General features: G+C 41.6%; 8 protein-coding genes, 1 long non-coding RNA gene and 1 pseudogene across 30 annotated transcripts; 8 read left to right on the forward strand and 2 right to left on the reverse strand.

Annotated features, from left to right (window-relative positions):
* Positions 1-6,844: 6,844 nt before the first annotated feature.
* On the reverse strand, positions 6,845-10,897 carry LOC309795077 (ly6/PLAUR domain-containing protein 5-like; the record flags this gene model as incomplete). Its single annotated transcript, XM_082607124.1, has 5 exons — positions 6,845-7,655; positions 7,891-8,053; positions 8,284-8,460; positions 9,013-9,141; positions 10,840-10,897. 5 exons carry the CDS (start codon positions 10,895-10,897, stop codon positions 7,469-7,471), a joined length of 714 nt encoding a protein of 237 aa, XP_082463250.1. The 3' UTR covers positions 6,845-7,468.
* Positions 10,898-30,429: 19,532 nt separating this feature from the next.
* On the forward strand, positions 30,430-88,885 carry LOC309794328 (zinc finger protein 283-like). 6 transcript variants are annotated; one of them, XM_082605665.1, is made up of 7 exons: positions 30,430-30,589; positions 33,657-33,723; positions 34,033-34,120; positions 36,331-36,457; positions 70,241-70,328; positions 70,450-70,508; positions 88,838-88,885. In XM_082605665.1, the coding sequence occupies exons 2-5, from the start codon at positions 33,710-33,712 to the stop codon at positions 70,267-70,269; spliced, it is 258 nt and encodes an 85-aa protein (XP_082461791.1). In that variant the 5' UTR covers positions 30,430-30,589; positions 33,657-33,709; the 3' UTR covers positions 70,270-70,328; positions 70,450-70,508; positions 88,838-88,885. The 6 variants fall into 6 exon arrangements, with proteins under 6 accessions (XP_082461791.1, XP_082461793.1, XP_082461794.1 ...); XM_082605667.1 differs by lacking the exon at positions 88,838-88,885 and adding an exon at positions 85,244-85,327; XM_082605668.1 differs by lacking the exon at positions 88,838-88,885 and adding an exon at positions 75,366-75,613.
* LOC309794330 lies at positions 66,895-89,762 on the reverse strand. 3 transcript variants are annotated; one of them, XR_014292030.1, is made up of 6 exons: positions 89,722-89,762; positions 88,767-88,843; positions 85,204-86,921; positions 75,387-75,446; positions 73,872-73,998; positions 66,895-69,279 (listed from the first exon to the last, which is right to left on the reverse strand). It is a non-coding gene; the product is annotated as an uncharacterized lncRNA (long non-coding RNA). The 3 variants fall into 3 exon arrangements; XR_014292031.1 differs by lacking the exon at positions 89,722-89,762 and adding an exon at positions 89,542-89,623; XR_014292032.1 differs by lacking the exons at positions 85,204-86,921; positions 89,722-89,762 and having other exon boundaries at positions 88,767-88,839.
* A 12,973-nt stretch (positions 89,763-102,735) lies between these two features.
* LOC309795262 (uncharacterized protein) lies at positions 102,736-123,359 on the forward strand. Of its 6 annotated transcripts, none has more exons than XM_082607463.1 (9): positions 102,736-103,096; positions 106,135-106,216; positions 112,338-112,435; positions 113,001-113,163; positions 113,250-113,322; positions 115,002-115,048; positions 117,638-117,809; positions 118,355-118,450; positions 120,565-123,359. In XM_082607463.1, the coding sequence occupies exons 6-9, from the start codon at positions 115,034-115,036 to the stop codon at positions 122,391-122,393; spliced, it is 2,112 nt and encodes a 703-aa protein (XP_082463589.1). In that variant the 5' UTR covers positions 102,736-103,096; positions 106,135-106,216; positions 112,338-112,435; positions 113,001-113,163; positions 113,250-113,322; positions 115,002-115,033; the 3' UTR covers positions 122,394-123,359. The 6 variants fall into 6 exon arrangements, with proteins under 6 accessions (XP_082463589.1, XP_082463591.1, XP_082463590.1 ...); XM_082607464.1 differs by lacking the exon at positions 102,736-103,096 and adding an exon at positions 105,357-105,649; XM_082607462.1 differs by lacking the exon at positions 102,736-103,096 and having other exon boundaries at positions 105,661-106,216.
* On the forward strand, positions 122,492-143,120 carry LOC309794803 (uncharacterized protein; the record flags this gene model as incomplete). The annotated part of the gene is made up of 7 exons (XM_082606688.1): positions 122,492-122,626; positions 126,323-126,557; positions 130,170-130,338; positions 130,420-130,640; positions 134,468-134,562; positions 138,426-138,552; positions 140,631-143,120. 7 exons carry the CDS (start codon positions 122,492-122,494, stop codon positions 142,496-142,498), a joined length of 2,850 nt encoding a protein of 949 aa, XP_082462814.1. The 3' UTR covers positions 142,499-143,120.
* A 7,998-nt stretch (positions 143,121-151,118) lies between these two features.
* On the forward strand, positions 151,119-161,679 carry LOC309795620 (uncharacterized protein). The gene is made up of 5 exons (XM_082608145.1): positions 151,119-151,309; positions 151,817-151,867; positions 153,939-153,984; positions 155,846-155,972; positions 159,471-161,679. Exon 5 carries the CDS (start codon positions 159,813-159,815, stop codon positions 161,091-161,093), a length of 1,281 nt encoding a protein of 426 aa, XP_082464271.1. The 5' UTR covers positions 151,119-151,309; positions 151,817-151,867; positions 153,939-153,984; positions 155,846-155,972; positions 159,471-159,812; the 3' UTR covers positions 161,094-161,679.
* Positions 161,680-193,299: 31,620 nt separating this feature from the next.
* On the forward strand, positions 193,300-204,441 carry LOC309795619 (uncharacterized protein). 2 transcript variants are annotated; one of them, XM_082608143.1, is made up of 5 exons: positions 193,300-194,493; positions 194,577-195,526; positions 196,699-196,744; positions 198,607-198,733; positions 202,233-204,441. In XM_082608143.1, exon 5 carries the CDS (start codon positions 202,575-202,577, stop codon positions 203,853-203,855), a length of 1,281 nt encoding a protein of 426 aa, XP_082464269.1. In that variant the 5' UTR covers positions 193,300-194,493; positions 194,577-195,526; positions 196,699-196,744; positions 198,607-198,733; positions 202,233-202,574; the 3' UTR covers positions 203,856-204,441. The 2 variants fall into 2 exon arrangements, with proteins under 2 accessions (XP_082464269.1, XP_082464270.1); XM_082608144.1 differs by lacking the exons at positions 193,300-194,493; positions 194,577-195,526; positions 196,699-196,744; positions 198,607-198,733 and adding an exon at positions 200,830-200,846.
* Positions 204,442-215,189: 10,748 nt separating this feature from the next.
* Positions 215,190-238,200, forward strand: LOC309795618 (uncharacterized protein). Of its 5 annotated transcripts, none has more exons than XM_082608139.1 (7): positions 215,190-215,999; positions 220,000-221,558; positions 224,973-225,046; positions 227,672-227,733; positions 229,097-229,223; positions 230,145-230,267; positions 233,903-238,200. In XM_082608139.1, the coding sequence occupies exons 4-7, from the start codon at positions 227,674-227,676 to the stop codon at positions 235,960-235,962; spliced, it is 2,370 nt and encodes a 789-aa protein (XP_082464265.1). In that variant the 5' UTR covers positions 215,190-215,999; positions 220,000-221,558; positions 224,973-225,046; positions 227,672-227,673; the 3' UTR covers positions 235,963-238,200. The 5 variants fall into 5 exon arrangements, with proteins under 5 accessions (XP_082464265.1, XP_082464268.1, XP_082464266.1 ...); XM_082608142.1 differs by having other exon boundaries at positions 221,395-221,558; XM_082608140.1 differs by lacking the exon at positions 215,190-215,999 and having other exon boundaries at positions 216,015-220,666; positions 221,103-221,558.
* A 935-nt stretch (positions 238,201-239,135) lies between these two features.
* ZNF233 (zinc finger protein 233) lies at positions 239,136-255,136 on the forward strand. 4 transcript variants are annotated; one of them, XM_082607789.1, is made up of 7 exons: positions 239,136-239,187; positions 244,534-244,651; positions 245,811-245,872; positions 247,756-247,817; positions 250,635-250,761; positions 251,300-251,395; positions 252,748-255,136. In XM_082607789.1, the coding sequence occupies exons 4-7, from the start codon at positions 247,803-247,805 to the stop codon at positions 254,547-254,549; spliced, it is 2,040 nt and encodes a 679-aa protein (XP_082463915.1). In that variant the 5' UTR covers positions 239,136-239,187; positions 244,534-244,651; positions 245,811-245,872; positions 247,756-247,802; the 3' UTR covers positions 254,550-255,136. The 4 variants fall into 4 exon arrangements, with proteins under 4 accessions (XP_082463915.1, XP_082463917.1, XP_082463918.1 ...); XM_082607790.1 differs by lacking the exon at positions 239,136-239,187 and adding an exon at positions 239,648-240,109; XM_082607791.1 differs by lacking the exon at positions 244,534-244,651 and having other exon boundaries at positions 239,143-239,187.
* Positions 255,137-263,210: 8,074 nt separating this feature from the next.
* On the forward strand, positions 263,211-264,760 carry LOC309795161 (recombining binding protein suppressor of hairless-like; annotated as a pseudogene). Its single transcript has 2 exons — positions 263,211-264,178; positions 264,335-264,760. The product of its transcript is annotated as a recombining binding protein suppressor of hairless-like (transcript).
* Positions 264,761-288,358: the final 23,598 nt, after the last annotated feature.

The raw sequence follows: 288,358 nt of genomic DNA on the forward strand, positions 1-288,358 counted from the left end.
TGGGGCACGAACCTGTGTCCCCTGCATCGGCAGGCAGACTCTCAACCACTGCGCCACCAGGGAAGCCCCGCTTTTATTTTTTTAATTTTTATTTGATTTTATTTTTAAAATAAATTTATTTATTTATTTTTGGCTGCATTGGGTCTTTGTTGCTGTGCATGGGCTTTCTCTAGTTGCAGCGAGCAGGGGCTACTCTTTGTTGCGGTGTGTGGGCTTCTCATTGCAGTGGCTTCTCTTGTTGTGGAGCACGGGCTCTAGGCATTCAGGTTTCAGTTGTTGTGGCACGCAGGCTCAGTAGTTGTGGCTCACGGGCTCTAGAGGGCAGGCTCAGTAGTTGTGGTGCACGGGCTTAGTTGCTCCGCAGCATGTAGGATCTTCCTTGACCAGGGCTCAAACCCGCATCCCCTGCACTGGCAGGCGGACTCCCAACCACTGTGCCACCAGGGAAGCCCTCTGCTTTTAGTTTATCCTTTGTACCTCTGTGTTCCCAACCAATTAAAAATTATGTATTATATTATGTTAAGCTATTTATCTATCTATCTATATAGATATATATCTCGCAATCTGGGTATCTAGAGACTTTGGGTCAATTGGGTTAAGACTTTTTTTAATTTAAAATTTATTTATTTATTTAATTTATTTATTTTTGGCTGCATTGGGTCTTTGTTGCTGTGCGCAGGCTTTCTCTAGTTGCGATGAGCGGGGGCTACTCTTCGTTGCGGTGCGTGGGTTTCTCACTGTGGTGGCTTCTCTTGTTGTGGAGCACGGGCTCTAGGAGTGCGGACTTCAGTAGTTGTGGCACATGGGCTTAGTTGCTCCGCAGCATGTGGGATCTTCCCGGACCAGGGCTCGAACCCGTGTCCCCTGCATTGGCAGGCGGATTCTTAACCGCTGAGCCAGCAGGGAAGCCCTGGGTTAAGCCTTGACATGGCCATGGTCACTGACTTTATTTTTGGGTGGAACATAATAACATAACACACATACAGCCTGGTTTAGAGACAGACCTGAGTTCATATCTAGCTCTGCTATCCCTAGCTGTGTGTCCTATAAGACCTGTAAAATGGGGGGATGATTATACCCTGTGTCACAGGGTTGCTTGAGGATTAGGTGAGGTGGAATATCTGGGGCCCTCAGCACGGGACCTGGCATACATTAAGCCCTCATGGTACATTGTTTCCCAGGCTGGCTCCAGGAATTCCTCCTTCTCTGTCCTGGTATGTGGTTTCTCCCACCAACAGGTAGACTCTGTGTCTCTTCTCCTTCAATCTGGCTGGCTTGTGACTTGCGTTGACTAATAGAATGTGGCAGAAATGATGCTGGGCCAGTTCCAGGTCCAGTTCTTAAGAGAACTAGAAGCTTTTGCTTTTGTTCTTAGAACTCTAAGACTGCCATGTTGTGAGGAAGCCCAAGCTAGTCACATGGAGAGGCCATGCAGAGGAGAATCAAAGCACCCTGGCCAAAAGCCCCAGTCCAGCCCCATCTGAATGCAGCTGCATGAGACCAGCAGAAGTGCCCCGTCAACCCTCAGAATCATAAGAAATAATACGCTTTTTGTTTTAAGGCACTAAATTTTGGAGTGGTTTGTTATATAATAATAACAATAAATATTACACTTTTCTGTTCACTTTTATGTTTGAAGTTTTCCATAATAAAAAGTATGTATATATTAATATATATTAGTATGTATATATGAATAAGTAATAGAATAGATCATGGAAATTGCACTTTATAAATTACAGCTAGTGTTATTTTGCTTCTCTCTTTCTGCCTCTGGGTCTTTCTTGACTCTTCCAGTCTCTGCTTGTCTTTCATATTTTCCTGTCTCTCTTTCTCTATCTCTTTCTCTCTGTGTGTCTACTCCTATCTTACCAAAACCCCTCCTGCCACTCTCCCGTCCACTTACTTTGCTCCACCACATTGGCCTTCTTGCTGATCCTCAAACATGCCATGCTCTTTCCTGCCTCAGCATCTTGGTGCTTGCTTCTTTCTCTGCCTGAATGCTTTTACCTCCAGTCTCCTCTTGGATCATTTCCTTACTTCATCCAGTTCTCTTTTCAATATGGTCTCTTCCTTGACCATCTCTTCGGAAATGCTCCTCTCCCACCCCATAAATAACTCTGTATCATATTTCATTGCTATGTCTTTATCATGGCATTTATCTAAATGATCCTGTTTTCTTATTTTTCTACTTGTTCAGGACAGGGATTTTGCCATCCCCAGTGTTTAGAACTGTGCCTGGCACAGAGGAGATGCTCAGTGGCTATTTGTTGAAGGAATGCTCTTATTCAGTAGTACTGATTGGCTCTTCCTCGACTCCCCCCTCCTGCCCTGTTCCACACTGTTCTGGAAATCGGAAGGATGTCATTTCCTCATTTCCCTGTCCTTTGTCTCACCTATTAGTTGAGTTGCTGTCTGTGGTTCTGAGACCCAATGCTGTGGATCTGTCCTTGGTGCTGACCTAGGCTCCCACAGGCATTAACCTGGGGAGGGCAACAGAATCTTAGGAGAGGGGCGATGTGAGCATGATCCAAGCACTGGACCACCTGGATCACTGAGAGGAGCAGGCCTCTGAGTTCTGAAGGGAGGAAGTGCCTGGGTCACTGGGTTCAACAGGTATTTGTTTTATCTATCGCCTATCTATCTATCTATCCATGTATACACATACGGATATATATTATTATTATGCAAAACTTCAAACAAGCAGAAGTGAACAGAAGAGTATAATAAAGCTCACGTACCCATCTAACAAATACCAACTCATGGTTAATTGCATTTCATCTGTGCCTCCACCTGCTTCCTCACTTCCTATATTATTTTCATGCAAATCCCAGACATGATATCATTTAATTGTATGTTGTATTTTAATTTTGTTTCTTTCTGTGGAGTTATGGCTTACACATTGGAAAGGTCACAAATTTTTAAAAATTAATTAGTTAATTTATTTATTTTTGGCTGTGTTGGGTCTTCGTTGCTGCGTGCGAGATTTCTCTAGTTGCGGTGAGCGGGGGCTACTCTTCGTTGTGATGCGCGGGCTTCTCATTGCGGTGGCTTCTCCTGTTGCAGAGCATGGGCTCTAGGCACACAGGCTTCAGTAGTTGTAGCATGTGGGCTCAGGAGTTGTGGCTCGCGGGCTCTAGAGCCCAGGCTCAGTAGTTGTGGTGCATGGGCTTAGTTGCTCCACGGCATGTGGGACCTAGTTCCCTGACCAGGGCTTGAACCCGTGTCCTCTGCATTGGCAGGCGGATTCTTAACCACTGCACCACCAGAAAAGTCCCCCACAAATCTTAAGTGTACAAACTGATGCATTTCTACCTGTGTCTAGACACGTGTGACCATCACCTCAGGCAAGTCATAGAGCATCTCCATTGCCACAAGAGGTTCTCCTGAACTGTCTCCCAACTGATACACCAGAGGTAGTCAGCATCCTGACCTCTGTCACCAAAGATTAGAAAGTCACAATATGGGAGTCCAAAAACCTAGGCTCTTGCCTTGACTTTGCTGTTGACATTAGTATTTTTTTGTATGCAATATACCATATGTGCAGAAAGTGCATACCATATAGAGATTTATACTGGACAAATGATTACATTTGTGTATCCCCATGAAATTACCACACACCCAGAGAGAATACTGCCACTCCCCAGAATCTTCCTGTGTGCTTCTTTATGACCACCGCCTTCTCCCCAGTCTCCAGAGGAAGCCACTATCCTCATGCATAAGGGACTTTACTCCTCAGCCCTGACACACTGTTTTCTCACTCCTTCCTTCTCCCTCCAAGCCCCTCAACACTAAGTGGCCCCTGACCCTGGAGACCATGAATGAGAGACCCCATCACCAGCCTCTCCTTGGTGTCCCTGCCTTCAGTCTCACTCCCCCAGTCTGTCCCCTGCGTGGTCACAGGGAGAGCTTCCCATCCCCTGGCTTCGACCCTACCTCTCCCCTGCTGGAAGCCCTTCCATGGATCCCCATTGGCTGCAGAATAAGTTCAGGAAACTTTAGCTTCATCTGACATTTTAAGCCCCTCAGGAGCGCTGCCATCCCTTCATCCTCATCTTCTTTTCTCACATTTTGTACACAGGCCAAGCCTTTATGCACTCCGCCCTTCCCCCTTCTCCTTTGCCAATTCCTACTTGTCACTTAAGTGACAACGAACGAATCTCAGAGATTTGTTCTTATAAGAAGCCTTCCCTGGTCTTCCTCTTTGGAGCTCCCCTAGACCTCCATATTTTATAATTTACCAACCATCAGCCTCCGGATTTGTGACTGACTCTTTCCAGACCAGGAGGACAGGGTTGGGTCTGACTCATTGCTGGGTCCCTGGCATCACCGGCTCAGAAGAATAGGTTATAAATGTTTGCTGACTGTCCCTCCCTGCAGCTCCCTCTGTCTCTTACTTGTTCCCGCTTCTGTCCTGCTGTCCCTCTGCCATTTAACAAGTGTCTCCTAGAATCCAGGACATGGAGAACAGACTGGTGGTTGCCAAGGGGGAGGGGGTTGGGGGAGGGATGGATTGGGAGTTTGGGGTTAGCGGATGTAAGCTTTTATATATAGGATGGATAAACAAGTCCTACTGTTCAGCACAGAGGACTACATTCAATATCCTATGATAAACCATAATGGAAAAAAATGTTTAAAAAAGAATGTGTATATGTGTATAACTGAATCGCTTTGCTGTACAGTAGTAATTAACATAACATTGGAAATCAACTGTACTTCAATAATAATAATAATAATAATAAAAAGCAAACAAACCAAGTGTTTCCTTTCACGAGCTCGTGTGGGCTGGTCCTTCTGTCTGGAATGCCCTTCCTCATTCTGTCCACCTGGTGACCTCCCTCATCATTCACGACCCAGCACAGGCTCCGTTCTCTATGAAATCACTCCTGATGCCCCAACCCCCAGTCAGAGGTTGTTTTCTCTACCTGCCAGCCCTTCCAGCCCAAGCACTTCCCTTCTTTTTTTTTTTTTTTTTTTTGAGGTACGCGGGCCTCTCCTCTCACCGTTGTGGCCTCTCCCATTGCGGAGCACAGGCTCCAGATGCGCAGGATCAGCGGCCATGGCTCACGGGCCCAGCCGCTCCGCGGCATGTGGGATCTTCCCGGACCGGGGCACGAACGCGTGTCCCCTGCATCGGCAGGCGGACTCTCAACTACTGCGCCACCAGGGAAGCCCCTTGCAGAACTTCTGCCTCCCATCCCCATGACTTTGAGCTCTGCTGGTTTGGAGGTTTTGGTTCCCAAGGAAAGAATGCTTCCTGCTTCCACTAGAGGACACAGCAATGCTTCCTTCCACTGAGTGGGAAAGTGAGACGGTCACCTGGCCTTTTGGGGCTCCTCACTCCACTGGACCAATGGGCAAAGAAGAAGATTACTTTATTTGCTGGGATGACTGATCTCAATTACTAAGGGGAAATTGGGTTCCTCCTGCAGAGTGGATCCAAGGAAGGCCGTGTCTGGAACCCAAGGCATTCTCTGGAGCACTTCTTAGAGATTTCATGTCCCATAGTATAAGTAACCCCCTCAAAAAAATGCAGGACCACTAAGGATTTAGACCTTTCAGGAATGAAGGTTTGGGTTGCCTAATTTGATAAATAACACCAGCCAGCTGAGGGCAAAGGAGACTTGGAATGAGTAATGGAGGAAGGAAAGTAAACATATCAGCTATGGCCTTGTGACCAGATACAGAAATGCAAACTGTATTAGATATGCATACTTTCTTCTTTGCTTTTTTCCTTCTTCCTTTCTTTGCTTCCTTCCTTCCTTTACTTTTATCTTTTCATATATTTGTCTATCCATATCTTTTAATCCTGCCTGTTCTTTCCCTTTATTATTTTATATAAGGATTGTGGGTGGTGGTCCTGATGTTCATAAATTAAAATTTTTTAATTGAAGTATGGTTGATTTACAATGTTGAGTTAGCTTCAGGTGTATGGCAAAATGATGTGTATATATATATATATATACACATCATTATATATATATAGGATATATATATATATATATAGAATATTTATATATTCTTCTTCACATTCTTTTCCATGATAGTTTATTACAAGATATTGAATATACTTCCCTGTGCTATACAGTAGGACCTTGTTGGTTATCTATTTTATATATAGTAGTGTGTATATGTTAAATTAGAATTTATCCCTTCCCCCACCTTTCCCCTTTGGTAACCATAAGTTTGTTTTCTACGTCTGTGGGTCTATTTCTGTTTTGTATATAAGTTCATTTGTATCATTTTTTTTTAGATTCCACATATAAGCCATATTATATGATATTTGTCTTTCTCTGTTTGGCTTATTTTACTTAGTATGATAATCTCTAGGTCACCCCATGTTGCTGCAAATGGCATTATTTCATTCCTTTTTATGGCTGAGTAGTATTCCATCGTATACATGTACCACATCTTCTTTATTCATTCATCTGTTGGTGGACATTTAGGTCTATTCCATGTCTTGGCTATTGTAAATAGTGCCGCAGTGAACATAGGGGTGCATGTCTCTTTTTGAATTATGGTTTTCTCTGGGTATATGCCCAGGAGTGGGATTGTTGGGCCATATGGTAGTTCTGTTTTTAGTTTTTGTTCTCCATAGTGGCTGCACCATTTTACATTCCCACCAACAGTGTAGGAGGGTTCCTTCATAAATTAAAATTTTATCAGTAGCATCCATTCTACTTTTTCACTGCCTTTTCCCTCTTACCAAAACCAGATATTTCTCATGCACTGCAGTTAGCAGACAGCAATAAGTAGGTGTTGAATGAGTCTTTTTAAATGACTAAATATTCAAACAGATGATCACAGATCAAGATGACAGAGAGAGGGAATTCATTAAATCCCGCCCACAACCACTGTGAAGTAGGACCTTGTCATTATTGTAGGTTTTATTTTCATCTCTGCCTGACAAGTGAGGAAACATAGTCTCAGTGAGATTAAGTAACTTGCCCAAGGTCACCCACAGGCAAAATGCTGAAGCTGGAATTCAAACCCATGCAGCCTGGCTCCAGGCTCTGGAGGGAGAGCCTAGGACCAGGAAACCCACAACCAGGAAATGGGGTTGTGGGGAGCCTGGGCCTGGTTGGTGCTCAGCAAGCAGGATCTATGATCAGGTTTGTTCTGCATGCGGGGTGGGATGTGGCTGTTTCTCCCCACCCTGGGATGCTGGGGACCTTGCCCAATTTCTCCCAGGCCTGCTGACCAGGTAAGGGCTGGGCGTCAGTAGGGAAGTGGGAGGGAGGGGAGGGGGGGGAGAGAGAGAGAGAGAGAGAGAGAGAGAGAGAGAGAGAGAGAGAGAGAGAGACAGGAGTGCAGCTCTCAGTTTCCACATTCCAGGAACTGAAGCAGTGAGAAGGGGGCGCGTGTGCCCTGCCCCCAGCAGCCTGCTCAGGAAGGGGCTGGAGGGGCTATGAGGAGAGCCCGAGGGGTCCTCCCAGAGTGCTAGCCAGCAGGGGAGCCATGAGGAGAAGGACTATGATGGGGGGGCGCCCCAGGAGGGACGGTGCCCGAGGCGCTGGTGAAGGCTGATGGAGTCCTTGTTGCAGAGGTGCCCCTCACAGCAGGAGCCCTGGAGGTCGATGTTTGTCCCCGGGCTGGTGGTGCCCTGGATGGTGCAGGAGGGCCGGTGGCAGGTTCTGATGTACACAGGGACTAATTGCCTGGGACGGGGGTAGTGAGGAGGGTCAGAACCGAGGGAGGCAGCTGCACCTGAACCTCCACCTCAGAGACCACAGCCATGACTGGGTCCTCAGACTTACTTCCAGTCCCCTCCTTAGACCAGAGCCATGCCTCCTCCCTCAGTCCAGGACCATGCCTCCTTCTTTAGACCAGGGCCGTGTCTGTCTCCCTGTCAGCCCTGCCCTGCCTCCACACCCCTTGCCCAGGCCCTCTCACCCTCCCAGCCTCTCACCAAAGGTCATGCTGCCATTGCCCTGGAAGCAGATGCTTTGGTCCTGGTGACACTGGACCTGCTGGGACTTCTCCGGGGTGCCGTCCTCCGGGTGGATCCCCACGCAGGAGTAGCACTTGGCGCCGCTGAGCGTCGGCGGGTTGGGCGCTGGCAAGAGAGCGTGGACGCACACTCAGGTAACGGTCCTCGGTATGGTCGTGCGGGATGTGCATTGGGCCAGGGCTCCCGTCTGGCCTGACCTGGGCGCTGGAATCCCAGCACGCCGGGAGGAGGAGCCCAGCGCAAACCACACCCCCCCCCCGGGCGCGCGCGCGGGCCGGGGCCCCTCCCAGCCCCGTACAGTCCCGCCCCACACCCAGCCCCGCCCCCTCGCATACCTCGGCTCAGATTGGCGAGGGAGTCGTGGGTCTGGAAGTTCGCGTTGCAAAGGTCGGTCCCGCAGCCGCGCACCACAGAGTAGTCAGGCGGCAGCGCCTTGTCATTCCACGGCATCTGGCTCTCAGCCGGGCCTGTCCAGCAGCCCTTCTGTACCATGGTCACTGAGGCGCGGTACCCTGGGAGCGAGGGGATGGGGTCTGGCGCTCTGCCTCCCCCGCAACCCTCCTCATCCTCTCCCACGCCCCCTCCTCTCCACCTCTCTTCCTCTAGTCTCAAGCCTCTTGCTCCTCTGTCTTCTCGCTTCTCACTCAACCTGGCTTCTCCCTCCAGCCCTGCCCTTCGCTTTCGTCCCTCGCTGCCTGTCAAACTCTGCTTCCCTCTACACCGCCTCCCCCTCTCCTCTCGTCACCAACCCTTTCCTCCTCCTCCTTTTCTCTCCTTCCCTTCTTCCTCTTTTCTGCCCCCTCCCACCTCCTCTTCCTGGCCCCCCACTGTCTCCTCCTCCCACCTCCTGCCCCCGCATCCCCTCCTTTCTCTCCCTTCTCCTCTAACCTCCACCTCCGCATCTCTATCCTGACCTTCCCTCCCCTCTTCTACCCAGTTCCTTCCCAACCCCTTGTCTCCTCCTCCACCTCCACCCCCCCGCACCCCATCTAATCTTTCATCCTTGTCCTTGTCTCCCGCTCCCGCCCCTTTTTGTGTGTGTGTGTGTGTTTCCTGCCCCTCACCAGTGTTCAGGGATAAGACAGCCTCAGAGCATCCGAGGAGACAGGAGACACTGAGGAATTTCATGCCACTGAGGTCAAAGGGCCCGAAGTAGATGTGTTGAAAGCTGTAGCATTGCAGGGCTTGGGACCCTGGGGAGAGGAGCAGGGGTGGGGTGAGAGGAACAGGCCAAGGATGAGCCTGTGCAAGGAATCAGGCTCCACCCTGCAGATGACAGCCACATGGGCCAGGCTCTTCTGCTCTGAGGGGAGACAGGCCTTGTTGCCTTGAAAGAAGCAGGGGCTGCTGCTGTGGCTGCTCATGACTGTGTCTACCTCTTGGCACAGCAATGACATCTGCACCTGCCAGTCCAGGTTTTTTTCCCCCCAGGCTCTTCCAAGAAGCCCTCCAAGATTTTGATAAAGGAGGAAGTGATTCACTTCTGTTCTGCCTATCCCTTTCCCAACTATACTCATGATATCCAGTAGCACTAAAAGGTCACTGATGGAAAACAAACACTCCAGTACAGGCACTGGGATGTACAATCTCATGCTACAAATGCACACACAGCCAGCCCCCAGCAATACAGATACACACACGCACAGAACACTTAAACACTGACGTAAACACAAAATAACAAAATTGACACAGGCTCATGCAAATCTCACAAATATACACAGAGTATCCTGAATGCATTCACATTGAGTTCTACATTTACAAGCAAAATGAGTAGCACCCAGACCCGCCAATAGAAACCCCCCAAAGCAAGGCACAGGATCTCACACATGCAAAATCACACTCACAGACAGAAAACTGTGTGGATACGGAAATAATCACAACACACAGACCCAGGAACACAGGAAGTCATACCCAGAGAGAGACAAATACAGACCCAAGGATCACAGACATACAAATAAAATGGGACCCTGAAATTAGGCAAAGTTAGAGATACACAAAAAAGAGGCCTACAAAAACAAACAATTTAAAATCATATTCAGATGCAAGATACATAGAGACACACAACAGATACACAGAGAGACAGATACACATCAAAATACCCAAATACACATACACAGAGAGAAATACAGGCCCACCAGTCATAGAGATGCACAAACACAAAGAGAAACAGAGGTGCAAAATTATACACACCTCTTTTAAAAAGAAAGTGAGGCTCAGAGATAAACAGACCCATAAAAGCATTTGTTCAAACATCCAGACATCAAAACCTGGTACAGATAAACACACACAAGCACAGAGACCCACAGGACACCCTGACACATGGACACACAGAGAAATCGAACTCTCTTCCGTGGATGAATGTGTGCACGTGCACACGCACACACACACACACATAAAGTTGTTATATGCAGGCATAACCTCCTTCCCACCTCTCAAATTCCCTGCCTTTGTAGCCACTTCAGTCCTGATATGACTATGTCCCTCTCCTTACCCAAACTAGGGGAAGGGATTGCCTGAGGATGAGGCCAAGGTTTCCTGCCAGCTCTGGAAAGAGCCCCCATGGCTCCCCAGAGGTACCTTTGAATGAGGACATGGGCAAAGAGGATGAGAAAGTCTGGAGTAGTGGCACAGAGACACTGGAGGAAATGAGTGATATGGGAAGAACAGAGCAGGGGAAGAGAACTGGAGAGGACACAGGCCTCTCCCAACCAAGACCCAGGAGTCTGGGCCCCCAGCCCCTCCTCCCTCAGACCCAGGAATCAGGGCCCCTAGTTTGCTCCTCCCTGAGTCCCTGGAATCCGGCCCCCACTCTCTGCTCCCTCAGGCCCAGGAGAGTCCAGCTATCTCCCACCCAACTGCCCTCTTACCACTGGACTCAAAAGTCTGAATACCTGTGAGGCAGAGGACAGCCCCAAAGAGGCACAGCAGGACGGCTCTGGGGCCTCCCATTGCCAGGTTGTGGACCTGAGTGGAGACACCGAGGACAGCTCCTGCTCTGATTTCTGACTGGCTGGTTCTCCCAGCAAAGACCCAGGCATCCTGGCTATACCCAGCCCGGCAGGGATTCCTCTACCCCCTGCCCTCCCTTGCTTGGGCTGGTTTCCTCCTAGATAATCATGATGGGGCCTGGACTCCTGGATCTGAGGGAGGAGGGAGCTAGGGGCCTGTGACCCTTAACTTTGGGGGAATTTGTGCTTTGCAGGCTCTCTTTCTACCCTGTTCCCCAACACTGTGTTCTAGTCTGAGGTTGGCACACATGGCCTCTTGATTTCTCTTCTCTTCCTCTATCCCAACACATACCACCTATATGGGCCCACGTCTCCAGACCCAGAGACAAACATCACCTCCTCTTTGAAGACTTCTCTAACCTGCCACGCCCCCCTACAATCATCCACCCACCTTCAGCCTCAAATACCTCCGTCTCCCAGCCTTGGTCACCCTGGGTTGGGCTAGTGTGTGTCACCGCATCAGGCTGTGAACTCCTCAGAGGCCTCAGGGGATGTTTGTGATGTTGTAGGAATGAGTGAATCAAGGAACTTATAAACAAACTGACAGGGAGATAGAGACTCCCAGAGAGGCAGTTACACATGGGATGCAAAAAGACAGACACATCCGGTGTGGACAGATGCAAATGTAGACACACGGACAAACGCAGACTTGATGAACAGGACATGCCCACAGAAGGTGTTTAATACATTTTTTAAATTAGACTTTTAAATGAATGAATTTTAAAACATCAGAGGAGCTAGAGACACAGGTAGACAACTGGAGGGATACACTATCCCCTGAGGATTCAGACAAACCCATGTGGACACTCAGACACCAGGCAGATGGGGACTTCCAGATGGATGCTCCCAAGGGTGGTGGGAGCTGATGCCAAGTTGGCATCTCCTGATCTGCCTTGCTTCTTGCGCTTGGAGGCACTGCCTGCTGGGATCACACCTATTCACCGTGCCATGCAGGGTGGGTACCAGGCATGTGCAGAGACCTAGGGTCACGAACCCACAGATGAATGGGAAGAGGGGACACAATAGCGGTGACCAGGACAGGCTTAATGGTCTCCTGAGCTTGACTAAACTTGACACGGACTTCCTCCTGACTTCAGGCCCCCAATCTCCCTTTCCTTAGAGCATTTACTTTAGAAAACTTGTCATTGCCGATTCTTTCTCTGTCCCTTTGAAATGTAGGTAAATTTTCTCCCAGCCTCTTGCTAGTTTTACAGCCCAGGAATGTCTTTCTCAGGGGACCTGGGAGCCACCCCTCCAAAATGTCATCATCAAGGAAGATAGCACCCCTGACCCTCAGGCTCTGTGGGAGGGTAGGAGCCGAACTTGAATAAGTGGCAGTTAGCAAACACAGATGCCTAGTTACAGAGAAAAACACTTGTAAACTCAGGAGTAAGTCAGGGTGCTGGACCATCCCATGCACCAACCTCCCCTCTGTCTCTGGCATTTTCCCACTAGCTCATCCAGGTGAAAACCCCTCCCACCTTTTGTTTCAGTGGAGTTGAGTTCAGTCTGTCTCTCTTATTGCCATAGTCTTGAATAAAGTCTCCTGTGCCTCTTTAACTTTGTTCGGTGCAATTTTTCTTTGACAGCAAACACCCAGGAACTGTGGACACTCACTAGGGTTCTGGACTCACCCTCGTTTTGCCAAAACCCTGCTCCTCCCAACAGGCCTCACTTCCCTGAACCTGTTTTTATCCAAATTATTCTTCCTGTTTCTCCTGTTTCTGCCTCTCTGTCAGGGGCTGGCCCTTCAGGGAGAGGGTGGAGCTAAGAGTAGAGACTGGCCAGGAAAGGAGGCTGGGTTTTCTGAGGCCCCTGTGGAAGGTGGGGGCATTGGAGGTATCCACAGTGGTTCAGTTTCAGAGACTGAGGCTTGAAGAGTTGGCTGACCAGCCCATTTAGTGTGTGAGCATGTGTGTGTGTGTGTGTGTGTGTGTGTGAGTGTAAGTGACTGTGTGAGCGTGCGGCTGTGCCCGTGTGACTTTAACTCTGGTAGCCTTCAGGTACCTTTGGAGGCTGTGAGGTATCAGGTGGGAAGCTCCCACTGCAGGAGGCTGTCGATGAAAAAAAAATCAATGGTCGATCTAAGAAAGAAATGGAAAATTTTATTCGAGCCAACCTGAGGATTATAATCTGGGAGACAGTCTTTCAGAAAGCTCTGAGGACTGTTCCGCCATTAGAGGTCAAAGCACAGTTATATAAGCTTTTGAGGCAAAGAGTTATCCAACAAATGATGTATTGACAGTTTACACAATCCAGATCTGTATGTACAAAGCAAGTAGTGGGTTATTGTGATCCCTTACAAGATTAAGAAGAAACATTATCTCCTAAGGAAGTCTGGTCAGTGCAGATGTACAATACACACTAAAGGGAAAGGCAGAGGCCCAAACTGGTAGAAAATAATTTTATGTTTAAATTTTTCTTGTCTTGCCATAAAATATAAATTTTATTTCATCCAGGTAATCCAATGGAGACCCAGTGATCTAGGTCTAGAGATTCTGGCAGGGCTCTTGCATCCACAGAGCATGAGCTCCAAGCTCCCTATGAACCCAGAAATTCTTTTTTTTTTTGTAATCACGTTTTAGTAATTAAGTGATTAATTATTTGAGAGATTGGAGAAAATGGAGGATGCTCTGTGGTAACCATTAAAGAGCTATTTTTAAAACTTTTTACTGTAGAAATTTTCAAACACACACAAGTGTACAGAGAATAGCATACCCACCACCCAGACTCAACAATTTTTAGCATATCTACTAATCCTATGTTATTCTTACCGGCTTTGGTGCTCTTAAGGGCATTGAATTGGATGCCTTCATTATTTTCTCAAAATATTAATTTTCCTTAAAACACCATTTAAAAGTGGGTGATTTTCAAAGTGTAACTTTGGCTTATGTTCTAAGATGAAATCTTTAGGAATGTAACGTACAATTTCTAAAAGGGTGTTTGCCCACTACCTTGAGTTGAATTCTTAGTCCTATGATGTCACCAAATCAACTTTCTCTTTGCATATTGAATAGTTTCAAATTTATTTGCGATACATGTATTTTCAATATATTCCAACATTTATTAGAAGCTGAAGAGTAGCTGTAGAGTGCTTGAATGATATTTTAAAATTCAGTGGTATAGAAATTTTTGCCGCATTATTCACTATCCAGTTTAAAGGATGGGCAGCACAAGGATTTGCTCCTGCAAGAAGAGAGAAAGGAGGCAGATCGGGGGTGTTACCTAGAGTCTCTGCCCAGCCCCATCCACCTACAGGAGCATCCATGTGGATGTCCTCAACTGCCCAGTGTTTGAGCATCTACATGGGTCAGTCCAATTGTTACCAAGTCCAAGCTCGTAACGCTTGCCGCAGGACAGACCAATAAATGGAGAGACAAGTTGCTGGGGCCAGGAATAGCGACTTTTTTCAGAAAGCCAGCAGACTGAGTAGGTGGTGGACTAGTGTCCTAAAGAACCATCTTGCCCAGGTTTGGATGCTAGTTTCTTTTATAGAACAAAGAGTGGGAGGTGAGGAGGTAAAGTAAAAAAGATAAGGTGTTGCAAACAGTTCCTGGTTCTTCTTTCCTGCAGCCATTCACAGGTCAGGGCCTGGTCAGGATGTTTCCTGTGAGCTTAAACAAAGGTATTTTAGCTTAACACTCAGACGTGGGAGGCAGGGTTCCAGGAGATGGGCCATTATGTATACTTTAAGCTACAGGCTACATCCCTTCAGTGATTACTTTGAAGCAAAAGCAATAGAATACAAAGGTTAAAGGAAAAGAAACACATCCAATATGGAGTCAGATTTGTTCTTCCCTATTACAGAATGTCTTGGAAGTTTTTCAAGGATCTTTTGTTGTATTCTGTAAGCTCCCATGCACTTTTCCATTTCCATGCACATTTACAAATACCTGGCCTCTTAAATAATTTTTCCCCCAGATTTGGTTTGTTTAAGCAGTTTACTAAATGTGTGCATCACCTATCTTAGTATATATCATCTACTGGACAAAATTCTCCAAAGTGCTCACATGTAAGAATCAGTGCCGTCTGGGACTCTGTCCACCCAGCAATAATTGTTTTCTTTTTAATTAATTAATTAAATTTTATTTATTTTTGGTTGCGTTGGGTCTTCGTTGCTGCATGTGGGCTTTCTCTAGTTGTGGTGAATGGGGCTATTCATCATGGTGCGTGGGCTTCTCACCACGGTGGCTTCTCTTGTTGCGGAGCGCAGGCTCTAGGCATGCAAGCTTCAGTAGTTGTGGCTTGTGGGCTCTAGAGTGCAGGCTCAGTAGTTGTGGTACACAGGCTTAGTTGCTTTGCGGCATGTGGGATCCTCCCGGACCAGGGATAGAACCTGTGTCCCCTGCATTGGCAGGTGGATTTTAAACCACTGCGCCACCAGGGAAGTCCCTGTGTAGTTTCTAAAATATGTTCATAACAAACTATTAAATATTCTCTTTTTTGAGGAACAAAGCTCTAAGGCAAGAGGTAAATATTTTGAATCAACTTAATATAAGCGATGCTTAGTTGATTAGCTTTGAAATAAAAGATGATACGAAATGGTAGAAAATCATAATATCATGAAAATAAAGAGTATTTTCTTAAATTTTATTGTGAGAAATTTCAGGTGCAAAAGTGTTGAAAATTAGTTCAAAGATGATGCATATACCTATCATCTAGATCAAAAGTACAGTTGACCCTTGAACAACATGGATTTGAACTGTGCAGGTCCACTTATACTTGGATTTTTTTCAAAATTTATTGGAAAAAATTTTGGAGATTTGCAACAGTTTGAAAAAACTCACAGATGAACCATGTAGCCTAGAAATATTGAAAAAAAATTTAAAGTTAGGTATGTCATGGATGCACAAATATATGTAGATACTAGTCTATCCTTACATAGGCATAAGGTGAGTGATATTATAAAATCAATAATGTGTTAGTTTTCTCACTGTTTTATAACTTTGCTTTCAAAGAATTATAGTATTGTACAGTATGCCTGTCTCTCTTATAACTGGGGAAATTGTGTATCAGCCTATCATCATAGGTAAGTGTTTTTTTTTAAAGTAACAATGTTCTCAATACTGTGTTATGAATATGACTGTAATACTGTATGCCATAAAAATTTTATAATGATTCATTCATTAGTATATAGGCTAGGCTACCATAAAGCAATTGTATCAATTACTCTAGGCTACCATAAAGCAGTAATATTGCTGCTTCTTTGTGATACATGATGTTATACCTGTAAATAAATATGAATTGCTTTTTCACATTACCTTTTAATTTTTGATGTCTAGTGTTAGTAATATATATAACATCTACAGTGCTTTGTATCATATAAGACAATATTGATGTAGGTACTGACAGACCATTCATCTTGTAAACTGACAAGTAAACTTATGGTACCAATAAATATAGTACAATACTGTAATGTATTTTCTCTTCCTTATGATTTTCTTAATAACATTTTCTTTTCTCCAGCGTACTTTATTGTAAGAATACAGTATAATACATATAACATACAAAATACCTGTTAATTGAATGTTTGTTATTGGTAAGGCATCTGGTCAACAGTAGGTTATTAGTAGTTAAGTTTGGGGGGGAGTCAAAAGTTATACATGGATTTTCGACTGTGTGTGGGGTTGGCATCCCAACCCCTGCATCGTTCAAGGGTCAACTATATTAACATTTGCTTACTCTATCTATGTTTCTGCATCAGTTAGCTTCTGCTGTGTAACAAACAACAAACAAAAAGGGTTAACAACAAGCCCTTTATTTATCTCCTGATTCTCTGTGTCTCCTGGGTTGTTCTTCTGGTATGGGCTGACTTGACCAATCTGTTGGGCTCTCTTATGTTTCTATGGTCAGCTGATGGGCTGGATGATCTAGGATGGTCTCACTCACAAGACTGGTAGTCGGCTGGCTATCAGTCAGGCCTCAGTTCTCCTCCATATGGCCTCTCATCTTCCAGCAGGCTAGACTGGACATTTTTCACATGGAAATGACATGTTTCCAAAGGGCAGAGAGAAAAGGCAACCTCCAATAAGGAAGTGCTTTTCATGCCTCTGCTCAAGTTATGTTTGCTAATGTCACTGGCCAGCAAGTCACAAGGCTTTCCCAGAATCAGTGTGGAAGGGCATTAACTGTGTGGATAGAAGGAGGGGAATAATTTGTGGTTACTTTTGTTCTATTTAACTATCACTGCTGAGCCAATAAAAGCAAGTGGAAGATATCATTTTGATTCACTTATAAATCATGTAGTAAGCAAAGGATCTTTCCCTAATGTGACTCTCCTCTTCCCTCTCGGCAGGCTATTTTAAAAAAAATTGAAGTAGAGTTGATTTACAATGTTGTGTTAGTTTCAGGTATACATTAAAGTGACTCAAATATATATATTCTTTTACGGATTCTTTTCCATTATAGGTTATTACAAGATACTGAATATAGTTCCCCATGCTATACAGTAAGTCCTTGCTGTCTATCTATGTTATGCATAGTAGTGTATATCTGTTAATCCCAATCTCCTAATTTACCCCTCCCTCCCCCTGCCTTTTCCCCTTGGTAACCATAAGTTTGTGTTCTATGTGAGTCTATTTCTGTTTTGTAAATAAGTTCATTTGCATCATTTTTTTTAGATTCCACATATAAGTAATGTCATATGATATTTGTCTTCCTCTGACTTATTTCATTTAGTATGATAATCTCTAGGTCCATCCACATTTGCTACAAATGGCATTATTTCATTCTTTTTTTATGACTAATATTCCCTTGTATATATACCACATCTTCTTTATCCATCTTCATCTGTTGATGGACACTTAGGTTCTGCAGGCTATTTTTAAAGGGCGAAATTATTTGAAACTTGGTCATTCATCTCCCATTCACACAATAACTGCAACAATAATGAAGAACATGGGAAGACCCACAGGGCCAACTAAGAGAAATATTTACAAACATGAACTTTTACCCACAAAGAAGTTACAGGTTTGAGCCACAACATCTATTAAAACCCTTTGGAGAATCTATTTTATTTGTGTGATCAAGACAAAAGCACAACCAGATGGGCCTAGGTGGCTTGAGGCAAGAGGTGCCCAGTGCCGGCATGAGGTCAGGCATGAGGTCAGGCACTGGGTTGTGCCCATGTGGAATTGGCCAGAGTTCATGCAGGGATGGTTGCCGCACCAGTGAATCAAGAGAAACAATTTTCCCAAGGCCCCAGGCACAGGTGAGGCTGTGAGGATATGAATGAGATAGCACATAAGATGTGTCTGAACCCTTCCCTAATTAAATTCTTCTACACAATTATCTGAGCCTAGTTATGATTAGAGTTTAGAGCCTAAACTACTGAAACTATATCATTAATGGTTAATTGCCTATTAAAAGTTTCTATTTCTTCTTCTTCTTCTTTTTTAAAATATTTATTTATTTGGCTGCACCAGGTCTTAGTTGCAGCATGCATGCGGGATCTAGTTCCTTGATCAGGGATCGAACCTGGCCCCCTGCATTGGGAGCGCAGAGTCTTAGCCACTGGACCACCAGGGAAATCCCTCTATCTCTTCTTGTCAATTCTTTAAGTTGTATCTTTCTAGGAAACTGGTTATGTCATCTATTTTGTTGTTGTTGTTGTTGGCCATGCTGTGCAGCTTGAGGGATCTTAGTTCCCAATCAGGGATGGAACCCTGACTCCTAGCAGTGAGAGTGCTGAGTCCTAACCACTGGACCACCAGGGAATTCCCATCTGTTTTCAAATTTATTCTAATTAAAAAGTCTTCTATTTTTGTGTAGTCATTTCCCTTCTTAATATTATTTATTTGTGCCTTTTCTCTGTTTTATTAATTAATCATCTCAGAAGTGCATCACTTCAAATACTCACTTTAAATAAACAGTGATTGGTGTTTAGCCTCTCTGTTGCATCAGTGTTTTCTACTTCATTAATTTATGCTTATAATTTGCTTTGACCCATTTTCTATTATTCATGCTGTTGTTCTTTGTTTTCTAACTTCCCAAGACAGACAAAGCCTATAATTTTCATCCTTTTTAGTTTCCTCTTCCTTTGAACTTATGTCGTAAGTACCCAATAGAGTTCATACCTTTATCTGTACCCAATAAATTTCATACCTTAATTTCTTGGTGTTCTATTTATGTTGTTTGTTGTTTTTGCTACTGTAATACATGGTGGCTTGTTTCCTTATGTTAACTTTGGGTTTATCTGTAAAAACTCTTCAAGGCATGAATGGAAATTATGATCCTCCAGAGAATTTCCTTGATGATTTCTCCAAGCACCCTGGTACTCCAAGCCCAGGATCAATTTTATACTCATTTCTCAGCCTGAGTTTCCCAGAACATGCTGGCAGTATAAATCAAGGTACTAACAAAATATTAAAAGAGGTAGACAGCAACTTACAAAAAAGATCTTATGTCATGCCCTAGTTGGTTTCTTCCAAAAATGTAAGGTTGGTTTAACATTTTTAAAAATATATGTATTCTACCATGTACCAAAAAGATGTATTCTACCATGTTATCAAAATAAAGAGGAAAAAATTTACGGTCATATTTGTAGATACAGAAAAGACATTTTATAAACAATCAACAGAAATTCATAATAATAATGAAAACTCATAGCAAACTAATAATTGAACTTATTTCTTTGGATTAAGAGTGTGTGTTTTTTTTAAAAAGAAAGAGCAAACGTGTTACTAAAGAACCCACTCAAAAAACAACCCACCCAACAAACATACACAATGCCTGTCACACATAGTGACAGAAATATATGCTGACGTGTCACACGCTTAGATGGTCATACCTACGCACGTATCACACAATCACTGATACACCCCAGACCTGTCACAACCACACAACACATTCACACCCTCGCCCTGTCATGATACACACAAAAACACACTTCCACCACAGTCACAGATTCATCCTGATCCTGTCATACACAAACTGCAATCTCGCTTCTCTCTGGTGCACACACACGTATAGTCTGTCACACGGCCGCGAAGAAACACTCCAGCTCCGTCATGGTCACCAGATAAACGCATACAACGTATTTTACATGCAGTCACAGAGACATACACTGGCCATTTCGTGTGCACAGATGCCCCCCCCCACACACACACACCATTCCATCTGTCAGGATATCTCAGCCCCGTCATGTGCAGTCATGCAAATGCAATATCACCTTTTACACAGCATGACGAATGGGAAATGTAGTCCAGAGCCGGAAAAGCAGGAGACATCGGAAACCCAAGGGCCTGGGGGCGTCTCCGCCTCGGAGGTTTCTGGGAGTTGTAGTCGGTACTCGCAGTGCGCAGGCGCCGGTTCGCGCCTGCCGTGTGTGAGTGATATCTTGGGTGTAGGATTCTAGGATGAGTCCCCAGCGGTAGCACGTGCCTGACCACGTTTGTACCTGACCATCTTTGCGCTCCGGAAGGCCCAGTATAGGTTGATGGTCCCTGAGGTGCGCCAGCTCCTGGAGCCGCACTGGGGACACAGCAGGTGCGGTCTGTGTGAGTGTGTGTGTGACTCTGTGTTACTGTGACAGTCATGGGACAGACTGAATGGCTGTAGATGGATGTAGCAGTGTTCCGGAGCCGGTCCCTACGGTTAGATTCTCAGAAAAATTGAGACGTGTTGACACAACCATTACAGTAGTCCCCCAGTATCTGCTGGTGTTTGCTTCCAGGACTCACTGTGGATAGTGCTGAGGATGCCGGAGTCCCTTTTATAAAATGCCATAGTATTTATTTGCATGTGACCTGTGCATATCCTTCTCTATATATTAAGTCATCTGTAGATTACTTGTATTAGGTATTACGTACCTAATACTATGTAAATAGTTGCTGTCATGCAGCAAATTCAAGTTTTGCTTTTTGGAACTTTTTGGGATTTTTTAAAAAATATTTTTGATTAATGGTTGAATCCATGGATGCTGAACCCATGATATGGAGGGTTGATTGTATTTAAAAGTTATGTAGACTTATGATAAATGAATTTAGAAAACTAAGGTAATAAATACCCAAGACATCACTTCCTAACTATTATCTATGCTATTGAGATTATGTCAATTGTGTGTGTAGGGCAGAAATAATTATATCATGGTGTATCACTGTACATCTCTTCCCAACTCCACCTTCAGTGATACCACATTGGCAGCTAGAAACTGGCGGTGACAGGATTGTTTATACCATGGGAATTGGCAGTTACTACAAATGAGGGCCTGATTTATTGTTTTGTTGATCTGGGGATGGGGAAGCTTCCCAAAGTCCTACCTCCTCCTCCTGCAATGTCCCTCCAGCACCATCTTTTGGTTAAGCTTATCATTGTGAGCTGAGGCAATTAATTGATAATGGAAGCTTCCCAAAATCCTGCCTCCTCCTCCTGCAATGTCCCTCCAGCACCATCTTTTGGTTAAGCTTATCATTGTGAGCTGAGGCAATTAATTGATAATGGAAACTTATGACTTACCATGTTTTCACTTAACAAATATCAAGAACAAATGTTGATAGTATACAGTATTGTTGAGAATGTGGGGAGATGAGAACACTCATAGGTAGCTGTTGGTAATGACTACAGTCTTTTTACAGTTGAGTTGGGTAGTATCTATCACAATGTCTGAAAGCAAACCCTTAATCAACCAACATTTTTACGTATTAAGATGCTAGCTTACAAAAATGCTGACTTGAAAGAAAAAGATGTGGATACAGTAATGCTTACTGAAGCCATGTCTATAATACTGAAGAACTGAAATTAACCTCAATGTTTATCCTTTGAGGAATTGTTAGTCTATGCTGAACAACATGGTAGCTATTTGTGGCTATTTAAAATCATTACAATTAAATAAAATTTTAATATGTAGTTCCTTAGTCAAACTAGTCACATTTCAAATGCTTGTTAGCCAGTGTGACTAGTGAACAGTTAGATAATAATTCAACATTAAAAAGAAGGAGTTAAATCTCTAGAGCTGACATAAAATGAAGTAGAGGAATTGTGTTCAAGTGAAAAGGGGAAATAGCAGAACAATATGTATAGCATGATCCCATTTCTTTACAAAATAGATGATCTTGGGGCTTCCCTGGTGTCACAGTGGTTAAGAATCCGCCTGCCAATACAGGGGACACGGGTTCAAGCCCTGGTCTGGGAAGATCCCACATGCCGTGGAGCAACTAAGCACGTGCGCCACAACTACTGAGCCTGCACTCTAGAGCCCACGAGCCACAACTACTGAGCCCGTGTACCACAACTACTGAAGTCTGTGCGCCTAGAGCCTGTGCTCCACAACAAGAGAATCCACCACAATGAGAAGCCCGCGCACTGCAATGAAGAGCAGCCCCCGCTCGCCGCAACTAGAGAAAGCCTGTGCGCAGCAATGAAGACCCAACACAGCCAAGAATAAATAAATAAATTTATTTATTTATTTATTTATTTTGCGGTACGCAGGCCCCTCACTGTTGTGGCCTCTCCTGTTGTGGAGCACAGGCTCCGGACGCGCAGGCTCAGCGGCCATGGCTCATGGGCCTAGCCGCTCTGCGGCATGTGGGATCTTCCCGGACTGGGGCACGAACCCGTGTCCCCTGCATCAGCAGGCAGACTCTCAACCACTGCGCCACCAGGGAAGCTCAATAAATTTATTAAAAACAAAACAAAACAACAACAAAAAACACAAAAAAACACAAAAAACAATACTGAGTGAAGCAGGCACATTGTGTTAAAATTATCATCTGTTTGTCAATCATATACATTAAACTTTCTGTCCCAATTCAATTTTTAAAAATGTAACTATTGCCATTCAGGATTTTTTTTTGGATATTTACAAATAATTATCAAGTCAAACCTCTCAGTATTTTAGTGTTTTTATCTTTGGTGTTATGCTTAGAAAAATCCATGCCTATATCAGAATTTGAGTATATATTTACCTGATTTTCACTGAGTCATTTAATTATTCCATGTGTTGTAAATGTGTGTGTACGTGTGTGTGTATATATATATATATATATATATATATATATATATATATATATATGATAAAATTGGTATATAATTACTCCCACACACATACTGTTAGTCCATTTACTTAACTCTGTTTATTGAATAAACCATCTTTCTCCTACTATATTAAATAATGTACTTCCCAGATATTAGTTTTCCATTATATTTGGGCCTTTCACTTAATGATTTATTTTGATCCTTTGATAGATCTATTAATTTGTTAAACTCTTCAGCTCTATTTTGGTTGCCTTTTGTATGGTATACCTTTTTCTGTCCTCTTAATTTCAACCTATTAGTGTCTTCTTTGCAGCAGTGTTGAATGATAAAGAAGTAGACTGGCCTTTGTGCCTGGTTCCTGGGAGGGAGACTCCAAATCCTTGGAATTTCCTGAGTAATAAGAATGTCTTTGTTATTCATAAGCCCCTTAGATCACACTGGAGTTTATGCTAATAAGGTGATTCACAGGGAACCCCTCAATAGCTTCGGAATAGGGGCTGGTCATGCTGGAAAGACCAACTGTGTGATTACAGGGTTGGGGATTTGAACCATGCGATATCGGTTCTACCTTGGCGGGGGTGGGGAGGCTACAGATCAAGTTCAATCACATGGCCAATAATTAAAGCTAATACAACTCAACAACAACAAAAGAACCCTAAACAATCCAATTTAAAAATGGGCAGAGGAGCTGAATAGACATTTTTCCAAAGAAGACATACAGATGGCCAATAGGCACATGAAAAGATGTTCAACATCACTAATTATTAGGGAAATGCAAATGAAAACCACAATGAGACATCATCTCATACCTGTTAGAAAGGCTATTATCAAAAAGACAAGAAATAACAAGTGTTGGAGAAAAGGGAACCCTCCTACACTGTTGGTGGGAATGTAAATTGGTGCAGCCACTTTGGAAAAAAGGCTGGGAGATTCCTCAAAAAATTAAGAATAGAGCTACCAGCTCTATGATCTAGCTATTCCACTTCTGGGTATTTATCCAAAGAACATAAAAACACTAATTGAAGATGATATATGCACCCCTATGTTCATCTTAGTATTATTATTAATAGCCAGGATATGGAAACAACCTAAGTGCCCATCAACAGATGAATGGATAAAGAACATGTGGGAGATACACACACAAACACACAGGAATATTATTCAGCCATAAAAGGTGAAATCCTGCCATTTGCAACAACATGGATGGAACTTGAGGGTATTATGCTAAATGAAATAAATCAGAGAAAAACAAATAATATATGGTTTCGCTCATATGTGGGATATAGAAAAAGAAACAAAAAACAAAATAAATGAACAAACCAAATCAAACCAAATGTGTAGATATAGAGAATAGAGTGGTGGTTGCCAGAGGGGAAGGAATAGGGGGTGGGTGCGGGAAGGTGAAATGGTTAAAGGGAGTGTGTGGCTTCACCACACTGACTCCATTTTATCAACTCCATCTCAGGCCCACAGTCCTACCTTCTCCCTTTTCTGAGTGACTGAACTTTAGCCTACTCACAAGCAATGCACCCAAGCCAGATAAGTTCCCTATCAATTTTTATCCTTGCCTTCATCTGATACGAAAACTGGAAGAATGCCTTTGCTGGTGCAGATGGTCAATGGTCATGAGACCCCCAGAGAGAGGAAAAATCCCCAGTTCTTGTCAGTGTGGGTATGTTTCTTACTTGGTAGTCAGATTCTATTTTTAGCTTTGGCCCCTTTAAACTCCCCTGTACCCTTTTCGATGACATGGAGTGCAGCTGCGAATGCTTCTGGATCATCCATCCAGCAGATCCTTCCCGCCTGTATGTAAGTTACCCATAATAAACTTCATAATTGCACTTTATGGAGTGGCCTGCTTCATATTTCAGTCTCAAAGTTCCTTCTCAGTTCAGAGAATATTACTTGATATCTTGGCTTCCCAACAGGGGGTCAACTGTAGAGTCATGGATGGAAGCTAAATTTTTGGTGGTAGGCATGCCTTAGTGTATACAGAAGTAGAAATATAATGTTGTACACATGAAACATATCATGTTATAAACCAATGTTACCTCGATTTATAAAAGAAAGAAAGAAAGAAAGGAAATAATGGCCCCAAACATCCCAAATCTGGGAAAATGTATGACATCCAGATTCAAGAAGCCATATAGGGGCTTCCCTGGTGGGGCAGTCGTTAAGAATCCCTGCCAATGCAGGGGACACGGGTTTGAGCCCTGGTCCGGGAGGATCCCACATGCTGCAGAGCAACTAAGCCCCTGCGCCACAACTACTGAAGCCCGCATGCCTAGAGCCCTGCTCCACAACAAGAGAAACCACTGCAATGAGAAGTCTGCACACTGCAATGAAGACCCAACACAGTCAAAAATAAATAAATAAATTTATATTAAAAAAGGAAGCCGTATAGATCAAAATGGGATGAATCCAAAGTAATCCACAGTGAGACACACTGTAATCAAATTGTCAAAAGTCAAAGACAGAGAATTTTGAAAGCAACAAGAGAAAAGCAATTCGTCATGTACAAGGGGACCCCTATAAGACTCTCAGCAGATTTCTCAGCAGATGTCTTGCAGGCCAGAGGGAGTGAGATAATATGCTGAGGGAGTTCATCACCACTAGACCTGCCTTACAAGAAATGCTAAAGGAAGTTCTTCAAGTGGAAATGATGCTAAACAGCAACATGAAAGAATATGAATGGAAAAAGCTCACTGGAAAAGGTAAATGTATAGACAAATACAGAATTCTGTGATATTATAATGGTGGTGCATAAATCATGTTTAATTCTGGAATACAGATTAAAATACAGAAGTAAAATAATTATAACTACAAAAATATGTTAGTAGATACACAATATGAAGACATAATTTGTGACATCAATAACATAAAATATGTGAGGGGAGAAATAAAAGTGTTGAGTAATTGTATATGATTGAAGTTGTTATCAGTTAATATAGCTTGTTTTAAGATGTTTTGTTTAAGTCCCATGTTAACCACAAAGAAAATGCCTATAGAAGGTACACAAAAGAAAATGGAAAGGAATCAAAGCACATCTCCACACACACACACAGAAAAAAAAAATCAATGAAACAGAAAGGAAGACAGCAAGAAGGGAAAAGAGTGACAAAAAAGCTATAAGACAAACAGAAAACAATTAACAAATGAAAATAGTAAGTCCTTCCCTGTTCATTATTACTTTAGATGTAAATGGATTAAACTTCTCCATCAAAAGACAGAATGGCTGAATGAATGAAAAAAAAAACAAGATCCAGCTATATTTTGTCTACAAGAGACTCACTTCAGATTTAAAGACACACAGAGGCTGAAAGTGAAAGTGTGGAAAAAGACATACCATGCAAACTGTAAATGAAAACAAGCGTGGCCATACTTATATTATACAAAATAGACTTTGTCAAAAGTTCAAGCAAGGCATAAAAATACCAAGTGAAAACACCTGAAAGTTTACTACCTTGTTATAATGATTCTTAGTATTTCTTAGTATCTTCTAACACATATACATGTAAATAACAGAGATGTATGTATGTATTTTACACTTTTAACAGGCATTTTTTTTCACATCACTTACCTGTTTCTCCTCTGCACATACCTTCACAAGCTCCCACACTCCCCTTGTGTAGAGCATTGTTTAAAATATGGCATACATATCCCATAACTTTCTTCATGTTCATAGTCATACATACACAAATACACACAGTTGCCTTCAATTTCTATATAAAAAACTTTAAAATTTCATCACAGATAAATTCTTTATAATAAATATATTTTAAAAGTATACAATTGTGTAAATGCAATCCAGCTTAAGAAACAATACACAAAATAACCTTGAATCCTTTTGCCAACTTATCTCTTCATCTTCCTGCCTTCCTGTAGCTACCACATTCCTGAATTTTATCATATCCTTTAAAAAAAATAATTAATTAATTTTTGGCTGCATTGGGTCTTCGTTGCTGCACATGGGCTTTCTCTAGTTGCGGCGAGCGGGGGCTACTCTTTGTTGTAGTGCGCAGGCAGTGGTGGCTTCTCTTGTTGCAGAGCATGGGCTCTAGGCACACAGGCTTCAGTAGTTGTGGCTCGTGGGCTCTAGAGTGCAGGCTCAGTAGTTGTGGTGCACAGGCTTAGTTGCTCCGCAGCATGTAGGATCTTCCTGGACCAGGGCTCGAACCTGTGTCCCCTGCATTGGCAGGCGGATTCTCAACCACTGAGCCACCAGGGAAGTCCCCTTGTTTTTTATTATGTACCACTTACACACAAAATATCATTTGTTTTGCCTCTTTTTAAAGTTTTATGAATGGAATTATACTGTATGTATATATCTATAACTCTTTGTTTATCATATTTGTTAAATTCAGTCATTTTCACTGCTGTGCACTATCCCACTGTACAGGTACTCCACACCTAATTAAACATCCTACTTCTGATGGGCATGTTTCATTTCCAGATTTGTTACTGCAGTGATATTAGTGAAAGCAATGCTATTGATTTTTCTCATGTGTCAGTACTTCTAATGTTGTGCATGTCAAATTATAGTAAAAAGACAACTCTAAACAAGATGCAACCCATCTATTTCCATGAACAGCACACTGTATTACAGTAAACTGAGTTTATATTCAACCATCAAATGTGGTTCTCCCATTAATTCATTTTGTGATGGGTCATTAAGAATACCTTCAGGGGCTTCCCTGGTGGCACAGTGGTTGAGAGTCCGCCTGCTGATGCAGGGGACACGGGTTCGTGCCCCGGTCCAGGAAGATCCCACATGCCGCGGAGCAGCTAGGCCCGTGAGCCATGGCCGCTGAGCCTGCGCGTCCGGAGCCTGTGCTCCGCAACAGGAGAGGCCACAACAGTGAGAGGCCCGCGTACCACACACACAAAAAAAGAATACCTTCAAATCCAGTAGTTTCATCATTAACCCTCAAAATATCCAATGAAAGGTTTGAGCTTGGAAGAAATGGAAGATGCTGAACCTGCTGCACTGCATTGAATTCCATTTGTAGTTTTAGTGGAGCAAATAGACCCTGGATGTTTCTCAGTGTGGAAAAGTTCATTTTATCTTGGTCGAGCTGGAATTTTTTGCCTGATAATTCAAGAGGATGACTGGGCAAAAGTTCATTTTTCACACAAGAAAAACCTTTTTGAAGACGATCGTGACTTTCAAAAGGTCCACTTGCTGAAAGTTCAGTAAATGGGATACTGTCCTTTACCTGAGATCCAAGTCCTCTGACATTCATCTTCAACTAGCTCTGCAAACAGCCTCTCAGCATGTTACCCAATGCTATTGATTTTGACGACAGAGAAATTGTTTTAAGGATTTTTAGCTGTGATGAAGCCAATTAGGGTGAAGCAAAAGAGAGACTTGGAAAAAAGGTTAGAAAAGAAAATCCTTTTTTGGCACATATATACAGTGGAATATTACTCAGCCATAAAAAGAAACGAGATTGAGTTATTTGTAGTTAGGTGGATGGACCTAGAGTCTGTCATACAGAGTGAAGTAAGTCAAAAAGAGAAAAACAAATACCGTATGCTAATGCACATATATGGAATCTAAAAAAGCAGTACTGATGAACCTAGTGGCAGGGCAGGGATAAAGACACAGACGTAGAGAATAGACTTGAGGACACAGTAGGGGGAAGGGGAAGCTGGGATGAAATGAGAGTAGCACTGACATCTATACACTATCAAATGTCAAATGGGTGGCTAGTGGGAAGCTGCTGCATAGCACAGGGAGATCAGCTCCGTGCTTTGTGATGACCTAGAGGGGTGGGACAGGGAGGGTGGGAGGGAGGCTCAAGAGGGAGGCGATATGGGGATATATGTATCCTTATAGCTGATTCACTTTGTTGTACAACAGAAACTAACACAACATTGTAAAGTAATTATACTCCAATAAAGATATTTAAAAAATGCTCTTTTTTCAGGAACACTTGGGACTTTATTCTGAACTTGTAATAGGAAAGGAATTTTATCTTCTTCCCTAATACTATATCCATTAACTGTTCATCTATTTTTACCTACCATTTCAGATCAGTAAAAAAGTCTGTCAGAAGAAACTACAGATATTTTGGTTCAAAACTGCCAACTGCAACAGGCCCTGCCTAGAAAATGGAAACCTGGTTTTGTATATTTAGAATATTTTAAAACACAATTATCACTCTTAAAAATAAAACAAGTAGTTTTCTGATTGACTATAATTATGTAGTCTCAAACAGGTTCCTTGCCTTGTCTGACCTAAGCTAGGATGTCTGATTACCTAATTCTGGGCTCTGCTCTAATCTATCTGCCTCTACCCGTGGGAAGTTATTTCTTTAATCCAGGGTTTTCAAAGTTATTTACTCAAGTTCTCTTAACGTCATGAAGATTGGAAGCCTACCTCAGCCACTCCAAGACTGGCTGTTACTTTGATTTCTTCTTTCTTTTTCAAAGTTATGCTATTTGTAGTCTTTCCCAGAAAACATCTTTGATTCATCATGAAACATCCAAATCTTTTGGCAGATAAATTGCAAGTCTTTTTCTGCATATTAAATTGGATTCTCCACGAAGATGTAATAACACTATTCTATATCATAGGTAACGAAACTGGTTTATTGTCACTCACTATCAAAACACACAGTCACAATTTCCAGGCACATATAGAGGTTGGTAGTCAGATAATCAAACTAACATGCAAAGCTAGATAACACTGTACTGTTTTTCAATCCCAGCTGGACAGTGTTCCACTTTCACAATTACCGTGGTATGCACACAAAAGAAAAGCCTATCAGAAAAAACATCTTACAAATATTGTCACCTTCGGTTTCTGACATTAACAGAAATACACAAAGACACAGACCTCCTCAAGTCTCTCAGTCCTACAAAGACCTTCTCACAAGTCTCCAGGGTCACAATATCCATTCACGACCACTTATTGTTGCTTTCCAACAGTAGCATATAACCTCTGATACAAACCGCCTTACACCTAAGGAAACAGATTCACATTTGCAGAAACTATCCCATGAAAATAAAAAAGTCTACATAGGGTTCCAGACACCGAATCGGACCCACAAGCGCACCCAAAGCAAGACACATTCATCTTTTAGACTGCCAGACCCTGCTCCAGTCTCTCGTGCCCAGGTAAGCTCGTGACCCCGCTCAGGATCATTCTCACGGACTTTACCCAGGATGCCCTCGCTCACAGAGGGCAGTGCCCTGGTCACGCGCTCCCTCCCTCTCCCCCAACCCTGGACTCCAGAATGCGTTCCTCAGCCTTCGCTGAGATCCTCTTAATTCGCCCACAGCCATGCTAAAGACTACTGGGCCACTAGGCTCGACCAAGACTCGAACTACTCCTTCCAGCTAAGACCGGAGATTCGGGTGGGCTTTGGAAAAGGCGCCTCTGATAGGCGGAGCCGAGTTGCATGCTGGAAGCATTCTGAAGGTCCAGGTTCCCAGCTTCTGGGGATTCGTCTGCCGCGGACTACATTTCCCAGAAGTCTCAGGGCACAGGACCTCTCGGGGCAGGGCGAGATTGCCTGCGGAGAGCGCCTGGAAGCGCCGGGCTCCGAGCTTCAGAGGATGTTCCGGCTCTTACTTCCCAGGAGCCACTGGGCCCAAACTAACCTCCGTTTCTGGGTCCCTCTCCGGTGTCTTCGAGATTTTTGGACTTTGCGCGGTGAGTTGGTCGCGTCCGAGGAAGTGATCAGCGCCGGGTGAGGGTGGGAGGGCTCAGCGGACTTCGCCAGAGCCTTGTCGGAACCAGCAGTGCGTGTGGGGGTGACACTGGGAGGCGCTCGAGGTGAGAAGGCCCGGGCAGCGGACAGGGCGAGTCATGTCCGGAGCCTCAAGCCTGTGTGTGAACGAGAGGCTGAGAAGGATGGTGTGTGACAGACGGCGTGACAGGGCCGGGGTGTGTCTCCCTGACGGTGTGTGCGATTGGGAATGTGACGGGGTCGTGAAGTGCGTGACCTTGTTTGTAGGTGTAGTTTGCTTGGGAGGGATGCTCTAGGTTCCTTCTAGACTCTCTTAGGGCTGCCAGAGTTAAGTGACCGCAAGAAAAGAATTCCAGGACCAAGCCCTAGAATGTACGTTTCCAGTAAGAAGGTACAGATCTAGTCTTGGGATTAAAATTTGACACCTGGACGTGCCCTCGTGACAGGCTCCTGGAAAGACATGATTGGGGAGGTCCCACAGGTAGGATTCCTAGAAAAGTCACCTCCTTGGGGGACCAGCTACCTGTTTCAGCTCCACTACAAACAGACCTCTGTCCCCAAGAATTGCTGTCAACTCAACTCCAGTTTCCCTTTAAATTCCGTTTGTGTATGTGTGGATGAAGGCAGATGTGGCCCTGGAGGGTGTTTTGTTTTGTTTTGTTTTTAGTTAGGTTTGTCTGTGTTCCACGAAATACTGGTGTCTCGTGATATCTCCCCACCCCCTCCTGCTGCCCCTAACGCCCCCCGCTCACCCTAGTTGCTACTGGGTTTCTAAGAAGGACCCTGAGAAGGACAGAAGTGTTGCATATTTAGAAATCAAGGTTCAGGTGAATTTGTGTTCCTTTTTTAATCATAGTTACTTTTGTTTTTAGATCATGATGCTATTTGCTTTCCTTGACCAGAAATATCTTGACTGTTTGTCAAGACTCTTGACTCGTGGTGTCTCTCTTGGGTCTTCCTTTTGGTGAATGACCCATCATGCTGGTACCTCCGTCTTCCCAGAGGCCCCCTATTGTCCTTTTCCTCAGTCAGTAGCCATCCGTTCATATGGCAAATTGTTCAAATCCTCCAGTACATTTTCCCTTTCTAAGCAATTTTTTTTTTTTTTTTTTGGCCCTACCGCGCGGCACGCAGGATCCTAGTTTGCCGTCTAGGGATGGAACCCGCCCCTCCCCCGTGCAGTGGAAGGGCGGAGTCTTAACTCTGAACCTCCAGGGAAGTCCCTAAGCATTCTGATGGTATAGAAGCACACCTCCTCCAGGAGGTGGGCTGGAGGTTGGGATGTTAGGGCTTTATTTTAGACTATGATTACTTGAGGAGATTAGCATTTAGGTGGTATCGAATACAAATTAGTTTTTATCTGCTCCACAGTCATGGTTTTCAAAGCAAGGCAAGGTAGGAGGGGATTGGTTATTTCAGGTAGTAAATTACAATGTTGTGAGGCTTTCAGGGGTGGGAATGTGATTGAGCTTTGAGCATGGTGTTGCCGAGTCCAAGCTCAAACTACTTGCCCCAGGACAGGCCGATAAATCGAGAGATGAGTTGTTGGGGCAAGGAATAGCGACTTTATGCAGAAAGCCAGCAGACCGAGAAGACGGTGGGTTCATGTCCCAGAGAAGCATCTGGCCTGAATTAGAATTCAGGCTTCTTTTATACTGAAAGGTGAGGGAGTGAAGTCAAACATTTCCTGGTTCCTGTCAGCCTCTGGAGGGGATGTGTTAATTTTTTCCTCCCTGTAGGTATTCATAGGTGGATCTGGTCAGGATGTTTCCTGTGAGCTAAACAAAGGTATTTTAGCTTAATGCTCATTACCTGGGGGGTTTAGGCAGTGTTCCCAGAGATGGGCCATTATGTATAATTAAACTTATAGGCAACATCTCTTTAGTGATTAACTTGTAATAGAACATAAAGGTTCTTCCCTATTACAGTAGTGGTTTGCAGTTTGTACCCACAAGGGCAGAGACTTTCAGATAGTTTTTAGGTAGAAATCTGTAGCATTGCTAAACATGAGTTATTTCAGGTCCAATTCTGTGTGGATTGTGAGAGGTAGTACTGTGCTGTGGTTAAGAGTAAGGCTCTGGATCTAGAGCATCTGGATCCAGCTCTACCTGTTACTTGCTGTGTGAGTGTAGATAAACGACTCAGGCTCTCTGTGCCATGTCTACAAAATTGGAACAAAGTAATACCTACCTAATGGAGTTATAATGATGTAAGTTGAGTTCATATATGTAAAGCTCCATAGAACAGTGCCTGCCCCATGATACAGGCTTAGTAAATATTAAGATTTGCTGTTATGTGGTGATTCTGGATCATGCCACATCAACTTTTTATAGATCAAAATATGAAGAGAAATAAAATGATTGTGGTGGGTGCTTGCAAGTTTGAAAAAGTTACCAGGGGCTCAAATGGTCTAGAACAGGAAATCTTAACCTGAGGTCTTCTTATTCCATTTATAAGCATCCAGGTGATCACAGATCCCTTGAAATAGAGACAGAATTTTTGTACATATTTGTAAATTAATTTTCTAAGTGGGCAGAGTGTCTCTAATTTCATGAGATTACCGAGTACGCGTGACCCCAAAAAGATCTAGCTCCATTTGTCTGGAATAAAATTATAATAGCTTGGAAGGAGCTTTTACAAATTTAGCATCCAATGACATGGAAACAGTTAAGTAAATGCAGTATACCATTTGATGAAATAGTATGCACCTAATAAACATTATGTTTATAAAGAATCAAAAGAAGGGAAAATGTAAATGATAAAATATCAAGCAATAGTTATAGTTATGAACAAAAGTACTTAAGAATATTATGAGTTATATATGGATCCCATCCAATGAGAGAGAGTTTTGAAAGACATTTTTCAAGGATTGTATCCAAATGTTTTAAATTGACCATTCAGTGAAGAATTAGAGAGGTGTAGCCACACCTGTTAGGTATCTACTCTGTACCAAATACTGTTCTGTTTATATGCATATATTTCCTTGCTGTGACTTTGAAGGGGACTTACGTAATTTGTGTTCATTCACAGGAGAATCTTGACAGTGAAAGTGTCTCACTGTAGTGACGAGCTACAGCTACAAGATGTTGAAGAGCTGGTAGGTGTCATTTGTTTCAGACCCACCGATTTTCAGTGTTGGGCCTATTTATTCAGTTTTCCTAATGACTGAATTCCCTGTCACTCAGTTTTTTACATTTGGAAATATCTTTATTTTTCTGATTATGGAGTTAATGCAGGTTTGTTGCAATAAATTTAGCAATCCAGGGAATGTATAGAGAAGGAAGTTAAAATTATATCCTGTAGAGTTAATCATCTCTAATATTTTGATGTATTTTTACTCAGTTGCTTAAGGCAGGACAGGATCACTTAAGCACACCTGATCTAAAGCTTCTTTTTCCTTCTGCAGCTCTGGCTTTTCTGGACTCTGTGCTTCACCAGTAGAGGAACCCTATGGAGCATTAATTAGTTCCTGCAATTCTAGAACCATGACTGATGTAAGTTAGTATTTCTCTCTCCTTGAAGTGTTGTAATTTTTAGGTCATGTGAATCTTTTCCTGAATTAACCCTAAAGCTTTCTACTTAACAGAACCCCATCCCTGAACCTGCTTCTCGGTTCCTTCTGTTCCAGTAAAGGATGATGCCAAATAGCCCAGCATCCTCCCTCTGTGCCTTTTCCAATCAATGCCATCATATTCATTGAGCACATTACTCAACATCTCCTGCGGTTCAGTCTTCCATCAAGAGCAGTGAAGGAATGGAGTCCTTGAAGGGAAATATTTGAGTGTCTGTCAGAGAATAATGTAAAGAAATATAGAGAACAATCAGCTCGCTTTTATTTGTATACAAGGAAAACCAACAGTAGACTGAGTTCATCTTTCAAAGGCACAAAGAGGATTCATAGAAGAAGGAAAGAGGAGAGAATGAAAGACTGCAGACATTTGGAAAGCAACAGTTTCCCTTTTTCAAGCTAAGATGCTGATTAGTTCATGTCCTATCTAGAAAAAAATGGCTGAAGTTCCCCCAATTGTTTTTCTTTTTCAGGCTAAGATACAGCTAGCAAAGAAGTCAGTCAGGATACTCTGCCCTTAGCCAGCTGGATGGCCACCCACGAGAACAGTTTCAGTAGTCTGTGTATTATCTGGAAGAGCTTTGGTGTTTAACTAGGACATATCCATAGCAGGCTGTCTTGGGTCTTGCCTTTTGTTATCACTTCCATCTTTGTTCGGCCAGGGCTGCCCCATTTCCCTTATCAGAATTTCTCATCCCAAGACAGGTCTGCGGTGTGATGAGTTAGTGATGAGGGTTCCTTTGGATCACACAGGAAAACATGGAACTTCTTCACAGACTTGAGTTTTCCAGAAAGACAAGATGGAATTAGGGATAGCCTCAGTTTGTATGAGATCACATGCTTTGCAATCTTTTAGGATTAGAGCAGGGAGTGAGTGGTTCTTTCCAGGGACTCCTTTATCAGTAAACACCAGTGTCAAAGTTTGTTTAGTTATTGACCAGGATGTGACATCTGTGTTGTGTCTAATATCCTCTATCAATATCCTCCTACTCAGGAACAAGGAATGTGTTAAGCAACAGGTGGTTGATGTTACTATCTAAAAAGATAATCCAGATTCTTAAGATAATCCAGATTCTTAAGTACTGGCTGATAATAGACTCCTGGAATTAAGAAAATCTTGGAAGTTTTGTTCAGCCTAAATGTATAATAGTTATTAATCTCATATATCCATATGATGAACTGAATTGCAGCTAATAGAAACATTTTACATATTCGATTCATCATAATAAGAAAAAATGCTGATGATCTAATCTCACAGCATGGTTCACTTGAGGCTTAATGATAATCCTTAATTGAAATCATTTTTCTAAAATGAGATTTTGTAGGACATTTGGAAAAAAGTTTTCATGTTTTTTTGGTATTTCTTAAAGGGAAAAGATGGTGTAGCAGTTCACATTTATAAAGAATTTATGAGACTTCCCTGGTGACGCACTGGTTAAGAACCTGCCTGCCAATGCAGGGGACATGGGTTCGAGCCCTGGTCCAGGAAGATCCCACCTGCCGCGAAGCAACTAAGACTGTGCGCCACAACTACTGAGCCTGCACTCTAGAGCCCGCGAGCCACAACTGCTGAAGCCCTCACGCCTAGAGCCCATGCTCCACAACAGGAGAAGTCACCGCAATGAGAAGCCCGTGCACCACAATGAAGAGTAGCCCCCGCTCGCCGCAACTAGAGAAAGCCCACGCAGCAACGAAGATGCAGCCATAAATAAATAAATAAATAGATAAATAAAATAAATAAATAAGAATTTGTGAAGCAGGCACTTAGCAGGTTGTTTATATGTATACACACCCGTAAACGCCCCCATCCCCTTCCCCCAACACTATTTTTATTTAATAGAAGAGAAACATTATTTTATGCATTATCAGACAGGTCTAGATAGCTAAGTTACCTCACAGTATCCAGGAAGTTCTTTCTGCTGTAATAGGTTTCTTCTAGAACATGTAGACACTCTGCTTTAGTCATACTAATTTCTTTACTTTTCCCTACCCATACGTCTCACAGGCTTCCAGCCGACTTGATTGTTATATTTTCCTCTTCTTATAGTTTATGCTTCATACTCCTCTTTTTTCCTCTTGGAAATAGTTTCTAAATTTCTTTAATTTCACAAGTAATGTGTGGGTTTTTGGTTTTAGGGCTTGGTGACATTCAGGGATGTGGCCATCGACTTCTCTCAGGAGGAGTGGGAATTCCTGGACCCTGCTCAGAGGGACTTGTACGTGGATGTGATGTTGGAGAACTATAGCAACTTGGTCTCACTGGGTAAGTTCATCTGCCTGACATAGTTTAGAATCTCCTCTCTGGAACATCAGCTTTCTGCATTAGGCATTACAGGGCTATCTTTGAAGAAACCAGGTGAATTTCTCCTCCGTGTTCTCAAATGAATGTTTTGGTATTTGTTGGCTTAGAAATGGGTTAATTGAGCACCTCGATCATCCCATCCCTCAGTGAGCTTCAACCTTCCTCTGGCCCTTCCTGTAATGGCCTCTCTTCTTTAATGTCCATGGAGCTGGATTTGCATTATGGGGTGTTTATTTCATAACCACTGTCAAAGAAACCAGATTTCATACTGTGTTTAGCTTCAACATTTCTATAGATGATCTGTGTCTTTGCTACTCAAAGTGTGGTTCTTTTTTTTTTTATAAATTTATTTATTTTCTGTTTACTTATTTTTTGGCTGCTTTGGGTCTTCATTGCTGCACGTGGGCTTCCTCTAGCTGCGGCCAGAGAGGGTTACTCTTCATTGTGGTGCAGGGGCTTCTCACTGTGGTGGCTTCTCTTGTTGTGGAGCAGGGGCTCTAGGCACGTGGGCTTCAGTAGTTGTGGCACGTGGGCTCAGTAGTTGTGGCTCGCAGGCTCTAGAGCACAGGCTCAGTAGTTGTGGCGCATGGGCTTAGTCGCTCTGCAGCATGTGGGATCTTCCTGGACCACGGATCGAACCCATGTCCCCTGCGTTGGCAGGCAGATTCTTAGCCACTGCGCCACCAGGGAAGTCCCAGAAGTGTGGTTCTTTTGTATTAGGAACCATAGCAAGGCCAGAGCAGAGTTAGTGAAGGAGAGGGTACCAAGAAGTGAGTCAGGGAGACAGGCAGGGCCCAGGTGACAGGCAGCATTGTTGGTTTTGGGGAAGAATGTGGATTGCTCTCTTAGTGGTTAGAAGCCATGATTTGCTTTATGTGGGGTTATAATTTTTTTATTGTTAAGTATTACACAAATACTTATCATCAGCTTCTTCCGGGGCTTGTTAGAGGAACTTTTTTTTTTTATTAATTAATTAATTTATTTATTTTTGGCTGCATTGGGTCTTCGTTGCTGTGCATGGGCTTTCTCTAGTTGCGTCAAGAGGGGGCTACTCTTTGTTGCGGTGCGCGGGCTTCTCCTTGCAGTGGCTTCTCTTGTTGTGGAGCACGGGCTCTAGGCGTGTGGGTTTCAGTAGTTGTGGCATGCGGACTCGGTAGTTGTGGCTTGCGGGCTCTAGAGCACAGGCTCAGTAGTTGTGGCGCATGGGCTTAGTTGCTCTGCAGCATGTGGGATCTTCCTGGACCAGAGATCGAACCCATGCCCCTGCACTGGCAGGCGGATTCATTTTTTTTTTCATATCTTTATTGGAGTATGATTGCCTTACAATGTTGCATTAGTTTCTGTTGTACAACAAAGTGAATCAGCTCTAAGTATACATATCCCCTCCCTCTCGAGCCTCCCTCCCATCCTCCCTGTCCCACCCCTCTAGGTCGTCACAAAGCATGGAGCTGATCTCCCTGTGCTGTGCAACCGCTTCCCACTAGCCGTCCATTTCACATTTGGTCGTGTGTTTATGTCAGTGCTACTCTCTCACTTCGTCCCAGCCCCCAGCCCCCTATTCCCACCCTGGACCCGTGTCCTCAAGTCTGTTCTCTAAGTCTGCGTCTTTATTCGGCAGGTGGATTCTTAACCACCGCACCAGCAGGGAAGTCCCCGGGGCTTGTTAGAAATTCAGCTCGTCGAGTCCTACCCCAGAGCTGCAGAACAGAATCTACATTTACACAAGATCCCCAGGTGATTTTTATGCATACTAAAGAATTGCTGCCCTTTGTTATATTCTGACCCATGTATGGGGAGTACAGCTAGAAACAGGATCCTGACATACTCTGGCTTTCAAAAGAGCCTCTCCACTTTATGTAGCAGTGGATTGAATGAACAGAAATTCATACTAAGTGAATATGTTCCTTTACTTCCAACATATTTGAAGTTGAAAGTTACAATCTGTGAACTTTGCACTTTACAAAGTTAAATCCTACACTAAGTTAAATCCTAGAAATGTCTCACAAAACTTGTTTCCACTTAAGCAAAATAACAACAGTAATAATAATAATGCTAATAGTTAACATTGTGCTTACTATAAACCAGGCCCTGTTCTAAGCAGAGCAAATACATGAACTTATTTAACTTTTACAGCATCCCCATGAGGTAGGTACTATTTTTTTTGTTTGTTTTTTTTTTTTTTTTTTTTTTTTTTTTTTTGCGGTATGCGGGCCTCTCACTGTTGTGGCCTCTCCTGTTGCGGAGCACAGGCTCCGGACGCGCAGGCTCAGTGGCCATGGTGCACGGGCCCAGCCGCTCCGTGGCATGTGGGATCTTCCCGGACCGGGGCATGAACCCATGTCCCCTGCATCGGCAGGCGGACTCTCAACCACTGCACCACCAGGGAAGCCCGGTAGGTACTATTTTTAACCCTTTTTATAGATGAGATTACTGAGGCACATACAGTTTAAGTGCCTTCCCAAGGTCACAGAGCTGGTGGGGATGCAGTGGCAACAACTGAACCTAGGAAGTCTGGCTCCAGAATCTGTGTTCTTAACCACTGTGTTCTGTTTGCTCTAAAGAGATAGAACCTGAATGAGTCTAAAACAAGATCATTTTCCTACTTATATGATCTCATGTTCTTCATTCCCACCATCCTTCTCTTCTCTGAAGTCTTCATCAATACTATTTTTACCTTTACTTTATTGCAAATTTAACCAAATGTTTTGCCCTTATAATTAAAAACAACAACAACAACGAAACCCTTACACCATTTGGCATTACTTTTCTTGCAAGCAGACACTCCATTTCTAAGCCAGATATGAGGACATTATTGGAGCAAGGAGAAGAGCCCTGGGTAGTTGAGGGGTGGATGGGGTACAAGAAGTCGGATCCCAGGAAGGCAAAGGCAGGAGGGAACCATCAGTGCAGGAACAACCTCACAGGTTGTGGAGGAGGAGAAGGGGGAACAGCTGGGATGGTGTTTGGAAACTCCTTATGAAGGACCAAGGCCTGGGAGGAGATAAGAGATCTCAGTTTGAGCTACAAAAGGAACTTCATCTTCATCTCATTTCCCAGGCTCCTTGTTTTTCTTATTATTATTCCCTCCCATTTCAGTGAGGAAAATGTTCTTTTTTGTTCCCAATGGAACCATTTTACTTACATGTTGTATGCAGCTGCTTTCCAGCTCTTTTGCATTTGTGTGTGTATGTGAATGAATGTACATATTCATTCATAAATTAGTCAAACATTTGGAGCGCCTGCTCCTAGCCAGGCATTGTACTGGGCACTATTAATACAATCAGGAACAAGATTGATAACTTGCTCATTCTCATGCACTTTATGTAGTTGAGGAGAAACATAAAATAAGTAAACAAGTAGATAAATAGTATCATGTAATGAAACATGTTGTTCAGAAGAGGCAAACAGCATAAGAGAATAGAAAATGATGAGAATTGATAGGGCCAATTCAGATAAGATGGTCAGGGAAAGCTTTCTTGAACAGAGACATGAAGCCTGGGATCAAGTTATATGAATACCTGGGGGAAGAATATATCAATCACAGTGAACGGCAAAGGCCCTAAGGTTGGTAAGGAACTTTATTGGAGGAACTCTAAGAAGGCCAGGGTAGAGTTAGTAAAGGAGCATGTGCTAAGAATTTGGGTCACGGAGATAGGCAAGGGCTAGACAGTATACAGTTTTGGGGTTTTTGTCTTAAGAATATATATATTTTTAGATTATATTCCATTATAGGTTATTATAAGATATTGAATATTGTTCCTTATGCTGTACAGTAAATCCTTGTTGTTTATTCTATGTATAGTAGTTTGTATCTGTTAATCCTATATTCCTAATTTATCCCCCCACCCCAACTTTCCCCTTTGGTAACCATAAGTTTGTTTTCTATGTCTGTGAGTCTGCTTCTGTTTTGCATATAGATGCATTTGTACTATTTCTTAGATTCCACATATAAGTGATATCATATAATATTTGTCTTCCTCTGACTTACTTGACTTAGTATGATATTCTCTAGGTCCATCCGTGTTGCTGCAAATGGCAATATTTCTTTCTTTTTTATGGCTGAGTAATATTCCATTGTGTATATATACCATATCTTTTAAAACGAATTGTCTATTGATGGGCACTTGGGTTGTTTCCATGCCTTGGCTATTGTAAATAGTGCCACTATAAACATTGGGGTGCATGTATCTTTCCGAATTGGAGTTTTCATCTTTTTGGAATATATGCCCAGGAATGGGATTGCTGGATCATATGGTAGCTCTATTCTTAGTTTTTTAAGAAACCTCAATACTGTTTTCCATAGTGAGTGCACCAATTTATATTCCTACCAACACTGTATGAGGGTTCCCCTTTCTCCACACCGTCTCCAGCATTTATTATTTCTAGACTTTTTGATGGTGGCCATTTTGACCGGTGTGAGGTGATACCTCATTGCAGTTTTGATTTGCATTTCTCTAGTACTTACTGATGTTGACCATCCTTTCAAGTGCCTGTTGGCCATCTGTATGTCTTCTTTGGAAAAATGTCTGTTTAGGTATTCTGCCTATTTTTTGATTGGGTTGTTTGTTTTTTTTGATACTGATCTGTATGAGCTGTTTGTTAATTTTGGAAATTAACCCCTGTTGGTCGCATCATTTGCAAATATTTTCTCCCACTCTGTATGTTGTCTTTTCATTTTGTTGATGATTTCTTTTGTTATGCAAAAGCTTTTAAGTTTGATTAGGTCCCATTTGTTTATTTTTGCTTTTATTTCTCTTGCCTTGGGAGACTGGTCTAAGAAAATATTTCTACGATTTATGTCCAAGAATGTTTTGCCTGTTTCTCTTCTAGGAGTTTTATGGTGTCATGTCTTAATATTTACGTCTTTAAACCATTTTGTATATGGTGTGAGGGAGTGTTCTGATTTCATTGATTTACATGTAGCTGTTCAGCTTTCCCAACACCACTTGTTGAAGAGACTGTCTTTTTTTCATTGTATGTCTTGTCTCCTTTGTCGTAGATTAATTGACCGTAGATGTATGGGTTTATTTCTGGGCTCTCTATTCTGTTGCATTGATCAATATGTCTGTTTTTGTGCTAATACCATGCTGTTTTGATTATTGTAGCTTTGTAATATTGTCTGAAGTCTGGAAGAGTTATGCCTCCAGCTTTTTTTCCTCTCAGGCTTACTTTTTCAATTCTGGGTCTTTTGTGGTTCTGTATAAATTTTAGGATTATTTGTTCTAGTTCTGTGAAAAATGAGACAAACAACAATGAAAACACAACTTACAAATGAATGGGATGCACCAAAGCAGTTCTAAGAAGTTCACAGTGATACAGGCCTTCCTCAAGATATCAGAAAAATTTCAAATAAACAACCTAACTCACCACCTAAAAGAATTACAAAAAGAAGAACAAACAAAACCCAAAGTCAGCAGGAGAAAGGACACAATAAAGATCAGAGAGGAAATAAATAAAAAAGAGATCAAAACAACAATAGAAAAGGTCAATAAAACCAGGAGCTGGCTTTTTGAAAAGATAAACAAAATCGACAAACCTCTAGCCAGGCTCACCAAGAAGAAAAGAGATACAACCCAAATAAACGAAATAAGAAATGAAAGAGGAGAAATAACAACCAATACCATGAAAATACAAAAAATAATAAGGGAATACTATGAACAGTTATATGCTGACAAATTGGACAACCTAGAAGAAATGGACAAATTTCTAGAAACATACAGCCTGCCAAAACTGAATCAAGAAGAAACAGATATAAAGCAATTATACTCCAATAAAGATGTAAAAAAAAATAAAAAAAAAAAGAAGAAACAGATAATTTGAAGAGACTGATCACTAGAAATGAAATAGGATCTGTAATTTTAAAAAACTCCATGCAGGGCTTCCCTGGTGGCGCAGTGGTTGAGAGTCCGCCTGCCAATGCAGGGGACACGGGTTCGTGCCCCGGTCCGGGAAGATCCCACATGCCGCGGAGCGGCTGGGCCCGTGAGCCATGGCCGCTGAGCCTGCGCGTCCAGAGCCTGTGCTCCACAATGGGAGAGGCCACAACAGTGAGAGGCCCGCATACCACACACACACACACAAAAAACTCCATGCAAACAAAAATTCCAGGACTGGATGGCTTCTCTGGGAGATTATACCAAACATACAAAGAAGAACTTCTACCTATCCTTCTCAAACTACTCCAAAAGATTGAAGAGGGAATGCTTCCAAATTCATTCTATAAAGCCATCAGCACCCTGATACCAAAACCAGACAAAGACACTACAAAAAAAGAAGATTACAGGCCAATATCATTGATGAATATAGATGCAAAAATTCTCAACAAAATATTAGCAAACCGAATCCAACAGTACATAAAAAGGATCATACTCCATGGTCAGTTGGATTCGTTCCAGGGTCACAAGCCTGGTTCAACATATGCAAATCAATCACTGTGATACATACACCACATTAACAAAAGAAAAGAGAAAACTCCATGATCATCTCAATAGACACAGAAAAAGCATTTCATAAAATTCAACATCCAGGGGCTTCCCTGGTGGCGCAGTGGTTGAGAGTCCGCCTGCCGATGCAGGGGACACGGGTTCGTGCCCCGATCCCGGAAGATCCCACGTGCCGCGGAGCGGCTGGGCCCGCGAGCCATGGCCGCGGAGCCTGTGTGTCCGGAGCCTGTGCTCCGCAACGGGAGAGGCCACAGCAGTGAGAGGCCCGCGTACAGCAAAAAAAAAAAAAAAAAAAAAAAAAAAAAAAATTCAACATCCATTCGTGATAAAAACTCTCACTAAAGTGGGTATAGAGGGAACATATCTTAACATAATAAAAGCCATTTACAACAGACCCACAGCCAACGTATCAATAGTATTCAGTGGTGAAAAGCTGAAAGCCTTCTCACTAACTTCAGGATCAAGACAAGGATGCCCACTCCCACCACTTCTATTCAACAAAGTATTGGAGGTCGTAGCCACAGAATTCAGACAAGAAAAAGAAATAAAAGGTATCCAAATTGGCAGGGAAGAGGTAAAATAGTCACTATTTGCAAATGATATGATACTCCATATAAAGAACCATAAAGACTTCGCACAAAAACTATCAGAACTAAAAAATAAATTCAGCAAGGTAGCAGGATGCAAGATTAGTGTACAGAAATCTGTTGCATTTCTTTATACTAACAGTGAAATACCAGAAAGTAAAAAAAAAAAAAAAAAAAATTCCATTTAAAATCATCTCCAAAAAAAAGTACCTAGGAATAACTTAACCAAGGAGGTGAAAGACCTATATGCTGAAAACTATAAAACATTGATAAAGGAAATTAAAAATGATTCAAAGAAATGGAAAGATATCCCATGCTCTTGGATTATAAGAATTAATATTGTTAACATGACCATACTACCCAAAGCAATCTACAGATTTAATGCATTCCCTATCAAAATACCCATTTCTTGTTACTTCTGAAGATTCCAGGCCTATTATTTTTATTTATTTATTTATTTATTTATTTGCAGTACGTGGGCCTCGCACTGCTGTGGCCTCTCCTGTTGCGGAGCACAGGCTCCGGACACGCAGGCTCAGCAGCTATGGCTCACAGGCCCAGCTGCTCTGCAGCATGTGGGATCTTCCCGGACTGGGGCACAAACCCATGTCCCCTGCATCGGCAGGCGGACTCTCAACCACTGCGCCACCAGGGAAGCCCCCAGCCCTGTTATTTTGTACAGTGTTCTTCAGTTTGGGTTTGTCTGCTCTTTCCTCATGGTTAGATTTGGATTATGCATCTTTGGCAGAAGTATCACAGAACTGATGGTGTGTTCTCCTTGCATTCTGTCAGGTGGAGCAAATGATTTGTCATTACTGATGATGTTTACTTTGAGCAGGTGATTATGGTAGTGTCCACCGGCCTCCTCCCTGTAAAGTTAATCTTTTTTCCTTTAATGAGCCTTTTGTGAGGAGGAACTTTGAAACTATTAAGTATTGTATTACTCTTCAAACTTTCAACTTATTCATATGTTGGATTTCTAGTCAGTGGGTTGTAATCTGTTCTTCCCATTATTTATTTTGAAGCTGGTCCTGGATTTGACCAGTGGGAATTCTCTCAACAGTGGTTTCTGTGTCCTTTGGCCTGTCTCCATCACACTTAGAGCACCTCCTTATTTTCTTCCCAACATCATGTTCCAGGCTCATCTTGCACTTTCGCTGCTCCAGCCCTAAAGTCAGCCATTTCTTCAAGGTGCCCTGGTTCCTTTTAGTTGAGAATGCTATTTAGAAGCCAGAATCTGGGTACTAGATTTGCTCATTGCTGCTGGGGGATGGCTGTCCCTAGGCCCTCTCAGTGGACAGAGTAGGGAATATGTTTATATGCATACATATGTATACATGCACACATGTTTACATCTATAGATTGAAACCATGAGTTCATACAGATATCTCCATTTCAACACTACAGGTTTCATTTCAGCTTATTCACTTTCCATATTTCTAACTCCCTTTTCTGACAGTGAAAAACCTGGGTTCCATTATCCTTAATGTATTTATTGTCAAGCCTTGAACAACATGGGTTTGAACTATGCAGGTCCACTTATATGCAGATTATTTTTCAATAAATATACAGTTGACCCTTCATTTCCATGTGTTCTGCATCTGTGGAAAAGGAGGGTCGATTATGGGACTTAGCATCCTCAGGTATGGGTTCTGAGGTGGGTTCTGGAACCAATCCCCCAAGGATCCCAAGGGACAACTATACTTATTTGATCAAACTCTCTATGTGTAACCAGTCTTCTATTATCACCACCACCACCACCACCTTGATTATGTGATTGCCTGTCTCATCCCACTTGGGCTGTGACAACCCATGCCAGGTCACTCACACACAGACACTTGTCCTTACCCTGCTTGCATTCTGACTCCTGACGTAGGACAACCCTTTTATACTGAAACCCTCCTCATGCTGGTTGACCTTTAGTACCCCGCTCTGGGGCTTCATTTTGTTAAATCTTGACCCGTGAGGATGCATTTTTAGAATATTCTGTGTGATGAAATGGGAAGTCTCCATTAAGCTCTTTTGCTGTATACTAAGGTGCAGTGGTTGCCTTGAGGGAAACCACCTGTGCCGATGTTTGAATTGTGAGTTAAACTAGCTGCTTTTTTCATGGAACACAGTTTTGTTTTTGTTTTTTGTTTTTTTTTTCCCTTGGAAGAATGAGGCAAACTATGGTTCTTTAGGCTTGGGTATTTGGAAAACATTTTCTTGTAAATGAGCCTGTCACTTTAAGAACAACTAAAAGTATTTGTTGCCAATGATAAAATTCAAACTTTTAAGTAAAAATTAGAATTGTGTGAAGCTTATATCTATTATTTTGAGCTTTACAGCTTCCCAATAAATAAAAAAAATTCTGGTGAGGTGATATTATTAATGTGATTTTTTGATATCATGTAATGAAATATGTCAACATTTCAAAGATCTGCATAACTCAGTGAACCACTGTTTTTCAGATAACCAGTACATAGTACAAAATTATGCATGGATAAAAAGTCATCCAAAGTGCAATGGATTTTAATGTAACATAGTATGAAAAGTTCACCAGTATGGTTGCATATTCCACATTGGAACTAATCTTTAAGAAACCACCGTGTCTCAATTTTTACTGTAGTATCAAAGAATAACACCCACAATTACCTGAACAGGTTCATAGACTATTCTGCCATTTTACAATTACACATCTGTGGGAGGCTGAATTTTCTTCATATCCTTCAACCAAAATAGCATTGCTACAGATTGAATGCAAAAGCAGATGTGAGAATCCAGTTGTCTTCTGTTAAACCAGATATTTTCAGAAGATTAAAACTATAATTCATTAATTTTTTTGTTTGGGAAAATTTAATTATTTAATGTTATTTGTTAACATTTAATGATTTATTGTCACTTTAAAATGAATTAATCTTTAAATTTCTATTTTAATTTCTAATATGGTAAATATCAAAAGATATAACCCACATAAACAAAACCTCTTTTGGGTCCTCAGTGCTTTTTTTTTAAAACATCTAAAAAGAAGTTAAACCTGTATTCATTTACTAATACTGTTAAGCATTACACAGAAACATTCAAGTCCAAGTAACTATAATACAAGCCCAATTCAAATTTATTGAACTGTTTGTTGATGCTAAGTTGTATAAAACTGTACTCCTTTTAGTTGACATTTGGTCATCTCAAAGTAGTTGTACTATTAGGTTAGTCAATTTAAATACTGTGGCTTCCTTTTGGATATACACACAGTCTTTACACCCAAATGTAAATGTATACAAAGCAATAAGACATTGTTAATTAAAATAGCAATAATGCAGTTTAATTCATGATTAAAATTACTTCCCACAATCACATCCACAGTACTCATCCACCATTAAATAGCTCAACCAAAATATTATACAATCACCAATAGGCAAAAATACTAGATTTGTATATTTTGTATTTCAAATATACTTATGCACGTGCAAGCAAGGGATTTACCAATATTTAAGAGTATAAGAAATACTGAGACCAAAAAATTTGACCAAACCATACCCTGCTGCTCCAGGGTATGGTTCTTACTTTCAGTATATGGTCTTTGAGAGGCTTCAAATAAATGCTTGGGGATGTTCACTGAGGTCTTCCCATTCAGGTTGGGTTGGCACTCCAGTGTACAACCTCTAGAATCTCTGAGAGTACCCCAGTCACATCGTGGGGAGGCACCTTGTGGATGCATAATGACATTCAGTTACAGATCCAAGGGAGAATCCCTGTATAGATTCCCGGAACTTCTTTGCATGACTTCTTTCTCTGATAAATCTTGAACCACAAATTCCAGTCACCTTAGCAGCCCTGAACTCAGATCCTAATATCCTTTGCCCAGTGACTTGACTAGTGGAAGGGCACATTTTGGTTTAAGAGATCATTTACACAGGAAGATGAGGGACTTGTTAAAGTGATCTTTGTGGAATCCTCCAGTAAACTGTCATATCAGAACATTAATATCACAAGAACTGAAAAATCAAAGCTGAGTTTGTTGTTGGACAGGGGAGAGGCTTGTGCTTAGGAATTCAGTAAGTCTCCTGATTGAGTTCACTTATGGGTATTCTTTTCAATTTGTCTTTATTTCTACTATGAAGGGCTTTTTTTCTGGTAAAGGCAATAAAATGTGTGGTTTTCTTGTTTTCTTTCAGATTTGGAGTCAACATATGAGACCAAAAATACATTTGCAAAAAAGGACATTTTTGAAATAAATTTTCCCCAACAGGAGATAAAGGAAAGAAGTAAAACCCTTGGCTTTGAGGCATTCCTTTTCAAAAATAATTGGAAGTGTAAGAGAAGATTTGAGGGCCTTCAGGGACATCAAGAGGGATACTTCAGTCAAATGATAATCAGCTATGAAAAAGTGCCCACTTACAGAAAACGTAAATCTCTTACTGCACATCAAAAAATTCATAATCAAGAGAAACCCTACGTTTGTAAGGAATGTGGGAAGGCTTGTAGTCATGGCTCAAAACTTGTTCAACATGAGAGAATTCATATGGCTGAAAAACATTTTGAATGTAAAGAATGTGGGAAAGACTTTTTAAGTGCCTATCAACTCACTGTGCATCAGAGATTTCATACTGGTGAGAAACCTTATGAATGTAAGGAATGTGGGAAGACCTTTAGTTGGGGATCAAGCCTTGTTAAACATGAGAGAATTCATACTGGCGAGAAGCCCTATGAATGTAAAGAATGTGGGAAGGCCTTCAGTCGTGGCTATCACCTTACTCAACATCAGAAAATTCATATTGGTGTGAAATCTTATGAATGTAAAGAATGTGGAAAGGCCTTTTTTTGGGGCTCAAGCCTTGCTAAACATGAGATAATTCATACAGGTGAGAAACCTTATAAATGTAAAGAATGTGGGAAGGCCTTCAGTCGTGGCTATCAACTTACTCAGCATCATAAAATCCACACTGGGAAGAAACCTTATGTATGTAAAATATGTGGAAAGGCTTTTTGTTGGGGCTATCAACTTACTCGACATCAGTTATTTCATACTGGCAAGAAACCCTATGAATGTAAAGAATGTGGGAAGACTTTTAACTGTGGCTCAAGTCTGGTTCAACATGAGAGAATCCATACTGGTGAGAAACCCTATGAATGTAAAGAATGTGGAAAGGCCTTTAGTCGTGGCTATCACCTTACTCAACATCAGAAAATCCATACTGGTGAGAAACCCTTTGAATGTAAAGAATGTGGGAAGGCCTTTAGTTGGGGTTCAAGCCTTGTTAAACATGAGAGAATCCATACTGGTGAGAAATCCTATGAATGTAAAGAATGTGGAAAAGCCTTTGGTAGTGGCTATCAACTTACTCGACATCAGATATTTCATACTGGCAAGAAACCCTATGAATGTAAGGAATGTGGGAAGACTTTTAATTGTGGCTCAAGTCTGGTTCAACATGAGAGAATCCATACTGGTGAGAAACCCTATGAATGTAAAGAATGTGGAAAGGCCTTTAGTCGTGGCTATCACCTTACTCAACATCAGAAAATCCATACTGGTGAGAAACCTTTTAAATGTAAGGAATGTGGGAAGGCCTTTAGTTGGGGTTCAAGCCTTGTTAAACATGAGAGGGTTCATACTGGTGAGAAATCCTATGAATGTAAAGACTGTGGGAAGGCCTTTGGTAGTGGCTGTCAACTTCGTGTTCATCAGAGATTTCATACTGGCAAGAAACCTTATCAGTGTAAGGAATTTGGAAAGACATTTACTTGTGGCTCAAGCCATGTTCAACATGAAAGAACTAATAATAATGATAAACCCTACAAATATAAAGAATGTGGGGAAGCCTTTATATGGACAGCTTACTCAAATAAGACAGTTGATGCTTGTGAAACTTTATGATTGAAGAGATGTGAAAGAACATGTTTGTGTGTGTGTACAGACAACTTACTTAACAGGAGGAGAAGTCTTACTCTTGAGAAACGTTATGAATGTAGGGAATGTGCAAAACCTCACCTGTGTATGGACAATTCACTTGATACCAGAAAATTCATACTAGTGAGAAATATTTTGAAAATGAGGAATATGAAAAGGCCTTTTGACTTCTGTATGATCTTATTGAACATCTGTACTGATGTGAAGCCATTTAAATGTAGGGAATGTGTAAAGATCTATATTTAATTCATGGTACAAAGTCTCATAAACATTGGAAAAATTATGCTCATTACTCTTTAAGGGAAGGATCTAAATTTAATTTGGTTCTTGCCCTGCATATCAGAGAATTCATACTGCTGTGAAATCCTGTGAATTTAAGGAATGTGGGAAGACTTGTAGACATGGTAAACATCTTAGAATACATCAGGGAATTAATCCAAATGAGAAATCCTTTGAATTAGAATTGTAGGAAGGATTTTAGACAAGTGCTACTCAAACTATTGGCCAGAGACTTTTTGTCAGTCCATAGATTTGTTACCTGTCAAACATGAGATAAATGCAGAAAGTGAGAGTAAGTGTCTGGAAACTTTTATAGCAATTTGATATTGCCATAACATTATATTTTACAAAAGTATCAGTCGATGAATGATTGGAAATTAAAAACAAAAAGTTTGTCCTTTCATAGATAATTTGAGAGACAGCATTCACACTTTTTAAAACATGATACAAGGGGGCCTCCCTGGTGGCGCAGTGGTTGAGAGTCCGCCTGCCGATGCAGGGGATACGGGTTCGTGCCCCGGTCTGGGAGGATCCCATATGCCGCGGAGCGGCTGGGCCCGTGAGCCGTGGCCGCTGGGCCTGCGCGTCCGGAGCCTGTGCTCCGCAACGGGGGAGGCCACAACAGTGAGAGGCCCGCATACCGCAAAAAAAAAAAAAAAAAAAAAAAAAAAAAAAAAAATAAATAAATAAATAAATAAAACATGATACAGGCCACAATGTGAATTAGAACAAGAAATCTGTCCCTTGTTACCTCCCTGATTAAAGTAGCAGAATATTCATTCCATAGGAAGGTTTGGCCAATGGGGGAATCACAATTTCCTTCTGCCCATAAGAGCATAGAGAATTTATACCAGATATGTTAATTTAGTGAATGTATAGAAGCTTTCCAACACTATTCAATCTTTGTTAAACTTCAGCAAACTCTTCCTAGAGAATAACCCTGTTAATATCACAAATGTAGGAAACACCTTATCCATGGCAGAAACCATACTTATTTTTTTAATTTTTTCGGTACACAGGCCTCTCACTGTCGTGGCCCCCCGTCGCGGAGCACAGGCTCCGGATGCGCAGGCTTAGCGGCCGTGGCTCACGGGCCTAGCCGCTCCGCGGCATGTGGGATCTTCCTGGACTGGGGCACGAACCCGGGTCCCCTGCATCGGCAGGCGGACTCAACCACTGTGCCACCAGGGAAGCCCAACCATACTTATTTTTATCACCATTCTACCTCCTTATTACTCATGGGATGTTGGGCAAACGGCTTATCCCCTCTGGGTATCATGTTTAAAATGCTGGTGATGGTAGCTCTGTAATAGTGCTGTTGTAGAGATTGGATGGATATAGTATGGGTCAAATCATTGGAAGAGTATCTAGTATGTAGCCTGTGCTCAATACATACTATTCTTATTATCATCATCATAAATATTACTACTGGTGAGGTCTTAGGAGAGGAATGCCCGTTTCGTATAATGAATTTAGAAAAGTACCCATAACCACTCATCCATTTGAATTTCAGATAGTGCATTCTGGATAAAAGATCTAGTAAAATGTAAAGAATTTGAGAGGATTTTTATTCATAATTTATCCCTTAAGCTGCATCAAAAATTAAGACTAAAAAGAAACATTTTGGATTTAGTGTTAAGATGTTGGGATTATACCTGGAGAAGAATCAGAGAGAAATGTGAAGCAATTTGCTGTAATGAATCCCAAGAGACAAGTGGTAAGTAAAATTCTCCACTCACTTTTCAAGGTATATTAGAAATTAAAGAGAACAAAAAGAAAACTGTCCATTTTGGAATTCTTTACCAAAAGTTTATTATGATCATTTTTTAGACATTCAGAAAAATTTAAAGGACAATATAATGAACATCCATCTACTCTCTATACGGAATCAAGAATTCTAAACATCTGGCCATTTTTGCTTTTTGAATATATATTCACGCATGGCATTTGGTTGTCATGTCTCTAGATTTTAGTCTTGAACAGACTTTTTGAAGATTTCAGGAAAGCTGTTTTATAGAATGCCATACATTCTAGATTTTGTTCTCTCATAGTGAAATTTAATTTGTACCTCTATCCTTCATATCTCTCATAAAATCAAGTTAGAGGATTAAACATTTTCCACCAGAAAAATTCATAGGAGGTGACATGTACTTTTTATTGAAAGACATCATAAGCAATTAATATCCATTTTCCCCACTATCACCAATGCTATGTTTGATCATTAAGATGGTGATCGCTGGACTTCCCTAGTGGCGCAGTGGTTAAGAATCTGCCTGCCAATGCAGGGGACATGGGTTCGATCCCTGGTCCTGGAAGATCCCACATGCCACAAAGCAACTAAGCCCATGCGCCACAACTACTGAGCCTGCGCTCTAGAGCCCGTGCTTCGCAACAAGAGAAGCCACCGCAATGAGAAGCCTGCACACTGCAATGAAGAGTAGCCCTTGTTCACTGCAACTAAAGAAAGCCCGCGCAAAGCAACAAAGACCCAACGCAGCCAAAAATAAAATAAATAATAATTTTAAAAAAAGATGGTGACTGCTAGAGTTCTCCATTATAAAGATCCATTATACATCTAGTAGGATTAGTGAACCTTGGTCAGCTACTTTTGGGAATGTATAATCATATGTATGTATAAGTTCTGAATCAAAGAGCAAATTGAAACAATTAGAGATTTTGCAGAAAACGATGATAATGAAATGATTGTATATTGGAGCTTGTAGGATGTCCCTGAAGCTCTACTCAGTGGAAAAGTAATACCACTGTTAATATGTCTTGGAGGAACCAAGATGCATCTGGCCCAGATGGAGGGCCAGAACTATACCTTGTTTCCCCCAGTATCTACATGATTCCTGTCACACTGAACTAAGAAGCCAGAAAAAAAACAAATCCTAAACCAAAATACAGAAGCAATCAATATAGCTAAAATTTGAGATTAATGATTAGGAATTAAAGCAGTAGTCTTCGATCATTATTCCTCTGTGAAAAGTCCACTAACCTCAACTAGACTTTGATAAATCTGAACAAGGAAAAATCAAGAAAATTGGCAACATTGTAGAATCATGAATAAGAAAGGAGATATAATTATAGATATGGAGGTTTTTTTTTAAGGCAATACAATGTATTTAAACCTATTTGGACCAATAAACAAAGGAAAAGGCTGAAAAAATTGGTCCAGGATCTCCCTTTTAGAAACAACACTTGGAAATTGTCATCTCCTTAGGTAAAAATTTCAAGACGAAAATAACTAAAAATTTTACTAACTCATCTTACCTGGATAACATAAATCTAGTAACAAAACTAAATGGAGATACCCTCTAAAAAGCAAAAGCTAGATTAACTGAATTTAGGTAAATGTAAAAATTCTAATTAAAATATCAGCAAGCAGAATCCAAATGTAAGATGTAAGATTGTGCAATAGAAAATATATGGGATATCCAGACCCAAAATTTTCTGGTTTAAATGGAAATATAAGCTAACTGACAAAAAATTGAATCAGCACAAGTGTAATTCATTCTGATAGTTTATCTTAGACCTGTATGACTTTTAGAGTAGGAAATCACACACAGCGACTTAATTCTAAGATGAATTTTAATATTTGGAAATCAGAATGCATCTCAAAGTTGGTGGCTTCTCACATTCACTTTCATCTGGGTGGCTGTCATGATTTAGTGCTAGCATCAAAGCATATTAGTTATGATGAAATAGAAGTGTGTTTATATACTCACAGAATTCAACCCTTTAAAAATTACTTATTTCCAAATATCAGTTACATCAAAACTGCATTGGCAAATGTCTGTGGTTCATCTTGGTCATTGTTTTAATCTGCACCCTACCTCTATGTCCATTTTGTGCAGGTAGGCCATCCGTGATATCACTGTACAGTTGTTTACCGGCTAGTGGTTGACAGCATTATTCCACATAATTGCAATTTTAATCATCCAATGTAACACAAAGCAGAATACTTTTGAGTGTTTATAATAGAGTAAAGCATTACCAGTCAGTATTTTACTCCTCCTGGGTGCCATAGTTGCATGTTAACTAGGAGATGTGGAGATCGTGCCTTGTCCCACCAAGCATTTCTGAAATTGTCTCAAAGATCACCAGTACTGGGTTTCCCTGGTGGCGCAGTGGTTGAGAGTCCGCCTGCCGATGCAGGGGACACGGGTTCGTGCCCCGATCCGGGAAGATCCCACATGCCGTGGAGCGGCTGGGCCCGTGAGCCATGGCCGCTGAGCCTGCGCGTCCGGAGCCTGTGCTCCGCAACGGGAGAGGCCACAACAGTGAGAGGCCCGCGTACCGCAAAAAAAAAAAAAAAAAAAAAAAAAAAAAAAGATCACCAGTACTTAAAAATACTTGAAAAACAAAGGGAATTCTCTGGTGAAAGAAGCTTATGAAGCAGCATCTTCTAAATCCCCCTTAGGGAATGACCAAAAGCACCTTATCAGCTTATCAAAAGACAAAAGAGTAGTGAAGAAAATTGTTCAACTTTGTTTAAATTGGTATATCTCAAACTGTACTATGGAAATACCATTTCTCATGACTTATTAACATCTTAGGGATGTGAAGCTGCATTGGGAAATGCTGCCATAACTAAAAGAGAGTCTGTAAAGTTGGAAATTTCAGTCACCAAGTCTGATTGTTAGCTGACAGGATGACAGCATCATGCTCTCAAACAGTTGCCTTCTAACGTTTTCTCTCATTTGTGAGTAAAAATATTTTTGTATCTAAGTAGGCATGGCTCCTGAGTTTTATCAAATGCCATTTCAGTATCCCTTTCTGCAGTGGTGTAGTATTTAATTTGTTAATGTTATAATTTATACTGGCAGACCCTTTGACTTCTTCCCATCCCTGGATATACCCAGGTTAGCCACTGATGTGTGTGTGTGTGCGCGCGCACGTGTCTGTTTTATATGCACTGCTTGATTTCATTTGCTACTATTTTATTTAGAATTTTTACATCTCATGAGTGAGACTGATAATTGGATTTTAAAATGTATTTTTGTATGTTTTGTATTGTGATTACCTGTTCCTTAAAATTGCAGGACTGTATTGGGTTGTTTTGTTTTGAATTGGAGACCCTTAATCGCTCTTCTATTTCATCTGTTTATTTGCTTGTTTTCAAATTTCTACTTAGGACACAACAATTTCTCTGAGTGCCCAGCACAGTTCCTCTAAGGAACCTTCATAGCCGAGATCCACATAAAAGCATTCCAACACTGCCTCTCATTGAAAATCCTTCATTATATGTTCTTGGGTATGCTGTGTTGGGAAGTCAGAGCTCCTTATAGGACTGTTATGACCAAACTTGTCCATGTCTTTCAGAGCATACATGTACACATTTCTTTCTCTATATACTGGAAGTGAAATTGATTGGGTTTGGTTATGAGTATGCCTGTGTTCAGCTTTAGTAAGTTTAGTTCTCCTAAATAGATTTCCAAACAGATATACCAACTGGCACTCCCACCAGCAGTGTGTTTGTATCCTTGACAATACTTGGCATCGTCAGTTTAAGATATATATTTTTTTTCTGCTACTCTGGTAGGTATATAGTGGCATCTGATTGTGATGATTGTGGTTCACATTTCCAATTTTCTGATTGTTTATTGGCTATTTGAATATTTTTGCAATCTCTTCCTCCTTGCTCATACATCATTGGATGCAATAGGTTTGTCTAGTTTCACAAAGTATCTGTACAATTTGTAGGACAGCATTTAACACCTAGGCCATTCTGTGTGTGTGTTCATCCCCCACCAGACAGTGAGCTGGTTGATGGCTGTGATGGAATCAGCTTTGTCTCTGCATCTCCAGCTCCCAGTATGAACCATGTCCTTTACTTGTTTTTTACAGTTAGGATATACTCATCAGAAATTAAAATACCAACCTGGCTGAAGCAATGAGGAAGTATGTTGAGTCATATAACAGGCTTTAAAAGGGAGAACCAGCTCCAGAGATTTTTGATTCATTAGCAAAATGAAATATTCAGAGACTCAGATTCTTTTTCCTTTTCCACTCTGTATTCCCCAGTGTTGGCTGCTACCATGATGGCTGACAGGTTTTTGGACATTCTACACAGCCATGAAAACATCCAGAGGTAAAAATAGGAGAGATCATTTTCCATTCTCTCTCTTAGGAGCAAGGAAACATTTCCCATTAGCCAACAATGTACGTCTGCTCTTAATTGCTAAAATGGGTCATGGGTAGTTTCTGACATAATCACTAATGTTACTTTAAATTGGTCACAGATTCTTGAATGTTTTATTTAAATAAGAAATCTAGCAGACCCATACATTTCATTAACTTTTCATGCATGTATATATAATGAAAGAAAAACCAGAATAAGCCAGATCCTTTATTTTAGCAAAAATTTTACATATATGTGTACATTTCATAAAACATGACAATTTAAATTAAATGTATTTGATTAAGACTACCAAACATAATTACAGACTCTTGAGAGGTTAATGTTTATTTCAGAAAGACAGCAAAAAATCTGAAGTATAAAAGTCTATTTTATTAGTGAGAACATTTACTAGGAACTTTTTATTATCTGATTTTTTGTATCTGTTGGGACAGGGGAAATATTATTGGTCCACCTTTGTAAGGTATTTTTTCTCCCAGAGTCAGAGGAGGCTACTCTTTTAAATTTAACTCCTGGAATTCTGTTAGCTTCAAGACTAAAGAAGGCCAAATTTTATAATGTGGAAATAAAACAAAGGTGAAACTGGAATTTGGGGGATATATTTACCCAGTTCATTTTTATAACACACAGACACAGTGCTAAATTCAAAAGAAACAAAAGTCTTATTCTTTCCCCTTTCCCCAAGCTACACAATGATGTTCTTTAGAGACAACCTCATTTTTCAGCTTCTGTATTCTTGGGGAGATATTCTATATAAATAGCAGACTATATTGCCTCAGAGTAGACATTCAAGATTTGAAAATGTTTCTTTAATACCTCATAATTCAGTGTCAGTCATATACCATTATTACAGATTTCACCAGTCAGAGTTTTAATTCAATTTACTTCCGGTATACCTGAGTGTTTCCTGTGGAGGAAAGGGTCTGCCTCATCTTTGGCCACAATTTTAAAATATGATCCACTCTGGGCTGGTTGCCTTCTGTGCCTGGTGCACAAGAGATACTGTAGTCTCCTCCACCACCATCACTATAGAGATTCTTTTCCCTTCTCTCCTATATTGAATTTCTAGTTTTCTACTCTTTCACCTGGTGGAAATCTTCCAGTTGCTTTCTTAGAAGGGGTGATTTTTGAAATAACTCACGCGGTTAAAAAGGTTATTCTCGGGCTTCCCTGGTGGCGCAGTGGTTGAGAGTCCACCCCGATGCAGGGGACACGGGTTCATGCCCCGGTCTGGGAAGATCCCACATGCCACGGAGTGGCTGGGCCCATGAGCCATGGCCGCTGAGCCTGCGTGTCCGGAGCCTGTGCTCTGCAACAGGGGAGGCCACAACAGTGAGAGACCCGTGTACCGCAAAAAAAAAAAAAAAAAAAAAAAAAAAAATTACCCATCACAGGTTTCATATAATAGGAGCTAGAGCAGAACATTCTGTTGGTGTCCCACCCAACAATCCCTGCCTGTTTTACTCCAGTGAAAACATGCCTATCCCAAGGAGGGTGACTGAAAAAATTATGTTTATGCTTTTCATGTGTCAGGTGCAGAACTAAAAGATTCGTATAATTATCTAATTTAAATCTAGAAACAAAACCCTATGTGTGTGGTAGTAAGTAATATTGCCATTATACCAATAAAGAAAAATAAAGCTTATGCAAGTTAAACAACTTGTCCAAGATTCCTCAACTTCTAAATGGGATGACATGGATTTGATCTGAGAAGGTTTTTTCCAGTGCCTTCAGGGCTTAATTACTCTGTATTATATAAATATTGAAGAAGAAATTATTATCTACTTAAGAGCAAAGATGCCTGAATTTCAAAAGTTTTATAAACCAGTCAGAATTAGTGTCTAATATCAAATGTACCTTTACAAATACTGTGTTTATATTAGATATTGGTATTTTAGGGCATATCTATAATTTTTACAAAATTGCAGAGACATTGCATTTTTGTATGTAATCTATTTTCTCAAAATCTTGTGAGTATCAGGAGAAAAGACAGTCTCTTCAATATTGGTGCTGGGAAAACTGGACAGCTACATGTAAAAGAATGAAATTAGAACACTCCCTAACACCATACACAAAAATAAACTCAAAATGGATTAGAGACCTAAATGTAAGATCGGACACTATAAAACTCTGAGAGGAAAACATAGTAAGAACACTCTTATATAAATCACAGCAAGATCTTTTTTGATCCACCTCCTAGAGTAATGGAAATAAAAACAAAAATAAACAAATGGGATCTAGTGAAACTTAAAAGCTTTTGCAAAGCAAAGGAAACTACAATCAAGAAGAAAAAACAACCCTCAGAATGGGAGAAAATATCTGTAAATGAATCAACGGACAAAGGATTAATCTCCAAAATATATAAACAGCTCATGCAGCTCAATATTAAAAAAACAACCCAATGAAAAAATGGGCAGAAGACCTAAATAGACATTTCTCCAAAGAAGACATACAGATGGCCAAGAAGCACGTGACAAGCCGCTCAACATCACTAATTATTAGAGAAATGCAAATCAAAACTACAATAAGGTATCACCTCACACCAGTTAGAATGGGCATCATCAGAAAATGTACAAACAGCAAATACTGGAGAGGGTGTGGAGAAAATGGAACCCTCTTGCACTGTTGGTGGGAATGTAAATTGATACAGCCGCTATGGACAACAGTATGGAGGTTCCTTAAAAAACTAAAAATAGAATTACCATATGACCCAGCAATCCCACTACTGGGCATATACCCAGAGAAAACCATAATTCGAAAAGACACATGCACCCCCAATGTTCATTGCAGCACTATTTACAATAGCCAGGACATGGAAGCAACCTAAATGCCCATCGACAGACAAACGGATAAAGAAGAGGTGGTACATATATACAATGGAATATTACTTAGCCATAAAAGGGAACAAAATTGGGTCATTTGTAGAGACGTGGATGGATCTAGAGACTGTCATACAGAGTGCAGTAAGTCAGAAAGAGATAAACAAAAACGTATATTAACACATATATGTGGAGCCTAGAAAAATGGTACAGATGAACTGGTTTGCAGGGCAGAAATAGAGACACAGACGTAGAGAACAAACGTACGGACACCAAGGGGGGAAAGTGGCAGGGGTGGTGGTGGTGGTGTGATGAATTGGGAGATTGGGATTGACATATATACACTTATATGTATAAAATAGATAACTAATAAGAATCTGCTGTATAAAAAAATAAATAAAATCCAGAAAAACCCCCAAACATGCTTATTTTAAATAAGGATATAAAGTACTCTCTAGAAAAGTTGTATATGAATTATTTATCACCAAAATTAATTAGGAACTAATAGTACATCAAAATTAAGGTACAGTGAACATTATTTTTATAAAAACTTGCTAGTTTTAAGGCCAATATGGCATATCTTATAACGTTTCTATTTATTTGTCATAAGTTACATATGTTTTCATGTACATTTTTAATTCCTCTTTTATTAAATCTCCATTTCTATCCTTGGCTCACTCTTCTTCACATTGGTGTATTCATCTGTATATTGTTATATAAAAACATTATTCAGTCCAATAGTTTCTCATATTTGGAACAAAAATTTTCCACTTAATTTGCTTTAACTTTGCTCAAGGGGATATTAAAACAGGAGCTTTACTATTTTCATAGGTAAGTTTGTTTATTATTTACTTTATGTTTTCTACTTGGATGTTATGCACCCACACCCAGGATTCTGAAAACTTTCATTTGTATTTTATAAATATATTGGTAGTCTATGTTTCTTTCATTATTTTCTTATTGTGGTAAAATATGTTTCATAACGTTTACCATTTTAACCATTTTTAAGTGTACAACTCAGTAGCACTAAGCACATTCACACTATCACTATCCACCCCCAGAACTTTTGCATCATCCCAAATGGAAACTCTGTACCTATTAAACTATAACTCCCCATCACTCCAGCCTCTGTTCCCCCAAACCTCTGGTAACCACTATTCTACTTTCTGTCTCTGAATTTGACTGGTCTAGGTACCTCATGTAAATGGAATCATACAATATTTGACATTTTGTGTCTGGTTTATTTCACTTAGCATAATGCTTTCAAGGTTTCCATGTTGTAGCATGTATCAAAATGTTACTTCTTTTTTAGGGCTAAATAATATTTCATAATATGTATAAACCACAGTTTGTTTATGCACTCATCTATTGTATACATTTGGGTTTTTTCCACCTTTGGCTATTGTGATATAATGTTGCTATGAACATTGGAGTATAAATATCTGTTCAGTTGTTTTGGGTATATACCTAAAAGTGTAATTGTTGGATTACCTGGTAATTTAAAGTTTTGAGGAATCACCATATTGTTTTCCACAGCAGCTGCACAATTTTACATTCCTATCAGCAGTGCACAAGCATTCTAATTTCTCCACGTCCTCACCAATGCTTGTTATTTTCTCATTTATTTTTAAATTATAGTCATCAAAATGGGTGTGAAGTGGTATCTGATTGTGATTTTGATTTGCATTTCCCCAGTGATTGATGTTGATCATCTTTTCATGTTCTCATTGGCCACTTGTGTATCTTTGTGGAAGAAATGTCTATTCATTTGATCATTTTAAAATTGGGTTGTTTTGTCGTTGTTGAAGTGTAGAAATTGTTTTTATATTTTGGACGTTAATCTCTTGCCCGATAAATAATTTGAAATTTTTCTCCCTTTTTGAGGTTGCCTTTTTTACTATACTTATAGTTACTTTGATGCGCAAAGGTATTTAATTTTGAAGTACAGTTGATCTATTTTTGTCTTTTGTTTCCTATGCTTTTGGTGTCATGTCCAAGAAATCATTGCCAAATCCAATGTCATGAAACTTTCCCCTTGTGTTTTCTTCTAAGAGTGTTACAGTATTAACTCTTACTTTTAGGTCTTTGATCCATTTTTAGTTAATTTTTGAATATGATCTGAGGTAAGGGTCCAACTTCATTCTTTTGCATATAGATATCCAGTTTCCCCAGCACTGTCAGTTGAAGAGACTCTTCTTTCCCCATTGAATGGTCTTAGCCCCTTGTCAAAATCAACTGACAATAAATGTGTGAGTTTATTTACGGGCTCTCAATTCTATTCCATTGACCTGTATGTCTGTCTTTATGTCAGTAACACAGTTTTGATTACGATACCTTTGCAGTATAAGTTTTGAAATCAGGATGTTTCAAAACTTTGTCCATTAAAAAAAAATAACCCATGTGAGTTTCAGCTTGTATTCAGTGCATGTTAAGTGCGTGGCTTTTACAATATGCTCATTAGATCAATATGTTTAGCTTGCAATTTTTGTCTGCCTGGCCTATCACTTACTGAGAGATATGTTAAACCGTCCACTATGTGTATGAATTTGGCTCTCCTTGTGCTTCTGGCATCACTCTTCTCTCCAGGTCCATTCATTTTGTAACATCTCATCGGAGCTGACTTTTCAGTTTCCTTTTTCAATTTTCCCCAGTGCAGATTTCTTTAATATTCTTAGATACTCAGCTATCTAAGCATTTGATAGACTGTCTATCAGCATTTGAAATAATAATTTCTCTATTTTACTGAGTGAGCATTTCTAAGTATTTTGTAAGATTTTTCAGGTTACCTAGTTTGCCCCAAATAGAAGTCTCCATATTATTTCATGAAGTCCTGCTAGACTCTGTTTTGGTGCCTACCTGCCTCAGCCCCCCTTCATTAGCTCTTAGTTGCAATACGTTATGAGTATCTTTTTATTGGTCTACATTTCTAAACCAACAGGCAGATCTTTGAAGGTAGATACATTTCAGATTTGTCTGTGTGGCCCCAGAGGAGGGCTATCTGTAGGATAAAAGAAGGTCCTTGGTCCCCACATGCTGATGGGAAGTGAAATCACAGTGTCAGAGGGTGTGATTGGGACTTACGCAAATTTAGTAGATGGTAGGCTGCTGGAGGAAGGAATTGAAATATTTATTTCTGGGCTGGGTGGGAGAAGGGCCAATCACATGTCTATAGGGGTTAATTTGCATCTGGAAGTTCACAGGAGTATTTATCCCAGGCCTTAGAGCAGAAGCCTTCATCCTTACAGTGCCAGGGATATAAGTCTTATATCTGGTTTTTATGTCAGGAATTCAGCTCAAAACAGGTCAAGGATGGACATCTTAGGCTAGACCTCAATCCTCAGACTTCTCTGTCAGTCTAGTTTCAATTCTACCTTTTGTAAGAAAAGCTGTAAGCCCCCTCTGTGAACTGAATGAATCAGAATATGGCATCTAATAGGCTAGAGTTCCATCTTCATTCTTGAAAGAACCTAGAGTTCCCAAGATTGGAGGTAGGAGTTCAAGCTTAATAAGTCCAAATTTCAGAATGGAATTATTGTAAATTGGTCAGTTAGGAGATACAAAACAAGACTATTCACTCATGGATGTAACTCCCCTTTCTCTACCTGCCTTAAAGCACTGCTCTATTTCAGTTTCCCAAAGACAGGCATGGGGAAACAATCAGTTACTTGTTTTAAAAGCCAAGGATAGTGTGGTTTGATAATTCGACTTCTAATGCTTATTGTTTATGTTTCTCAAGCTTAGGAGCATTTATCTTACTAAGGCTCCTATCTTACAATGTTCTATAAATTAACCTGGTTGCTCTTCTTCCCCCAGGGATAATCTCAAATAGCATCCCCTAATACCTTTTTTTTCTAAAGTTCATGCTACCTTTCAAAATGTCATTTAGCATTTTTCTCATCCTACCAGAAAAACATGTCCTAGAAGGAAAATATAAGTATCTCCCTCTTGCAGGTACTCTGAATTTTTGATGAGGTGGGGATGAGTACTTAGGGAACACTCATGGGAAATCTTTGCTCTGCTTTTGATTGAGATGAGATAGGGGGATTTGATGACTATTTTAGTGTATAGCAACCTGGGTGCATAAGCAAAGATTATGTTTGGCTGTGAGTAAGACAGATAGACCCAGAAGGACAGTGGTTCAACCAGGAAAAATTTTCTATGTCACATAAAATTCTGGAGGTTGGAAGTTTAACCCTGGCTTTATGGCTCTGCTCCAAAGCCCTCCAGTGCATCTTATTCAAATCCAGGCAGCAGAATGGAGGCACGGAGGAAGAAAGCAAAGGGGATGAACTAGGCACATTTAAGGAAGGTTCCCCAAACTGCCACACAGTTCCAGTTATCTCCAATTGGCCATAACTGAAAATCCATGGACCAATAAAGTGGAGAAAGACAATCATGATCCTAAGTGGCTCTACATGAGCAAATAAAAAAGAGATGGTTCTTTTATTATTGGAAGAAAGGGAGATGAATATTGGGAATAATTAGCAGACTTGGCCCCTAATTAAAATACCAATGATGGAACCCAACTTCCTGGACACCAGTACTGGTACAAAATATCTAGCAGGCTGGAATTAGATAATTGAAATGTGGGCTTATAGGTATACCTTACAGTGTTTAAGATCTTTCTGGAATTTTTGGTCTCTCCCATCCTATTGATCACTATGTCCTGCTGATTCTACTTAACATATGAAAAAGATGTGACATTTTTCTACCATCACAGCTGTGGTGGGTCTTCCTTATGTCCAATCTGGATTATTGCAATAACTAATAATACTGCAGATACCTTGCATTCAGTTTTTTTCTCTCATTCCCATACTATGTCTAATATATTCTGTATTACCACCAGATTGAACTTTGTAAGACACAAGGTTAGTATGACTGAAGAACTGACTTTTAAATTTTATCTAATTTTAATTAATTTAAATCTAAATTTAAAAACTGAAGCAGTGTCAGATATTTTCCCATCACTGACAACTTTGTTTTGGTAAGACTGCATTTCACTTTAGTCATTGCACTGCATAGATATTTGTAGTATACTGTGCATGTTGTATGTATGTGTTGTGTCTAACATCACACATAAACACATCACTGATCTAGTTGGTGTCAAGAAATTGATGTGTTTATTTGAATATTTTATGAAGACAACCCGAGTTACACTGATAAGAAAGAAATAATTGGTAACTAAGTTACTTTATCATTAAATTAGCATTCTAGGTTTAAAAAAATAAGTATGTACATTTAAAAAATTTAAAATGAAAGCATACTACTGATGCAGAATCAAGTGGAGTAAGTACTATGGCCAGAATAGTTAAAAATAAGAGACTGGAAGAAGATATACTGTGAATTTCATGACGAATGACAATTGCAATTTGCTGTGACAGAGCAAATCAAAAAAGCTGTTTGATTATGGAAAAAAAGAACATTTAAGTTAATGAAGTGGAAAATATTGTGAGACATTTTCAGCAAATACTAGTAAATTTGATGAGAAATTTCCTCTTGATAAGCATATAGGAATAGATGAAATTAGTTGCCTAAAATCTGAATTAAATGTGCAACGAAAACTTTAAATAAATTTTAAACATAATCTGAGCTTATAACTGTCTAACTATAAAATGGCTTTGGGTCTTGCCCCAAAAAAGGAATCAAATTTTAGATGGAGAATAGCAAGATAAATGATTAGTTTAATTGTGGAAATTTTATTATGATTTTATGAGCAAAGACTAAAAATTATATTTTATAAAAAGTGAAAAGAATCTTCAATTAAGCCACCCAACAACTGCCCTTAGAATACAAGGTCTTTCTAACAATATCAAAAATCAATTAACTTAAAATTTGTAAAGCTACACATATTCTTCTTTAGTTTCAGATGAGTTGTACAATATGAGATACTGCCCATTTAATACTCTGGGTACATTGTAATACAAAAGGCTTCCAAATCAAAAGGAAATTTTGTCAATTTTCAGCCTAAAAATCAGATTCATAGCACATATATTTTTGAATTTTTTATATATGTCAAAAAACAGTTTCCACTAGGTATGAAAAAAAATAATTTCTATCACAATGGATAGTGCTCCGACAATGTTACACTAAAAATGTGGATTCCTTGGAATTTTAAGGCAAGAGACTAATGTCTTCCTAATTGCTTCGCTTCACAGTATGAAAAGTATCATGGTTTAGAATATACACATAAATATTATGAATCATTATTACTTTATGGAACTGTTAAAAGAGGAAACAATGAATTTATTTATCTTATGTTTTTGGCCAATGCTCATTGATTGAATGACGACAGAGTTTTACAAAGATTTACCATACTTTGAACTTTGAAACTTAAAAAAAATACTTGCCAAGTATTTCATAATCAAAACCCCCCCAAATGACAATGTGATTTATGTTTTCTTACCATATCACGCTGCATATGAACAAACAAAACCTGAAACTCCAAGGAAAGGAAAAGCTTTTCTTGTGACCTAGCTAAAAGGGTAGGAACATTTGTTGAAACTGAAACTTTTAATAAGTTAATAAAAATAATTTTACATATTTTCTAGAAGAATCAACATAGAAAAAATTCACTGTAATCGAAAGCACTGTAAAAATATGCTGGCAATGAAGAAGTAGGAAATCTTAGTAAAGAAACAGAAACTATAAAAAAGTACTAAAGGGCTTCCCTGGTGGTGCAGTGGTTCAGAGTCCGCCTGCTAATGCAGGGGACACGGGTTCGTGCCCCGGTCTGTGAAGATCCCACATGCCGCGGAGCGGCTAGGCCCGTGAGCCACGGCCACTGAGCCTGCGCATCCGGAGCCTGTGCTCCTCAATGGGAGAGGTCACAACAGTGAGAGGCCTGCGTACCACAAAAAAAAAAAAAAAAAAGTACTAAACAAAAATTCTAGAATTGAAAAATGCAATATCTCAAAATAAACATTTGATAGATAAGCTTAACAGCAGAATTGAGAGGACAGAAAAAAGAATCAGTGAGCAATAGAAATTATCTAATCTGAAAAACTGAAAAAAAAAAGGTTGAAGATAAATAACAGAGCCAGTGACCTGTAGGACAATATCAAAAGATTTAACATATGACTACTTGGAATTTACTCCAGAAGGAGAAGTAAGGGCAGAAAACTTACTCCAGAAGGAGAAGTAAGGGCAGAAAAAATATCTGAAGATATAATAGCCAAAGTTTTCTGAAATTTAGTGAAAGGCATGAGTGTACAGATTTCAGAGGCTCAGAGAACCCCAAAAAGGATTAACACAAAGAAAACTATACCAAGGCACATCATGCTCAAACAGCTGAAAACTAAAGGTAATAAGAAAATCTTGAAAGCACAAAGAGGGAAATGACACATTACACACAGAGGAAAAATAATTCAAATGACTTCTCATAACCTATAGAGGCCAGCAGTCAGTGATATAATATCTTTTGTAAAAATATATAAAACAAAACCCAGGATTCTATAGCAAGAAAAAAAATCCTTCAGGAACAAAGCATTTCAGTAAAAGAAACAATGAAAATCCACCACCAGCAGACATATACTCCAAGAAGTGCTAAATTAAGTACTTCAAGCTGAAGGGAAATGATACCAGATAGAAATTTAGATCATTGGGAAGGAATGAAGATCATGTGAAAAGGTAAATATATGGGTAAATATGAAAGATGATGGTGTTTTTTTGGTCTTAATTTCTTTAAAAATACAAAAGACTGTTTAAATTTCCAAGTGGAATGGTGATGTGACTTTCTGTGGGCTACTTCTTAATTGCAAAAAACAAAAAAAACCCCCCCAAAACCAGTATTGATACAATGGAGAGAGCTGGTGGTCAATACATGAATCAAGAGATCAAACATAGCTTCACTATGTGCCACCTGTTATTTTACAATATTGAGTACACAATATTATCTATAAGTTATCATGTCAAAAATTCTTAATCTGAAACCTAATCAAGTCTCTAGACATAACATCCAGCTCAGAATAAATGCGAGGGATAGAGAAACAACTTAAGCCCACTCAGAGAAAAATTAGTACAAATACAGAATGTGCAAAATTGTATGGGTTACTTCTCCTGAGTCTTCAAAAAGTTTGTCACAAAACAGGTAGAGGATAAGTGTTTGACCAAAAGAGACTCAATAGCCATAATCATATAAAATATGTGACCTTAGTTTGGTTTTAACCTTTTTTAAAAAAAGCCAGCACTTTCAAAAGACATTCTTTAAAAAAACTGGAGAAGTCTGTAAATGGGATGAATATTACAGAACATTATAGGTCTACTGTTGTTTTTTAGGTGACAATGGCTTAGTGGTCATGTAGAAGATAATCTTTCAATCTAGCAGTTGTATTTTTGAGTTGTATGTTGATTTTTTTTAGAGGTGAAGTGATACCTAAAACATTCACTCAGAAAGCACAGCAAAATTATATATATCATATATATATATAAAATGTATGATATATGTGAATCTGTATATATACATTTTCATGAGAGAGATACTAAATATAGGTGGAGGGTAAATAAACTTTCATTGTACCATTGTTGTACCTTTTATGTAAATTTGACATTTTTCAAATACTTGAGGAAACCTCCAAGTCAACATCTGTCTTTTGGCTACCCATTGTTAATCTCTAATTTCCATGAATTGTAGGGAAGGTGGATTGTATGTTATCTGTATTATAGAAATTATTGTAAAAAAATTTCTTCAAACCACTTTCCAATTTTTCAACAGCTATACTCTCAATATTCAGCAAAAGCATAGGGTTTCTTACCATTATTAATCTTCAGGGGGATGAGCTTTGAATAAAAAAGTTTCTTGTTTAAAACATCCTATGGAATTTTGTCCAGAATTAATTATCTGAAATGAAATATGGATGAGTGATGATAGATTTTTAAAATATGCTCATAGGGTCTTCCTTCCACATGAATTTATTTATAGTAATACTAGTAATTATCATTAAAGAATGATACAATATTTAGTAAGCAAATACTCTGTGCCAGATGCCCTTCCAAACAATCATATTTTATGTTAAATAATTTAATCTTTACCATATTGTTAGGTGGTAGAATAGTGATAATGTTAAAGGATGTGTCATGGCTAAAGGCTTTCTGACTCTCATTACATTAAGACTTTCTTGCCAATGTGAAATCTTTGATGTTGAGTAAGTTGATAGCAACGAGTAAAGGCTTTCCCACATTCCTTACATTTATGTGGCTTCACACCAGTATGAATTCTCTGATGCTGAGCAAGTCGATCGCTACGATTAAAGGCCTTACCACATTCTTTACATTCATAAGGTTTTTCACCAGTATGAATTCTCTTATGTTGAGAAAGACCTGAGATAGAACGGAAGGCCTTCTTACATTCTTTACATATATATGGTTTCAAACCAGTATGGATTGTCTGATGATAAATTAGTTGAGAATTAAGTCTAAAGGTTTTTCCACATTCCTTACATTCATAAGGTTTCTCCCCGGCATGAATTGATTGATGTGTTTTAAGGTCTCCAACACGACTGAAGGCTTTCCCACATTGTTTACATTCATATGGTTTCAAATCACTGTGAATGATCTGATGTTGAATAAGGTAAGAATGGAGCTTAAAATTCTTCCCACATTCTTTGCATTCATGGGGCTTCTCGCCAGTATGAATTCTCTGATGTTGTGTAAGTTGAGAGCCTCTACAGAAGGCCTTGCCACATTCCTTACAATCATAGAGTTTCTCGCTACTATGAATTCTCTTATGTTTAAGAAGGCTTGAGCCCCTACTAAAGGCTTTTCCACATTCCTTACATTCATGAGGCTTCTCACCAGTATGACTTCTCTGATGTTCAATAAGTAGATAACTGCGAACAAAGGCCTTTCCACATTGTTTACATTTATATGGTTTCTCACCAGAATGAATTTTCTTATGCTGATAGAGACTTGAACGATGACCAAAGGCCCTTCCACATTCCTTACAAATATAGGGTTTCACACCATGATGAATTTTCTGATGGAGACACATATGTCGGTACAACCTAAAAGTTTCCCCACATTCCTTACATTTGTAGGGTTTCAAACCAATATGAATTTTCTGATGTTCAGTAAGGTGAGAATGACGTCTAAAGGCCTTCCCACATTGCTTACATTCATAGGGTTTCACACCAGTATGAATTATCTGATGTTGAATAAGCTGTGAATAAAACCTAAAGGTCTTCTCACATCCATTACATTCAAAGGGTTTCAAATCAGTGTGATTTTTTTTATGTCTAATAAAATGCTGGAGAACTATAAAGATCTTTCCACATTCCTTACATTCATAGGGTTTTACACCACTATGGTCTCTCAGATGTTCCATAAGGTGTGAGTATTTCCTAAAGCCCTTTCTACATTCCTTACATTCATATGACTTGTCTTTAATGTGAAGTCTTTGATGTAGAGGAAGGGATATATGTTTTCTGAATATCATTTGATTAAAATATCCCATTTTAAGTTTCTGTTGTCTTTCAAATTTAGTTCTGTTCTGTGAGTCATTTCTGAAAATAAACGCCGTAAAGTTGAAGGTTTTACTTCTATTCATTGTCTCCCGATGGTATGAATTTACTTCGTAACTGCTTTTTTCTGAAGATAATTTGTTGCTCTCACTTGTGAAATCAATGTCTGAAAGAAAATGAGAGAACAAACAAATGCTATTTTTCTTGTACAAGGGGAAATATAGTAATAGTAATAATAAATTGACAAGTAAATTCCATTAGAAGTAAAAGGGTCATAAAATTCTAAAATAATGTGATGAAATTTTTTAAAGGCAAGAAGGGCTCAGAAAAAATTTAAAGCTAACATGAGAATGTAAAGTTTGTGAATAGGCAAAGGGAAAAATCAGTAGTTCTCATATTTAGTTGTGGATCAGTATTACCACAGGAATCTCTTACATATACAACCCTTTTTTTTTTTTTTTTTTTTGTGGTACGCGGGCCTCTCACTGTTGTGGCCTCTCCCGTTGCGGAGCACAGGCTCTGGACGCGCAGGCTCAGCGGCCATGGCTCACGGGCGCAGCCGCTCAGCGGCCCGGACCAGGGCACGAACCCGCGTCTCCTGCATCGGCAGGCAGACTCTCAACCACCGCGCCACCAGGGAAGCCCCAACCCTTTTTTTTTTGAGGGAGGTGAAGCAGAAAAGAATAGCTTTATTTGCTTTGCCAGGCAAATGGGACAACAACAGGCTAATGTCCTCAAAACTGTGTGTGCCAATCTGGAGGGGGGTAGTGAGAAGTTTTATAATAATGGTTCAAAGAGGGCATGATCAGCTCATGTATATACTACCCTTTAGATATCCACTGAGACTGAGTGAATCAGAACCTGTGAGTAGGTCCTGGTCATCTACATTTTTAATATTCTCTACCAGAAGGCTCTCTATGTAATATTTTCAATGGTCTGTCTTTATCTTAGAATGAAACCTAAGCGCATAACCATAAATAAGAAGACTCTGTCTTACTTGTACAAATTATTTCAAGCCCTTGACATCTTTTTCCCTATATCTGACCACACTGCATCTTTTCAGCTACTAGAACATACTGCAACTTTTCCCATTACCTGTGGCTTCACACGGATGCTTTACCTTGCAGGAATCCTCTTAGGTGACTTCTCTAAATGACTATCTCCAGGTGTTGCAGGTTACAAATTACTTCCTCAGAAAGGCTGGCTCTGCTAACTGTAAGTAAATTCATATCCTTTATTCTATATTCCAACATCTAATTCTTTGTCTTCATGATGCTTTTTTCTCATACATATTTATTGTTTCATTTGTTTTACTACTTATTTTCTTACTCTAAAGCTCAAGTATGGATTCAAAATTTCTTTCAACTACCACTGAAAAACAAGTTCTACCAAAAGGTAAGTATTAAATAGTGAACTGTAGAATAAAATAGTGAATTAAAAAAGGTAACTTGGATGAAAATCAAGGTAAGTAAGGATAAAAATCAAGGTCAGTGGAGAAGGCAACTGAGTAAAATGATGATCTAGTTTCTGAAAATTATGCAACAGTTACCAAAACTATCTCACTCTGACTCTAATCTCTCACACCTTATTGCCTCAGTAGTGGGGCCAAATTAGCCCTAGACTAAAAGCTGTTCTGGACCCAGCTTAACAGAGCTTAAAAGCAAACCATGAAAGGATCAACAGGTCCCATTTACTGAATCCCAGAACAAAGTCCCCCAATCCAGCATTATAACACAGTAAACGTTGCAATGTCTGGTACCTAATACAAAAATTATCAGGCATGGGCTTCCCTGGTGGCGCAGTGGTTGACAGTCTACCTGCTGATGCAGGGGACACGGGTTTGTGCCCCGGTCCAGGAAGATCCCACATGCCGCGGAGCGGCTGGGCCCGTGAGCCACGGCCACTGAGCCTGCACGTCCGGAGCCTGTGCTCCGCCACGGGAGAGGCCACAACAGTGAGAGGCCCGTGTACCGAAAAAAAAAAAATTATCAGGCATGCAAAATAGTAGGAAAATATAACCCTTCCTAGGAGAAAAATCAATAAAAAGAAACAGAGCATGGAGTGACACAGATAATAGAATTAGTAGACAAGGATATTTAGAGAGCTATTATAAATATACTCTGTATTTTCAAGTAGCTATTTTCTAGTCATCTCTTACTTTTCTGTAGCTTATCCTTTGTCAGAATCCACATATAAGAGGTCATGGGAAAAATTTCCCCCTAATTCTTACATGTTCAAAGTTTTGCACTTTAATGATAAATGACCCAGGCCTGAATCTTCCAATCTGTGGGAAGGCTCTTGATGACTGATGCAGTTTCTTTAGTGCTTGTGAGAATTTTCATATTTTCTATTTTTTTCTTGAGTGTTGGTTTTGTAGATTAAAATTTTCTAATAATTTATTTCATTCAATTTTTCAGTTTTTGGCATAATGTTTATCAAAATTAGCATTATATTTTCAAGGTTTCAGGATTTGTAATGAGGCCCCCTTTTTTCCTTACATAGATTCATGTTGAGAGAGTTGCACCAATTTTATTAATTCTTTGAAATAACCAAATTTATAGTTTTGACTTGCTCTTTTATATGTTCAGTTTTTATTTCATTAATTTATGTTCTTTCCTTTATTATTTCCTTTCTTCCACTTTCTTTAAGTCTGTTGTGCTCTTCCTAACTTACCAAATGGATGGTTAGCTTATTAATTGTCAGCATTTCTTCTGGAAATAAAAGATCCATTGGGAGAGTAAATTTAAAATCCAAACAGATAAGAGCCATTAAAGGAGTGATGAATTGGCCCTGAAGATCTACCACTGCTTTTCCCCTAGAGAAACTCACTGATTCTGAGCACAGTGATAAAAAAGAGGTAGTTGAGTATTACCAAACTGAAAACCAGCACTGACCCAGCTTAATATCTGCTATTCTATCAGACCCAGAGAGGAAAATGTTAAGTTCTCTCTGGTGGAAGATTCCACTATCTAGAACCTCTTCAGTTCTTTTGTACACAATGTCCAGCACGTGATCACTATTACTAGTAACTTGGAGAGGCATTACCATATGACAAATAACAAGAGGAAAAACCAGAAACAGTAGAAACAGATCCACAGATGATACCAAACAATGAAGGCATACAAGAATTCCAAAATAACTATTGACGGAAGTGTTTAAAAAACAGATGAGGGACTTCCCTGGTGGTCCAATGGTAAAGAATCCGCCTTCCAATGCAGAGGATGTGGGTTCGATACCTGGTTGGGGAACTAAGATCCCACATGCCATGGGGCAACTAATCCTGCACACCACAACTCACGTGCCTCAACAAGAGAGCCCACGTGCCGCAAACTACAGAGCCCATGCACCCTGGAGCCCACGTGACACAACTAGGAAGAGAAAACTTGCACACCACAACTAGAGAGAAGCCCGCATGCCACAACGAAGAGCCTGCACGCAACTAAGACCCGACGCAGTCAACAAAAGAAAAATAAAATAAATTAAAAAAAACAGGGACTTCTCTGGTGGTCCAGTGGTTAAGAATCTGCCTTCCAATGCAGGGGACGTGGGTTTGATCCCTGGTCGGGGATCTAAGATCCTACATGCCGAGGGGCAACTAAGCCCGCATGCTGCAACTACTGAGCCTGCTCACTCTGGAGCCCACACACCACAACTAGAGTGAAGGCTGCTCGCCTCAACGAAGAGCCTGCGTGCTGCAATGAAAGATCCCACATGCCAAAACTAAGACCCGACACAGGCAAAAATAAAATAAATAAATAAGAATAAATAAATTAAGACATAAAAAATAGTAATAAAAAGACAGTAAATAAAAGAATTGCAACAGGTAACTGGAAGTTATAAAAGACAATCAAAGTGAATTTCTAGAGAGATAAGTTCTCAAAAGATCTAATGTAGGTATAACTGGAATCCCAGAGGAGAGGAGAGAACGGTCAAGTATTGTCCAAAAACTGAACAAAGACAGTTCTGAGTAGAATCTATCAAGTCACTGAAAGCCAACATTTTCACTGCTATAACAGAAAATACTCAAAAAGATAATGATCTTGACTCATTCTACCACTGTAAAAATTACAAAGGCTCATCTGTAATAAAGAGAAAACCAGGACTCTATGTTACCTGTTCTCCATGTAGGTGGATTGGCAATTAAAATAGAATATTTATTGACATTATGAAAATATACATAATTTGACATTTGTTTCCTTTGCCAGTAGTTATGCAGAAAATTCCCAGAATTCAATCCTTTGGTCATTTAGAAAAAGCAACTGCAGGATGGATCAGAAGGAGGTAGGAAGGTAAATGAAGGACAGAGAAGATTTAGGTGCTGTCATGCTGCGGAGTAACTAAGCCCATGCGCCACAACTACTGAGCCTGTGCTCTAGAGCCCGTGAGCCACAACTACTGAGCCTGCGTGCCACAACTACTGAAGCCTGTGCACCTAGAGCCCATGCTCCACAAGAGAAGCCACCGCAATGAGAAGCCTGTGTACTGCAACGAAGAGTAGCCCCCGCTCGCCACAACTAGAGAAAGCCCGCGTGCAGCAATGAAGACCCAATGCAGCCATAAATAAATTAATTAATTTTTAAAAAAGATTTAGGTGCTGAATGAAGGTGCTTATTTCAATCTAACATAGCCCAAAATAGTCCTTTGAGAATATGGAGCAGAAATTTCGCTAGTTTCTTGGCACAGAGCATAAAATATACAGTAGAAAAAGTGGATATTCCAGATAGCAGATTCTACATTACTTCAGGCAGATGTCCTTACCCAGTGATATCAAGTTAGTATAATTCTCCAACATCACATCTCTGTACAAATTCCTCTGATCTGAGTTTAGGCATTCCCACTCCTCCTGAGAGAAGTCTATGGCAACATCACTGAATGTCAATGGCACCTGAAATGACAAATTCATGCATTATTTGTAAAAGTAGAAAAAAAATTTCAAGATGGAATATTGAGTTGCAGTATGGGGGTGATATATAAAAACAAGTAGGCTGAAATTAAAGATCATGACATGGATAGATGAGAATAAATAATAAATAAATTAGCATATCTGAAGTAGATTCCCTACCCAATCTTGAAGAATCCTGTTGGAACACAAAAAATTTCTTTAATTTTAATTTTCAAAATTTTCTTTAGGGGCCTCCCTGGTGGCGCAGTGGTTGAGAGTCCGCCTGCCGATGCAGGGGATACGGGTTCGTGCCCCGGTCTGGGAGGATCCCATATGCCGCGGAGCGGCTGGGCCCGTGAGCCATGGCCGCTGGGCCTGCGCATCCGGAGCCTGTGCTCCGCAACGGGAGAGGCCACAACAGTGAGAGGCCCGCATATCGCAAAAAGAAAAAAAAAAAAAATTTTCTTTAACCTCTCCTCCACAGTTCAGTATTATCCACCAGATGTGGTTCTCATCTTCCCTTTCTACAATCCCTTACTGAACTTCTGGTTCTTGAGTTAGAACACACTAATGTAGGGTGATCCAGAACAACACTGAATGACTCAAGCCAAGCAATCTCTCTTCCCCTACAAAATGGGCCTCAGAACCCTATTCACTTCTTAGTGATTCCTTAGCCAGAACCCCTCCTCTCTCTAGGCAGGCACCAATCCCATTTCAACCCAAACCTAAAAGCTTTTCAAAGCTGAGATCTCATCTCACACTGAGACTGAGACCATTCGAAACTAAATTCTCCCTTATCTACCTGGAAAACTATGGAGAAAGTTCTCCCTCTTCTGGTCAAATAGGACAACCATTTCTATACAATGAAACTACAAACCTAACAAGGGAAGCTAAAATACTTCCTTCAAGGTACTTCACCCCTTTACCGCTCCAACACTGCTCTCGAGAGAAGACTGAACATATAGAAGAGGAATAAATCATTTGATGAAAAACTGAAAAATCAGGTTGAAAAAAGGGAGCAAATAGGAAGGACACCATCCTTCTCTGTAAAGGCAGCAACTGTGAAACAGGCTGAGACACAGCTTTCCTAGGAAGGAGGTTTTGGGATAAAGAATGAAAATATTATCTGAATTAAAAATTGTAATATTTGGGCCTCCCTGGTGGTGCAGTGGTTGAGAGTCCGCCTGCTGATGCAGGGGACACGGGTTCGTGCCCCGGTCTGGGAAGATCCCACATGCCGTGGAGTGGCTGGGCCCATGAGCCATGGCCGCTGAGTCTGCGTGTCCGGAGCCTGTGCTCCGCAACGGGAGAGGCCACAACAGTGAAAGGTCCGCGTACCACACACACACACAAAAATTGTAATATTTCAGGAAGGAGAGACATCCACTTACCTGGCCCATGGTTTTAGAACTGCCAATCATCCTCAGAAGCTGAGTCCAGAGAAGCCAGAGCTGAGGGAGTAAAAAGAAGGCTTGAGACCCAATGTAGCTCAGAACTCCCAAAATTAAGGTAAGAGAGCCTTTCCTTTTTCTTCTTTATTCCTGTTTCTCACCATCCTTGCCCACTCTCTGCCCTCCCAAACACATAAATACATGTCAGGGGATATGAGACAGAGTCCAGACAAACTCAAACCCTTTCCTGTGTCTGGGAAACAAGCCTCACAAGCGTGGATACAGAGCAGAGGCTCTCTTGAACCAAAGCCAGATCCAGACACGCCCCTCTGGCCTATTTCTCATTCTGATCATGCCAAATGTACCCAGCTTGGGTTGTCCAGTCACACTAAGTAGATCCTCCCCAATTCAGCCCTACCTTCCAGGGTTGAGACCAGGCCATACAACACAAACTTCAACAACCTTCATGTCCTCAAAGTGGACCTGGACTCTGCCAGACAAAAGGCAGAAAACAGGGACTTCCCTGGTGGTGCAGTGGTTAAGAATCCACCGGCCAGTGCAGGGGACATGGATTCGAGCCCTGGTTTGGGAAGATCCCACAAGCCGTGGAGTAACTAAGCCCGTGAGCCACAACTACTGAGCCTGCGCTCTAGAGCCCTCGAGCCACAACTACTGAGCCCACATGCCACAACTACTGAAGCCCATGTGCCTAGAGCCCATGCTCTGCAACAAGAGAAGCCACCACAATGAGAAGCCTGCGCACCGCAATGAAGAGTAGCCCTCACTCACTGCAACTAGAGAAAGCCTGCGCGCAGCAAAGAAGACCCAACGCAGCCAAAAATAAAAATAAATAAATAAAATAAATATTTAAAAAAGGCAGAAAAGAGTAGCGACCAACCTGGAAAACTTGACCACTGTAAAACTGTCTGCCCATGTGAAGCCTGAACTTGACTCCAAGGTCCTCTGGGCTGACCAACCTGGATTTCCCTATCAGGATCCACTTTGCTTGCTGGCATGAATCACTGCCACCCAGTACCCACAAGGGAGATGTGAATTCATACTTGGTAAAGCCATACAGTAATACATAGATATTTGTAACCTTCTATGTGATAGCTGCACTATACACATTAATGTTTAATCCTGAAATGTACTTATTAACTTAATTCAACAGATGAGGAAATAAAAGCTCAAAGAAGTAAAGGTATTTTCCCATATCACAAACTATAAGTAGAAGTGATGTTTTCAATCACATTTCTATAATTATAAAGTCAACTTTTTTTTTGAACTGTTGTCTCTGACACCCAGATTTTTTGTTTCATTATATGAAACCTGAACATAAATAATTAAGACAGCACCTGTCAAAAGATTTACTAAAGAGATGTTTTAAAGCAACAAAGATGGTACAATTTTACAGGTATTCAACTGTCAGATTTTAAAAGTTGATGATACACCACATATTAGTAAGGCTGTAGGGAAAAGAGCATTCTCATGCTGTCCTATAGACCTGTGAAAACCTAGTGCAATTGAGGCATGTACGAAAAATTATGCATAAGAAGAATTTAACAATGAAAGGCCATTTCTGAGACTTCACCTAAAGGAAATAACTGTAAAATGTGCCTAGAGATGTATAAAGGAATATGATGATAGACACTAGTGAAAATGAAAAAAAAAAAAACGCTGGAGAAAAATCTAAATGTACTTAGATGGGTAGTTAATTCAATAAAGTGTATTCATTCATATAATGGAAAATGAAATAGATACTGAAAATGATCGTGCAGATCACTGGTTCTCAATAGGGGGTGATCCTGCCCCCCAGGGCACAATTGGCAATGTCTGGAGACATACTTGTTTGTCAAAATGTGTGGAGGGGTGCTACTATAACTAGTGGGTGGTGATCAGGGATGGTGCTGACCATCCTACAAGGCATAGGAAAGCCCCCCACCACAGCTAAGAATTATCTAGTCAAAAATATCAGCAGTGCTAAGGTTGAGAAACCCTGACATAGACTTATTAAAGGAAGATAACGTAATCCAGAGTCTCTATAATATATTATCGACAATGCCAGTATATGATAAAACTTACGAAAAATGCAAAGAAACAGGAAAGTTACTGATAATCAAGAGAAAAATCTCAATAGAAATAAACCCAAAGATGATCCAGACAATGGAGCTAGTAGACAAGGACTTGAAGATATTATGATTAACATGCTAAAGAAAATAGAGGAAAAGATGGACAAAATGGAATGCAAAATGGAGTATATCAATAGAGATTTAGTAGAATCAAAAAAGAGACCCACATGAACATTTTATAGTTATAAAAATATAACTCTCAAGATTTTTTTAATGTGTTGGATGGATTTAACAGCAGAAAATGGTATTAATTAACATAAAGTCAAATTAACAATAATCTTACGCAGGGAGAAAAAGAAAGAACAGAGCTGAACATAAGAGAAATACAAGGAACAGACAAAATGTGGAACTGAACACCTAAAAGAAAACAGAACGGAAAATTGATTTGAAGAAATAATGGACAAAATCATTCCAAATCTCATGAAATACCTTGATACATAAATCAAAAAGCTCAGCAAACCTAACCAGATAAAATAAGGAAATTCTAACCGAGGCACATCATGGCCAAATTGTTGAAAAACAAAATGGAAAAACATATCTTGAAAGTATGTAGTTTAAAAAAGACATCAGTTATAAATAAACAACAACAACGAAGAAAGTTCTTATCTCAACAGAAACATTAGTGGCCTGAAAAATGGAATTGTATCTTCAAAGTGCTGAAAGAAAAAACCCTGACAACTCTGAATCTTATGGCTGGAGAATATATCTTTCAGAAATGAAGGTAAAATAAAGATTTTTTTGAACAGAAGCTGAGAGAATTTCTGATCAACAGACCCACAATACAAGAAATACTAAAGGACAGCAGTCAGGCTAAAGGAAAATAATCCTAGATGGAAGCATGAATTTGCCAAAAAGCAATGAACAGCTGTGGACAAGTAAATATATGACTAATATGACTAAGCAAATGGACTGTTTAAAGGAACCAAAACTAGAATGCTTTATGAAGATTGTATTACTGGAAGAAGGAATGACAATAACAGCATAAATGGATTTAAACTATTGAAATGTTCTTATGTTATTTGGTATGTGGTTAAAAACCCTACATTTTTTTTTTCTTGGCTGTGCCATGCGGCATGCAGGACCTTAGCTCCCCAATCAGGGATTGAACCCATGCCCCCTGCATTTCGAGTGCAGAGTCTTAACCACTGGACCGCCAGGGAAGTCCCCTAAAAACCCTATTTTAAGGAAGACTGTATTAAAGATGCACCCTATATGGGGAAATATGTATACATATAGCTGATTCACTTTGTTATACAACAGAAACTAACACAACATTGTAAAGCGATTACATTCCAATAAAGATGTTAAAAAAAAGATGCATCCTATAATAGCTCAGGTAACTACTAAAAGAATTATACAAAGATGCACAACTAAAAAAGCTAAAAGAGATTAAATGGAATAATGAAAAATACCTGATTAATTCAAAAGAAGGCAGGAAAGGAGGAATAGAGAAATGAAGAATAAATGGGATAAACAGAAAACATATAGCAAGATGGCAGATTTAAACCAAACTGTATCAGTAATTGTAATAAAATGTGAATGGACTAAACATTGCAATTAAAAACTACGATTTTCAGATTAAATTAAAAACAGGATAAATTACACTGCTTATAAGAAACATACTTTAAAGACACAGATATGTTAAAAGTAAGAGTAGAAAAGTATATTAGAGAGTAATTAGAAGCACACTGGTATATTAACAGATAAATAGACTTAAATGCAAGAAGTATTATAAGTAATAGAGATATTTCCTACAATTCAACAAGAATATAACAGTTATCCTACATTCCTTATACTCCTAATAAGATAGCTTCAAAAGCAAAAGTCAACAGAATTAAAGGACAAGTTTATAATTAAATTGAGAGATTTTTTATACCCTCCATTGGTAACTGATAACAGGAAGAGAAAAAAAAATCAACAAGGCCATAGAAGGTTGAACAGGAATAACCAAAATGACCCAACTGAACATTATACTCCCAAACTACAGACTACACATTCTTTGCCTATTTTTCAGAATACTCTGGGCCATAAAGCAAGTATCTATAAACTTCAAAGGATAAATATCAAAGAATGTATATTTTGGAACTCAAAAACAGGTACTTCTCAAATGTTTCCAAATATAAAAATTCACTTGAAATAAGTACAGGTCAAAGAATAAATCATAATGGAAACTAGAACATATTTGAGGCTAAATGATAATAAAAGTATGCCATAACAAAGCTTGTGAGATGCAGTCAAACCAATGCTTACAATGACATTTTTAGTTTTAAATATATATTTTTTGTTTTTGTTTTGTTTTTACAAATGCTGCAGATAAATGCCATTCATTATCTAATCACCACTGGTAATTACTAGGTGTACTAAAGACATATTGACATAGTAAATCAATTAGTAGTGAAATTATGAAAATCCTTTGTCAAGTTACTACAATGCCAAATAAACCCATAATTTATTTTCTCCCAGTAGATAGCATGAGCATTTATAATGATTGCCCACTTATTATTTTCCTTTCTTATTACTCTTTGATCCCCTTCACCCAGACATAAATTTATGTTTTATAAAAGTAGTATGGTTAAAAACCAATGATCTACCTTTGGAAGCTAGAAAAGGAAAAGCAAATTAAGCCTACAGAAAGTAAAATATACTAAAACAAATGGCATAAAAAACCCAGATCTATAACAGGGAAAAATCAATAAAGCCAAAAGCTATTTCATTGAAGAGATAAGATTAATAAACCTCTAGCTATACTGTTCAAGAAAAAAATTGCCAATATCAGGACTATAAAAGGAGATATCACTACATATATTATAGACATTATTAAATTGATAACAGAATTTTATGAACAACTCTATGACAATAAACTTGAAAATGTAGATGAAATTTTAAAATTTCTTGAAAACACAATTCAATGAAACTGATATAAGAAATGGAAAATCTGAATATTGTTATATATATTAAAGAAATTAAATCTATATTAATTAAAGACCTTCCCATAAAATGTCAGACCCAGAGGCTTCAGTGGCAAATTCTCCAAACATTTAAGGAATTAAAAATGCCAATCAGGGCTTCCCTGGTGGCGCAGTGGTTGAGAGTCCGCCTGCCGATGCAAGGGACATGAGTTCGTGCCCTGGTCCGGGAAGATCCCACATGCCGCGGAGCAGCTGGGCCCGTCAGCCATGGCTGCTGAGCCTGCGCGTCCGGAGTCTGTGCTCCGCAATGGGAGAGGCCACAACAGTGAGAGGCCCACGTACAGCAAAAAAAAAAAAAAAAAAAAAAAAAAAAAAATGCCAATCAAACTCAATATCTTCTAGAAAACATAAAAATGGACCATGTCATGAGGCCCTCATAATTGTGATATCAAAACCTGACAATGACATTACAAGAAAGGAAAACTACAATATATCTCTCTCATGAACACAGATGCAAGTATATTAAATATTAGCAAGGAGAGGCCAGTGATATATATGACCAAGAGATTTATTCTCAAAATGCAAAGTCACTTTATTTTTAAAAAGCAATCAATGTACTCTTCAAACTTTAAAGAATAAAGGAGAAAAACCATTCAATCATTTCATTACATGCAGAAAAACCATTTGATAATATTCAACATCAGTTCATGATAAAAATTCTCAGCAAACTAGGAATAGAACTTCTTTAATTTGATAAAGGGGATCTACAGAATAAAACTGAGAGGTAAAATATGGACTACTGTCTTGAGTTCAGGAATAAGGCAAGGGTCTCCACTTTTACCACTTCCATTTAACTTTGTATTTGAAGACCTATCCAATACCATAAAAGAAAAAAGTGAAAGGTATGAAGATTGGAAGGGAAGAGGTAAATCCATATTTATTTGCAGATAACATGATTTTGTACAGAGAAAAAAATTTTCAATCCTACAGACTATTAGAATACATGAATTTATTAGAAAGTTTGTTGACTAAAAGGTCACAGTATAAAACAAACAATTATATTAAAGCAAAGCTATTGAAAAATGAGATTTAAAAAATCCCAACAGTTCATAAAAAACATGAAAAATATAAAACACTCTGGAATGAATCTAACAAAAGAGGTGCAAGACTTTCAGACTGAAAACAACAAAACATTAAGGAAAGAAGTTAAAGAAGAATTAAATAAATGGAAACATATTTCATGTTCATGAATTGGAAGAATCTATTTTAAGATGACCAATTCTCTCTAAATTGATCTACTGATTCAATGCATCTCTAAACAATATCAGCAGCTTTTTTTAAGAACATTAAGAAAATCATTCTAAAATTATATGGAAATGCTAAGAATCCAGAACAGTCAGGGCAATTTTGAAGAACAAAGTTGTCGAATGTACATTACCAGATATCAAGACATAATATAAAGCTACTATAATTAAAACAGCGGGACTGACACAGGATTGACAAACAGACTAACAGAATAGACAGTCCAGAAAGAGCCCTGTACATATATATATATTTTTTAACAATAAAAGTCTGACTTAGAGCAGAAAGGATAGTCTTTTCAACAAATGGTGCCTGAGCAATTGGCCATCTGTGTGGAAAAAATGGTTTTGACCCTGATCCCACCACATATACAGATGTAAATTCAAGATGGATCATAGGCCTAAATGTGAAAGCTAAAGCAATAAATTTTCTGTAAGAAGAAACAGGAAAATATCTTCATGATCTTGGGGTAGGCAAAATTTTCTCTCTTTTTTTTGGTTTAATTTTTATTTCCACTTATTTTAGACTTAGAGAAAAGTTGCAAGAGTAGTACAGTTTCCTATATACTGCTCAAACTAATTTGAACATCTTACATAGGACAATGGTCAAAACCAGGACACTAACATTGGTACAGTACTACAAATGGCATATCTTATTCAAATATCACCAGTTTTTCCCGCTAATGTCATTTGTCTTTTCCAGGATCCTATACATGATCCCACACTACATTGAGCTGTTATTTCTCCTCAGTCTCTTCCAATCTCCACAGTCTTTCTTATGGTAATAGTTTTCAATTGCCGCCATAACAAATTACCACAAATTTAGCTTAAAACAACACACATTTATTATCTCACAGTTTCTGTGAACTTGGAGTCTGGACACAGTTTCGATGAATGGTCTCCTCATGCTGGTCTTATAAGCTGCAGACAAGGTATCAGCTGGGCTGATTATTCAGAGGCTGAAGTGGGGAAGAATCCACTTTCAATTTCATTCAGATTGTTGGCAGAATTCATACCCTTGCGGCTGGATGACTGAGGGCCTCAACTTTTTGCTGGCTGTCAGCTGGAGAATGACCTCAGGTCCTAGAGGCTGCCTGCAGTTTCTTGCAAGGGCTTGTCCAACACTGCCTTACTTCATCAAGCCCACGAGTAGAGTCTCTAGCTCCAGTCTGCTATGATGGAGTCTTTTTTTGTTTTGTTTTTGGTTTTTTTTGGCCGTGCCTCGCAGCACATGGGATCTTAGTTCCCTGACCAGGGATCAAACCCACGTCCCCCTGCAGTTTAAGTGCAGAGTCTTAACCACTGAACCACCAGGAAAGTCCCTATGATGGAGTCTTATGTGACACAATGTAACCATAGTAGCGACATCCCATTACTTTTGCCATATAAAGTAACCTAATTACAGGACAGACATCCCCTCACCAATTTTCTATTGGTTAGAAACAAGTCACAGGTCCTGCTTGCACTCCAATGGAGGGGGATTATACAATGGCATAGACACCAGCAGGCAGGAATCATGGCGGTCACCCTAAAGTCTGTCTATCACACCTAATTCATGACCTCTTCACTTTGGAGGAGTACCAATCATTTAAGTTATCAAACGTTCCCCCCACTTGGTTTGTCTGATGTTTCACAATTGGAATGAGGCTCTGCATTTTTGGCAGTACCACAGTGATGCTCTGTCCTTCTCATTGCATGATATGAAAGGGCTCATGATGTCAATACTTTATCACTGATGATGTTAACCTTGATCACTTGGTGAAACTGCTTTCTGATGTGTTTCCCCACTAGAAAGGTACTACCTTTCCCTCTGTTGTTAATAAATATCGTGGGTGATGGGGAATCCTTTGACACTATGCAAACCCTTTTTCTCTTCAAACTTTCACCCTCTAGTTTTAGCATCTACCAGTGGATCTCGTCTAAAACAACGATTACTGTGGTGTTTGCCTAATGGCCATTTTCCATGTCCCTCTTTCCTTCTACATTTAACTGGAATTCTACCATAAGGAAGATCTGTCCCTTCTTCCCCAGGAAAAGATGTTTTAAACAGAACAAAAATGCAATAGCCATAAAAGAAAAAGATTGCTAAATGAGCTCAGTTAAAATTAAGAATATCTCTTCATTATAAGATATCATTAAGAAAGTGAATAAGAAGTTACAGGCTAACAGGAGATATTCCCTTTCTCTGTCTGTCTCTGTCTCTCTCTTTCTACACACACACACACACACACACACACACACACAAAGGACTTGTATTCAAAATATATCTAAAATTCCTACAAATCAATAGGAAAAGCAACAAAAGCCAGGCTAACAAATGGACAAAAGATTTGAATAGACAGTTCATCAGAGTCTGTCAAAATGGGCAGTATCATATGAAAAGATGCTCACATTTTTTATCAGAAAAATACAAATTAAAATCACAATGAGATACTCCTACTCATGCAACAGAATGGTTAAATTTAAAATGACTGACAATATCAAGTGTTGGCCAGTTTGAGAAGTAATTAGACCTTGCATACATTGCAGTAGGAGTGTAAATTAAGCTAACCACTTCCACCCCCAGGTATATTCCCAGGAAAAACAAGAACATGTGTCCACAAAAAGACTTGTACAAGAATTTTCATAGAAGGTTTATTCATAATAGTCAAATACTGGAAACAACTCATCATCATAAGAATGAATAAACAAATTGTGGTAAGGTCATACAATGGAATACTACACAACACTTGGGTTGGTTGATTCACAAAACAACACGTATGAATCTCAAAAGTTCAGTTTTGGACAAAAAGCAGCAGAGACAAGAGATACCATTTATATGAAGTTCAAGAACAGGCAAATCTCTTCTTGAGTGATAGAAGTCAGTATAATGTTTACTTCTTGTGGGGGAGGGTTCGTTCTAACTGGGACAGGACGCAAGCACATCTTCCAAGAGGGGACAGAAATGTTCTATTTCTTGATTTGGGTGGTGTTTTCAAATGTAAAGATTCATTAAGCTATATGCACAGCTAAGATATGTATACTTTATTATATATATTTCCATGAAAAAATGATAGACCTTTATTTGATGATAATGGGTAAAACCATTATATTTCAAAATGTTACCCTATTATGACAAGTAAAATAACATGTACGAATATATGCATGTGCATTGAGGGATGGATAAAAAAATTTGGAGTAAAATGTTTACAGTAGTCTCTTCATTTTGAGCTTTTCTGTACTTTCTGAATTACTGTATGAGAATGTATTACTTCTATAATAAAAATTATAATAGAGCTAATCACTCTCTTTGAGATTGGAGGGTGAAATAAAAGATGAATATGGTGATATTTGGGGTATGATGATGAGGCCTTTTTTTCCTCCAAGGGCTTAAAGTCTTTGAGTTGATTGTCTCATACTGGAATATCAAGGTTCTGTGTCATCAGTCATGAACTTTGATATTCCATAGTTTTCCCTTTTCTGGATTCCCCTGACTCACCTGGACAAATCCTCTTGTCACTACACTCTCCACCTACTAGGCCTGGACTCCTTGTTCCAATTCAGGAATTACACCTGGCTTGGAAACAGAAAAACCTGCACATAAAAGAAATGGAACTTAGGCATGCTGCAGCTCTCAACAAATCCAGATACAGTCCTACGGTGAAGGGGCAGGGAAGTCCAGCATAAGAAAGGCCAAAGGAAAGCCATTCAAGGAACCAGGATGATGATGCCTCAAGGAAAATAGAGTCAAACAGTCATTTAAATCTCAAATCCCTTGGAAATTCAAACACTTCAACCTCCCTAGAGGGTCTCATTAAGGGAAGAAAAAAGCCCCAGAGATCATATTTTGAATTTAAAGATTTGATCATAAAGACTCTGCTTCTGGGCTTCCCTGGTGGCGCAGTGGTTGAGAGTCCGCCTGCCAATGGAGGGGACACGGGTTCATGCCCCGGTCCGGGAAGATCCCACATGCTGCGGAGCTGCTGGGCCCGTGAGCCATGGCCGCTGAGCCTGCGCGTCCGGAGCCTGTGCTCCGCAATGGGAGAGGCCACACTAGTGAGAGGCCCGTGTACCGCAAAAAAAAAAAAGACTCTGCTTCTATGATTTTTCAGTATCACATCCTTATACAAGTTCTTCTGAGACAGTACAGTTATCAGTAGAGGCTGTTGCCACATTCCCAAACATCACTAACCCTGAAATGACAAAGCCCTAAGTTCCCATATGACCTGAGAAATTGGAAGAAATGAAGTTGATCAAGATATATAAGTGGTACAGCATGGAGAGCAGGCGTGTTCAGCATTCTAAACTCAGCAACAGCCGATGTGTCCATGTAATGAAATATTAAACAGTCATTAAATGCTAAGTTTGAGAAACTGTTAAGGGAATGAAAATATTCAAAATATCATGTCAGTAAAAAAAATTAGGTTACAAAGACCAAAAGCTCAATTAAAAAGTGGGCAAAGAATCTGAACTGACGTTTCTCCAAAGAAGACATACAAGTGGACGGTAAGTATGTGAAAAGACCCTCAATATCATAAGCCAACAGGGAAATGCAAATCAAAACCACAAGACCCACTTCATACCCACTAGGATGGCTATAATAAAAAGGACAGATAATAACAGGTGTTGGTGAAAATGTGGAGAAATTGGAACCCTCACACGTGGCTGTTGGGAATGTAAAATGGTACAGACATTTTGGAAAACAATCTGACAGTTCCTCAAAATAGTTACCATGTGACCCAGCAATTCCACTCCTAAATGTATACCTAAGTGAAACAAAAATATATGTCTACACAAAAACCTGTACACAAATGCTCCTGTCAGCATTATTCATAATAGCTAAGAAGTAGAAACAACTCAAATGTCCATCAACTGATGAATGGATAAATAAAATATGGTATATCCATACAATGGAATATTATTCAGCCTTAAAAAAGAAGAAACTTCCGACACATGCTACAACATGGATGAATCTATGTGAATCACAGTGAAAACACTATGGTAACTCAAAGAAGCTGGTCACAGACCACATATTGTGTGATTCTAGCTCTACAAAACGTCCAGAGGGGCAAATTAATAGAGACAGAAGGTAGGAAAATGGTTGACCATGGCTGGGGAGGTTGCAGGAAATGGGGAGTGACTGCTGGTGGGAACAGGGTTTCTCTTTAGGGTGATGAAAATGTCCTAAAGTTGACTGTGGTTGATGGTTTCACAAGCCTGTGAATATATTAAATGGATAAAATTGTACACTTCAAGTAGCTGAATGGTGTGGTATGTGAATTGCACCTCAATAACACTGTTAAAAAATTAGGTTACGAAAAAAAAAAAAATTAGGTTACGAATGCACAAAATCATACAAATACAAAATACGATTATATTTATAAAAATATATATACTTATCAATATATATAGAAAAAGTGACAGACATCAATAAATAGAAAAAATATATAAATGTATGTACCTATTTATTAACATTGCTTATTTGTGTGTCATAGCCCTGGTTTTCTTCCTTTTCCTAAATGTATATTTCAGAAAATTTTAAACAATAGCCATTCCTTAATTTCACACACATACACACACACACACACACACAGATATGTTTATTTTTTAAAGGAGCAACCTCTTCTCCAAACAGGTGGAAAAAAATCTCACCTCTTCCTCCCCCCCTTTAATATCCCTGAACCTGAAGATAAAGCCTAGTACACTCCATAACAAAGCTTCTCAAAATTTTACCTCTGGGAACTTATCAGAAATGCAGATTCTCAGCTCCATCCCAGACCCACTGAATTAGAAATTCTGAGGCTGGGGCCCAGCAAACTGTATTTGAACAAGCCCTGCAGGTGATTCTGATGCAGCTTACATTTGAGAACCAATGCTGTTCTAAAAACAGTTCCTGTGTTTTTACTGAAAGGTTTTACTTCATTTCCATCAGTTCCCAGTACTTGAACCAACCCTAATTTGTTTGTCTATAGAAATGTATGTCTGTGTAAACTGGAGGCTATGATGTTTTGTATACATTAATGGTAGTCTCAGTGCTGCTTCCTATTATGTATTCCTGATTGATAGATTTATTTTGCTTCTGAACCTGTCCTCCTAGCTAAGATGTCCTGCAAACAGCGGGTGAGACATCTTGTCGCATTTACTGTCACTATGCATTTAACATCACTAGAATAAAAACGCTAAGGTGTAAAATCCATTTTTCTTCACAGAGTTCTAATAATTTGGTCATATTCTGGCAGTGCTGCTATAAACAAAATGATGTCTCTTCCTATCAACTCCTGAGGCAGGTCACCTGAATTTCTCTAGTCGCATTTCAGATCCTCTATCTTACTTATTCCTCTCCTGATTTCATGTCTTTTTTTTTTGAATTTTATTTATTTTTTATACAGCAGGTTCTTATTAGTTATCTGTTTTATACACATTAGTGTATATATGTCAATCCCAATCTCCCAATTCATCCCACCCCCATTTCCCCCCCCTTGACGTCCATACATTTGTTCTCTACATCTGTGTCTCTATTTCTGCCTTGCAAACCAGTTCATCTGTACCATTTTTCTTGATTCCACATATATGCATTAATATATGATACTTGTTTTTCCTCTTTCTGACTTACTTCACTCTGTATGACAGTCTCTAGGTCCATTGATTTCATTTCTTTACTGGATAACAAGTCATTTGAGGATAGCAACTATATCTTCTTGTCATTGTGTTCCAATGAGTACAAGCATAAATATCTGGTATTTGACTCAAATTTCAAAACCAGAAATTTATCCTTAGGTTATGACTATAATAGGACATAAAGATCTATGCATAATGATGTTCATTATAGACTAATTTAATTTTTAGTCAAAAATAGAAATATAATAGCTAACAGTAGGCCACAGGTTAAATACATTATGGAGAGAAGGGCTTGGGGACCCTGACTGGGTGATTCCTCTGCATGGCCCTATGATTTACGGATATGTCAGTACCAGGCAGGACATTTCAGCTGAAGGAAAAGAAGGATTACATGCCTTTAAAATTAAAGTGTGTTTTATGAGTAATGAGGAAACACCAACTCACCTGAACTTAAACTTGTAGTTGTGTAACAAAAATTCTTTCCTCTCTCAGGATCCTTTTTTATTCCGAGACAGGCAGCACTGGGAAAAGAGAAGGCAATCATGAGACATCAGGATTTTCTCAGAGAGCACATTCATTTACAAAATACCCTCCCTCCATGACCATACCCCTTTACCCAGTCCACCACAAAAAACCAAATGGGAGTAGGAAGGAGACTGGGACAGCATTGACCTTTCCCAGTATGAGAGAGGCCCCGTCACTGATGTCTAGGGTGGAATCTGTCTAATTCACAGCAGGTTCCTGGGGCCAGAGTTTTGGAAATGCTGTGGTTGTGAAACATAGCTGGCCCCTCGGAACTTTCTAAGGGGACCCTCCCAGGAGGGAATCCTACTCCTGGGACCTTATCAGATCTTCCCAGATGCCTGTCTTGGGGCCGCATCCAGCTTCAGAAAATCTCATCTCATGATTGAGTCTGTGTCTTCTTGCTGGGACCCTCCATTCTTCCATTCTAAAGCTCAGAATCTGGCTTCCCTCCTTTATCTGCGCCAGACCCCAAGTGGCTGTGAGGGGAGAGGGCTGAGGAATCAGCGAAGTCTAGAGCCAAGAGTTCCAGTGACAACCCACATGGCCACACAACTCTCGCTCATCCATAAGCCACGCAGTTAAATAAGCACAATCGCCCAGTTAAATAATGACACGCAAACATCGTCACGGAGACACGTCTACACCTACACACACACACACACACACACACACACAAATATCTCAATAGGCATACAAATCTTCTCTGCTGCTCACGCAGACACGAGCCTGAGACTCGAGGCCCGACACGCCGCGTCCGCGCCCCGAGCGTCCTTTCCTTGAGCGCCTGTCACCCCCACCCGGGGTTCCAGTCCAGCTGCAGTGAGAGACTATGGAAGCTTCCGCCGATTTTTATCTTTGGATACGATCTACTCACCACGTAGGGACCACAGCTGCTCGGCCACCGGAAGAGGACCCAGGGACCGAGGCTGATGCGAACCCGGTGGCTTCTGGGAAATGCAGTCCATCCGGAACCGTCCTGGCGCCGGGAGTGCGCGGTGTTCCGAGTGCGCAGGCGCAGACGTGTGTCGGCGCGCGGCGGAGGTTGACCCGACCTCGGGAGGACTGTGGCTTCAGGTCGACCTGCGTACGTGGAAAAGGCGAGTGGAATACGAGTCCAGACTGTAGCAGGCCGAGCAGGCGCTTGGGGACTTCAGAGCCTCAGACCTGCGTGCAGCAGGAGGAAGAGTAGGTGGTGGGCTCTTGGGTACGGTGGTTACCTACGTGTGAGCCGTGAAGACAGGACTTTAGTTTTTCACCCTCCGCCCAGGTAGCATCATCACCTGGAGTATCGCCAGGAGCACAGCTGGCATTAAGTATGCATTTGTTTTAAAGAAAGAACGCCTGGGCGTGTGTAGGTGTGTTCGCGTTCTCATGCTGTACGATGTTGTGGAACCCACTGTGTGTCTGTAACCATGTATGGGATTCTTTCTGTTTGGTTTGTTTCGCAGAGTGTGGATGTGAAAATGGTTTGTGTTTCAGATTTTGAGGTATTATAAAACTTGTTAAACACACTTCCTCCCCACTCCTCCATCCCCACCCCGAAATTCCTCCTGCCCAGTAACTTGCCTTTCTGTCCATAAAAGGCCGAGTATGGCTGACTTTTGCCGAAGACACATACTAGCAGGGCCGACTCATCCATTAGACACAGAAGGCAAAATGCCTAGGGCCCACAATACTTTTAGGGGCCTACAAAAATGTCTTTTAAAATCAGAAATAAACATTAATTTTTGGTCAAAGAAAGTGTTTAATTCAAAGAAACTCAATTTATTATTATTACTATACCTAAACAATCGTAAAATACTATTATTTTTATTTTCTGTTTTTTGGAAGAAGGGGCCCACAAAGGTCATAATGCAGCCTTAGCCAAATCAAATCAGATTTCAATACAGCTCCCCAGTGGGACTTGTGAAGACAGCACTGTACCCGCTGACCTTAGATGAAACTGCGGTGAACTCTGACCTTCCCTCATGTGAGCCCTCCGTGGCCCCAGTGGAGAGTGGAACATTTCCTTTCCCAGCTCTCTGGGCAGCTTGAAAGGAAGTTTGAACGTATTTTAGCCTCCTAATAAAACTTTATTTCCCAGACTCTTCTTGAATAAACATTAAAAAGTTTGAGTGCTTTTGTGACTGTGTGTGGAATTATATAATATGATGCACTATTTGAGGCCTGTGAGATTATGACTTTAGTTATGAGATTGTATGTTTTTATCTGTGAGTATGACTTAAAATTTATTTGACTTTTTTGCTTTTCTTATCTGTGCATTCTGTGAATATTGTGAATGTGGATCACTGTGAACACGCTTACTGAGTGAGAAACTACATGACTCCGAGATGGATATGTGGGATTTTGATTATATGAATATAGAACCCTGTGATATTATGACTGTGTATGTTTGTGAGTGACTAGGCCGCCTTACTCTTCTCAACAATGAAAGAGAAATGTTGCACCTTTTTGCAGCAATAACTTAAGATTTGGGTAAAAGGATTTGCTATTTATTTGGCAAATCATTTGGATATTTTATGTTCAGTCAGACAGATTTTTTTTTAAGAAGAATCCAAATCAACCTATCTTTTCAAATAAGAAAGAATTCAGAGTCATATGCTGTATATGCAAACGGTTGCCACTTTTGTGTCCATGTTAGACTCCCAGAGGTAAGCTTTCATTCTTCTGTGCTGTGAAGGAATTTTTAGTGGATAAGTTTGGAAAGCCCTGGACTAAAAACCTAATTATTTACACTTGGAGAGTCAGAGAAGAAGGACCAGGGAGTCATGACCTGAATTCTACATCAAGCAACATTGTTACTTCATTTTCTGAAGAGAAAACTGTGACTCAGAGAAGACACACTTAAGACCATTCAGTTTGTCCACCAGAGAGCTACTTGCCAAACTTCAAATTATAGGTAATTAATACATTGTTTTATAAATATAAATATGAAATGCAAAATTATAGTACTATTTCCTATGTAAGACCTTATTGCTGTTAAAATATGGCAACTATGAATGGGAGAGTGGTCATTGTCAGTGATAATAGTTATATCTTTGCTGTTCCCATTCTTCACATTGATTATTTATTTATTTAAAAAATAAATTTATTTATTTAAAAAATAAATTTATTTATTTTATTTTTGGCTGTGTTGGGTCTTCGTTGCTGCGCGCAGGCTTTTCTCTGGTTGAGGCGAGTGGGGGCTACTCTTCATTGCAGTGTGCAGGCTTCTCATTGTGGTGGCTTCTCTTGTTGTGGAGCACAGGGTCTAGGTGAGCGGGCTTCAGTAGTTGTGGCACACAGGCTCAGCAGTTGTGGCGCATGGGCTTAGTTGCTCCGTGGCATGTGGGATCTTCCCGGATCAGGGTTCCAACCCGTGTCTTCTGCATTGGCAGGCTGATTCTTAACCACTGTGCCACCAGGGATGCCCCTCATTGATTTTTTAAAATTATATTTCCTTCCACTTTTAATAAAATACTAAATACTTCAGTATGCATTTCCTAAAAATAAGGGTATATGTACTTTTAAATAAATTCCTAATGGAATTCCAGGACAGAGGTTATATACATTTTTTAGAATCCTTCCACAAGAGAACTTTGCAAGAACAGTTAAGTAATATAAGCAGAGAAATGGAGACCCTAGGAAAGATTCCAGAGGAAATGCTAGACACCCATGTTCATAGCCACTTTATTCACAGTAGCCAAAAACTGGAAGCAACCCAAGTGTTCACTGATGGATGAACAGGAAAACAAAATGGGACGTATACATATGATAGATTATATTATTTAGCCTTAAAAAGAGGAAATTCTGACACATGCTATATAACATGGATGAATCTAGAGGACATTATACTAAGTGAAACAAGCCCATCACAAAAAGATGAATACTGTATGATTCCACTTATATGAGGTACCTAGAGTAGTCACATATATAAAGACACAAAATAGAGTGGCAGTTTCCAGGTCTGTGAGAAGGAGGAATGAGAAGTTATTATTTAATGGACGTATTCTCAGTTTTGCAACATAAAAAGGGTTCTGGAGATGGATGGTGGTGATGGTTGCATAACAGTGTGAATGTACATAACACTACTGAACTGTACACTTAAAAATGGTAAAATGAGGGCTTTCCTGGTGGCACAGTGGTTGAGAATCCGCCTGCCAATGCAGGGGACATGGGTTCAAGCCCTGGTCCGGGAAGGTCCCCCATGCTGTGGAGCAACTAAGCCCATGTGCCACAACTACTGAGCCTGCACTCTAGAGCCTGTGAGCCACAGCTACTGAAGCCCGCGCGCCTAGAACCCATGCTCCACAACAGGAGAAGCCACTGCAGTGAGAAGCCCGTGCACCGCAGCAAAGAGTAGGCCCCACTCACTGCAACTAGAGAAAAGCCCGCGTGCAGCAATGAAGACCCATCGCAGCCAAAAATAAATAAATTTATTTTAAAAAATAAATAGAAAATAAAAATGGTAAATTTTGTGTAATGTGTATTTTACCACAACTTAGAAAAATAATAATAAAACCAGAAATGCCTGAAATGAAAACACTGTGACAGAAATGAAGAATGCTTTTGCTGGGATCACCAGTAGACTGGACATGTCCAAGGAAAGAATCAGTGAGCTTCAAGATAAGTCAGTAGTAACTTTCTAAACTGGAATGTAAAGAAAAAGAATGAAAAAAAGATAAGTGGAACAGAATATTTAAAAAAACCTTGAGGATAAATATAAAAGGTGTAACATATGTAAATGAGAACACAGGGAGAAGAGACAGAGAAAGGAGAAAAAATATTGACTTAATAGTGGCTAGGAATTTTCCACAATTAATGATAGACACAAAACCACAGATCCAGAAAGCTTAGGATAAATACCAAAAACGACACCTAAGCATACCATGTTCAAGCTTCAGAAAACCAAAGACAAGGAGAAAATCTTGGAAAAGAAGCTAGAGGGTGGGGATAGCAACTGACCTATGGAGATACAAGGATAAAAATTAAATCAGGCCTTCCCTGGTGGCACAGTGGTTGAGAGTCCACCTGCTGGGGACACGGATTCGTGCCCCAGTCCGGGAAGGTCCCACATGCCGTGGAGCGGCTGGGCCCGTGAGCCATGGCCTCTGGGCCTGCGTGTCCGGAGCCTGTGCTCCGCAACGGGAGAGGCCACAACAGTGAGAGGCCCGCGTACCGCAAAAAAAAAAAAAAAAAAAAAAAGTAGACTTCAGAAAACATGCAAGAAGAAAATGAAGTATTTAAAGTGTTGAAGGAGGGACTTCCCTGGTGGTCCAGTGGTTAAGACTCCGCACTCCCAATGCAAGGGGGCCTGGGTTCAATCTCTGGTGAGGGAACCCACATGGCACATGGTGTGGCCAAAATAAATAAATAAATAAAATAAGGTGTTGAAGGAAAAAAACTACCAACCTAGAATCCTATATCCAGTGAAATTATCCTTCAAAAGTTAAAGAGAAATAAAGACTTCCTCAGACAAGCAAAAACTGAGGGACTTTGTTGCCAGTAAATCTGCCTTCAAGAAATGTTAAAAGAAGTTTTTCATAGAGAAATGGAATGATATAGGTCAGAAATTCAGATCTACATGAAGAAAAGAAGATCACTAGTAAAGGAATAAATGAAGAGAAAATAAAATCTTTTATTTTTTCTTATTATTGATCTAATTTATATATATAAAATTATATTTATTCAAAGTAATAATAACAATAATGTAATTATGGCATACCAATAAGTGAAATGAATGACAGCATTGTTATAAGGGATGAGAAGGAGGAATTGGGAATACTCTATTATAAAGTACCTATACTGCCTGCCATTAGGTATAATATTCAGGCTTCTGGTTACAAATGTTCAGCAATATTCATAATAGCCAAAGTGGAGACAACCCAAATACGCATCAACTTATGTGGTATATCCACACAATGGAATATTATTCAATCCTAAAAGAGAAATGAAGTACTGATACATGCTAAAACATGGACAAACCTTGAAAACATTATGCTAAGTGAAAGAAGCCAATCACAGAAAAATCACATATTATGTGATTCCATTTATATGAAACCTCTAGAATGTGTAAATCTATAGAGATAGTACATAGATTACTGGTTGTTTGGGCCAGGAATTGTGGTTGGGGGGTGGGGTGGGAAGATAGCTAATGAGTTTGGGACTTTGAGGGGGATGAAAATGTTCTAAAGTTAGATTGTGGTGATGGATGCACAGTTCTGTAAATATATTAAAAACTACTGTACACTTTAAATGGGTGAATTGTATGGTATGTTAATAATATTACAATCAAGCTGTTTTAAAATGAAATTTATTAAATAGAAAAACAGAATCAATGAAACCAAAACCTGGTTCTTTGATAAGATCAATACAATTGACAAACTTATCATCAGACTAAAAAGGAAAAATAGGAGAAGACACAAATTACCAGTATCAAGAATGATAGGGACTTCCCTGGTGGTGCAGTGGTTAAGACTCTGCCTGCCAGTGCAGGGGACACAGGTTCAAGCCCTGGTCTGGGAAGATCCCACATGCCGAGGAGCAACTAAACCTGTGCGCCACAACTACTGAGCCTATGCTCTAGAGCCCGCGAGTCACAACTACTGAGCCGGTGCGCCACAACTACTGAAGCCCGCACGCGTAGAGCCTGTGCTCCACAATAAGAGAAGCCACTGCAATGAGAAGCCTGCGCACCACGATGAAGAGTAGCCCCTGCTTGCCGCAACTAGAGAAAGCCTGCGCACAGCAGCAAAGACCTAACGCAGCCAAAAATAAATAAATATATTTTTTAAATGGAGTTATTACAATAGAGAGTTCACCAAATAATATGCAAATGGCTAATAGACACATAAAAGGTGTTCATTAACCACCAGAAAAATCCAAATTAAAATTGCAATGAGATACCCTTACACACCCATCAGAATGGCTGAAGTTGTAAAGACTGATGACACCAAATGCTGTCTGGAGCACTTATAAATCTCACATTTTTTGGTGGAGTGTCAAGTGTTGCAATTATTTTGGAAAATGGTCTGGCATGTTCTTATGAAACTAACCCTGTTAACATTTACCATGCAGACATACCCTTACCAAGCAATTCAAGTCAAATATTTAAGTGAAAAGTAAACATATGTTCTCCCAAAGATGTGTACAAGATCGCTCAATCACTGCTTTATTTCTAATAGCCCAAACCTGGAAACAGCACAGCTGTCCATCCTTAAGAGAATGGATAAACAAACTGGTTTATTCATTCAATGGGCTGCTATTCATCAGTAAAAAGGAATGAACTTAGAATATATATACAACAACGTGGATGAATCTAAAATATATTGAGTGAAAGATACATTAATCAAAAGAGTATATGCACTTTGATTCAATTTCTATGATGTTCTAAAACAGGCAAAAGTAATCTGTGGTGGAAAATGAGAGCAGTAGTTCCTTCCTGTGGAGTTGGAGTGAGGATTGATTAGAAGGGCATGAGAGAACTTTGTGGGCTGGTAGTAATGTTCTATATCCTGATGGAGATTTGGCTTATACCAATGAATGCATTAGTCAGAACTTAGTAAATGTTTACTTTAGATTTGTGCATTTCATTGTATGTAAGTTTTACCTCAAGAGAAAATTATTATAAGTAAATATTGAATTCTGGTTAATAATATGAATGTGGAAGTACACGACATACTCAGAATAGTCAAATACATTGATACAGAAGTAGAACAGCAGTTACCAGAGGTTAGGGGAGGGAAAATGGAAAGTTATTGTTTAATGGGTACAGTTTCAGTATGGGATGATGAAAAAGTTGGAGATGGGTAGTCGTTGTGGTTACACAACAGTGTGAATATACTTAACACTACTGAATGGTACACTTAAAAATGGGTAAAATAAAAAATTTTATCACAATTAAAAAGGAAAAATATAACTGATGTGGTTACATTAATATCAGACAATCTTAGACTTTAGAACAAGGAAAATCACTAGGGATAAAGTGGGATATTACACAATTATAGAGGACCTATTCACTAAGAAGACATATCAGTCCTAAATGTGTGTGCACCTAGCAACAGAGCTCCAAGATACATGAAGCAAAAATTGAAAGGAGAAATAAACACACAATCAGAAATTGAAAGTAAAAAACACTTTATACTAGCACTAAAATTATGAAATATTCCTAAATAATTTATGTAGCTACTCTGCCCTCAAGGAGGTGGACCATAACTCCCCATTTCCTCAGTGTGGGCTATGCGTAGTAACTTTTTTCCAAAAAGCACAATATGGAAAGGGGGAAAAAGAGAAATTTTATGATAGAGAAACCTGACAAACCCTACCTCATCTAGATGGTCAAGGTCAACATCAACAGTGATACTTCCTGTTGATTGTACATCCTTAATATGATGTGATAAAGAGGCACTTTACCTCTGTGAAAGGCTGAGAGAAAAAAGCTGCAAACCAAGGATACTCTGACAATGTTATCTTTCAGAAATGAAGGAGAAATACTTTCCCAAACAAAAATGGAGGTAATTCACCACCACTAGACCTGCTTCACAAAATGCTGAAAGGAGTTCTTCAAGCTGAAATGAAACAATGCTAATTAGTAACATGAAAATATGAAAGTATACAACACACTGGCAAATATAAATATACAAACTCAAAATCTACTACTGTAGTATGGTAGTGTGTTAACCACTTAAGTATAGTATAAAGGACAGGAGTATTAAAAATAACTATAGGAACTTCCCTGGTGGCACAGTGGTTAAGAATCCGCCTGCCAATGCAGGGCACACAGGTTCAAGCCCTGGTCCGGAAAGATCCAACATGCTGTGGAGCAACTAAGCCCATGCGCCACAAATACTGAGCCTGAATTCTAGAGCACACGAGTCACAACTACTGAAGCCCGTGTGCCTAGAGCCTGTGCTCCGCAAAAAGAGAAGCCACCGCAATGAGAAGAGAAGCCCACGCACTGAAATGAAGAGTAGCCCCCACTCACCGCAACTAGAGAAAGCCTGCGCACAGCAACAAAGACCCGGCGCAGCCAATAAATAAATAAATAAATGAAATTTTTAAAAAATAAAAGTTTTTTTTTTTTTGAAAGAAGGACCCCTGCGTGTGTGGTCTCCTCCTCAGACATATAGACTGAGGGGAAAAATAAAGACCCAATTAAAAAAAAAACTATAGCTACTATAATTTGTTAATGAATGATTTCACTCTTAGATTTTCTAAGATTTATTTTGTGACCTATTGTATGATCTATCTTGGAGACTGTTCTGCGTGCTCTTGAGAATAATGTGTATTCTGTTACTGTTGGGTGGAATGTTCTATATATGTATGTTGGGTTCATTTGGTCTAATGTATGATTCAAGTTCAACATATCCTTGTTGATTTTCTATTTGAATGAATAGTTCAACAAGGAAATGTTGAACTTGAATCATACGAGTGAAATTATATCAAGTATCTCTTCCAACCACAATGGTATGAAACTAGACATCAATAACAGGAGGAAAGGTGGAAAATCTACAAGTATGTGGAACTTAAACAGCACACTTTCAAACAACCGCTGGATCAAAGAAGAAATTAAAAAGGAAATAAAAAAATATATTGAAATGAATGAAAATGGAAACACAATATGCCAAAACCTAAAGGGATGCTGCAAACGCAATTCTATGAGGGAAGTTATTAGTAATAAACACCTATATTAAGAAAATAAAAAGATCTCAAATAAATAACTGAACTTTACACCAGGAGAAACTAGAAAAAGAAGAACAAACTAAGCCCAAAGTTAGCAAAAGGAAGGAAAAAACAAAGAACAGAAATAAATGAAATAGAGACTAGAAAAAACAATAGAAAAGATCAATGAAGCTAAGAGCTGTTTTAAAAAGATAAATAAAATTGATAAGTTTGCTAGATGAAGAAAAAAGAAGTACTCAAATAAAATCAGAAATGAAAGAGGAGACCTTACAACTGATACCACAGAAATACATAGAATCATAAATGACTAGTATGAATAATTACATGCAAACAAATTGGATAACCCAGAAGAAAAGGACAGATTTCTAGAAACATACAACCTACAAAGACCAAGTCAGAAAGGAATAGAAAATCTAATTAGACTGCTAACAAGTAAGGAGGTTGAATCAGTAATCAAAAACCTCCCAACACAGAAAAGCCCAGGACCAGATGGTTTCACTAGTGAATTCTACCAAACATTAATGAAGAATGAACACCAGTATTTCTCAAACTCTTCCAAAAATTAAAAATGAAGGATCACTCCCAAACTCATTTTACAAGCCTAGAAATATCCTGATACCAAAGCCAGATAAGGACACTACAAGAAAAGAAAACTACAGACCAATATCCTTGATGAACATAGATGCAAAAATTCTCAACAAAATATCAGCAAACTGAATTCAACGTCATATTAAAAGGATCATACACTATGACCAAGTGGGATTTATCCCTGGGATACAAGGATGGTTGAACTTACACAATGTGGGGACTTCCCTGGTGGTCCAGTGGGTAGGACTCTGCAATCCCAATGCAGGGGGCCCGAGTTCAATCTCTGGTCAGGGAACTAGATCCCACATGCATGCCGCAAGTAAGAAGTCTGCATACCACAACGAAGATCCCGTGTGCCACAACTAAGACCCGGAACAGCCAAAATAAATAAATATTTTTTAAAAATATGCAATGTGGGGCTTCCTTGTTCCTTCCTTGAATCCACCTTCCAATGCAGGGGACACGGGTTTGAGCCCTCGTCTGGGAAGATCCCACATGCCACGGAGCAACTAAGCCCATGCGCCACAACTACTGAGCCCACGTGCCATAACTACTGAAGCCTGCGTGCCTAGAGCCTGTGCTCCACAACAAGAGAAGCCACTGTAATGAGAAGCCTGCACACTGCAACGGAGAGCAGCCCCCGCTCATTGCAACTAGAGAAAGCCCACACCCAGCAACGAAGACCCAACACAGCCAAAAATAAATAAATAAAATAAATAAATTTATTAAAAAAAATTAAGGATTTAAAAAAAATGCAATGTGTACCACATTACATCACATTAACAGTATGAAAGATAAAAATCATAGGACCATCTTAAGAGATGCAGAAAAAGCATTTGACAATACATCCTTTCATGATAAAAACTCTCAACAAATTGGTATAGATGGAACATATCTCATCATAATAGAAGCCGTATACATCATTCCCAGAGCTAACATCATACTCAGTGGTGAAAGGTTGAAAGATTTTCCTCTTAAGAACAGGAACAAAACAAGGGTGCCCTCTCTCACCACTCCTACTCAACATAGTACTGGAAGTCTCAGCAGAACAATCAGAAAATATAAAGAAATTAAAAGGCATCCAAATCAGAGAGGAAGACATAAAATTGCCTTTGTTTGCAGATGATATGCTTTTATATATATAGAAAATCCTAAAGACTACACCCCAAAACTGTTAGAACTGATCAACGAATTCTGTAAAGTTGAACAATACAAAATTAACGTGCAAAAATCAGTTGCTTTTTTATACAGTAACAACAGTGTCTAAAAAAGAAATAAAAAATTCCATTCACAATGTCATCAAAACAATAAAATGCTTAGGAATAAATTTAAATAAGGAGATGAGAGACTTGTATACTGAAAATGATAAGACTTTGATGGAAGAAATTGAAGACACAAATAAACAGAAAAATATCCTGTGTACTTGGACCAGAAGAATTAATATTGTTAGAATGTTCCTAACCCTAACCCTAATGTTCCTACTACCCAGAGCCATCTATAGATTCAAAATTCTAATGGTATATTTCACAGAAATAGAAAAAAAAATTCTAAAACTTTGTGTGGAACCACAAAAGATCCCTAATAGCCAAAGCTATCAGAAGAAAGAAGAGCAAAGCCAGAAGCATCACACTTCCTAATTTCAAATTATACTACAAAGATATAGTAACTAAAACAGTGTGGTCCTGACATAAAGTTAGACACATAGACCAATGGAGCAGAATCAAGAGCCCAGAAATAAGCCCCTGCATATATAGTCAACTAATACTTGACAAGGGAGTCAAGAACACTCAGTAGGAAAAGTATAGCCTCTTCAAAAAACGGATAACCACATGCATAAAAATGAAATTTGACCTCTATCTTAAACCACTCACAAAAGTTATCTTGAAATGTATTAAAGACTTAAATGTAATACCTGATGCCATAAAACTTCTAAAAGAAAACACAGGAAAAAAATTCTTTGACGTTGGACCAGAGAATTATTTTTCGGATATGACACAAAAAGCACAAGCAACAAAAGCAAAAATCAACAAGTGGGACTACATCAAACTGAAAAGCTTTTGTACAGGAAAAGAAATAATTTTTTAAATGATAAGGCAACTTATGGAATGGGAGAAAATATTTTCAAAGCATATATCAGATAAGGGGTTAACTTCCAAAATATGTAAAGAACTCATACAACTCAATAGCCAAAAAACCCAGACAGTCCATTTTTTAAAAAAAGAGCATAAGAATTAAATAGACATTTTTCCAGAGAAGAAATACAAATGGCTAACAGGTACATGAAAGATGCTCAACATCACTAATCAGCTTGGAAATACAAATCAAAATCTCAATAAGATATCACCTCACACCTGTTAGAATGACTATCATCAAGAAGGCAAGAGATAACAAGTGTTGGTGAAGATGTGGAGATAAGGGAACCCTTGTACACCGTTGGTGGGAATGTAAATTGGTGTATCCATTATGGAAAACAGTATAGAGTTTCCTCGAAAAATTTAAAATAGAATTACCATATGATAACAGCAGTTCTACTTCTGGGTATATATTCAAAGTAAATGAAAATAGGAATTTGAAGAGGTATATGCACTCCCATGTTTATTTCAGCATTATTCACAGTATGGATACAACCTGAGTGTTTGTCAACAGATGACTGGATAAGGAAGTTGTGGCATATATACAATGGAATTTATTCACCCATGAGAAAGAAGGAAACGCTGATATTTGCAACAACGTAGTTGCACTTTGAGGGGATTATGCTAAGTGAGATGAATTCAGACAAAGAGGGATACTGTATGATATCACTTATATGTGGAATCTTAAGGCGAACTCATAAATACAGAGAGTAGAATGATGGATATTACACGTTGGGGGTTGGGGAAATGGGATACATTTGTTTGTTTGTTTGTTTAAGGGTACAAACTAGGAGATAAATAAGTCCTGGAGAGCTAATGGACAGCATAGCGATTACAGTCAATACTACTGCATTATAAACTTCAAAGTTGCTAAGGGACTAGACCCTAATTGTTCTGACCACAAAAAAGACATGAAAATTAGGTGAGGTGATAGACGTGTTAGCTAACACTAAGATGGTAATCATATTGCAATAAATAAATATATCAAATCAACACGTTGTATACCTTAAACTTACACAATGTTATATATCAATTATATTTCCGTTAAAAAGGAATACGAATTATATGGTGTGATTTCTTAATTGGAACTCAAAGAATAACTTTTTCGAAATATTATGTATGGTGGTATTAAATACTGAAATATTTTCTCCAATTACCTAATCGTGCAAGAAACCAAAGCAAAGGAAAAGCGGAGAATTTTGCTGCTTCTCTTTCATGTCCCATTGGTTGCACTTCCTTTTTATGGGTTCTTGGTCAAAGGTGACTCCAGGTCCAGGTAGTAAAGAAGATTGTTCATTATAGCTCAGCCCGTCCCTTTTACGATCTCTGTTTTTACCTCACGCGTAGCACGCCTTTATAATTATTTTCCATTTACTTTTCCATTTATATTTCCAATTTCTCTGAGGGAACAATGAGAAAAAGAAAACGCAAGCCAAGTTCTACAAGCGCCCCAAGACTCCACCTGCTGATTCAAAAATAAAATTGCAGACAGGCGGGAAGCTCAGCCCTACAGAGGATTCTGGGACGTGTAGTCTCGACGCTTCCTGCGATTGGGACACTTCCGCTCCAGGAAAGCGCCGATGTGTTCATCGCGCCGCTGGAGAAATAGGAGAGTACAATCCAGTGCTGTGCGTGTTTGGAGGCATTTCGGATACCGGAGGGCGAGAATACGAAGCCGCTCCTTTCGTGGATTCTGGGAAATTCGATTCAGGCCGTCGATGTTGGAGTCGGCACTTTCGCCCCGGGGGACGGGGCAGCGGCTCTTGTTCCTCTCGGGGATGCTGGGAAATGTAGTCCAGGAGCTCAGCGTAGTCGGAGGTATTTCCGCTTCAGGAGGTTGCGATTGCGGCCTTCGGTTCTCTCAGGGAGGTGAGTGATCTTTGGGAGCCTGCGATTTCTTTTAACTTTTCTGATCTGGTCCTGGGATCAGCCGGCCTCGGTCCTCGGTCACAGGGCAGAAAAGCCTCGACCTGCTGCAGAGGGCGGGGTGGAGGGGCGGGGGCGGCCGCTTGCCTTCCCCTCGCCCGATTCTCTGCGTTTGCGGCGGTTCTCAAGTCCTCGGATTGTAGGCGGACTGAAATCGGCAGTTTGTCTCCGGGCTCCTTGTCGTCCAACCCGCCTGCCCCCAGCACCTTCCTTCCACACACTCTGTTACTTCCTAGTGACATAAGGTTGGATGAGAATTTAATCTTTCTGTGCCTTGGTTTTCTTTTCTGTAAAAAGGGATATTACGAGTACCTGCCTTATACAAGATCAATGTTTGGGACAGATCAGGCGTGTGGCAAGGTGTCAGCTGTTAATGTTAATGATATGATAATCAGAAAAGCATCGCTTTTGGTGGAAGCTCCTCGAAGTGCTACTGGCTGTTCTTTCTGATCCCTGCCGGAAAGGAGGCTGTGCCTGGACGACTTCTGACCCGTTTTTAAAGAAAAAGTGGGTCACCCACAGATACCCGCTGTAGTTTTCCCAGGACCACAAAGTCGTTGTGTCTCCCAGCCTCCTTTCCTTCTCCTGCCCTGGTATCTGAAAAGGGGGGCTGTAGAAAAGAGAGGAGTGAGCCCAGGGCTTCTGGTAGCAGAGCCCCACCGTGGCAGGACTTAGCGTCTTCCTTTTCTGTTCCAGTGGTAAAAGGTATTTTATTCATTAGTAAATATTTCTGCTACAAAAGCGTTCAGTTACTGTTAAATAATTGTGAAAATATGTAGATCGTGTATAGGGCATGAGTGGTAATCAAAATAGTTAAACATTGAGGCCTAAGTCTCATCCTAAGGGCTTTATAAAAATTAGTGCATTTAACCTTCACAAGGCCCTATGAAGTGAATACTTTTATTACCTCTATTTTACAGATGAGGAAATGGAGATAGAGCATACGTTACTTAAGAGCAGTGGGATTTGAGTCTAGGGCTTGCGTTCCTTATATCCTTGGTCCCCTAGTTTAAAATCCCAAAATTGGAATTAGGAAACAAAATAGAAAAACAGTCTATCGAAATATTCAACCATAGGAAACTGGCTGCAGAGGAGGCATTTGGCATCAAGTTGTGGAGGTAGGTTGGAATTTTATTGTAGAGGATTTGAAAGCAGGGTTAGTGAGTTTGGGTGTCTTTATAAAAATTTGAGGGCTTCCCTGGTGGCGCAGTGGTTACGAATCCGCCTACCAATGCAGAGGACACGGGTTTGAGCCCTGGTCCGGGAGGATCCCACATGCTGTGGAGCAACTAAGCCCATGCACCACGACTACTGAGCCTGCGCTCTAGAGCCCGCGAGCCACAACTACTGAGCCTGTGTGCCTAGAGCCCGTGCTGTGCAACAGGAGAAGCCACCGCAATGAGAAACCCGCACACCGCAATGAAGAGTATCCCCTGCTCGCCGCAACTAGAGAAAGCCCATGCGCAGCAACGAAGACCCAACGCAGCCGAAAATAAAATAAATAATAAAAGTAAATACATTAAAAAAAATTGAAAGCATTCTCATTTAATCTTATTTTAAATAATATTTATATTTATATTCCGATTATAGAAGAAATGCACATTCATTTTAGAGAATTCAGAAAATGTAGAGATATGATGTAATGAAAAACATTAAGAATTACCAACATAGATGTATATATTATAACGTTATAGGATATGTATGACATATATAGGACATAGACATATAGGATATAGATGATTATTAACATTTCAGTGCATTTCTGTTTGTCAGTTTTTCCGTGTGTATTTACATTATGCAAAATTGTTATCAGATTATTCATATCTTAACTTTTTTTTGTAAATTTATTTTATTTATTTTTGGCTGTGTTGGGTCTTCATTGCTGTGTGCAGGCTTTCTCTAGTTGCGGTTCGTGGGCTTCCCATTGCGGTGGCTTCTCTTATTGTGGAGCATGGGCTCTAGGCGCACGGGCTTCAGTAGTTGTGGCACGCGGGCTCAGTAGTTGTGGCTCGTAGGCTGTAGAGCGCAGACTCAGTAGTTGTGGCTCACGGGCTTAGTTTCTCCGTGACATGTGCGATCTTCGCGGACCAGGGCTCAAACCCGGGTCCCCTGCATTGGCAGGCAGATTCTTAACCACTGTGCCACCAGGGAAGCCCCATATCCTTAACTCTTAATTCTGGAAATTGCCAGACGACCCGAAGTATAATATCAATATAATGAATTTCTGTGTAACAGTCACCCTGCTTCAGTCCTTACTAATCTTGTTGCATCTCCCTCTCCCCACGCACACATTTTTCCCATTGAGTATTTTAAAGCAAACCCAGATGCTGAGTTAGTAAAAAATTAATTATTATAAGTCGTTTATATACGAAGACCAAGGGAGGGGAGATTGTATTAGTTTGCTAAGGCTGCTGGAACAAACTATTACAGCCTGAGTGGCTTAAACAACAGAAATTAATTTTCTTACAGTTCTGGAGCTGGGAGTCCAAGATCAAGGTATCAGCAGGTTTCGTTTCTTCTGAGGCCTCTCTCCTTGGCTTGTAGATGGCCGCCTTCTTGCTGTGTCCTCCCGGTCTTTCCTTTGTGTGTGTGTGCATGCCCCTGCTGTCCCTGTTTGTGTCCAAATTTCCTCTTAGAAGGACACCAGTCAGATTGATTTAGGGCCCACCCTAATGACCTCATTTTAACTTAGTCACCTCTTTAAATGCCCATCTCCAAATACAATCACATTCTGAGGTCCTGGAGATTAGGAGTTTAACATATGAGTTTGGGGCTGGGCGGGGGACCACAATTCAGCCCATAACAGGTATTAACAGCAACTCTAAGATTTTCACACATGGCAACTAGGAGAATGTTATTTATATGAGAAAGTTAGAAAGAGTTGCAGTTATGAAAGGAAAATGATGAATTTCCTTTGCTCCGTTGGAGTTGCACTTGCCACAGGGCATGTAACTCTCAGTTTCATCTCTCTCTCCTGTTAGGCTGCAGGGTCCTCTGATTCATGGATGCGGTTATATTCTTCTCGGAGTGCCCAGCACGGGGTCGGCAGAGAGGGGTTGTTCAGTAAGTGTGATTCATGCAGCTGCCCAAAAGGGCTACAGCCTGTGATTAGAGTACAAAAATAGAACGACAGTCTATAACCATATGCCTTGTCTGATACCTCACTTACTTTTGGGGAGATGTAGAATCCACCAACTTTTTCGGAGCGTTCAAAAGTTAATGTATGAGCATGCCTAGTATCATGCTCTAAAACAAGTTTCCTTGGCAACGAATTCTTTTAAAAAATTGAAGTATGGTCGATTTACAGTGTCATGTTAGTTTCAGGTGTACAGCACAGTGATTCAGTTATACATGTGTGTATATATACATTTAAAAAGAATCCATCTTTTTTTTTTTAATTGAAGTATAGTTGATATACAATGTTGTGTTAGTTTCTGGTGTACAGCAAGGTTATTCAGTTATACATATATGTATATATTCTTTTTCATATTCTTTTCCATTTTAGGTTATTACTAGAAACTGAGTATAGTTCCCTGAGCTGTACAGTAGGTCCTTGTTGGTGATATATTTTATACATAGTAGCATGAATATATTTATCCCAAACTCCTAATTTTTCCCCCCCTTCCCCTTTGGTAACCATAAGTTTGTTTTCCAATCGATGTTAATATTCAGTTTTTTTGTTTAATATGTAGGGAACATGATAGAGATGATGAGAATAGCTGACATTTGTTGGGCACCTTTTGTGACTCAGTGAATTTCCAGTGCTGTACGTGCACTGACTCATTTTTCTTTCATCACAATGCTATCATTACTCTCATTTTTAAAAGGAAGAAGCAGGGAATTCCCTGGCAGTCTGGTGGTTAGGACTCTACACTTCCACTGCTGAGGGCATGGGTTCAATCCCTGGTCGGGGAACTAAGATCCCACAAGCTGTGAGGCATGGCCAAATAAATAAATAAATGAATAAATAAATAAAGGGAAGAAACAGTTGCAGACAATTGAATAAATGACCTGGTTGCACAGTCAGCAAGGGGCAGAGCCAGGATCAAACCTCAGCCGCTGGGTTTGAAACATGGCTCCAGCACTTTGTGACTGGATGACCTCGGGCAACTGACTTGTCTGTGCCTAAGTTTTCTTATGTCACAATATTAATACCTACCACAAAATTAATGCCTACCTCCTAAAGTTTTTGTGAAGATTAAAGGGGATATGATATGGAAAGTGCTTGAAATAGTGCCTGGCACATAGTACCTCCTCTATATATTACAGACTAGAGTTGTCCTTTATTTATTACAGGGGAGTATGCAATATGAAAAATGCAGTGAGTTATTAAAAGGGCAAAGCATATTTTAGGGTATTCTTTTCTCCCCTACCTTATTCTTTTAATACTTCAGTTCTACCATACAGTTGAACAAAAATGAATAGTTTCAGTAATAATCATTGTTGAAACTTACAACTAACATAGTTGGCTGTCTTTTGAACCTAGTGAGTCCCTGGGGGATGATTATATGGTCTCTGTTGCTTTAAAAAGGCCTAAGTCTGCACCAGCCAGTATCGTAGCCATTGGCCACATGAGACTATTGAGCTCTTGAGATGTGGCTGGTGCTGAGATGTCCTGTAAGTGTCAGACACACAAGAGATTTCAAGCACTAAAAAAGAATGTAAAAGATCTCAATAATTTTTATATTGTAGTAATATTTTGGATATGTTGGGTTAAATAAAATATATTGTTAAAATTAAGCTCACTTCTTGGGCTTCCCTGGTGCTGCAGTGGTTGAGAGTCCGCCTGCCGATGCAGGGGACACGGGTTCGTGCCCCGGTCCGGGAGGATCCCACATGCCGTGGAGCAGCTGGGCCCGTGAGCCATGGCCGCTGAGCCTGCGCGTCTGGAGCCTGTGCTCCGCAACGGGAGAGGCCACAACAGTGAGAGGCCCGCGTACCGCAAAAAAAAAAAAAGAAAAAAATTAAGCTCACTTCTTTTTACATTTTTAATGTAGCTGCTAGAAACATTTAAATTACCCATGTAGCTTGCATTATATTTCTGTTGGACAGCACTGGTTTAAATGGAAGCCTCCCTTTTCCCTCTGAGGATTTGCGTCCAGGGGGCGTTTACAAGTTACTCTTGCCTCTTAGACCTCCAAGGTCATCTTACAATGGAGAGGAGCAGGGAGCTGGTCATCAGGAAGCCTGAGTGCCAGGCCTAGCCCTACCCTGGGCTGCCCGGCTATTCTTGGGCAGCTCGGATAACTCCTTGAGAGGCAGAATAGAATAGTGCAGTGGTTCCCAGACTTTGGTCCTATTAGAATCACCTGGGGAACCTGGTTAAAAATAAAGACCCAGTCCTTTTACTACTTCAATGAGTCTAGGCTTCTGTGTTCTTTATTAGCTCTCTGGATGATTCTGATGCTGTTCCAGGCACTTCCTGTTCACCTGGTTTAGGAAGGAGAAATCCTTGTCATAAACAGTATGAGATGGCCACACTGGCCAACTGATATTGGCGGCAGTTTATTTGTCACATACTCACAGCCTGTGGGAGGAGGACGCTGCCTGCTATGCCGGGCCACCCAGGGCTGCACTCGGGACTAGAATGAAGCAGCGGGGGCTCTGGGAGGCAGGCTCGGTAGTGAAGAGAGGGTAGGGTGACCTTGCTTCCGGCAGGAGGACGTGATAGGCTTCTTTGAACAATTTCGCAGCTGGCACAGAGATGAAACCTGTTAGGCTGAGGACTCAGTGGGTGAGGCTGGTCCAGCTGATGGAGTGAATTGTGTCAGGTCTTCATTTATAAAGGTGACCGAATGACAGCGTGGAGAGGTGACTGAGAAAGAAGGTTTTTAGTACTTACAAGTCCCCCAGGAACAAGAGACACAGCATGCCACCGAGGGCCACATGAACCCTGTCACATGCAGGGGTCAGGGAGCAGGGAGAGAGGACCGTGCCTCTGTGACTGTAGTAGCGGGAAGGAACTAGGTGGAGACATCCCCTGTTGGGCACTATGTGAGAACGGGCAGGTCAGAGGGCAGTGACTGGGCGGATTATATTATGACCCTCTTGTGCCCTCGAAAACTTGCTTGTGGGGAATGTGTAAAGAACTGTGGTCGACAGTCTGGCCTTGTGATTCAACAGACTTAGGAAGAGGTTAGTAATCACAGATGTCAAACAGCTAATACAGAATCTAAAAACATGGTTAATCCATAGGGGAACTAGCTGGATGGGGCACCTCTTCCCAGGGGAAAGGGCCATATCTGGAGAGAGCACAGGAACTCACGGCTAGGCCTTCTGGGCCCTGTGAGGCTCAGAGATGTCTTGGTAGCACTTGAAATTTAGGCCTTACAACAGAGATGCACACCAGAGTTTGAGAACCACTGCATATTGGTCAAGGGCATGGGCCTTGGTGTCATCTTGCCTGGGGTTCATTGCCTGGTGCAGTGTCCTGACTGGACCATGAAATCATAGCCTGGGATGGTGGGAGGGGGGCAAAAATGCAGATATCAGCAGCCCACCTCCACAGATTCTGATTTAATTAGTTTTGGATAAGGTCTGAGCTTTTTAAAAATAAATTTATTTATTTATTTATTTATTTTTGGCTGTGTTGGGTCTTCGTTGCTGCGTGCGGGCTTTCTCTAGTTGTGGCAAGCGGGGGCTACTCTGTGGTGTGTGGGCTTCTCATTGCAGTGGTTTCTCATGTTGTGCAGCATGGGCTGTAGGCGCGCAGGCTCAGTAGTTGTGGCACGCAGGCTCAGAAGTTGTGGCTCGCGGGCTCTAGAGCGCAGGCTCAGTAGTTGTGGCACGCAGGCTTAGTAGTTGTGGCTTGCGGGCTTTAGAGCACAGGCTCAGTAGTTGTAGCGCATGGGCTTAGTTGCTCCTCGGCATGTGGGATCTTCCCGGACCATGACTCGAACCCGTGTACCCTGTATTGGCAGGAGGATTCTTAACCACTGCTCCACCAGGGAAGTCCCAAGAGGGCTGTTTTTGACTGATGCTACTCAAATTGTGATCCAGGGACCAACAGTATCATCACCTGGCATCTTAGTAGAAATGTAGATTCTTCGTCCCCATCCTTGACCTCCTGACTTAGAATTTCTGGGGGTGAGACAGAGGACCCTCTATCTTGGCAGGGTCCCCGCCCGGTTGATTCATGGAACATTAAAATTTGAGACACACTGGTAGTGAGAACTGACTCAGGACTTTTTAACAAAAATATTTTCTGTTTCCCTCTGGCTAAATTACTTGTCCTTCAGATATCAGATACCTGCATGGTTCTGTCTGCCTTAGTTCAGGTCTCTGCTCAAAGGTGAGAGAAGCCTTCCATGACAACAACTTATTCTGTACCAGCCCCTCCTTCCATCTCTTCCTATACCTTTACCCTGCCTTATTCTTCTTAAAAGCATCTCTCACTGTATCAGTGTGTTACTGCTCTGGTACCCCATTATGCAGTCAGCTCCATGAGATCAAGGTCTTTGCCTGCTTTGTTCACTGCTGTATCTTTCACATCTAGGCTCCTTGGCTGGCACAGAGCAGGCTCTCAGTAATTATATTTTGAATGAATGATTCGGGAGGTAAATCACGAGGCCCTTATCTACATGGTGCATCTTTCAGTTCTTCGTTCCAGCAGTCATTCTGTGAATCTTTGTTGAGTTCCTGGCAAGCGCCTGTGGCAGCGTCCTAGGTGTTGGGGACACAGCAAGAAACAAAACTCCCTACAGGACAGATGTGATGAATATAAATGAGCAGAATACCTAGTAGGATGTTAAAGAGTCATACGTGCTAAAGAGAAAAGAATTAAGCAGGGATGGGGGGGTCAGAAGTGTTGGGATGTCAGTAGGGATTCTCTGTAGGGAGGAACTGTCTGAGGAGGTGACATTCAGATAAAGGACGTGGTTCTTGGTGCGGCCCTGGTAACAGTCTCTCTGGCCCCAGCCCCTTCCCCCTCAGATCCCCCATTTGCTAGGAGAGTGATCTGTTTCCAACACCGAAGGAATCTTCTGACTCTCCCTTCCTTTGCTGCTTTCCTGCTGACTTGCCGATAAACTGGGGCACCCGTCATTATGGTTTGAATCCTGCCTTCCTGCCCAGCTTTTTCTGCCTCTTGTTTGTGTTCACTTACAGTCGTAACATTTGTTCTCTTGAGGTTTTTCAGAGATTCTGCTTTTCTCTGGCCAATAGAACTCAGTCATCCTCCAGGGCTCAGCTCAAGCCACGCTGACGTAGAACCTGCTCCAAACAAGTGTGGACCCCAAGGCCCATAACTTGTGCTTCTAAAGTACCCAGTTCACTACCCTGGTACTTAGCAATGTGCAGGGTGATTGCTGGTTTCCTAATCACTAGACTGTGAACTTGAGTAGTCGTATCTTTTAGTCTGATTTCCATAAATGTTCATTGAATTCATACACTCATTTTTTAATGAAGAGTTAACAAGTTATCCTGTCTAGTGCTAATCATTCAGGCAATTAAATAGTTGTCGTTCTCAGTGTTTTGATGGACACACTCTGTGGATTTTGTAACAGGAGTCTCTTTAGACATTGACTTTGAAGGGTGGGAAGCACTTTCCTAAGATAGTATTAAAAATCCAGAGGCCCTTTTCCTTCCAAAGATGACCTTGATCTTGCAAATATTGTGGAAGACCTAGAAGAAAAACTTGGAAATAAAACCCCCGCTCTCCCAATCCTCCCAAGTGGGACCAGCCTCAGAATTTTGCCTCTCAAAGAGACCTTTGACCAACTAGTCTAGTCTTTTTACGTGCCTCTGCTGGAATGAACCTGGATGGGGGGGCTCATGTGTCAGGACACTGACATTGACACTGACTGCTAAGTGATCACTGTGTTACAGGCACTGCTTTAGGTGCTTGGGATGTAAAGCTGAGTTAGTATTAATCCCAAAACAGACAGTGATTTACTGATTATCCCCTTTCCACAGAGGTAGTGGAAAGATCTCCCTGTAAAGCGCTTCTTACTGAGCAGAAGTCACTGGACAAATATAGAGTCAGAACAAGGTGAATTACAAATCCTGAAAGGATATCTCTTCTAAGATTGGAAAGTTTTACACTGCCCTTTTCCATACAGGAGTAGGACTATCTGGAGTAGGACTAGCTAATAATAATAAACTAATAAGTAATTAATGAACCAGTAATTAACTAATACTAATCTCTTAATCTGGATATCTTACTCTCAATTTGCACACTCCCCAGAATCAGAATCATACTCTGACAGCTACGAGAACTTGTATTAGGGCCACTGTGTGTGGTTGGGCGGGTCATTCATCGCACCGGAGCTCTCCGTTGAAGGCGTAAGTGGCATCTGGAATCCTGCCCATGTCTGCTCATCAAGCCGTGTGCGGTTGCAGCCACCCCAAGGAAGAGCTTCCTTGACTATTTCATGTAAAGCAGCCCTAGTGAATGTTTAAGCTGCCAGATACTGTTCCACATGTTTTATGTAGAGTCACTTAGACTGACTAACCTTCCTGTGAGGTTGGTATTATTATAATTATATTACTATATTATATATAATTATATTTTATATAAATATATTATACTATATATCTATATAATATATAATTATAATATATTGTATAATAATAATAATAATAATTATTATTATTATAACCATCCCTAATTTATAGATCAGACCCTGGGACTAAGTAGTAACAAGTTGGAGGTGCCAGGATTCAAATACTGGGGGTCTGATTCCAGAGCCTACACCCTTCCCAACCCTGTTCTCATCTCCTTCAAGCAGATCCTCTGGCTTCAGAGTCCTCTCCCTGTTTCTATGTCAGTCTTTTATCCCTAGCTCTCAAGCTCTCATTTCTCTTTTCATGAGACCTCAGACTCCCATCTGTTTATTTTTTTCTTTAGAAGCAGCAGAGAGACAAGATCTAGAAGACTGGCTTCTTTGTGAGAGCTGGATTCAGGTTCCACCCCTGCCCCTTGACTTCACCAAGCCTCGGCTTCCTCATCTGTTACGTGGGAACAACAGTCGTCATCGTCATCATTTATTGAGAACTTCGTAAAATACCAGGTACAATGCCAAGGGCATTTAGCTCATTCATCCACCACAGTAACCCTAGGACTGACATTCTTTTTTTTTTTCTCTCCTTGTTATAGTTGAGGAGAGGCACAGAGGTGGAGGTGATCAGACTGGAGTCACACGGCTAGTACACCCTTAGCTTCTTCACAGGTGTGTGGGAGGTACCTTAGTGGAACAATGCATGCCAAGTGCTTCTCAAGGTCCCTAACACGTACTTAGTGCTTATGTAATGTTAAACATTGCCGTTTTTTGGGGCCTCCCTGGTGGCGCAGTGGTTGAGAGTCCGCCTGCCGATGCAGGGGATACGGGTTCGTGCCCCGGTCTGGGAGGATCCCATATGCCGCGGAGCGGCTGGGCCCGTGAGCCATGGCCGCTGAGCCTGTGCGTCCGGAGCCTGTGCTCCGCAACGGGAGAGGCCACAACAGTGAGAGGCCCGCGTACAGCAAAACAAACAAACAAACAAAAAAAAAAAAAAAAAAAAAAAAACATTGCCGTTTTTGTTGTTTTCATCATTACTATGATTAGCTTGTTAAGTGGCATGTTGACGAACTTACTGTTAAATCACAGGATTCTGTTCATTTTTCTTCATCTCCATGATAAGAGTGTTTTTAAGGCCCTACTGTTTACAAAGTCGAATTTTCAAGGTCTGGGGCTTCCCTGGTGGCGCAGTGGTTGAGAGTCCGCCTGCCGATGCAGGGGACGCGGGTTCGTGCCCTGGTCCAGGAAGATCCCACATGCCGCGGGGTGGCTGGGCCCGTGAGCCATGGCTGCTGAAGCCTGCGCATCCGGAGCCTGTGCTCCGCAACAGGAGAGGCCGCAACAGTGAGAGGCCCGCGTACCACAAAGAAGAAAAAGAATTGTCAAGGTCTTACATCTTTGAAAAAGCTGTCATCCACAATATCAGATTCATAGAGAAAATAGAATAGTGGTTACCCGGGACCGAGAGGAAGGGGAATGGGGAGAGTTAGTGTTTAATAGGTACAGAGTTTCAGTTTGGGATGGTGAAAAAGTTGTGGAGATGGTTAGTGGTGATGATTCACAACAATATGAACGCACCTAATGAACTCTACACCTAAAAAATGGTTAAAATGGAAAATTTTATGTGATGTATATTTTACACAGGAAAACAAATAATCAATGTAATCTTAAATATTACTGCAAAAGCATCAACTTAAATATGACAAACCAAGAGAGAATAACAGATATTGCAGAGGTTAAAGGTGATTTTCATACAACAAAGCAACAGCCTTTTAAGGCTCCATTATAGCTATTGGTGAGGACAGGTTTTATGTTACTGAATATTACCTGCTTTCTGCTGCTACTGAGAAATAAGGTGCCCTGAAAGTGTTCTTTGAACTTTCTGCCTACTTATTTAATTCTTACAACTATCCTGTGAGATAGCCATTGTTAATCCCTCAGTTTTTACAGATGGAAGAATTGAAGCACAGAGATACGAATAATTTGTCTAAGATTTCACAGCTAATACATCACAGTTTCATGAACCTAGACGTTTGGCCCCAGAAATTACTCTCTTAACCTGGGTACTTTACTCTCAATTTCCGCCCTCCCCAGAATCAGAATCATACCCTGAGAGCCACACGACCGTGTGTGAGGGCCACTGTGTGTGGTTGGGTGGCTCGTTCACTGCCCAGGGGCTCTTGGCTGAGCGGGTGGGCAGCCTCTGGAATCCAGCCCAGGCCTTGCTCATCAGGCCACCCTGAGGAAGCAGCAGTGTTGCTGCTTCACAGTAAGCAGCCATATGGGTCAGTGACACCCTGGGCCAGACTCTTGACGGCTGTTTTCTCCTTCCCCTGTTGTGCCTGCCCAAGACTCAGCACGTCCCCAGAAGGAGGAGGACAAAATGACCAAGTTCAAGGTGAGTTGGGCTTGCCCTTCTAGGTGTTAACCTGTCACCTCATTTCTCAGTGATAAGACACATCCTATTTCTCTTTCTTGGGAAAGGTTAAAGAGAACAGTAGGCATTTGGAAAACTCTTCCCAAGAAGAGGGCCGAATGATCCCTACCTTTTATTTTTGTTCGATTTATTTTTTTTCGTTTTATCACCTTTTGTAATTTCACAAACAAGAGTAGAACAGAAAAAGTCAATAGCAACGAAAAAAATCTCTCACGTTATTACTGTTTCCCTTACAAAACAACTGTCTTCATTTTCCCATGTTCTTTTCCTCATATGCGTTCATAACTGTATATTTGTAATTGCTATAGTATAAACTTCTCAAATTATACCTTTTCTAATTGATATTATATATCCCACGTCTTTAATGGCAACATCATATTCCCTTGAATTTGTGTACATTGTGTGTGTGTGTGTGGCGGGGTGTGTGTGTCTCATAACTTTTCCCCATTCGTGGACATTTAGGTAGTTTAGAATTTTTACCGTTTTAAAGAACACTGTAGGGGCTTCCCTGGTGGCACAGTGGTAAGGAATCCACCTGCCAGTGCATGGGACACGGGTTCGATCCCTGGTCAGGGAAGATCCCACATGCCGCGGAGCACCTAAGCCCATGCGCTGCATCTACTGAGCCTGCGCTCCAGAGCCCGTGAGCCACCACTGCTGAGCCTGCATGCCACAACTACTGAAGCCCGCACGCCTAGAGCCTGTGCTCCGCAATAAGAAGCCATCTCAGTGAGAAGCCCGTGCACCGCAACAAAGAGTAGCCCCTGCTCGCTGCAACTAGAGAAAGCCCGCATGCAGCAACGAAGACCCAACATAGCCAAAAATAAATAAATAAAAATAAATTTTAAAAACAAAACAAAGCACTGTAATAACAGTTTTCCTAATACAACCAATTTCCTCAAAAGGGAATTTAGAAGAATTTGCCATTCTTTGGTCTTAATGTTCTAGGTACTCTAAATTGGCAAAGTACATTTGCTATGCAGTACCTCGGGTATTTTGTATGTAGAATATTCCAGAATGGCAGAGTGCACCAGGATCTAACTAACACTTCACACAGAGAAAATATTGTTAGATATTTTCATGTAAGAAAGCTAGATTGTTTCTTACCCATGTCTGAATCATATCATGTACGTTTTATTTATTGATTTATATTTTTTATTCACATATTAATGAATTTTTTCAAAGTACTAATGTACTTAATTTTAAAAGTACAAAAGGACCTGTACAGAGACTTTTCATTTCTTAACTGCATTTAGTCTCAGACCAACCTTACGAGGCTGAACTTGGTCTCCTCTGCATTTTAATGACAGAGAAACAGGATTGTAGAATTTCAGAAAACTGCTCAAGTTCACATAGGAAACCAAAGGTCCAACTGATCCAAAAAAAGACTCCTAGGATTTTTACTTGGATAAAGAGAGTGAGACAAGGGAAGAGAATTCTCCATCTGGGACTTAGCCTGTTCTGTGGGGTGCCTAGTTGTCCTGGTGGGTGGAAGACTCCATAGATGATACTGTCCCTACCATAGATCACTCTCGGTGGCCCCTTCTTCTCCATGACCTCTGTTGCTCATATAGGGCAGTGGATGTGCAGGGCTCTGGCACTGAACACAGTCTTTGTAGGAAAAATTAAAACAATGCTGTATACGAGTGATTCTTAATTATGGGCGATCTTACCCCTCAGGCAACATCTGGAAACATTTTTAGTGTCACAGCTTGGGAGTACTACTGATATCTAGTGTGTAGAAGCCAGGGATGCTGCTAAACATCCTACAGTGAACTCAGCAGCCCCCTGCCCCACCCCCAACTAAGAGTCATCTGTCCTCAAATGTCAGGAGTGCCAAGGATGAGAAAGCATGCTGTACCTAAAGCTGTACAAGAACAATAGCAGAATGTGGGTGAAAAATATTTATAATACCCTAAAAAAAAAAAAACTTAAAATCTCTAATAGGAATTTTACAGAATCCTAAGATAAAACCCCGATTGGAGTAGGAGCAAAGATCATTAACAGGCAAGGTTCTGAAGAAAAAAATGAAGATGGCTGGTAAATATGTGAAAATATGAGCTTATTAATTATCAAATAAGTACAGATAATCCAGATCAGTTGTTTTTTACTGATGAAATTGCCTAGGATTTAAAAATATGGTTATATTGAATGTGTATGGTTTAGAGAATCAGGGATACTTATATACTCTTGGAGGAGGATAAAATAGGGGAAAAGTTGAAAAGAAAATCTGCTGCTGTACATAATTATTTTGAAGCTGCCTATTCTTTGACATTGCAGTTTTCACTCTTTGGAACTTATCCTAAGAACATAATTGGATGGGAAGCAAAAATCTATGTAAAAAGTTGTTCTTCTCCGCATTTATTGTGAAAAGAAGAAAATCTAAAACGTAAATGCGTTATGGGGACTGTTTATGTTACGGTAAAATTGACTCTGGTCTCTCAGAACCTGGAACCACTTCGTACACATCGTCCCCACGTTCCTCAGTGCTGCCCTTTCACCAGGGGACCTGCATTGCAAGGTTCAGGTGGAGTGTGTTTGATGTCTTAGGAGGCGGTGACCTTCAAGGATGTGGCCGTGGTCTTCACAGAGGAGGAGCTGGGACTGCTGGACTCTGCCCAGAAGAAGCTGTACCAGGAAGTGATGCTGGAGAACTTCCAGAACCTGGTCTCAGTGGGTGAGGAAGGGCACTCTGGGGCTGAACATCGCATCAGCCCCTGTGGTATTTATTTACATGTCCTTGAATGGGCGGGGCTTTGGAGCTCTTGAACTGGTTTCCGGTTTTCTAATCAGCATGAGACACAGAGATGGCGTTTTCTAGTCTTTCTCCCCAGGCCAAAGTGTGTCTGTAAATGAACTGTTAATTGACCGCGTGACTGCTGTATGTTTTCTGGCTTTTCAAATTGTGGTCATCTCCAATTAATAGGTCATGACACTCTTTAGGGAATCGAAATAAAATAGGGTAGAAGATACCAGAGCCCTTGGCAATAACTGCACATTACAGTAAAAACTGTGGCCCGTTGCCAAGAATAGTGTGAGAAATGGTGAAAAGCGTGCGATGAAAATAATGTTTTCCCATAATTTATGCTTATGCCTACCTATCCTGGGTTTTTGCATAAAATGTATTTCCTCCTATGGGTCATAATTAAAAGTTTGGAAAACACTGACTTTGATGTCCTGAAGACAGTGCAGTGGGAACCACAATTTTTCTTAATTTGGGCATCTAACATATTGATTTTAAATGTTTTTCCTTGCCTTTTTTTGCAGGGCATCAGTCGTTCACACCAGATATAATATCCCAGTTAAAGAGAGAAGAAAAGCTTTGGATGATAAAGATAGCAACCCAGAGCCGTCACTCCTCGGGTGAGAGCCGTGTGACCCTGAGTCTGTCCTGCTTCTTGTTGCCTCTGCAGCTGTGACTCTGGTCCAAGTCAGCACCTAGACTGTGGATTACTGCCTCAGTCTTTGTAACGCTCTCTCTTCTGCTTTGCTCATTCACAGTTAATTCTCCACTCAGAGTGACTCTTTTAAATTCAAATCTTGTCATTTCTCTGCTCAGAACCTCTTGTAGCTTCTTACTGATTCAGAATAAAATCCCATCATTGAAAGTGGCTTATGATATCCCATATGCCCACCAGTTTTATAGTCTGGTTTCAAAAACAACTTTTTCCCTTGGCTGTGGGGTGGAGGGGAGTGGTTTAAATATTGACTCCTACTTGAAAAAGGAAAAATTTTACACATACAGAAAGAGAGTATAAAAATTTCAGAAGCAGGCAATCCATAGGCCCCATGGCCATTTTTATACCCTATGCTTTCTTTTTTTTGGCCTTCTGAGTGATTTTTGCCATGATTTTTTTTTTTTTTTTTTTTTTTTTTTTTGCCACACCGTGTGGCTTGTGAGATCTTAGTTCCCCAATCAGGGATCGAGCCTGGGCCCTTGGCAGTGAGAGTGTGGTGTCCTAACCACTGGACCGCCAGGGAATTCCTTGATTTTGTGATTATGATTTTCTCATCAGCAACATCCACGTAGGTTGGCCCTGCATCTAGTGAAGCCTTTCAGCTTCCCAACAACATGGCTGTTTCCACTTTCTTTCCTGTTATGGGTAACTTACTTCAAAAAGCTCTTTTACTTTTGTAACATGGCTCTAACTCTCACAGAGATGTCAAACTGGGGTTTATTTATCCATTCAACATGTACTTACTGAACACTGACTGTATCAGACAGGGTTCTGGGAGTGGTGATAAACCAGTGAATAATACAAAATGCTTGTCCTCATGGGTATCGCATTCAAGTGGGAGATGACATAAACTGAAAAAGATCAAGGACGTATGTAGTATGTCAGATAGGAATATGTGCTGTGTAAAAACAAAACAGGGTAAGGCAAATGGAGATTGCCAGGCATGTAGAATGGATAGGGAGACTTTACTATATGATATTATGTGGTAAAAGAGGCCTCACAGATAAGGTGTTATTTGAAAAGACACCTGAAAAGAAGTTAATAGCAAGCTATATGGCTAATCGGTGGAATAAAGTTCCAAGGAGAACGTAACTCTTCCGGTCCAATGTTGATTTCGAGACTCTGTATCATGCCCTATTTATTTCCTCCTCGTGAGTTCTTGCTCTGTTGTAAAAGATAACCTTCTAATTTTCCACTCTTTTTTTTTTTAACCCTTGGTGGTTATAGGAACTTTACTGTTATGAGGTTTTAGATAATGTATGTTATTACAGTAACATACTAATTCCAAAACTTGGCTTTGATTTTTTTCCAGCTAATCCTTTCAGTGTTGGGAAGACCTGGCTCTGTGGTCAGGGAAAGTAAAGTTTACAGCCCATTTGTAAGGATATTTCCCAGCAGGAGGCAAAGAACCACTCTCTGCTTATACTCTGAACTTTAGGGCCTTAGGTGATAAGGTATTTCTCCCAGACATTTATCTTTCCAACTTATTCATTGCCTCAAAATCTCCTTCCATTGGAGTAAACTTCCATTAAAATAAAGCAGAGGTTTTTCAACATTGCTTGGCGACATCCTCTGATAATCTGTCTAAGGGTCTTACTAGACATTTTGAGCATTTTCGTCAGATGTGCGTGCAGTAGGCAGAATTATGTGGAAGCTGTTTATTAGCCATCTGCTACAGCAAAGAAGATAAGGCTTTGAGTAAGGTACATCTTTGTAAACATTCCCTAGGAGGTATTTTTCTTGCTCTGTAGCCATCAGATTTCTAATTTATATCTCACCTATGAAACTTACTATGATTCTAAATGGATTCCACTAATGTGTAGTGAATGACAGCCTGGTGGGCCACCTCTTGGTGTCTGGAGGCATGTAAATCAGAGAACATGATACATGATGTTAAAGAAAAACAGAAGCTTTTCGAGGTTCAGTAAAGCCTTAGGGTGTGGGCCTAAGTTTATAACCTTGACATCTCTGAGCAAAGCATTCACATGCCCCATCTCTAAATTCTCTTTATCCATTTAGGAGACAAGAATGTAAATGGCATGGAGAGTCTTCAAGAAGTTGGATTAAGGTATCTGCCACATGAAGAGCTTTTCTGCTCACAAATCTGGCAACAGGTTACAAAGGAATTAACCAGGTGTCAAGATTCCATGGGAAATATTCAAGGAACTGGCTCTCAGATGGAAAAACAAGGTGGCACACTCAATAAAGATGAGGAGTTTGGTAAAGACTTCAATCAGACTTCACATCTTCAAGTTCACCGCAGAGACCACACTGGAGAAAAACCCTACAAAGGGGTGGAGTGTGAGAAAGGTTTCATACGGGACTCTCACCTTCAAATGAACCAGACAGCCCATGTAGGAGAGAAGCCCTACAAGTGTGAAAAATGTGAAAACGCTTTCCGTCGGCTTTCAAGTCTTCAAGCCCATCAGAGGGTCCACAGTAGAACAAGATTGAACAAATATGATATGTCGTGTAAGGGTTTCAGTCAGAGGTCATATCTTCGTCATCATCAGAGGGTCCCCACTGGAGAGGATCCACACAGGTTTGAGGAGTGTGGGAGGAACGTCGGGAAAAGTTCACATTGTCAAGCTCCTCCCATAGCCCACACGTTGGAGAAACCCTATAAATGTGAGGAGTGTGGACTGGGCTTCAGTCAGCGCTCCTATCTTCACATCCATCAGAGAGCCCACACGGGAAAGAAACCTTATAAATGTGAAGAGTGTGGGAAGGGCTTCAGTTGGCGTTCGCGCCTACAGGCTCATCAGCGAATCCACACTGGGGAGAAACCCTACAAATGTGAGGCATGTGGCAAGGGCTTTAGTTACAGCTCACACCTGAACATCCACTGTAGAATCCACACAGGCGAGAAACCCTTTAAGTGTGAGGAGTGTGGGAAAGGCTTCAGTGTGGGTTCCCACCTCCAAGCCCATCAGATAAGCCACACGGGAGAGAAACCATACAAATGTGAGGAGTGTGGCAAGGGCTTCTGTCGGGCCTCAAATCTTCTGGACCATCAGAGAGGCCATAGTGGTGAGAAACCATATCAGTGCGATGCATGTGGAAAGGGCTTTAGTCGTAGCTCAGATTTTAACATTCATTTTAGAGTCCATACAGGAGAAAAACCTTATAAGTGCGAGGAGTGTGGGAAAGGTTTCAGTCAAGCCTCAAATCTTCTGGCCCATCAAAGAGGCCACACTGGAGAAAAACCATACAAGTGTGGTACATGTGGGAAGGGCTTCAGCCGGAGTTCAGATCTTAATGTTCATTGTCGAATCCACACGGGAGAGAAACCCTATAAATGTGAGAAGTGCGGGAAGGCCTTCAGTCAGTTCTCAAGCCTTCAAGTGCATCAAAGAGTCCATACCGGAGAGAAACCATACCAGTGTGCAGAGTGTGGGAAAGGCTTCAGCGTGGGCTCACAGCTTCAGGCCCATCAGAGGTGTCACACTGGAGAGAAACCCTACCAGTGTGAGGAGTGTGGGAAGGGCTTCTGTCGGGCCTCAAATTTTCTGGCTCACCGTGGAGTCCACACAGGAGAGAAGCCATACCGATGCGATGTGTGCGGTAAGCGCTTCAGACAGAGATCATACCTTCAAGCCCACCAGAGGGTCCACACTGGAGAGAAACCATATAAGTGTGAGGAATGTGGGAAGGTCTTCAGTTGGAGCTCATACCTTCAAGCTCATCAGAGAGTCCACACTGGGGAAAAACCATACAAATGTGAGGAGTGTGGGAAAGGCTTCAGTTGGAGCTCAAGTCTTATAATTCATCAGCGAGTCCATGCTGGGGATGAGGGTGACAAGGACTGTCCCTCATCAGAGAATACGTACAGCAAAGAAGCTCTATAAAATTACATGGTTTAATACCTCAAACGGGTGCTGACATAGTCCTGCCGTAGAAGACAAAACATCTGTTTGATAAAAGAGTATTTCTGCCAGAGCTCGACATGTCTGTGTGGTTGGGTGACCACACCGCAGAGAAGCCTCCTAAGAGTGGAGACATAAGAACTTCATTCAGAACCTTGACATTTAGCAGATATGACAGAGAAGAGAGGCTTAAGAAGGATGAGTCTGAGCTGAAGGTAACCAAAAGTACTAAGCTGGAAATGCCCAAATCTCTTCCACCAGAATAGAAGCTCTCGGAGGGCTGGGACTTTGTTGACAGCCAAGTCCACTCTGCCTCTTCAGCGCCTAACACACTGCAGGTGTCCAGTAATGTTAAATGAGTAAAAGGGAGAACAGTCACTTCTGAAATTTTCTTTCAGTTCCTCTCTAAAACTTTCTATAAAATTGTAGAAGGAGGAATTCTCCAAGGCTTGGAGGATTAAATAAGACACTTGGGCTCATTTCCCCAACCCTGCAGGTCCTGTGAACTAGTGCTTATCAAGCTCAAGGTTCTAACCCATTAGTGGGTCCAGAAGTCAGTTTCCCAGGTTGTGGCCAGCACTTTTCTATGCTAACAGTTCTTTATGGAGATGTGATTCACATGCAGCCACATGCATAAATAAGTTTACAGCTTCATGAATTTTGACAAATGTATCTACTTGTGTAATCATCACCAAGATCAATATATACCATACTTCTATTAAACCAAAATGTTTCCTTGTGGACTATTCTTGTCATTCCCACCTCCAGGGGCAACAAGTACTATGATTTCTATACCGTGTATTAATTAGGCCTGTCCTTGAGCTTCCTGTGTGTTCGGTATGTACTCTTTATGTCTGGATTCTTTTCATCAAATATATGATCATCCTAGGTTCACAGAAGGCAATTGACAGAACTCAGTATACATGATAAAAATTCTTCAGTGGGATAAAAGGCATCTATGAAGATCCTATATGCTCATGTTCTTCCTTTATTATTAAGGAATAATTTATATACAGTAAAATCGACTGGTGGATCATTCTGTGTTTTGGCAAATGCTTACTATCAATTTACATCACCACAATCAAGACATTTAACAGTTCCACCAGCTCCGCCTTTCTACTCTTTTTTTTAATATAACTTTATTTATTTATTTTTCGCTGTATTGGGTCTTCATTGCGGTGCGCAGGCTTCTCATTGCAGTGGTGTCTCTTGTTGCGGAGCATAGACCCTAGTCATGTGGGCTTCAGTAGCTGTGGTGTGCAGGCTCACTAGTTGTGGTTCGTGGGCTCTAAGAGTTCGCATGCCACAACTAAGGAGCTGGCGAGCCACAACTAAGGAGCACTCAAGCAGCAACTAAGGAGCCCACATGCCACAACTATGAAGCCAGCGAGCTGCCACTAAGGAGCCTGCGAGCCGCAACTAAGACCTGACACAACCAAATATTTTTTAAAAACTCTGTTGGGGAAGGATAGAAGGTTTGGCAGAGAGCTTTCTTGTAGCCTATAGAATAGCCTTTTCGGGGGTCATGGGTCCTCACTTCTCAATGGGTCTCATTCTATTGCCTGCCTTAGAACTGAGTGCCAATCTGGCACACACTGTGCCAGAATCTTTTCAGTTCTCTTTATTTTAGATTAGGCGAGTGGAGAGGTGTCATTAATTGGGAAAGGGAGTTCTGTCTGGGTATTTTAGAGAGACTAGAAAGAGGAGGGGATGGGTCCCTTAATTGCATTTTGACAGGGTGTCTTGGGACCTACAGGTTGAAAGTTCAGGGTAAATAAGCAGTGTGCAAAAGAGCCATTTGGAAGCCATTATCCATTTTGTAATTTTAATAGGGCATCCTTCAGTAGATCATTGTTTATCTGTAGATGATAGGACAAATGAAAGTTGCAAGTGTTGCTTTCTTGTAAGGTCTGTGCCTGTACTGAATGAGCACTAAAGTGTGTATCCTGATCAGAGTCCATGATATCTGAGGGCCCAGAGGAAACCAAGTTTTAATGAGGGCTATAGTGGTGAGGTTAGCACCCTGGAAAGGATAAGCGAAGAGTAGACCTGTATACGTATCTGTCATTGTGAGGACAAAATCATTTGTGTCAGCACATTGGCACAATGGCCCAATAAAATCAATCTGATGGTGAGAGAGGGGTCATTCACCCTTTGGTATAGACCTTCATGGGCTGTGTCACCAGTAATCACGTTGGGAGGGTAGGGTTTGGGTTAGGGCCAGTGACATGGAGATGCCATGAATTTTGGCCCCAGATATAAGCATCTGGGGCCCAAGATGAGGGTAATACTTGAGTTTATTTGAGAAATGGGAGCAAATTGGACAGATACGACATTTAAATGAGCCACCTCTGGGAGTCATGGTAGGAGCTGAGATGGGAAATTTTCATTGTAATACAGTGAGGTCTGAGAGGTAATATATTGCCAATGTGGAAGGCCCTGTCATAGGGGATAAGCCTGAATGTGAAATCTATTTTGAGCCCATCAGCTGAATCAAACAGTCTAGGAGTCTGTAAAAATATGAAAAAAATGACATAATTTTTTGATGGTGTCCTCCAGTGTCAAAGTGACTACAATTAGCTCTGTGAATTTTGTCATCCTTTATTCGGGATGTCCCAGTCATGGGATGGAAAGTGGTAACTCTCCATTGGGCTCCAACACGAATGATGTGGTGCTGCTGTCTGAAATAAACGGACTCCCTTTCCACTGGGACTTGTTTTATCCCAGGAGGCCCCACGGATGGCCAGTGGGGCCAGGAGGGGGCAATCTCTCCTGGATTTGTGGACTCGGGCAAAGGACAGAGGGTGGGAAAAGCCACATTCGCCTGTAGTTTGGATATGCCTGAGGGTTCAAGCTGTATCCTGTAGGTACCATTTCCTTTTAATAAGGAGGCTTCACTGCCTGTTCCAAGCCTGTGGGGTGTTGTTTCCATAACCTATGGTAAAATAGGCAGTTGCACTTAAGGGTCATGGGCTCAGGGCCTATGATGGCTTTTTTCTGAAGTAGGGCCCAATCAGCACTAAGATTTGTCTTTTAAGAGAAATCTACCTCAGCCGCTGAGGGCAGTTTGTATCTGAAACACATAGGGAGTTGTTGGCTATCATGTGTGGTCCAAAGACTCCAAGGGGCACAAGACAGTTGCTAGGACTTCCACCATCCCACCAAGGGGTCACCAGGCACATGTGGCATCACTTGTTGGATGGTCTTTTTACATGGGCCTGCTGTTGGGGTGGCCCCCATTCAAATTGAAATGATTTTTTCCATGATTTTTGTCAATAGATTTTAAAAAGACTATTGTAAATGAATTGTTGCAACCAAATGTTGCAGGCCATGGCCTGATAGTGCGCTGCCAGAATGGAGCTCACGGATTTTGGGTGGCTCGGACTCACGTAGGAGACACAATAAAGAATCAATCAAATTACTCTACCTCTCTTGGGCCCATGAAGGTTGTAATACAGTTTTTCTGTTTTATTTTGTTTTTGCCACGCCACATGGCTTGCGGGATCTCTGTTCCTCGACCAGGGACTGAACCCCAGCCACAGCAGTGAAAGGCCAGAATTCTAACCACTAGCCCACCATGGAACTCCTTGTAATACAGTTTTAAATTAAAATATTTTATCAACAGTTCTGCTATGTAGATCTCCAAATGTGCAGCTTCTTGAGCCTTCATCTTGTGCATTCTTCAGAGGATCTGAAGTTCACCAATAGGGTTTGAACTGAACTTTCCAATGATATATTATCTAGGTTTGCTGTTCTAACAGAGACAAAACGAACAGCAGCTTAAACAACATACAATAGTTTTCGCTCACGGATTCAGGTTAAGGTAACACTAGCCCCAGTAGGAAACCACCTTACTGCCCAGGAACTCGGCAATATGAACTTTGTCCCCAAGGGATTTGTGTGAACTGTAGTCCAACAGCTCCGAAGTGGCTCAAGTACTTCCGGCGGAAGAGGGTGGGAACTCGGGCTGTGTTCTCCTCTGGCTTTCTGGGAAGTGTAGTCCCGTAGAGACTCGGACGCTTCCGCGCAGGCGCCGCTGGGACAGGGGAATTGTGGGAAGTGCATCCCCAGCGCAGCCTGGGGGCGGGGTTTCAGGTCCTGCCGCTCTGGGCGGTCAGGTAGTCCTCCCTCTCTTCCCTCGCGCTGGTGAGTTGCTTCCGCGTTTTGCGACCCGTGGGAATTTCCCCGGGAACCTGTCCAACCCAGCCATCAATTTGGGGGAAAGAGCTGCTTCAGAGAGCAATGGTTTGAGGGCTGGGGCGTGGGCGGTGGTTCCTCTGGGCGGAGTCCTCTGCGTTTGGTGCGGTGGATGGGATCGTTCCTGGCCTGGTTGGAGGGGCTCCAGGGCTCTCGCCTTGAGGACCCATGCCCTAGGACGTGCACCTAATACCCTGCTCTGTCATTTCCCGCAGTAGAACATTGGGTGAATTACTTAAATTTCTGTCTCTGATGGTTTCTTGTAAAATTGGGATGACATTACTACTCTTAAAAAACAAAATTCAGGGAATACTCCGAAGGTCCAGTGGTTAGGACTCCGAGCTTTCACTGCCGAGGGCCGGGGTTCAATCCCTGGTGGGCGAGGTAAGATCCCACAAGCCACATGGTGGGGCCAAAAACAAAACAAAAAAGGCAAAAATCAAAATTCAACTGTGTAAATTTGAAGATCTAATTGGCTTTATGCAATAGTTGGTGAATTGGGCAGCATCCCATCTAGTAAATAGAAGGGTTGTACAAAATGGAAAGTTTTTTTTTTTTTTTAGGCAGAAGAGTAGGGCAAAGGAATTATTAGTAAAAGAAAAGAAAGGATTGTTTTTAGGTCAAGATCTCTTTTTGTGGGGAAGGGAATGGCAAGGGCTTTATCGTGAAGATTGCCTCTTCTCTGGGGGTTGGAAATGGGCTTTGTAATAGATTACCTCGTTAGTGCTGGCCATAAAATACCAGCCTGGTTGATTAACATTATATTTTTATGTAAGGTGGAAACTGCAGTTAAGTCTTGGTTTGCTGTCATGGGGCGGGGTGTAGCAAATGACTCCATTTGGGGCCTTTTTTTTTTTTTTAGCCGCCTCCGGGCATGCGGGATCTTAGTTTCCCCCCACGAGACAACAAACCCTTGCCCCTTGCAGTGGAAGCACGGAGTCTTAACCACTGGACCACCAGGGAAGTACCGGGCCTGTTTTTTCTTTTTTAACACTACCTTCCTAATACGGTGGTTTGAGAATTAAACGGGATGGTATGAATAAAAGTCTTGATGGAGAAAATGTTCACATATCGAGGTATGGGGCAGTCATTTTAGCTTATGCATGGTTCGGCCTGAACTTTGTGTGAGCCAAAGCAGCCTGACTCATGGCCTGTCAAACACACACAGCACATCTGCTTTAACCATTGAGGTAAAGACTATCCATCTCAAAGATAAGGATAAATAACTCCCTTCCTGTGGCATCTTCCTGCATCTCTCCTCTACCTGAGTATCTTTCCCAGAACAACATAAAACCGTGTTCATTGCAGCTTCCTATATAATGGCAAATCTAGTACTCATCAGGGACTGTGCCAAAATGCTTACTTAATTCATCCAGGAACACAGCAGTGGTTTGATAAATCGGGTTTATTCGTTGCAGTGAGAGATTACACCCACCATGGGGAACCATGAGGTGCCATGAGGGTAAGAGGGTGTCAGAAAAAAATCTTTTACAGGATTTGGGCTTCATTTAAGTGTTTTGGGAGAGGGCCTAAGGATGCAGGGTTCACTCCGGATTGGATGCTGCCAGAAAGCAGGAGCAATTTTAAGATTTAGTATCTCAATAAATGTTATATTTTGGGAGAGCAGACTAGAACAAAGATAAAGCTCCAAGTGGTAAGCAAATAGCATCACTCTTTTAGCCAAGAGGAGGAGGTTTGGCATTGTGTGGGTGGCACAGTGACCTTGTTTTTGTCTGTCTAAAAATTACGAAGGGGGCTTCTTTTGTCTCACTTTACCGTGGTCTCAGAGGAACCTCATTTGAGGATGGTAGTCTGTGATTTATGTCCCAAAGGAGAATACTGTTGGCCTGTGAGTGCCATGCCAGCTTCCAGAGGTCAGGAGTATTTTCTTTTTAGTTCTCATTACATTCAACGCACCATTATACAGCCATCTTTTGGAAGGAGTTAGATTTTCAGTGGCTGACATTAGAAAATGACTAGCTTATATTGAGTTTAGAAAAATAGATACAGAACACAAGATTTCATTTAAAAAAACAAAAGAGGGGGCTTCCCTGGTGGCGCAGTGGTTGAGAATCTGCCTGCTAATGCAGGGGACGCGGGTTCGAGCCCTGGTCTGGGAGGATCCCACATGCCGCGGCGCGGCTGGGCCCGTGAGCCACAACTGCTGAGCCTGCGCGTCTGGAGCCTGTGCTCCGCAGCAAGAGAGGCCGCGATGGTGAGAGGCCCGCGCACCGCGATGAAGAGTGGCCCCCGCTTGCCACAGCTAGGGAAAGCCCTCGCACAGAAACGAAGACCCAACACAGCAAAAATAAATAAATAAATAAATAAATAAAAAGCCAAAAAACAAAAAACAAAAAAAAAAAGGAAAAACTTAAAAAAAAAAAGATGTATGTTGATAGGCATATGTATTGACATGTTTACAGAAAGAAAAAAAATCTGGTTATCTTCAAGGGGGAGGAGTCTAGGTGCATCCCCCTCTCCCCCATTTTGCTTTATACTATTTTTAATTGGCTTCCAATAACATGTGTTTTTTAATTTATTTTATTTATCTTTGGCTGCGTTGGGTCTTTGTTGCTGTGCGCAGGCTTTCTCTAGTTGCATCGAGTGGGGGCTACTCTTCATTTTGGTGCACAGGCTCCTCATTGCGGTGGCTTGTTTTGTTGTGGAGCACGGGCTCTAGGCGCACCGGCTTCAGTAGTTGTGGTGCACGGGGCTTAGTTGCTCCGTAGCATGTGGGATCTTCCGGGACCAGGGCTCGGACCTGTGTCCCCTGCACTGGCAGGCGGATTCTTAACCACTGCGCCACCAGGGGAGTCCCAACATATGTGTTTTTAAATTGCTCACTATAATAAAGATATTTTAACCAGAAAATATAAAGGAAAAAACTCAGTATAAAACATCCTCCGTCATCAATAGAATCCTCCTCAGTGCTCTGGCATTTTGGCTTTGGGAGTCAGAATGACTCCAATGCCAAGCTCTTCAGCCTTCATTATGCTTGCTTTGAGATAGCAGACAGTTTCTTAACGTCTCTGAAATTTCGTGTTTTCACCTCCAAAGTAGGGATCATAACTTCAATGAAAAGTTTAAATGAGTGAAGAGCACTTTTCCATGAGGACAAGCTTCCACTTTGGCCCTCTCAAGTTGTTTTTCCTGCCAAACCAGTGGTACCACAGGGTCTGGTACCTTCTTCGATCCTCCTGGTCCCTCCCAAATCATTCTACCTCGCCTATTCTTTGACCTCTCAGTTTTAGCCTCATATTGTCAGATTATATTCAAATTAAACCACTTTCAATCACCTAGTGTTCCCTAAACAGTCATCCCCCCTTAACTTCTTTCTTTTTTATTAAAAAAAAAATTCTGGCTGCGCCCTGAGGCATGCGGGATCTTAGTTCCCAACCAGGGATCAAACCCTTGTCAAGGCCCTGGAGTGGGAACGTCCAGTCCTAGCCACTGGACGGCCAAGGGAGTCCCCCACCCTGTTAATTTCTTGAAGATTTCATCTCCTCACTTGTTCCCTTTCCAACAATATTCCTGCCATAATTGGAGGCATTTCGACTTCAGAAAGTCGTGTCTATGGAACGTTTTCGCTGGAGGACTCGGGGAAACGTAATGCAGACTCTCAGTGTAGGGAGCCGCCTTACCACCCCGGAAGTCGGGACTCAGCGGGATTCTTTTCTCTCTGGCATTTTGGGAACCGTAGTCAAGGAGCTTCCCGTAGTCTTCCTGGAAAGTGAGCCTCCGGACTGTTTTCCTCGGCATTCTGGGAGATGTAGTCCAGGCACTCTGTGTAGTCGCTTGCACTTCCGCTCAGGAAGGCGGATCTGACGAATTCTGGGAAGTGTAGTCCAGAAGCCCGGTGGACTCGTAGGCACTTCCGTTCCCGGAGTGGGCGGGTTCCCGGTGTGTTTTTTGTGGGCCCGTGCGTCTGTTCCGCGTCTAGCTGGCCCTTGCGAGCTTCCTGGATCTCCGCTTGGGATGCGCAACCAACTGGCAATCGATTTAGGGGAAAAGAATCCTCGGCGGAGAACGCAGGTGCGGAGGGGCGAGGGCGGCCGTGTGCGTGCCCCTCGGCGGAGCCTCTGTGCGTTTGGGGCGTTCTTGAAACCCCAAGAGGGGACTGGCGCCGCTCGCGTATCCCCTGGATTGGGAGTTTACACGGCTCTCACCTCTCCCAGTCCGCCTCCCTACACCTTCCACGCGCGCTTCCACTTCCTCGCGTGGGGAGTTAATCTCCCTGTGCCTCCCGTTGCTTTTCTTTAAAATATTAGGACCTTCCTAGTAGAATTGTTTTGGGAATTGAAAAAGGTGGTACAAATAGAAGTCTTAGTTCATGGCACGTAGTGAATGGTGATCTCTCCTTGGTGTTAATTTCTCGAGGAGCGGTCAGGTCCCCGGGTTAGGGTCAGAAATCCAGCTTCAATGACCCTTTCCCTTCTCTCTATCTCTGCGTGACGCTGGATAATCCCGGACCCCTTCTGACTTTTTTGGAGGGGAAGGTTCCGGATTGCTCGGGATTGCGTCTAGATTGCTCGGAGGGAGGGGAAGCTTTAACTTTTATGGGGACGGGGACTCAATCGTGGTACTTCATAGCATTCTTTCTTTCTCCAGCGTGATTTCTCAAAAAGGACCACACGGAGGTAGAGGGAGTGACTCCTGAGTTACTGATAGCAAAGCTCCACGTGAGTGGGACTTGACAGTTTTGTTTTACAATGATCTTCACATCAGTCAGAGAAAGTGTAGGATGTGTAATTGGACATGAGTATTGATAGTAATTAATCCTTAACTGTTAACTTAACTGATGAGGGCTTTACACAAATAAATACATTATGTCACACCATGGTTCCGTGAAGAAATATTGCTCTTTTCCGGTTCTGAAAAATGAGATTGAAACCCAGGGAGCTGGAAGTTATTTGCCCATAGTCACCCACCAAGTAAGAGGCTGAGCTGGGGCTGGAATTCAGGCAGTCTGAGTCCAGAGCTTGAGTTCATAATCTTTTGGATGTAATTCTCCTTAAGCTTTAGGAACTAGGTGGAATCAAGCAGTTTAGTCAGGACTTGACTGTGAGGGACCTTAAAATCAAATAAAATGGGCTTGGACTTTTCTATGAGTTTTTAAAAATATCGTCAACTATTTTGTTTCATTTGTTGCAAATATTTCTTACTCTCATAGAACTGTATCATTGTGGAACATTCAGAAATTAAAGAAGTTTGAGAGAAAAAAATTGTTTAGTTACTTATTAATCCAGGGTGTAAAGATAGCAGCAGTTACGCTTCTAATGCATTTCTGTTTAGTGATTCTTTTTGTGTATTTGTTTATAAACATTTTACAGATTTTATTTTATCCTACCTTTCTCAGTGATTTTTCCATATGTGTTTTAACTATAGAGATTTCCAAACACTGACAAGAAAGAATAAACTAATGAACTTCCATGTAATTTAATGATCAGTCTTACTATTTTCATTATTATTGTTATTCCTGTGACTGTTTCCTGATTTTTAAGGAAGTTTTATTTTTATATAATTTTAAACCTATAGCAAAGTTGCAGAAGTAGTGTAAAGAACTGTCCTATACTTGTTACCTAAATTCACCAATTGTTTACATTTTCCCTATCTACTTTGTTCCTCCATCAGGAATGTACCTATATTCAGTGGCAGCTCATCTTAGCTTTCTGCATGAAGGAAGCCCACATACCATGAGTAATCAGGAGGTGTCTTGGTAAGAGGGATTTAGGAAAGGCTGACTATAGGATTTTAGCATCAGAAACTTGGTAATAATTAGACTATTATACTAGATATATTTTTTAAATTAATTAATTAATTTATTTATTTTTGGCTGCGTTGGGTCTTTGTTGCTGCATGTGGGCTTGCTTTAGTTGCGTCAAGTGGGAGCTACTCTTTGTTGCGGTGTGCAGGCTTCTCACTGCGGTGGCTTCTCTTGTTTCAGAGCATGGGCTCCAGGCACGCGGGTTCAGTAGTTGCGACATGCGGGTTCAGTAGTTGTAGCTCGCAGGCTCTAGAGTGCAGGCTCAGTAGTTGTGGCACACGGGCTAAGTTGCTCTGCGGCATGTGGGATCTTCCCAGACCAGGGCTCAAACCCGTGTCCCCTGAATTGGCAGACGGATTCTTAAACCACTGCGTCACCAGGGAAGCCCCTATACTAGAGATTATACTAGAGAACAGTGTTTATATATTAGATGTCTATTAAGTTATTTCTAATCATAGTTAATAGGTAACAGTAGATAATGCCAGATAGCATATTAGGTAACATACTGTTATATAATCCACGTCCTGTATTTTGTTCTGTTTTTCACTGGAAGTCTTCATAACTGGTTTTCCCCTCAGTTCAAAGTCCAATTTTATACCCAGCTCACAGATACAGAGAACAGATTGGTGGTTGCCAGAGACAGGGTGTGGCGGGGGTGGGTGAAATGGATGAAAGTGGTTAAAAGGTTCAAACTTGCAAGTACAGAGTAAATAAATCATGGATATATAATGTACATCATTATGACTCTAGTTAATAATACTCTATTGCTCATTTGAAAGTTTCTAGAAGAGTAGATCCTAAAATTTCTCATCACACACAAAACATAAATTTGTAATTATGTATGGTGATGTATGTTGACTAGATTTATTGTGGTAATCATTTCACAACATATACAAAACTAGAATGATTATGTCGTACACCTGAAATTAATATTATAAGCCAATTATACCTCAATTTAAAAAGCAATAATAAAGCTCATGCACTTGATCATTAAAAAAAATTCCAATTTTATGCCTTGCCTTAAGGTGTATATTTGTTTATAAACATTTTACAAAATTTTTCTCATACTTTTCATAATGTTCTTCTTTGACATGGAATGATTCCACAGCCTTTGTCTTTTTTGTTCTTGATGCTTTTAGGGAGTATAGAGGCAAGTTATTTTGGAGGACCATTTGAGGTTCATCTGATATATTCCATGTTTAGCTGCAGATTACGCATTGTTGGCAGGGATTCCACAGAAGTGGTGAAATGTCCTCGTCACTGCAACATAGCAGGAGCCAAAGGATATCAGTTTGTCCCTATATTGGTAAACTCAACTTTGTTTACTAGGCTAAGGTAATGTCTGTCAGATTTCTCCATTGTAAAGTTACTCTTGTTTTTCGGAATTAATAAAGTTTTCTTGTGGGGAGATACATTTATTAGTGGGAGTTCTACTATAAAGAGAAGCTTCTTCTCTCCCACTTATTTATTCATTTAAATATAAATATTAGTATGGACTCAGGATCCATAAATTAGTATTCTAAATGACATGTAGATTAATAAACATTTATTTTTACCAGCTTGAGGTATATTGTACATATCATAGAATTCACCCACTTGAGATGTACAAATCAATGATTTTTAGTAACTTTGCTGAATGGTGCAACCATTGCCATAATAATTTGGAACATTTTCATCTCCCCAGTTGGATTCCTTAGTTAACCCCCATTCTCTCACCAGATACCCAGGCTACCACTAACCTACTTTCTGTCTCCATAGATTTGCCTATTCTGGACATTTCATATAAATGGAATCATACAACATGTAGACTTTTGTGTCAGTCTTTTTTTGCTTTCCCACACATTTGCAAGGGTTCATCCACGTTGTAGCATAATCAGGACTTCATTCCTTTTCATTGGTGCATAATATTCCATTGTATGGATATGCCACAATTTGTCTGTTCTTTCACGCATAGGCCAACATTTTGGTTGTTTCCAGATTTAGGTTATTATGAATAATGCTGCTGTGAACATTCACATGCTCATTCACAAGAAGCATCTGCATGGGTGAGCGGCGACCCAGGTCACTCTTTCATGTCTTTTTTCTGCCTTCCCAGACACTCTGCCAGGTGCAGTTCTGACCTCCCAGGATCTGTGTAACTCAGGACTGTGCCCATCCCCAGACACAGGAGGAAACATGACCATGTTCAAGGTGAGTAGGGCCCGCCTTTCTCACTTTTAAAGTTCCATCTCATTACTCAGACTGTTGCATGTTTGTCTTGGGATGACTCAAGCAGAACAAGAGACGTGGGAGGGCCTGTTCTCCTCCCAGCTCTTAAGTTGTCCCTTTTGAGTTTTTTTTTTTTTTTTGCGGTACGCGGGCCTCTCACTGTTGTGGCCTCTCCCGTTGCGGAGCACAGGCTCCGGACGCGCAGGCTCAGCGGCCATAGCTCACGGGCCCAGCTGCTCCACGGCATGTGGGATCTTCCTGGCCCGGGGCACGAACCCGTGTCCCCTGCATCGACAGGCGGACTCTCAACCACTGCGCCACCAGGGAAGCCCCCTTTTGAGTTTTCATTGCATTTGTTTTTATTGTTTAATTTGTGTTATTATTATTTATTTTATAGAGTAGAAAAATGACTAGAAATGAACAACTCTCTCACTTCACTGCTTCCCTCCTGACAAACAAGCTGTTTTTATTTTCTCTTACTCTTTTTCTCATGTGCATTCATAAGTCTTTTGTATTTATGGTCTACATTTAATTTTAAATTGTAACTTCTTTCCTTTAATATTAGATAACATTCATTTTTTTAATGGATACAACGTATTTGTCATTGAATTGATGTACGTTTTTATTTTATTTTTTTGTACCCTTTTATTTATAACTGCTTCCCACTTGTAGCCATTTAGATGGTTTAGGAATTTGACTGTTCTAAGCAACCCTGCAGTGACAGTTTTCCTACATGAAACCTTCCCCCCTGCAAATCAGTTCTGAAAACAGTCTCATTTTTTTCTCCTTATTGTACCGTGAGCTCAGTATAGAAAGAGTACATTTGATATGTGTCATGTTGGCTGTTTTCTAGGTAGAATATCTAAATACAAGCATGGCGCAGCCCTAACTTGCTTTGCACAAACATATTTGGAGGATTTCATACAGGAAGAGCTGGATTCTGACTTCCCCAGGCCTGAGTCATGGCTTGTGTATATCTTATTTATTGGTCCTTTTTTGTTCTTTTATGTATTAACCAGTTTGACTAAAGTAGTATGTAACCTTAGCTTAAAATGTCCAGTGATACTAGATTCGCCAGTAACTTGAGTTCTGTTTTTGCATTTACTCTTTACAGCAGCTGCATGAGGAGATTTTTTCTCATTTTCTTCTTAAACACTTGAAATATGAGACACCTGCTCACGTTGACACAGGAAACCAAGGGTCTGGAATGCTAAGTAGTCTGCTTAAGTGAAAGATAAACAGGAAGAAAGAAAGAGTTTATTTGAGACCTGTGTCTTGTAGTGTTGTTGTCTGGAGAGCCTTTTGAGTGATGATTTCCACAGTCAGTAGGTGGCGCTGCTCCTCCCTGACCCCTTTCTTGGGTTGCATCTCTTCCCCTTTTGCATCTCTCCTCTACCTGAGTACCGCCGCAGGTACTCTGAGATGCTCAGCGCTCCAGGCTCACAAAGACAGCAGTTAGCACAGTCGTTGTATAAAATCTTTAAATTTCTCTGTGGCAAAAGATACCTTACATGGTATTACCAGAAAAAATAGCAACCTGGGGCAAAAGTATTTACCAAACGGATTCCAAAAAAAGACAAAATCCAGAATAAAGAATCTTATACATAGGACAAAGGAAAAAATCTAGCGGAATATGAATGAGGACATGGACAGGTATGTTAAAGAGGACAGATACAGATGGTTAATAAACGTCTGGAAAGGTATTAGTATTAATTTATAATCAGATAAGTGGGAATACTAAAGCAAATTGTTCTTCCAAATCAGATTACAAAAACCATGGGAAAATTTATAACCTGCTCTTGGCCAATATATGGAGATTCAGGGTACTTGTACTCTCTTCAAAGATTAGGGAAGTAGGAAAAAAATTGGGAAGAAAATCTGCCATTATATAATTTTATAATTTATATTTTTAACATATAATTAAAAATATAATTTTAAATATGCCTATTTTGACATTTTAATTATCATTTGCAATTACTTATTTATTTGTTTATTTATTTTTGGCCACGTTGGGTCTTCATTGCTGCGTGCGAGCTTTCTCTAGTTGTGGTGAGTGGGGGCTACTCTTTGTTGTCGTGCGCAGGCTTCTCATTGCAGTGGCTTCTCTTGCTGCAGAGCACGGGCTCTAGGCACATGGGCTTCAGTAGTTGTGGCACACAGGCTCAGTAGTTGTGGCTGATGGGCCCTAGAGAGCAGGCTCAGTAGTTGTGGCGCACGGGCTTAGTTGCTTCGTGGCATGTGGGATCTTCCCGGACCAGGGATCGAACCTGTGTCCCCTGCATTGGCAGGTAGATTCTTAACCACTGTACCACCAGGGAAGTCCTGCAATTATTTTTTAATAATGAGGGAAATAATAACATCTACAAAAATGGTGTACTTTGCAGGATGGGTTATAAAGAGAAAAATATGTAAAATTAAATATGCTTTATTTAGAACAGGTAAACGTAGATCATCAGTTCTCTGGCATAATACGCAGCCACGAAATGGGATGAAATAGGTGTTGATAATGATAATATGAAGGAATAATAAGAGTACTAGCAAATGTTTATCAGGCACTTACTCTGTGCCACATACTCTTCCAAATGCCATAGATATTCCCTTGTTTAATCCTTGAAAGAACTCTGTCATGTAAGGACCATTATACAGAGAGGAAACTCAGGCACATAGGCAAGCTTGTCCAAAGTCACGCAGCTAGTAAGGGTAAGGGCCACGCAGACCTTTGGGAATCATGCCAAGGCATGCTGGATCCAGAGCGTGACACTGAATGCTGCAATTAAGAGATGTAGTGTGTTCAAGATGGGAACCCATGTCTCTAGGAAGATCCTGGAACCGAGACTCTTCAGACTGTGGAACTCAGAGAATAGAAATGTTGCTACCAGAGCCCTTTACCAAGCAAGAAGTCCTTCAATAGGAAAATCTGGCTTCTAGCAGCATGAGCAGCTTACATGCACTCTAATTCAAGTCTAGCCCGTCAGCTTCCAAGTTTGAAATTCCCCTGACCCCTTAAATTTTGCCCCAGACCCTGGATCGAGGAAACAGACTTGAGAGCCTTGCCTCCTGTCTCCTTGTTGGTTGATCTCGCCATAAAGCTTTTTCTCAAAAAAACCCCACAAAAGTGTACCTTGAGGTTACATAGGGTGAACTACATCGATGTCCCACACAGGTTACTAAAAGCTTGTTAGCTTGGCAGACAATAAAGAAAAGTGGTAGCGTTTCTATCACAACAGGGTTCTTGTGTGTGAGAGGAAGAAGGTCATTGCTGTCAAATATGTTTGGACTAAATTGCGAAATTCTTCTGGGGACAATTGGCAATATTCAACAAAAAGTAAAATGCATGTAGTCCAGGATATATATTTAGGGTTTGGGGAGGCTTACTTGTAAGTAGACCCAGTGAGGGCACAAAATACAAGGACAGTTGTCACTGCCACACTTTCCGTGAGGCTGAGGAAAATCAGTGTGTGACATTGGCAGGATGAAAGGAGAAGGTCTGGGAAGTATACAGATTTGACTGAAGTCCCTCAGAATCTGGGCTCACTTCACTCCCATCCTCTCCACCTTCTCAGCACTGTCCCTTTTCCTTCTTTCTTTTTTGTTTTTTAAATATTTATTTATTTATTTGGTTGCATTGGGTCTTAGTTGTGGCAGGCGGGCTCCTTAGTTGTGGCATGCGAACTCTTAGTTATGGCATGCATGTGGGATCTAGTTCCCAGACCAGGGATCGAACCTGGGCCCCCTGCATTGGGATCGCGGAGTCTTAACCACTGTGCTACCAGGGAAGCCCCAGCTGTCCCTTTTCAAGTGACCATTGGTTGTAAGATTGAGGCTACATGTGTTTGGTGTCGTAGGAGGCGGTGACTTTCAAGGATGTGGCTGTGACCTTCACGGAGGAAGAGCTGGGGCTGCTGGACTCCACCCAGAGGAAGCTGTACCAGGAAGTGATGCTGGAGAACTTCCGGAACCTGGTCTCAGTAGGTGAGGGCAGGCACCCTCTCTAACCTAATGTCAGCTCCCTGGTTTGGCTTTGTGTCCTCAGGTGTTGAAGGCTTTGGGGGTCTTGAAACGGTCACCTGCATTTGGGGACCTCACTTTTGTACCAACAGTTTTTTAACAAAATCAAATAAGGTAGAAAAATACCAGGATTTGTTGGGAAGAATGGAATACATTGCAGCAAAAACTCTTGCCAATTGCATGAGTGATGTAAGAACTGATGGGAGGAGATTTAATGAAGATAGACGTTGGCAATAGATCGGTTTCTGTAATACTTATTACGCATATGTGTCTGGGTCTTGAAATACTGGTATTTCTTCAAGTAGGTCATTTTTTTTGTGTTTTGTTTTTTGTTTAAATACACTGGTTTTGATTCATTGATCAACATTTAATTCAGGAATCTAAATTTCCAGTAAATTGTACCTTTAGTGTGTGCCTTTTAAGTATGTGACTCTGCATGTTCACAGGGTGTCACTCCTTCAAACATGATATATTCCACTTAGAAAAGGAAAAAAGGCTTTGGGTGATGAAGACAGCAACCCAAAGAGAAAGGACATCAGCTAAGAACCAGGCAGATAAGAGTCCTTGGAGATGCTCTGCTATGTGTTTTTACTTTTCTCCAATCCTTTGCTGTCATCTGGTCCAAACTGCCAGACCCCTTCTTTCACACGCCTTTGTACTGGTTGCCCTGCTCCTACCCTTCCCCTCCTATAGTCTGTTCTCCCCGTCACAGCCAAAAGTGATGCTTAGGAAAGATTGCCATTCCTCTATTCCAGACCTTTTATGGCTTATTTTTCTTAAAGTTAAAACCTCTTCAAGTGGCTTCTGGAGTCCTCCAGGGTCCGCTCATGGGCCCCTGCTGCCTCTCCAATTCCTCTCCTCTGCTCTCCTCTCTCGCTCCATCCCTCCTACCCCTGCCAGCCTCCCCCGTGTTCTCAGACCTGCCGGGGACGCTGTGTCGCCCGTGGCTGCCCTAATAAATCACCACAAACTTCATGGCTTAACACAACACATGTTGATCATCTTACACTTCTAGAGGTCAGAGCTGTAACGTGGTTCTCATGGGGCTGAAATCAAAGTGTCGGCACCATTGCGTTTCTCCCTGGGGTCTCTAGGGGAGAACCTGCCTTTCCAGCTGCTAGTGGTCACCCAAATCTCTTAGCCTGTGGCCACCTTCCTCCATCTTCACAGCCAGCGACATCGCTTCTCTCTGCCCCTTGCTGTGTATTCACACGCCCCTCTCCCGCTCGTCTTCTGCATCCCACTTCCTCTTTGAAGGGCCCTTTTGACTGCATTGAGACCCCACGCCCACCCCATAGTAGAGGATCATCCCTCCTTCCCCCTAACCCTTGGCAGCCACTGACCTTTTTACTGTCTCCATACTTTTGCCTTTTCCAGAACATCAAATAGTTGGAACCATACAGTATGTAGGCTTTTCAGATTGGCTTCTTTCTTTCTTCTTATTTAATAATATGCATTTACATTTCCTCCATATCTTTTCCTGGCTTGATAGCACATTTCATTTTAGCACTGAATAATACTCCACAGTGTGGAGGTACCACAATTTATTTATCCATTCACCTACCGAAGGACATCTTGGTTGCTTCCAAATTTTGTTTACGGAAAAGTTATTGCTCTTCCTTAAAGTTCTAGTTGATTCAGATTTTATTATCTATATAACTTTTTTGTCTACATCATTTATTAACTATATAGTTTACTATCCAAGATTCTAGGCCGCCTTTGAAATTCAGTAGAAATGGCCATAGGTGAACAATTTGAATCTAGTTATCAATTTTTTAAGTTAAGTTTTTGATGTCTAACTTGCGCCTCACATAGGAAATTTGCACCAGTGGGTTTTGTTATGCTTAGTGGATAGGAGCCAGCTGGACCACCTCTTGGTTTCCTTTGGCATGCAAACCAGAGCCCATGACACACAATGGAAGAGGCGAATTGAACATTCTCTGGATTCATTCAAGTCTCACACTCTCTCCTAAATGTGAAATCTTGACAGCACTGAGCAGAGCCTTCAGTTGTCTACATCTCTGAACTTTATGTCTTTGCAGAAGGAAAGATCCAAAGTGAGATGGAGACTGTTTCAGAAGCAGGACCACATGAAGAGCTTTCCTCCTGGCAGATCTGGCAACACATTGCAAGTGACTTCACCAGGTGTCAAGACTCCATGATAAAAAGTTCTGAATTCCACCAACAAGATGACTCATCCGGCCAGGTTGGGGCAGGATTCTCTGAAACTCACACAGGCCAGAAACCTTATCAGTGTAATGAATGTACAAGATCTTTCAGTGATGTCTCCAACTTTGATCTTCATCAACAAATACACCCAGGAGAGAAGTCTCATACATGTGGTGAGTGTGGAAAAAGCTTCTGTTACAGCTCAGCACTTCGCATTCATCAGAGAGTTCACTCGGGAGAGAAACGCTATAAGTGTGATGAGTGTGGCAAGGAGTTCAGTCAGAGCTCACAGCTGCAAGCTCATCAGAAAGTCCACACCATAGAGAAGCCATTCAGATGTGAGCAGTGCGGGAAAGGCTTCAGTCGTAGGTCAACACTTACTGTTCATTGTAAATTACATATGGGAGAGAAACCTTATAATTGTGACCAATGTGGAAGGGCCTTTATTCATGCTTCACATCTTCAGGAACATCAGAGAATCCACACTGGGGAGAAACCATTCAAATGTGATATATGCGGTAAGAACTTCCGCCGTAGATCAGCCCTTAACAGTCATTGTATGGTCCACACTGGAGAGAAGCCATACAAATGTGAGGAATGTGGGAAGTGTTTCACTTGTAGCTCAAATCTTCATATCCATCAGAGGGTCCACACAGGAGAGAAACCTTATAAATGTGAGGAGTGCGGTAAGTGCTTCATTCAGCCTTCACAATTTCAGGCCCATCGGAGAATCCACACGGGAGAGAAGCCATATGTCTGTAAAGTGTGTGGTAAGGGCTTCATTTACAGTTCAAGTTTTCAGGCCCATCAGGGAGTCCACACAGGAGAGAAACCATACAGATGCAGTGAGTGTGGGAAGAGCTTCAGGATGAAAATCCATTATCAAGTTCATCTGGTCATCCACACAGGAGAGAAACCCTATAAATGTGAGGTATGTGGGAAGGGCTTCCGTCAGAGTTCATATCTTAAAATCCATCAGAAGGCCCACAGCGTAGAGAAACCTTACAAGTGTGAGGAGTGTGGGCAGGGCTTCAATCAGAGTTCACGACTTCAGATCCACCAGCTGATCCATACCGGTGAGAAACCATACAAATGTGAAGAGTGTGGGAAGGGATTCAGTCGTAGAGCAGATCTTAAAATTCACTGCAGAATCCACACCGGAGAGAAACCGTATAATTGTGAGGAGTGTGGGAAGGTTTTTAGTCAGGCATCTCATCTTCTGACCCATCAGAGAGTCCACAGCGGAGAAAAACCATTCAAATGTGAAGAATGTGGGAAGAGCTTCGGTCGGAGTTCACACCTTCAAGCCCATCAAAAAGTCCACACTGGAGAAAAGCCATACAAATGTGAGGAGTGTGGGAAGGGCTTCAAGTGGAGCCTGAACCTCGACATGCATCAGAGGGTCCACACAGGAGAGAAACCATATAAGTGTGGGGAGTGTGGGAAGCACTTCAGTCAGGCCTCAAGTCTTCAGCTTCATCAGAGTGTCCACACTGGAGAGAAGCCGTACAGATGTGATGTGTGTGGTAAAGTCTTTAGTCGGTCTTCACAACTTCAGTATCACAGGCGAGTTCACACAGGGGAGAAACCTTACCAGTGTGAGACGTGTGGTAAAAGCTTCAGTTGGCGCTCCAATCTTGTAAGTCATCACAAAATGCATACTGGGGATACATTTTATGAAAGCAGCGAGAGTGGTAAGAATATCAAGGAACTGTCAGAGGAAAGAAGTTCTACAAAATGATGTTTTCAAAAGACTCACGTGCAACGTGAATTCTTGCAAACGTCAGGTCTCATAGGAGAGAAAATATTTTAGGTTAGTTGGTGTTGAAGCGGTAGCTAAACAGATCCTAGTGTTCACCAGACCACACAGCAGAGACCCCTTCTGAGTGGTGCAGTAAGGGCTGCATTCAGAACTTTGACATTTATCAGATGTCACTTAGGAGATAGCACTTAGAAAGGAAAAGAGTTTGGTCTGGCCTTTAACAAAAGTGTAAGGATGAGCTAGTCAAAATTGACGTCCATGAGAATGTGCGCTCCATGAGGGCAGGGACTTGGCTGCTGAATCTACACGACCTTATCATTGACTAGTGCTTTTAGGTGTGCTCAGTACTTGTGTTTTAAATAAACCAAAAGGGGGAAATGTATAATATATGAAAGTTGTATCCAGATGGGGAAACCTGCAAAATAAAATTAATTCAGGACATGAACTTTTGTTGAAATACTGAAAACCACTGCAGAAAACCAATCTGCAACATACATTTTTAAAATTTATTTTTGGTTGCGTTGGGTCTTCATTGCTGCACACAGGCTTTCTCTAGTTGCAGTGAGCAGGGGCTACTCTTCATTACGGTGCGTGGGCTTCTCATTGCGGTGGCTTCTCTTGTTGTGGAGCACGGGCTCTAGGTGTGCAGGCTTCAGTAGTTGTGGCACGCGGCTGAGTTGCTCCGTGTCATGTGGGATCTTCCCGGACCAGGGCTCAAACCCGTTTCCCCTGCATTGGCAGGCAGATTCTTAACCATTGCGCCACCAGGGAAGCCCCCCAATCTTCAATATTAATTTACTATTAGCCTATCACAACTGGCTCCTTGCCTCCCACAGCCTCTGTTCTCAAGTTGGGTGGTTATTTGAGGCCCCGTCTAGTTTCCAAGGACTGTGTTCAGTAGAAATTGAACTGTCTTGTGATTTTTTTTTTTCTGATGGTACAGAGTGAAAAAACATGATTAACTTTGCAACAACAGTAACTGCATAGTATACAATTGAATTTTTTGTCTGTCCATGTTAAGGCGGGGTTTACTGTAACACTTTGAAAGTGTCACAAAAATTGTTTGTCCCTAGAAAACAATGTTTTAGTTGACCTTGAACTTACTGATTTCTAATTCTCTGCATTTTCATCCAGACTTTGAAATGTTTGCCTTCTAATTATTGTAGCATTTCTTCTAAACTTCTCAGGTAGGGGCTATGCCATATTCTTCCCCCACATCCATGAGGCAAATACCCAGAAAACTTGTAGGAATTTGATAAAATTATCAAATGTATTATTGAGACAAGACTGACATTTATGTGCTTTTCCCTATTGGTAGGAGTAAAGCATGGTTTCAGGAAAGTAGTATATATCAGAATATATTAGATTGTATATCTCTTTGATCTAGAAATCATATAATTGGAAGTTATTGATTATGAGATTAAAATACCAAAAAGATGAGCACCACATCAATGATGTCACTCAGTTTTTTAATGGAAATTAGTGTACAGCTGTAAGAATTTGATATATTCCTATATTAATCTGAAGCCATTAAAATGATGACAGGGACTTTCCTGGTGGTGCAGTGGCTAAGAATTCGCCTCCCAATGCAGGGGGCATGGGTTCGAGCCCTGGTCCAGGGAGATCCCACATGCCGCGGAGCAACTAAGCCTGTGCGCCACAACTACTGAGGCTGTGTGCCACAACTACTGAAGCCTACGTGCTTAGAGCCTGTGCTCCGCAACAAGAGAAGCCACTGCAATGAGAAGCCCGCGCACCGCAAAGAAGAGTAGCCCACGCTCACTGCTACTAGAGAAAGCTCGCACGCAGCAACGAAGACCCAACATAGCCAAAAATAAATAAAATAAATTTATTTAAAAAAAGAAAATTATGACAGATAACATAATGGCAGGAGATACACAATGTGGGATTTGAGAGATCACAGATTGTAGCCTTCATAGTATAATCAACCATAAATCTTTGTTAGTGTTTGTGTATGTGTGCGTGTGCACACATGTATGTGTACATGCATAAGATGATGTGTAAAGGGGTACTCTTCCAGAGTGGTTTTCCTAGGCAAGGAGCATTTTGTGGTATTTTTCCATTTTGTAACTTCATGTTATATTTTTTTCATTGAATAGTGAATATTGCCAAAGCAGGAAATTATTACAATAGAATTTGAAAAAGTACTAAATAATTATCCCTTACAGTTAAGACCTCATAATATGATTGTTCTATATTGTCATAAGGCATATAAGATCAAAATTATGGTATGAACTCTGGAAGCCAATTTCAAAAACAAAACAATTCTCATATTATTCTGCGTACACAGAAAAATTGATGAGTTTCAACAATTGAAGCTTTATTATTTATGCTGTGCTTTAACTACAGATCCATAATAGGGAGAGGGAAAATCCTGGAGCTAGAAACAAAAGTGGATATACCTACATTGTGGAGGTTTAAAAAAAATAAAAGTTTCTCTTGTTGAAAAGATGCGCATGAGGAGAGAACTGAGCATAATAGCAGAGGACCCTCTGGATGCGGAACCAGTAAGGACAAAGCAGGTTTGGATGTCATTCCATACGCAGACCAATGGTGGTATTTTTATTATAGTTGGTTAAAGGGCTTTATTTAGCAAGTTACAGTTGACCCTTGAACAATATGGGTTTGAACTGGGCAGGTCCACTTATATGCAGGGTTTTTTTAAATAGTAATTACTACAGTACTACATGATCTGTGGTTGGTTGAACCCATGGTTGCAGAATTGCAGATACAGAGGAACCACGGATATGGAAGTCTGACCATAAGTTATTTATATACATCTGTCTATCCATCCATCCATCCATCCACCCATCTGTAGAGAGAGAGAGGGAGTGAGTGCACCTGCTAGGTATTTACAGAAGTAGATATGGAAGTGTGAGGATATACAAACACACACATGTGTATGTGATGTATATAAGCATGTATATCCACGTTTCTATTTCAGGGCTGGAGCAAGGAAAGTGTAGAATGATCCTGGAGAAAATTTGCTGTGCCAGAAAGTAGGAAAGCGTGGTGGGACGTGTAAAAAGATCCAGCTTGAAGAGACTCACACTGGGTAAATCTGAGCAATTTGACCATAAAATAAATAATTATCATACAGAATATGAATAAAGAAAGAGGAAGGGAGGGAAGGAAGGGCTCTCAGAATGTCAAGCCATAAATATATAGAAGGAATGATGTAATGTAAAAATCATTATTTACAACCATCATAGTAATGATAGGTTCTGGCAAGAGTAATCAATGAATTATAGAACTACTGGTTGAAAGGTTACGAGGAGCAGGATGCTACAAAACCCAAAATATCTCTCCACAAAGTATTAATCACAACAAGAAATACAGTAGGTATAAATTTGGTGAACACTACTTTAGCCAAGAGATGAACATTATCAATAACAGAACAAACGAACGTTTTAGATCTCTGGGGTATGATATACTGAGAAGGACGCAACGTTGCTTCAGTATTATTACTGACAGAAATAAACAACCAGATCTTATCACAAGGAAGCATCCACGTTGAGAGTCTCCTGTTTCACAGTTATGACCACAGGGAGCATAACTGGCCAAAGGTCGCAGCTGCTGCTCTTAAATCCATCACCACGTTTGCCTGGAGGCCGGCCTTGCCCCTGATTGCTCCTAGTCAGCACAGCAGGGATCCTAAGGCAGGCCATTTCTTGGAGACCAGGATTCCTCTGTCCAGTGACCTTTTTTCAAGGACTCTGACAGCCTTGAAGGATTTTATGTAGATGACAAGGCAGTCTCGGATGATTTACCAAATCTTTCTTCCAAATCTTCACTCAGGGTCAGACTTGCACTATGCGCTGATAGTTCTGCCAGCCTTCCAGAGCTCCCTGCCATTTTCTCTCCGATGTTTTCCCTAATGAAATATTTGTTCATTAAAGTCTTTCTCAGCACTTTGCCATCTAGTTCTTGGAGGACCAGGACAAACCCCAAACCCTAGAAGCATCCCTTTTTGGCTCTTTCTAGTAACCTTCCTTTCCATATGGTAGCCACTAATTTGTAATGGTGTAGATTCACTTAGCCTATTTTGTACTTGATATAAATGGAGTCATGTAATAGGTGCTATTTTGTGTTGGCTTCATTTGCTCCACAGTATATCCATGACATTTATCTATATAGTTGGGAGTGGATAACTTTGATTCATTTTCATTGGTGGATATTATTGCAGTGTGTAAACATATCAAAATCTATTTATTAATCCCATTATTGGTGGGTATTGGGTACTTCCCCATTCTTGGCTATCACAGTTAGTGGTGATGTGAGCAATCTAGAACGTGCCTTGTGCACTTGTTTGAGGGATATTTCTATGGGTGGAACCAAAGGGTTATAGGGTATATGTTCAACTTTGGTAGATACAGTTGACCCTTGAAGAATGCATGGGCATGAGGGATGCATCTGAGTCTTTTATTCCATAGATGTTTTTAAAATATCTCTCACTTTTGGCCCAAGAGTGCTGCGTTTGGATTTACAGCGTTTCTTAACTTTAAAATAGTCCAATTTTTCAATTTTTTCTTTCGCAGTTGGTGATTTCTTTGGTCTTAAGAAATTCTTCCTACTCCAAGGCAAAAAGGCTGTTTTCTTACATTTCTTTCCTAAAGCGTCATTGTTTACTTTTAAATTTAAGTCTGCAGGTCTTCTGGAATTTATATTTTTATATCCTATGCAGTAATGATTAATATTTTTCCCTTATGGGTATCCAGCTGACTGAGAACCAATAGTTGACCCTTGGACAACATGGGTTTAAACTACACAAGTGCACTTATACGAGGATTTTTTTTCAATAGTAAATACTGCACTACTACACGATCCAAGGTTGGTTCAATCCTCAGATGCAGAATTGCCGATTATGGAGAAACCATGTACGTACAGAGGACTGACTGTAAGTTATACTTGGATTTTCAACTTAGCAGAGGGTTGGCACCCCTAACCCCCTTGAACCCTAGTTCAAGGATCAACTGTATTAACAAGAGTTCTTTCCCCTCTCTGCTGCAGTGTTTTCTTTCTTTTTTCTTTTGGCCGTGCTGCGTGGCTTGCAGGATCTCAGTTCCCTGACCAGGGTTTGAACCAGGGTCACCACAGTGAAAGCGCCGAATCCTTACCACTAGACCACCAGGGAACTCCTTGCAGTGTTTTCTTTTTACACGTTGTTCTAATGTCTGTTTCAACATGGATTTTTTTTTTTTTTTTTTTTTGCGGTATGCGGGCCTCTCACTGCTGTGGCCTCTCCCGTTGCGGAGCACAGGCTCGGGACGCGCAGGCTCAGCGGCCATGGCTCACGGGCCCAGCCGCTCCGCGGCATGTGGGATCTTCCCGGACCAGGGCAAGAACCCGTGTCCCCTGCATCAGCAGGCGGACTCTCAACCACTGCGCCACCAAGGAAGCCCTCAACATGGATTTTGATGTATATTATCTTGTCTATGCTTGAGCAAACACCAGACTATCTTATATTGTAGATTTATAGTAAGATTTAATGTGACTAATATCTTTCTTTTCATTCTTCTTTCAGATTGTCCCAGCTCTTCTTTTATTTTTATGTTTTTTTACATGTTGTGGGTAGGAGTTTATTTATTTATTTTTGCTGTGTTGGGTCTTCATTTCTGTGCGAGGGCTTTCTTTAGTTGTGGCAAGCGGGGGCCACTCTTCATCGTGGTGCGTGGGCCTCACTATCACGGCCTCTTGTTGGGGAGCCAGGCTCCAGACGCTCAGGCTCAGTATGTGGCTCACGGGCCTAGTTGCTCCGCGGCATGTGGGATCTTCCCAGACCAGGGCTCAAACCCGTGTCCCCTGCATTAGCAGGCAGATTCTCAACCACTGCGCCACCAGGGAAGCCCCCAGCTCTTCTTGTAGCTCTTTGTTTTCCCACATAATATTTGTAAACCTCTTATCAATTTCCAAGGGAAAAAATGCTGATGTTTTTATTGGGGTTTGATTGAGCCTATAGATCATTTTGAGGATTACTGATATCTTTGTAATATTGAATCTTCAAGCCATGAATATCATTATTTTTAAGAATTTCTCTTGGAGAAAAATAAAAGTGGATCCCATGGAATAAAATGTACATAAATAGACTCCAAAATATTTAAAGGACCTACATGTGGAAGATAAGTCTAGAAAGTTAATTTTTAAAAGGTAGAAATATACTTTTTCACCTGAGGAGTTTCAGAAGCACAGATATTGGGTATCCCTGGTGGCGCAGTGGTTGGGAGTCCGCCTGCCGATGCAGGGGACACAGGTTTGTGCCCCGGTTCGGGAAGATCCCACATGCCGCGGAGCGGCTAGGCCCGTGAGCCATGGCCGCTGAGCCTGCGCATCCGGAGCCTGTGCTCCGCAACGGGAGAGGCCACAGCAGTGAGAGGCCAGCGTACCGCAAAAAAAAAAAAAAAACAGAAGCACAGATATTAAGAAATTATTGGTTTATTATCTTAAAGATTTCTATTCCATGAAGAACACAATAGAAAAATTTTAGAAACACGTGCCCAATTAGGAAAGGATACTTGTAATTGGTAAAACTGAAAAGGTATTAATAATCAGAATATGTAATAGAAATGAGGAAGAAAAAGATAGCATCCACATTAGAAAATGGGGCAAAAGTTTTAAGTAGACATTTATAGATGAAGCTACCAAGCATTTGAAAAAAAGATCAAACTTATTAGAAATCAGAGAAATTTAAGTAAAACAAGATACTAGTATACATTTAATACACTAGCAAAACGATGATGAGTCGTGCAAATGAAGGTAAGTGGTTGCACAAAAACCTGACTTGCAACTGTTTGGTAATCTGGACTGGTGTAGCCATTCAGGAAGTCAATCTGGCTATATTATTAAAGTATACACATTTGCTATGAAATAATTTCACTCGGGTATGTATTCCAAAGAAATTCTCACATATGTCTAAAAACAAATGTAAGAAGATGTTTATTTTATTATCATTGGCATGGCAGTTGGAAGAGTACAGCTAAAATGTGGGTGCAGAAAATGGAATTCTATGAAAAAAAAGTAGATGGATGGGTGAATGGTTTTTTTTTTTTTTTTTTTTTTTTTTTGTGGTACGTGGGCCTCTCACTGTTGTGGCCTCTCCCACTACAGAGCACAGGCTCCAGATGTGCAGGCTCAGCAGCCATGGCTCTCGGGCCCAGCTGCTCTACGGCATGTGGGATTTTCCCAGACTGGGGCACGAACCCGCGTCCCCTGCATCGGCAGGCAGACTCTCAACCACTGTGCCACCAGTGAAGCCCGGATGGGTGAATCTTAAAAATATACTCCTGAATGAAGGAAATAAACACCAGAATGAATTTTATGACACAATATTATTTATATAAATTGAAAATATACACAAGTGCACATTTTGCACAAGAACACACCCAAAAGAAAACACATCAAACAAATTAGAATGGTAGCTTATGGGGTAGAGAAGGGAGTGGAGGCTGCCATAGGGAACAGGAGGTGAATAAATAAAACTTAATCATGTTACCGTATTTCATCATTCTATATCCAAGATTTCACTTTACGTGTAGTGGAAAGAAATCCTGTGTGCTATGTTGGCTTAAGTCAGGAATAGTTCTTGGAGGATATTTTCCTGAAAGAATTTGGAACAAATTTTTGAAAAAAATCTTTGTTTATACTATGGATGATCTTTTTTTGTTTGTTTTGTTTTTTTCTTTAATTTCTGATTTGTGGGTGTGTGTGGGATCTACTTTATTTTGTATTTCATTAATCTGATCTTATATTTTTCCATCTGCCTTCTTCAGTTTTATTATTCATTTATTAACTTCCTGAAATGGATGTTTTCTGAATCAATTTTCAACTTCCTTTCTACTTTCATATATGCTTTTAAGGCTCAACATTTCCCTCTATGTATGTGTTCAAATCTCCAGATCCAATTATGAATTTGAATGTTTCTCTTCATGGTTCTGTCAATTTTTGCTTTATAAAGGATCAGCTGAAGTTATTAGTTTCTGATAATTTGAAACTTTATGACTGTGAAGTGTCCCTCCGTATGTCAAGTAATGCTTTTTTCTTCCCCTTAAAGTTCACTTGGTCAAATAGCAATGTCACAGATTTTATAATTACAGAAATAACTTGAGACCTAGGATGTTGATGTCTGTCTCTAGAAAGAATTTTCCCTTGCTTCTGCACGGGTTGTAAGATGCTAACAAAACACGTTCACCTTTACACAATTTCAGGGAATGAGGTGTTTTGGCGTTTGGCTTCGGTCCGTGCCAAAGAAAGCCCAGTTTCCTTCTCCCCTTATTCCAATGGTGAAACTCTTTGGGGTTTACCAGGAAGCCTTCGTGGCTGGTAATGCTTTTATGTCGCTTAGCCTCTTGAAGACGTCCAAAATTCTACTGAGTTTGTACGCCTTTCAATGAACAGAATCTACACTTTTCTGAGGCCTACACAGTAGAACGGCAAGACTGCCTGAGACCTCAGGGATTCCGGAAAGTGAAAACCAGAGTGAAAACATGTAGTCCAGACCTCGTGCTGGTAGACACCCCCGCACCCACCCTTGCATTCTGGGACATGTAGTCCAGAGCTCGTAAACTCGTGTAATCCCATATACTGCAGCTACAGTAACGCCTCGCTGTAAAGGTTTACCCGCGGAATTCTGGGAAATGTGGTCCAGGAGTTCCGGGTTAGTCGCAGGCACTTCCGCCCCAGGAGGACACGTAGCAGCCATCTTTTGCTTGATGACGGTGTTTCAGGTCAGGAGGAGCGGCTAAAAGCGGAGGTTTGAGGGCCTAGAGTGGTGATGTACGTCCCGCGGGCGGAGCTTCTTTGCGTTTGGTAACGTACCCGGGATGGGGTGGGCTCAGGTCGTGCCTCCTGGGGTTTGAGGGTCTCCTCGGTTTTCTTCACCCCTAACCTGACCCCGTCCCCCACCTATGAGCTAGCCCTACCGCTTCATACGGCGTCACACTGGGTGAGTTGCTTAACTCCTCTGTGCCTCCGTTGCTGTTCGGTAAAAGGGGGGAAAAAGGAATGCCTTCTTAATATAGTGTTGTGAGAAGAAACGAGATAGCACAAGTGAAAGGTCTACAACTGCCTGATACATTGTTGTTATTAATACTACGCAAATTCGGGAGGCACCCATTTCGCAGCGGGATTCTGTGAGCCCAGGAAGCTGAATTGTCCTGGACTCCTGGCCTGTTTTGGAAGGAGAGGACTTCTAGCTGGTACGGGGGCGGAAGGGGGTGCGGTATGAATTAGTGGGGATGGAAACACAGCCCTGGTATTTCACAGTCTCCTTTCCTTCCCCAGCCCTGACTTCTCAAAAAGCACTGCACGGAGGAAGAGGCAACGGAGCCCCACGTGAGTAGGACTTGGCATTCTTCTACTTAAGATATTCCTATAAATTGTAGAACGTATGGGACATGGGTAACGATGATAACTGAGCCTTGGTCACTAATTTCCATTCTAAAAGCTTTATGCAAATGACCACATTTCCATCAGGCAGTGGCTCTGTGAATTGGTACTGCTGTTTTCTCTACTTTAAGGCTGAGGAGCTGGGGGCAGGGACCACAACCCTGTTGGCCCATCCTCACCGAGGTGGTAGGAGGCAGAGCTGGGGTTGGGACCCAGGCAGTTTGAGTCCAGCAGCTGAGTTTGCTAATCCCTTTGGTATATTCTCTTTGAGCATAGGGTACTGGCTAGAATCATATCATGAAAGGAGGTTGGGACTTAATTGTGGGGACCTTGAGAGCAAGGTTTAGGCTACTTTATGAGTTTTTAAGATAGCTTTCTCAACTGGGTCATTTATTTTATTTCAAATAATATGTATATCATAGAAGTAGCATAATCATTATGGAAAAATGCAGATATATACATAAAGAACAATTTAATTATCTGTAACTTTAGGATGTAAAGATAACAGTTGTTAATGTTTTCGTGCCTTTTTGTCTGGTTACTCTTTGTGTATGTTTCTGTGTCGTGGAGGCTGTGTTTTGTGGGACTGATGTTACACTGCGGTGCTACTCAAAGTGTGGTCGACAGACCAGCGGCATCGGCGTCCCTTGGATAGAAATGCCCAGCCTTGAGCCCCATTCGAGACCTTCTGATGGATAATTTCTGCGTCGGGGGCCCAGGAGGCTGCGTTCCAACAAGATCCCGCAGTAATTCACATGCACGTGAAAATTCGAGAAGCTCAAGAGAGGGTCTTTTCTGGAAACTGAGGCCGAGGAAATTGACCCTGCTGGATGTCACAGATAAAAGTGAGCTGGATTCACCAAAGGCCTACTTAGTCCAGTGATTTTATTCCCCCACTAATGATTGTCAACTGTCAGGGCCCCTTTCAGAATCCTGAATTGAGCAGAAGACAGCTAGCAAGTGTAGAGTCAAAATGGAGGTCGTTAGAAGTTGTGAAGATCTCTCTCTCCCAGGCTTTGGGGAGTGGAATCATTGCCATCTTTTGTACTAGATCGAACCCGGGCCCCCTGCATTGGGAATGTGGAGTCTTATCCACTGCACCACCAGGGAAGTCTCCCATTTATTTCTTAAACTTCCCTATATTTATAATGATATAATTACAATTCAGATTCCTGTCTTTTTTCATTTGAATGAGGTATGGACTGTCAAACTATTTTTTATTGTTGTTGCAGAATCCTGGCTTTTATTAGTTCTCTTTACCTCTGTGCATAATTGTCAAAAGGGTACTTCCTGTTTAAAAAGAAACTTAACGTATTTTTATACCTTTTGTAAAAAGTCCATGTCAATTTAAATGTTATTGTTGCAGTCACAAAATCTTTAGGAAGACAAGCAGAGATTTTCAGAAGTCTAAAGACTCTCACATAACACGGCATGTCTGACAGTGTTCTGTTGGTGGAAATCACATCTCTAAGGATAATTTCTAACTAAAATATCATCTGCTTTACCGCAGTTGCTAAGAAATAAGAAACCCTGACAGTGGTGTTCTCAGAGCTTCCTACCTTACGACGATCTCACGAGGTGGTTGCCCGTGTTCTCCCCCACTGGCAGAGGACAGAACTGAGGCGAAGAGATGTGAATAACTTGCCCAGGGTGACACTGCTAGTGAATGGCGTAGCCTGATCACAGCGCATGCATATTGACTCCAGAAGCTACTGTGACTTACATGGTCTCTGTTTACCCCATACCCAGAATAAGAATGACCCCTGTGGAAGCTGCAGGCACACTGTGAGGGGGCCACTGTGTATGGATGGGCAGGTCATTCCTCACACAGCCACTGAGGGGGTTCACGGGGGCATCTGGTATCTGCGTGGGGCTCTGCTCATCAAGCCTAATCAGCTGTAGCCACCCCGAGGACTGGGAGCCTTGGTAATTCACAATGAGCACCACGTGGGTTAGTGACTTTTTTTTCTTTAAACCAGTTTCCATTGACTACTTCTTTCCCTGTCTGTCTTGCTAGGACTCTGCACTTCCCCAGAAGGAGAGAGAAAATGAGCACATTCCAGGTGAGTAGAGCTTGCCTTTCTTGCTGTTAAAAACGCCGTTTTTGAACTCAGATTAGACACAGGTTTTCCTCTTTTTTTTTGATTGGAGTATAGTTGATTTACAATGTATTAATTTCAGGTGTACAGCAAAGTGATTCAGTTATACATATATATACATATATTTTCAGATTCTTTTCCCTTATAGGTTATTACAAAATATTGGGTATAGTTCCATATGGGTTTTCTCTTTCAAGGAGAGTCTAAGCATATGAGGACCTGAGTGTGCCATGTGTACTTTTTTAAAAATTCCTGTTAAATTTAATTGGTTTCGGTTTTAATTTTTGTTTTATTTCATCATTTTTTTATTTTACAAGTAAAAGAAAAATTAAGGGAAATGAAGGACATCTTCCACTCTACTGCTTACCTGCTTACAAATTAGCTGCTTTTATATTTCTGTAATTTCTTCATCATATGTATTCATGGATGTGTATTTGTATTGATAACATAGATACAGTTTTAAATTGTTTTTTTCATTTAATACTAGCTAACATTCACTTTTAATTGCTTTATCATGTTCCCGCAAACTTATGCACCTATTGTTTTTGTTTTTTGTGCGGTACGCGGGCCTCTCACTGTTGTGGCCTCTCCCGTTGCGGGGCACAGGCTCCGGACGCGCAGGCTCAGCGGCCGTGGCTCACGGGCCCAGCCGCTCCGCGGCATGTGGGATCTTCCCGGGCCGGGGCACGAACCCGTGTCCCCTGCATCGGCAGGCGGACCCTCAACCACTGCGCCACCAGGGGAGCCCTGCACCTATTCTTTAAACTACTCTCTACGCACAGACGTTCAGTTTAAAGACTTCTCCTGTTTCAGGAGCACTACAGTGACAGTGTTCCTGATTTAACCTTTTTCTCAAAATATCGTTCTGAAGAATATTGCCCCTTTTTGCCCTTAACATAGTAGGTTTAGGTATTCAGAATTTAAGAGGTATGTTTTACATGTGGTGCCTTGGATGTTTTTTGGTAGAATAGCCAAATACGGCAGAGCACAGCAGGATCAAACTGCTGCTTCACGCAGAAAAAATCATGTATTGTTAGAAGTTTTCTCACGACCAGAGTTAGATTCAGTCTTCCCCATGCTTGAGTCAGACCCTTTGTGTATTTTATTTACTGGTTTGTTTCTTCTTGCATCTTATATTTTTTTCTAATCAGAGTAATACATTACCTTAGTCTAAAAAGTCCAGTGGTACTTAAAGCACTTGCCACTGCATAGACAGCTCAGAACAATTGTATAAAGAGGTGCTTGGTTTCATCTTTGTTTTAAATATAAAGAATAGGGGTTGTGAAAAAAGGAGGAACCAACTCAGACTCACCCAGAAAACCAAGGGTCTGGAGTCAGTATTGCATTCAAGCAAACGACAGAAACGGGGAAAGAGAGAGTTTTCATTCAGAGACCTGGCATGGCCTTTTGGTTAATTTCCACATATAACACTCCTTCTCAGCTGGTTCCCACCTCAATGAGAAAGCAGGTGCCATCAAATACTGCCAGGACTAAATTGGTAACTGTTTCTGGGGCACTTGGCAATAATAATTAAACAGTGAAAGCTTTTTAGTTCAGGATCCAGTGGTTAGAATTCTGGGGAGTTTACTTACGAGTTGTCTGAGAGCCCCAGGTAAATACACAAAGCTTTCTCTTTCATAGCCGCACGTCCGGTTTGGCTGAGGAAAGTCAGTGTGTGGCATTGGCAGGATGGAAGGAGGGGGTGCTGGGAAGTCTGCACACCTCACAGGAGCCGGAGCAACTTCCCATCCTCCTCGTCTCCTCGGGGCTGCCCCTCTTCCACTGGCCACTGGGTATAAGATTGAGGTGGTGTTGTTTGTCGTAGGAGGCGGTGACCTTCAAGGACGTGGCCGTGGCCTTCACAGAGGAGGAGCTGGGGCTGCTGGACTCGGCCCAGAGGAAGCTGTACCAGGATGTGATGGTGGAAAACTTCCGGAACCTGGTCTCAGTGGGTGAGGACAGCCTTTCTCTGCGAGTGTCTTTGTGACCTTGGTGTTTCAAGGCTTTGGGCCTCTTGAGGTGGTTCCCTGAGTTTGGGGACCAGACTTTTGCAATTCCTGTGGGACACGAGAGGATGTCTCTGGTCTTTCTATACAGTGTGTTTCAGGTCCTTTTCAATTATTTTGTAAAAGAACTGTAAATCGACAGTATCTTGCTGTACCTTGTGTATTCTTTTTCAGATTTCCCTCCCTGCCATTAGTGGATGATAAAGCCAATTTATTGAGCCCTACGTGTGATTTTTTTTTTTTTTTTTTTTTTTGCGGTATGCGGGCCTCTCACTGTTGTGGCCTCCCCCGTTGCGGAGCACAGGCTCCAGACGCGCGGGCCCAGCGGCCATGGCTCACGGGCCCAGCCGCTCCGCGGCATATGGGATCCTCCCAGACCGGGGCACGAACCCGTATCCCCTGCATCGGCAGGCGGACTCTCAACCACTGCGCCACCAGGGAGGCCCCTACGTGTGATTTTTTAATGAAATAAAATAGTATAGAAAATATCAGAGTTTCTTAGGAAGAGTACAACACATTGCAGCAGAAACTCTGGGCGATGGCATGAATGGTGTGAGAGCCAGTGGGAACAGATTTCATGAAAAGAGACATTGGTTAGATATAGGTCATTCAAGCTTCGTTTTAGTAATGTATACTTTTCTACCTGTGTATCTAGGTTGTGAAATAAATGCTGTTTCTTCAGTGGGTCGTGATACAAAGTTTGAAAAACACAGCTTTCAATACCTTGAATATGCAGTTGGAACTCAAATGTCTAGTAAACTTTAGCTCTAGCCCGTTCATGTTAACTTGTGACTTTGCATGTTCTCATTCTTCAAACGAGATACAAAACATATAGAAAGAGAAGAGAGGCTTTGGTCGATGAATTCAGCAACCCAGATAGAAATTTAGGTGAGAACCAAGCAGTCGTGAGTTCCTGTGGTTAGCTCTCTATCTGTTTTGCTTCTCACCAGCCCTGTGCTGTCCATCACCTGGTCCCAGTTGGAAATCTCTTTCCAGGATTATTGCATAGTCTTTGTACTGGTCACCTGTTGCCACCCTTCTCCTCCCACAGTTTGTTCTTCAGGTGGCAAAGTGATCTTTTGTAACTTTAAGTCAGGTTATGTTCTTGTTTCAAAATTCTCTTGTGGCTTCTTTTACTTAGAATAAAAACCACTTAAAGTGGATTCTAGAGCCTTCTGTGGGCTGCTGTTTGTTCTCCACCACCTCCCTGAATACATCACCTCTCCTCCCTCTTACCCTATCTTTTCCAGACCTGCAAAGGATGCTTCTGCCACAGAGCCTTTTCCTTGTCCTTCTCTCTGCCTGGAATACTCTTCCACCTGTAATCTTTTAGGCCTCTACTTCTTTCAGTCAGTCACCTTAAAGATGAGGAGGTGGCTGTCCTCTGACCACCCTGTGGAAAATACAGTCCTCTCTTTCTTACTCTCTCTGCCCTGCCTTGTTTTGTCTCTAAGCGTTTCACTCATGTACATTTTGTTCACCTGTTCCTCACCTCTCTTTCTTCCACTGGAGGGTAATCCAGGAGTGCAGGAGGAATTTGGTCTGTTATATGTTTATTGCTCACTAGCCTCAGTGCTTAGCATAGTCTTGGTACATGACAGGAACTCTTAAATATTTCTTGAAAAAACGAATGAGTTAATGGATAGAGAAATTAGCCTTCCATGAAAATAGCTAGTAGGCGGTGAACAAATCCGAGTGAATAAGGGATATTGCTAAATGTTTTTTTGTCTTCAAATGAATTCCTAGCCTAATTCTAACTTCTCAGGTGCCCATGATGTGTGTATGTGTGTGTTTGCCTTTCTGTACAAGTTGGCCCTCATCAACTTGCACAAAAAATATGTATAGAACCTGTAATTATAACCAAACTGAGTAAAATGCTTTCCCTGTGACTTTCCTTGAGCTCTTAGTAGCAGAGCAAATTCATTTGGGGAGGAAATACTGTTTTGAATGAGGATTCTTATGTCTACTTCTTAGGTAACCCTCCCATAGAAGGAAAGAAATTTCTATTTCCTTATCCCTTATACCAGGGGAGAACAGGTCTCAGAGAACAGCCAGCTGGTGAGTTAGCCTTTCCCTTAAAAGATTTGCCCCGCTGCGTCCCATTTGCCTCCTCCAAAGCCCACCTCACTAATAAGAAATCGATCTTTGTTAGCTCTACAAACATTTTGTGTGTGTGTGTGTGTGCATTTGTATGTATCTTGTAGAAGCCATTTTAGATAATGTCACCTTGAGTGCTTTGATCATTCTTTAATAGTTTCTAGTCTGTTTCTTCTCAGTACTTATCACAGGCTATGGAATTTATTCCCAGCTCACTCATAAACTCCATTCTTCACTTTGGAACTCATTCTTGTTAAAGACCAATGTATCTGTGTCCAAAAATTTTCCATGCTGTTTTTAAAGAGACAGCATTCTTCCCTAGTCTCTAAATTTTGACTCCTGCTTGGCAGGGGGAGTGGAGGAACGTATTAGGCAGCACAAATGCCTCAGAAGGATCCAGTGCATAGGTCTTCATGCTTTTTTTTAACCGCACTGATTCTTAGAACCTTTTTAAACATTAATTAATTTTTGGTTGCATTGGGTCTTCGTTGCTGCATATGGGCTTTTCTCTAGTTGTGGCGAGTGGGAGCAGCTCTTCGTTGCGGAGCGCAGGCTTCTCATTGCAGTGGCTTCTCTTGTTTCAGAGCACGGTCTCTAGGAATGCGGGCTTCAGTAGTTGTGGCACGTGGGCTCAGTAGTTGTGGCACACGGGCTTAGTTGCTCTGCGGCATGTGGGATCTTTCCGGACCAGGGCTCGAACCTGTGTCCCCTGCACTGGCAGGCAGATGATTAACCACTGTGCCACCGGGGAAGTCCCGGTTTTTAGCACCTTTCATATCCTCCTCAGCACTAACCCCCTTGGTGTGCTGCCGCCTCGGGTGCAGCCTTTCAACTTAAGCAAAACTGTACTTTCCAGTCCTTTTCCTGTATCTGATACCTGACTTGTAAAAGCTGTTTCGCTTCTCTGACTTGGTTCAAACTTAACCTGGGGTTCAGAATTGTAGAGAATCCTAGAAATCAAACTGAGTTCACCTGTACATGCATTTCTTGAGCCCTGACTAACTGCTAGGCACTGTTAAAGCTGTGAGCACAGCAAAATGCTTGTCTTTATTGATACTGTGTTATGGTAGGAATGACATGTAATTTTTGAAAGATGATTTAAATAGTATGTCAGAGTAGTCATTTGGTTTTAAATGGGTTTCATTAATGCTAAGTATTTGGGAGTTTAACAGACCATCTCTTGGTTTCTGTTAGTATATAAACCAGAGAACTTCATTTGTCGTGCGAAAGATAAGCTGAACCATCCTGAGGTTCATTAAAGTCTCATACTGTGTCTTAAGTGTAAAATCTTGAATCTTTGAACAAAGCATTCACGTGTCCACATCTCTGAATTCTCTGTCCTTATAGAAGAAAACATTCAAAGTGAGTTGAGGGCCGTTCAAGACAGAGGATCACGTGAAGAGCTTTCCTGCTGGCAAATCTGGCAACAAATTGCAAATGACTTAACCAGATGCCAAGACTCCATGATAAATAGTTGTCAGTTCCACAGACAAGGTGATTCCCCCTGCCAGATTGGGGCAGGACTCTATTCAAATTTCTGAAGATGAGAACCATATATTAAATGATAAAGCAGGTGATCCCAGTAGTACTGGAAATCCAAGGTTTGCAACTTTGAGAGCCCAGGATTCTTGGAGGAAAACTTCATTGACTGAGTCACAGAATTATCAGAATAGACACCAGCAAATTTCCATGAAAAACAAACTGTGTCAGTGTAAAGAGGATGTTGACACCATCGGTTGGATTTCACATCACCTTGATGCTCATGGAGTACACAAGGGTCAAAAACCTTACGGCTACAGTGATTATAGAAAAGATAGCACGAGGGTTTCAACACTGGATCAGAATACTATGATTCACACAGGACAAAAACCTTACCAGTGTAATGAATGTAAAGAAGCCTTCACCGATCTCTCCACCTTTGATCTTCACCAGCAATTACACTCAAAAGAGAAGTCTCATACGTGCAGTGAGTGTGGAAAAGGCTTCCGTTACAGCTCGGTTCTTCATATTCATCAGAGAGTTCACGTGGGAGGAAAACACAGTGAGTGTGATGAGTGTGGCAAGGAGTTCAGTCAGAGCTCACAGCTGCAGCCTCCTCAGAAAGTCCACACTGTAGAGAAACCATTCAAATGTGGGGAATGTGGGAAAGGCTTCAGTCGTAGGTCAGCACTTACTATTCATTGTAAAGTCCACACGGGAGAGAAGCCTTATAATTGTGAGGAGTGTGGGAGGGCCTTCAGTCAGGCCTCTCACCTTCAGGACCATCAGAGAGTCCACACTGGGGAGAAACCATTCAAATGTGACACATGTGATAAGAGCTTCAGTCGGAATTCACACCTTCAGTCCCATCAGAGAGTCCATACGGGAGAGAAACCATACAAATGTGAGGAGCGTGGGAAGGGCTTCATTTGTAGCTCAAATCAATACATTCATCAGAGGGTCCACACAGGAGAAAAACCCTACAAATGTGAGGAATGTGGGAAAGGCTTTAATCGGCCTTCAAGTCTTCAGGCCCATCAGGGAGTCCACACTGGAGAGAAATCATACATATGTAATGTGTGTGGTAAAGGCTTCACTCTGAGTTCAAACCTTCAGGCACATCAAAGAGTCCATACAGGAGAGAAACCATACAAATGTAATGAGTGTGGGAAGAGCTTCAGGAGGAACTCCCATTATCAAGTTCATCTGGTTGTCCACACAGGGGAGAAGCCCTATAAATGTGAGGTATGTGGGAAGGGCTTCAGTCAGAGTTCATATCTTCAAATCCATCAGAAGGCCCACAGTGTAGAGAAACCTTACAAGTGTGAGGAGTGTGGGCAGGGCTTCAATCAGAGTTCACGACTTCAGATCCACCAGCTGATCCATACCAGTGAGAAACCATACAAATGTGAAGAGTGTGGGAAGGGGTTCAGTTGTAGAGCAGATCTTAAAATTCATTGCAGAATCCACACTGGAGAGAAAACCGTATAATTGTGAGGAGTGTGGGAAAGTCTTCAGGCAGGCCTCAAATCTTCTGGCCTATGAGAGAGTCCACAGCAGAGAAAAACCATTCAAATGTGAAGAGTGTGGGAAGAGCTTTGGTCAGAGTTTACACCTTTAAGCCCATCAAAAAGTCCACACTGGAGAAAAGCCATACAAATGTGAGGAGTGTGGGAAGGGCTTCAAGTGGAGCCTGAACCTTGACATGCATCAGAGGGTCCACACAGGAGAGAAACCATATAAGTGTGGGGAGTGTGGGAAGCACGTCAGTCAGGCCTCAAGTCTTCAGCTTCATCAAAGTGTCCACACTGGAGAGAAGCCGTACAGATGTGACAGATGCAGTAAGGTCTTCAGTCGGTCTTCACAGCTACAGTCTCATCAAAGAGTGCACACAGGGGAGAAGCCTTACAAGTGTGAGACCTGTGGTAAGAGCTTCAGTTGGCACTGCAATCTAACAGTTCATCACAGAATCTATGCTGCTGATAAATGCTATAAAAGTGATAGGAGTGGTAAGACCATCAGAGAGCCCACACACGAAAAAAGTTCCATAAAGTGATTAAAACAAAAAACAAAAACACTCAGGTGTCACGTGAATTCTTCCAGTCATCAAGTTCAAAAGAAAAAAAAATCATTTGTTTCATTAAAGTCAGTGTTTCAGCCATAGCTTAATATGTCCCAGTAGTCAGGAGGCCACACGGCAGAGAACTCTGGTAAATGGTGTAGTAAGTTTGAACTTTGACCTCTATTAAATATTAGGGGAGAAGCCTTAGTGTGAGTTTTAGCAGGCCTTGTACAAAAGTATGATGAACATGCCAAAATTTATGCCCATTACAACGTAAATTCCACGAATGCAGCGACGTTTGTTCTGAATCTGCAGTCTGAACATTGTCAGCTACTTTGTAGGTGCTCGATATTTGTTCAGTTAATGAACGAGGAAAAACTTTTTGAAAATTATGTTGCAATCTCCTCCAAAATTTCATAAAAATTTGTATTCAGAGCAGTTAACCTAAATCTGGCCTTAAAAGTAATTCAGGGAGACAAAAATGTGAAGTGTTAGAAAACCACTCAGTATTGCAATTTGTAATATTAATGTGGCATCGTCCTGTTATGATGAGCTCCATTTGTCTCCCCCCAGCCTCGCTTCAAGTTGGATCTTATCTTGGACTTTGTCTAATATTCTGTGACTCTTATACAGTACAAATTTGGTTATCTTTTGTGACAGTATAGACTTACTGAAAATGGATTGTTCATCTTGCAATACAGAAAACATACTGTTGACCCTTTTTTCAAGAATGTCAAGGCAGAGGGTTAAGTGTCAGAAAGAGTTACTAATGACAGTGACAGAGGACAAACATTTCTTAGTAAATGAACTGATCGTTGGTTTCTTATTCCCCACATTTCCGTCTAGGTTTTGATGTGATTGTCTCCCAAGGGTTTTAGCATTACTTTCATCAAGACTTCTTAAGTAGAGAAAAGAGGCTGTTTGAAGTAGATTATTTTTGTCAAGTTCTCTATCTCCTTACTCCTCTCTGGCCTGAGATAAAAAGAAAAAAATTATTTGTTGAAATTTGGTAATTTCATCAAACATATTTATTCAATGACTGACTTGCACACTTTTTCCTAGCGGTGGATTGAAAAATTGATTTTCAAAGTGAAGTTGCTGAGTACATATCAAAACATAGAGCGTGCGTCCCTTTGATATAGAAATCATAGAATAGGACCTTATAATAAGGAAATTCAAATAGAAAAGGTGAGTAGCATGTCAATGTTACTAAATTTTGTAAAAGTGAAATATTCAATAGGAATGTCTTTATATTTTAAGATACTTACGTAATAACAGATCTGTTAAAATGATGGCTTAAACTTAATGACGGAAGCATGTAACAGTTTAATATATTTTAGGTAGGTACATCACATACCTTAATCAAACATGTATGTGTGTGTGTTAATGCATCCTATCATCTGTAAAGGGATATTCACCCTTATGGAAACAGTGGCAAGATTTTCAGGGATTTTTTCCACATTTAACTTCCATATTTTATTTTTTATTTTTTTTAAATTATTTTATTTATTTTTTTTTTTGCGGTATGCGGGCCTCTCACTGTTGTGGCCTCTCCCGTTGCGGAGCACAGGCTCCGGACACGCAGGCTCAGCGGCCATGGCTCACGGGCCCAGCCGCTCCACGGCATGTGGGATCCTCCCAAACCAGGGCACGAACCCGTGTCCCCTGCATCAGCAGGCGGACTCAACCACTGCACCACCAGGGAAGCCCTAACTTCCATATTTTAAATTTTTCATTGAACATCAATTTTCCAGTAAAATACTGTTATTTTTATAGTAACATAGGTAGTAAAATAATGTAAAATATAATATTAAAAATTACTAAGAACATATTAATCCCTCACAGTAAGAAATCCTATCATCATGAGGTATACATATATATGGCCAAAATTAAGGAATAGACCTCTAGAAATCAGTTATAAAAAAAAATGTATATGGTTATTCAAAGATACAGAATATTAGTGTAACTGTATATTTATAATTAATGCATTTGAAGTTTAGGATAAATCCATGCAGCCCAGAATATTCTGTTTTAATTCCAACAGTAGAAATGCACACATCCTAGTTCTCCTCATCAAGCTTCCTTACTGGGTGAATGGATGGATAGCTCGGGGTACCGGCTTGTCCTTTCAAGTGCTTGGTCTGACTGGAGAAGTAGCTGGGTCGATCCAGACACTATGACACACAGAACCATTAGCTGTGGGAAAAAAGGAATTTACCCCCCAAAAAACTTTTTTTAATTGTTTACAAAGTAACGGTGATTGGGCAAATCCTGAAGATAGAGAGTGGAAACAGGTAAGTTTTAGAGGTAAAATTTATCAGCGATTCCCTAAGGAAAAATGTGCATAGGGAAGAAACCTAGAATGATGGGAACAAGTTGTTAAGGAGGAGGTGTGCATACCATTTCCTACTTCTTAGTCATTTCACTGATGTTTAACACTTACTTGGTTAAAGGGCTTACTCAGCAAAAGATGTATTTAATGTGAGAGGCAGGTTTCCAAGATTGGTTTCCTAGACCACACCTTCACATGTGTATGTAAAGTCCATGCTACCTCAAATTGCATTGCATTAGATGTCAGAAATCCTAGGGCTTTCTTGTTTGGTTTGGTTTGGTAGATATCAAACCACCAACTCTCAAGGTAATTTGTAGTTTAGTGAGTTAAGTCAAGGGCTGGAAAACTACCTCCTGTGAGCCCAACCTGGCTCATTGCCTTTAAAGCTTTATTGGAACACAAAAGCTCTTTATTGGCCCATCCATTTATTTACCATGTTTGAGTGTTTCCCATTGTGCTGACAGTGTTCAGTGGTTGTGACGAGCACTGATGGCCCACAAAACCTAAAATATTTACTTTCTGGCCCTTCAGAGAAAAAGTCTGTTGATCCCTGTGGTAAGCCCAAAAGGTTTGTCTCTGTAAGTGAAAGACCACAAGTAGAGCAGAACTTAGACTTGGTTCAGTGAGGATTCCAGAGAGGTTTCCTTTTTGATTCTCATATCTGCCCTTGTGGTTGACCTTGTTCTTTAGTTTGGTTCAAAGACAGTGGTAGCAACTAGGGACTACCTGTTTCTTTCTTGACATTCAATGAAAGAGCTGCTCTTCCATTCTTAGTGTTGAGTAGTTCACTACTCACTCCCAGTGCATGGCTTCCTCTAACCTTGACTCCCATCTATGCTAAAGACTAAATCTTTAGCTTTGTATCCAGTTCCATTGTCCTTTGTAGGGCCTTCAGTTTCAACTCCCAGTTGATAGCTTGAGCTCGAAATGTATTTTTACCGTTGGGGATTTTCTGTCTTAGCTTTGACCTTGGCTACATAGCAACACTTTGGGGGACTTGTTATAATCAGCATTTCTATCTTTCTTTCCTTCCTTTTTTTTTTTTTTTTTTTTTTAAGGGGATCCAAAGTCAAATTCAGTCAGTGGCTGAATGACAACACATTGATTCACAACCTTGTACATTCTCTTATGTCATAGGGCATCAGTGGGAAGGAGTAGAATCCTGGAAAATTGAGGTGGAAATATATGGGCAGATTCCAACAAAGCTGCAGCCTGTGACCTCTGACCTGTGACCTCTTAGTTGAGCCTGCTGTGCTATTAGAAGGAAGTCTGCCTCTACTCTGAGATAGTTTCCTTGCAGGGGACTGTAGATCTTCAAGACTTGCCTCCACTACCTCTCGTTTTTCTAGACCTAGTAATCAGACTAGAGTCCTTGAAATGGGGACGGGAGCAGGGAAGGGGTGGGTACCCACCGGGTATAAAGGATGACCATGAGGAGACACTATCTGCTAAAATAAGGAATTTTATAATTTATATCAATAGAAACCTGAGAAATAACGTGTGTGGATTTTGTCGGTATTGAAGCAGGTGGAAGTAATGTAATATTGGATTAGGCTGGATTTGTTGATACGAGTGCATTCAACACCCATTCCAGACTCAGCGTGTTAGCTTGGCTACCTGGGAATGCCTTCAACAGTTTGCTCAAATGACTGAAACCTGTACCCAAAGTTAGCGTATGCTAAAGTCAAAATGCCAGAACTTTCTAAGTATGTTGTAGCAAAATTTCTTGACGTTGGCATGAATGACATTTTGAACTGGATAGCTCTTTGTTGTTGGGAGCTGTTCTGTGCAAGGTAAGATGGGCCAGTGGCACATACTCTTCCCTGCCACCCTAGTTGTAACAATAAAAAGTGCCTTGAGGGCTTCCCTGGTGGCGCAGTGATTGAGAGTCCGCCTGCGATGCAGGGGACACGGGTTTGTGCCCCAATGCGGGACGATCCCACATGCTGTGGGGCAGCTGGGCCCGTGAGCCATGGCCGCTGAGCCTGCGCGTCCAGAGCCTGTGCTGCGCAGCGGGAGAGGCCAAAACAGTGAGAGGCCCGTGTACCGCAAAAACAAACAAACAAAAAAAAACAAGTGCCTTATGCATCTCCCAAAGCACCGAGCTGATCTCCCTGTGCTCTGCGGCTGCTTCCCACTATCTATCTACCTTACGTTTGGTAGTGTATATATGTCCATGCCTCTCTTTCGCTTTGTCACAGCTTACCCTTCCCCCTCCCCATATCCTCAAGTCCATTCTCAAGTAGGTCTGTGTCTTTATTCCCGTTTTACTCCTAGGTTCTTCATGACCTTTTTTTTAAAATTCCATATATATGTGTTAGCATACGGTATTTGTCTTTCTCTTTCTGACTTACTTCACTCTGTATGACAGACTCTAGGTCTCTCCACCTCATTACAAATAGCTCAGTTTCGTTTCTTTTTATGGCTGAGTAATATTCCATTGTATATATGTGCCACATCTTCTTTATCCATTCATCCGATGATGGACACTTAGGTTGTTTCCAGCTCCGGGCTATTGTGAATAGAGCTGCAATGAACATTTTGGTCCATGTCTCGTTTTGAATTATGGTTTTCTCAGGGTATATGCCTAGTAGTGGGATTGCTGGATCATATGGTAGTTCTATTTTCAGTTTTTTAAGGAACCTCCATACTGTTCTCCATAGTGGCTGTACCAATTCACATTCCCACCAGCAGTGCAAGAGTGTTCCCTTTTCTCCACACCCTCTCCAGTATTTATTGTTTCTAGATTTCTTGATGATGGCCATTCTGACTGGTGTGAGATGATATCTCATTGTAGTTTTGATTTGCATTTCTCTAATGATTAATGATGTTGAGCATTCTTTCATGTGTTTGTTGGCAGTCTGTATATCTTCTTTGGAGAAATGCCTATTTAAGTCTTCTGCCCATTTTTGGATTGGGTTGTTTGTTTTTTAGCTATTGAGCTGCATGAGCTGTTTATAAATTTTGGAGATGAATCCTTTGTCAGTTGCTTCATTTGCAAATATTTTCTCCCATTCTGAGGGTTGTCTTTTGGTCTTGTTTATGGTTTCCTTTGCTGTGCAAAAGCTTTGAAGTTTCTTTGGGTCCCATTTGTTTATCTTTGTTTTTATTTCCATTTCTCTAGGAGGTGGGTCCAAAAGGATCTTGCTGTGATTTATGTCATAGAGTGTTCTGCCTATGTTTTCCTCTAAGAGTTTGATAGTTTCTGGCCTTACATTTAGGTCTTTAATCCATTTTGAGCTTATTTTTGTGTATGGTGTTAGGGAATGATGTAATCTCATACTTTTACATGTCCCTGTCCAGTTTTCCCAGCACCACTTATTGAAGAGGCTGTCCTTTCTCCACTGTACATTCCTGCCTCCTTTATCAAAGGTAAGTTGACCATATGTGCGTGGGTTTACCTCTGGGCTTTCTATCCTGTTCCATTGATCTATCTTTCTGTTTTTGTGCCCGTACCACACTGTCTTGATTACTGTAGCTTTGTAGTATAGTCTGAAGTCAGGGAGCCTGATTCCTCCAGCTCCGTTTTTCGTTCTCACGATTGCTTTGGCTATTCGGGGTCTTTTGTTTCTGCAAACAAATGTTGAAATTTTTTGTTCTAGTTCTGTGAAAAATGCCAGTGGTAGTTTGATAGGGATTGCATTGAATCTGTAGATTGCTTTGGGTAGTAGAGTCATATTCACAATATTGATTCTTCCAATCCAGGAGCATGGTATATCTCTCCATCTATTTGTATCATCTTTAATTTCTTTCATCAGTGTCTTATAATTCTCTGCATACAGGTCTTTTGTCTCCTTAGGTAGGTTTATTCCTAGATAGTTTATTGTTTTTGTTGCAATGGTAAATGGGAGTGTTTTCTTGATTTCATTTTCAGATTTTTCATCATTAGTGTACAGGAATGCCAGAGATTTCTGTGCATTAATTTTGTATCCTGCTACTTTACCAAATTCATTGATTAGCCCTAGTAGTTTTCTGGTAGCATCTTTAGGATTCTCTATGTATAGTATCATGTCATCAGCAAACAGTGACAGCTTTACTTCTTCTGGAGATCTTTTAATGTCTTTTCTAGAGAGATTTAATCTGAATATTTTAAATGGTCTCCAGTTTCCCTGTGGGTTATTGACATTTTAAACTCTGCACTGCAATTTTCCCTCCATACATGTAATTTTGTCACGGCTATTTCTGTACTTAAAGATGAGGAACTATATAATTGATTTCTTCATTTTTTTCCCATCTCTTTCCAAGGTACTGAATTTGATTGTGTCTTACGAATGAGTGAAAAATGTTAGTCCTTGAGTCAGGACATTGGGCCCTTTACCAAGTAACTCAGCCTATCTGGGCTTCAGCTTCCGTATGTGCAATCAAGAGGCTTGGACTAGCTGACTTTTCAAATGCTGTGTTTCTTTGATTCACTCTCACTTACTGATCTGCTCCTTAAGAAGAGGGTCTGTCCTCATAAAGTAACAACAGTCTTTTCCTAACCTTGGGTTGGGCGGAGTTTCACTGGTCGTACTCAGTTTGTTAGTTCTATTTCCTTCTACGTATGCTTAGCTCTAATTTATATAGCTCTTGTGACTATTTTTAGATCTTATTTTTTCCTTATTTTCTTTTACAGTTTCTAATTTGTTATCGCCAGTGTAGAGGAGCCTGATTGATTTTTAACATTTATTGATCTTGTATGTGTGTGCCTTGTTGAACCGTCTTATTAGTTCCTGCTAGTTTATCTGTGGGTTCTTTTGGGTCTCATAGATAAATGAGCATATTAAATGTAAATAATGTGTTCTTTGGATCAAGTTTATTTTCTTGCATCTATATATATAGAAGCAATATGTTGAATTGATTTAAATATTTCAATACTTACATACCTGTTATCACAATCTAACGTTCTTGATCTTCTTTTCTTTCAATCAATATTACGTTTTCAAGATTTCTCCACGTGAATCCATATAGATCTAGGTCTTTGATTTTTGACCGTTTGCTATTATTTCATCACATGCGTATAGCATCATTTATTTTCCATTCAAGCATTATTGGACAATTGGATTGTTTCCCTCCCTTCTCTAGAACAAACAACGTTTCCTAGAATATCCCTGAAGATGTCTGACAGTCGAGAAGGGCCAGGCTGCCTGAAGGATTGCTACTTGCTTTTAGCCACCTTCCAACAGGCCATCTCCAGCCAGCCATTTGAAGCACAGCGGAAATGAAAACTCCCCCAAATGTGGAGATCTCAGGAGCTTCCTAGAAGGTGGGAGGTTAATGATAGGCATCCTGCTGGGATCCCAGGGGAGTCTGAGCTGGCCTGAAGCTCATCTTCCTGCTCCACCTCTCAAGAGAAATGTGGAGGAAAGAAGACTTCAAAAACTGTGAGTAGGTAGAGGGAGAGATATTGGGGGCCGAAGCTGTGACTGAGGTCTTGGAGTGGGCTGTGAGCACGCAGAGCCTCTAGAGAGCCAGGCTCTGCCTTCTGAGAACTTCTCCCCTAAGGCTGCTCCTAATTCAGGTGATACCAGCCATATAGAGCCGACTTGGCCCACACTGTCACAGAAAGCCTTATCAGAATCTCTTCTTCTTCATACACTCTTGTGTCTGTGACTTGGTTATTGCCTTTGGTGCTCCAGTGATGTGAACCACAGTCGCTCGGGGATGGAGGACACTAGTGACCCATCTTGCTTTGTGGCCTCAGTCCACAGCTTGTGGGTAAGGGAAGAGGCCAAATGAAGGTCAAGAAGGAAAGATGGAGTTTGAAGAGAAGACCTGAGTTAAGGGTGTCTTCTCAAGTCTTGATGAATGAAATGTAGCTCCAGTACCTGAAGTCCTGCTTGTTCTCAAGGCTGACCACGGGGCTGGGTGCACTCAGTGAAGGAGCCGTATACACTTAGTATTTCCTTGCTTGCTCACACTTGCCCTCCTCTGATACACCCTCTGCAAGACGGATCTTCCCCTGAAACAACTTTCCACCTGCTGCTGTCATCTCATGAACATTTGCTTCCCCTTCCTAGTGTCCCCCTAGAATGCCATTGCAGCCAATTCATAATGTGATAATCATGCTTCTTACCATATTCTCAGCAACTTCTGATAAATTTTATTCACTTTATTCCATAGTCTTCACACATCAATAATCTTCCTTAACTTCCTAGCTGCAGGTTAACCCATTCGGAATCATTTCTTTTTCCTTCTCTCCTTTGGCAAATCCTTTCTATCTTTTAAGGTCTTTTTCTTGTCTCTCTACCATCCTGCCTTCCTGAACTTCTTTTTTTTCCGTTTAAGTAACCTTTCAATCTCCTTCCCCAATTTCCTCATAAACATTTAGAGTTTATTCCTCACACGTTAGACAGCGGTTTACGAATGGCCAGGCATAATGGACTCAGAATGAGTTGGCACCCCCGAGGTACCTGTCTTGCTGGGGAGCCACAGGTGAAGGGCTGGCTGCTGGACACATGTTTGCATGGAGTCAGGCTGAGTGGCCTCAGGGTGTTTGCTGTGCACTTGTGTGTGTTTCTCGCTAGTTGGTTTCCTCGTCCAGCCACCTGTGACCTCCCTCCATCCAGCCCAGGGAATCCTTCTCATCACAGGGGTAGGATGTTTGTCTCATTTTCCATCACATCCTTTCCCCAGAGTTTGGTTGTGAGTTGTTCCCATTCCAAAGACCTTTCCTCTTTGAAGAGAAAAGAGAAAATCTTGTCTCACCTTTTCTCTCACTTCACTTCTGCTCTATTATCTCCTCCGTCCAGAATGGCCCACTGACTCAAATGGGTGTAGATCCGAAGATGGCAAGAAATGCCAGCAATTCTGAGCTAATAATACGGATGGATCAGGAGAACTTGAAAACCTTTATCCCGCCACATTAAACAAAATTGCACGTCCAGTGTATTCAGAGTCTCAGTGTAGACACACAAATGATATAGAAATTGAAGTACACTCAAGTTTTTCTTTCCTCCTTTCCTGATTTATTCTAATCCTCAAAGTTAACATGATGAACTATTTGTTAGGTAAACTTTCAGACATTTTCTACACATGCACACTTTTCTTTTTCTCACACAAGAGTGTGAACTAGGTCACTTTCAACATGCTGTGATTCTGCGATTCACTGTCTCCCACCAAGTCATCCACTGATAAAGTAATCTGCTTCATGGAGAAATATTTCCAATAGGTAATAGCCAATGTCTGTGGAGTGCTTACTCTGTGTCGGTTTCTTGTAACTACTTTACAGATCTTTTGTACAACGTACCCATGGACCAGGTACAGTTATAACCCCCAGGTGACAGATAAGTGCAGATAAGTACAAATAAATACAGAGGCCAAGTGACTTGCCCAAGACACTGGAGCAAATCAAAATCCATGCCTCTGTAATCATTTTGCTCTATTGCCTCTGTCTGGGAGGCTTGATGAGTTGGCAACTAAAACCTTAAATATCCTGTTCCATTTTTACATCTGTGACACAAGCGTGGGGCTGTGATACGGGGTAACTAACCTGACTACTTTTGAAAACCCTTATGCACCTGGATGAAAGTAAGCCAGGGACTGCAAGCTATAGATTGAAGGTTTCCTACCGACTTTTAAAAATAGCTTCTTGAATGCAATTTATGTAACGTCAAGTCTAGGATGTAGTCCAAATAGTAACAGAAAAATGGAGCTATGTAGAAAAATACGTAAAGTTGACAAGTATTGGGAGTGTAGTATTTTTGGGGCCAGCGTGTAGACCACAGGAAAACTTGCTGTTTCCATCCCAAAGGGAAGAGCCCTATGTTGCAACTGCCAAGGTCCCTGGGGCAGCAAGTGTGCTCACTGCTTAGTAAAGAAGCATCCTGAGTTTGATAGAATCATATGGGAGCCTTACATTTGGTTAGCAGTTCTACATTCTTGATGTAATAATATTTTCAGGGTGTGGGAGGGTATCAAGCTCTGAAAATACCCTTGGAGAGATTTGCTTATTAAGTTTGGCTTTTTCAATCTCCCTACGACTTCTTTACTAAACACCAGGCGGTTTCCTTCACTTTTCAGAACCATGTTGTTTTTCCCTTGTCTAATGAACTTTGAAATACTTTTGGATGAGCTATTAAGTTTGGAAAAAAATAAACCTCTCTTTAAAATAAGGAAGGTAATAACAATGACAAGTAGAAAAAGCTCTAAAACAGAGAATATCCTCCATTCTAGCCAATGCCTGGGAGTGGAAGGTTCGTGCTCGCTGTCCAGGACGTAGAAATAAAAGCTGAGGAGGCGCTGAGGCGTCTCCTGGATCTCTATAAGCCTCCATCATTTCTGCTGAGTAGGGTTGACAGATAAAATATAGGCTGTTTAGTTAAATATGAATGTCAGAAAAACAACGAGTACATTTTGAAGATAAGTATGCCCCAAATAGTACATAGGATCTACTTATAGTAAAAATAATGACTTATTATTCATGTGAAGTTCAAGTTTAACTGGGTATCCTGTATTTTTATTTACTAAATCTGCCAGCCCTACTGATGATCCACAATGGAGGCAGTTCAGGAGCGGTACATGCTGGCTCTCGGACAGTCAGAAATTGCTTCAGCAGATCGAGGTACAGTATGAAATTCTTTTTGGATGTAGCTCAGAAGCCATGGCCAGCCCTTGACTGCAAGTACTGCCTCGGGTTTCCCTGAGGTGGGGTAAACCTTCCTCTTAATGGCCTTTTGGTAAGTCTGGAAGACCATATCCAAGGGGAGCCCCAAAGTCAGTTTCCTCCTCACAACCATGTTTCCAATTCCTGGAATTGGCTGCATGTGACTCACAAGAGATGAGGAGGTGTGTGGAAATTGGGAGTGTCATGGCTTGAACCCTTTGTAGGTAAAGTTTTGCTGTTCTGAGAGTTTGAACAGGAGCAATGTGAAAGACTCCAGGTCCCCAGGTAGATAGAACTAATCCTGTTCTACTTCTGTGTATGTGACAAGTCTCTAATAGTTCAGAGAGCAAGTATCTGGTCTTAGAAAGACTGATCCAAGCTTGGATGTTTCTGGTGACAAGGCAAGGTCCTGAGTTTCAAGTTCACCTTTTATGGTTGAGGAGACAATAAGGTGGTCAGAAGGGAAATCATGGAGGAGACCTTGGCTTCATCCATTGTGCAGGCTTGTATATGTGGTTCTATGTAGATTGTGTTTCAAAGGTGGAGCTTGTTTACAACTATGAACATTCTCCGATGTGCTTTTTGGACCTTCATTCCCAGAGCGAGAGCAGTGCCGAGGCTCTAGAGATGCCATGGATATTCTGAGCTGTCAGTGGCATTTCCCAGGTACTGTTCCCTTGGTGCCGCTCCTTGAAATGTCCAAAGGGATTATCATCTGTCTTGTGGCGGGTCCTAGCATTGTGAAAGGAAGCTGCTGCACCTGGCTCAGAGGATTTCGGATGTGGTGGGAGGAGGAGTAGTACTACGACTCTAAATTGTATCACAGCATATCTATTCCATCTTGAGAGTGGGGTTGGGGGGTTACGAATGGGGGGCTTTTATTGTGCTTTTATACACTGTACCCTTGAAACTAATTCAATATTTTAAAATTAATTAATTTATTTTGGGCTGCATTGGGTCTTTGTTGCTGCTAGCGGGCGTTCTCTAGTTGCAGTGAGCAGGGGCTACTCTTGGCTGTGGTGCACGGGCTTCTCATTGCAGTGGCTTCTCTTGTTGCGGAGCATGGGCTCTAGGCAGGCAGGCTTCCGTAGTTGTGGCACGTGGGCTCGGTAGATGTGGCACACGGGCTGTAGAGCGCAGGCTCAGTAGTTGTGGCGCGCGGGCTTAGTTACTCCGTGGCACGTGGGATCTTCCCAGACCAGGGCTCGAACCCATGTCCCCTGCATTCGCAGGCATATTCTTAACCACTGCTCCACCAGGGAAGCCCAATAATTCAGTTTTTTATAAAGAGAAGCTTCCTAATATTATTCCAAAATTTTAAAAATATGTAGTTGGATAACACTATGAAAAATTAACTGATACATTCTTTTATTATTTCTCTTTGCTCCCTGGATTTTTTTCCCCATCCAGTCAGCTAGGCACTGTGAGTTCACTGCATTAGGAAGGTAAAGACTCAGCAGAAATGAGGGAGAAAAAAAGAAAATTCTCAGCTTTGGAATGTTCACAACGGAGGCCACAGTAGAACAGGTGAGAATTCTGTGAACAAAAGATAAATGTCGTCTCAAATGTCAAAAAGTATTCTCTGCACTGGGAGGCAGGAGGGGGAGGGAGGGAAGGACTGAAGGAGAGAGATCAGTGTGGCCAGGGACATGGTGACTGTGCTTGAGGACGATAGGCCCAGGAAGAGAATCAGAATCTGGAGAAGATTCAGCCTGCACGTGATCATTGCCTCCAGCCAGCACCCTCATCTGAGACCTCGGGAAATTCAGAGAGAGAGTGGGAGTACGTCAGGAGGGCCACGCGCATAGTCTGTGTGGCAGGGGTTGTGGCCATTCCCTATTTGTGAGGAGTCCCCAGCAATTTGCAGGCCTCTTCTGGAAAATGCTGGCGGACGTCTCTAGTGCTTATGTGAAAGCTTGTTCACAAACCGTGAAAGATACAGATGTAGATGACAGATAGATGCATAGATAGAACAATGTAATTAAATAAAACCTCCAGGAAAGGTTTGGAAAATGCCCTTTATTGCATAGGACGTTTCTATTGTCATATGATGTTAGACTGAGTGCCGGTCCCTTCATCCTCCTTCAGACCACGGCATTCTGTCTGCTACTCTCCCGAGGGTCCTTTCTTCTCCCTGGAAGGGATAAAACAAATGAGGTAGAACAGGAAGAGACAAGAAGCACTCCAAGCTCTGCTGGTCAGGGTTACCCTCCAGCGTTGCCTTAATGCTCAGAGCCACACACACCACAGTGAGCTTGGCTCCAGATCAACTGCCACGCAACGAAGGTTCTGGAACATTTCCATATCTCGGGGGACCTCACTTCCACGTGACTCTCTTTCATATTCCCCTTTGTCACAGAAGGCTAGGTCCAGTGGTCAGGGTGAGACCTCGGCTCAGGCCCAAGGCTCTCAGACCTCAAAGTTGTGGTCCTGCAAGGGCCCCTGTCCTCTCTTCAGACCACTCCTGGCTCTCTCTGCCGAGAAGGAGCTGCTGGCAGTACGTCCTCTAAGAGTTGAGGTCCATCGTGCAGACCCTGAGAAAACTCCTCGGAAAAGGCTCCACCTTCTTGATTAAGTCAACAGAGCTCAGTTCCTTTGGTAGTGCTGGGCGTGTCCCAAGCGGATGCAACTGCAGAGCCATGAGGTCAACCAGCACATGTGTGCGGCCCCTTCCCTTAGACTCCTCTGGGCCCTCGTGACATAGGCTCAGAAGACTGCCAGCCTCAAGCCTTACCTCTTCCAAGGGACGGCCACACCGTCTTCCAGGACTTCTGTCCCATGAATCTCAGTTGCTGTGTGGAAATCAAAAGAGAGAAAAGACCCTACCTGCGGGGTCTCTTCGGGCTGGGGCCTTCCCCCGTGGGCTGCTCTCGCTCATTCTCCTTTTCTTCTTGCTTCTCTTCCTCCTCCTCCTCCTCCTCCTCCTCCTCTTCCTCGGGGGTGCTCTGGATTCCACATTGCCCATCAGCTTGGCCATGGTGAGATGAAAGACACGGCAGCTGAAGCCCTCCAGGACGCCGAAGTTCACGTGCTGTTGGAGGATCTCCAAGGTGGGGAAGACCCGGCAGCAAGCCATGCACCTGAAGCCGGTCTCCATGGTCGCCATCCAGTCCGCTGTCTTGGCGCTGGGTCTCTCCTCGACGGCAGGTGACCCTGATGGGCTGCCTGGCTCTGCCCTTTCCTCATACTCTTTCTCCTCCCCAGTGGGCTCACTGTCAGACAGGAGGCTTTCGGTGGACACATCAGAAGAGGGGTCAGTGGCTACTGCGCACACATCCTCAGGAAGGGTCACTTCTTCTATCCTCAGCTGCTTTTCAGGCAACTCCAAGGGTTTCTTTGTCTTCCAGGAGACAGCGACACCCTTGTTGACTTGTACCTGCATGTAGTATATTTTCATGCCCCTTTCCTCTTTGTCTGGGTGCAGATAGTTCTTACAGGGTGAAGAGAGTGAGGAGGAGACACAGTATGATGGGGAAGCGGTCTCTCCTTCTTCCTGATCCTGGGCTAGGGGTGGTCTAGGCTGGGCAGTGTCTCGATGAAATCTCCGGATTCCTGAAAAAGGAAATTAAAAACATAATAACATGCATGGGCCATGCCGGAAGCTGAGGGAGCAGGTGTGGTAGACGAGAGAGGGACATTTGCACGACATAGCTATGTCGTGAGCTTGGTGTCTGTTGGCCGTAGGACGGAGTGGTGTATCTGGTGTCATCTGTGGGCTTTTCGTGTGCGTGGGGGGGATACTGGAGCGGTGTCTGTATACAGGGGTGTGGAGTATGGTGGTGAGGGCTGTGGTATGGGAGGGATGCGGCTGGATGCGTGTACGACGAGGAGTGTGAGTTTGGGAATATCGGTGGTGCATTCCTTGTGGAATGGGGCTGTGGTGCAGGAGAGGAGCATTGTGGATCACGTGCTTGGGGTTTATGTGTGCACTGAGAAGGGCTGTGCCTGGAGGGCGCATGTATGTGTGAGCTGTGTGGACCTGAGCTGGATGGTCCTGCTCTGAGCCTGGAGGTCTATGATGCAGAACTCTGTCCTTCTCTGGAAGCAAAGGCAAAGACAAAGCCTACATTTTCCTCTGAAGATGTTTAATCTGGTCCCTCTTCCCTCCACCTCAAGCCCAGACCTTTCCGGCCCCTGCTCCTTGACTTCCCCACCATGGTAGTAGCAGTATTCACACACACACACACCCACACTCAGCTGGCATCCACGCCCTCGTAACAGCTCAGCCATCCTGCCCAGGCTCTTCCACAGAGCCCTCATCACCTCTGATGACCCTGGATTTCCTCTCAGCCTCCGTGGGATCTGTGTGCCTCCTGCCTCACAGCCAAGCACCCCCTCACCCGAGGAGCCCCGCGCCCTTACCAGCGTAGATGAGCTTGCGTGGAGTAGAAGTACAGAAGAAGTATTTAGAGGCAGAGGAGACCTCCCCTGCCCCTGGGCTGCAGCCTTGGGCCACCACAGTGGATCCAAGCCGAGGGGGATCCTCTTGTGACTGTGAGATACCTGAGGGAGGAATGAAAGTCTCAGGGTGGGTTCATCAGTCCTCTGTCCACAAATATTTACTGAGTGTGTGACACGTGTCAGGTGCAGTGAATACACACAGTTGAGAGTGTGGTTCCCAGTGGATACTCCAGGATTTAATTCCAATCAATACTTATTCTCTCACTGTCTTGTTGGTAACGTAGGTGTCGGTGGTGACTGTGAGTGTGTGGGAAGAGTGAGTGATGTGTATCAGTTATGTCTGTGGTGAGTGTGGGGTTGGCGTGGGGAGCACAGCGCAGATGTGTCTATCTGTGTCTGTGGCCTTTGTGTGCATGGTTTCTGTTCACAAGTCAGGAATTGTGGGACATGTAACTTTTCCTCATTACACGGTGTGGCTTGTATTTATGGTGTGTGTTGATTCATTCATTCACCAAGATTCAGTGAGCAGCTACTCCTGTGTATCCGGCACTCTTCCATTGTCGTAGTCTCTGGTAATGCTGCACATTCTAGTAGGGGAAGACACACACTAAACAAAACTACAATAAATATATAATACATCAGCTGGTGGTAGGTTTATAAGGGTTGCCAGACTTAGCGAACAAAAATACAGGGCACCCAGTTAAATTTCAGTTTCAGATAAACCCAGAATAATTTTTTAGTGTAAGTATTCCCATGCAGTATTTGGTCTGACTTATTTTGAGTGTAAGTATGGCCCATACAATATTTGGGACATCCTGATACTGAAACATTACTTGTTGTTTATCTGGAATTCAAATTGAACTGGATAGCCCATATTTTCTCTGGCAACCCTGACATGGGTTAGTGAGACTGTGGTTTACTGTGGTTGGTACAAAGCGGGTCTGGCATTACTCAAGAATGTGTTATAAGTGTGGTGTGTCTGACACGTGACTGGTTTTTATAGAGGTATTTAGAGATGGCTGAAGTTAGCTGTGTTTGTGCGAGAGTTGAGGAGATATATATATAGTGTGTGTGTGTGTGTGTGTGTGTGTGTCATATATAGATAGTGTGTGTGTCTATATACATATCTCCAGCGTTTGGTGTTGGAGGAAAGGATTGTGATACAGGTGGGTTGTATGAGAACGTAGTACAAGAAGGCTGCGTGTATATACCTCCATGTGCTGTGTGTGGTTTAATAAGGAAGTTATATGTGGGGTGTGTGGTATTTTTGCTGTATCAGAGTGTACATGGGTGTATGAGTTACTGTCTCATAAAACACCCCTAACAAGAATTCTGTATACACTCTTACGTACACCGAGTGTCAGCCAGGTCCAGGCAGGGTGACAAGAACTTTACCACGCAGACTTTCTATCTGGTAAGCACTCTACCCCCATTCATCCCGCTCTTCTCTGCAATACCACAAACACACAGACACACACACACTCACACACACACACACACTCACACACACACACTCACACACACACACACATAGAGGAACATAGAGCAAAATATTCTGAATGGTCAGGGGCAGTCATTGCCTTCCCCAGCCTGTCCCAGCCACTGCCTGAAAATCTGCCTGCTGTCTAGAGCTCCATTCCCAGGGCCCATCCTACAGTCTCCAGGGCCCTGGGCCTGGTAGGAGCTACTGGGCTCTAATGTGGGGCAGAGGCCTCTAGCTGGAGCTCTGGGGTGACCACCCCTCTCCCAGGGCAAGCTACTCGCCTACATTTAATGCACGCAGGCACCCCGTGGCCCGTGGCTCTCAGAGCTCCCCGCAGGACCCTGAGGCCATTTCTCACCCCCGCCCACGCGGTCTCAGTCTCTGGAAAACCCTTCCTTTCCCTTGATCTCCTTTGGGAAATTCTTTCTGTTGAAGGAATAAAACCTCCTTGCTTTCAATATGACACCATCCCTAGACAAACAGTGTTCTTTCGAAGTGCATTCCACTTGTCAAGATATTTTTCAACAGGGCCTTCAACTCATGGGGCTTCTCTTTCCACTTTGGTAAAAGAGGCCAAGCAACTCCTGGGTCTCTCTCAGCATCCTTGCATCCTTCACATCCCCACCTCTTGACCCCAGGGAAAGATCCAAGAGAATAAGAGAGAAATCGGGGACTGAGAAAAGCTGCACCTCTAGGTCTGTGCAAGCAGGATGCAGCCTGCTATGAGTCCGACAAAGCTCCAGGCCCGGCTGCCCCAGGAGAGAGTCCTCAGACCATCGGAGCTGACCTCCCATCTCCCAGGGGGCATCTGGCCGTTCTGTGCCATCTCACACCACAGGGACCCTCCGGATGGATACGGCAGCATCAGTGAGACAAGGTCTCTCGCTCCCTGCTGCACAGGTGACACGTTCTCAGTCCCCCGCTTCCTAGAGAAGGTTCAGTTTGGCAGAAACCCATGTGCCCCAGACAAGTTGCCCCCCACATACCTCCTCCGTTCTCGGCAGTTTCCTGGGACTCTTCATTTTCCAGATGTTTCCTCTTTTGTCGCCGTTCCATCGTACCAACTAGAAGTCTCCCTTAGAAGATGCCTCAAGAGATGTCCAACTCCTCCTCTTCCCTACAGGTTGGCCCTTGTTGGCTCTTGGGCAATCCGTTGAAATGATTCAGTACAAATAAAAATAGTCAAGTCTCCTAAATGGCTGAAAAACTTGTACCACTTAGTGAACCAGCAGTACTGCCTAGTGCTCACCAGGGCTGTTATGTTTGCAAGGTTGCCAGGCGCACAGCGGAATTCTGTGACCTCAGTGATGACATCAGAGCATTCGGTGGACCTAGGTTGAGCAGTGTCTGCAATAGCACAGGCCCCATTTTCAAGAACAATTCCTTTTTCCCAGCCGAACCTTTCCCGTGAAAGGGAAAGGTTCATACCATATCTATTATAAATTGTATCATACCATGTCTATTATAAAATGAACATTTTGATTGGAGATCTTTTTTTTTTTAGTTTTTGCTTTATAACAAAGTGAATCAGTCATACATATACATCTGTTCCCACATCCCTTCCCTCATGCATCTCCCTCCCTCCCACCCTCCCCATCCCACCCCTCCAGGCGGTTACAGAGCACCGAGCTATCTCCCTGTGCTCTGCGGCTGCTTCCCACTATCTATCTACCTTACGTTTGGTAGTGTATATATGTCCATGCCTCTCTTTCGTTTTGTCACAGCTTACCCTTCCCCCTCTCCATATCCTCAAGTCCATTCTCAAGTAGGTCTGTGTCTTTATTCCCGTTTTACCCCTAGGTTCCTCATGACTTTTTTTTTAATTCCATATATATGTGTTAGCATACGGTATTTGTCTTTCTCTTTCTGACTTAACTTCACTCTGTATGACAGACTCTAGGTCTATCCACCTCATTACAAATAGCTCAGTTTCATTCCTTTTTATGGCTGAGTAATATTCCATTGTATATATGTGCCACATCTTCTTTATCCATTCATCCGATGATGGACACTTAGGTTGTTTCCAGCTCCGGGCTATTGTAAATAGGGCTGCTATGAACATTTTGGTCCATGTCTCTTTTTGAATTATGGTTTTCTCAGGGTATATGCCTAGTAGTGGGATTGCTGGGTCATATGGTAGTTCTATTTGTAGTTTTTTAAGGAACCTCCATACTGTTCTCCATAGTGGCTGTACCAATTCACATTCCCACCAGCAGTGCAAGAGTGTTCCCTTTTCTCCACACCCTCTCCAGTATTTATTGTTTCTAGATTTCTTGATGATGGCCATTCTGACTGGTGTGAGATGATATCTCATTGTAGTTTTGATTTGCATTTCTCTAATGATTAATGATGTTGAGCATTCTTTCATGTGTTTGTTGGCAGTCTGTATATCTTCTTTGGAGAAATGCCTATTTAAGTCTTCTGCCCATTTTTGGATTGGGTTGTTTGTTTTTTAGCTATTGAGCTGCATGAGCTGTTTATAAATTTTGGAGATTAATCCTTTGTCAGTTGCTTCATTTGCAAATATTTTCTCCCATTCTGAGGGTTGTCTTTTGGTCTTGTTTATGGTTTCCTTTGCTGTGCAAAAGCTTTGAAGTTTCTTTGGGTCCCATTTGTTTATCTTTGTTTTTATTTCCATTTCTCTAGGAGGTGGGTCCAAAAGGATCTTGCTGTGATTTATGTCATAGAGTGTTCTGCCTATGTTTTCCTCTAAGAGTTTGATAGTTTCTGGCCTTACATTTAGGTCTTTAATCCATTTTGAGCTTATTTTTGTGTATGGTGTTAGGGAATGATGTAATCTCATCATTTTACATGTCCCTGTCCAGTTTTCCCAGCACCACTTATTGAAGAGGCTGTCCTTTCTCCACTGTACATTCCTGCCTCCTTTATCAAAGATAAGTTGACCATATGTGCGTGGGTTTATCTCTGGGCTTTCTATCCTGTTCCATTGATCTATCTTTCTGTTTTTGTGCCAGTACCACACTGTCTTGATTACTGTAGCTTTGTAGTATAGTCTGAAGTCAGGGAGCCTGATTCCTCCAGCTCCGTTTTTCGTTCTCAAGATTGCTTTGGCTATTCGGGGTCTTTTGTTTCTCCAAACAAATGTTGAAATTTTTTGTTCTAGTTCTGTGGAAAATGCCAGTGGTAGTTTGATAGGGATTGCATTGAATCTGTAGATTGCTTTGGGTAGTAGAGTCGTTTTCACAATATTGATTCTTCCAATCCAGGAGCATGGTATATCTCTCCATCTATTTGTATCATCTTTAATTTCTTTCATCAGTGTCTTATAATTCTCTGCATACAGGTCTTTTGTCTCCTTAGGTAGGTTTATTCCTAGATAGTTTATTGTTTTTGTTGCAATGGTAAATGGGAGTGTTTTCTTGATTTCATTTTCAGATTTTTCATCATTAGTGTACAGGAATGCCAGAGATTTCTGTGCATTAATTTTGTATCCTGCTACTTTACCAAATTCATTGATTAGCTCTAGTAGTTTTCTGGTAGCATCTTTAGGATTCTCTATGTATAGTATCATGTCATCAGCAAACAGTGACAGCTTTACTTCTTCTGGAGATCTTTTAATGTCTTTTCTAGAGAGATTTAATCTGAATATTTTAAATGGTCTCCAGTTTCCCTGTGGGTTACTGACATTTTAAACTCTGCACTGCAATTTTCCCTCCATATATGTAATTTTGTCACGGCTATTTCTGTACTTAAAGATGAGGAACTATATAATTGATTTCTTCATTTTTTTCCCATCTCTTTCCAAGGTACTGAATTTGATTGTGTCTTACGAATGAGTGAAAAATGTTAGTCCTTGAGTCAGGACATTGGGCCCTTTACCAAGTAACTCAACCTATCTGGGCTTCAGCTTCTGTATGTGCAATCAAGAGGCTTGGACTAGCTGACTTTTCAAATGCTGTGTTTCTTTGATTCACTCTCACTTACTGATCTGCTCCTTAAGAAGAGGGTCTGTTCTCATAAAGTAACAACAGTCTTTTCCTAACCTTGGGTTGGGCGGAGTTTCACTGGTCGTACTCAGTTTGTTAGTTCTATTTCCTTCTACGTATGCTTAGCTCTAAATAATTTATATAGCTCTTGTGACTATTTTTAGATCTTATTTTTTCCTTATTTTCTTTTACAGTTTCTAATTTGTTATCGCCAGTGTAGAGGAGCCTGATTGATTTTTAACATTTATTGATCTTGTATGTGTGTGCCTTGTTGAACCGTCTTATTAGTTCCTGCTAGTTTATCTGTGGGTTCTTTTGGGTCTCGTAGATAAATGAGCATATTAAATGTAAATAATGTGTTCTTTGGATCAAGTTTATTTTCTTGCATCTATATATATAGAAGCAATATGTTGAATTGATTTAAATATTTCAATACTTACAGACCTGTTATCACAATCTAACGTTCTTGATCTTCTTTTCTTTCGATCAATATTACGTTTTCAAGATTTCTCCACGTGAATCCATATAGATCTAGGTCTTTGATTTTTGACCGTTTGCTATTATTTCATCACATGCGTATAGCATCATTTATTTTCCATTCAAGCATTATTGGACAATTGGATTGTTTCCCTCCCTTCTCTAGAACAAACAACGTTTCCTAGAATATCCCTGAAGATGTCTGACAGTCGAGAAGGGCCAGGCTGCCCGAAGGATTGCTACTTGCTTTTAGCCACCTTCCAACAGGCCATCTCCAGCCAGCCATTTGAAGCACAGCGGAAATGAAAACTCCCCCAAATGTGGAGATCTCAGGAGCTTCCTAGAAGGTGGGAGGTTAATGATAGGCATCCTGCTGGGATCCCAGGGGAGTCTGAGCTGGCCTGAAGCTCATCTTCCTGCTCCACCTCTCAAGAGAAATGTGGAGGAAAGAAGACTTCAAAAACTGTGAGTAGGTAGAGGGAGAGATATTGGGGGCCAAAGCTGTGACTGAGGTCTTGGAGTGGGCTGTGAGCACGCAGAGCCTCTAGAGAGCCAGGCTCTGCCTTCTGAGAACTTCTCCCCTAAGGCTGCTCCTAATTCAGGTGATACCAGCCATATAGAGCCGACTTGGCCCACACTGTCACAGAAAGCCTTATCAGAATCTCTTCTTCTTCATACACTCTTGTGTCTGTGACTTGGTTATTGCCTTTGGTGCTCCAGTGATGTGAACCACAGTCGCTCGGGGATGGAGGACACTAGTGACCCATCTTGCTCTGTGGCCTCAGTCCACAGCTTGCGGGTAAGGGAAGAGGCCAAATGAAGGTCAAGAAGGAAAGATGGAGTTTGAAGAGAAGACCTGAGTTAAGGGTGTCTTCTCAAGTCTTGATGAATGACATGTAGATCCAGTACCTGAAGTCCTGCTTGTTCTCAAGGCTGACCACGGGGCTGGGTGCACTCAGTGAAGGAGCCGTATACACTTAGTATTTCCTTGCTTGCTCACACTTGCCCTCCTCTGATACACCCTCTGCAAGACGGATCTTCCCCTGAAACAACTTTCCACCTGCTGCTGTCATCTCATGAACATTTGCTTCCCCTTCCTAGTGTCCCCCTAGAATGCCATTGCAGCCAATTCATAATGTGATAATCATGCTTCTTACCATATTCTCAGCAACTTCTGATAAATTTTATTCACTTTATTCCATAGTCTTCACACATCAGTAATCTTCCTTAACTTCCTAGCTGCAGGTTAACCCATTCGGAATCATTTCTTTTTCCTTCTCTCCTTTGGCAAATCCTTTCTATCTTTTAAGGTCTTTTTCTTGTCTCTCTACCATCCTGCCTTCCTGAACTTCTTTTTTTTCCGTTTAAGTAACCTTTCAATCTCCTTCCCCAATTTCCTCATAAACATTTAGAGTTTATTCCTCACACGTTAGACAGCGGTTTACGAATGGCCAGGCATAATGGACTCAGAATGAGTTGGCACCCCCGAGGTACCTGTCTTGCTGGGGAGCCACAGGTGAAGGGCTGGCTGCTGGACACATGTTTGCATGGAGTCAGGCTGAGTGGCCTCAGGGTGTTTGCTGTGCACTTGTGTGTGTTTCTCGCTAGTTGGTTTCCTCGTCCAGCCACCTGTGACCTCCCTCCATCCAGCCCAGGGAATCCTTCTCATCACAGGGGTAGGATGTTTGTCTCATTTTCCATCACATCCTTTCCCCAGAGTTTGGTTGTGAGTTGTTCCCATTCCAAAGACCTTTCCTCTTTGAAGAGAAAAGAGAAAATCTTGTCTCACCTTTTCTCTCACTTCACTTCTGCTCTATTATCTCCTCCGTCCAGAATGGCCCACTGACTCAAATGGGTGTAGATCCGAAGATGGCAAGAAATGCCAGCAATTCTGAGATAATAATACGGATGTATCAGGAGAACTTGAAGACCTTTATCCCGCCACATTAAACAAAATTGCACGTCCAGTGTATTCAGAGTCTCAGTGTAGACACACAAATGATATAGAAATTGAAGTACACTCAAGTTTTTCTTTCCTCCTTTCCTGATTTATTCTAATCCTCAAAGTTAACATGATGAACTATTTGTTAGGTAAACTTTCAGACATTTTCTACACATGCACACTTTTCTTTTTTTCACATAAGAGTGTGAACTAGGTCACTTTCAACATGCTGTGATTCTGTGGTTCACTGTCTCCCACCGAGTCATCCACTGATAAAGTAATCTGTTTCATGGAGAAATATTTCCAATAGGTAATAGCCAATGTCTGTGGAGTGCTTACTCTGTGTCGGTTTCTTCTAACTACTTTACAGATAATTTGTACAACATACCCAGGGACTAGGTACAATTATACCCCCCAAGTGACAGATAAGCGTACATAAGTACAAATAAATACAGTGCCCAAGTGACTTGCCCAAGACACTGGGAAGGGCTTCAAGTGGAGCCTGAACCGCGACATGCATCAGAAGGTCCACACAGGAGAGAAACCATATAAGTGTTGGGAGTGTGGGAAGCACTTCAGTGAGGCCTCAAGTCTTCAGCTTCATCAGGGCATCCACACTGGATAGAAGCCGTACAGGTGTGATGTGTGTGGTAAAGTCTTTAGTCGGTCTTCACAGCTTCAGTATCACAGGCGAGTTCATACAGGGGAGAAACCTTACCAGTGTGAGACGTGTGGTAAAAGCTTCAGTTGGCGCTCCAATCTTATAAGTTATCACAAAATGCATACTGGGGATACATTTTATGAAAGCAGCGAGAGTGGTAAGAACATCAAGGAACTGTCAGAGGAAAGAAGTTCTACAAAATGATATTTTCAAAAAACTCACGTGCAACGTGAATTCTTGCAAGCGTCAGGTCTCATAGGAGAGAAAGTATTTTAAATTAGTTGGTGTTGAAGCAGTAGCTAAACAGATCCTAGTGTTCAGCAGACCACACAGCAGAGATCCCTTCTGAGTGGTGCAGTTAGGGCTGCATTCAGAACTTTGACATTTATCAGATGTCACTTAGGAGATAGCACTTAGAAAGGAAAAGAGTTTGGTCTGGCCTTTAACAAAAGTGTAAGGATGAGCTAGTCAAAATTGACGTCCATGAGAATGTGCGCTCCATGAGGGCAGGGACTTGGCTGCTGAATCTACACGACCTTATCATTGACTAGTGCTTTTAGGTGTGCTCAGTACTTGTGTTTTAAATAAACCAAAAGGGGGAAATGTATAATATATGAAAGTTGTATCCAGATGGGGAAACCTGCAAAATAAAATTAATTCAGGACATGAACTTTTGTTGAAATACTGAAAACCACTGCAGAAAACCAATCTGCAATATATTTTTTTAAATTTATTTTTGGCTGCCTTGGGTCTTTATTGCTGCACGCAGGCTTTCTCTAGTTGCAGGGGGTGGGGGCTACTCTTCATTGCAGTGTGTGGGCTTCTCATTGCAGTGGCTTCTCTTTGTGGAGCACGGGCTCTAGGTGTGCAGGCTTCAGTAGTTGTGGCACGTGGCTGAGTTGCTGTGCAGCATGTGGGATCTTCCTGGACCAGGGCTCAAACCCGTGTCCCCTGCATTGGCAGGCAGATTCTTAACCACTACACCACCAGGGAAGGGAAGCCCCCCAATCTTCAATATTAATATGCTATTAGCCTATCGCAACTGGCTCCTTGCCTCCCGCAGCCTCTGTTCTCAAGTTGGGTGGTTATTTGAGACCCCGTCTAGTTTTCCAAGGACTGTGTTCAGTAGAAATTGAACTGTCTTGTGATTTTTTTTTTCTGATGGTACAGAGTGAAAAAACATGATTAACTTTGCAACAACAGTAACTGCATAGTATACAATTGATTTTTTGTCTGTCAATATTAAGGCAGGGTTTACTGTAACACTTTGAAAGTGTCACAAAAATTGTTTGTCCCTAGAAAACAAATTTTTTAGTTGACCTTGAACTTTCTGATTTCTAATTCTCTGCATTTTCATCCAGACTTTGAAATGTTTGCCTTCTAATTATTGTAGCATTTCTTCTAAACTTCTCAGGTAGGGGCTATGCCATATTCTTCCCCCACATCCATGAGGCAAATACCCAGAAAACTTGTAGGAATTTGATAAAATTATCAAATGTATTATTGAGACAAGACTGACATTTATGTGCTTTTCCCTATTGGTTGCAGTAAAGCATGGTTTCAGGAAAGGAGTATATATATCAGAATATATTAGATCTCTTTGATTTAGAAATCATATAATTGGAAGTTATTGATTATGAGATTAAAATACCAAAAGGATGAACACCACATCAATGATGTCACTAAATTTTTTAATGGAAATTAGTGTACAGCTGTAAGAATTTGAGTTTTGATAGATTCCTATATTAATCTGAAGCCGGTAAAATGATGACAGGGACTTCCCTGGTGGTACAGTGGCTAAGAATTCACCTGCCAATGCAGGGGACACGGGTTTGAGCCCTGGTCCAGGAAGATCCCACATGCTGTGGCGCAACTAAGCCCGTGTGCCACAACTACCGAGGCTGTGTGCCACAACCACTGAAGCCTACGTGCTTAGAGCCTGTGCTCTGCAACAAGAGAAGCCACTGCAATGAGAAGCCTGCGCACCGCAACGAAGAGTAGCCCACACTCACTGCAACTAGAGAAAGCCCGCACGCAGCAATGAAGACCCAATGCAGCCAAAAATAAATAAATAAAATAAATAAATTTATTTTAAAAATTTATGACATATCATAATCGCAGGAGATACACAATATGGGCTTTGAGAGGTCACAGATTGTAGCCTTCATAGTATAATCAACCATAAATCTTTGTTAGTGTTTGTGTATGTGTGCATGTGCACACATGTATGTGTACATGCATAAGATCATGTGTAAAGGGATACTCTTCCAGAGTGGCTTTCCTAGGCAAGGAGCATTTTGTGATATTTTTCCATTTTATAACTTCATGTTATATTTTTTTCATTGAATAGTGGATATTGCCAAAGCAGGAAGTTATTTTAATAGAATTTGAAAAAGTATTAAATAATTATCCCTTGCAGTTAAGACCTCATATGATTGTTCTATATTGTCATAAGGCATATAAGATCAAAATTATGGTATGAACTCTGGAAGCCAATTTCAAAAACAAAACAGCTCTCAGATTATTTTGCGTACACAGAAAAATTCATGAGTTTCAACAATTGAAGCTTTATTATTTATGCTGTGCTTTAACTACAGATCCATAATAGGGAGAGGGAAAATCCTGGAGCTAGAAACAAAAGTGGATATACCTACATTGTGGAGGTTTAAGAAAAAAAAGTTTCTCTTGTTGAAAAGATGCACATGAGGAGAGAACTGAGCATAATAGCAGAGGACCCTCTGGATGTGGAACCAGTAAGGACAAAGCAGGTTTGGATGTCATTCCATACGCAGACCAATGGTGGTATTTTTATTATAGTTGGTTAAAGGGCTTTATTTAGCAAGTTACAGTTGACCCTTGAACAATATGGGTTTGAACTGGGCAGGTCCACTTATATGCAGGGTTTTTTTAAATAGTAATTACTACAGTACTACATGATCTGTGGTTGGTTGAACCCATGGTTGCAGAATTGCAGATACAGAGGAACCACGGATATGGAAGTCTGACCATAAGTTATTTATACAGATCTGTCTATCCATCCATCCATCCGTCCACCCATCGGTAGAGAGAGAGAGGGAGTGAGTGCACGTGCTATGTATTTACAGAAGTAGATATGGAAGTGTGAGGATATACAAACACACACATGTGTATGTGATGTATATAAGCATGTATATCCACGTTTCTATTTCAGGGCTGGAGCAAGGAAAGTGTAGAATGATCCTGGAGAAAATTTGCTGTGCCAGAAAGTAGGAAAGCGTGGTTGGGACGTGTAAAAAGATCCAGCTTGAAGAGACTCACACTGGGTAAATCTCAGCAATTTGACCATAAAATAAATAATTATCATACAGAATATGAATAAAGAAAGAGGAAGGGAGGGAAGGAAGGGCTCTCATAATAGAATGCCAAACCATAAATATATAGAAGGAATGATGTAATGTAAAAATCATTATTTACAACCATCACAGTAATGATAGGTTCTGGCAAGAGTAATCAATGAATTATAAAACTACTGGTTCAAAGTTTACAAGGAGCAGGATGCTACAAAACCCAAAATATCTCTCCACAAAGCATTAATCACAACAAGAAATACAGTAGGTATAAATTTGGTGAACACTACCTTAGCCAAGAGATGAACATTATCAATAACAGAACAAACGAACGTTTTAGATCTCTGGGGTATGATATACTGAGAAGGACGCAACGTTGCTTCAGTATTATTACTGACAGAAATAAACAACCAGATCTTATCACAAGGAAGCATCCACGTTGAGAGTCTCCTGTTTCACAGTTATGACCACAGGGAGCATAACTGGCCAAAGGTCGCAGCTGCTGCTCTTAAATCCATCACCACGTTTGCCTGGAGGCCGGCCTTGCCCCTGATTGCTCCTAGTCAGCACAGCAGGGATCCTAAGGCAGGCCATTTCTTGGAGACCAGGATTCCTCTGTCCAGTGACCTTTTTTCAAGGACTCTGACAGCCTTGAAGGATTTTACGTAGATGACAAGGCAGTCTCGGATGATTTACCAAATCTTTCTTCCAAATCTTCACTCAGGGTCAGACTTGCACTATGCGCTGATAGTTCTGCCAGCCTTCCAGAGCTCCCTGCCATTTTCTCTCCGATGTTTTCCCTAATGAAATATTTGTTCATTAAAGTCTTTCTCAGCACTTTGCCATCTAGTTCTTGGAGGACCAGGACAAACCCCAAACCCTAGAAGCATCCCTTTTTGGCTCTTTCTAGTAACCTTCCTTTCCATATGGTAGCCACTAATTTGTAATGGTGTAGATTCACTTAGCCTATTTTGTACTTGATATAAATGGAGTCATGTAATAGGTGCTATTTTGTGTTGGCTTCATGTGCTCCACAGTATATCCATGACATTTATCCATATTGTTGGGAGTGGATAACTTTGATTCATTTTCATTGGTGGATATTATTGCAGTGTGTAAACATATCAAAATCTATTTATTAATCCCATTATTGGTGGGTATTGGGTACTTCCCCATTCTTGGCTATCACAGTTAGTGGTGATGTGAGCAATCTAGAACGTGCCTTGTGCACTTGTTTGAGGGATATTTCTATGGGTGGAACCAAAGGGTTATAGGGTATATGTTCAACTTTGGTAGATACAGTTGACCCTTGAAGAATGCATGGGCATGAGGGATGCATCTGAGTCTTTTATTCCATAGATGTTTTTAAAATATCTCTCACTTTTGGCCCAAGAGTGCTGCGTTTGGATTTACAGCATTTCTTAACTTTAAAATAGTCCAATTTTTCAATTTTTTCTTTCGCAGTTGGTGATTTCTTTGGTCTTAAGAAATTCTTCCTACTCCAAGGCAAAAAGGCTGTTATCTTACGTTTCTTTCCTAAAGCATCATTGTTTACTTTTCAAATTTAAGTCTGCAGATCTTCTGGAATTTATATTTTTATATCCTATGCAGTAATGATTAATATTTTTCCCATATGGGTATCCAGCTGACTGAGAACCAATAGTTGACCCTTGGACAACATGGGTTTAAACTACACAAGTGCACTTATACGAGGATTTTTTTTCAATAGTAAATACTGCACTACTACACGATCCAAGGTTGGTTCAATCCTCAGATGCAGAATTGCCGATTATGGAGAAACCATGTACGTACAGAGGACTGACTATAAGTTATACTTGGATTTTCAACTTAGCAGAGGGTTGGCACCCCTAACCCCCTTGAACCCTAGTTCAAGGATCAACTGTATTAACAAGAGTTCTTTCCCCTCTCTGCTGCAGTGTTTTCTTTCTTTTTTCTTTTGGCCGTGCTGCGTGGCTTGCAGGATCTCAGTTCCCTGACCAGGGTTTGAACCAGGGTCACCACAGTGAAAGCGCCGAATCCTTACCACTAGACCACCAGGGAACTCCTTGCAGTGTTTTCTTTTTACACGTTGTTCTAATGTCTGTTTCAACATGGATTTTGATGTCTATTATCTTGTCTATCCTTGAGCAAACACCAGACTATCTTATATTGTAGATTTATAGTAAGATTCAATGTGACTAATATCTTTCTTTTCATTCTTCTTTCAGATTGTCCCAGCTCTTCTTTTATTTTTTATTTGTATGTTTTTTTAGATGTTGGGGGTAGGAGTTTATTTATTTATTTTTGCTGTGTTGGGTCTTCGTTTCTGTGCGAGGGCTTTCTTTAGTTGTGGCAAGCGGGGGCCACTCTTCATCGTGGTGCGTGGGCCTCACTATCACAGCCTCTGGTTGGGGAGCACAGGCTCCAGACGTGCAGGCTCAGTATGTGGCTCATGGGCCTAGTTGCTCCGTGGCATGTGGGATCTTCCCAGACCAGGGCTCAAACCCGTGTCCCCTGCATTAGCAGGCAGATTCTCAACCACTGCGCCACCAGGGAAGCCCCCAGCTCTCCTTGTAGCTCTTTGTTTTCCCACATAATATTTGTAAACATCTCATCAATTTCCAAGGGAAAAAATGCTGATGTTTTTATTGGGGTTTGATTGAGCCTATAGATCATTTTGAGGATTACTGATATCTTTGTAATATTGAATCTTCAAGCCATGAATATCATTATTTTTAAGAATTTCTCTTGGAGAAAAATAAAAGTGGATCCCATGGAATAAAATGTACATAAATAGACTCCAAAATATTTAAAGGACCTACATGTGGAAGATAAGTCTAGAAAGTTAATTTTTAAAAGGTAGAAGTATACTTTTTCATCTGAGGAGTTTCAGAAGCACAGATATTAAGAAATTATTGGTTTATTATCTCATAATTAAAGATTTCTATTCCATGAAGAACACAATAGAAAAATTTTAGAAACACGTGCCCAATTAGGAAAGGATACTTGTAATTGGTAAAACTGAAAAGGTATTAATAATCAGAATATGTAATAGAAATGAGGAAGAAAAAGATAGCATCCACATAAGAAAATGGGGCAAAAGTTTTAAGTAGACATTTATAGATGAAGCTACCAAGCATTTGAAAAACAGATCAAACTTATTAGAAATCAGAGAAATTTAACTAAAACAAGATACTACTATACATTTAATACACTAGCAAAACGGTGATGAGTCATCCAAATGAAGGTAAGTGGTTGCACGAAAACCTGACGTGCAACTCTTTGGTAATCTGGACTGGTGTAGCCATTCAGGAAGCCAATCTGGCTATATTATTAAAATATACACATTTGCTATGAAATAATTTCACTCGGGTATGTATTCCAAAGAAATTCTCAGATACGTCTATAAACAAATGTAAGAAGATGTTTATTTTATTATCATTGGCATGGCAGTTGGAAGAGTACAGGTAAAATGTGGGTGCAGAAAACGGAATTCTATGAAACAAATTAGATGGATGGGTGAATGTTTTTTTTTTTTTTTTTTTTTTTGCGGCACGTGGGCCCCTCACTGTTGTGGCCTCTCCCGCTGCAGAGCACAGGCTCCGGACGTGCAGGCTCAGCAGCCATGGCTCACGGGCCCAGCCGCTCCACGGCACGTGGGATTTTCCAGGACTGGGGCACGAACCCGCGTCCCCTGCATCGGCAGGCAGACTCTCAACCACTGTGCCACCAGGGAAGCCCGGATGGGTGAATCTTAAAAATATACTCCTGAATGAAGGAAATAAACACCAGAATGAATTTTATGACACAATATTATTTATATAAATTGAAAATATACGCAAGTGCACATTTTGCACAAGAACACACCCAAAAGAAAACACATCAAACAAATTAGAATGGTAGCTTACGGGGTAGAGAAGGGAGTGGAGGGTGCCATAGGGAACAGGAGGTGAATAAATAAAACTTAATCATGTTACCGTATTTCATCATTCTGTATCCAAGATTTCACTTTACTTGTAGTGGAAAGAAATCCTGTGTGCTATGTTGGCTTAAGTCAGGAATAGTTCTTGGAGGATATTTTCCTGAAAGAATTTGGAACAAATTTTTGAAAAAATCTTTGTTTATACTATGGATGATCTTTTTTTGTTTGTTTTGTTTTTTTCTTTAATTTCTGTTTTGTGGGTGTGTGTGGGATCTACTTTATTTTGTATTTCATTAATCTGATCTTATATTTTTCCATCTGCCTTCTTCAGTTTTATTATTCATTTATTAACTTCCTGAAATGGATGTTTTCTGAATCAATTTTCAACTTCCTTTCTACTTTCATATATGCTTTTAAGGCTCAACATTTCCCTCTATGTATGTGTTCAAATCTCCAGATCCAATTATGAATTTGAATGTTTCTCTTCATGGTTCTGTCAATTTTTGCTTTATAAAGTATCAGCTGAAGTTATTAGTTTCTGATAATTTGAAACTTTATGACTGTGAAGTGTCCCTCCGTATGTCAAGTAATGCTTTTTTCTTCCCCTTAAAGTTCACTTGGTCAAATAGCAATGTCACAGATTTTATAATTACAGAAATAACTTGAGACCTAGGATGTTGATGTCTGTCTCTAGAAAGAATTTTCCCTTGCTTCTGCACGGGTTGTAAGATGCTAACAAAACACGTTCACCTTTACACAATTTCAGGGAATGAGGTGTTTTGGCGTTTGGCTTCAGTCCCTGCCGAAGAAAGCCGTTTCCTTCTCCCCTTATTCCAATGGTGAAACTCTTTGGGGTTTACCAGGAAGCCTTCGTGGCTGGTAATGCTTTTATGTCGCTTAGCCTCTTGAAGACGTCCAAAATTCTACTGAGTTTGTACGCCTTTCAATGAACAGAATCTACACTCTTCTGAAGCCTACACAGTAGAACGGCAAGACTGCCTGAGACCTCAGGGATTCCGGAAAGTGAAAACCAGAGTGAAAACATGTAGTCCAGAGCTCGTGCCGGTAGACACCCCCGCACCCACCCTTGCATTCTGGGACATGTAGTCCAGAGCTCGTAAACTCGTGTAGTCCCATATACTGCAGCTACAGAAACGCCTCGCTGTAAAGGTTTACCCGCGGAATTCTGGGAAATGTGGTCCAGGAGTTCCGGGTTAGTCGCAGGCACTTCCGCCCCAGGAGGACACGTAGCAGCCATCTTTTGCTTGATGACGGTGTTTCAGGTCAGGAGGAGCGGCTAAAAGCGGAGGTTTGAGGGCCTAGAGTGGTGATGTACGTCCCGCGGGTGGAGCTTCTTTGCGTTTGGTAACGTACCCGGGATGGGGTGGGCTCAGGTCGTGCCTCCTGGGGTTTGAGGGTCTCCCCGGTTTTCTTCACCCCTAACCTGACCCCGTCCCCCACCTATGAGCTAGCCCTACCGCTTCATACGGCGTCACACTGGGTGAGTTGCTTAACTCCTCTGTGCCTCCGTTGCTGTTCGGTAAAAGGGGGGAAAAAGGAATGCCTTCTTAATATAGTGTTGTGAGAAGAAACGAGATAGCACAAGTGAAAGGTCTACAACTGCCTGATACATTGTTGTTATTAATACTACGCAAATTCGGGAGGCACCCATTTCGCAGCGGGATTCTGTGAGCCCAGGAAGCTGAATTGTCCTGGACTCCTGGCCTGTTTTGGAAGGAGAGGACTTCTAGCTGGTACGGGGGCGGAAGGGGGTGCGGTATGAATTAGTGGGGATGGAAACACAGCCCTGGTATTTCAGTCTCCTTTCCTTCCCCAGCCCTGACTTCTCAAAAAGCACTACACGGAGGAAGAGGCAACGGAGCCCCACGTGAGTAGGACTTGGCATTCTTCTACTTAAGATATTCCTATAAATTGTAGAACGTATGGGACATGGGTAACGATGATAACTGAGCCTTGGTCACTAATTTCCATTCTAAAAGCTTTATGCAAATGACCACATTTCCATCAGGCAGTGGCTCTGTGAATTGGTACTGCTGTTTTCTCTACTTTAAGGCTGAGGAGCTGGGGGCAGGGACCACAACCCTGTTGGCCCATCCTCACCGAGGTGGTAGGAGGCAGAGCTGGGGTTGGGACCCAGGCAGTTTGAGTCCAGCAGCTGAGTTTGCTAATCCCTTTGGTATATTCTCTTTGAGCATAGGGTACTGGCTAGAATCATATCATGAAAGGAGGTTGGGACTTAATTGTGGGGACCTTGAGAGCAAGGTTTAGGCTACTTTATGAGTTTTTAAGATAGCTTTCTCAACTGGGTCATTTATTTTATTTCAAATAATATGTATATCATAGAAGTAGCATAATCATTATGGAAAAATGCAGATATATACATAAAGAACAATTTAATTATCTGTAACTTTAGGATGTAAAGATAACAGTTGTTAATGTTTCAGTGCCTTTTTGTCTGGTTACTCTTTGTGTATGTTTCTGTGTCGTGGAGGCTGTGTTTTGTGGGACTGATGTTACACTGCGGTGCTACTCAAAGTGTGGTCGACAGACCAGCGGCATCGGCGTCCCTTGGATAGAAATGCCCAGCCTTGAGCCCCATTCGAGACCTTCTGATGGATAATTTCTGCGTCGGGGGCCCAGGAGGCTGCGTTCCAACAAGATCCCGCAGTAATTCACATGCACGTGAAAATTCGAGAAGCTCAAGAGAGGGTCTTTTCTGGAAACTGAGGCCGAGGAAATTGACCCTGCTGGATGTCACAGATAAAAGTGAGCTGGATTCACCAAAGGCCTACTTAGTCCAATGATTTTATTCCCCCACTAATGATTGTCAACTGTCAGGGCCCCTTTCAGAATCCTGAATTGAGCAGAAGACAGCTAGCAAGTGTAGAGTCAAAATGGAGGTCGTTAGAAGTTGTGAAGATCTCTCTCTCCCAGGCTTTGGGGAGTGGAATCATTGCCATCTTTTGTACTAGATCGAACCCGGGCCCCCTGCATTGGGAATGTGGAGTCTTATCCACTGCACCACCAGGGAAGTCTCCCATTTATTTCTTAAACTTCCCTATATTTATAATGATATAATTACAATTCAGATTCCTGTCTTTTTTCATTTGAATGAGGTATGGACTGTCAAACTATTTTTTATTGTTGTTGCAGAATCCTGGCTTTTATTAGTTCTCTTTACCTCTGTGCATAATTGTCAAAAGGGTACTTCCTGTTTAAAAAGAAACTTAACGTATTTTTATACCTTTTGTAAAAAGTCCATGTCAATTTAAATGTTATTGTTGCAGTCACAAAATCTTTAGGAAGACAAGCAGAGATTTTCAGAAGTCTAAAGACTCTCACATAACACGGCATGTCTGACAGTGTTCTGTTGGTGGAAATCACATCTCTAAGGATAATTTCTAACTAAAATATCATCTGCTTTACCGCAGTTGCTAAGAAATAAGAAACCCTGACAGTGGTGTTCTCAGAGCTTCCTACCTTACGACGATCTCACGAGGTGGTTGCCCGTGTTCTCCCCCACTGGCAGAGGACAGAACTGAGGCAAAGAGATGTGAATAACTTGCCCAGGGTGACACTGCTCGTGAATGGCGTAGCCTGATCACAGCGCATGCATATTGACTCCAGAAGCTACTCTGACTTACATGGTCTCTGTTTACCCCATACCCAGAATAAGAATGACCCCTGTGGAAGCTGCAGGCACACTGTGAGGGGGCCACTGTGTATGGATGGGCAGGTCATTCCTCACACAGCCACTGAGGGGGTTCACGGGGGCATCTGGTATCTGCGTGGGGCTCTGCTCATCAAGCATAATCAGCTGTAGCCACCCCGAGGACTGAGAGCCTTGGTAATTCACAATGAGCACCACGTGGGTTAGTGACTTTTTTTTCTTTAAACCAGTTTCCATTGACTACTTCTTTCCCTGTCTGTCTTGCTAGGACTCTGCACTTCCCCAGAAGGAGAGCGAAAATGAGCACATTCCAGGTGAGTAGAGCTTGCCTTTCTTGCTGTTAAAAACGCCGTTTTTGAACTCAGATTAGACACAGGTTTTCCTCTTTTTTTTTGATTGGAGTATAGTTGATTTACAATGTATTAATTTCAGGTGTACAGCAAAGTGATTCAGTTATACATATATATACATATATTTTCAGATTCTTTTCCCTTATACGTTATTACAAAATATTGGGTATAGTTCCATATGGGTTTTCTCTTTCAAGGAGAGTCTAAGCATATGAAGACCTGAGTGTGCCATGTGTACTTTTTAAAAAATTCCTGTTAAATTTAATTGGTTTCGGTTTTAATTTTTGTTTTATTTCATCATTTTTTTATTTTACAAGTAAAAGAAAAATTAAGGGAAATGAAGGACATCTTCCACTCTACTGCTTACCTGCTTACAAATTAGCTGCTTTTATATTTCTGTAATTTCTTCATCATATGTATTCATGGATGTGTATTTGTATTGATAACATAGATACAGTTTTAAATTGTTTTTTTCATTTAATACTAGCTAACATTCACTTTTAATTGCTTTATCATGTTCCCGCAAACTTATGCACCTATTTTTTTTGTTTTTTTGCGGTACGCGGGCCTCTCACTGTTGTGGCCTCTCCCGTTGCGGGGCACAGGCTCCGGACGCGCAGGCTCAGCGGCCGTGGCTCACGGGCCCAGCCGCTCCGCGGCATGTGGGATCTTCCCGGGCCGGGGCACGAACCCGTGTCCCCTGCATCGGCAGGCGGACCCTCAACCACTGCGCCACCAGGGGAGCCCTGCACCTATTCTTTAAACTACTCTCTACGCACAGACGTTCAGTTTAAAGACTTCTCCTGTTTCAGGAGCACTACAGTGACAGTGTTCCTGATTTAACCTTTTTCTCAAAATATCGTTCTGAAGAATATTGCCCCTTTTTGCCCTTAACATAGTAGGTTTAGGTATTCAGAATTTAAGAGGTATGTTTTACATGTGGTGCCTTGGATGTTTTTTGGTAGAATAGCCAAATACGGCAGAGCACAGCAGGATCAAACTGCTGCTTCACGCAGAAAAAATCATGTATTGTTAGAAGTTTTCTCACGACCAGAGTTAGATTCAGTCTTCCCCATGCTTGAGTCAGACCCTTTGTGTATTTTATTTACTGGTTTGTTTCTTCTTGCATCTTATATTTTTTTCTAATCAGAGTAATACATGACCTTAGTTTAAAAAGTCCAGTGGTACTTAAAGCACTTGCCACTGCATAGACAGCTCAGAACAATTGTACAAAGAGGTGCTTGGTTTCATCTTTGTTTTAAATATAAAGAATAGGGGTTGTGAAAAAAGGAGGAACCAACTCAGACTCACCCAGAAAACCAAGGGTCTGGAGTCAGAGTATTGCATTGAAGCAAACGACAGAAACGGGGAAAGAGAGAGTTTTCATTCAGAGACCTGGCATGGCCTTTTGGTTAATTTCCACATATAACACTCCTTCTCAGCTGGTTCCCACCTCAATGAGAAAGCAGGTGCCATCAAATACTGCCAGGACTAAATTGGTAACTGTTTCTGGGGCACTTGGCAATAATAATTAAACAGTGAAAGCTTTTTAGTTCAGGATCCAGTGGTTAGAATTCTGGGGAGTTTACTTACGAGTTGTCTGAGAGCCCCAGGTAAATACACAAAGCTTTCTCTTTCATAGCCGCACGTCCGGTGAGGCTGAGGAAAGTCAGTGTGTGGCATTGGCAGGATGGAAGGAGGGGGTGCTGGGAAGTCTGCACACCTCACAGGAGCCGGAGCAACTTCCCATCCTCCTCGTCTCCTCGGGGCTGCCCCTCTTCCACTGGCCACTGGGTATAAGATTGAGGTGGTGTTGTTTGTCGTAGGAGGCGGTGACCTTCAAGGACGTGGCCGTGGCCTTCACAGAGGAGGAGCTGGGGCTGCTGGACTCGGCCCAGAGGAAGCTGTACCAGGATGTGATGGTGGAAAACTTCCGGAACCTGGTCTCAGTGGGTGAGGACAGCCTTTCTCTGCGAGTGTCTTTGTGACCTTGGTGTTTCAAGGCTTTGGGCCTCTTGAGGTGGTTCCCTGAGTTTGGGGACCAGACTTTTGCAATTCCTGTGGGACACGAGAGGATGTCTCTGGTCTTTCTATACAGTGTGTTTCAGGTCCTTTTCAATTATTTTGTAAAAGAACTGTAAATCGACAGTATCTTGCTGTACCTTGTGTATTCTTTTTCAGATTTCCCTCCCTGCCATTAGTGGATGATAAAGCCAATTTATTGAGCCCTACGTGTGATTTTTTTTTTTTTTTTTTTTTTTTGCGGTATGCGGGCCTCTCACTGTTGTGGCCTCCCCCGTTGCGGAGCACAGGCTCCAGACGCGCAGGCCCAGCGGCCATGGCTCACGGGCCCAGCCGCTCCGCGGCATATGGGATCCTCCCAGACCGGGGCACGAACCCGTATCCCCTGCATCGGCAGGCGGACTCTCAACCACTGCGCCACCAGGGAGGCCCCTACGTGTGATTTTTTAATGAAATAAAATAGTATAGAAAATATCAGAGTTTCTTAGGAAGAGTACAACACATTGCAGCAGAAACTCTGGGCGATGGCATGAATGGTGTGAGAGCCAGTGGGAACAGATTTCATGAAAAGAGACATTGGTTAGATATAGGTCATTCAAGCTTCGTTTTAGTAATGTATACTTTTCTACCTGTGTATCTAGGTTGTGAAATAAATGCTGTTTCTTCAGTGGGTCGTGATACAAAGTTTGAAAAACACAGCTTTCAATACCTTGAATATGCAGTTGGAACTCAAATGTCTAGTAAACTTTAGCTCTAGCCCGTTCATGTTAACTTGTGACTTTGCATGTTCTCATTCTTCAAACGAGATACAAAACATATAGAAAGAGAAGAGAGGCTTTGGTCGATGAATTCAGCAACCCAGATAGAAATTTAGGTGAGAACCAAGCAGTCATGAGTTCCTGTGATTAGCTCTCTATCTGTTTTGCTTCTCACCAGCCCTGTGCTGTCCATCACCTGGTCCCAGTTGGAAATCTCTTTCCAGGATTATTGCATAGTCTTTGTACTGGTCACCTGTTGCCACCCTTCTCCTCCCACAGTTTGTTCTTCAGGTGGCAAAGTGATCTTTTGTAACTTTAAGTCAGGTTATGTTCTTGTTTCAAAATTCTCTTGTGGCTTCTTTTACTTAGAATAAAAACCACTTAAAGTGGATTCTAGAGCCTTCTGTGGGCTGCTGTTTGTTCTCCACCACCTCCCTGAATACATCACCTCTCCTCCCTCTTACCCTATCTTTTCCAGACCTGCAAAGGATGCTTCTGCCACAGAGCCTTTTCCTTGTCCTTCTCTCTGCCTGGAATACTCTTCCACCTGTAATCTTTTAGGCCTCTACTTCTTTCAGTCAGTCACCTTAAAGATGAGGAGGTGGCTGTCCTCTGACCACCCTGTGGAAAATACAGTCCTCTCTTTCTTACTCTCTCTGCCCTGCCTTGTTTTGTCTCTAAGCGTTTCACTCATGTACATTTTGTTCACCTGTTCCTCACCTCTCTTTCTTCCACTGGAGGGTAATCCAGGAGTGCAGGAGGAATTTGGTCTGTTATATGTTTATTGCTCACTAGCCTCAGTGCTTAGCATAGTCTTGGTACATGACAGGAACTCTTAAATATTTCTTGAAAAAACGAATGAGTTAATGGATAGAGAAATTAGCCTTCCATGAAAATAGCTAGTAGGCGGTGAACAAATCCGAGTGAATAAGGGATATTGCTAAATGTTTTTTTGTCTTCAAATGAATTCCTAGCCTAATTCTAACTTCTCAGGTGCCCATGATGTGTGTATGTGTGTGTTTGCCTTTCTGTACAAGTTGGCCCTCATCAACTTGCACAAAAAATATGTATAGAACCTGTAATTATAACCAAACTGAGTAAAATGCTTTCCCTGTGACTTTCCTTGAGCTCTTAGTAGCAGAGCAAATTCATTTGGGGAGGAAATACTGTTTTGAATGAGGATTCTTATGTCTACTTCTTAGGTAACCCTCCCATAGAAGGAAAGAAATTTCTATTTCCTTATCCCTTATACCAGGGGAGAACAGGTCTCAGAGAACAGCCAGCTGGTGAGTTAGCCTTTCCCTTAAAAGATTTGCCCCGCTGCGTCCCATTTGCCTCCTCCAAAGCCCACCTCACTAATAAGAAATCGATCTTTGTTAGCTCTACAAACATTTTGTGTGTGTGTGTGTGTGCATTTGTATGTATCTTGTAGAAGCCATTTTAGATAATGTCACCTTGAGTGCTTTGATCATTCTTTAATAGTTTCTAGTCTGTTTCTTCTCAGTACTTATCACAGGCTATGGAATTTATTCCCAGCTCACTCATAAACTCCATTCTTCACTTTGGAACTCATTCTTGTTAAAGACCAATGTATCTGTGTCCAAAAATTTTCCATGCTGTTTTTAAAGAGACAGCATTCTTCCCTAGTCTCTAAATTTTGACTCCTGCTTGGCAGGGGGAGTGGAGGAACGTATTAGGCAGCACAAATGCCTCAGAAGGATCCAGTGCATAGGTCTTCATGCTTTTTTTTAACCGCACTGATTCTTAGAACCTTTTTAAACATTAATTAATTTTTGGTTGCATTGGGTCTTCGTTGCTGCATATGGGCTTTTCTCTAGTTGTGGCGAGTGGGAGCAGCTCTTCGTTGCGGAGCGCAGGCTTCTCATTGCAGTGGCTTCTCTTGTTTCAGAGCACGGTCTCTAGGAATGCGGGCTTCAGTAGTTGTGGCACGTGGGCTCAGTAGTTGTGGCACACGGGCTTAGTTGCTCTGCGGCATGTGGGATCTTTCCGGACCAGGGCTCGAACCTGTGTCCCCTGCACTGGCAGGCAGATGATTAACCACTGTGCCACCGGGGAAGTCCCGGTTTTTAGCACCTTTCATATCCTCCTCAGCACTAACCCCCTTGGTGTGCTGCCGCCTCGGGTGCAGCCTTTCAACTTAAGCAAAACTGTACTTTCCAGTCCTTTTCCTGTATCTGATACCTGACTTGTAAAAGCTGTTTCGCTTCTCTGACTTGGTTCAAACTTAACCTGGGGTTCAGAATTGTAGAGAATCCTAGAAATCAAACTGAGTTCACCTGTACATGCATTTCTTGAGCCCTGACTAACTGCTAGGCACTGTTAAAGCTGTGAGCACAGCAAAATGCTTGTCTTTATTGATACTGTGTTATGGTAGGAATGACATGTAATTTTTGAAAGATGATTTAAATAGTATGTCAGAGTAGTCATTTGGTTTTAAATGGGTTTCATTAATGCTAAGTATTTGGGAGTTTAACAGACCATCTCTTGGTTTCTGTTAGTATATAAACCAGAGAACTTCATTTGTCGTGCGAAAGATAAGCTGAACCATCCTGAGGTTCATTAAAGTCTCATACTGTGTCTTAAGTGTAAAATCTTGAATCTTTGAACAAAGCATTCACGTGTCCACATCTCTGAATTCTCTGTCCTTATAGAAGAAAACATTCAAAGTGAGTTGAGGGCCGTTCAAGACAGAGGATCACGTGAAGAGCTTTCCTGCTGGCAAATCTGGCAACAAATTGCAAATGACTTAACCAGATGCCAAGACTCCATGATAAATAGTTGTCAGTTCCACAGACAAGGTGATTCCCCCTGCCAGATTGGGGCAGGACTCTATTCAAATTTCTGAAGATGAGAACCATATATTAAATGATAAAGCAGGTGATCCCAGTAGTACTGGAAATCCAAGGTTTGCAACTTTGAGAGCCCAGGATTCTTGGAGGAAAACTTCATTGACTGAGTCACAGAATTATCAGAATAGACACCAGCAAATTTCCATGAAAAACAAACTGTGTCAGTGTAAAGAGGATGTTGACACCATCGGTTGGATTTCACATCACCTTGATGCTCATGGAGTACACAAGGGTCAAAAACCTTACGGCTACAGTGATTATAGAAAAGATAGCACGAGGGTTTCAACACTGGATCAGAATACTATGATTCACACAGGACAAAAACCTTACCAGTGTAATGAATGTAAAGAAGCCTTCACCGATCTCTCCACCTTTGATCTTCACCAGCAATTACACTCAAAAGAGAAGTCTCATACGTGCAGTGAGTGTGGAAAAGGCTTCCGTTACAGCTCGGTTCTTCATATTCATCAGAGAGTTCACGTGGGAGGAAAACACAGTGAGTGTGATGAGTGTGGCAAGGAGTTCAGTCAGAGCTCACAGCTGCAGCCTCCTCAGAAAGTCCACACTGTAGAGAAACCATTCAAATGTGGGGAATGTGGGAAAGGCTTCAGTCGTAGGTCAGCACTTACTATTCATTGTAAAGTCCACACGGGAGAGAAACCTTATAATTGTGAGGAGTGTGGGAGGGCCTTCAGTCAGGCCTCTCACCTTCAGGACCATCAGAGAGTCCACACTGGGGAGAAACCATTCAAATGTGACACATGTGATAAGAGCTTCAGTCGGAATTCACACCTTCAGTCCCATCAGAGAGTCCATACGGGAGAGAAACCATACAAATGTGAGGAGCGTGGGAAGGGCTTCATTTGTAGCTCAAATCAATACATTCATCAGAGGGTCCACACAGGAGAAAAACCCTACAAATGTGAGGAATGTGGGAAAGGCTTTAATCGGCCTTCAAGTCTTCAGGCCCATCAGGGAGTCCACACTGGAGAGAAATCATACATATGTAATGTGTGTGGTAAAGGCTTCACTCTGAGTTCAAACCTTCAGGCACATCAAAGAGTCCATACAGGAGAGAAACCATACAAATGTAATGAGTGTGGGAAGAGCTTCAGGAGGAACTCCCATTATCAAGTTCATCTGGTTGTCCACACAGGGGAGAAGCCCTATAAATGTGAGGTATGTGGGAAGGGCTTCAGTCAGAGTTCATATCTTCAAATCCATCAGAAGGCCCACAGTGTAGAGAAACCTTACAAGTGTGAGGAGTGTGGGCAGGGCTTCAATCAGAGTTCACGACTTCAGATCCACCAGCTGATCCATACCAGTGAGAAACCATACAAATGTGAAGAGTGTGGGAAGGGGTTCAGTTGTAGAGCAGATCTTAAAATTCATTGCAGAATCCACACTGGAGAGAAAACCGTATAATTGTGAGGAGTGTGGGAAAGTCTTCAGGCAGGCCTCAAATCTTCTGGCCTATGAGAGAGTCCACAGCAGAGAAAAACCATTCAAATGTGAAGAGTGTGGGAAGAGCTTTGGTCAGAGTTTACACCTTTAAGCCCATCAAAAAGTCCACACTGGAGAAAAGCCATACAAATGTGAGGAGTGTGGGAAGGGCTTCAAGTGGAGCCTGAACCTTGACATGCATCAGAGGGTCCACACAGGAGAGAAACCATATAAGTGTGGGGAGTGTGGGAAGCACGTCAGTCAGGCCTCAAGTCTTCAGCTTCATCAAAGTGTCCACACTGGAGAGAAGCCGTACAGATGTGACAGATGCAGTAAGGTCTTCAGTCGGTCTTCACAGCTACAGTCTCATCAAAGAGTGCACACAGGGGAGAAGCCTTACAAGTGTGAGACCTGTGGTAAGAGCTTCAGTTGGCACTGCAATCTAACAGTTCATCACAGAATCTATGCTGCTGATAAATGCTATAAAAGTGATAGGAGTGGTAAGACCATCAGAGAGCCCACACACGAAAAAAGTTCCATAAAGTGATTAAAACAAAAAACAAAAACACTCAGGTGTCATGTGAATTCTTCCAGTCATCAAGTTCAAAAGAAAAAAAAATCATTTGTTTCATTAAAGTCAGTGTTTCAGCCATAGCTTAATATGTCCCAGTAGTCAGGAGGCCACACGGCAGAGAACTCTGGTAAATGGTGTAGTAAGTTTGAACTTTGACCTCTATTAAATATTAGGGGAGAAGCCTTAGTGTGAGTTTTAGCAGGCCTTGTACAAAAGTATGATGAACATGCCAAAATTTATGCCCATTACAACGTAAATTCCACGAATGCAGCGACGTTTGTTCTGAATCTGCAGTCTGAACATTGTCAGCTACTTTGTAGGTGCTCGATATTTGTTCAGTTAATGAACGAGGAAAAACTTTTTGAAAATTATGTTGCAATCTCCTCCAAAATTTCATAAAAATTTGTATTCAGAGCAGTTAACCTAAATCTGGCCTTAAAAGTAATTCAGGGAGACAAAAATGTGAAGTGTTAGAAAACCACTCAGTATTGCAATTTGTAATATTAATGTGGCATCGTCCTGTTATGATGAGCTCCATTTGTCTCCCCCCAGCCTCGCTTCAAGTTGGATCTTATCTTGGACTTTGTCTAATATTCTGTGACTCTTTTTTTTTTTTTTTTTTTTTTTTTTTTTCTTTTTGCGGTATGCGGGCCTCTCACTGTTGTGGCCTCTCCCGTTGCGGAGCACAGGCTCCGGACGCGCAGGCCCAGCGGCCATGGCTCACGGGCCCAGCCGCTCCGCGGCATATGGGATCCTCCCAGACCGGGGCACGAACCCGTATCCCCTGCATCGGCAGGCGGACTCTCAACCACTGCGCCACCAGGGAGGCCCTCTGTGACTCTTATACAGTACAAATTTGGTTATCTTTTGTGACAGTATAGACTTACTGAAAATGGATTGTTCATCTTGCAATACAGAAAACATACTGTTGACCCTTTTTTCAAGAATGTCAAGGCAGAGGGTTAAGTGTCAGAAAGAGTTACTAATGACAGTGACAGAGGACAAACATTTCTTAGTAAATGAACTGATCGTTGGTTTCTTATTCCCCACATTTCCGTCTAGGTTTTGATGTGATTGTCTCCCAAGGGTTTTAGCATTACTTTCTTAAGTAGAGAAAAGAGGCTTTTGAAGTAGATTACTTTTGTCAAGTTCTCTATCTCCTTACTCCTCTCTGGCCTGAGATAAGAAAAAAATTATTTGTTGAATTTTGGTAATTTCATCAAACATATTTATTCAATGACTGACTTGCACACTTCTTCCTAGCAGTGGATTGAAAAATTGATTTTCAAAGTGAAGTTGGTGAGTACATATCAAAACATACAACGTGCATCCCTTTGATATAGAAATCATAGAATAAGACCTTATAATTAGGAAATTCAAATAGAAAAGGTGAGTGAGTAGCATGTCAATGTTACTAAATTTTGTAAAAGTGAAATATTCAATAGGAATTTCTTTATATTTTAAGATACTTATGTAATAACAGATCTGTTAAAATGATGACTTAAACTTAATGACAGAAGCATGTAACAGTTTAATATATTTTAGATACATCACATTCCTTAATCAAACACGTATGTGTGTGTGTTAATGCATCCTATCATCTGTAAAGGGATATTCACCCTTATGTAAACAGTGGCAAGATTTTCAGGGATTTTTTCCACATTTAACTTCCATATTTTAAATTTTTCATTGAGCATCAATGTTCCAGTAAAATACTGTTATTTTTATAGTAACATAGCTAGTAAAATAATGTAAAATATAATATTAAAAATTACTAAGAACATATTAATCCCTCACAGTAAGAAATGCTATCATCATGAGGTATACATATATATGGCCAAAATTAAGGAATAGACCTTTAGAAGTCAGTTATAAAAAGAAAAAATGTATATGGTTATTCAAAGATACAGAATATTAGTCAGTGTAACTGTATATTTATAATTAATGCATTTGAAGTTTAGGATAAATCCATGCAGCCCAGAATATTCTGTTTTAATTCCAACAGTAGAAATTTACACATCCTAGTTCTCCTCGTCAGGCTTCCTTACTGGGTGAATGGATGGATAGCTCGGGGTACCGGCTTGTCCTTTCAAGTGCTTGGTCTGACTGGGGAAGTAGCTGGGTCGATCCAGACACTATGACACAGAGAACCATTAGCTGTGGGAAAAAAGGAATTTACCCCCCAAAAAACTTTTTTTAATTGTTTACAAAGTAACAGTGATTGGGCAAATCCTGAAGATAGAGACTGGAAATAGGTAAGTTTTAGAGGTAAAATTTATCAACGATTCCCTAAGGAAAAATGTGCATAGGGAAGAAACCTAGAATGATGGGAACAAGTTGTTAAGGAGGAGGTTTGCATACTATTTCCTACTTCTTAGTCATTTCCCTGATGTTTAACACTTACTTGGTTAAAGGGCTTTACTCAGCAAAAGATGTATTTAACGTGAGAGGCAAGTTTCCAAGATTGGTTTCCTAGACCACACCTTCACATGTGTATGTAAAGTCCATGCTACCTCAAATTGCATTGCATTAAATGTCAGAAATCCTAGGCCTTTCATGTTTGGTTTGGTTTGGTTTGGTAGATATCAGGATAGCCCACCAACTCTCAAGGTAATTTGTAGTTTAGTGAGTTAAGTCAAGGGCTGGAAAACTACCTCCTGTGAGCCCAACCTGGCTCATTGCCTTTAAAGCTTTATTGGAACACAAAAGCTCTTTATTGGCCCATCCATTTATTTACCATGTTTGAGTGTTTCCCATTGTGCTGACAGTGTTCAGTGGTTGTGACGAGCACTGATGGCCCACAAAACCTAAAATATTTACTTTCTGGCCCTTCAGAGAAAAAGTCTGTTGATCCCTGTGGTAAGCCCAAAAGGTTTGTCTCTGTAAGTGAAAGACCACAAGTAGAGCAGAACTTAGACTTGGTTCAGTGAGGATTCCAGAGAGGTTTCCTTTTTGATTCTCATATCTGCCCTTCTGGTTGACCTTGTTCTTTAGTTTGGTTCAAAGACAGTGGTAGCAACTAGGGACTACCTGTTTCTTTCTTGACATTCAATGAAAGAGCTGCTCTTCCATTCTTAGTGTTGAGTAGTTCACTACTCACTCCCAGTGCATGGCTTCCTCTAACCTTGACTCCCATCTATGCTAAAGACTAAATCTTTAGCTTTGTATCCAGTTCCATTGGCCTTTGTAGGGCCTTCAGTTTCAACTCCCACTTGATAACTTGAGCTCGAAATCTATTTTTACCGCTGGGGATTTTCTATCTTAGCTTTGAGCTTGGCTACATAGCAACACTTTGGGGTACTTGTTATAATCAGCATTTCTATCTTTCTTTCCTTCCTTTTTTTTTTTTTTTTTAAGGGGATCCAAAGTCAAATTCAGTCAGTGGCTGAATGACAACACATTGATTCACAACCTTGTACATTCTCTTATGTCATAGGGCATCAGTGGGAAGGAGTAGAATCCTGGAAATTTGAGGTGGAAATATATGGGCAGATTCCAACAAAGCTGAAGCCTGTGATCTCTGACCTGTGACCTCTTAGTTGAGCCTGCTGTGCTATTAGAAGGAAGTCTGCCTCTACTCTGAGATAGTTTCCTTGCAGGGGACTGTAGATCCTCAAGACTTGCCTCCACTACCTCTCGTTTTTCTAGACCTAGTAATCAGACTAGAGTCCTTGAAATGGGGACGGGAGCAGGGAAGGGGTGGGTACCCACCGGGTATAAAGGATGACCATGAGGAGACACTATCTGCTAAAATAAGGAATTTTATAATTTAAATCAATAGAAACCTGAGAAATAATGTGTGTGGATTTTGTAGGTATTGAAGCATGTGCAAGTAATGTAATATTGGATTAGGCTGGATTTGTTGATACGAGTGCATTCAACCCCCATTCCAGACTCAGCATGTTAGCTTGGCTACCTGGGAATGCCTTCAACAGTTGGCTCAAATGACTGAAACCTGTACCCAAAGTTAGCGTATGCTAAAGTCAAAATGCCAGAACTTTCTAAGTATGTTGTAGCAAAATTTCTTGACGTTGGCATGAATGACATTTTGAACTGGATAGCTCTTTGTTGTTGGGAGCTGTTCTGTGCAATGTAAGATGGGGCAGTGGCACATACTCTTCCCTGTAACAATAAAAAGTGCCTTGAGGGCTTCCCTGGTGGCGCAGTGGTGGAGAGTCCGCCTGCCGATGCAAGGGACCCGGGTTCGTGCCCCTGTCCGGGAAGATCCCACATGCCGCAGAGCGGCTGGGCCCGTGAGCCATGGCCACTGAGCCTGCGCATCCGGAGCCTTGTTCTGCAGCGGGAGAGACCACAACAATGAGAGGCCCGCGTACCGCAAAAAAAAAAAAAAAAAAAAAATAAGTGCCTTGATACCTCCGTGTGCACCAGCCACGTGGGGCTCATTCATAACACGGCTCCTTAAAGAAAAAAGTCTCAAGACACTGCCACATATTTCCTGGGAGCGGGGACTAAAAGTGTCCCCAGCTGAGAACCACCACTGTAGAAGGTTTACAAAGGCATAGGAACGCCAGACCGCTGGAGTGGATTTATCACATAAGATCTGCTCACCCAAACCCCCTGTGTGCCCTGGGAGGGCTCAGAGGACACTTCCTTTGCCAGAGGTTTAAGAAACGTATTGGTGAGGGGAGCGTTAGCAGTCTTGGAATGCTCTGTAGCTACTCTTCTCTGCAGGCCAGGAATGAGAGGGAAATTATGTCATCATAATGGGCTCCCTAAATTCAGTGAGACTAATGGGATCGTGGGGCATCATTGGTCAAGTGGAAACACTTCATTGGCAGCGATAAAGTGAGTGTGTTTTTCACAATGAACAGCAAAATGAAAGGTATCATTAGAATGGTTTGATACACAGAGATTTTTTACATTTGCTCATGTGCTATCTCTAGGGCTGAAATAAATGGGAAGTCTACTAATACCCTACTTGATTTGAATCAGGAGAAAAGCTCTAGGTCTGATGAACATGTCTGACCGGAATCAACATGAGAGTTGTGGTCCCTCTGCCAATTCGATAACATGAGTCAGTTCCCATTTCCAGAGCATCTTGAATGAAGGGCAGGCCGGGTCCCCTTGAGGGAGGATATACCCTGGTTTACTACCAATACCATAGATCATCCCTAGACTTCTTCAACATGACTTCCAGCCACACTTTATGGAGGTTGTGCATTAGGTAAGTGGAAATCACCAGAAGATGAAGGAAGCACTAGACACACTAGAGCTGACATTAACTCCTGGACCCCAAAATGGCATTGTGGTTTACTGGTTAGTTACAGGGACTTATAAATGACAAATAATTAAGGGATTTAATGCTTGGGTCCACATGAGCTGATCTAAATGGATCCCTGCATTCATCCTCTGGTTATTTACCAAGTTCCAGAATGCAGAGTTGCAATTGGAATAACCAGCTGGCAGAATCCTCACCTTGGTTCTCTAGCCCATGGCGCAAGGGCAGTTTTGATAAGAAAGGACAAGTGAACACGGTAACTGTCTTGCACGTACCAAAACAAAACCAACAGCAGCATTATATTACTGTACGGACTGAAGAGATCAGTGCCACTACCGGCATCTTGACAGCTGCAGGGGTCATGATTCCCATCACATTCCCATTCAGTTCACTCATGTGACCTGTGCAGGAGACAGGTGAAGTTTGAAGAATGACATGGGATTATTGTAAACTTAATTAGGAGTTAATGCCATTTGCACCTCCAGATGTGGCTTTATTGCTAGAGAACATATCTGCTGGCACCTCATATGCAGCTACTGAGCTGACATGTGCTTTTTTTTCTCTATACCTATTAGCAAATATCATCCATTGAAGTTCAATTTCATCTGGTAGGGCTATCAATACTTTTTTTCTTTTTGGCGGTACGCGGGCCTCTCACTGTTGTGGCCTCTCCCGCTGCAGAGCACAGGCTCCGGACGCGCAGGCTCAGCGGCCATGGCCCACGGGCCCAGACGCTCTGCGGCACGCGGGATCCCCCCGGACCGGGGCACGAACCCGTGTCCCCTGCATCGGCAGGCGGACCCTCAACCACTGCGCCACCAGGGAAGCCCCTATCTATACATTTTTATTGACCCAGCTCCGGGCTACGTCACTGTCCAATCTTGTTTCACAGTGTAGTTCAAGGATTGGCAAACTACAATCCATGGTTCAAATCTAGCTGCCACTTGTTTCTGTAAATAAGATTTTATTGAAACAACCATGACCACTCATATATTGCCTACGGGTGCTTTCATGCTAAAATGGCAGAGTTGAGTAGTTGTGACCGAGATTGAGTGGTCTGCAAAGCCTAAACCATTTACTACATGGCTCTTTACCAAAATAATTTTATGATCCCCGGTAATGTCTGTGTTATATGTACCTGGTAATGTAGGCAGTGTCTGTGACAGATAGGGATGCTGCATGGAGATCACAACACAAATATTTAGGATTTGGGAGCAGAGTTATGTCATCCTCTGCATGTGACATTACTCCTGTGAAAGCAGCTTCTGGCTTTATTGGTCCCTAGTTAAAACTAAACACATGGCCATGAGCCAGAAAGTTATGCAATGAAGTCATACATTTGGGCATACCAGCGGCACTTCATCATCTAGTGGAATTGATACGTATGAGACTGGGCTCAAAGTCCCAAGTGAGTTGCACAAGCAAGTGGCTCAAATTCCCAGAGCTCCAGTTCCTTCTACAGCGACTCCCATTTCACAGCCCATGCCTGTGAACTCATGAGGAGTTCTGTGTGATCAGTTGAATGAGGAGGAAGATTTGGGTGCCGTTCTCCAAAGGAGACTCCACAGCCCCCTGCTGGGAATTTGATTACATGAGACCACTTCCATCATGGAAGGGACAGCACTTTCTTTTCACTGGAAAAACCAGTTGCTGTAGATATGGAACTGCCTTTCCTCTTCCAGCGCTTCTGATAGAAGTACCATCTGTGGACCTTACAGAATGCTTTATTCTCTGTCATTGTATTCCATCCATCATTGCTTGTGACCCGGGAAGTCATTTTACAAAAAACGAATTGTGGCAATTGGGCTTGTGTTCACAGAATTCACCGATCTCGTACCATGCTTCCGCTTAGATATGCCTGGATTCTCAGAATTCTGACAAGCTCTGATTTTTCCTTCCACACTTGTGTATGGTCTAATTCCTATTTTAAAATTCCCTTATCTCTAAAATCATAGTGACGTGGCTTTCCTAAGTGAACCCTGACTGGTATTGAACCCTGTAGTGTAAATGCCTGACATTAAGCTTTTGATTGCCAAGACATCCATTAAAAAAGACATCTATTTTTTTCTTTTCTGTTTTTTAATTGAAGTATAGTTGATATACAATGTTGTGTTAGTTTCTGGTGTACAGCAAGGTTATTCAGTTATACATATATATATCCTTTTTCATATTCTTTTCCATTATAGTGTATTACAAGGTAAATAAAGTTCCCTGTGCTATAAAGTAGGACCTTGTTTATTTCTTTTATACATGGTAGTTTGTTAATCCCAAACTCTTTTTATCGCTTCCCCCCTTTCCCCTTTGGTAACTGTAAGTTTGTTTTCTGTGTCTGTGAGTCTGTTTCTGTTTTGTAAATAGGTTCATTTGTATCATTTTTTTAGAGACAATATGTAGGTGATATCTTGTGATATTTGTCTTTCTCTTTTTGACTTACTCCACTTAATATGATAATCTGTAGGTCCATCCATGTTGCTGCAAATGGCATTATTTCGTTCTTTTTTATGGCTGAGTAGTATTCTATTTGTGTGTGTGTGTGTGTGTGTGTGTGTGTGTGTGTGTGTGTGTGTATCACATCTCACTGGCCTCTCACTGTTGTGGCCTCTCCCGTTGCGGAGCCCAGGCTCCGGATGCGCAGGCTCAGCGGCCATGGCTCACGGGCGCAGCTGCTCCACGGCACGTGGAATCTTCCCGGGCCGGGGCACGAACCCGTGTCCCCTGCATCCACAGGCGGACTCTCAACCGCTGCGCCACCAGGGAAGCCCTATCACGTCTTTTTTATCCGTTCATCTGTCGATGGACACTTAGGTTGCTTCCATGTCTTGGCTGCTGTAAATAGTGCTGTGAACAATGGGGTGCATGCACCTTTTTGAATTAGTTTTCTCTGATATATGCCCAGGAGTGGGATTGCTGGATTGTATGGTAACTCTATTTTTAGGTTTTTTAAGGGGCCTCCATACTGTTTTACACAGTGGCTGCACCAATATACATTCCCACCAACAGTGTAGGAGATTGTCGTTTCCTCCACACCCTCTCCAACATTTATTATTTGTAGACTTTTGGATGATGGCCATTCTGACCGGTGTGAGGTGATACCTCATTGTAGTTTTGATTTGCATTTCTCTAATAATTAGTGATGTTGAGCATCTTTTCATGTGCCTATTGGCCCTCTGTAGGTCTTCTTTGGAGAAGTGTCTATTTAGGTCTTCTGCCCATGCTTTTGATTGGGTTGTTTTGGTTTTTTGTTGTTGTTGTTATTGAGTTGTATGAGCTGTTTGTATATTTTTGAAATTAAGCCCTTTTTGGTTGCATTATTTGCAGATATTTTCTCCCAGTCTGTAAGTGGTCTTTTCATTTTGTTTATGGTTTCCTCTTCTGTGCAAAAGCTTATAAGGTTGATTAGGTCCCATTTGTTTACTTTTTTCTTTTGTTTCTGTTGCCTTGGGAGACTGACCTAAGAGAACACTGCTACGATTTATGAAAAGACATCCGTTTTGTATAAACATATTGCGGCTGTATGACACAGCTCCTAGCAAAGCAACCAGATATGGATAACCACTAGTGGATAACCACTAGGCCACCCACACCCATGAAGTTCCCATTTCAGAAGCCCCTGGCAATCTAGGTACCTGACCACTTGAGTGAGCCTGCCTCCACTCTCCCACACCCTAATTCTCACTCTTATGCCTCACGATAATGAGTGAACCTACGTGAAACCCCACACACCCCACCCCTGAAGCCTAATAAAGGCAGGGCCCCAGGGCGGAGCTCTCTCTACCAAGTAGGAATTCTGAGAATCCAGGCATATCCAGCTACCAAAGTGGAACTTTTAACGGGAACATGGTATAAGATCAGTGACTACTGCATGCCCAAAGGCCACACAGCAAGGTAGAAAGTAGAGAGTATCTGTGAGTAATCTTGTTTTTCAAAGTTCTCTAATGTTTTTTTTTAATTAATTTATTTTATTTTTGGCTGCATTGGGTCTTCGTTGCTGTGCACGGGCTTTCTCTAGCTGCGGCGAGCGGGGCTACTCTTTGTTGCGGCGTGCAGGCTTCTCATCGCAGTGGCTTCTCTTGTTGTGGAGCACAGGCTCTAGGCACATGGGCTTCAGTAGTTGTGGCTCTCAGGCTCAGTAGTTGCGGCGCACGGGCTTAGTTGCTCCGTGGCACGTGGGATCTTCCTGGACCAGGGTTCAAACCTGTGTCCCCTGCATTGGCAGGGGGATTCTTAACCACTGCGCCACCAGGAAAGCCCAGTGGTTTCCCTAATGTTTTTTTGCTGAAGTGTGTCTTGTGATAATAATAAGAACCATAAAGGCTGGCCCAGCCACAACACTGGCCCCAGTGGGGGAAATGTCTGTGGGGCTCTGTGTGAGTAATTCGGAGCCCAGGTGAGTGCCTCAGGCATTTGTAACTAAGAGCATTACCATCAGTAGGCTGTGGCTTGCAGGATCTTAGTTCCCCAACCAGGGATCAAACCCGGGCCCGCTGCAGAAGAAGCGCAGAGTCCTAACCACTGGACTGCCAGGGAATGCTCCTGGTTTTCATTCTTGGAGGTAAAAATTTCAACATTTTATTACTAGGTATTATGTGTAATTTTATTTTAGTTTTAAATATGATCATTCTAGGAATTTATAACCATTTCACATATATTTTCAAATTTATCATTATAATATTCCTCAAAATGTTCTGTTAAAATCTTTAGCGATGTTCCCTATGTAACTTCTGAAATTGGTAATAATGCCATTTCTGTCTTTTTTTTCTTGATCACTGTTACTGGACTTTGTCAATTTTATTGTTTTAGTCACAGAATGTTCTTTTGGCCCTTTTTTTAAAAATCCACTTACTTTGTTTTCTATTTCATGAATCTCATTTCCTTCCATATACTTACTGTATTTTTGGTCATTTGTTTATTAAATTCCCAAGGGGGATGTTTTAATTTTCAGATTCAGCTTCTCTTCTGTTTTAGTATATGCTTTTAAAGTTCCACATTTCTTCCTAAGTATGTATTGAAAACTCCCATTCTAACTGAGAATTTTGCTTTTCTCCTTGTGGTTCTGTCACTTTTGCTTTTTCAAGTTTGCTTTTACATTATGTGAAGCTGTTATTCATGATAATTTGAAACTTATTGTTTCTTTGTATATCTTATAATGCTTTTTTCTTCAAGGACTACATTGTCCAATATTAATATGTTTTTAAATTATAGAAATAATTTGAAGCCTATGATGCTCTCTTCCCTAGAGAGTTTTCATTTGTTTTTTAGATGCTTGAAGATACTGACAAAAAATCTTCACTAATTCAATTTCAAGTAATTGAGGTAATTTGGAGTTTGGTTTCAGTCTCCCCCAAAGGCGGTCCATTACCCTTTTATCCTTATTCCTATAGGCAGCTCTTTAAGGTTTTACTACGGACTCCTCCCTACCCTGACCTCCTCTCAAGCCCCTTGCCCATGGCTAAAGAGATGCTTAGCTTTCAATAACAGAATGGGTAGGAGCCACCAAGAAAGACAGTAGCAGCGCCAAATAGTACAACTTTGCCAAACTCCGCGCTGGCATTTCTTTTTGTAAGGCGTGAGGGGCAGCAATTGCGGGTTTTTTTATGGTGACACAGATGTATATTTTGATAACAGCAATTACAGACTCAGTATTGTAAGGAGCATGGCAGGCCGCTGCCGGCTTGTAATGCGGAGAGAACTGAATTAAGGCAATTTTATAACAACAACAACAACAACTAGCTCTTAAAATTCCTCTAGCCGGAGTGTTTCAGGAACCCCCTACAAGAATTCAGTGCCTGGAAGCTCAGGGTACTCGGAAGTACTTCCTCTTCAGGGGGCGGGACCGTGGCCGCCGTTTCTCTCGGGCATTCTGGGAGGTGTAGTCTGAGGTCCGTGCAGCCCAGAGCACTTCCGCTTCTGGACGGCAGGGCTAGGGAATTCTGGGAAGTGGTCAACGGGCCCCCTCTAGTGGGAAGGCGGCGCTTTCGCTGTAGGAGGGGTGGGCCACCTTCCCCTCAGGTAGATGGGTCTTCAATTCCCGGGGCCCCTCCAAGCCTGGGCTCTCCAAGCCTGGGCGGGGAGCCAGCGAGGCCCTGGCCCTCGTCCTCGGGGAGAGTAAGAGAAGCTGCTGCCGGCTGCAGAGTATGGGGTTGGGGGAAGTTTGTGTTCCCCTCCGCTGAGCCTCCCGTTTGGAGAGGTTCGTGCAGCCCTGTGTTGGGGCAGCCCGAGTCGCTCGTCGCCTGGTTTGAAAGTCTCCCGGCGCTCCAACCGGCTTCCCTCTCCTACCAGCCAGCTCTGCCACTTCCTAGCGGTATAACGTTATGTGAGTTACTTAATCTGTCTTGGCCTCATTATTCTCATCACTAAAGTAGTGTCATTAATCATTGATAAGTCCCTTATCATTTTATACAAATTAACTTCATTAAATGACCGCAACAGCCTTATGAGGTAGGTAAAGCTATTAGGCTTTTTTTCTTTTTTCTTTTTTTTTAACAGATAAGGAAACCGGAGGTATTGTTTGAGGGAAATAAAGCTCCCGCCTAACACACAAAGTCTTCTCTACAGAGTGTCGAAAAGAAAGCAATCTTATTACTGAATAAGCATTTCCAGAGTACAGTGTTGTAGATAATTTGTGGAAAGAGGTTACAGAGAAAGAAATTTAACACTATTTATACAGTCAAGCAATTACGTGCTAGTCTATTTTTGACGACTTGGTACATACATTCTCAAGATTAACGGTATCTTGTCTTCCTATAAGAGGAAGTGACTGCCCCCATTTACAGCAAATTCTTTGATAAATTCATCTTAAATTTACTTGGGAATGTTTTGTTAATTGACTTTCTCTGAAGGAATAATAAAATATATCTGATCTCCCCTGCTAGCAGATTTACAACTCACTGAAAGTCACCTTCGTTACACTCCCACAGTGACTGGGACACTGGGTTATTTTCTAAGATGTTTACATTCTAAAGGGAAAAACCCCAGGACTTTGAAAAACGCTTCAGGGTTGTAAATTTGGTAAGAGGCTTCCTTAGCCTCTAACAAGATTTTCATGCATATGGAAAGGTTAAAGAAAGGATCCAAAAGCCCTGGGTTTTTTATGGAGTTGCTCTAAGAAAAAGAACAGGAAAAACAGTCCCTTTGGACAAGGAAAAATTCTTTTTTTAAAAAAAATTTACTCTTGTGAGTTTATCTTATTGGCCCAAGACTTAATAGCTGGTAAGAGGCAGAACTACCATTTGAACCCGAGGAGTTGAAGCCTCAAATCTGGGTTTTTAATCTCTATGCTGTACTTTTGTACTTTTTTTTTTTTAATCATCAGAAATAGTCATGTGAATGGTTTAAAGAAGTCTTTTTTTCTATCAGGTTTGGAAGTGGTTTGGGGCTTTGTAATTTATATCCTCATTATAAAAGGAATGTATGCCCATTATAGAAAGATTAGGAAATACAGAACTGTAAAAAGGAAAGAAACGAAATTACCCATAATCGCAAGGTTTAGAGATAACACTGTTAACATTTTTAATGCATTTTGCACTGGAGCTGTACTACGCATGGTATTTCTTCCTAAATTTTTATTAAGGAAAGGCCCAAACAGAGAAAATAGTGTAATGAAACCTGCCCACCACCCCATCAGTCGTCTGCAACCCTTGTCAAAGTTTTCCCTATCTAATTGTGTCCATTCCCCTTCTCACACAAAATACTTTTGAGGAGATTGGAAGGAAGAGAAGATGGAATAATTTAAAACTAAAAACAAACCCCAGTCATGGAGTCACTAGAATTTAAAATCCATTAACATAAATTGATGATATATGAAGAGCAAAGGAAAGCAACTGTTAACTTCATGGTTTTCATTCCTGGCAGCCAGGAGGATGGTAGTTATGTAGGTAAAGTTTAGGGACATAGAAGCATTGAAAGTTGGAGAGAAATAATTATGAATTTGGTTTCTCTATTTTGAAGTTTGACTTGAAACAGTCCAGTCTTCTAAATCTTGGTTTCTGATCTGTTTCTCCCTTTGGCTGTGTGCTCCTTTGTTGCAGGGAGAATGTCATATTCTTTAAAGTGTACTTAGCACCAAAGACTGGCAGGGAGAAATTCTTCTGTATTTGTGGCTGGTGTAGCTGCCCAATATCCTGAAACAGAGGCCTGCAGCTCAGTTAGATTTTATTCAAAATTCCTGAAATGGACTTAGGAAACAGCAAAGGAGAACAATATAAACTTCAGTGATCCTTTATCTCACTTTCAATGGGTTGCAGTATCTACTAATTTTTTTCACAGCATTCAAAAGTTGATATACATTAATTATGGATAATATTTTAATGGTCTAAAGAAAACTTATTTAGAAACCAACTATCTCTAATTTATGTGTCCTGTGTTTATCATCTGAGAATATTTGCTAACTTGTAGTAGGTGGTCGTGAGTCAGGCAGAGTTTCCAGTGCTTTTACATGTATTGATTACATGTATCTTCCTCATATCAATCCTACTATTATTTCCATTTTACAAATGAAGAAGAAGGGACAGAGTTCACCGAGTAAGTGGCAGAACAAGTATTTAACCTATAGGCAGCCTGAGTCCGAGTCTGTGGTCGTGGTTATCATGCATGGTTCGTATTCGTCTGCAAGACAAGAACTCACAAGAAGTCTTACCGGAGCAGGGAATATTTAAGCTATGACCTAGAAATGAATAGAGCAGCAGTATATGACAAGAAGGAACAGCAGATACAAAAAAGCTTTTTGTAGGAGTACAAGCGATTCACCATGGCTGGACATGTAGCGTGGAAAGCAGATTTGAAGAGGGAAACAAGCATATGGAAGATTCCTGTTCGTGAGGCTGGCCAAAGTATTTGGACCTTCCCTTAAGGGCACTGGATAGACATGCATGTGAAAAGGATTGAATTTCCATGTTAGGCTACAGCTTTCTGGCATCAGGAAGGAGAAAAAATTGATCGAAGTTAAACATTCTGTTCATGTTGATTATACAAGATGTGGTTAGTGTAATGGTTACCTCTCAGGCTCTGGCTGTCAAATGCCAAATTCTGAAACCTGGCTCTAGTACTTACTAATTTAGTAACATGGGCAAATTACTTAACTCTCTCTGCCTCTGGCTCTGTTGTAAACTGTAAAATAGAGGAAATAATAGTATTTACCTAAAAAAAGTTGTGAAGATGAAGTGAGATCCCGGAGTCTAAAGAGTTGGGAGCAGTCCCTGGCACACACTAAGTGCTCCATAAGAGGTAGCTGCTAAGGATAACAGAAAAAGGAATATATGTTCAGAAATGAGAAATGCAAAAATATATTGTCATGGATATATGGATAGTTGTAGGTATTCCTCTCTTCTCTCCAGTCTCATTTCTTTGAAACATCAATTCTGTCATACTGTTAATGGAAATAATCAATAATCAACCTATAATAAGAATAGAAGAGAGTTTTATTTGAGCCAAACTGAAGACTGTAGCTTGGGAGACAGCCTCTCAGATAGCTCTGAGGAACTGTTCCAAAGAAGCATAGTTTTCAGCACAGTTTTATATCTTGTCAGAACAAAGAACATCAAACATGACAGGAGTATATTCCTTCAAGGTTTCAAAAAAGACATTAGCACTCACATTACGAGTCAGCATGGCCTCAGCTCCAGGGAGCCTTATCATTGAAGGAAAGCTAGCATTGACATCCCAGAAAGGGAGGCATTTTTCTCTCTTCAAGACGGGCATTCTTTACTTCTGGACACTGCACACTTTTTATAAAAAATTTTTAAAATAATTAATATATTTATTTATTATTTATTTATTTTTGGCTGCATTGGGTCTTTGTTGCTGCGCGCAGGCTTTCTCTAGTTGTGGTGAGCGGGGGCTACTCTACGTTGTGGTGCGCGGGCTTCTCACTGCGGTGGCTTCTCTTGTTGCGGAGCACACTAGGCACTCAGGCTTCAGTAGTTGTGGTGTGCGGGCTCAGTAGTTGTGGCTCGTGGGCTCTAGAGCACAGGCTCAGTAGTTGTGGCACATGGGCCTAGTTGCTCCGCGGCATGTGGGATCTTCCCGGACCAGGGCTTGAACCTATGTCCCCTGCATTGGCAGGCGGATTCTTAACCATTGGACCACCAGGGAAGTCCTGCACCCTTTTCTTCAATGGTTAAAGCAGATGTATGTTTACTAGGCCACAAAACAGGCTGTTTTAGTTAGTGTAAAGTGTAAAGTTAAATTACGTAAAAGCCAGAATGACTTCCCCATACCTCAGTATGTGCAAATTTCTTCCATCAATATATTTGAACAGTCTTTGTAGTGACTATTGTATAAACACCTAATTAACAACAACGTGCTTGTCTTTCAAGTTCAGAAACTCCCTGAGGATCGATTACAATGGCCCTGATTTGAGAAATTGATCACACAGTCCATGCTGAAGCTTGTCTTTGCACTCCATGTGTTGTTGTCCTCAGCAGCCAAGTTCTGAATTATTTGACTGTTCTGTTAACAATAGTGGAAATCGACAATACAATCTGCCCCTGTTGCATTTTTGGGTTTTTCACTCATCTAAAAATCGTCTAAAACTGCATTTTAAGCCTATCATTTCCCCTCTCCCCCCTTTTTTTTCCTCTGGTAGAGGGGGTACAGTTCTATTACACTGATCTGTTTCTTGCAGTCCTTTAAGATTCTGACTCTTCAAATATTTGTTTATCATGTTTTGTTTGTAAGTGAGATAAAGCTAAGCTCTACCGGCGTCAGAGAACTGCTTCACACGAAGGGGATCCTGGAAGTCGTTGGCCGAGAACTCCCAAGAGTTTGGGGTTGTTTTGTTTTGTTTTAAAGCTCCAGAGGGGAGGACACGGCCCTTCCTCCTCTTGGGGCTCTGGGAAGTGTATTCCTCTGGACTCTATCCGGAAACGACGGGCTGCGGCGTGTCTCCGGGGCTTCTGGGAAGTGTAGTTCCGAGCGCTGTGTAGTCAGAGGCACGTCCGCTCCGGGAAAGCGAGGCAGCCACCATTTTTTTCGATCCGGGAGGTGAGTCGGCCCTGCACCCCCAAGACCCCTGCGAGCGTTTTCGGCCTGAGCGTGGGACTAGTCGCTACCTAGGCGGCTGTCTTAGGATGGAGAAGTCGCGGCCGCCGGCGGAGGCTGAGAGGTGGAGGGCGGAAGTGCGGCATCCTTCTGCTCTCCTCCCCCGCTTACCAAGCAGAGCTGCTACTTCTGTCGGTACAATATATGGCGAGTTGTTGATTATCCGTGCGTCCTACTTTCCTCCTCTGTAAGATAGCGGGAGAGACGGTCACTACTGGGTAGGGTTGTGATTAGAATCGAGAGACCATACGTGTCAACAGCTTCGAACGCTGGTGGCACATAACGGGTTGGCTTTTGCTATTGCTGCAGTTAATTTTCTCACGAGCGCCCTTTTCTTTTTCTTTTTCTTTTTCTTTTTTGCGGTACGTGGGCCTCTCAGTGTTGTGGCCTCTCCCGTTGCGGAGCACAGGCTCCGGACGCGCAGGCTCAGCGGCCATGGCTCACGGGCCCAGCCGCTCCGCGGCATGTAGGATCTTCCCGGACCGGGGCACGAACGCGTGTCCCCTACATCGGCAGGCGGACTCTCAACCACTGCGCCACCAGGGAAGCCCACGAGCGCCCTTTTGACTGGACGCCCCAGTGAAGGGACAGAGCGTGGAGCGATGGCACGGCCCTTCTGTCAGACGTCGGGAGACAGCCCTTCCCGAGCTTTTCCTGATCTCGTTTTTTAGGAAGCACCGGGTCACCCCGCGCTAGTGCCTGGGGACGTCCCGTGGCAGTGTATCCGGCAGACGGATACAGTCGTGCTCTTCCACCACGTCCTTTTCTTCGCCAGTCCTGAATTCGGAAACGGGAGGAAGTAAGGACCTCTTGGCCCCTCACAGCATAGCCCCAGGTACACACTACTGAAAGGTCTTTGTTGGTCCGTCATCTGTTTTCAGTTGATCAGGTTTCCTTCACTTAGTAAATTACCACTAGGAAAAAGATGAGTTGTCTGTTGACTACACCTGAGAATGTTTAATTGCTTGTTAATATGTACATGTGTTTTTCTACCACACGTACATGTGTTTTTAAAATAAATATTTTTAAAAATATAAAATGTTTTATTTACTTTAAAATATGTTAAATTTTTTTTTTTTTTTTTTTTTTTTTTTTTTTTTTTTTTGCGGTACGCGGGCCTCTCACTGTTGTGGCCTCTCCCCTTGCGGAGCACAGGCTCCGGACGCGCAGGCTCAGCGGCCATGGCCTACGGGCCCAGCCGCTCCGCGGCACGTGGGATCCTCCCAGACCGGGGCACGAACCCATGTCCCCTTCATCGGCAGGCGGACTCTTAACCACTGCGCCACCAGGGAAGCCCTGTTTTAAAATATTTTAAGGGCTTTCCCTGGTGGCGCAGTGGTTGGGAGTCCGCCTGCCGATGCAGAGGACGCGGGTTCGTGCCCCGGTCTGGGAGGATCCCACGTGCCGCGGAGCGGCTGGGCCCGTAGGCCATGGCCGCTGAGCCTGCGCGTCCGGAGCCTGAGCTCCGCAAGGGGAGAGGCCACAACAGTGAGAGGCCCGCGTAACGCAAAAAACAAACAAATAAAATATTTTAAAATTTTTTTATTGAAGTATAGTTGATGTACAATGTTGTGTTAATTTCTGCTGTACAGCAAAGTGACTCAGTTATATTCTTTTTCATATTCGTTTCCATTATGTTTATCACAGGATATTGAATATAGTTTCCTGTGCTATACAGGAGGACCTTTTTGTTTATCCATCCTATATATAATAGTTTGCCTCTGTTAATCCCAAACTCCCAATACTTCCCTCCCTCAGCCCCCTTCCCCTTGGCAACCACAAGTTCTTTATGTCTGTGAGTCTGTTTCTGTTTCGTAGATAAGTTCACGTGTGTCGTGTTTTAGATTCCACATATAAGTGATATCGTATGGTATTTGTCTTTCTGACTTCGCTTAGTATGATAATCTCTAGGTCCATCCATGTTGCTGCAAATGGCATTATTTCATTCTTTTTAATGGCTGAGTAATATTCCATTGTATGTATATACCACATCTTCTTTATCCATTCATTTGTCAGTGGACATTTAGGTTGTTTCCATAAGCTTGGCTATTGTAAATAGTGCTGCTACTAACACTGGGGTGCATGTGTCTTTTCGAATTATAGTTTTGTCTGTGTATATGCCCAGAAGTGGAATTGCTGGATCGTATGGCAACTCTACTTTTAGTTTTTCGAGGAACCTCCATACTGTTTTCCATAGTGGCTGCACTAAATTACATTCCCCCCAACAATGTAAGAGGGTTGCCTCTTCTCCACACCCTCTCCAGCATTTATTATTTGTAGACTTTTTTTTTTTTTTTTTGCAGTACGCGGGCCTCTCACTGTTGTGGCCTCTCCCGTTGCGGAGCGCAGGCTCCGGACGCGCAGCCTCAGCGGCCATGGCTCACGGGCCCAGCCGCTCCACGGCATGTGGGATCTTCCCGGACCGGGACACGAACCCGTGTCCCCTGCATCGGCGGACTCTCAACCACTGCGCCACCAGGGAAGCCCTTGTAGACTTTTTAATGATGGCCATTCTGACCAATGTGAGGTGGTACCTCATTGTAGTTTTGATTTGCATTTCTCTAATAATTAGCGATGATGAGCATCTTTTCACATGCCTATTGGCCATCTGTATGTCTTCTTTGGAGAAATGTCTATTGGGGTCTTCCACCTCTTTTTCGATTGGGTTGTTTGAGTTGTACGAGTTGTGTGTATATTTTGGAAATTAAGCCATTACCAAGTCCCATCATTTGCAAATATTTTCTCCCATTCCATAGGTTCTTTTCATTTTGTTTATGGTTTCCCTTGCTGTGCAAAAGCTTGTAAACTTGATTAGGTCCCATTTGTTTATTTTTTTTCTTTTATTTCTATTGCCTTGGGAGACTGACCTAGGAAAACATTGATATGATTTATGTCAGAGAATGTTTTGCCTATGTTCTCTTTTAAAAGAGTTTTATGGTGTCTTGTCTTATATTTAAGTTTTTAATCCATTTTGAGTTTATTTTTGTGTATGGTGTGAGGGTGTGTTCTAACTTCATTGATTTATGTAAAATATTTTAAAAATATTTATTTTTAAATCACCATGCTTTACATTTCTTCCTTTTATTCTCTTTTATTATCTTCAGTTTAGTTTATTCCTTTTATTTACCCTCAACTCATTTGAAAATTGTGTGGTCTTGTATTTTAACTTTTAAAAACGATATCTGTCTCAACAAATACTAGATTTAATCAGCATGTATTCTCATTCTGAAAAATATAGAGACTAAATAAAATTACACTTGAAATTTGACGATGGCTCCCTCATACCACCTTTTTTTTTTTTTCACTTTAGGCTAGGTTATAGGTTTACTTTTATTAAAACCACCCTCAAAATTTGCCATATCGTTCTAGGTTTTTTTTTTCTTTTAACAAAGATATTACCAACATATTTACATGTTTCCTTACCATTGATTATTTCAGGGTTCATTTAGTTGTAAATTTTCTTCTTTTTTTAATCAGCTAAAACGTCTTTCTTCCTCTCTCATATAAATAACCATTTAGTTGAGCATAGAAATCAAAATTCACGATTTTTTTTCTTCACTTTGGAAATATTCATATATTTTAGATCTCCATTCTGCTTCCCTGTTTCTGTCAACCTAATTGTCATTTTCATTAGGTAAATCATATTTTCTTTCTGGGAGCTTTAAGGATTTTTGATGTTGTTTTTAGTTATTTATTTATCCTTTGCCTTCCTGAGTTTCACTGTCATTTGTTTAGGAGTATATGTATTTTTATTTATACTGTTCAGAATTTCTGTATGTGAACTCAGCAGTTATCTCTTGAAATAAAACCTCTCTGTAGTTGCTTCCATTCCCTTCTTACACTCCTATTAGACAAATGTTGGAGCCTCTCAATCTATCTTCCATGTTTCTTGACTTTTATTTTGTCTCTTTTTCTTTTCTATGTGTTTTTCCTTATCTCCATGCACATAGGATGAAAGGCTTTTACCAATAAGCCTTTTCTGGCTTCAGTGAAATAAATTGACCCGAAATGATACTTATTAAGAAAACGAATACAAGTGTGAATAAAATATTATTAACTGGGCAACAAATTATTAAGTAAGGAGAAATTTTAAGTCAGAATCAGGGCTTTCAGAAAATACAGGTGACTTTCATAGGAGAGCAATCATATACAAAATCCAGGTGCCTTTCAGGTCTCTTTTGTTGTTATTGTTAGAAAAGACATTGGCAAATACAGTTTATGATGCAAAGGATCATCTGCTTTTTTGCAGCTGCAAGAAAAAGGGACTCCTGTATTTTTAGAACTTTCTGTCTACTCCTTGAATCCTTGGAACAACTCTATGAGGTAGGTATGGTTTACGAGGAGTGGCCAGGTTCATATCCTATCCTCATTGTGTAGATGACTGAAGAGAGGCACAGAGAGGTTTTTTGTAATACCCCTGCATTACATGGATGCGTAGTATCTTTTCCAGGATTTAAACCTAGGACTTTGACTCCAGAACTCTTTTTTTCTTTTCTTTTTTTTAAACCCACATTGTTACGTTGCCTTTCATTTCCTGCCACCCTCAGAATCAGAAATCTTTTTCTTCTTTAGGTTTTTATTTTCATTATTATTCTTTTTTTTAATTGAAGTATAGGTAATTTACAATGTTGTGTTAGTTTTAAGTGTACAGTAAAGTGATTTAGTCTTATATATATATGTGTATATATATATATATTCTTTTTCAGATTCTTTTCCATCATAGGTTATTATAAAGTACTGGGTATAGTTCCCTGTGCTATACAGTAGGTCCTTGTTGTTTATCTGTTTTATATGTAGTGTCTATATGTTAATCCCAAACTCCAAATTTATTCCCCCTTCCTCCCCCCTCCCTTTTCCCCACCCGCTGTCCCCTTTGATAACCATGTTTGTTTTCTGTGTCTGTGAGTCTATTTCTGTTTTGTAAGTAAGTTCATTTGTATCATTGTTTTAGATTCCACATATAAGTGATATTATATGATATTTGTCTTTGGCTTACTTCGCTTAGTATGATAATCTCTAAATCCATCCATGTTGCTGAAAATGGCATTATTTCATTCTTTTTAATAGCTGAGTAATATTCCATTCCATACCACAACTTCTTTATTCATTCATCTGTTGATGGACATTTAGGTTGCTTCCGTGTCTTAGCTGTCGTAAATAGTTCTGTGAACATTGGGGTGCATGCATCATTTTTTAAAAAATTTTTATTGGAGTATATTTGCTTTACAATGTTGTTAGTTTCTGCTGTACAGCAAAGTGAATCAGCCATACGTATACATATGTCCCCTCTTTTTTAGATTTCCTTCCCATTTAGGTCACCACAGGTCACTGAGTAGAGTTTCCTGTGCTGTACAGTAGGTTCTTTTTTTTTTTTTTTTTTTTGCGGTACGCGGGCCTCTCACTGTTGTGGCCTCTCCCGTTGCGGAGCACAGGCTCCGGACGCGCAGGCTCAGCGGCCATGGCTCACGGGCCCAGCTGCTCTGCGGCATGTGGGATCTTCCCAGACCGGGGCACGAACCCGCGTCCCCTGCATCGGCAGGCGGACTCTCAACCACTGCGCCACCAGGGAAGCCCAGTAGGTTCTTATTAGTTATCTCTTTTATACATAATAGTGTATATGTGTCAATCCGAATCTCCCAATTCATCCCACGCCCCTCTTCCCCCCTTGGTATCTGTAAGTTTGTTCTCAACATGTGTCTCTGTTTCTGCTTTGCAAATAAGTTCATCTGTACCATTTTTCTAGATTCTACATAGAAGCGATACTATACAATATTTGTTTTTCTCTTTCTGACTTACTTCACTCTGTATGATAGTCTCTAGATTTATCCACATCTCTGCAAATGGCACTATTTCATTCCTTTTTATGGCAGAGTAATATTCCATTGTATACATGTACCACATCTTCTTTATCAATTCCTATGTTGATGGACTTTTTTTAAAAAATATTTATTTATTTATTTGCTTGCATGGGGTCTTAGTTGCAGCAGGTGGGCTCCTTAGTTACAGCTCTAGGGCTCCTTAGTTGCAGCACACGGGCTCCTTAGTTGTGGCATGCGAACTCTTAGTTGCGGCATGCGTGTGGGATCTAGTTCCCTGACCGGGGATCGAACCTGGCCCCCCTGCATTGGGAGCACGGAATCTTATCCACTGTGCCACCAGTGAAGTCCCATGTTTTATGTAATTTTTATTGGGCCTTTTTTCTTATTACAAAAATAACTTATGAGCATTGTGCGTGTGTCTTTTTGAATTAGAGTTTTCTCTGGATATATGCCTAGGAGGAAGATTGCTGGACCCTGTGGTAGCTCTGTTTTTAGTTTTTTAAGGAACTTCCATACTTTAGTCCATAGTGGCTGTACCAATTTACATTGACACCAACAGTGTAGGAGGGTTCCCTTTTCTCCACACTCTCTCCAGCATTTATTATTTGTAGACTTTAATGATGGCCATTCTGATACCTCATTGTAGTTTTGATTTGCATTTCTCTAATAATTAGCAGTGTTGAGCATCTCTTCATGTGCCTTTTGGCCATCTGTATGTCTTCTTTGGAGATGCCTATTTAGGTCTTCTGCCCATTTTTTGATTGGATTGTTTGCTTTTTTGATATTAAGCTGTATGAGCTGTTTGTATATTTTGGAAATTAATCCCTTCAGTAGCATAATTTGCAATTATTTTCTCCCAGTCCATAGATTGTCTTTTCATTTTTTATGGTAGGATCAGAACTCTGTATGGTAGGGGTACCATGTTTGGTTGTGCCAGTTGTTCGCTGTCCAGTGGCCGCTGGCTGACAGTCCTGCTAGTAGCTGCAGTCTCCTCCAAGCTCTGCTTACCAAGCTGTATGTGAGCACCTCTGCCTGGGAGTGTGAGTGCTCATGTGTAATTTCTGCAGAGATCCACATGGGCTCCTGACAGCCCTGGCGTGCATCTCATGGCTTCTTTGTCCTTCCCCAGTTATGCCTTCTCAGGACTCTGACCTTCCCCGGAAGGAGTGGGAGAAAATGACTGAGTTTCAGGTAAGTAAGGCATTGCTTTCTGTCTCCTAAGGGATTTTATTTCTCAAAGATTGGACACACCTTTTTTCTCTTCCTTGGAAAGGTTAATGAACACGACACACCTTGAGTGCATGTTGTGTGCCAGACCGTGCGTTTTGTTTGGTTTATTTTATCATCTTTATTTCACAAAGCAATCTTCGAAAAACTGTGGAAATTTGGAATAGAGAAAGATAATTTACCCTACTACTCTGTTTACAAACTACCTCTTTTTGCTTTCTCATATTCCTTTTCCCTCAGGCATTCACAGCTATATATTTGCAATATTTGAATTGATGGGATATACTTATAAACATTAGATAAAGGTTTAATATCTCTAATTCTTATTAAAATTAGTAAAATAAAGTAAGACCCAACTGGAATATGAGTAAAAGAAAGAATAGGAGCGTCACAATAATGGAAAGTAAATTTATGAAGAAAATAATTTAGTAACTAAATGTGTACAAACATTAATGAAAGCTTTCTATTTATTTATTTCACTTAGATTGTTGAAGATTTTCTTTTTTTAAAAAAACGGAATTATGTCTTATTTGGCCAGTCTAGAGATTCAGGAACATTTGTACTCCCTCATACGAAAGGTGAATTGGGAAAACCTTTTGAGAGGGAAATCTGCCATTATGCTTTCAAAAATTTTAAAGTGCATTTGCTACTTCTTGGTTGAGATCTCTGTGAAAGGATCTTTACAGCAGATGATGATAAGTAAAAATCTGTAACTGATTGTGCTTTATTTGGATTGATTAAAGCTACATCATCAGTTCTAAGGAATACTATACTATGCAGTCACAAAATGGAATGAAAGAGATTTTAATGATACTGCCTGCTCAAATTCATTGAGCACTTCTTATGTGCCAGGCGTCGTTGTAAGTGCTTTACATATGTTCACTCGTCTAATCCTTTCAAACACCTTGTGATTTAGACACCATTATAGAGAAGAGGAAATTAAGATAACGAGAGGTAAAGGAATTTGCCCAGGGTCCTGTCGTTAAAACCTTGAAATTTGAACTCACCCTGTGCCTTCACCAGCTGTGCGTGTAGCAGCAGGTGGTTATGGCTTGTGCCTTGAAAGCACAGGTGAGGAGCTGTGTACCTGTCCTGGAGGGTTGCGGAAGGCCTGTGAACTTTGCGAATATTAAAAGCAGAGATAGAGTGGGACAGCGGGGAGGTGACATCACTGTCACTGAGAGGGGCAAGTGTTGGGACTGAAAACTGCATGGAGTCCCTCCATATCGGTAACCGTGTTTTCAGTTAATCTTCTTTATCCTTCTCGATGATGCCCTTCTTCCAGTGGAGGTTGTGAGATTGAGGTGACATGTGCTTGATGTCGTAGGAGGCGGTGACCTTCAAGGACGTGGCCGTGACCTTCACCGAGGAGGAGCTGGGGCTGCTGGACTCCGCCCAGAGGAAACTGTACCAGGATGTGATGGTGGAGAACTTCCGGAACCTGGTCTCAGTGGGTGAGGACAGGCACTCTCTGACCCTGAACCTCAACTCTCTTGAGAGTGTCTGGTCCTCAGTTGTTGAAAGCTTTGGACCTTGTGAAGTGGTTCCCTGACCTTGAAGACACAAGTTTTTCCAATCCATAGGTTTTTCTGGTCCCTCTCTGCTCAGGCAAAATTCCGTCGGGGGTGATTTTGCCTCCTTGGGGACATTTGGCAATGTCTGGAGACAGTTTTGATTGTCACAGCTGAGGGAGGGGCGCTGCTGGCATCTGGTGGCCAGCAGTGCTGTTAAACGGCCTGAGATGCACAGGACCACCTCCCCCCACCACACAGAATTAGCCAGTGCAGAATATCAATAGTGCCTCAGCTGAGAAACCCTGTTTTAGATGAACTATAAACGGGCAGCTTAGCTTCTGTACTTTGTCTTTCAGATACTTTGGTGGATCATGGAGTCAACTTAGTTCATTGTACTGGCATTATTTTTTTTTTCAGTGAAATAGAATAAAATGGAATAAGAATAGAAACTGTCCGAGTTTCTTATCAAGACCCCCTCACATTGTAGCAAAAACTGTGACCGTTTGCAGTAAGTAGTATGAGAGTGTGGGAAATATGATAAAAACAGACATTGGCTTAATCTAATTTTATCTATATATAGATATGAACTAGGTTGTGACCTCAGTTTGTTTTTCTTTTTTTGATTGAAGTATAGTTGATTTACAATGCTGTGTTAGTTTCAGGTGTACAGCAAAATGATTCAATTATATATATATTCTTTTTCAGATTCTTTTCCCTTATAGGTTGTTACAGAATATTGAGTATAGTTCCCTGAATTCATTTCTTGTTACAGTTTGTGATCACTTGAGGGTTATAGAACTTAGACAAAGATCTATTTAAGCTGTGTGTTCATCTTAAATATATATATCTGCCTTTTCATAGGACATCTTCCCTTCAAGCCAGATATGGTGTCCCAGTTGGAGACAGAAGAAAAGGTTTGGATGATGGAGAGAGAAACCCAAAGAAACGGGCATTCCAGTGAGAACCGCAAAGCTGTTATTTCAGGTACCAGCTAATCTGCTTCTCTCCACGTCCGTGATGACCGCTCTTGTCCACGTGCTGTCATCTCTTGCCTGGACTGTGACAGCTTCCTCCAAACTGGTCTCCATGCTTCCGCCCTTGCACTCCTGTAACCTCTTCACATGGTAGCCAGACTGATTCTTTAGAAAGCAAGTAAGATCATACCATTCCTCTGTCCAAAACCCTCCCAAGGCCTCCCCTTTCACTCTGAGTCCTTACAGTGGACTGCAGGGCCCTACCTGATCTGGCCTCCTCACCGAGTTCCTCTTTGATCACCCATCCTTTTACCCTTTCTTAGATCATTCATGCCATCCTGGCCCCTTTGGAGTGTTCTCTTGTTTCCCAGCCTTCGACTAGCTCTCTGCCTCAGTGTAGAGGCCCCCAGCTACTCCCTTACTCACTCAGGTCTTTGCTGAAATTTCGTCTCAACAGACAGACCTTGTGTGTCTGCCCCATTTACAGTGCCATCCTCTCTTCATTCTCCATGCCCTCACCCTGCCTTATTTTGTGTCTAAGCACTGATAACCTCCTGACCTCGTAACTTGTCTTTATTTACTTGTTCATCATCCGTTCCCCTTGAAAGTAGGAATTTGGGCAGTTGTATTTCCCGTCTCTACCCAAAGCCTCCGATGAGCCTTCTGCATAATAGATGCTCAGTACATAATTGTTGAATGAAGATATTACTTTAAAAATTACTATTCTTTTGAGTAAAAGTGAGGAAGCTCTCCTCACAGCTCCTCCTGACCTATGACCCCAGCCTTCTTCATCTGTGAAGACCACCTCATCCTCTGGATCCCCAGCCATTGTTTCACTTTTCTCCCCAGCCTTTCAAGGCCCTCTGTTCTCCTGCCTTTGCTCAGATCCTCACTGTTTACTTCACTTTTTGACCTCCTCTTCCTTTCTCTCCCCTTCCTTCCCTTCTCTTTAATTTGCATATTCCTCAGTTCTACCCATTTAAAAACATCAGATATTCCTAGGGGATGTAAATGTATATACTCTCCCTCTGCCTGAAAAATGAAGGAGAGAAGCTTATCTGCAAACATGATAGATTAGGCCCTGAATTCTGAGAGTGGTTAATGGATATAACCATCTGCTTTTGTCAATCTCCCTTCTCATATCTACATGTTGCTTCACGTTTGATGCATTCAGGAATATTACTGGAAAGGGTCTCATTCTCTTTTTCTTTTTTTTAATTGAAGTGTAGATGATTTACAATGTTGTGTTAGTTTCACTGGGGTTCATTTTTATATGCAAACTGAACCTCAGGAATCATGATCCTACATATTGTTACACTTGAGTTTTGTGTCATAGACCAAGTCTTTTTATAACAAATCTGGTAGCATTTTCTGCCACCCTTTCTCAAAGGTTTTTTTGACCTCTTCAGCATCCACATGTTTCAGGATTTCGCAACCATGCTCCATGTACAAGTACTACCTAAAATGTTCTTTATAGGTCACTGGAGTGCAAAATAAAGGGCTTGTTTTTGCAGGGATTCTTTTTTTTTTTTAATGTATTTATTAATTTTTGACCACATTGGGTCTTCGTTGCTGTGCATGGGCTTTCTCTAGTTGCGGCGAGCGGGGGCTACTCTTAGTTGCAGTGCACGGGCTTCTCATCGCCGTAGCTTCTCCTGTTGCGGAGCACAGGCTTTAGAGGTGTGGGCTTCAGTAGCTGTGGCATGTGGGCTCAGTAGTTGTGGCTCACAGGCTCTAGAGCGCAGGCTCAGTAGTTGTGGCACACAGGCTTAGTTGCTCCGCGGCATGTGGGATCTTCCCGGACCAGGGCTCGAATCCATGTCCCCTGCATTGGCAGGTGGATTCTTAACCACTGTGCCACCAGGGAAGTCCCCCGTCTCCTTTTTATACGGACCCTTTTGACTTCTTTGGGCTCATCTCAAGATCCTTAATTTAATCAAATCTGAAGTCCCTTTTGCTGTGTACATTAACATGTTCGCAGGTTCCAGGGATTAGGGCGTGGACATCTTTAGGATGTTCAATTAGCCTACCGTACCCTGAAATGTGCACATACCTGTTGGGACTTGTTCAGTTTATATTATTTGAATGTAACTTTCTATTTAAGCAAATTAATCATTCAGGACTTGGTACCACTTTAAACATTTTAAGCCAGTGGCTTCCATACGTTTTTAACTATGACCCTCAATAAGAAATATTTTACATCCCAACCAAGTATAAATGTAACATATGTGCATATTTATGTGTATGTCTACAGCTGAAACAAGCATTTTATATAGTGTTACCCTTACTGCTTGTGATATGCTTTTCATGTTTTTATTATTTTTTTCACATAATTTCTTTTATTTATTGTTTTAAATTTAATTTTTATTTTATATTGGGTATAGTTGATTTACAATGTTGTGTTAGTTTCATGTGTACAGCAAAGTGGTTCAGTTATACACATACACATACCCATTCTTTTTCAGATTCTTTTCCCATATAGGTTATTACAGAATATTGAGGGGTTTTTTTCTTCCTCTCCTTGGCTGCACCATGCAGCTTGTGGGATCTTAGTTCCCCAACTAGGGATCGAACCTGGCCCTGGCAGTGAAAGTGCTGAGTCCTAATCACTGGACCACCAGGGAATTCCCACTTCTTTTTCTTTGAAATGTCACAGTGTACGGAATGGATTTCACAGTTCACGAGTATATGCCAGCAACTTGAGAAATTCTGTTACAGTGGGGATGAAGCAATGAAGAAATCAAAGTGCTTGTTTTCCTCATGATTGTTACATCCTAGTTCTTCTAAATGGGCAGGGAAAAATTAGGAAGTATGTAGTAAATCAAATAGTAAGTGCCATGGGGGAAAAGAAAGCAGAGTAAGGCAGATGGGAAGAGTGGAAGGTGTGTTGGGGTGGGAGGAATTATTTTATACTGGGTGATAGGAAGGCCTCACCCAGTTGAATGACATTTGAGCAGAGAGACCCGAAGGGAATGAGAGAAAAAGCAAGGTTCGCAGCTTCCTGGGCAAAAGCTTTCCAAGCTGAACATAACTCTCCCTCTCCTCCATTCAGGGTTGCCTTTGAGAATCTGCTCTCTTTCTTCTCCTCCCAGGTTCTTTCTCAGCTGTCCCAGGTTAGTTTTCCCTTTCCCCCTTCTTTTTACAGAGACCAGAATCACTGCCAGGCTTAGAACAATGAATGTTATTATCCCAACCGCTTCCCAAATTTACTCTTAGAAGATCATTTCTACCAGGACCTAAAATACTGTTTAATGCCTACAGTCTGTGCTTTCCTAACCTAATTCAGTAGAAGCCCACTTGTCATAAGCCTGCTAAGGAACAGGTGATTAGGCATTTAATTGACGTTGCTGTAGGTTGGAAGGTGGGTTGTCTTTGTTGCCCTGCAGCCATCCGATTTCAAACCTACAGTTCTTCTGTTAAACTGTTAGACCTGTGGTTCTAAATAGGTCACATTTACAGAAGAGTCCCTTGACCCTGTTCTTCGCGTCCACTTACACGAAAAAGCATAACAAAAGGATAAGTGGTGTGGTACAGACATGACCCTTTCCCTGGTTTTTTAAGGCCTTATCCCTGAGTGTGAAATACTGGTGTTTCTGAACAAAGCATTTACTTGTCCTCACCTCTGAATATCGCTTTTTCTTTTAGGCAGCAAGAATCCCGATGAGGTGGAGATTCTTGGAAAAGTCGCATTAAAATACCTTTCACGTGAAGAGCCGTCTTGCTGTCAAATCTGGAAACAGGTTGCAAGTGATTCAACGTGCTGTCTTCAGAGGAGGACTTCCCATTTCCTACAAGGTGATTCTCAGGTTTCTGAAAATGAGAACCATGTGATGAACCACAAAGGCGATAGTTCCAGTTACCTTGAAAATCAAGAGTTTTTGATTTCGAGAACCCAGGATTCCTATGGGAATACGTGTGTGAGTGAGTCAGCGAATCAGAGTAGAGGTAAGCAAACGAACGGGAAAAACAACCCACGTATATGTGAAGCCTTCATGAAGAAATCAGCCCTGAGTGATCCTGTGAAAACTGACACAGAACAGAAACCCTGCAAAGGAGAGATAGCGTATCCCTGTAGAGAGTGTGGGAAAAGCTTCAGTGATAGCGAAGTGCTCCCAATTCATCCGAGGGTTCGCCTGGGAGAGAAATGCTCCCATCTGCAAAGTCATCAAAGAATTCACCCGCGAGGGAAAGTCAATAAATGTCGTGAATCCAGCGATGGTTTCAACAGGAACTCCTTTCATCCCCGTCAATCTAATCACACGGGAGAGAAGTCCTATAGGTGCGACAGTTGTGGCAAGGGATTCAGTAGCAGCACAGGCCTTACCATCCACTACAGGACACACACGGGGGAGAAGCCTTACAAATGTGAGGAGTGCGGTAAATGCTTTAGCCAAAGTTCAAATTTTCAGTGCCATCAGAGAGTCCACACCGAAGAGAAACCATACAAGTGCGACGAGTGTGGGAAGGGCTTCAGCTGGAGCGTTAACCTTCGTGTTCACCAGAGGGTCCACAGGGGTGAGAAACCCTATAAGTGTGAGGAGTGTGGGAAGGGCTTCACGCAGGCCGCGCATTATCATATACATCAGAGGGTCCACACTGGGGAGAAACCCTACAAATGCGATGTCTGCGGCAAGGGGTTCAGTCACAATTCCCCTTTGATATGCCACCGGAGGGTCCACACTGGAGAGAAACCATACAGATGTGAGGCGTGCGGGAAGGGCTTCACCCGTAACACAGATCTTCACATCCACCTCCGTGTCCACACGGGAGAGAAACCCTACAAATGCAAGGAGTGCGGGAAGGGCTTCAGTCAGGCTTCCAATCTGCAAGTCCACCAGAACGTCCACACCGGGGAGAAACGATTCAAATGCGAGACGTGTGGGAAGGGCTTCAGTCAGTCATCAAAGCTGCAGACCCACCAGAGAGTCCACACAGGGGAAAAGCCCTACAGATGCGACATGTGCGGTAAGGACTTCAGTTACAGTTCAAATCTTAAACTGCACCGAGTCATTCACACTGGAGAAAAACCGTATAAATGTGAGGAGTGTGGGAAGGGCTTCAGTTGGAGATCAAACCTTCATGCACATCAGAGAGTCCACTCAGGAGAGAAACCCTACAAATGTGAGGCATGTGATAAGAGCTTCAGTCAGGCCATAGATTTCCGGGTCCATCAGAGGGTCCACACGGGTGAGAAACCCTACAAGTGTGGTGTCTGTGGGAAGGGCTTCAGCCAGTCCTCTGGTCTTCAGTCCCATCAGAGGGTCCACACTGGGGAGAAGCCCTACAGATGCGACGTGTGTGGAAAGGGCTTTCGTTACAGTTCACAGTTTATATACCACCAGAGGGGCCACACTGGTGAAAAGCCTTACAAATGTGAGGAGTGTGGGAAAGCCTTTGGGCGGAACCTGAATCTTCGCCATCACCAGAGGGTCCACACAGGAGAGAAACCCCACAAGTGTGAGGAGTGTGGGAAGGCCTTCAGTCTCCCCTCCAATCTTAGAGTCCATCTGAGTGTTCACACTCGGGAGAAACTGTTTAAATGTGAGGAGTGTGGGAAGGGCTTCAGTCAGAGTTCTCGGCTTCACGCCCACCAGAGGGTCCACACAGGAGAAAAACCATACAAGTGTGACATATGTGGTAAGGACTTCAGTCACCGTTCACGGCTTACATACCATCAGAAAGTCCACACTGGCAAGAGTCTTTAAAAGTGAGAAGTCTGTTAATGACTTCAGTCAGGATGCACACCTTCAAGGTTTTGGAGAGTCCATGCTGCTGGTAAACTCTATGAAGTATTGAGAGTGGAAAGGGATTCCTTCAGATGGAATCTTCCCAGCAAATCCATTAAAATGGTGACATAGAACCATACATAGTAATGGGAGAAATAGGTTGTAACCCTCTTGGTAAGATCCACGTGATACAAATGATCTCTCAAAGTGTATATATGCCTAAAGGCAGTGTGTGAAAAGGATATTTGCCGTATACTAACTAGTTGTTTTTTTGAGGTGGGATGTCAAGGAGGGCTTTGGGGTTATTTTTCCATCAACTTCCATTTTATACTTGTTTACAGTGACCGTTACTTTTACTAAAGCTGTAAAACTATGAAAAATGAATAAAATTACTAAAAATTTCCTGTAGCGAAGAATTTGTAATATGATTGCTTTATTTCATATGATATATTGGATTAAAATTAAGGAATAGATCCCCAGAGATGAACCTTTGATCATCAGAAGTAAATACATATCTGCCGCAGATGTATATAAAGGAATGTTCATTGCATTATTGTTTATAATAGCAAACAGAAATAATCAGTTGGGTTGCCAAAGTATTTTATGATTTACTTATCCAGTGCAAATTGTTGCTATGGATGTTGGAAGATGTCCAGAATACATTAACCTGGAAAAACACAAAGCATGGAAGTTTTGTGTGATCTCATTAAAAAAGAAAAAAAATTTTATTTTCACTTATCTCTAAATGATGGGATTTTGCTTGACATAAATTTTTGCATTTCTTTAAACTTCTTGTTTTGAAATAATTTAAAACTTTCCAAATGTAAAAATTATATAAAATCTCTCATGTACCCTGTGCTCAGATTCACCAGTTAACATGTTTGAGTCATTATTCTCTTAATGTATGTGAATGTGTATATATGCACACACATATTGACATATGCTTTTTTTTAACCATGAGTATGTTCCAGACCTCCTAGCCTTTGCATCTGAATACTTAAGTAATACTGTGAGAACAAGGATATTTACTTACATATCTACAGCACAAGTATAGCATTCAGGAAAATTGAATATTGATACATAACGTCTAACCTCCAGACCTTATTCACATTTTAGCAGTTGTCTCTCTCTTTCTCTCCCTCTCCCCCTCCTCCCTCCCGCTCTCTTTCCTTTTTCTTTATTTTTTTGGTAGGTGACAGAATTAAAATCAACTTGTCAACAAATCTTCAAAGAAAGGTCTATATTTGCCTTCCACATAATTTGATTATTCACCATATGAATATCCAGTTGTTCCTATACCAATTACTGAACATTTCCCGTGTTCCCCACTACTTTGCAGTGCCACTTTTGAAGAAAATCAGTCATCTATATATGATTAGATGGAGCTTGACCTCAATTCCCTTTGATTGGTCTACTTTTCAATAAGTTTCCCAATACCACACTGCTTCAGTTACCATAGCTTTGCGACGAGTCTTGATATTTGGTAGAAAACATTTTCTCATCTTGCTCTCTTTTTAGATGTCTTGGCAGCTTCCAGTTAGGGTAATAGGAGATACAAACAGAACCACCCATGAAGTATGCTTTCCAAAAAAAAATAAACCTGAATCAAATTGAACCTCTAATTCTAACCACTGGTACACAGGAAATACATATGGAGAAATATTTGTGACAACATGAATAAAACTGTAGGGCATATGCTAAGTGAAATAAGTGAGAAAGAAAAATAATGCATGGTATCAGTTATATGTGGAATCTAAGGGAAAAAAAGGTCAAACTTAGAACCATGTAGTGTGATGGTGGTGGTTGCCTGGGGAATGGGGAGAGGTTGGTTATAAAAAGGGTACAAACTTTCAGCTTTAAGATGAACAAGGTCTGAGGATCTAATCTATGGTGACTACAGTTGATGATGCAGTATTGTATAGTTTAAATTTGCTAAGAGTAGATATTAAAAGTTCTCACTCCTCTTCCCCCAGAAGAGTTAGCTATGTGAAGTGATGAATGTGTTAATTCACCTGTGGGAGTCCTTTCACAATGTATATCAATTCATCACATATACTTTAAATATATTACAATTTTACTTGTCAGTTATACTTCATAAAGCTGAAAAAAGTTGAATTTGTTACCGTTATCTGAGCAGGATACCCCTCTTACGCACCTACTTTTTGAATAATTGTGGCTCATTGATTTAGACCATCCTGAAGAAAAATAAAACATTCTATTGTATTTACTTATTTTCCTATTGTGTTTATGGTGATTTTATTTATTATGGTAACTTTACAAATTGAAGGTTTGTGGCAAACCTGTGTCAAGCAAGTCTACTGGTGCCATTTTTCCAACAGCATTATTTTTATATTAAGTTGTGTACATTATTGTTTAACATAATGTAATTGCACACTTAGATTACATTATAGTGTAAACTTATATGCAGTGGGAAACTAAAAAATTCATACAACTCAAGTTTATTTCGATATTTGCTTTATTGCAATGGTCTGGAATCTAACACCAAATATCTCCGAGGTATGCCTGTATTCTAGACTTTTCTTTTTCAAAGTACAGTATTTCCTTCACTTCTTGCTAATGCATTTTCTTTCGTTTGCTGGAAAACTCCAGATTTCAAAATGAGCAATTAAAACCAACAAAAGTGGGAAAGTCGTTATTTATATTGTGGCTTGATCAAAGGTTACTTTTCCTTCTCATGAGTCTTTGGCATCTTGGAATGAATAGCTCATGCTAGGTAAACATTGTCAGGGGTCTACATGCATCCAGGCACAAGGAGAGTAAAGAAGGCAATAAACCGAGTTTGAGATCCTCCTCTCTTCGCCTTTCTTTACTATACAGCCTCATTTACTTTTCAGTCTCACTTATTAACAATAACAACAACAACAAAAAAAACCCTCCAGAAGAGAAGGAAGGAAGGAAAAGAAAAAGATCAAGTGCTAATTGCGCCTCCAAACTGACTGAACTGAACCGGTTTATATTTAAAAACAAAACAAAGCAAACCAAAAAAGTGGCATTACTTTGCCGAGGATTCTGGGGAGTGTAGTCCAGCAGCGCCGGGTAGTCAGAGTCACTTCCGCTCTCGAAGGGAGGAGGTGTAGGCCCTTGTTCCGCTGAGGGATTCTGGGAAGTGTCCAGGGGCGGCGTGTAGTCCGGGCCCTTCCGCTACAGGAGTGAGAGGCCGCGGTCATCAGTACCTGCTGGGAGGTGAGTCAGTGCCTAGAACCCGAGTCTCTTCCGAGCCTTCCTGGGCGTGGAATCCGCAGGTGCCAACCTCGCCCTTGGGGAATAGAAGCCGTGGAGGGCAGGGGCGACGGTTTTCGTCACCTCGGTGTTTGGGGCGGTTCGTGCGTACCCGAGTTGCAGGCGGGCAGGGGTCGCGATCTCCGGTTTGAGAGTCTCCGGACGCTCGGTTTCCCTCTCCTCCCTTACTTTCTGCACGCTCTGCAGTCTCTTAGGGATGTACTCTTTGTAGAGTTATTTCACTTTTCCATTTCTCGTCTGCAAAGTGGAGTTAATAGTAATGCCTCCCTAGTAGGCATGTGGTGAGATTTATGTGATGTGAAAAGGCTTAGAACCGGTCTCTGGCACCTGTGAAAAGGCGGTCGGTCGTTCACAGTCTTTTATTTCTTTCGAGAAGCGCTCAGTCCTTGAAGGCCTCTGTGAGCCCGCGGTGGGTTCTGAGCTCCAGCTGCAGAGCCACACTGGCTCTTCTCTGACCCCTGCGGGAAGAGGGGTTTTTCGTGGATTCCTAATGACCCCACGACCTTTTTTATTTTATTTATTTATTTATTTATTTAATTTTTGCAGTACGCGGACCTCTCACTGTTGTGGCCTCTCCCGTTGCGGAGCACAGGCTCCGGACGCGCAGGCTCAGCGGACCGGGGCACGAACCCGTGTCCCCTGCATTGGCAGGCGGACTCTCAACCACTGTGCCACCAGGGAAGCCCCCCACGACCTTTTTTAAAGGAAGGAGTGGGTCTCACCCCCAGCTGGTGCCTGGGGATGTCCGCTGTGATTTATCCTGGACCTGAGACAAGATTATATCTTTCCTTTCCCGACCCTGATTTCTCAAAGAGGTTGCAGAGAGGAGGGAATGACCCATGACTCGTGGCAACATTGTCCCAAAGTGAGAGAATTTATCGTGCTGTGTCATTTCTACTCTCAGTTGGGCAACAGATTTCCTTCATTCATTAGCAGATTTTTACTCCTGGGCAAATGTCGAATGTTTATAGAATAAATGGGAGGTTGGATGAGACGTGTTGATGAATGAGTAATAATAATTTGTTAACATAGTGAATGCCAGGTACTCTTCTACAGCCTTTATATGCATTAATTAGCTTAATCTTCATAACAAAGATGTGGTTATTATCTGTATTTTACAGATGAGAACATTGATAGGTGAAGAATTACTCAAAGTCAAACAACAGAGAAGAGACAGAACTGGGAATTTGAACCCAGGCAGCTTGCGTTCTTGACCTTTAAGCCATACTCTTGAAACTGAGCGGGACACTCTGGGGCCTTCCTGGGGACAGACCTCCCCTACCCACCGTGTGTCCCTCACCTCTTGTTTATAAAAAAGCTTTAGTCTCCTAGGCCTTCCCTGAGTTCCAAAGAGCAAATTTAGTCAGAGAAACGAGAAAACGCAGAAACAAAGGAAAACAGTCAAGCAAGAAAAAAATAATAGTTTAGCCATAAAACAAAGTCAAGGAGGACATTTCGTTCCTCCTCAAGGGCTAGAGATAATATCCTGAGCCACATCCTTGAGTTGTTTTGCAGATACTAAACCCCCCACCACGTGGAGGAAGTTAACTGCATGCTGACCACCAGCAGGTAGATCCCAGATGTGTTGGAACCAGGTTGATGATTGAGATTCCCGAAACAGCACCCTGTTACCTCACCATCAGCCAGTCAGAGAATTGTGCATGAGCGGATCACACACCTGTGATCCCCTCCCTCACACTGTCTTTAAAAACCCTTCGCTGAAATCTATCAGAGAGTTTGGGTCTTCTGAACATGAGCTGCCTGTTCTCCTTGCTTGGCGTCCTGCAGTAAATGCTATACTTTCCTTCACCACCACCTGGTGTCAGTAGACTGGCTTTGCTGCATGTTGGTTGGGCAACACTCTCCTTCAGCCCTAACGTGGTAAATAACCCCTGTGAATGAAGGAGGGAGGGTCGTTTGGTAATAATTTAGGACCTTAGAGGACCTGAAGGCTGTGCTCATTTAATTAATTTCTTTTTTAAAATTTATTTTATTTATGTATTTATTTATTTATGGCTGTGTTGGGTCTTTGTTGCTGTGCGCAGACTTTCCCTAGTTGCAGCGAGCAGGGGCTCCTCTTGGTTGCGGTGCGCGGGCTTCTCACTGCGGTGGCTTCTCTTGTTGTGGAGCACGGGCTCTAGGCGCACAGGCATCAGTAGTTGTGGCACGTGGGCTCAGTAGTTGGGGCATGCGGGCTCAGTAGTTGTGGCTTGCAGGCTCTAGAGCGCAGGCTCAGTAGTTGTGGCTCACAGGCCTAGTTGCTCGGTGGCATGTGGGATCTTCCTGGACCAAGGCTCGAACCTGTGTCTCCTGCATTGGCAGGCAGATTCTTAACCACTGCGCCACCAGGGAAGTCCTAATTAATTTCTTGTAATTTTATATGATGTTACATTCATATTCTGATTATAGAAGTAATTTGTGCTCTTCATAGAAAATACGAGAAATAGATGAAGAAAGCCAGTAATTATCCATAATTATCCAGAATGTAGAGATAACTGTAAACATGTTAATGTATTTCTCTTTAGTTATTTCTTTGTATATATGTTTTTCTATGCTTCTCAAAAATGTTATCATACTTGTAGTACTTTTATATTTGGTAACTTGTAATTATGAACATTTTCTAGCACAAACGTACAGAAAATAATATAATGAATTCTCACATAGCCATCAACCGTTGTCAACCTTCAACTGTTGTATACCGTTTGTCAGTCTTACATAATCCACCCTCCTTTTTTTTTTTTTTGCTTGAGTATTTTATTTTATTTTTTTTTTTATTTTTATTTTTTTTTGCGGTACGCGGGCCTCTCACTGTTGTGGCCTCTCCCGCTGCGGAGCACAGGCTCCGGACACGCAGGCCCAGCGGCCATGGCTCACGGGCCCAGCCGCTCCGCGGCATGCGGGATCCTCCCGGACCAGGGCACGAACCCGCGTCCCCTGAATTGGCAGGCGGACTCTCAACCACTGCGCCACCAGGGAAGCCCTTGAGTATTTTAATACAAAATCCAGACCTTGAGTGAAGAGGATTTATACTAGATTATCCTAAATATATAGAGGTCAAGAGAGAGAGAGGACATTAACAGTTCCAAAGTTTTCACATAGTAACTAGGAGAATGGTGGCTAGTGAGAAAGCTAGGGGCCCCCCTGAAAGAGTTGCAGTTAAAGAAGGTTATGGATTTTGTTTCTCATTTGGAATTTAGTTTGCTCATGGTTTCCAATCGGTCTTGATTCCTACGTTGTGGGGACTGTGTTGTATTCTTTCCAGTGTGCCCAGCACTGTGACAAGGTTTACAGAGAGAAGTTATTCAGTTAAATGTTTGTGGCTGGTACAGGTGTGCAGTTGGTAGATGGCTACAGGGGCCTGCAGCTCTGCGAGATGGTTTTTTGAATTCCTGAAAATGGATTAAGTGACAAAACAATAAAAACGATCCACGTAGGTATTACTTCTCCTTTATCTCACTCACTCTTGGCTATACTCAGAAGTCACAGCTTTTCAGAGTATTTAAAAGTTGATATACAGTTATTGGTAATGCTTTTCATGTCCTAAAACAAATTTACTTAGAACAAACCAGGAGTAATGCACCATTTCTGTATTCATCACCAGGTCATAACAATAACCTGGTGGAGTTTATTGGGAGCTTATTACGAATCAGGCAGAGTTTCCAGTGCTTTTCTTGTATTAACTCATTTATTCCTCAACACATCCCTGTTATTATCCCCATGTTATTACAAATGAGGCACAAGAGGATAATTGATCTGCACAACGTCACTCACCCAGGAACTACAGCACTAGAATTGAAACCGTCCTTCCTAAAATAGCACCTCCCCATCTCTCTCCATCCCCGTTTTCCCTGCCATATTTTTCTTAGCAGTGTCTACCACTGGCTAGCACATTATATACTTATCTGTTGGCTGGCTTATTACCTATCCTCTACTATAATATCAGCTTCATGACAGCAGGAATTTTATCCACTGCTGTATCTTTAATATATAGAATTGTGCCTGGTACATGCTAGATAATCAGTAAGTATTTGTTGAATGAATGACTGAATGAATGATCCTGGTGAATAGTAAAGAAGTGCTCAGCTAATATAATACAGGATGTATCTTTATCAACTATTCATTCAGTAAATCACGTTTTTTTTTTGTTTGTTTGTTTTTTTGGCCACCCCTCATGGCAGACAGAATCTTAGTTCCCTGACCAGGGATTGAACTTGCGCCTCCTGCAATGGAAGCACGGAGTCCTAACCCCTGGACCACCAGGGAAGTCCCCTCAGCCATTCACCTTTTTTTTTTTTTTAAACAAATCTGTGTTGAGTGGCTGCTTCATGCCATGAACTATTCTAGGCACTGGAGAAAGAGACTAAAACAATGCGGCCTACACTGCAAAAACGTGGATTGATATAAGCAAGATGAATAACTAAAATGTACATTAGGGACTTTCCTGTTGGTCCAGTGGTTAAGACTCTGTGCTTCTGCTGCAGGGAGCCCAGGTTCGATCCCTGGTCGGGAAACTAAGATCCCACATGCTGCGAGGCATGGACAAAAAAAAAAAAAAAGAAAAAAAAAATAAGATGTACATTAATAAGATAGAGAGGGATGACCCTAAATATAAAAGGGCAGTGAACTGGAGAAGAAGGGAAGCGGTGGAGCAGGGGGTTTAAAGTATATAAAGCATGTCCATGGAAGAACTCTGAGGACAATGACATTTGAGTAAATACCTGATCATGGTGAATGAATGAATGTTTTAAAATAAATAAATAAATAGGGGTTGCCTTATCCAGAGCCCATAATTTTTCCTTTTATCAATATTTTACTTTTTATTTATTTATTTGGCTGTGCCAGGTCTTGGTTGAGGCACATGGGATCTAGTTCCCTGACCAGGGATCAAACCTGGGGCCTCTGCATTGGGAGCGCAGAGTCTTAACCGCTGGACCACCAGGGAAGTCCCTGAGTATTTTACTTTTAAAGAGGACCTTAGTGTTGCTTGAGCAAAACCAGTGATTAGGACTCCACGCTTCCACTTGCACGGGGCACGGGTTCAATCCCTGGTGGGGAACTAAGATCCCGCAAGGCGTGCGGCATGGCCAAAAAAAAATTAAAAAAAAAAAGAAACCCAGAGGAAAAAATTGGAAAATACAATTCATCCTCTCCTCCTCCCAATCAGGAACAGCCTCAGAATTTTACAGCTCAGAGGAACCTCTGAGGTGGACCAGTCTGACCCTTGCCCGATAAAGTCTGTCTTCGGTCATCCTTTGATTCCACGTGTTTTGAGCACTTATTATATTCTAGGCGCTGGGATTAAAAAAGTGTGTTAATCATCTCAGAAGCAAAACAGATGCTTCACCGCTCACCATCCCCTCAACCGCCCGCAGGCGATAGAAGACTTCTGGGGACGGGGATTTGAAGGGTGAGAGGCGAGCAGAGTCGAGCCAGGCACCCCAGACCCCACTTGCTTTTTCCTACTAAATACGGCGAAATGTCAGGTCTGCCTGCAAAACCGTGTTGCTGAGCAGAGCAGAGCGGGAGAGGGCAGCAAATACAGGGCCAGCGCAAGGGAGTCGGGGGTTATGAATGATCTGTCTTCCAAGCTTTGGGGAGCGGATACATTGCTCTCATCCCTACGGGAGTGCTTCTGCCTAACTAAAGCAGCAGGACCCACGAACATGAGGCGCTATCATACCTTTAACGCTTATTTGCACGTATTCACTGAAACCTCTTGTCACCCCTATGAGCTCGATATTCTCCTTATCCCTGTTGTATAGATGTGGAAATAGACGCAAAGAGCTGTCAGAAGAGTCGGTAGAATCCCGATGCCCTGGCTCCATGTCGCTCAGCAGGTCACTTTGAGCAGAGTGTGTACCCTCCAACTCCCCTTTCTCTCCTCCCCAAGGCCACCCCTCCCATCTCTTCTGTGTGTTTGTGATTAGAGACACAGTGACTGGATTAAGAGCACGGGCTCTGGAGTCAGAGTTGGATTTCAGGTTAGTCAGGCCTCACCAGCTCTGTGATTACCAGTAACTTAATCTCATGAATCCTCAGCTTCCTCATCCATTAAATGGGAGCAATAATCATCATACCATCACTTACTGAGAGCTTGTATTATGTGCCAGGCACTGAGCCAAGGCTTTTTTTTCCCCCTATTTTTTAACTTGAGATGTAATTCACATATTATAAGAGTCACCCTTTAGTATACTAAAGTATGCTTTAGTCACCCTTAAAGTATACAACTCACTGGTTTTTAGTATATTCACGAGGTTGTACAGCCATCACCACCGGCTAATTCCAGAACATTTTCCTCATCCCCAAAAGAAACCCCATGCCCTTGAGCCGTCACTTCTCACTTGCTGCCCTCCCAGCCCCTGGCAGCCACTAATTTACTTTCTGTCTGGATGGACTTGCCTGTTCGGGGCTATTGGACTTGCTCACTTAATCCCCAAAGCACCCTTATAAGTTAGGATCTGTTATGGCCACTACAGTATTGTTCATTGAGACATTCTGTCGGACTTTTGTTTAAAATGAAAAAAAAACTAGCAGTCATATTTTAAAATAGTTTTTCTTTACTACAGTCAGCACGGCAGAGGGGGATGTGCCATTGAGACTCTTCTGGCTGCATGAAGAAAATTCGCAAGTATTTATACCTTTTACAAAACCAGATACTGGTATCAATGAATCATCATTACAGGGCCAGAAATTATTAAGTAATATAGCCAATCAGAACTATGGACTTGTCAGAGATAAAGGTGAATTTCTTAAGGCAAAGCATTGTACAGTCTCTGAAATCTGGATGTTAAAAAAGGCCCTTTGGGGCTTCCCTGGTGGCACAGTGGTTAAGAATCTGCCTGCCGGGCTTCCCTGGTGGCACAGTGGTTGAGAGTCCGCCTGCCGATGCAGGGGACACAGGTTCGTGCCCTGGTCCAGGAAGATCCCACATGCCGCAGAGCGGCTGGGCCCGTGAGCCATGGCTGCTCAGCCTGCGCGTCCGGAGCCTGTGCTCCGCAGTGGGAGAGGCCACAACAGTGAGAGGCCCACGTACAGCAAAAAAAAAAAAAAAAAGAATCCGCCTGCCAATGCAGGGGACACAGGTCCAAGCCCTGGTCCAGGAAGATCCCACATGCCGCGGAGCAACTAAGCCCGTGCGCCGCAACTACTGAGCCTGCACTCTAGAGCCTGAGAGCCACAACTACTGAGCCCTCATGCCACAACTACTGAAGCCCACATGCCTAGAGCCCGTGCTCCCCAACAAGAGAAGCCACTGCAATGAGAAGCCCGCGCACCACAATGAAGACCCAACGCAGCCAAAAATAAATAAATAAAATAAATTTTTTTAAAAAGACCCCTTTATTGGAAATGATGGCAAAGGACATTTGCAAGAGCAGTTTTATGATGTATAATATTCACCTGCTTTTCTGAAGTGGAATCAGTGATAAGTTTCCATCTATTCACACGTTTGACTTGCACATTTGAGCAATCCTGTAAGGAAGCACTGTTCTCATTTTGCAGGTGACAGATTTGAGGCAGAGGGAGGTTAATTAACTTAAGCAGCATTAGTAGCTCTGTAAGAACAATTCAGTCTTCCTCCTGTGTCCCTCTCTATTCTCACACTCCTAGCACCTTCACAACATTTCTGACATCAGATGTGGGTGGGTTTTTCCCCACGCCGAGCAATTAATTCTACTTTACCAGCTGGGTGCCCTACAACTTAGCTCAATTCGGACACTCTTTTCCTGGAGATAGCTTCAGATCCCACAGGTTAAGGGCTCAGTCCCACAAGATCGCCCTGCCCCCGCTCAGATGCCGTTTGCAAATGGAAGGCCCCCAGGTTACCCACAGCTTCTGTCTGACTTGGCTGCAAATCAGAGGTTTGCAAGACTCTTCCACTTTGGAGTCAGTTATTTGCCGGTGCGGCTCACAGAACTCAGAGAAACACTTTAACATTTGCTAGTTTGTTAAAGGATATGACATAAGGCGAACCCCATACTACTGGGATTTTATGGAGGCTTCCTCACTTGGGCATGATGAACTCTTAACTCCATTTCCAGCCCCTCTCCCCTCCCTGGACGGTAGGGGGTGCGGCTGAACATCCCAAGTCATCTAATCAAGCTTTGGTCTTTCTGCTGACGAGTCCCCATCCAGGAGCCCCCCAAGAGTCACCTCATTACAACCAAAGACACTCCTAGCATCCAGGAAATTACAAGGATTTCAGGAGCCCCGTGTCAGGAGCTGGGGGCGGAAACCAGTGTATTACGTCACAGTAGCAGTACCAGGATTGGCCCCAGAGTGCACTCTCATACCGGTACATTCCACTGCCTTTCATTTCCCCTGATACCCAGGGCGAGAATGATGACCCTGAACCCTGGGAGCCACCACAAGGGACTCTTGTGTGAGCCTCGCTGCTTAGACTTGAGCAGATTGTTCACTGCACTGGAGCCCCTGGCTGGGGGGCTGGTGATTCACACAGAGCCACCACTTGGGCTTGGATCTACATCTCATGGCTTCCTTCTCCTTTGCCAGTTGTGTCTTCCCAGGACTCTGCCCTTCCCCAGAAGGGGCTGGAGAAAATGACCAAGTTCCAGGTGAGTTGAGTTTTATCTCTTAAAATTACATCTCTTTTCTCAAAGATTAGACACATCCTTTTTCTCTCCCATGGGAAGGATAAAGGAAGAAAACGTGTTCGTTATATGCCAGGTACTTGCCTTTTTGGGGTTTTTTTTGGCCGTGCCATGCGTGGCTTGCGAGATCTTAGTTCCCTGACCAAGGATCAAACCCGAGCCCACTGCAATAAAAATGCTGGGTTCTAACCACCGGACCACCAGGGAATTCCCAGGTACTTGCTATTTTATTGGTTCTAGTTTTTATTTTTGGTTTTGGTTTCTTTTATTTTATCATTTTTATTTCACAAATAAGAGTACAGAAATCCATAAATATCAAGAAATTTTGAAAACCCAAACTACTACACTGCTTGTAAATCAGTTATACTTAATATAATTAGAATCACAGTATATGTATAATTTTCAATTTTATTTTTTCACTTAATGTTAACACTTGCGTTTTTACGACTCAGCATTCTTCTGTGTGTTGTCTGAGAAGTGTTTCTATTTTTTGTCTTACGTTTCAGAAGCTACAGTTAAGCATACCTCTGAATAAGTTTTGCTTTGATTCATAACACTTTTGCATAGGGCTTTAAAAGATGGAATATAATTTACTTACAAAAATTACAGGTCAATGACAGTTGTATACCCCATTTTGCAAGTTGTATAATTGCATTAGCCCATTACACAAAACAAGAAATAGAACATTTACATTACCGACATTACCCCAAGAAGTTCTCTCATGTCTCTTTCAAGACAGTTTCTTACCCCCGGGAGGCATTTACTGTTGAACTGCCATCATATCACTAGATTTACTTGTTTTCAAATTAAATATACTCAGTGAAATCATGGTGTCTGTACTCTTGTGTCTGGCTTCTTTCACCTCGCGTAAAGTTTTTGAGATTCATCTGTGCTGTTGCAGGTATCAATAATTCATTCCTTTTTATTATATTCCATTTTATGAATATATCAGTTTGCTTATCCTTTTGAAGGACCTTTGAGTTGTTTGCAGCTTTTAATTGTTAATGCATAAAGCTCCCTGAGCATTCTGCGCAGGTCTTGAGGACATGTTTTCATATCTCTTGGGTAAACATCTAGAAGTGGTAGGTGAATATAAACTGTTTTCCACAGTGTTTGTACCATTGAACAACTCATCAGCGGTGCATGAAAGTTCCAGTTTGTCCTACCTCTTTGCTGCCATTTGGTGTTGTAGATCTTTTTTATTTTAGCCATTCTAATGAATGACATCTCACCGTGATTGTAATTTGTATTTCCCTCATGATACATGATGTTGAATACTTTTTCATGGGTTTTTGCAATTGGCATATCCTTTATGAAAAGTTTGTTAAAATCATTTGCCCATTTAAAAAATGTGACTTCTACTTTTTATTATTGAGGAGTTCTTTATGTTTTGTGAGTTCAAGTCCTTTGTTAGATATACGTACTGTAATTTTTTTCCATTCTGTGATTTGTCGATTTGTTTTCTTAATTGTGTCTTTAAAAATCATTTTTGAGGTGAAATTTACATGTAATATAACATATAAAAATGTATTTGATCAATTTTGACAAATACACATACCCACATGACCACTGCCACAATCTAGATGTAGATCATTTCCATCACCAAAAAGGTGACCTGGTGCCCCAGTTAATCCCAGTCCCACATCCCTGGCTGTAGGCAATAACTGATTTACTTTATGTCACTCCAGATCAGATTCATCGTTTCTTGAGTTTCACATTAATGGAATTATACAGTATATGCTCTTCTTGTGTCTGGCTTCATTTGTTCATCAGAATGTTTTTGAATACAGGTCCATAGTTTGTTCCTTTTTATTGCTGCATAGTATTTCATTGCATGGATATACCACAATTTGGTTATTCATTCACCTCATGATGGACATTTTTTATTGTGGTAAAATATACATAACAGAGACTTCCCTGGTGGTCCAGTGAGTAGGACTCCATGCTCCCAATGCAGGGGGCCCGGGTTCAATCCCTGGTCAGCAAAGCAGATCCTGCCTGCATGCCGCAACTAAGAGCCTGCATGCCGCAACTAAAGATCCCGTGTGCCACAACTAAGACCCAGTGCAGCCAAAAATAAAATAATTTCAAAAAATATATATATATAACATAAAATTTACCATTCAAACTATTTTTAAGTGTACAGTTCAGTGGTTTTAAGTACATTCACACTGTTGTGCAACCATCACCACCACACATCTCCAGAACTTTTTTCATCTTCTCAAAGTGAAATTTCATACCCATTAAACAGTAATTTCCTATCCTCCCACACCCCCCAGTCTCTTGCAAACATCACTTTACTTCCTGTCTCTATATATTTGACTACTCTGGGTATCTCATATAAGTGGAATCATACACATAATCCTTTTGTGACTGGCTGACTTCACTTAGCATAATGTCTTCAAGTTTCATCCATCTTATCAGAATTTTAAAGCAACTATCATAAGGGAATTCCCCAGCGGTCCAGTGGTTAGGACTCCGCACTTCCACTGCAGAGGGCACAGGTTCCATCCCTGCTCAGGGAACTAGGATCCCACATCTTGCATGCCACGAGGCACGGCCAAAAAAAGAAAAAAGTCAATGATCATAAATATATTTCAGTATTTAGCATGTGGCATTGACATGCGGGATGGAGAAGAGGAGGAAACTACATAAGGTAGACTCAAGGTCCCCAGGACCTAGAACAACTTCCCACCCACCCTCTCCACCCATTAAGTGCCATCCCTCTCCCAGGAGCCACTGATCATAAGATTGAGGCTGTGTGTGTGCTTGATGTCATAGGAGCCAGTGTCCTTCAAGGACGTGGCTGTGACCTTCACCAAGGAGGAGCTGGGGCTGCTGGACTCCACCCAGAGGAAGCTGTACCGAGACGTGATGCTGGAGAACTTCTGGAACCTGGTCTCAGTGGGTGAGGACGGGCACCCTGTGACTCAGTGTCAACCCTCAGGAGTGCCTTGGTTTCAAACGTTTAAGACTTGGGGCTCTTGAAATGCTTCCCTGAATCTGGGACCCTGAATTTCCTCATCCCAGTGGGACATCTCATCTCTACCTTGTCTATTTTCTCAAATTGTAGTTGCGACATCTTGGTGGGGTTTTAAAGTCAGTTAGCAAATTGCATCATTATTGCATTTAATTAAATAGGACGGAATAGCATAGCTTCCTGTCAGGAACTGCATATAGTGCAACAGCAATTGTGAGTTAAAGACAGGAAAGGAGATGTGATAAAAGTAGATAGTGGTTAGGATCGAGTCATTCGATCCCTCGATTCGGTAATGTACATCTGTGTATTTGTCTACCAGATCACAGCATAAGAGGTATTTATTACAACAGGTCACGATCAGAATTTGGAAAAATACTACTTACAGTGCATGAAGATTGTAGAATTGGAATTAAAAATTTTGCCTTTAGTGTACTCACCTTACACATGTGCCATTTCTTTTTCACAGGATATCAACCTTTCAAATTAGATATGATACTACAGCTGGGCAGAAAAGAGAAGCTTTGGGTGATGGAGCCAGAAACCCAAGGAGGTGGGTGTTCAGGTGAGAACCATGCAGGTCTGAGTCCTTGCAGCTCACAGAGAATGGTGCTAAGTGGATCTCACTGTCCACTCCTCCTGCAGACAGCTCATGAGTGGAGAATATATCAGTATGATGAAAGGATTATTTCAGAACACTGTTAATCTTCTGATGAATGCCTAATCTAATTTTAATTTCTATGGTACTTGTATTAGCCATCAATTGCTGTGTAACAAATTGCTCTTAAACTTTGCAGCTTAGAACTACAGGCATTATAGTTTCTGTAAGTCAGGACTCTGGGGGCAGCTTAGCAGGGTAGTTCTGGCTCATGATCTCATAAGATCTCAAGGAGTCTGCATGAGCTGCAATCCTCTGAAGGCTTGATGGGCCTCAAGGGATGTGTTTTCAAGATGGGCTCATTCACAGGGTTGTTGACAGGAGGCCTCAGTTCTTCCCTGGCTGTTGGCAGGAGGCCTCAGTTCTTTGCCAAACAGGCCTCTCCCTAGGGCTGCCTGAATGTCCTCAAAACGTGGCAGCTGGTTTCCCCAAGCTAATTACACCCAAAGGAGTAGAAGGCAGAAATCACAGTGTCTTTTATGACATAAACTTGGAAGCGACATACCATTCACGTCTGCCATATCCTGTTGGCTTCGCAGGCCAATCCTGAAAGGTTGTGGAGGGGACTTCAATAGGGTGTAGATACCTCCTGGGGATTGTCTTGGATACTGGCTACCACAGCGACTTTTGGTATTTGCAGATTCATATCTACAAAACCTGGAAGATAATATTAGCCATTCAGGCTTATCAGAAAATTCAGCCAAATTAAGTGGCAATAATTATCATAGGATTTTTTACTCCCATAGGATGTGTCAGTTAAGGGAATAAGTTTTCTAGTTTTTATTCCCAGTTAATAATGTTCACTAGTTGAATATTATATATTAGGACATCATTGAAATAAAGAGAAATTCTCTCAAATCTAGCTTATGTATTAACATGTGCATATAATGGCTAAATTAAGGAAATAAATTTATCATCTCATGGGTTCATTATCAGGACAGAGGAGATGTTTCCCTCTGCAAATCTTTTCTTTTCACTTTTGCTGAGCATGTCCCCTGCTCAGTAGCACTGTATTTCTAATTTTGACCTCATACATAAGTCTCGGTATATTAATTCTAAAGGGGTCTCATTAACACGTAGTGATAGGAGGCTACTACACATCAGGTCTTTGTTTCCGTAAGCATGAAAAAACAAAGACAGAGTCCAGCTGAACTCTCCACTGGTTGAATAGGGTCTCCCAGCACAGTCGACCTGTGAAATATTTTTTTGTCCCTGAACTTGTCCTCACTTTCATCTCTGAATTCTCTTTATCCTTCCAGGACACAGGAACCAAAATGAGATAGAGACTCTTCAAGAAGCAGGATTAAGACAGCTTTTACATGAAGGCCTTATGTGCTGGCAGATATGGGAACAGTTTACAAGTAAATTAACCAGAACTCAGGACTCAATAATAAATCTGCAAGGCAAGATGTTGCCAAAACAAGATGATTCCTCCTGTGAGGCATGGTCAGGAGAATCTACTCAGGTTCCTGAAGATGAGGAGTATGTAGGAAAGCTTCAAGGGGAGAGTTCCACAAGTATCAAAAATCAAGAGTCTCCCACTCAGACCTCCTGGGATTTCTGGAGGAAAATGTATCTGAGAGAGTCACAGAATTATCAGAGTAGGTGTCAGCAAATTGAAATAAAAGATAAACTGTGTCAGTGTGATCACTGTGTCATGAGAAGGATCTCTCATCACCGTGGCAATCAGGAAGTACACAAAAGCGAGAAGGCTTGTGGCCACAATAATCATGGAAAAGACTTTGTGAAGAACACACCCCAGCATAGCATCATCCACTCAGGAGAGCAGACCTCTGATGAGACTGGAAAAGGTGTCACCCTTGGCTATGATGTTGAACTTCATCAGCAGTTGCGTGTAGGAGAGAAGCCCCACGTGTGTAGTGAGTGTGGGAAGGGCACCACGTATAACTCAGTGTTTCACATTCATTACAGTGTTCACAGAGGAGGGAAACGCAGTGGGAATGATGAGTGCGGGGTGGACTTGGGTCAGAGCTCACATCCGCAGACCCAGCAGAGAGCCAACCCAGGGGAGAAACCCTACAGATCTGGGGTATGTGCTGCTGAGAGCTTCAATCAGAACTCCTCCCTTCCCACTCATGAGCCCATTCACCCGGGGGAGAATCTGTGTAGGGGTGGCAGGTGTGGGAAGGGCTCCAGTCATAGCTTAGACCTCAACAGTCACTGTGTAGACAGCACTGGTGAGAAATCCTGGAAATGTGAGCTGTGTGGTAAAGGCTTCAATGAGACATCACAAATTCAAGCCCAACAGACAGCCTACCCTCCAGACAAAACGTCCAAATGGAAGGCATGTGACAGGATATTCAATCAGAGCTCTGGTCCTCTTCAGAGTGTTCACACTGGAGAGAAACCATATAAATGTGAGGTATGTGGGAAAGACTTCAGTAAAGCCTCCAACCTTCAAGCCCATCAGAGAATCCACACCGGCGAGAAACCCTACAAATGTGATGTGTGTAATAAGAGCTTCAGCCGGAATTCCCATCTTCAGGCCCATCAGAGAGTCCACACGGGAGAGAAACCCTACAGATGTGACACATGTGGGAAGGACTTCAGTCAGATGTCCCATCTTCAGGCCCATCAGAGAGTCCACACAGGAGAGAAGCCCTACAAATGTGACACATGTGGGAAAGGCTTCAGTCAGAGCTCACATCTTCAAGACCACCAGCGGGTCCACACCAGAGAGAAACCCTACATGTGTGATGTGTGTGGGAAGGGTTTCAGTTGGAGCTCCCATCTTCAAGCCCATCAGAGAGTCCACACGGGAGAGAAACCCTACAGATGTGAAGAATGTGGGAAAGGCTTCATCTGGAACTCATACCTTCACGTTCATCAGAGGATCCACACGGGAGAGAAACCCTATAAGTGTGGCACATGTGGGAAGAGCTTCAGTCAGACCTCCCATCTTCAAGCCCATCGGAGGGTCCATACAGGAGAGAAACCCTACAAATGTTTTGACTGTGGTAAGGGCTTTAGCAAGAGTTCATGTCTTCAGGTTCATCAGAGAGTCCATAGTGGTGATCAATCCAGTACACGCAGAGTGTGATAAAAGTGTTCTTCAGAATTTAGACTTCTCGTTTTCATCAGAAAACGCCCACAACAGGGGCTATTTATAAAATGTTGTATTTTAAGCATTCAGGAGGGAGCTGCTTTTTTTTTTTTACAGTTATCCGAATTCCATTGGAGGAGACCTGTTTGTTGTATGAGTATGGCCAATGTGTCCAGCAGAGCCCAAAATGTCATAATTCTCAAGAGAATGCACAGCAGAGAAACCTTGTAAGGATGGTGTAGTAGGTTTCAGTCAGAACCTTTACATTCAATAGAATCTACACGGGGAGAAGCTTTAAAAATGAGAAGTACCGTCAGGACTTTAGGAAAAGTATAATGATGGACATGACAAAATCCATGTCCACTAGAATTTAAGCTCCATGGGGGCAGGAAGTCTGTTTACTGCTTGTATGACCGTGACCTGGAACCAGTGCTGAACAGAGCAGGTGCCCTGGGCTTTGTCTCACTTGAAGGAGAGGAATAAGACAAACATTTGAAAATGTTAGTGAGCTCAATCCCAAGTAGTCACGATAAATTGTACTAGGAAAAGGATTCTTGGAAGAAGCCTTAAAAATTAATTCAAGGAAATGATAATTTAATAAAAATATGTTAAATCATGTAGTCTACAATTTGACTGTTAGATTTTTGCCATTGAGTCCTGTCCTGCTCAGCTCCACTTTTCAAGCAGTAAAGGGCTCGATTTTTTATCACATCATTTAAGACTTTCTCTGGACAGTGTACCATCAGTTGTGTATAGTGTAAGTTTCACTATTTTTCTTTTGTTGGGTCTTTGGTGACAGGAACAGACTGAATGGACAAAGAGAAACTGGGTTTTCATTCCATAAAGCTTCCTGTCAAGGGGTCTACAAAGAAGGGAGAACATATTATAATATGCATTTTGGATGTTGAACTAAGCTGTTAAGGCACAGAGCATTTTGGACAGCACCCCATACTTCTCAGATGCTTCTGTATTTTTCAAGTTTGCTTGGTTGAATGGTTTACTCAGGTGTATATTTACTGGAGGTAGTGGACAGTTTCCCACAGCTGTTTTGCTTTGGGGGTTTTTTTGAGTATAGCTAATTTGCAATGTTGTGTTAGTTTCAACTGCACAACAAAGTAATTCATATATGTATATAATATGTATATATATATACGTATATATATATTCTTTTTCAGATTCTTTTCCTTTATAGGTTATTACAGAATATTGAGTAGAGTTCCCTGTGCTATACTGTAGGACCTAGTTGTTCCCACATTTTTTTTTCTTCTGGACCTTACCTTCCAGGACACTGGTTGCTTAAGTTCTATGGTATCTCAAGTTTCATGTTACCATCAGAAATCCAGGGCCAACACCAGACACTGGGGTGGGCTACTGGAGCTCATGGATGTTTATAACCGTTAGGATGTTCTCAGTTGTAAGAAATAGAAAACCCAACTCAAACTAGCTGAGACAGAAAGGAGGATTATGTAATTACTTAAAAATTCTTTTCAGATAATCCCAACATCTAAATTGTCTTGGTATTGATGTCTGTTGATTGTTTTTTTCTCATTCAAGTTCTGATTGTTCTGGTTCTTGGTATGATGGGTGATTTTTTTTATTATTATTATTGTATCCTGGATATTTGGGGTACAATGTTGCAAGCCTTTGGATCCCATTTGATCTTTTTTGGCAGGAAGTCACCTGTTTAGGTGTAGTACACAGGTCCAAATGGAAATGGAAATTCACCTTCCCTCTGGGCCCTTTTGACACTGTGTGTGTGGGAGTGGGGGGGCTGGTGGGGGGGTGGCAGAGAGCCAACTGCCTCTACCACCTTGCTGCTGAAAGTTCAGCTGTCCCCGTTCACCCTAGTGGGAGGCATTAGAGCACTGCCTAGGACTGCCTCACCTCTGTGGGTGGTGGGAGTTAGGTGGGGAGGTGGGGAGTGGGAATTCAGCTCTCCAGCCCCACTGACCTAGTATTATGGGCTCTCTGTCATATTTGCTTTCTCCTTTTCCAGAAGGAAGATAGTTCAGTAAATTCCAGGAAGTAGTATTTCCTTTCTTGGTTAAACATCTTTTCCATTCTCAGAAGGGATATGACTCTTACAAAGAGAGCTTAACATCCATTGAGGGATACTTCAAGATCACCATTCCTACGATGTTGAAGCCTCAGTGAGGTAAGTGCTATTATTCCCATTGTAACATGAGGAAGGGTTAAACCATTGCCCTAGTTCACACAGATAGCAGTATTGGTAAAATTCAGGCTTTAAACATTCAAGATTTTAATTCTTAATTATGAAAAATGTCCAAAATAGTCAAAAAGAGAAAATGCAATGGACCCCATATATTCATCACTCAAATTTAACAATGGTCAAGATTTTGCCACATTTGCTTAATCTATCCCTTTTTCCTTTTTATCTTACATGTTGAAATAATTTAAAGCAAATCCCTAATGGCATCTCTTACACCTATAGGCATCTCTTAAATGTAGACTATTTTTTACAAGATCAGAAAGCTATTATCACACCTAACATAATTAACAGTCACATTTCTATGATTGCTTCAAGTTTTCACTTAGCTACAACAATAAACTCTTTTCTTTCTTCCTTCCTTTAGTTCTTTCTTCCTTTCTTTTGTACTGTCTGTAATTTTGGTGTCAGGATAATATTGGCTTCTATTTTCTGGAAGAGATTGTGTATAATTGGTGCTGATGCTTCTTCAAATGTTTAGTAGAATTCTCCAGTGAAACTATCTGGGCTTAGAGATTTCTTTTTTGGGAAGTTTTAAAATGATGGATTACATTTCTTCAATAGTTATAGGACTATTGAGATTGTTTCATATTGGGTGAATTTGGGTAGTTTGGTTTTCAAAGAATTGGTCTATTTCTCTTCAGTTGTTGAATTTACCTGGATAGAGTTGTTCATAGAAGTCCTTTATTAAGTTTTCATTGGCTGCAACATCTGTAATTATATCCCCCATTTTATCCTTGATATTGGTAATGTCTTTGTCTTGCTAGAAGCTTATCAATTTTATGGATCATTTCAAAGAATCAGCTTTCTGTTTCATTGATTTTCCTTTATTTTTCTGTTTTTAATTGTATTTATTTCTGCTCTTTATTATTTCCTTTCTTGTGCTTACTTTTGATTTATTTTGCTCTTTTCCTAGTTATCTGAGTGGGATTTGGAGTATTGTTTTGAGACCTTTCCTCTTTACTAAGGTAAACATTTAGTGGCATGAATTTCCCTTTCAGCACCCCTAGATTTTAATATGTTGTATTTTTATTTTCATTCCATTTCCAAATGTTTGGAGAGTTTCCTGTTTTGTTTCTTAGTTTAATTTCTAGTTTGATTCCATTATGATCAGAGAACATAGTTGGTATGATTTTGATCAGCTCATATATTCCCAGACATCAGTTTGTTCTCTCAGGGAGAAAACAGTATAAATGTGGTAAGGGCTTTAGAAGGGAGTCATCTCTTACAGCCATCATTGAGTTCACATGGGAATAATAGTTTTACAGGTATAGTGTGCATGGTAAGAGATTTGGCTTTAGGTCACTTATTTGTGTTTTGAGGTATAGGAAAGAGATTCTAAACAAGTGAGGAATGTGGAGAGGGATTTGACAAGAACTCCCATCATGTCCACTAGAGGGTGAACATTGGAGAGAAATCCTAACATGCGGTGAGAGTGGAAAGTGTTTCTTCAAGTTCAGTTCAAGTGATATTCCCCAAGTCCACTTAGTTTTCACTCAGGAGGGAGGACTTACTGTGAATAACAGTGGAAAGAGCTTCAGAGGGAGCAAATCCCTTCATATTCACTGAAGTCCATAAGGAGGAGAAGCCTGACAAGTGCTATGTGTGTGGAAAGGATTTTGCATATAGCTGAGTTTTCACACTCATCTGAGTGTTCTCTCAGGGGATGAATCCTGTAAATATAATGAATGTGATAAGAATGAAAACAGCCATGAATGGGATGAGTGGAGTAAGGGCTTATTTGGAGTTCACATCTTCGTGTCCATCTCAGAACCCACATGGGAGAGAAGCTTCCATATATAGGAAAAAGATATTAAGGACTTCATGTGAAACTCATCTCATTCATCAGAGGTGCATGAGGAAAAGAAAACCATATACATGTGAAGAGTTTATCATTTTGAATAATAGTTCAGATCTTCTTACTCATCAGAGTCTACACAAGAGGACAGAAATTCTATACGTATGGTCAGTACTTGACCTGTCAGGGTTCAATAGAGAACCAGATGCCGCTCTGTATATTCTAGGCATGAATGCTTTTTTGGGGGGGGGAGGGGGGCGGGGAGTAATAATTTTTTTTTTTTTTTGCCCTGCCGCATGGCATGCTAGATCTTAGTCCCCAACCAGGGATCAAACTCGTGCCCCCTGCAGTGGAAGCACGGAACCCTAACCACTGGACAACCAGGGAATTCCCATGGAGTAATAATTCTTATCGGAGTATAGTGGACTTACAACGTTGTGTTAGTTTCTGCAGGCATGAATGCTTTTAATACAGACGATAAGAGGCACGCACACGTTTGGAAGAGCTAAGGGAACGTTGATCGGGGAAGCCAACGCCAGCCTGCAGCGCCAAACTGGGTTCTCAAGAGCTTTCTTAGAAGCTGCTGCCAATCTCAAGAATCTCAGTCTACAGCAGCAACATGAGTGATACTCAAGGGATTTCTCTGAAGCTGCTGAAGATGTGGAAAGCCCCATAAGCTATCTCAGTCTATAGTACCAATATGGGTGATATATTTTTTAAAGTATTAAAAGCTTTATTTATGATTGGAATCATTCAACAAAAAAGCAAAAGCAAATGAGCCTGAAAAAGGAACTAAGCTGTCGTCTAGAATAGCCTCAGTAGCTAAGCTGCCTTTGCACCTGGCTGGCATGACAGCTGTGGCTCAGCATACACAGCAGCATCAATATGGATGATTCTTTTTTTTTTTGGCCGCACCACGAGTCTTGTGGGATCTTAGCTCCCTGACCAGGGATTGACCCCGGGCCCTCAACAGTGAAAGCACAGACTCCTAACCACTGAACCACTAGGGAATTCCCTGGATGATTCTTAAGAAGCTCACTTGGATGCTTTGAAGCTCATGCCTGTCCATGATTCCTCCTGCAATTGCCTCCAGAGAATAATGCCTTTTCTTCCTATGCTTCCTAAGTCTCATGTGAGTGCCTTTTCAATGGCCAACTATAACCAAGAAACATCTGGGGAAGGGGATTCTGAGCTATGCTGTTCCTGTCTTCTCTTTTAATACAGAAGCCCTTAACAGATTCAGTCGTAAAAAGAAGTGATGATGTCATGTGACCAACAGACAATAAAGCACAGTGTTGTAGGGGCCTCATTTGCACCTCAAGTCTTAGTAAATAGCATGCACACTTATTTATGTTCAATCCATGTAGGTCATGCTACAGGAAGGGCTACAGTTAGCACTCCACTCTTGGAAGACATCAGTTTTCCTACACTGTTGATGGACTCTATTGGTATCGTGCATGGCAAGGATTCCAGAGATACCTCTGGTCTCCCCAATCATTAAACGTCCATGCAGAACAAAATCCATAAATGTGATGGTTGTAGCCCTGGCTATCGTCAATGCTCAAACTGCTACCCTACCTTCTACACAGGAAGAAAATTGTAATTGGGGTGAGTCTTCAGATTTATTAAAAAGACCGTATTAGAAAAATAACCTAATGTTCTTTTTCTAATGTCAGGTCATACAAGTTATCAGAGAGTGTATTCATAAAATAAAAAAAAATGTGGTGAGAACTTTAATCAATGCGAAGGCCCTTAAATTCATTAGTCTCCACCACATGAGAGAAAGTTTATCGAAGTGATGTTTTAAGAGTATCACAGAAGGGGCTTCCCTGGTGGCGCAGTGGTTGGGGGTCCGCCTGCCGATGCAGGGGACGCGGGTTCGTGCCCCAGTCCAGGAGGATCCCACATGCCGCGGAGTGGCTGTGCCCGTGAGCCGTGGCCGCTGAGCCTGCACGTGCGGAGCCTGTGCTCCGAAACGGGAGAGGCCACGGCAGTGAGAGGCCTGCGTACCGCAAAAAAAAAAAAAAAAAAAAAAAAGAGTATCACAGAAACACTGCTATATGGTCAACACACTGTTTTCTCTTTATGGGCACACGAGAAGATGACGTTCACATCCTCCAATATGGATTGGAGCCATATGACTGAATTCTGGCCAATGGAGTGAGGACAAAAATGACGTGCACCACTTCCTGGCATTGCCCATAAAAATATTCCAGGTGATGGTGGCGCAGTGGTTGAGAGTCCGCCTGCCGATGCAGGGGATACGGGTTCGTGCCCCGGTCTGGGAGGATCCCATATGCCGCGGAGCGGCTGGGCCCGTGAGCCATGGCCGCTGGGCCTGCGCATCCGGAGCCTGTGCTCCGCAACGGGGGAGGCCACAGCAGTGAGAGGCCCGCATACCGCAAAAAAAAAAAAAAAAAAAAAAAAAAAATATTCCAGGTGATTCTCTCCTTCCTTTTCCACAGTGATCTCTAGCCATGAATTATGGGTGCCACCTGTTCCATATATGTAGCTACAAGATGAAGGACTGCCTGACCTCTGTTGGACATCACTTGAGTGAGAAATCTTTTTTGCACTAAGACACTGAGATTTCAGGGATTAGCTGAAGTATCAAGTCTATCCTAACCAGTACAAAAGTCTTAGTAGCAGCTAATTTCATAATTACACAGGAAGATAACTCTACAATCCCCCCCCCTTAAATTTTTGAAACAATTATTTTCAAACTTACATAAAAGTTACAAGTACAGTAACAAAGGATTTTCCTTCCCTGAACTCTGAGACTATCATGATGCCCCATCACCCCTGGATACTTCAGTGTATATTATTACAAATATGGATATTTTTCTACACAATCATTTTATAACAACCAAAATCAGGAGATTAATATTTGTACATTACTACCATCTAATCCACATATTCCATTCACATTTCATCAATTGCCCCAACAATGTCCTTTATAGCAAAATTATCCAATCTAGGATCACACAATGCGTTTAGTCATTACAGCACCTTAGGCTCCCTCAGTATGGAATATTTTCTCAGACTTCCATGAGCTTGACACTTTAGAAGATTACATGCTATTTTTGTTCTTGTGTAGAACATCCCTTAATTTGGACTTGTCTGATATTTCCTCGTGATTAGATTCAGCTTATGCATCTTTGGCCAGAATATCACAGAAGTGATGATGTGCTCTTTTGGCGTACAATTTTATTTATCCCATTTGTGGTGATGTTAATTTTGATTACTGGACCCATATGATATCTGCTAGACCTTTCACTGTAAAGTTACTAGTTTTTTCCATTATAATCAGGAAGTAGTGTGTGGAGTGGTACTTTGAGTTCATGAAAATATCTGCTTTTCATTAAACTCTCATTAACTGATTTATTAATATAATCTAGACTCCTGGATTTCTAATCTATTCAATGTGTTATGATCAGTTACTGTCACTTATTTTGATCCTTAAATTAACCCAGATTTGGCCATGGGAACCCTTCAGGCTGGCTTCTGTGTCCTTTTGATTTGTCCCCATCATTCTTTAATCACCCCCTTACTTTCTGGCACAAGACATGTGAGGCTCACCTTGTACTTTCCCAGCCTGTTGATTTGCACCCTCGGGAGTCTCCTAGGTGAAATCTGAAACGGGAGCTCCAGACACAGAAGGTAGGGAGAGACCGAAGAAAGAGGCAGATCACTTCAGGTTGGGAGGTGGCAGGTTTAATAAGGGAACTCACATACAAGGCTTGTCTTTGGTGACTGCAAGACAAATAGATCTCTGCACCTGCCTGCCAGAATCTTAAAAGTTTATATAGAGGACTTAACTGGGTTCAGTCATGTATTCAATCCAGATGGTCTTAACAACATCTTACTGTCTCAAGGCTGTGTCCTGGAGGCAGCTTCTAGTAGGGATGGGGCAAGTGGACTGCATATTCCAAAGACAGGGGAGGGGGCAAGGAGCCTCCAATTGCCCAAGTCCAGCTCATGGGTCAGCCAGTGGTCACATCCTCAAAATGACCTTCTCCAACTTAGCCTCTCCTTTTAACAAGCAGGCCTTCTTCTGTGTAGTGGAGAATGGTGATTAGGGGCCAAAATATGGTTACTAGGTGTACTCATTACTGTAGAGTCACTGCTCCCGGGCTCTCTCATACCCAGAACTGGCAGGGGATGAGTGTGTGATTCGGTTTATACACATTTTTTTTTTTTTTTTGGTTTTTGGCCATGCTGCACAGCATGCAGGATCTTAGCTCCCCAACCAGGGGTTGAACCTGTGCCCCCTGCAGTGGAAGCAAGGAGTCTTAACCACTGGGCCACCAGGGAAGTCCCAATACACATTTTTTTTCTATATTTCTTCATACAGTTGACCCTTGAACTTGGGTTTGGACTGCATGGGTCCACTTACACGTGGATTTTTTTCAATAGTAAATAGTACAGGAGGGTTGGAGTTTTGGCGAGAGTTTGTGGAAGATGGTGCCTGTTGTGACAGGTTCCTGGCTCACAGCTCCTAAAACCCATGGAATTTCCTGAGTGATAAAGGTGTCTTTTGTTATGTTAATGAGTCATTGAAATTATGAAACTATCATTCAAATGGAAGCATTATAGTTCTTCGGAACCATTATTATCTCAAAAGGAAAGGAGAATGATACAGATACACTGGCTGAGGTGTTTTGAGGGGCATCGAAGTGTTCCAGCCTGTGGCTTACCTTAACATGTTCTTGAAGTACCATGGCGTGGATTAAAAGAAAATTTGGTGAGCGGCCTCCATCTAAACAACTTACTAGGGAAGCTATGCGAAATTATTTAAAAGAGCGAGGGGATCAAACAGTACTTATTCTTCATGCAAAAGCTGCATAGAAGTCATATGGAAATGAAAAAAAGGTTATTTTGCCCTCCTCCTTATGTGTATCTTATGGGCAGTGGATGGAAGAAAAAAAAAGAACAAATGGAACGCAATGGTTGTTCTGAACAAGAGTCTCAACGATGTGCATTTATTGGAATAGGAAACAGTGACCAAGAAATGCAGCAGCTGAACTTGGAAGGAAAGAACCATTGCACGGCCAAAACATTGTATATATCGACTCAGACAAGAGGAAGCACTTCATGCTGTCTGTAAGGATGTTCTGTGGCAGTAGTGATGACTTTGGTGTGTTCCTCAGCACGCGGATAAAAGTCATCTCCAAACCTTCCCAAAAGAAGCAGTCATTGAACAATGCTGACTTATGCATCGCCTCGGGAACAAAGGTGGCTCTGTTTAATCGACTTCGATCCCAGACAGTTAGTACCAGATACTTGCATGTAGAAGGAGGTCATTTCCATGCCGGTTCTCAGCAGTGGGGAGCATTTTACATTCATCTCTTAAATGATGGTGAATTAGAAGAAGAATTCACAGACCGTGATGGATACATCCATTATGGACAAACAGTCAAACTTGTGTGTTCAGTTACTGGCATGGCACTCCCATGATTGATAATTAGGAAAGTTGATAAGCAGACCGCATTACTGGATGCAGATGATCCTGTGTCACAGCTCCATAAATGTGCATTTTACCTTAAGGATACAGAAAGAATGTACTTGTGCCTTTCTCAAGAAAGAATAATTCAATTTCAGGCCACTCCTTGACCAAAAGAACCAAATAAAGAGATGATAAATGATGGCGCTTCCTGAACAATCAATAGTACGGATAAGGCAGAGTATACATTCTACGAGGCGATGGGCCCTGTCCTTGCCCCAGTCATACCCGTGCCTGCTGTAGACAGTCTTCAGTTGAATGGCGGTGGGGACGTAGCAGTGCTTGAACTTACAGGACAGAATTTCATTCCAAATTTACGAGTGTGGTTTGGGGATGTAGAAGCTGAAACTATGTACAGACGTGGAGACAGTATGCTCTGTGTTGTCCCAGACATTTCTGCATTCTGAGAAGGTTGGAGAGGGGTCCGGCAGCCAGTCCAAGATCCAGTGACTTTGGTCCGTAATGATGAAATCATTTATTCCACCAACACCCCAGAACCAGGGCCCTACACCCCAGAACTGGCGCCACAGCTACACTTCAGTGCGGCGGGAGCAATCCTTCGAGCCAACTCCAGCCAAGTGCCCCCTAATGAGTCAAACACAAACAGCAAGGGGAATTACACAAATGTCAGCACAAACTCGACCAATGTCACATCATCTACAGCAACAGTTGTGTCCTAACTACCGTCTTTTTGCTAGGACGTACACTGACTTGAGTGCAACAAAATGTTGACAAAAAAAAGAAAGAAAAAAATGAACAATCTTTTGTGGTTTCTTGGGAAGACTTTTCATACCCAGTGATACTATTCAAAAAGCCCATTACCTGCAAGTGCTGATTTGAAGTGCAGAAGCCACAGTAAAACAAACAAACAAAAAACATCAAAATGTACAAACTTTTGGAAATTGATTTTTTTAAGCTGTTATTTTTGTTTAGTTGGTTTGTGTTTGGTTTTGTTTAAATAGGCAAGAAATAGAGATGTGGCTGGAGTAAAAGGTAATCAAACTAGAAGATGAAAATCTAACATAGTTTTTATGGACCAAGGAACTTGTATAAGCTTTAGTAAAATGTACATTTTCACCATACCTTTTTTATATCACAGTATATATAATACATCTTTGTTACCACATAGATTGTCCTCCTCCCCACCCCCTTTGAGCATTTGCTCTTAAGTACATTCAGGTGCCAAGCCTGGCCATGCTTGTTTAAGCTAATTACCATACTCCTCCAGGTCTTTTTGGTCTAAGGCTGGAACTGTTCTTTTTATTTTATTATTTTCTTTAAAAGCTGAAGTCTTATGACTTTTCATGAGTGGAAGGTGTTTTGATTTCAGCAAGTCAAATCTTGTAAAGGCCTGCATATTTCTTCTAAGATTATTTGAAGTCTGTGCAAAAGCTTAAAAAAAAAATGCCTCTGCCTTGCCTGCAATACATGCAACGTACATTGACTTAGTCTCTATTCTCAGACACTGTTGATAGTTATCTCTCTGTGTTCCTTTTTTTAAAAAAAATGTATTTATAGTTGTAATCCAAGAGGTTCTAACATTTACCTGGAATTAAATGTGGCCATTTAGTCATTAATGAAAAAAAATAGTAAATAGTACAGTAAAACACAATCCACAGTTGGTTGAATCCACAGATGGGGAACTTCCAATATGGCAGGCCCTTGGATATGGAGGGCCAGCTATAAGTTATACTCAGATTTTTGACTGAGTGGAGGGTCAGCGCTCCTAACCCCCAAGTTGTTCACGGGTCAACTGTATATATTGAAAAGCATAAATTGACACCAGTACCTCCAAAGTTAATCCCAAACCACAGGGGCATTCTGTTTTCTCCCTTCCCAGCAAAGAGCTCCTATGCCGAAAAGAGTTAATAGCAGGTCTGAGACCACTGTCTGTAGAAAAGCCTGTTTCGAGGTCATGAACGACATCTGGGAACTTGGATTTTGGTAGGGTTGCCTCACCATTTCCTGTTAATGGGGATTCACTGTGCCTTGACTGTTTGTACAAATAATGTGGCTTATGCTGAACACCTGCTTTCCTTCTGGGTGCCGGGAATTTGAGTTCGTGCTCGGCAGAGTGTGACTACGTGACCAGCCTGCAGTGGGAAACTTGGGCAATGTGTGTCTGATGGGCTTTCCTGGTAGACACACTTCACACGTGTTGTCAGACTGGTTTTCTCCAGACTTCACCCCAAGGAACAAAACTTTAGATAAACCAGAGAAAAAAAGAAGGCCTAGGAGGAAAATGCTTAGCTTCCTTGATAGCTTCACAGAGTTGTCACAGCGCCCCTCCCTTCAACCCCCCAACTGTAATATTAACCTTGTAAGTGCTGAATTTATTGCTCAGGGGTTTGAGGGGGAAAGAGGGAAACTTTTTAGAGCGTGGGTTTGTATTTTGTGGCTACTACACCTAGATGTGGGATCATCTCAGTCAGGGAAAGCTACAAAGAAAAAGTTCAGGGGCCACAGCGCCCTGGATTTCTGCTGCCAGTGAGCAGGTTGAAACTTAATCTCTGAGTTTGAAGAACAGAGATGTGTCTTGCCTATAGGAACCTCTGGGGAAAAAAGGAGACAACATGAAAAGGGAGGCAATCTCCAGATGGAGATACACTTTCGGAGATTTCAAAAGCCATTTTCAGTTGCTACTGGGCTTTTGGGAAATCAGATGTCTGACCCTGAGAGGCTGATGCTTCTCCAGCTTGGTGTGCATGTTTTCTAGAAGGTCAGTTTGGACTCTAAGAATGATGAAGAGGAAGGGGTTCAGGAAAGCCTTACCTGAACTTAGAACATAGCTGTCTGACCCTACTGAGTCTCGGCTTTGCTGCTGCCAAAGAAAAGCAGCTGGCTTTTTTGCGAATCCTGAAATCACAGATGCTATCTGCCTGGACCTGCCTCTGAGCTGAAACCTGAGACTGTCTACCTAAGTGTTTCAGCCCCAGCATGTTCTGTGCTTGATTGAAATGGGGTGGAATTTCTTCACTCAAAAAACTGGCTCAGGGCCTCCCTGGTGGCGCAGTGGTTGAGAGTCCGCCTGCCGATGCAGGGGATACGGGTTCGTGCCCCGGTCTGGGAGGATCCCATATGCCGCGGAGTGGCTGGGCCCGTGAGCCATGGCCGCTGGGCCTGCGCGTCCGGAGCCTGTGCTCCGCAACGGGAGAGGCCACAACACTGAGAGGCCCGCATACCGCAAAAAGAAAAAAAAAAAAACTGGCTCAGACTATGCAACTCTGGCAGACTTAGGACACCCCTCTAGGGGGACCTAAACTGTGACAAAACAGCATGGATGCTCCCACTTCTGGGCATAGATCCAAAGGAAATGAAAACAGGTTACTGAAGAGATATGTGTACTTCCATGTTCACTGCAGCATTATTCACAATAGCCAAGATATGGAAACAACCTAAGTGTCTGTCAGTGAATGAATGGATAAAGGTGATGTGGTGTTATGTATACAATGGAATATTATTCAGTCATGAGAAAAAAGGAAATTCTTCCATTTGGGACAACATGGATGGACTTGGGAGGCATTATGCTAAGCGAGATAAGTCAGACAGAGAAAGACAAATACTGTATGTTGTCATGTATATGTGGAATCTAATAAATAAAACAAAGTAGTGAATATAACAAAAAAGAAACAGACTCACAGATACAGAGGACAAACTAGTGGTTACCAGTGGGGAGAGGGACGGGGGAGAGGGGAGTAGGGCATTAAGAGGTTCAAACGATTATGTATAAAATAAACATGCCACAAGGATATATTGTACAGCATAGGGAATATAGCCAATATTTTATAATAGCTATAGATGGAGTATAATCTATAATACTTTTGAATCACTATGTTGTACACCTGAAACTAATATACTATTGTAAATCAACTATACCACAATAAAAAAAATTTTAATTAAATTTAAAAAAGGAAAATGGAAAAAAGAATTGATTAGATAGGTCATTAAAAAGTTCAGATACATTTAAATAAGACCCTGACCCCCCACCTTAAAAAAATAAAAAATAAAAAACCCCTCAAATTATAAAAACAGAGTAAAATGGTGGTTACCACGGGCTGGGGGTGGAGGATATGGGAGAGCTATTGTTTAAGAGTACATATAACTAGTAGATAAATAAGTCCTGCAGACCTAATACATGATATAGTGATTATAGACAACAAAACTGTATTATAAACATTAATTGTTCCCACCACTAGAAGAAATAATTCTGTGACGTGATAGAGGTATTAACTAACACCACAGGGGCAATCATTTTGCAATACAAGTGTATCAAATCAATCTGTTGTACACCTTAAATCTACACAGTGTTGTAAGTCAAATATATCTTATTTTTTTAAAAAAAAGAAAGTGAAAAAAAAATCATGGAAGCTGCTGGACCCACTGGGTCACACAGAAACACCCACAGGAAAGGCTTATTGCCAGATGAGACCATCTGAAACTAAGCTGCTTATCCACACTCTGACAGCATTCATCACTTTTGAGCCCTGCCTGTCAAATCAAAACACATCTGAACCTCAATAAGGACAGACTTCATTCAAAAGGACTTGTATATATGCACTACCAAACGTAAAATAGGTAGCTAGTGGGAAGCAGCCGCATAGCACAGGGAGATCAGCTCGGTGCTTTGTGACCACCTAGAGGGGTGGGATGGGGAGGGTGGGAGGGAGGGAGATGCAAGAGGGAAGAGATGTGGGGATATATGTATACATAGAGCTGATTCACTTTGTTATACAGCAGAAACTAACACAACAATGTAAAGCAATTATACTCCGATAAAGATGTTAAAAAAAAAAAAAGGACTTGTCGTAGGGAGAACCCTCTGATTTCAGAAACCTGCAAGTGTCTTAAATTTAAACAGAAAAGGGCTTTTCTAAGGTGGGGTAAGAAAGGCTGGCGGGAACTTTGTGAGGGAGGAGCCGGTGGCCAAATCAGGGCTTCAACGAGAAATGTTTATTGTCTTCAAAGGCATCCCACAGATGTCCTCAATATGCTTGAGAAGAGTAGATACGGTAAGAAACCCAGAAAATAAAACTGCGGTTCTCCAAATCCTCTGACCTCAACTCTCACCCGGGCCACAGCTCCCCTGTCCACTTGTGGGTTCATTCACTGCTCCATTCATTGTGGATTCCACCCTTTTATCTGGGGGACTGGCTGAGTAAGAATTGATCAACTGAGTAAAAATTGATCTGAGTAAGAATTGATCTGAGTAAGAATTGATCACCTCTCAGGCAACACAGGAGGTTAATTAATCAAATATCCCTGGATGGGACTTTCCCTGGCGGTCCAGTGGTTAAGAATCCATGCTTCCACTGCAGGGGCCGGGGGTCGGATCCCTGGCCGGGGAACTAAGATCCCACATGCCTCGGGGCACAGCCAAAAAAAATAATAATAATGATAATAAATTTAAAAATAAATAAATAAAATACCCCTGAAGGGTGATGGAGGGTTTCCTGAAGGCAACAGCTGAGTAGGTTTTTAAGGGCACATGAAAGTTTTCCAGGAAAATAAAGGGAGAGAGGGTCTTCCAGGTGGAAGCAATGGCCCACATAAAGGGGTGTGAGGACTTGAGGACTCAGGAAAGGCCAAGTCTGCAAAGTCGGGTCTAGAAAAGTGACCCTGCTGGATGTCACGGACAAAACCGAGCCAGGTGAACCAAACACTTATTTGGTCCAGTGAGGTTTTTCCACTAAACCCCCAGAATTGTCAGATCTCCGTGCAGCTCCCTGTTACTGGGAGGAAGGCTTCTGATGATCATTGAGGCACAGAGAAGAAGCTAGGAGTTGTGAGGGGGTGCTTCTCCCAGTAAGGGGAGACGCTAACGAGAATAGGGAACGTGTCTCAAATGCTTACAGTGTGCGCGGCCCAGTGCTGTGTTTTATGTGTATTCACAGCCTTATGCCTCCTGATGACCCTGCGAGGAGGTTACAATCTTCCTTTCACACAGATGAGGCACAGAGAGGTAATGAGTCCGTGTTAAACCCTCAATGATGTGATTCCAGAAACCACGCTCCTCCCTGCGTTATACTATCCGGCAAGCAGATCCTATGTCAGCAGGAGCTTTCTCCCTGTTCCGTGGGTCTGTCCTTCACTCCCTGGGGATGGCTGAGTAGCGCCCCCCACAAAGACACCCACGTCCTGATCCCCAGAGCCTATGCATATGTTCCCTTATAGGGCAAGAGGGACTTTGCAGGTGTAATCAATGTCTTGAGATGGGGAGAGGATCTTGGATGATCCAGGTGGACCCAATGTAATCACAAGAGGCTTATAAGAGGAAGGCAGCCTCTCAGAGAGAACATTCCGTGCAGCTGGCTTTGAGGATTGTGGGAGAGGCCCCAAGCCGCCTCTAGAAGCTGGAAGAGGCAAGGAATGGATCCTTCCCTGGAGCCCCCAGAAAGAATCAGCCCTGCCCACACCTTGATTTTAGCCGTACTCACTTTGGATCTCTGATCTCCAGAACTGTAAGAGAATACGTTTGTGGTGTTTGAAGCTAAGTTTGTGTTAATTTTCTACAGCAGCCATAGAAAATGAAACCACTCCTTGACTGTCCTTTCTTGATTCCATGAGAATTCCCCCCTTCTTGTCTTGTATTTGTCTTTAGAGCAGCACGGAGACAGGGTGAAGAGCACAGGCTTTTGAGTCAGAGCTGGATTCAGGCCCAGCCACTGCCTATTGTCAACTCTGTGACCCGGGTGCCTTATTCTAATTGAACCTCAGCCTTCTTATCTATTAAATGGGAGCAAAAGTCATCCTGATCCTCATTAGTTATTGAGAATTTATCTAATGTGCCAGGCACTGAGCCTCACATAGATAAGCTCACAAAATCTCCAAAACAACTGTGGGGGTTGGGTTTTGTCATCACTACTCAAGTACCATTAAATGAAACAGAGACTTGCAATGTTTTTGCTCTAACAGGACAAATTAAGATATGTCAGAGGTCCATTAGTCCATGAACATAGGAGAGGGGTGTGTCATTGAGCTTTTTCTGGCTTCAGGAAGAAAATTCACCAGCAATGATTCTTTTTTTTCTTTGTACCGAGCAGGGGTCGCACCCAGGCCCTCGGCAGTGAAAGCTCAGAGTCCTAACCACTGGACGGCCAGAGAATTCCCACAATGATTCCTTTTTATAAAACAAATATGAACGTAAAAAATTTACTAAGCAACAAATAAGTAAAGCTGCCAGCCAGAATTTCACACTTTTCAAAGATTACAGTCTGATGTTGGGGTGTCTGACAAGCACATTGGCAAAGACGGCTTTACCATGCAGAATAGCATCTGCTTCTATGAAGCTACCAGGAAAGAGGGTCCCCTGAGTAGAGTTAGAACAGCTTTGCACCTGCCCACACTTTAATCCTCACAACTATCCTGAGAGGTAGGCTCTGTTGGAATCCTCAACTCGCAGATGCCTGACATAAACCAGTTACCTGACCAGTGAGTAGCACAGCCGGGATTTGAACTCGGGCATTTTGGGGTTTTTCTGGTTTTTTGTTTTGTTTCTTTTGCTTTTTTTTGAAGATGTGGACCATTTTTAAAGTCTTTATTGAATTTGTTACAATATTGCTTCTGTTTTATGTTTTGGTTTTTTGGCCACGAGGCATGTGGGATATTAGCTCTCTGACCAGGGATCGAACCCACACCCCCTGCACTGGAAGGCGAAGTTTTAACCGCGGGACAGCCAGGGAAGTCCCCTGAATGCAGGCATTTTGGCCCCAGCCCCAAACTATATTCTGTTGCTTCCCCTGGCGCACATTTCCTGGGCTGGAACGGCTGGCCTGAGCGCTCTGGGGACCAGCTGTTGACACTGATGGTGTTTGTCCAAGGTGAACTAGAGGCAGCAAGGGCCCAGCCCACACTCCGCTCGCCAGGGGTTGTGTCTGCTCGGTGGAAGGGGAACCTTCCTGTAACTTTCACAAAGATGCCCAGCAGGCTAGGGGCTTCCTGCCTTTTTCTTATGACTTCATTTCCTTTCTCCAGCTCTGTCTTCTCGTGACTCTGCTCTTCCCCAGAGAAAGGAGAAAACAACCAAGTTCCAGGTGAGTTGCGTTTTCGTATCTTGTTTTGCAGCGAGTGGCCACGTCTTTTCTGATTTCTTGGAGGGTGAAAGACGATACCAAATACTTAGTATTTGTGATGTACCAGGCATTTGCCTTTTATGATGCAATTTCGTTTGTTCATGTTGTTTGTTCTCATTTTTGTTTCCAAAATAATAGTGTAGAAGTGAATTTAAAAATTTCTACATTTACTACTTGCCTTACAAACCAGTTTTCTGACTTGAATTTATTTATTTATTATTGAAGTATAGTTGATATACGATATTGTGTTTCAGGTGTACAGCAAAATGACTCAGTTATACATATGTATATATCTATATTCTTTCAATTCTTTTTCGTTATAGTTTATGGCAAGATATTGAATATAGTTTCCTGTGCTATACAGTAAATCCTTGTTTAGCTATTTTATATATGATAGAGTGCATCTGTTAATCACATACCCCCAATTTATCCCTCTCCCAAACCAGGTGTTTTCAATGCTCTTCTTAAAATAGGCATTCATAACTATATTTGCAATAATAGAAAATGATTTTGAATAGTGCTTTCTTTACTTACTTTTTATAACTGCTTGATTGAGTTACAATTCACCTACTGTATAATACACCCACTTAAAGTGTAAAATTCAAAAGTTTTTAATATAAGCACAGATATGTGCAAATATCACCACAGTTAATCTTAGAACATTTTCATCACCTCAAATTAACACTGTACCTTTTAGCTACTACACCCCCTCCACCACTCGTAAAAATGGAATCATATAATATGTTGTCTTTTTATGACTGGCTATGATTTTTTATGACTATGATTTGGTGTAATGCTTTCAAGGTTTATCCATGTGTGGCGTGTATCACTACTCCATCCCTTTTATGACTGAATAATATTCCATTTATGGATGTAGCACATTTTGCTTAATTCATTGGTTTGGATTGTTTACACCTTCTGGCTGCTATGTATAATGCTACTGTAAACCTCTGTATACAAGTTTTTGCATGCATGTGTTTTCGTTTGTCTTGGACATGTCTGCTGGGTAGAAGTAGAGTTGCTGTGTCATCTAGTAACTATGCTTATTTATTTGTTTTTGGATTTAGTGAAATGTATTTATGTGGTTTGCAATCACTTTTATATATAGTTAAGTTATTGCCGTTGTCTCAGTGTAAGAATGGTTTGCAGGAACTCTCCCTCTGCAAACTGTTAATGAATGTTGACAATGCAGAGTTTTTAAGGTTTGTCACTGAATGAGAGATCTTCAGATGCCTTGTAATCTTGCACCTCATACATGAAAGAAACTTGGTAGGGGACTTCCTGAATTTGACAACGATCTAAAAGTTTATATTGACATTACTAAAACAAGTTGTGGAGCCGAAATAAACTTTTCATAAACTAGCAATAGGAAAAAAATTGAATAACTAGATTACAGAAAAGAAAAAGTACTTTTTCATTCTCTATATAGAAAATAATATAATAAAACCATTGTCATATGAAAAGGTGATCAAAGATAACCGAAGTTTTAGAAAATAAGAATATGGAAATATGGAGAGATTCATTCCTTTAGCTATTTCATCCACAGATATTTATTATTTGCCCACTTTATTGTCCAGAATGCTGCTAGGGACTGAGAATAGAACAGCGAATAGACATAAATAGTCCCTGACATTGTAGTAACTATAAATGTTTGAGAAGCTGCCAGACTCTTTTCCAAAGTGGCTGCGCCATTTTACAATCCTGCCAGCCATGTTTCCAATTTCTCCACATCTTTGCCAACACTGGTTATTACTTGATTTTTTTTTCATACTAGCTGTCCTAGTGGGTGTGAAGTGGTAGTTGTGGTTTTGATCTGCCTTTTACTAACAACTAATCTGCTCATTTAAAAATTGAGTTATTTGACTTTGTATTATTGAGTTGTAAGAGTACCTCATATGTTCTAGATACTAGTCCCTTATCAGATACATGATTTGCAAATATTTTCTCCCATTCTGTATGTTGTCTTTCCATTTTCTTCATAATGTCTTTTGCACAAAAATGTTTAATTTTGATGAAATCCAAGGTACCCTTTTTCGTTGTTGCTCATGTTCTAAGAATCCATTCCCAAATCCGAGGTCATGCATATTCACCAGTTTTCTTTGGAAATATTTCTAGCTTTAACTCTCACATGTAGGTCTTAGGTCAGTTTTGAGCTAATTTTGTATAAAATCGGAAGTGAGTATCTAGTTTCATTCTTTTACACGTGGCTATCTAGTTGGGCAGCACTCTTTGTTGAAAAGATTTTTCTTTCCCCATTGAATGATTGTGGCGCCCTTGTTTGAAAACCAGTTGACCACAGACACAAGGCTTTCTCTCTGGACTCTGAATTCCATCCCATTGATCTATATATCCATCCTTATGCCAGTACCACGTTATCCTGACTGCTGTTGCTTTGAAGTTTTGATCAGAAAGTGTGAGTCTTCTAACCTTCAAACATCTTATGTTGATGCATTTCAAAGTGAGTTGAAGATATTTCCTCCCAGGTATTTCAGTATCCATATCATTAACAAGAGTTCAATATTTGTGGATGAATATTTTTTCTTTTGAGGTAAAACTTACATCAAAATGCACATATCTTAAGTGAACTATTCAGTGAGTTCCAAAATCTGAATATGTGTGCAATTAATTGGAGCCCCTAGCAGGATAAAGAATTATCCCAGGGAGTTTGTAATGCCCCTTTCCAGGCTCTTCCCTCATTCTCCTCTCCTGCATAACCAGACTAAACACTGTTCTGATGTATTATTCATCATAAAATAGATTTGCCTATTCTGGTTTTTTGCTGTTGTAGTTAGATGTGATATCTCTTTGATTTCATTGTTATTTTCCATGTCTCTTAGGTCTCCCTTTTTCATTTTACTACAGTTTGCAAACAGTAAAGTTGAAAAATCTGTTGGATTGACCCTTTTGTCACTATAAAATGTCCTTCTCTGTGTCTTGTAACAATTTTTGTCAAAGCCAGTGTTTTCTTTTTTTTTTAATTAATTAATTTGGCTGCATTGGGTCCTTGCTGTGCACGGGCTTTCTCTAGTTGTGGCAAGCGGGGGCTACTCTTCGTTGAGGTGTGCGGGCTTGTCATTGTGGTGGCTTCTCTTATTGAAGAGTACAGGCTCTAGGCACATGGGCTTCAGTAGTTGTGGCACATGGGCTCAATAGTTGTGGCTCACGGGCTCTAGAGCACAGGCCCAGTAGTTGTGGTGCACGGGCTTAGTTGCTCAGTGGCATGTGGGATCTTCCCGGACCAGGGCTCGAACCCGAGTCCGCTGCATTGGCAGGCGGATTCTTAACCACTGCACCACGAGGGAAGTCCCCCAACTCAATTTTAATTTTCCTTTCACACTTCAAAAGACACAAGTAGGCTGAAGGTGAAAGGATGGGAAAAGACATCGTGCAAACAGTAACTGAGAGCTGGAGTGTTCATTACTAATATCAGAAAACAGTGACTTTGGGACTTCCCTGGTGGTGTAGTGGTTAAGAATCCACCTGCCAATGCAGGGTACACGGGTTTGAGCCCTGGTCCGGGAAGACCCCACATGCCACAGAGCAACTAAGCCTGTGCACCACAACTACTGAGCCTGCGCTCTAGAGCCCGTGAGCCACAACTACTGAAGCCTGTGAGCCTAGAGCTCATGCTCCACAACAAGAGAAGCCACTGCGGTGAGAAGCCCATGCACCGCAACAAGGAGTAGCCCCCGCTCACCTCAACTAGAGAAAGCCTGTGTACAGCAACGAAGACCCAACGCAGCCAGGAAAAGAAAAAAAAAAAATGAAGTTGGTATTGCTAAGAGCACTCGCTAAAATAGAGCCAGGAGGCCGTTGAGGAAGTGACATAAGTCATAAGCACATCTCAGCCTGGTTGGAATCTGACCTTTTGATCTGATGCAGCTATCTAGGACCTCTGCCAGAAATTCATGCCTGTCGACTTACCAACGCTTACACTAAAAAAAAACCCTCATGATTGCTAAGAACAAATATTTTCTGGCTCACGTCAGAATCCACTGCTGTTCTCACCCAGCAACTTTTTTTCTCCATTTTTTTTTAAAACTGAAGTATAGTTGATTTACAAAGTTGTGTTAGTTTCTGCTGTACAGCAAAGTGAATCAGCTATGCATATATATATACATTCTTTTTCATATTCTTTTCCATTATGGTTTATCATAGGATATTGAAAATAGTTCTCTGTGCTATCCAGTAGGACCTTGTTGCTTATCCATTCTGTATATAATCGTTTGCATCTGCTAATCCCAAACTCCCAGTCTTTCCTTCCCTCAACCACGTCCCCCTTGGCAACCACAAGTCTGTTCTCTCTGTCTTTGAGTCTGTTTCTGTTTTGTAGATTAGCTCATTTGTGTCATATTTTAGATTCCACATAGAAGTGATATCATATGGTATTTGTCTTTCTCTTTCTGACTTACTTCACTTAGTATGATCATCTCTACTTGCATCCATATTGCTGCAAGTCACCCAGCAACTTTTAACAACCTTCGTAGCTTTTTGTCTTTATAAGCCCATGACTCTTTCTCTTCCTTGGAACACTCTTTTATGGTTGCCTGAATCTATGTCTCCCGCATTGCAGTTCTTAAAGACCCCAAATAAACTCTTCACTTACTTGCAGATTCCTGCATTATTATTATTATTTTTTTTTTTTTTTTTTTTTTTTTTTTGGCGATACGCGGGCCTCTCACTGTTGTGGCCTCTCCTGCTGTGGAGCACAGGCTCCGGACGCGCAGGCTCAGCGGCCATGGCTCACGGGCTCAGTCGCTCCGCGGCATGTGGGATCTTCCCGGGGCACGAACCCACGTCCCCCGCATCAGCAGGCAGACTCTCAACCACTGCGCCACCAGGGAAGCCCCCTGCATTATTTTTTGGTTGACAGGAGCACCTAAGGGACATCTCACTCCTCAGCTTTTCCTTTTAAGCTTTGTGATTGGTTCATTATCTGCCCCAGCTGAACTGTCTCAGACCACCATGATGTGAAAACATTGCACGGGGTGGGCCTTCCAGGGAATCAACCAATTGACCCAATAATAATTCTTTGGGAAGGAGGCTTTGAAAGAGCCCTAGGTCTACTCTGCTTCCTCCAGTAATGGCAATGCAGCCTCTCAGCTTCCAAGGCTACTGCTGAGCTGGGAAGTGGGAGATGGACCTAAGCTAAGTTAAAACCGCAGACCTTGCTCTTCTTACCGAGATTCGGCTGTTTTTTTCTTGACTAAAGACACCTGCGCTGCTGCAAGCCTTTGGTTAATTTCTAGACTTCTGGGGAAAAAGTCAATTCTGTATGCCAATTTTTTCATTACTTTTATGTAGAGTGAACTTTCAGAGGTCCTTAACTCTAACATGATTGCCGAATGTTTCTGAGTAAGTATCTTCGTGGATTTATCTTTTCATTTGTCCTGGGTCAACACCCAGGAGGGTAATCACTGGGCCACGGGAGAGATAGTATATTAAGGTTTTTTAAAAACGGCCAGGGCTTCCCTGGTGGCACAGTGGTTGAGAGTCCACCTGCCAATGCAGGGGACACAGGTTCGAGCCCCGGTCTGGGAAGAAGCGGCTGGGCCCGTGAACCATGGCCGCTGAGCCTGTGCATCCTGAGCCTGTGCTCTGCAGCGGGAGAGGCCACAAGAGTGAGAGGCCCGAGTACCGGAAAAAAAAAAAAAACCCAAAACGGCCAGACCTTTTCCCCCCGAAGTTGTACCACTTACAATACAAACATTTGAGATTTCCAGATGATTCATATCTTTATAATGTCACATGAACTGAATCATACAATTGAAATGTCATAATTGAATTATACTTTCAAGTATGATTTACTCCATTTAACATAAATGATATTCATCAATGTTTTATTAATATTCATTCCTCTTAAAATTCTATTCCATAGTATGGTATGGATTTATCTCAATTTGTTTATTAACCAGCTGATGGAGCTTTCAGTTGGTACTTATGAATAAAGCTGATATAAACATTGCATACAGATTTTTGGATGTGTGTTTTCATTTCTTTTGGGTAACTACCTAGGAGTGAGATTGCTGGGGTTTAGGGTACTTTTTAGTCAACTTGATAATAAACTGTCCTCCCTCCCTCCCTCCCTCCCTTCCAATTTGATCCATTCTAATAGGTGTGTAGTAGTGTACTCCTGTGGTTTTAATTTGCATTTCCTTATTGACAAATGATGTTGAGCCCATTCATGTGCTTATTGGCCATTCCTGTGTCTTTTGAAAATGTTCAAATATTTTTTCCATTAAAAAAAAATTGGCTTATTTGTCTTCCTTGAATTGCAAGAGTTCCCTGTATATTCTGGGCACAAGTCCTTCATCAGATTTATGTCTTATAAATATTTTCTCTCATTATGCATCTTAACTGTTAAACTTTGAAACAGTATCTTTAATGAAATAGAATTTATCAAGCTTATTGAGTGTCTTTTGATTTCATCCTTTCTGTGTCCAATATAAGAAATCTGACTAACCCGTGTTCATAAAGGTTTTCTTCTATGTTATAAGCTTTATAGCTCCCGTTTTACATGTAGGTCTGTGATACATTCTGAGTAAATTTGTGAATATGGTACAAAGGATCAAGGCTCATATATTTTGACATAAGGTTGTTCAATTATTCCAGTGGCATTTGTTGAAAAACAACTTTCTCCATTGAATTATCTTGGTACTTTTGTCAAAAATTAACAGAGTATATGTGATACTAGTTATGGATTTTCTATTCCGTTTCATTGAGCTATATGTCTATTTCCATCCTAATATCAACCTATCTTGATTGCCATGGCTTTAGAGTAAGTCCTGAAATTAAGCAGTGTGTCTTCTAATTTTCTTTTAAAAAATTGTTAGATATTCTAAATCCTATGATTTTTCCATATAAATTTTCATTTATTTTAAAAATATTTTATTTTTATTTATTTTTGGCTGCGTTGGGTATTCGTGGCTGCATGGGGGCTTTTCTCTAGTTGGGGCAAGCGGGGGCTACTCTTCGTTGTGGTGCGCAGGCTTCTGATTGCGGTGGCTTCTCTTGTTGCGGCACACGGGCTCTAGGCGCATGGGCTTCAGTAGTTGTGGCATGCGGGCTCGGTAGTTGTGGCTCACAGGCTCTAGAGCACAGGCTCAGTAGTTGTGGCGCATGGGCTCAGTTGCTGTGCGGCATGTGGGATTTTCCTGGACCAGGGCTTGAACCCGTGTCCCCTGAATTGGCAGGTGGATTCTTATCCACTGTGCCACCATGGAAGCCCTATTTATTTAGTAAATGATGTGGTCTTTTCTATAAATGGGCCACCCAACATTGCCCCCTACATAGCTTGGGCTTGTGTGTTTATGAATCAACAATCAACGGCCTTTTTTTTGCAGGGCCACACCTCACGGCATGTGAGATCTTAGTTCCCTGAACAGGGATGGAACCGGTGCCCCCTGCAGTAGAAGGGCAGGGTCTTAACCACTGGACCACCAGGGAAGTCCCAATTTTTCCATGTAAATTCTAGAATCCACTTGTCAACATCTACAGGAAAGCCTGAGGAGATTTTGAAGGTGACTGTGTCCCAGCTATAGATCATTCTAGGGAGAATTGACATTTTAACAATCTGTCTTATCCAAGAAAAATGACATCTCTCCATTTACGTAGGTCTAGTCTTCTTTAAGTTCTGTTAGTGTATTACATAGGATACAAAGCATAGTCTTCTGTCATATTCCACCTATAGGAGGGGGTGACCTCCCCTCTCCTCCATCACCTGCCAGATCCCTTGGCTGCCTTGGGATGAACTGAGTGAACAGCAGTGGGAGATGGTGGACTACGTGAGGGTGCTGCCACCACCCATGTGATGGGGCTCAGGGGAATGCTGCTGCTTTCCATCCCGTAACCAGGAAGTCCCTGATGAAGGATGGGACCCAAGCATCAACTCCCTTGGTCAAACTTCAGGCAGTCTTCTCAGTGCTGGATGCCCTGGCCAACAAATGGAACCATCTTCACATTTATCAAACTGCTGGACCACTGCCTAAAAATTGTTTGCACTAGGGTAAAGGACTCTGTGAATCTCTTGCCTTACAGATGCCCAGGACATAATTAGAATCACACGTGTCTCTACATACACTAAAGCCATGATACAAGGCCTTGCCAGGGTACTCCTTCAGAATTATAAAACTTACTGATAGTAATGAAGACACATCTTTCACTTTCCAAAATACACATTGCTAGCTCTGGAAAAGGCTTTCAATGGAACTCATGTCCCTGATGGGTCTCAGATAGCCCATTTAATTCAAAGACAGAAAGGTCACCTCAGACAACTCCTTTTCAAATTCCAGTTCAGCAAATGGATTCATAAATGGGTCTCTGACTTGTCCCAGACCTTACTTTATCTTAATTCAGAGCTCCTTGGCTGATTCACAGCAACATTAAAAACCTTTCTCAGCGCCCTGTTTAAAGTGGGTTATGGGGGCTTCCCTCGCAGTCCAGTAGTTTAGACTCTATGCTTCCACTGCAGGGGTCATGGGTTCAAATCTGTGGTCCGGGAACTAAGATCCTACACGCTGTGTGGTGTGGCAAAAAAAACAAAAAATGGGTCATGTCTGACCTCCATGTATATAAAGACTCATTATATATGAGGCCCTTTAATAATATCACCCTCATCTTTATAAATGTTTTATCTTGCCCCCCCCAATAATGGCTGGAAACCAGCTTGAGGGTGCATACTCTCCTGGGACCCATTTGAGCCTAAAATTCCACAACCCCAAAACTTTGCTAAATGTTTCGGTTATAAGGGGTTGATAATTTGTGTTCTCCCTCTGATCCTCTTCAGGAAGTTAAATTGGTATTCCAGGGCCATCCCCACAGACAGAGTGGACTACCAAAAAAGCAAGATGGAAAACTCCACTTAGTATATTTTTTAAAAAAATCATGGGGCTTCCCTGGTGGCTCAGTGGTTGGGGGTCCGCCTGCCGGTGCAGGGGACACGGGTTCGTGCCCCGGTCTGGGGGATCCCATATGTCACGGAGCGGTTGGGCCCGTGGGCCGTGGCCGCTGAGCCTGCGTGTCCGGGGCCTGTGCTCTGCGGCGGGGGAGGCCACGGCAGTGAGGGGCCCGCGTGCCGCAGAAAAAAAGAACTCGTGTTTGGACATAATTAATTTAACACTGTATTAATTTACTGTGGCTGTCATTAACAAAATACCATAAACCGGGTGGCTTAAACAACAGATTTATCTTATCCCAGTTCCGGGTGCTGGAAGTCCAAGGTCAAGGTATCGGCAGGCCTGTCTTCTTCTGGGATGTCTCCCTCTGCCTTGCAGATGGCCCCTTCTTGCTGTGTCCTCATATGGCCTTTTCCTTGTGTGATGCATACCTGGTGTCTCTGTGTGTCTAAATTTCCTCCCCTTATAAGGATACCAGTCATATTGTATTCAGACGCCCCCCCCCCCACCAAAGACCTCATTTAACATAATCACCTCTTTAAAGACCTTCTCTCCAAAGAGGGTCAGATTCTGAGGTACTGGATGTTAGGACTTCAACATATGAATTTGTTGGGAAGGGGGTGAACACAATTACACCCATAAACAACACTGTATCAGATAATGATGAAGCCAGACAAACCTTCCTTGATCGTTATATGTGCCAAGGAAACTCAGCATCATACGACAAAGCCTCTCAAGTGCAGCTGCACACCCTACTGTTGACTGTTGGTCTGGTTACTGTGGGTTTGGGTGCTTTCATTGGTATGCAGTCAAGAGACTCACACCTTCCAAGGAAGCCATTGTTTCAACCACACATGACAAGTGCTGAGGCCTGCATGCCATCACGTTTTGGTGATACAGGCCCTATGATCCAAAGACCTTGCCAGCTTGCCTACCACCAACAAACCCTTTGCCCTTGAGGTCAAGGGACCACAGTAACTGGTCAAATTAGAGGACCTGCCTACAGGCTAATGCTGGATATTTCAATTGGCAAATGACCTGACACCCTATTCACACATTTTTGGACCAGAGATGTATTACGGCCACAGGCGTTAGTTTCTGCAAAAATCCCCTGGTCAATGATGTGTTAATGACATACACTCAAATCAGGCCATATGGTTTAAAACCTATTTTCAACAGAAATAGTTTGCACACAAACCTCCTCCTCAGTTACACACAAGCATCATGAATCTTTACATATACTTTACCAAACTATCAGTTCATCTCCTCCAAGAGCACAACTGTCATACCTACCACCTTGACCCAAGAAACACACCAAGATGTTAATTGTCTATAGTTTTTCAATGGCAATTTTCTCCTGATCTGTTGGCCTTACTGTACTTCAACTTTTCTATTAACACACTGTATTTTAAAACATGATCATGTCATCTGTAAGTAGTTTTCTTTCTTTCCAATTTGTACACCTATTAGTTTTTGCACTAACTTGGACCTTCAGTCCAATATTGAATAGAAGTAGTGAGATTGGACATCGTAAGAGCCTTCATTCTTTCAGTATTAAATAAGATGCTAGCTGTAGCGTTCTTATAGATATCATTTATCAGTTTGAGGACGTTGCCTTTCTATTTGTAGTTTATTGAGAGTGATAATCGTGAATGGTTGTTCAGTTTTGTCAAATACTTTTCGTATAGCTATTGAAATGGCCATATGGTCATTTTTTTAAGTCTCTTATTAACATGGTGAATTACTTTAAACAGAAATGGTTACTAAATTTCTTTTTAATTAATTAATTTTATTTCTGGCTGTGTTGGTCTTTGTTGCTGCACACAGGCTTCTCTAGATGCAGTGAGCCGAGACTATTCTTCCTTGTGGTGTGCGGGCTTCTCATTGCGGTGGCTTCTCTTGTTGCAGAGCACAGCCTCTAGGTGTGCAGGCTTCAGTAGTTGGAGCACGTGGGCTCCGTAGTTGTGGCTCGTGAGCTCTAGAGCACAGGCTCAGTAGTTGTGGAGCATGGGCTTAGTTGCTCCACAGCATGTGGGATCTTCCCGGACCAGGGATTGAACCCGTGTCCCCTGCATTGGTAGACAGATTCTTAACCACACTGCCACCAGGGAAGTCCCTGCATGATCTTTTTAATGTGTTGTTGGGTTCAGTTTGCTAGTATTTTGTTGAGGATTTTTTGTGTCTATGTTCATCAGTGATATTGGTCTGTAATTTTCTTTCTTTGTGATATTTTTGTCTGGTTTTTGTATCAGGGTGATGGTGGCCTCATAGAACGAGTTTGGGAGTGTTCAACCCTCTACACTTTTTTGCAAGAGTTTGAGAAAGATAGGTGTTAACTCTTCTCTAAATGTTTGATAGAATTCACCTGTGAAGCCATCTGGTCCTGGACTTCTGTTCGTTGGAGGATTTTTAATTACAGTTTCAATTTCATTGGTCTGTTTATATTTTCTAATTCCTCCTGGTTCAGTCTTGGAAAATTGTACCTTTCCAAGAATTTGTCCATTTCTTCCAGGTTGTCCGTTGTATTGGCATATAGTTGCTTCTAGTAGTCTCTTATGATCCTTTGTATTTCTGCGGTGTCAGTTGTAATTTCTCCTTTGTCATTTCTAATTTTATTGATTTGAGTCTTCTTTTTTTTTCTTATGAGTCTGGCTAAAGGTTTATCAATTTTGTTTATCCTCTCAAAGAACCAACTTTTAGTTTTATTGATCTTTGTTATTGTTTTCTTCTTTTCTATTTCATTGTTTCTGCTCTGATCTTCATGATTTCTTTCCTTCTACTAACTTTGGGTTTTCTTTGTTCTTTGTCTAGTTGTTTTAGGTGTAAGGTTAGATTGAGATTTTTCTTGTTTCTTAGGGTGAGGTTGAATTGCTGTAAACTTCCCTCTTAGAACTGCTTTTGCTGTGTCCCATAGGTTTTGGATCATCATGTTTTCATTGTCATTTGTTTCTAGGTATTTTTTTTAAATTTTCTTCTTTGATTTCCTCAGTGATCTCTTGGTTATTTAGCAGAGCACTGTTTAGCCTCCATGTGTTTGTGCTTTTTACAGTTTTTTGCTTGTGATTGATTTCTAATCTCATAGTGTTGTGGTTGGAAAAGATGTTGGATATGATTGCAATTTTCTTAAATTTTCCGAGGCTTGATTTGTGACCCAAGATGCGATCTATCCTGGAGGATGTTCCATGTGCACTTGAAAAGAAAATGTATTCTTCCACTTTCAGGTGGAATGTCCTATAAATATCAATTAAGTCTCTCTGGTCTATTGTGTCATTTAAAGCTTGTGTTTCCTTATTTATTTTCATTTTGGATGATCTGTCCATTGGTGAAAGTGGGGTGTTAAAGTCCCCTACTCTGATTGTGATACTTTCGATTTCCCCTTTATGGCTGTTAGCATTTGCCTTATGTATTGAGGTGCTCCTATGTTGGATGCATAAATATTTATAATTTTTATGGTTTCTTCTTGGATTGATCCCTTGATCATTATGTAGTGTCCTTCCTTATCTCTTGTAACAGTCTCTATTTTATTTTATTTTATCATTATTATTATTTTTTGCAGTATGCGGGCCTCTCACTGTTGTGGCCTCTCCCGTTGCAGAGCACAGCCTCCAGACGCACAGGCTCAGCGGCCATGGCTCAGTGGCCCAGCTGCTCCGCAGCATGTGGGATCTTCCCAGACCGGGTCATGAACCCGTGTCCCCTGCATTGACAGGCGGTCTCTCAACCACTGCACCACCAGGGAAGCCCTAACAGTCTTTATTTTAAAGTCTATCTTAGCTGATACAAGTATTGCTACTCCAGTTTTCTTGTGACTTTCATTTGCATAGAATATCTTTTTCCATCCCCTCACTTACAGTCTGTATGTGACCCTAGGTTGAAGTGGGTCTCTTGTAGACAGCATATATACAGGTCTTGTTTTTGTATCCATTCAGCCATACTGTGTCTTTTGGATGAAGCATTTAATCCATTTACATTCAAGATGATTATTGATGATGTATGTTCTTGTTACCATTTTCTTAATTGATTTGGGTTTGTTTTTGTGGGTCTTTTTCTTCTCTTGTGTTTCCCACCTAGAGAAGTGCCTTTAGCATTTGTTGTAAAGCTGGTTTGGTGGTGCTGAATTCTCTTAGCTTTTGCTTGTCTGTAAAGGTTTTGATTTCTCTGTCAAATCTGAATGAGATCCTTGCTGGGTAGAGAAATCTTGGTTGTAGGTTTTTCCCTTTCATCACTTTAAATATATCCTGCCACTCCCTTCTGGCCTGCAGAGTTTCTGCTGAAAAATCAGCTGATAACCTTGTTGGGATTCCCTTGTATGTTATGTGTTGATTTTTCCCTTGCTGCTTTGAATATTTTTTTCTTTGAATTTAATTTTTGTTAATTTGATTGATATGTGTCTTGGTGTGTTTCTCCTAGGGTTTATTCTGTATGGGACTCTCTGTGCTTCCTGGACTTGGATGGTTATTTCCTTTCCCATGTTAGGGAAGTTTTAGACTATAATTTCTTCAAATATTTTCTCAGCCCCTTTCTTTTTCTCTTCTTCTGGGACCCCTATAATTCGAATGTTGGTGCATTTATTGTTGTCCCAGATGTCTCTGAGACTGTCCTCAATTCTTTTCATTCTTTTTTTTTTATTCTGCTCCTTGGCAGTAATTTCCACCATTCTATCTTTCAGCTCATTTATTTGTTCTTCTGCCTCAGGTATTCTACTATTGATTCCTTCTAGTGTATTTTTCATTTCAATTATTGTGTTGTTTATCACTGTTTCTTTGTTCTTTAGTTCTTCTAGGTCTTTGTTAAACATGTCTTGTAGTTTCTCGATCCGTGCCTCCATTCTATTTCCGAGATTTTGGATCATCTTTACTATCATTACTCTGAATTCTTTTTCAGGTAGGTGCCTATTTCCTCTTCATTTATTTGGTCTTGTGGGTTTTTACCTTGCTCCTTCATCTGTAACATATATATATTTTTTGATATGTGGGCCTCTCACTGTTGTGGCCTCTCCCATCGTGGAGCACAGGCTCCGGACGTGCAGGCTCAGCGGCCATGGCTCACGGGCCCAGCCACTCCGTGGCATGTGGGATCTTCCCGGACCAGGGCATGAACCCGTGTCCCCTGCATCAGCAGGCAGACTCTCAACCACTACACCACCAGAGAAGCCCTGTAACATATTATTTTTCGTCTCATTTTTTTTGATGGGTGGGTCTGTATTCCTGTCTTACTGGTTGTATGGCCTGAGGTGTCCAGCACTGGAGTTTGCAGGCAGTTGAGTATAGTCAAGTCTTGGTGCTGAGATGACGACCTCTGGGAGACCTCACTCCAATTAACATTCCCTGGGGTCTGAGGTTCTCTGTTGGTCCAGCGGCTTGGACTTGGTGCTCCCACCACAGGACCTCAGGCCTGACCCCCCAGCCTGGGAACCAAGATCCCGCCAGCCTTGTGGCACAACAAAAGAAAAGAAAGAAAAAGGAGCAGTCCAATAACAAAGAATAAGAAATAAAATTAGAAAATTAAAAATGTACTAGGAAAAATAAAAATACAAGTGAAACAATTACAACAAGGTAAAACAGAGCCATAACAGAAAAAAGAAAGAAAAAATGGGGGGAGGGAATAAGCCAAAAGGAGCAGAACCATAACAAAGTATAAAGAATAAAATAAAATTAGAAAAATAAAAAATTTATTAGAAAAAATACATAAATGAAAAAACAACAAGGTAAAACAACCACAACTTAAAAGAAAAAATGGCTGGAAAAGGCCTTGGCTGTGGGGTGGGGTGGAGCTTACACAGGGCTTAGGAGTGGGTGGGGCTTAGGGCAGGGGCGGGGCTTAGGCTCAGGACCCCTGTGGCCAGGAAAGGCAGCACGGCCATAGGAGGGCCTCAGGAGTGTGGAGTTCAGAGGTAAGGCCCTGGGTGGGGTGTGGGGGCGGGGCTTAGGTTCAGCACAGCCAGAGGGAGCCTCAGAGGGCAGAGGATTTTCCTGGGACCTCAGCAAGCTCCTAGGGCCCAAGTGGGCAGTGTAAACACTGGCCATGTTCCCTTCCCATCCTCTGCTCTCCCAAGGGTCTCACCTGTCCCAGTTGATCCCCTAACCATGGGTGGGCCCCTCTAGGCATGGGAACCCCTCCACTCCCCCAGCCATCCCTCAGGGGTGCCACTCCTGTCCTGCCTCCACTCCTCTCCCTTCCTCCCTGTCATGTCCTACCTGGTTCCTCAGGCGTTCCTCTCATCCCCTTAGGTGTCCATGGTCCCCCACCAGTGCCTGGTAGTGCCCTAGTTGTGCCGAGATGCAAACTCCATATCCTTCTAGTCTGCCGTCTTGACTCCATCCCCTCTGTAGACTTTTCAGTGATGGCCATTCTGACCCGTGTGAGGTGGTACCTCATTGTAGTTTTGGTTTGCATTTCTCTAATAATTACTGATGTTGAGCATATTTTCATGTGCCTACATTCCATCTGTATGTCTTCTTTGGAGAAATGTCTATTAAGGTCTTCTGCTCATTTTTCGATTGGGTTGTTTGGTTTTTTTGTTGTTGACTTGTGTGAGCTGTTTATATATTTTGGAGATTAAGCCCTTGTCAGTCACATCACTTGCAAATATTTTCTCTCATTCCATAGGTTGTCTTTTTTTTATGGTTTCCTTTGCTATGTAAAAGCTTGTAAGTTTGATTAGGTCCCATTTGTTTATTTTTGTTTTTATTTCTATTGCCTTGGAAGACTGACCTAAGAAAACATTGGTACGATTTATGTCAGAGAATGTTTTGCCTATGTTCTCTTCTAGGAGTTTTATGGTGTCATGTCTTATGTTTAAGTCCTTGTTGCTTCATGTATTTTGAAGCACCCTTATTAGATGTATACAAATTTGCAATTGTCATGTCTTCTTGATAAAGTTACCCCTTTATCATTGTGGAATACCTTTATTTATACCTGTTAATATTTCTTGCTCTAAAGTCTACTCTTATAATAATATAGACACACTAGCTTTTTTGGACTAGCATTTGCATGACATGTCTCTTTCTATTCTTTTATTTTTCCTACCTGTATCTTTATATTTAAAAATAGGTTTTTGTATACAACACACAGTTGGGGCTTGCTTTGTTTTTAAATACAGTATTAGAATCTTTGCCTTTTAATTGGGTGTTTAGACCTTTTACACTTTAATATGACTATTTACATGTTTGGATTTAAATCTAGCATCTTCCTACCTGCTTTATAATTTCATGTGTTCTTCTTTCCTTTTTTCCTGTTTTCTGTTGGCTTGAGTATTTTTATGTTTCCATTTTATCTCTATTATTGACTTATTAGTTATACCCTCCCTTGTTTT

Source organism: Mesoplodon mirus (genome assembly GCF_964341445.2).
Source record: "Mesoplodon mirus genome assembly, chromosome: 19".
Classification (NCBI taxonomy): domain Eukaryota; kingdom Metazoa; phylum Chordata; class Mammalia; order Artiodactyla; family Ziphiidae; genus Mesoplodon; species Mesoplodon mirus.

Excerpts from the sequence above, each read along its gene's own strand:
- LOC309794328 (XM_082605664.1), top strand. Across the intron at positions 34,121-36,330 it reads ATTCTAGAACCATGACTGAT|GGCTTGGTGACATTCAGGGA; the intron begins GTAAGTTAGTAT and ends TTTTGGTTTTAG. Across the intron at positions 36,458-47,683 it reads TAGCAACTTGGTCTCACTGG|ATTTGGAGTCAACATATGAG; the intron begins GTAAGTTCATCT and ends GTTTTCTTTCAG.
- LOC309795262 (XM_082607463.1), top strand. Across the intron at positions 117,810-118,354 it reads ACATCGCATCAGCCCCTGTG|GGCATCAGTCGTTCACACCA; the intron begins GTATTTATTTAC and ends CTTTTTTTGCAG. Across the intron at positions 118,451-120,564 it reads CCAGAGCCGTCACTCCTCGG|GAGACAAGAATGTAAATGGC; the intron begins GTGAGAGCCGTG and ends TTATCCATTTAG.
- LOC309795620 (XM_082608145.1), top strand. The coding sequence starts at position 159,813 with ATGAAAAACAAACTGTGTCAGTGTAAAGAGGATGTTGACACCATCGGT.
- LOC309795619 (XM_082608143.1), top strand. The coding sequence starts at position 202,575 with ATGAAAAACAAACTGTGTCAGTGTAAAGAGGATGTTGACACCATCGGT.
- LOC309795618 (XM_082608139.1), top strand. The coding sequence starts at position 227,674 with ATGCCTTCTCAGGACTCTGACCTTCCCCGGAAGGAGTGGGAGAAAATG. Across the intron at positions 227,734-229,096 it reads AGAAAATGACTGAGTTTCAG|GAGGCGGTGACCTTCAAGGA; the intron begins GTAAGTAAGGCA and ends TTGATGTCGTAG. Across the intron at positions 230,268-233,902 it reads CCGCAAAGCTGTTATTTCAG|GCAGCAAGAATCCCGATGAG; the intron begins GTACCAGCTAAT and ends TTTTTCTTTTAG.
- ZNF233 (XM_082607789.1), top strand. Across the intron at positions 250,762-251,299 it reads CTGGAACCTGGTCTCAGTGG|GATATCAACCTTTCAAATTA; the intron begins GTGAGGACGGGC and ends TCTTTTTCACAG. Across the intron at positions 251,396-252,747 it reads CCAAGGAGGTGGGTGTTCAG|GACACAGGAACCAAAATGAG; the intron begins GTGAGAACCATG and ends TTATCCTTCCAG.